The following is a 265,999-nucleotide window of genomic DNA, read 5'->3' on the forward strand; positions in this document are numbered from 1 at the left end:
TCCTACAGGATGAAGCGATGGAGCATTGCAATCACATCTCATTTAATACACTCAACCACACTCAGTGACTCGAGACCTGACTGGTAATGCTCTCTTTCGAGCTACGGCTAAGAGGGGGAGGGGGGCCCTGGATGCTTGGCAGCTGTTGCCCCACGCACTGCTGCTCCATCTGACATTGGATCGCTCAGATCAACGTCAGGATCTCACACGCCAGGAAGGGGCCGAGGGGCGTCGAGGGCACCTCCAACTCCAAAACTCCCCTTCCAGACCACGATCGCCGGCTGCGCCTGTTCACTCAGCACTTCCACCATCGAGGCCGCACGACTTCTGCGTCTTTTGTGCTGCCGAGCGCGAGACGCCTAGCTGCTACATCGGCTCGCATTACCCTCGCGGCCGAATACCGTCTCTCCTGCGTCTTGCACAGGCTCAGCGGCAGCGCTAAGAACCAAACGATTGCGATCGCTTCTACGGATACAGAGTTTTGTCAAATCACACGACCTCGACTCGAACATCGCGCCTATCGGGCGACACGGCAGTATCGATAACGACGGGAGATTCGAGGATACCGCGCAGGCCGCCATCTATTTGAGCCTACAGGAATGCTCGCGGCCGGGGGGCCACTGCGTTTTGTGTGACGAATAGGATGCTGTAGTACTGCTTTTTCATCTTCATTGGCGGTCAGCCATCCCTCGCATACATGAAGGGCGTCACGTAATCATCGATAAGTGGCCCGTCACAATGCGGTTCCTGCGATTGGGACCGCCCGCTCATATATCCACAATGAGGGGAAATACCCCATACGAGGAGACTTCCCAGAACGTCAGGAGGGCCAAAGAAGGCCGTCGCCGACGGCCGCGCTCTGTCATTGTTTTTGCTCCCACGGAATGCCCGCATCCCGTGACAAAAAGGCGATGCGGCCTCGTCCTGGGCGTTCGGCTACGAATGGATGAGGGTTGCCTACTCAGATATCACCATAGGTGGTGGAAAACCTCGTCTTAGGACTTCGATTGGAGACTCGACATGTCTCAGCGTATGAGTAACACACCACCTCGTGGCATCACGGAATCTGCGCCTCTGAAGGAATGCCCGTCTGGGCTCCTCGCTTACCCCTGTCCTGTCATCCCTCAGTGGAGCATCAGCATCTGAACTGACTCTCTCTCACTCTCAACCGCCCGAAAGAGGTTGTCAGAAGACATGCGAAAGCACAAAATCAGAGCATCTTATCAACCAAAACCCAACTTTTCTGGGCAACCCGCAGGGGCGCAAACAAGAACGACATCCCGGCCGGGTGTTCCTCTTTCCCCCAGAGCCTGTCTGCCCGATCACCTTTTGGCTGCTGCAGCTCCCCATCTGCAGAGATCATCACCGCCGAGCGAATCCTAGTCCCATCACACATGCTTCTTTGTTCTCTTCACCACACCGTCACCTCGTGCCCGACGGGGCCTTAGCCAACAACAGCAAGTTGATCCATCTAGTGGCTTGGGCACTACTCTATTTTTCGATTATACACAGGCCCTGCTGCTTACGTGCCAGAGAGACCGTTTTTTTTGCTGTGCTCGTGCTGACTTACAGCTGTTGGACCCCTGAGGCCCAGCCGCCCTGCCACCCGCATGCGGTCTAGTCGCGTGTGATTCGGACGGCGCTATCTGTGACTTTCGCCATGGACCCGCAGCGAGACCACCCCGGTCTACGGCCGGCACGAGCCATAGGCACCGCGGACGACGGGCACGCTAGGGCTCGCGCGCGCGGGGAGAGGCGGCGGAAGGAGGAGAGGGGAGGTCTGTTGGTGGTGGTGGTGGTGGCGGGCGGCGAGCGGCGACGGACGGACCGGGGGTTTGTGCACTCCAGGTCCCCATGTGTGATGAGAGGTGAACGCAATCGGGCCTTGAAGGTTGGTGGCGCCGGGGATGTTGTTGATGACTTACATAAGTTCAGGTCTTGGATGTTGTTGTCTTCTTCCTCACTTGCATGCCCATCGCTCGCTCCCTCGTATTCCCGTCGCCATGTCTCGGGAATTTTCTAGGGTTTTCCCTGAAGCCGTTGCATGTCTTGGAATCTGCGTTGTCTAGTTCAGACACTGAGAGCAGCAAGAGAAGCAGAGGAGGGGGCTGGGGGTAGGCGAGGCGGGATGGAAGACTTCCGTGCCTCGGGAATGACGATCTGTGAATCTTTGGCGGGAAGAAAGAACAAGAGAGAAAAAAGGTCCATCATCCAAGCGGTGAGCGTAAAAAGTGATGCAAGATGCATATCCCGTGGTCATGTGCCCTTGTCCAACGTACGAGGGTATTGGGCGGCGGCGGCGGCGGTTGGAGGGCCTTTTTTTCTCGCCTTGATTGTTCGTGCCACGATGATTCCTGCCCTATTGCTTTTTCCAAGTTAAACGCCCATCGTTGGGCACGTGGTCCTGTGCGACCCGTTTATCGGGAAGGTCGAAGTCGTTTGTGGAGCTTTGCGATTCGTGGGGCTGGCAGGTGGTTGATTGGCAGATATCGCACCTTATTTTTAAAAATCGGGTTCTTCCTCCTTAGGACTTTTTCTTGGTTATTCTCGTCGGCCGAAAACGGCGGCGCAAGGGGAGGGGGTGTAACTTGATTTTCGTGGGATTGAGGATCTCTCTCGGGCGCTTGGGTGCATTGTTGGTTCTGGGGACGATTGAGAGAGAGTTGGCTCAAGTCGGTGAGCATGTTGAGCCCCCCGTCTGCAGACAAGTAGTGAGTCATGATGGACGGTGATGTTCGTATTGACGCATTAGTCGCAGTAGAATTGATTAAGTCTGTTGTTGTGTTGAGCCAGAGTTGTCGGACTGGCTTCCCTCCTCCCAGCCACCGGCTGCGATTTCAGCACAACTTATTGTTCTTGGCGATTTGGTCTCAGTTGAGTTGTCAAAGTCCCTTCTCGGGTATGAGTGCCCTGCTGGGGTTGGTGAAGTGCCATCGCCTCGCCTCCCACCTGCAGCAGTTGACGTGAGACCCTGTTCCGAAAAGAGGTGCATTAGAGGGTGACGGGGATGGGGATGGGGGCATAACCGACTCCCGGCTTTCGATGGCCCGCCCCCGGTCCCGGGACAGGGACCCGCTCCGAGGTATGCGGGGCCGGGTTCAGTCTCAGATCTGCCCCGCCTGCTCCGTTCCAACGGTGAAAGGTCTAATTTAACGTCGTCTGAGACTGTGTTGGAGGGCTCTAACGGGCGTAAAGGGGACGTGCAGATGGAAGTGGTCACGAAAAGCTTGAAGAGTCTTCTGTTGAGGGTGGATGTAACGTGAAACCCTACAGTAACTAGGCTCTAGCCGTAAGCTCCTATCTCTCGGGCTTCACAACTCCCCATATCCTATCTTTACCCGGGGCCCTTTGGTCATTAGAACTGGGTCAGGTTTGAGGTTGTTGCGGCTCAGAATTCAGGTAAAGTTGCTGAAGCCTAAACCGGGCGCGAGTCAACTCAATCAAGCTCGGGTTTTCATTTCCAAACAGAGCCTGCTTTTGTCGAAAAAATGCCTGTCTGAAGCAAAACAAGCCATAGCCATAGCGCCAAGAAAGTCAATAGACGGGTTTGAGTTCTGTCGTCTCAGCTTCGTTGTAGACACATAGACAACACAGCCTAAGGCGTAGCTGTCATCTCGTCAAGCCCGGCGGGCAATTTTCCATTACAGTAGCATCGGCATACTGGAGTCAAGGTGATGGTAGAACTTCAAGTCAAGAGACTTGCTCCGCAGAGCACTGTAATAGCTATGTGAACCCTACTTCTGTTACAGGAAGTTCATCCAGAGAATATGTGGCTGTTGACTTGCTTGTGACGTATATAAAGCCGGTTGTCCACACAACAACTAACAGACCAAGTCATCAGAAAGCAGCATCATCACCTTCATTTACAAATTTCTATCACACGAGTCCCGACTTTCATTAACCATGCGTAACACGTACCTCCTCTCGTCCATTTTCTTCCTCACTTCGGTCTTTGCGATGCCGGGCGAGTTGATCGAGCGCCAGTCGGGATGCTCAACAAGCACTCTCGCGGGCAAATGTACCATCCCTGGAACATCGAACAACTTCTTCTGTCAGGTTGGGAGCCCGGCGTGCTCTGGAGGGTTGACCACGAAGAGCAGTATCAAGATTACGAACTGCTCTGGGCAAGGAGCGGCTTGCACGGCATCCGTAAGTCATATCTAGTCGTTCGCTTTAGATTAAGAATGAGCACTAAAAAGCTGGTAGCAAATGTGTTGCCCCCCATCCAACGAGGATTAGTCGACGCAAGATCCTGCGAAAGTAATTTCTTAGGAAGATGCGATTGCAAACACGTACACCAAGACGATAAATCGGCACCAGCTGTGAGACCAGCTTTGCAACCAAGGATATGATAGAGTACATATACGGACTCAGTTCAGATATACGCGCCTAGTACATAGACTTAGCATAAGTTCCTGGGGCTTCTTGATCAAATATTTCATGCTCATTCTCATGGTGCTCTTAAGCCTCTCAGGCTAAGTCATGCATTGTTTTATCCTTCACACTATGAATAGGAACTACCTTCTAGGCGGTTTATTTAACGTTCCTCCAGTCTTGGTTGAGAAGTTAGCAACGCTAACTGCTTAAATGTTGTCTCGGTCTTGATTATACAGGAACGCTATTGACAATACGTAATTAGAGACCCTTTGTTGGCTTATTAATGATGACTATACTAGTCACGAAGTTCCCTGCTCCATCTATCATCATTCCTAAATGGCCCATAGCACCGAACATGGGCTATTATAGACTTTCCGCAACTCTGGGAAAATCGAGCCCTCAAAGTTCGCCGCTGTTGCTAATTAGATACGACTTGGATTGAAGGCTGTGTCATACGATGCCTCTCCGGTGTCAACAACCGCCCAAACGCGCTGCCCTGAGGGTTGGTGGAAGACCATGCCGAACGACACATCCTCTCAGCTCCCAGGAGAAAGCTGGCCAAATTTGGCTCAATCTTCAAGAGCCCATCTTCGATGAAATAAGCGTAGAAGGCGGGTATTGATTGGTTCCTGCCAGCACTGTTGACGGGGCAGCCGAGGAACACTCCAACCTCCCAGCGCGTCAAACTCAACCACATCAAATAATTCAACTGCGTACGGTCTCAGAACATTCTATTTCAGTGGTTCAATAAAAAAAAAGAGCTATCCTGAAAAGTCGTAAGCATGAAATAGATGTCGGAGTGTTGCTGTGGGTGGAGCCTCATCGCGAGTATGCCCCGCCAGCCCTACTTGGTCCACCTCATCGCACACTTCCACCACATACGACCATACCCATTGGAAAACTCGGGATCCCGTCCGCTCTCCCATAGATAAGCCAATGAGGGCTGGAGTAGTAGTCGGGTCGGTGACGACCGGCGAATGCCCGGTGTTGTATGTTTTTTTGGTGTTTTGTTGTCATCTTTTGCTCTCTAGTAACCTAGTTCGAGTATGCTGGACTGCTAAGTGATAGCACTATCGTAGGTGTCAAACAGACTTCCAAGAACGCTATTGACAAGCATATGATGTCTTTGCCCTGGATGTGGATAATGACCGGTCTAATTACAACTCCGGACTAGTTCTGTTTTCATGAGTTCCTGGCTTCATCTCAACTTCCTCAGCGCCACTCCTGTTCATATGTTGTCTATTGCTTTACTCAAAGTCCATAGACCTCACCGCCCTTTTCAACCCATTGAGAAACTCAGAATCCCATCCGCTCTCCCATAGATAAGCTAGTGAGGGCCTCATATCTAGACAAACCCTCATAGGGAACTGAACAGACTCACAGACTGGGCCACAGCATTGCCTAGCCGAACCAATTTCTATTTACCTTCATCTCACACGTTTTCTCATGCCGTAGTACATACTTTCTGATGTTGCAACACACATCGCCTCATGTCACAACACGCCGCTATGCTTAGCTCTCTTCCGAGTCCTCAAGCACTCCGTCTCTTATGGAGGCTCCAGGGCCCTTTGTCCGAAAGCCTCTTTGTCGTGCGGAACTGAGACGCCCAAGACCCTCCGCACGAGCTCTTCACCACTCAGAACCTCATAGGCAACATTTCGTGGCACGCCATCTCACATGAGGCGCTCACGGAACCCAAAATCAAGACCATAAGCTTCCATGCCGATGTCTCAAAGCGCTGGCAGGGCGAATGGATCGAGTGGCATTTGCGACATGCTAGTCCTGACGATGACGACTGCGTCTATGGAGAGCTGCTGGACGACCTTCACTACGAGTCAGAGTGCAGCAGCAGCGAAGGAGACGAAGAAGACGACGATGGCGACGAGGGAGAGCTCTTGCGCTGCTCCGACACTGACCGGCCAAAACAAGCACTCCCTCTCGTCATCGAGACGTCCAACATAGAATGTATCACGATTAACGATTACGTCTCGGCGCTACACCCGTGGTTGATGGACCTGCGGCAGGACATCACACGAGCCGACAACATGTTGGGCGACAGGAAACCAGAGGAGTATGAGCATTTGATGTTGGATATTACCAATCCAAAGTATTTGAGCATTATGGACGAGAAGCGGTTTCTGGGTTACAGGTACAGGGGTCCGCCAGCCCAGGAGCCCATGAGCCAGGAGCACGCGTACTTGCTAAGCAATGTTTTGACACTCGACGTTCTTCCTTTCAGGAAAATCCTACGTGCAGGGGGTGATTCTGTATGATTCTACCTCAAAAATGGCGTGGATACAAAGATATATATACGCAGACTTTGGAGAACGAGACAAATTCTGGTCGACCGTGACACCAAGTCGCCCGCCTTCCACTCCTACATCACGCTCGTGGCCCCTGGACCGATGCCGACAACCACGGGACTACAGACATCCAGAAAGGATGGGAGAGGTCGAAAGAATGGCTATGTGGCATATTACATGACAAAGTTCACATCTTACTCTCCGCGCTTTCCCCTCCGCGCTTTCCACGGATGGCATGGGCGCATGGCTGTGCTTCTCTATTCCTGTTCCGGCGAATGAAATGCTTGGCGAACCATGACTTGGTAATGAATCAGGTGGAAGATTCTAAAACAACTTGCTCTTGGTGAAAGTCATGGATTAGTGAGAATCTCGCCTGTACAGCATCATTTTAATTGACTTTGGATGTTGCGTTAGGGTGACAGTTCCATACAAGACAACACCAGTCTCCAACACTCCTGCCTCATTTATTGTTAAGTATGACTCGCGGTTCTTTTCTGACGTGTGATCGTCTTGGACTCACCGAGATTCCGTGAGGGTACTGGCTTGACATTAAGACATTTAAGATCGCTCCCATCCCCTCTTCCCAGAGCTTGAACTTGACATCGCCGTATTCTTCAGTCCAGTTTACATCACCCACCCAATTTCAATTTCAACTTTCCAATCATCAAACCAATCCTTGTGAGTGTTTCTGTTCCAGAACATTATGTTCACTTCTGATAAAGCCGCTTCAGCCACGTCTCCACCATGCACTTCACCAGCTTCCTTTTGGCCGCCGCCACCGCGGTCTGCCTTGGGCCTTCTTTCGCCTCAGCCGAGTGCACACAGTTCAGGAACGGAAGGGTTTGTAGTGCGCCGTTTAGAAACATTTGTGGTGGCATGGGTACTGCGACTCTTACCTGCTGTACCGGAGTGGGCGATGCGGATTGTCAGTGAACGGAATGGATATGGGTTTTTTGGGACACTTAAAGTAAACAAGTGGTCCTTATCGTCAACTAGAGCACAAATACACGCAAATATTTACAGGTGCTCCCTTGGTTGATTTTACACCCGTCTGCGTCTAAGGTTCTGACGGTGTACCAACTTGCTGATGGCATAGGTCAAGTCCAAAGTCACGCTGCGATGAGAAGACTCAGATCCCATCATTATCACAAGTCCCCGTACGAATGAGACTAGCAGCTTGAGGCAGCCCTGTCTCTACTCAATCACCAACACACTAGAGACTTTGCTACTAACGTAGTAGTCTACTTATCCCCCTCTCACAGTGCAGTGATCTAGAAGATTGGCTCCGAGTCGCATGAGCTGTGGCGGCATATGTTGCTGAAGGGCAGTGTCTCGTTTTAGCAAGAAGCTGGTGATGCGCATCGTGATAGAATTTCTAGAGGGTTGCCTCCTCCGCACCTAGATTTCACTCGACAGCCGCCATCAGTGCCGGTAAAGGAGACCCGATATACCATTCAAAGTGACCAATAAATCATGCTGTCAGTGATGTATGAGCCTGAGAAGTGGGGTTGAGTTGCCAAGTGTTGGCGTCAACTCTTTTTGGGTGACTGGTGACCAACAAACATCCACTGAGAGTGGGATCGCGGAGTCGACACTTTATTCCCGTTTGCCAGTCTTGCGATGGCCATCAATCGTGAGTCCTCAGGATTCCCCAACGCCCAAATAGGCCATTGCTCCCCAGGTACATGCCATACAAGTCTAGTTTTGGTCGTGATCGTCGTAACTATTGAAATACCATGAAGGCATCAGCCACTCAAGCTGTGTTTTTGCAGCGTGACACCTTCCCAATTAGCACGTCTGCATCTGTGCAGGAACACGAGTAGAGTAGGCATTGGACCGAGCCAACAAAGAAGCAAGGAGGTAGACTGAGGTTGCTTCGTGGCTATGTAGCATAACACGCATGCTTTCAATACAACGAACCAATGCCGTTTGGTATTATATATGGTCGTCCACAACTTTGACTTGTTCATATTTGGCAAGAGACCTCCAGAGAACTAACGACCTGGCCCAAGCCTTCCACACAGAATATGGCAAAACAACAAATTTACCAACTTCGCCCTTACGGGTGGGAAAACGACCCCGAAAAAGAAAAGTTCAAAGTCTCTACGCTCGACTATCTCACGGCGCAAGTTTACTGCAACTATGCCGTCTTCTTCCGGCTATCAGACGAGGAGAAGACTCGAGTGATTGAGATCTTCAAGGCTGGTCTCGAAAGGACCCTTGCCCAAGCGCGGCATATGAACGGCTCCATCGAGAAAGATCCCGAGGGAGGTCATCACCAAGAAGAAGGAGAGCACTGTTGCGTTCCACGTCCAGTGGCTCGATGGCCCTTCCGACGCTGAGAAGTATCCGTCTTTTAACGATATCCACCAAGCAAACTACAACGCCGTGATACTCGGCGATCAGAGGCTCTGGAGCGTCCCGCCCATGACATACGGCGAAAAGTCTGAAGCCTACCCTGACAACAGCCCCGTAACCTCAGCTTTCAAAGCAAACTTCGTCCGCGGAGGCCTCGTCTTCAATATGCACCACCATCACTACGCCAACGATGTCATGGGCTGGGCTGGCTTCACACATCAACTGACAGAGAACTGCTACGCCATTGTCCACGGCACGCCGTTCCCCTCCTGGGACCCAGCTTGTAACGACCTGTCCCGCCTCACCAAGCCTGATCCTCCTGAAGAGCTGAGAGTCAGCGGCCGGCCTCCTCCAGAGCGTCACCCTGGCCACAAAGGCGGCGTTGATCTCCTCTATCATCTCCCCAAGAGCAAGGCTGCGAAGCTGAAGGAGCTCGCCAAACCAGAAGACGGCACCTGGATATCGACGTACGATGCCTTCGCCGCCTTCCTCTGGCGACATACGGTGCGTGTACGGGCCCCAATCTTCAAGACCGACCCGGATTCCAAGATCTTTTGGTGCGAGCCTGTCGATATGCGCCGACGAATGCATTCCCCGCCGCTTCCAGCTCGCATCCAGCAGAACGTCATGTCCGTGGCTGCCACAGCCAGTGCGCCGGTCGAACAGCCGACTACGAAGGAACTCATCTCCGAGTGGCCGCTGTGGAGAGTGGCTCGATATATCCGTCAGTTGACTGACAGTGTTACTCAAGAAGGCTTGGACAAGATGCTTGAGCAGGTTGCGCTGGTGCGCGAGAAGGCGACTATGAACATCCGGATTGATTCCTTTCCACCAATGTCAATCCTGCACACGGATCACCGTGATGCCAACATTGTGTCTGCGGATTTCGGCTTCGGGAAGCCTTCCGGTTACAGGCATTTGATGGACAAAGTGACCGAGGGTGTCGTTGTGATTTATCCTCCTCGCGACCCTTCTCCGGAATCAGACGAGGGCCCGGAGTTTGCAATCTCTTCTGAGAAGGATCTGGCTCACTTGCTGCTTGGAGATCCGGAATTCAATGAGTATTTCGAGTATCGCGGGGTTGATATCGAGTAGACGTCAACAGGCAGACATATTGTTGGCAGAGTCTGATTTGGGTTTAGTCTCGGTTGTCACCTTGCCAGTTTTGGTCTTGATTTACAAATGTCAACTTTCACTTCGGTGGGCTTCCGAGGGCATCAGTCTGCGTGCTATATCGCGACATGAGTTTTCTCGCTCTCGAGACTTTAGGCTGTAAGGAAATCCAATGGCCCAGAATTTCTGAGGCAGTTGCCAAAAGATGTATGTCACTGAATGTCTCAACATGTCACACTCCGTACCAATGGCTTTCATCATGCATCCTTTTTCTGTGAACTGGTGTCTCCAGGATGGTGGAGATATTGAAAACTACAAACATCTTGGGATATCACAAACCTTTTTCGGGTGATCTCGCACCGGCTCAATGAGAAGGGGTAAACATTGCCCATGTGGCTAAATGCGTCAGTTCCAGACACATATAGCAATACAGGACACCTGTAGATGGAGCACGCGTCGAACACCAAGACGGGCCCAACCTCGCGACATCGCGATCTCACGGTCTTCTCCACCGCCAGACACTGGGGAATGTTTACTATTTTCCGGAAAGGAGAGTTGTACTCAGATCATCGAGATTGATCATGATAGTTGTCGTATTGAACATTTGAAAGCAAGTTTTCACACGATCCTCCTGAGGAAAACCTGACAAACCGAAAACAGTCGAGACAAGAATCCTGAACACCTCAACCAAAGTCGTCCATCCTCACCCTCAACCTCACGCAATCACCTGAACCTTCCAATAGATCCTCTTCATCCACAAGCTCTTCAAAAACCAATCATCCCCAACCTTCTTCCAAACCTCGTGGTAATGCCCTGCCCCAGTCGAGTGCAGCCCATCCTCCGTATCCAGCGCGCCCCCATGGTAGACCACGGTGAAGATGGCCTTGACCTCGTCCTCGGCCGCCATATCCAGCTCGCCGGCGTTCACCATATGGACCGCGTCAATGTGCGCGTTCGTCTTGCTAAAGTGCGCCTGGAACGCGGCGAGGTTGTCAAAAGTCATCTCCGTGTCGCCCTGCTTCACGAGCGCCCCCTCCTTGTCAAAGAACTTGAAGGTCGCGTCAGGGAGGGCGATGCCGTCGAAGAGATGCCATTCGTTGGAGTCGGCGAAGCGGCAGTACTGTGCCTTCTTGTGCCGGATAGCTTCGGATATCTCGTACGGGACCGGCATGATGTTGTGAAACCCAAGGAATATGCTATCAGTGGTTGCTGCAGGAGCAGATCAGCGAGCGCAATGCAGCGACTTGGTCCAGTGATTTTATTAAACATGCATCTACAGCCTGATTTCAACCCATTCTCAACATCAACCCGTCTACAGCTCGTGAGTGAGGGGTTGGGCGGGGATTTCCTCTTGGCCGCCCCTCAATGAGAGAGAGCTGTTATCAGATCAGCCCGACGAAAGTAACATTACGAAAAGTCCCTGCAGATAATTGTCCACAGCCTGCTGAAGCTCTTGAAGATCCCTTTGCGTTCGCACCAATCAAGACAGACCATGATGACGGATGAAGGTTCTCCATTGGTCGCAGGTGTATCAACCACTGAAGACTCGCAGCTTGACGAATCGTGTTGCATGGTAAGCGAACACGTCTTTTCACAGTGCAGTGCACCCGCTCAACCCGCTTCCCTCTCTGCCAAACAATATCCGTATGCAGCCTGATCCTCTCCAATATCAAGGTTCAATCTGAGTCTGTCAAATGCCAGAGGGAGGAAAGGTGCGGTTGCAATATACTCAATCTCCCAAGCGCGCTTGCGGCATCTTCAACGTTCTATGCCGGACGACGGAACCCACACGCTTGACCGTTTCGCGAGTTCCACCGTTTGCATCCAGAGAAATCCGTCGCGCTGGAATTTAATTATGCAGCCGTTTCGGGCCGTGCACAATCTGGTTCCGTCTCTCCGGGTAACTAATCCGGTTGGGGAGGAGCCGAACAAGAGCCGGAAAGTTGGGAAGGAACTCCACATAAAAAAAAAAAAAAAAACCGTGAAGAAGGAAGCAATAAAGAAGGAGTGAAGCTAGGCCCAAAGAGTACCCCCTGCTCCGGGACCCGCAAGCCGCTGCCGGCCAAAATCACCTTCAGGAGCTTTCGCGTTTTGGACAAGGGGACCCGGCGGTCTTCTAGAAGCTCTCAATCTCGCCTGGCCTCTTTTTCTTTTCCCATTCTCCCGGTCGGTGCGCCAGCCAGGGGAGGGGGGCAGCGGCGGCCGGGGCAAGGTTGCCGCGGACGGGCAAGCGGGAAGACCTGGGAGCTAGGGGAGAGCTAGGGATCACAAATGGGCTTGCCAGGCTAAAATCACGAAATCCGCAAAGAGAAAGAAGAACGGCCGACCGGGCGCCTGGCACCGGCGATGGCTGGCGATGGCTGCGATGGGCTTGGAAGTTGGCTGGGGGTGTTTTGCAAAAAGAGATTTGGCTCGGGCTTCGCCTGCGGTTTGGCAAAATAGGCCCTGCGACGACAAACAACCGCCAGGCCCCAGCAGGTCGCCGACGCTTGTTTGGACGCGGCCTTCCTCCCTCAGTTGAAGGGCGGCGGCGGCGGTTTGTTTCTTCGGTGTGGCGTTCGTTTTCGGTGTCGATACCCGTGTTGTGGTGTAGTAGTCGTCCCTCCCTCCAGCCCTCTCCGTCGTTCGCTGAGTCGCTCTCGTGTCGTGGAGTTTTGCAATCCCGGTGTGTGATTTTCCGTAGGTACGGTGTACGGTCCACGGATACTGCCACTCGTGGATGGAACGAAAAGGGCGCGTTCGCAAATGTCAGGGCCGGCGTTTCAATCTGAACTTTTGCACTTGATCGTCGACTCAGTGCCGTCGCTGGCACGGACCGGATGCGACTCGAATGCAGCCGCCGCGCTGGTGCCCGTCAGTCAGGCATGTGTCGGAGTAGCATCCGTCGCCCATTTTCCCATCCATCACCCGCCTCAGGTCGTCTTGTTTAATGGACATGAAACAAGGACGAAAAAGGAACTGTGTGTTGGGTGCAGCATTCCATGGATTTTGATGTGCCTGCTTGGCCTGCCTGCCTGCCGCCCAGTCGATCGCCCACGGGCCACTGCCTGTCTTCCGCTTCCCCAATACCCGGAGGCGAAAGGGATTCTTATCCGATTGCTTTGCCCCTGCGTACGCCATTGATGTGGCTTTCCCTTGCATGCCTGCATCATGCCTTTTGCGACTGCGATATCGCGAGCCAGTGGTTTTCGCTGCTGGATATCCGACAATGCCGAATCGGGATGGGATAATGCCGTTGACGAAAGGGGACCAGTCACAGCGCGAGAAGGCAGCTTTGCCATATCATTTGGCAAAAGAGGCCAGAATGCGAGAGTCATCAACGCTCCGTTTCGGTTGGCTTACGACGCAAACGACGGAACAACAAGAGACGGGATGGGTGGCTGTTGTTGGTGTTGGTGCCGTCGTCGCAAACTGCGTTCAAGGCCCAATCCGAACTCACCGTTTGATGGTCAATGGGTGTTTGTGCGACTGGGGTAGCGGGGAAGAGACGGGGAAGAGACACAAGCAAAGCAAAGACAGGCACAAGCCGAACACACATGCATTCGGCTCTCTCTCAACGGCTTTGCTTGTTCCTTCTGCCTGCGGATTCGGTATCTCTCTTGGCTTAGGTGAGGTAAGCAGGCAAGCGGCAGAAATAATCGGTCAAACAAAGCAAGTAGGAAGTGATTTACACCGTTCTCGTCCCAACACACCCACACCCTCACCCTCTACACCCACCAACAACCGACGGCCAACAGCCATGGCGATCCGGGGTAACAAAGGCCGGCGGTGGTGGTGGTACCGTCTTGGAAGGGCAGTATGTAATCCGGCGCGCGCCACCCCCAGTCTGAGTCAGGCCGGGGAAGCACTCGCCTCGGGTCGGGCTGAGCTGCCAGCCAGTCACCTCGGCCGGATTTCGCTGCGGACAGAGGGATGTTGTTCAATGGTAAGTAGCCGAGTGTATGAATAGTACTCTGCATGTAAGAGGTGAGAGTAAGGTTGTATAGGCGCAGGGCGGTAAAGTGCCCGTACGGATACACTACTATGTACGTCGTTGTCGTTGTCGAATACGTATCAATATAGTAGCTACGGATACCTTACCTTACATCAAGGTGTAAGGCGGTCAACGAGTATGCAGCTGTCACCGCCCCTCCCCCAGGTTTGCCTTTGCTACTGCTGCTGCTGCTTGCTGTGTTGTAACGGTGTTTGAGTCGTATCGCATCAGTATTGGCATGGGAATTGTCATTAGACGGCCAAGGTGTCAACACTCGAATTCGGAAACATTGGACGTTGGGGGGGGGGGGGGGGGGGGGGGGGGGGGGCATGCTAGTCAGCCAGCATCCAGCAGGCAGGGCAATCAGAGTCAGTCAGGATTCGGATTCAGCGAGAAATAGGCAGCGCAACCCATCCTGTACGAACGGATGGATTCGTAAGTTTCTCGTCGTCGCATCTTGTGGGAAAAATAGGCGGATGCGGGATCATGGATGCGCGCGTTCGCACGAAGGAGGTTCGCTTCAGCAGTTCAGGGGTGTCAGAGGTAAGGTAGGTAGATGCCTACGGATACGACAAGTTGTAGTCTGGAGGAATGGAGGAATTTCGGGCATGCGACGGAATTGCACAGGAGGGAGACAGACTGCTTCGGTCGCATCGTTGCATCCGGGCCATCAAATCCATCCAAGCCAGTCGCATTCTCAAGAATGATTGCCCTGAATCATCCCAAACCTTGTGGTGTGGCTTGAGGGGTTGGCATTTGCTGCCCTGTCCCGAGGCGGACGATGAATGGGTTTGATCGTGATTGATGGCTGCCGCGCCCACGCCCCCTGGCATCCCGAGCTCTCTCGCTTCGCTTCGGTGAGCCTTGTCGACGACGACGACGACGACGGGCACACCTCGTGGAAGAAAGAAGAAGCGCCTCAAATGATCAGGATCCATGTCCTCGCCTCGTCCTGCCCTGCCCCGGCCTTGCCATCTATCTACGCCTGACTCCGGGCACCTGGGACACCACAGCTTGGGACACATCCAGCATGATTAAGATGAGATGCCGGGGTAGCACGGCCTGGGGTTGACTGCTGCGGTCGCGACAAAAGCGACCGAGGTCGACGAAGACGGGGGAAAACGAACCTCGCAAGAAATAAATTGGATGCCGAAAAAAAACAAAAGACCAACAGCAGCCAAATTACCTGAGACAGACCCCCGGGGACCCAACCCGGCGCAGCGGGTTGGATGGGGCAGGTGAGAAGTGAGAGACAACGGCAGTGAGCCGGGGGTACGGAATTGGTTTTTTTCGTCCCTACTCTCCCGGTTAGGGCACGCCATGATTGCTTTTTGCTGGCCCCCGTCTGGCAATCTTGGGAAAAAAAAAAGAAAGAAGAAACCGATTTTGTGTGTGCGATTTCGCCGTTCTCGTTTGTGACTGGAGCGGGATGGGCGCGGATGCAATGCGATGCGATGCGCCGCGCGGGGCGCCAGACACGGCGACTCGGCGGTCCATCAGCCCTGGACGGGAGTCGGGACGGTGTGCTGGATGCAGCCACGGCAGACGGGCTGGCACACCTACTTTTGTAGTGCATAGAAGGTATTTTGAAGGGTTCATTCTGGTGGCTGACCACTGCAGGTGTGGTACAAGTACAAGGCCGTAGGGCAGATGTTGGTGTTTGGTGTTGGGACAGGAACAAGAGCAGACGTAACCATCCATCAGAGTTGACCGGCGGCGGTGAATCACCGCCGGTCGCTCGCACATGGAGTCTTGCGCACCTCAGTGTTGTAAGTTGCTTGCTGGGTTGGTTGGCAATGCGTGCGTGCGTGCGCAAATGGGACGGAATGGAATGGCATCCATCCTCTCGCTGTGGTTCCCCGAATGCATCTGTTGTCGCGCAATTGCGCTTCGTCCTCTTGTCCGCCTCCCCGGTCGGCCCCCGGTGGCCCCCTCCCCCCTTGAGAGAGGGGGCCTATTGACGCCCAAAGAAAGGGAACAATTTGAAGCTAGAACCTGACGATCCACGGCTCCTCCTCAGAGAGAAGAGGAGTGAGGGGGTGTGTGATGGTGACTACGAAGTACGAAAGCAAGGCTAGCAACAACTACCAACGACCTGAAGAAGCTGTTTGAGGTGAACTGGTGAGGGGTGTGTACGACAACCAACGACGTGGACAACATGACTGACACGACAGGTACAATCAGAAGCAGACAGACAGACAGAGCCCCCCTCATTTGAATCACTCGGTGAAGGTTTGCGATTTCAGCGAGAGATGAACGATTGGGGGGATGTCCAATGGGGTTGGCATCGTCGGCGAGGAATTCCTGCGAGAGTTACGCGCAAGTCGCAAGCCGCGCAATGCTATGCCGCGAGATAGTGCGTAAAGGGCAGCGAGAGAAGGGCCATGGCCTGGATGCCAGAGACTGGACGGACATGCACCGAGCGCACCGAGGCCTGGTCTGGTCTGGCCTGGCTACCTTATCCGCAGAGGTATTGTCCAGCTAACGGTCGCTGGAATCTACTGCTGCGGCAAGTACCTGCCCGTGAGGGCTGGCCCGAGGGCCGGGGCAGTCCAGATTGTGCTCTTGTGCTCCCGGGGGACAGGGCCCATCAAGGCCCGCCCTGAAGAAGAAGAAAAGGGAAGGCCAGAAGCTGTGGACACTGCGCCTGGGGCGGCCTGGACGAGAGTCTGGAGACGGGAAGGAGGACCTGCCGCTGCCGTTGCCGCTGTCGGGACGGTTTTTGGCAGGCATTGGCAGAGGCCCCGAGCAGCCAGGCCTGAGAAAGAGAAAGAGACCTAAGCAGGGCCCCCAGGGCGGTGGGCATCCCGCGGCTCGCTAGGAAGAGGGCCCCGGGAGAGACAGCAGCAGTCAGTCACTGTGAAGACGGGGGCCTTTGGGGCCTTGGGGCCTTGGGACCTTTGGATGGGGGGCCCGAGGGGGGCCTGAGAGGTGATGGACCATGGACCATGGACCATGGACCTGCCTCACTGTGATGAGTCTCTCTCCTGGGCTCCTTCCCTCCAAGGGAAAAAGGAAGAGTCATGATCCATCGCGGAGGGGGGTTGCTCTGCAGCCAATCAATCCCGATTCCCGACACACCTCACTCACCCCCCCTCACGACAAGGCGGTCAAACACCGCTCATTCTTTTTCCGTTTTCTTGGTTGCTTTTTGCGTGGCTGCTGCCGCTCTGCCGCAACTGAGTTGCTCCCGCTGCTTCCCCGTATGCGGCCTCGCTCCGTTTGTCTCATCCCAAGATTCTGCCAGGCTCTTGGCTCGCGTTGGCTGCCAACCCAACCCGTCCCTGACTCTGACTCTCTATCTAGCTCTCCCTTCAGCGCATCTCGGAAGCCCTGAGCAGCTTGGAGGTGCAGTAGCAGGCTGTAGGGAGGACCGTGTTTGTGCCTGCGGCGTGGGGGAACAATCAGCTACACAGCTGCGACTCACAGAAACGGTGTTTTGCGCTGCAGATGCCAGCTGGAATGTCGTCTCCCTGCGTACTCCGTACGGATACCTGCGATAAGGTACCCATCACGAACTCGACCGCGACCTGGACCGCTTGCACACGGATTCTGGCCCGTCCGTTCGCATTCCCCCGACCTGGCGATTCAGCTCTGTTTGCGCCATGATGTTCGTTTGAGCCATCAACAAGAGAAACAAGAGAAGATGCCCTCCTCTGCGCTGCCACTATATTATCCATGACTCTTTCGCCCTCATGTCCGAGTCATCCTGCTGTTTCGCTCTCTCCCACCAGAGTATCAGCATCAGCAGCAAATCCAGTATCATCAGCGTCATCGCAACCATCACAAGTCAGCGTCGCCCGCGTCGTCGTCACCAGGCATACAACCTCCCGCCGTCGCCGAATTACACATCAACACCACCACCAGGAAAGCAGGATTTCCATCGTTCCGCCCGTATCCTACAATTCGGACTTTCAGCGACTCAGAACCTTCCTTCCGTACCTACCGGCGCCGTATTTACAGGTACAAATCGGTCGCTCAGCTCAGCTCCAGCTCCTCGGCAACGCCACGTCAAGAATAGTCACCAGCCAAGGTCGCCGTCCAACCCAAAAGCAACCCGTTACGCCGACTCTACCGTTCCACTCAGCAAAGAAACGGACTACGGACTTCCTCCCGCGCGCCGCCCAGCCCAGCCCTGTCTCTGTGTCCAGGTCCCCCTCCGTCTTTACGGCGTTTTTACCACCGACACGCCCACCTCTCACACCTGTGGACGGTGACACCCCCTGACACGCCCCCCTCAACGACAACTGCAACCGCTTCCGCCCCGAGCAACCCCCCCAGGCCCAGCCCAGACTTCCCTGCGCTGTCAGCTCCCACTCCCCATCTCCGTCACCGCCTCCCTGCCTTGTTTTCCCACCCCCTCGGGATCCCGGGAATCACTGTTGCCCCCATCTTTTAGGCTTGCAAAGTCCACTCTCCGAAATTCCTCGGAACGTTACCCTGCCCAACCTTGCACCTCCTGGGCCTCACCACACCCCCTTTCACACCCCCCCAAACCAGAGGCAGGCAGACGCGCCTCTGGCTTATAAGTCTGCCGTGTCCACCTTCTCCCACACTCTTCCACCGAACGCGAAATCATCGTCGATATCAACACTCAACACTCAAGACCAACTGGTCCCAAGAGAAGAACAACTCCACTCTTCACTCAACACATCACAGCCATGTACGGCTCATACGGTTCATACAGCTCCATGGGCGCCATGTCCATCTCGGTTCCCATCGACATCGGCTCCAGCAACATGCTCGCCCACGACCGCTCTTGCGCCTTCCCTTCGTGGCCCCGCCGCGAGACCCTCGCCGACTTTGACGGCGAGCCAAGAGCGACCTCTTACCTCTCCGACGAGGACCTCTTCCCTCAGGACTTTGAGGACGACGCCCACTCCGTCTCCAGCCACGGCAGCTTCTCCTCGCCCAACTCCCGCTCGCCCCAGATCACCGAGGCCGAGCTTCTTGAGATGGAACGCGAGCGGATGGCCATGCAGCGCGAGGCCATGCGCTGCGTCATGCTCGAGAAGGAGCGCCGCCGCCAGCAAGCCCTCAAGCAGAAGCAGGCCCGTCGCAGCAGCTCCAAGAAGAGCCCCAAGAGCAAGTCCTCTGCCATGGCTCCCATCGCCGAGTGAAGCTCTTCAGCAAGCTGTGGCGGTGCGCCCAGCTCCCAGCTCTCACTTCGGACGAGCAACCTAGCTCGCTTACACAACACCTCAACCAGCTCTAATCCCTAATGACGGTTCAACTGCAGCCGTGTCGGCGGCGACCACCAACCCGATCTACTCTCAAACGGTCCAGGTCGCCGGCCGCCAAACGCAAATCTCATCCTCGGCTTCCATCGAGAAGTCGACACAACGAACACTATCGGCTTTCGACAACCAGCATTCTGACAGCACGGGGCGATTCGGAAGACCGTGTGGGGGGAAGCACAAGCAAAGCCGACCGTGGGGGACCCGCAGCAGCAGTGTCTCAGCCACACTAGCACAAGCTGGGCGGTATCGGCCACGCACCGAGGAGTCATCCGCCTCGGAGAGGTGTGGCAGGTGAGGACAGGTCGGCTGCGCTGCCTCGTCGCAATGCAACCGAACCTGATCCCGGCATTTGATCGAGGGTGGCCTCGTGGATTCATCATGGGCGCGTAGCCATTTCACATGCTGCGCTGCCTTGGGTTTTCTTTTTGTCTTTTTAACTCTTTCGTGTTGATACCCCCCGCTGTAGCCATCGAGGCTCGCAACTATTTTTGTCGCATGGAGTTTATCACTGTTGATTTGGAGGAACATCATGGGAAAGGAGCACAGTACATGCTTGCATCACTGCATCGAGCTATTGGGGCATTTGGATCAGCATCGGAATATCACATCATCAGCGTCATGTTTCTTCATTTAGTAGCTAGTCTTAGTTAGAGATACCCTTCGCCACGCGCGACAACAACATTTGAGTTCTTATTCTACACCATCACAAAATATGCATCCTCATCGCAACGTGACAAATGATCTCAAGAGGCGGCGACTACTACAGAGTACTGCACACCCAACCGAATCTACTGATGCCTCCACAACGTCACACATTTGAAATCTTGATCTGTGAAAGTCATCTTGAGGCCGCTGCAAGAGTCATAGTTGATCAGCATAGCCGTTAGCATGTGCCGCCGACTCGGTAAGTGCCTGCCGCTGGTGCGCACCCGCGCGCTGCTGGTGCTGACAAGTCAGCGAGCGGCAGCAGTAGAAGCTCTAATTTACAGTGTGTGTGTTGGTTTGGGCCTGCCTTTGCCCTGCCTGGGAGAAGGTTTATCCTCATTAGCCACAGCGAATAATGTCGTCATCACCCGCGGCGCAGAGTTGGCCTCGACCAACTCCTCAAACGGTCGGGAACGGTCGGGGGAATAAGCCAGCTCTCCACTGTGCTGCTAGGCGCCCTCTCTGTGGCTCTGCCATTCCGCACTCCTCTCCACACAGAGTGAGTCCGTCCATTGTTATGCCGTTTGTTGCTCCGCAGCCTGCGCCTCATCCAATCTAGACCCTTTACCTATCGTAAATGGGCTTTCCCCGTATTTCCCTCCCCCAGGATACCGAGAGTTCGTAAAATGGAATTTGTCCGCTGTTTCTATTTGTGATTTCCAACCACAAGAATTCCGGGGCTGGCATTCGTCATCCAGCCTTTTCGCTGCGTGGCTGCGTCTGCTGGGCGGCCTCTGATGGCGAAAAAAGGTTGAATGTTGCCTCGGCACCGCGAGAATACGAACAGCTTCGTCGTCCCTGTTTGTTGTTATTGTTGTGTCGGGATGTTGGGGCGTGGCCGTGGCGGCGGGTATGGGAAAGACCGCGGTAAACTTACCAGCAACCGCTTGCGTCCCGCCGTCGGCTCTTTGCTACTAGCGTTCTGGGCCGACGCCATCTTCTTCTTGGTGGGAGGGATGGATGGGGGAGCAGAGCAGATGTCAACAAGTCTGCAGCTTGCGAGGATCGGGGTGGATCGGAGATCCCAAGGGCTCGGGTCCGCCACATCCTTGACCAACGGCCGTCGAGCTGTTGTTATTGCTGACCCGGCAAGCCAGCCAACCAACCCAAGCCACTCAACCAAGCAAATCACGAAGCGTCTTCGGAAGCTTAGGGGGGAGGGAGTGTAATTACATTGCAATGCCGTGAATGTCGTTGACCAGCGCAAACCTCGGGATGCCATGGATGATCTGATCTACCGAGGCGGCCGAGGATAGGAAAGTCTGGGGAAGGGAGCCGACCGGAATGCAAATGCGTGATTGATAGGCATGCATGTCTCTGCCGATGACGGAAGAGCGGAGGGGATTGGCGATTTTGCGCCGATGCGGGGACGGGATGTTTCGGGAGGTGTTGATGAAGATGTCAAGGTCTTGGATTATCGCGAGCATCAGTTTCGTAGAGGGTTATGCGCAATGATCTGATATCGAGGCTTGAGTCAATCTCCCCGCATCACGAGTTGGTGATCTTTTTGGAGTCGTCTATCTAGATGAGAATCGAGATTGTGGCGTAGGCTTAGATAGAGATCGCTAATATCATGCCACCTCTTTTCTCACACACACAGTGTTCAGCTGTCGACCGTGAGACCTCAGCTGGTGTGTGTTATTCGAAGGGTGCCCTTCTGGCGGTCAATCTACGTGCGGCTCCGGAGAGTGTCAGCCGGGGGTGTCGTTGACCGACTTGAGGAGCCAAATGTCCCAGTGCACACATGCATGCATTCCTGACTCTTCCTTCCGGTCCTTGGATCATCTTCGACAACATATCCTCACCAAAAGATGAACACCCCGAGAAACAAGCGCGTCTCGGTATCTTGCGTCGCTTGCATCATAAACCCCCTCACTCTGTGGAAGTGTGTCTAGGTTCGGTTCTGCGAAACCGGTATTTTGCGTCAACAAGAGAATATGCGATCTTGCTCCGAACCTTGATTTCCTGCTGTCATTGACTCGAGCAATTCCGTCTGTAATCTTGTTGCCGGTAGGGCTGCGTAAGTGCGGGAGAGAACGGAGCACGGGTTTCCGTAATGGTGGTAAGCAGCTTGGCGGTAAACCCTCCCCGCATACTAGGCGGTAAAGGGCCAGCAGCACCTCAGCACCTCAGCACGCGGGGTAGATTGCTCCGTGATAGATAACGCGCGGGAGAGAGCCCAGAGATCTTCCGTCCGTTACCGACGAACCGTTGGACATTACGGCCGAGCTTCTTCCTTTTGGCTCGTGAATTGTGCAGGACAGGACAGGACAGGACAGGACCCGTCCGTCAGCGCGGTCCGCGGTCCCACAAAGGGAGGTGGCAGCGCGGGTCCTCTCTCTTCTTCTTCTTCCCAAATCCCAACTTCCCAAATGTCTGGCCCTGGAGATTGTTTAGTCATGGTAATATCCGTTTTACATGCACCCCCTTTTGCGACCGTCGGGGGCAGGGACTCTCTGACCGCCTGGGTTCTTGGGTTTTGCGCTCAACCGAGCCGATGAGTGGATGACGACGGGGCTCCTTTCCCCGCCGGGCCACCGTTTTCTTCTTCCTCAGTGTCCTGCGGGACGTTCTCGACCGCCAGAATGGAGAACAGGAAAAGGGTCCCTGCACCGGGATGGGGTCCCGGACGCCTGGGCCTCGTTCAGATTACCCATGCACCCATACCCATACCCATGCTCGACTCGCTGCGTCCCAAAGAGGGAACTGGGAAATTTGACAAAGAGGGATGCCCCGGCCGACCACCCAGGGCCAAACGTGTCAACCCCCGGGAGCGATCGTCCCGTCGTCGGGTCGAGGAGCCAGAGAGAGGGGGGTGGGTGATGAGGGAAGTGAGTGAGCTCTCGTGGCTCTGGGTCCCGCAGTGTCCACTGTCCAGTCAACTCCTCTTTACCTTAGCCGGGCCTTTGGGCTCTTTTTCTCCCGGTGGAGCTCCCCAGTGGATGTTGATGGCTCTTGCGGCAGCAGGAGGAGGAGGAACAATGATGAGCTCCTCTCTCTGCAAATTTTTTCCACATGGAAACTGGGTCTTGCGGGATTAGATGCAGGGAAGACACTGATGAGAAACACCACTTGCACGGAAGAGGACGGTGGTTGAGAACAATCACAAGCGCAACCGGCCCTTCTCTGCAACGACTCGAAAGAATGAAAAAAAGCTTCAAGCTAGAGCCCTAGGATAGTGAGAGCCCGCATGCAAATTTGACATGCGGTATCCATCCGTCCGCCCAGCCTTCTCTTTCAAAACGCGGTGCCTCTCCGAGGCTCTTCTTCGGCATTATCATTCGTGGAAAGGGACGATTCATGACCCACCCTATAGAAAATTCTTTTAAAATTCTTTTGCATGCTCCCCCGCGCGCGCGGTCCACGTCCCCAACACGCGGCACACACAACACGGTACACGGTTAAAGTACCACCAGCCATCCTCGACTCGGTGCCGCGACTCATTTACCGAAACGACACCGAGACGATGCCACATCCCCCGAAAACCATCGGAGCGTGTCCGACGAACACCACCCCTCCTCCTCCTCAGTATCCTCCCCCGCCGGTGTTTGTCCCGGCCACACCTTTCTCGGTGGCTCATGAGTCGTGTGGCGCAGAGGGTGAGAGCTTCAACCTTGGAAGAGGCGCTCTCAAGCTCCGAAATAAGCATCCTGAAGCGCAGTCTTCGCAATCTTCGTCGCGCAGAGGCCAACACCCTACGCAATCATGCATCTCTTTTTCTTCTTTTTTTCTTCCATGTGAAATTCTTAATTTATTTTTCTTGTCAGGGTCCAAACTGAGTCGTGAACCCCACGAATCGTCAAGATGATCAGCCTAAAGACAGACGTCAATTATGACTTCAAATGACTTCATCTGGAGACACCGGTTTGAACAAAACCTTCTTCACCCTGTTTTGTGCTGCAACTTTCTTCCCGGCCGGCAAGACGATAAGCTAGCCAAACCAACCCTGCCAAGGAAAAATAGACAGAAGAATTCTCTTCTGGAATAGCATCGCGAACGGGAAGCCCAAGCGGTTTGGCCACCCGCACAGACTCTTGACGGTCTTCCTTTTCCGCCCATCCTGAAGCATTGGCCCTTTTCCCCGTGGTGCGGCGTGCCTGACTTGCTAGATGCTTTTCCTTGTGTCCGTCCTGACTAGCGAAAGAAAAACCTGGGGTAAAGGACTTCTTTTTTTGATGGAAGTTGAAACCCATGGCGTCAAGCCACCGTCGAGTCCGTCTTCTCTATTTCCGTTGGCTGAGAAGCAAGCAACCTGCGTTACACAAGACAAGCCGCTTCTTTACAGGTCAAGTCTCAGTTAGTGCGCATTGCAAAACCAACCAACCCGATAACAGGTTTCTTAGTTGCTTCTCAACCAACCCCCAAGACGTAAGACGAATAAGGATGCACGGCGTGTGTTTCCCCCGTTCGCCAACAGAAACAGCAGATCGATCAGTTGCCGTATCGATTATTATGGAGAGTCCGTTTCGAGAGTGGACGTCTTCAAGTGCTTCAAGGTGATCCGTACAAACAGCACAGCAGTCCAGAACCTCCGGGAGATCTGCCTGCCGTCCGATAAGACTTGCAGAGTTTCGGGGCCAAACCCGTCGTTGTCGTGCGCACGTTTCGCGGGTAACTGGGACCTGACCTTCGGATATGTTCATTCTTTGCTTGTGCTTGCTGACTGATGAAGAAGAATACTGGAGACTGACGACCGGCTGGACGGACGGGTGGATGGAATGGTTGGCTGTTGGTTCGTCCGGCATTGTTGAAGGTTAAACGGAGCTCAAGCCGCCGTTGATGGCAGTGGGCCAGTGGACTTCAGAACCGAAGGCACATGCACGATTGACGGGGACCCGCAGAGGACGGACACATCCCCGCAACCGTATCGAGAGAGAGAACCGTTCTACACTGCGTCTGGCAACTGCCAAAAACGGCAGGTCTGTCGAAACGGACCCTACCTGCTTCTTTTAGTGCGAGGTGGTATCCGTCCATAGTGCTCCCGCCGTAACCGCGTCTTATCTCAGCACAGACTTGACCGGTCGATAAGATTATCACCGCCGGAGAACGTGGGGTTTGACCGGTCCCTAAGGAAGATGGATGGTGTTATCGCGTTTCCCGTATTGCTTACCCCATCCTCCCCAAGGCCGCCCCCGAGGAACATTCTCGTATGCTGTCATCCGGCGTTGGCATTGCTATTTTCAACTCTTGCTATCCGTAATGGGCGCCGGTGGCACGACGCCTAGAGAAGGGGGGAATACAGGCAGACGGCAGGTCCAGTTCCATCGCGTTTCCATCGTGGGAGCTACGTTGCGCCATCGCGAGGCCTCTGCACAGTCCCCTACGGATCTATGGCCTGGTATGGAAGGGCTTGGACGATGGCCCGGGAGGGGTCGGTGCTCCCGTCCGAAGGCCATCACGCTATCTTTGGGTTGTATATCTTTAGACGGCCGACAGCGCCGCTCGCAGAGGAAACCCGCCGGTGCCGGTGGCTGATAGTCAGTGCTCCTCAACGCCCCGGATTCCAGTTCCCCGGCCTATCTAAACGAGCAACTCGCAATCCGAAAGAAGACGAAGGGCGACGACGACGTTGAACGCCAAGGTATGAACGGACGGACTGCGATAGCCAGGCGAAAACGGATTCCGAGTCCGCGCTTGTTCACGTCGCCTGAGGATGAGGCAGGCGGTGGGGGTTTGGGGGTGCCTCTTTGGGACACCGATAAAGATTACGGCGGTGGTGGTGGTGGTGGTCCATCTTGGAAACGTGGGGGTGTTGGTTGGGTGATTTGCGCCCATCATCCCCGGCGCATTCCCAGCAGAGGCTCGGTCTCAGTCTGCTGTTCCCGTCGCTGCGCTGGCACTGGTTGCGAGAGCATCATCAGATAACGGACACCGACAACTTGCTTTTGGTCTCTGCCCAACGAACACCACCACCCTTTTTCTCTTGAAATGACCTCACACGCAAGACAAACAAGCAACCAACACCCCCGATGCTCCGATGGCGCCGCTTGCTTCACTCTGCAGCCCAATCGACAAAACGAAATGAAATCGGCATCAGTCTCAGGTCTCAGAAACCAAGCGCCGGAATAACAAACGGCAGGATGGAATATGACAAGTGACCGGCTGGGCTCCGGCTCCCCGGGGGGTCGGGTAATCTCCCAGCGAGTCGATCCCAACCCAACCGCCCGGCGAACCCAAGGCCTGGGTCCGGCCACGACCGCATCTTGCAGGGCCAGCGACGCAGGCAAGCGGCAGCAATCACTAAGGCGGTGACCGGGTCTAGAGTCATTCTCTTCTGCTGTGGGCTGCGGTGCTGTCGTCGCCGCGGGAGATGGGCGATCCCTCTATCGTGCATTCGTGCATTCCACCCTCTCCCCAAGGGCCCAGAACCCGCACCGCAAACCTCGTTGTCTCGTATCGTTTGACAGGGGCACGATTGTACGGAGCCTGTACGAAGGACGCCCCCTCCGTCAGCGGTGGGAAATACCAATCACCCAGGAGCCCAATCTCAGCATTACGACCAACACACCCTCGGCGTTGGTGTCGCAGGGTCGCGCATTTCATACCGCTCGCGATGCGATGGATCTCATGGAGGGGCACACAGGTGACAGGAGAGGGGTAGCTACTTTAGCTACTGCCGCAGTAAGGTAAGGTTGGTAGGGCAGCTTGTCATCCCCAACGGTCGCGAACACGCACAACACAACTCTCGCCCTTTGTAATTGCCAAATCCAAAATGGCCTTGCCGTGATTCGCGATCCGAAAATACAATGCCGCCCACCACTCTGCGAGACTCGATCCCTCTCCATCCATCCCTCCCCCACGGATGACTCTGGCTAGGCCTGGACCATCTTCATCCTCCTTATCCGTAGGTGCTTCAGGCTGTCTTGTCCTGTTCGACAATCCGAAAGCCGGACGCAGCGCATCTCGAGAGCTAATCACACGCGTCTCCGGCGTGTTACGGTCCTCATAGGACAACTGCGACGCACACACGGTCTGGGTGACGGCGTCCCATGGGCGGCGCTCGGGACCTGACTGGTCGGGCGCGTGCCAAACTCTCGCCGTTCTGCGCTCCAATCACCTCCCGGCGCATCGCCGTCCGTCGCAATCACAGTGACTCACTGTTTTGTGTGTGGGGGACGGGTGACGATGATTGATGATGGGGCCAGCGGCAGCGGCAGCAGCAGCAGCCCAGTGGATGAAGCAAATACAGAAAAAAATTTCGGCAGTCTACCTAACACGAACCCACCCTTGCTGTCATTCGCATTCTTTTTCTGCTTCTCTCGCGGCTTCTTCTGCTGCTGCCAATTTCGCGGCGGCATGTCGCTCATTCCCGTCCTGCGGCCTTGGTCACATCCGATAGCGGGCCGCCGCAGCCTCTCTATATTTCTGTCTGTCAACGACACGACAACGGAGGGGGGTCCGGACATGTGGCTTGCGTGCGTTGTGTGTGGATGTGTGTAAGTGTGTGTGTGTTGTGTGTGCGTGTCCGTCCTGCACACCCACCACCACCCCCTCTTCAACCCGGAACCCGTCAAATGCCATCTCTCCCTCCCTGCCGTGGACGATGGAGCCCAGCCCAGCCCTGCTGCGTGTCTTGTGTGTACGATTTCCCTTACGTGCGCTGCAAGTTACGGGCGGTGTGTATGGTGTGCCTGGGGTGCTGCCCCGATTCGTCGTCCCCTCATCGTGCATGCAGCAAGTTAGCATCTGCATCCCGAAGGAAAGAAGAAGCAAGCAAGCAAGCGAGCGCAGGAAAAGGAAAGCTGAAACCACACACCCCTCCTCTCTGAGCAGCAAACTACCCCTGCCAACAAAACAATCACATTTCCCCATCCTCGGGGCCCAATCGATATGTATGCGACAAGTCTCACCGCCGCTTTCCATGACAGTCATAATTGAAGATTCAGTAAATCAAAAAAGTGACAGGGACACAACGAGGCTTTTTTGAGACTTGCATTATGTCTTTGATCCTTGGCGTTGGGTAAGGAATTTTTTCTTCTGAGATTTTGTCTAGCCCTCCCCTCTCCGCTCCGATATCCCACATGTCTCACGTAACGAAATGGGACCTGGGAAAAGCAAGACTACACGACACCTTCATTCCATCCGCAATCCCGTTTGCGACAGATACCCCGGTCGCAGAAGCTAGCTGGCAGATGCACCACCGCTTTGTGTCTCTGATCGAACGCCGGATCGTCAGGGGCACTGGCGGGGAGAGAATGCCAGTTGGTAGAAAAATGTATGTTTGCGTTTTGCTTTTGGGCAGCACACACACGCGAGGCACAGCCGTTGCGGACATGATGTTAGGTAGCCGCTCTGACCACACTCAAAATCGGCTGCCGACATGCAAATCTCTGGCGTCGGCTCAGGAATCTCGGGGCTGAAGCGGATGTGAAAATGGGAGGAAATAGTCTTTACATTGCTGCGCCGAGGCTGGATGGCGATCGCCGCCGACGTCTGATGTTTGACTTTCAGCCGCGTTGATCGATCGGTGGTGAGGTGAGATTTGGCGGCGGCGGCACATGTAGCAAGGTTTTGCTGTCCCTCGTCCTCACCCCCCGGTTTGTGTCTGGATTGCCGCGTGGTGCAGCCAGCAGGTTCACGGGCATGTAGCAATAACTGCGTGCGGCATGCAAGCTGAGAGCTCCTCTAACCTTGTTCACGAACTCCATCCGAGCTTTTTCTTACGTGTGCAGGAGGAGCAATAAGCAGCACAGCCCTTCCTGGGTGTGCCAGCGATGCCCGGATCACAAGGGGGAACCGTACGATCGATCGATTGCATGGCACGTCTGTCCCGCCTAGAGCATCCCCGGAGATGAAGCATCAGGAAGGAGGGTTTGGATTATATCATCCCGCATACGGAAGACCTTCCCCGGCCGTCCCGCGTCGCGTCTTGGGAAAGAAATGGGTTTCTAAATCCGTCCGCATGTAGCCTCGGCAGAAGCAGCTGTCAAAGTTGCTTCTTGCCGTCCGCCGATCGACCGGGGGTAACCAGTCCGCCGGCGACCTTGCTCGGCCCCGCTGCGCAGCCCGTCATCCCCGTCCGTGATGGTGTGCGTCGGGGTGCGCCCCACTTGGCGGACACCGCGCTGGACCGTTCTCCGGGGCTGGGGACCCCTGACTTGCCGTTTTAGGAATGCAGAGGTCGGAGGAGTGGACGGCGGCGGTCGGGTGGCGAGTAATGATCGCCGGATCTCCGGGGCTAAGGGAGACTACTGCACTGTTGTCACCTGAAGGGGGGATGTTAGAGTTATTGAACGAGCTGATCTCCATACAGCATGAGCCAGCTTGAAGGCTTTCTATTATGTCTGCTTCTGACTTTAAGAAACAATCATCCTAACGTGAAATCCAATCTAAAATAGCCGCGAGGCCCGTGAATGAGAGACTTGAAGATTAAGTAGCACAGGAAGCCTTTTGAATACCATAATCCGACGACTTTTGCCATTTTCCGGGAATCATACCATCCTCCCCATATTACCCTTTAACAAAAGAGCCTTGAATCTTTGCCGTCTTAACGCAGAGGCAGAGTCTTCTGCGCATCGCTGACGGTGCCGTTCTCGACAGCGGCGCGGTGTCCGCGGGCAATGTATCCGTAGGCGGGGTAGTACTCGTCGAGCCAGGAGAAGAGCTCATTGGCGCCGGGGGTGTTGCGCCAGTCGCGCATGAGGTCGAGGGAGATAGAGAAGAGCGAGACGATCTGGACGCCGGCGGCGGCCATGCGGTCGTTGGAGATGTCGCGGATAAGCTCGGTGGTGGTGCCCGACGCCTCGACGTTGGCCCAGACGGAGTAGCCCTCGGCGCGGAGGGAGAGGGCGAGGAAGGTGGTGCAGACGTCGGTGGTGATGCCGGCGAGGATGATCTGCGACTTGTTGGCGGCGCGGACGGCGTCGCGGAAGTCGGCGTTGTCCCAGGCGTCGACCTCGCCGTTGCGCTTGATCAGGGGCGCAGTGGGGTGCATGTCGAGGATCTCCTGAGGGAGAGGTCCATTGGGGCCTGCTTGTGTTAGCGGTTTGGCCCAGATGCAGGGCGGCCTAGGGGCAAAGTTTGGCTTACCGGTCTCGGCGGAGGTGGTCAGGACGACGGGGAGATCAAAGATGTTGGCCAGTGAGGAGTGAGCCAGCATGGCATTGCGGTAGAGGGTCGGGTCGAAGTCGCGGGCGAGGTTGAAGAGTCCCTCCTGCATGTCGACGACCAGAAGCATGGAGTCGTTCTTGTTGAGTCTCTCCCAGGGGACGGCTGTTTGGTGTTAGTTGGCTGCGAAGGTTTGTCCGGTTGCAAGTGCAACTTACCATCACCAACGACGGTGGAGATGAGGGCCGCAGCCGCGAGAGTAAGGGAGAATTTCATTCTGTTGACCGTTTGGCGGTTGGTCCTGGAGCAAGCTGTTTGAGTCTGGAGATTGAGATGAATGCTTGACTTGGTTTGTCTGCTTGATGAGGATAAAGAGGGTATCACTATACAAAGACGAGCAGATATCTCTCTTATATACAATAACTCGACGATACACCTTTACATCCGTTTCTGCAGACGCTATCCTTCTCGGTGTCTACTCCGCAGTATCGACATCGTGGCCGAATCTTCCTACCAACGGTCACCGTCCACGTGCCTCTCACTCAATTTGCGTCATTTTCTATTCGGTGCATTTCCATGGTGATATGCTGTAAATCCGACTCGGTGTAACAGAAATCCATCCAGCCTTGTCTGCCGTCGTGCTTCTCTCACGAGAATTTCCTCTTTGGGAAAGATGCTAGATGTGCTTTCGAATGATGCAGTAAACATTGAGTGTACGTTAGTCAGGCCCCCTGCTCATCTCTTGGCGGATCTCTAGCCTCATCGGCATTTTGAGTTGATTTCATTGGTTTCTGACGATACAGTCTGCCGAACGGCCCGGAGCCATGGCCAGAGGTGGAACTCCGCCGGTGGTACCCATGCGCAGAGAGGAGATCTCCCATCCAAAATGCCATAAGCTGGGCGTAAGCATCTCCCAACCTCAGAAATCTGCTGGTGCTTCAGCTGCTGCGTGGTCTTGACTAAGCCTCCGTCACCGGGGACGTACGAAAGGAGACAACAAGGTCACATAGCTCATTTCTCCCAAAGCCCCACATTGGTAGGACAAGCCAGGACATTGAAGATGGCGGATCTTTTCGTGGCGTAGAAAGAATGGAGTCGTTGGTGCTGGCTTAGCTAAGGCCCGCGTCGGTATTTGATAAGACGGGAGTTCTGCTTTGTGAGATGCGTCCCGCTCCGTGGTGGGGTCGGGGTTCCTTGGTCGATGCCGCGATTGCATTGTGGAGAGCATCCGCCCGGTTTCTAAGTGATTATGTTGCCTGTGTCAGCAAGCATGTACTCTCTCTTCCTTCGTGCTCTGAGCACATAACTTGGATATTCCTACACTTGGGTTTGGATCCAATGCGGTGCGATTAAGAATAGGACTTTCATGGGATATCTATGTGATGTACTACCCGTTTTCCCTAAATAGACCCCTCAATAGGAGCTTGAGCACTGTTGTCTGCGCTCTTCGAAAGAGTTTGAAGTTCGTCCCTAAGCTTGTAGTTTTCATCCCATAAAGTTTGCTTTTCCCTTACCAATTTTTCCTTATCGTCCCCTAAATCTTTTATAGTATTTACAATAGCTGTGTATCTGGCATTTATATTTCTCAGTTCTTCTCGTAACTTTGCATACTCATCTTTCAGACTAAGATGGGCTTTGTGAAGGTCATAATATGCCTGAGCAGAACGATCAGAAGAAGAGTAGTCCTGAGGAAAACTGCCTTGAGAAGAACGAGCCCCTCCATGGACAGGTTCAAAGCTGACATTACGCCGATACTTCGTGTGATCTCCTTTCTTGTCCTTTGATTTCTGTTCGCTGCTCTTTTCCGAACTGATTGACGCATCCGCGATGTCGTATGCTTCCGGTATGCTGGGTAGCTTCTCTCGTTTACCTGCGTCCTTGTTGGTCTCATATTCGAGGGCGGCATCTGAGGGAATCTCTCGGGTTTCTGTACTTCGTGGGCCAGTCTCTGGTGGAATCAGTCCTTTGAAACCCGAAGCGCCTGAGCTTCTGCGGGAACTTTCAAAAGGATGATCCATCTCGCCTTTCAACAATAGCCCTTGTTCGGACATATCGGTGTCAATCCCGCCGCTCCCATCGATATGTGATTGAGCCAAATCAGACTCGAGAGACAACGAGCTCAAACTCTCTTCGATATCACCAAAATTATGTCCTGGAGATGGCTCGAGGCGAAGCAATCTCGTGCTGTCTTCGATTCCTTCGTCCGCATCGTTTTGCCGAGCCAGGAGGTCTTGGCCTTCTATCCCAGAAGCAGATTCGCTTGTGTTGCTATGCGCTCTTGAGCTCGTGTCTGTAGTTTCATCTTCCCGAGTGGAAGCAGCTGCATTTTTTGAAGATGAGCCCCGTTCTTCAGCCGCATCCTCATCCTCCATGGTGTAGTCATCTCGTGGGATTGCGAAAAGAGCTAGTTGACGCAGATGTCTTGAGACATGCCTTTTCAGGTTGTTGCTGGGTGCAAGGCAAAAGTCGCAAGTGCCCCCTGCAAGCCCTTTTGGATATTTAAAGACACTCAACGCTAGCTGTAAAGTTTCTGTGTCTAGAGAATGATCGAGCTTGAGATGCTCTTGGAGACCGGTTGCCTCTCCATATTTCTGGTGACCCGTTGTGTTGCAGAAATATTCGAACCGATGGACCTTGACTTCATGATCAAACCAGTCTTTTTCTGTATCAAAAAGATGACCGTCGTCTAAGTTGCATTCGGAAAATGTGCATACAAACGGCTGTAAATCGCCAAGGACATGCCGTCTACTCTCTGTTAGTTACTGATGTAGATAAAGGAGGAAACCATTGCTTCGAAGGATCGTTGAAAAAATGGAATGTTTCTGCCTACTTACCTCCACGAGCTGTCTGAAGCAAAATGCACGGTCAGCTGACAGTAGTTGCATTGGAAAGTGGTGGCACTCTGTCCCCCTTTGTCAAGTGGACGCGGAGGCACTTCGAGAGAGATTTCCTGCGTAGCTTGACTCGCGGCTATTGACGTTTTTGCTGAGTCTGCGACTGAATCCGCGGGTTCGTAAACCTCTTGCAGAGGGATCATCTGATCAGAGTGTAACGTTGTGGCCTTCGTCATAGCTTGGCTACCTGGTTGACTAGCATCATCCGCCCAGCCAGCTGCGTTTTTCAGCTTCTCGCGATGGCTTCTTCTGTAAGATAGGAGCTGACGACGTTTCGTTATTGCCTTGCCCAGGCGTATCATGACATTTTCCGGAAGTCGGCTGTTGGGGAACTTGTCTTTGACGTAGGCCACATCAGGTCCTTCGGACCAAGAACCTTCGCCTATCGTGCCATATCGAAGGCGGTCCATCGGCGCCGGTCTTCGCAAAGGCAATTTGTATAGGATCGATATGGCCAGGCGGATTGATTGTAATAATTTTTGAACGTCATCAGGGCCGACAGAGTTGCTTTCATCCTCGATTTTCTTCTGCTGATTATCAATAGAATCAGTGTCTGAAAGTCCCCACGAAGATTCACTGCCTGAATGTTCAGATTCCGTGTGGCAATCAATATCAGGCTCCTGCCTGAGGGGTTGGTGTGATAACTGTTCCCCATTCGCAAGGTCGTGCATGTTCTGAAGTTGAGACTGCAAAATCTGAAGAATTCGGGAGACCTTCGGGATCCAAAGTCAGTCATCGTCTGAATGTTCCGCAAGAGTTGAAACGGTATATGCGGTTTTTTCACCATACCTCATTTCTGTAGAGTGAGGCTTCTCGTAGCCTATAATCCAGCGACCACTGGCCCGGATGTCCAGCCCCCACGGTCCCCGCCCATAAGCCATATCTTGTGGCTTCCTCAAGCAACTCGGCTTGCAATTCAGATGAGCTGTCTGAAGACTCGCATAGCGTTCTGAACTGCTCGTCACAAGCTGCATGGAGCTGTCCTAGCGACATGTTTCCTTCGCGTGCGTGCAGCGTGTGCAAGAACAACGAAAGGAAATTTTGGTGTGATCAATGTTCTCAAGCACATCAGCTAGCAATATGTCGTCTGCCGACTCAGCACTCTACGCGAATGATTGTGCGCGTTCCCATGTCAAATCAAAGGCCCTGCTCCGTAAGCCTGAAAAGTAAGTGTGGGGGGTGTTGATACCATGGTCCAATCGATGCAAGACATGCAGGTCATCACTGAACTTCGCACATCAGGCATTCATTGACCCATGTCTCATCACAATTTTCCTGCCAAGTCCTCAGTGCTTACCTACGGCACAAACAGCCCGACAGCCTGATTTCCTCCAGGCAGCAAAAGGTCGCAGTACCCCTCAGAGAGCCTGGTCACCTCTGCTTGCCTTTATCATTTCATCTCTCAGAGTTTTATCTCTTGTATTAGAATCACGCAGAATAAGTTCAGTAATTCATATTCGATTTGTGTATTGTACACAAACGCAGCCTCCAATGTTTTGACCCAAGTTTGGATTCCAGCCCCCCCTGTCCAAAACATGAGAACAAAAATAGGCTTGTCGCGTTTTCTCCGATCCAAAGGCGAGTAATCTTCGCTCTGCAACTTTTGGGCAAAAGCTAAGATTCGCAGACAAGAGTTTCACTGCGTCGAACTCTTCAACATCCTCAATAAATGAAGGGTCTGTAAATGGATCTAGCGTTGGGGATTTAACACCTGAGCCTGTCCTCTCATTTCCAGATGGCGTTCAACAGCTGTACACTTGCACTGACGCAACTGTCGATATCTGTTTCGTCCATGGATTAACTGGGAACCGAACAAGTACCTGGACCGCTCGCGGAGCAGTTGAACCATGGATCAAGACATTACTGCCTGGTGTAATTGACAAAGCCCGGATATTGACTTACGGATACGACGCCTATCCTATGTCAAAATCAGTCGCGTCTTCGAATCGACTCATTGATCATGCGTCAAACCTACTAAACGACATAACTATGAATCGAACAAACCATGGAAGCAACCAACGTCCACTTATTTTCGTTGCGCATAGTTTGGGAGGTCTCGTATGCAAAAAAGCGCTGCTACAGTCACGACATCATCCCGAGGCTCACCTTCGAGATGTTTTCAACACTACCAAGGGCGTCATCTTCATGGGCACTCCGCACAAAGGAGCTTGGATGGCGAAATGGGGAAACATTTCTGCTACAGCACTCGGACTTGTCAAGTCCACAAACACGTCTCTCCTGGAGATATTAGAGACCGACAATCAATTGCTAGAGAGCATTCAAGTCGACTTTGTTTCCATGGTAAGAGAGCTTCGGGAATCTGGTCGAAACCTAGAGATCACCTGTTTTTTCGAAGAACTTCCTCTCCGTGGGATCGGTTTGGTCGTACCGAAGGATTCAGCTCAGCTTCCAGGACACAATTCTCTGAGCATCCACGCAGATCACAGCAGTATGGTCAAGTTCTCTTCTGCAGAAGAAAATGGGTTTCAACGAGTGGCAGGGGAGTTGAAAAGGTGGCAGTTATCAGCGAGGTAAATAAACTCCATTGGATAATTTCCAGAAGCTTTTGAGCTAGGCTAAAGGCCTTCCGCAAGCGTCACCCAAAACCTGGGATTCATACTCAGAGATCTACGGATCATCCATGATATGTTTGGTTCCTCCCAGCAGGCGGCAGTAAGAAAAATCATGCAGGCCCACGCGCTTTTTTAGAGCGTCGCTCACGACATCAACAGGTCGCGCAGGTGAAAATCACGGCGGAATACGACACAGCATTCAAAAATGATGTCTTGAAAATAACGTCCTTCAGGATGCAATGGGAAGCAGCTTGTGTGGCTTTGGTGAAAGGCTTGCCAGATCAGCAATGCCGCGAACTGATGTGCGGTCAGGGTGATTGGAACAGTTTAAAGCTGCAAACCATGATTCAGATTAAGTTGGCAGACGGCTTCTTTTCCTTTGAAAAGTCGTCTTCAAGACTCCAAAAGCACGTCGCCACGATGAGATCCAAGCTCATCATATGGGACAGCATGAGCGTGAGTTACCTCTACCAAGCCAAACTGTTGCAGCCGAGGCTGAATTTATCAGGTGTCATCTGAAGAGGACTTTCCTGAGGACGACTGTAGCATATTTATTGACCGTTGGACGAGCATACAGAGGGGAAGAAGCTCAAAAAAATACAGCGAGCTTCTTCGCAGGATATCCGAGGACATTTCGGATCTGTCGAGAAAGGTTTTAGGTGATGAACAAGCTCAGGAAACGCTTAGGACAAGACGACCATCACAGACAGCAATGAAGTATTGGTTGGAGGTACAAGGGCACACCAAAAGACTGTTTAACAGGCTCACATCGGCTGTTTCCCAAGGCTGTTTAACACATGGCCATCAAGCACGGCTTCAGCTAAGCCCGCCGGAAATGCAGGGAACAGAAATAGAGGTCCCTGAGTTCAGGTACTCTTTTTGGCTGGACCCCAAAGTACTTCCCCATCCTCAACAGACAGGACTGTGGCGGGATGTAGCAGTTGTATCTTTTCCGTAAGACTCCTCCTTCTTTTGAAACCAACAACCATGGTCGCGGAAATGAACTTCACATACTTACCTATCCTCATCTAGCACACCAGAAAGCGCAGCACCTCAGTCTCCTAAGCTCACCACAAAAAAGACGAGATTTGACCTTTCACCCAACGACCTCTCTAAACCGTTGAGATCGTGCAGCTCGGAGGTCGAGATATTCAATCTATGTGATGCTCTGACGCAGGATTGCGGCGAGGGATGTTGTCTGGGACTTCTTCCTCATGGTGAATGGCACTATCATGTTCATGACACCACATGCAAGGACAGAGAATTAGAATCTGTAGGAGATATTCTGCCATACAAAGGCGGCAAGAACATGACAACGATAGAAAGGTCAGTGAGCATTTTTGAGATTTCCTACGACTCGTCGTCGGCTTAGGTACTAACGTTGCCCGGGAAAGGCGAGCTATAGCTCTCGCACTTGCTACTGGAGTTCTACAGCTCTTCGACACCCCTTGGCTTCGAGATCGCTGGTCCATCAATGACATATATGTAGACAAACGGGAGCAGGCATGTCTTTTCGTGATGATGGAGTTAGATGCGCCGCTCAAACAAGACCCAACTGAGCGCAAGAATCATCAAAGTCTACTCGTCCATCCGAATCCGAGGCTTTTTGCTTTAGCGGTTGCGCTCCTAGAGCTAACCTACGGCGCACCGTTATCAAGCTTTCGAGAAAAGGGCGACGGGGATGACGATTTCACAGAGCTGCGAATCGCAGATCGCCTGACCCAGAGAATCAAGGATCGTGAGTACGGGGCTTTTACTTCGGTGGTCTACCGGTGTATGAGGCCTGTCTCCGATGACTATGAATATGGCTTAGCCAATGAAGGCTTTCGTCGCAGATATGTGAAGGATATTCTGATACCATTACAGCAAGAATACGAAGACTGCGTTTCGAGGAGGCGTGGGGTTCGCAGCCGTAATCTGTAGCTTTCTAGTCTGACTCTGAAAGGAGATTCAGAAGACAATCGAAATTAAGCCGCCAAGAAAGCTTGCATTCCGCAAGAAATTCGCCAGTGCCTCTTCTTATGTCCCTGTCATGACACGCAGATCCGCATCGCTGCATAGAGCCAGTAGCAATATGGATATTTCATTTCCGTGGCCAGCAGCATTTACATACCCATGATAAAAACCTCATGAAAGCCATTGCTGAGATCAACCTCGACAGCTTCTACCGTTCTCAGAAACATGAAATAGTGGATTGCACGGCTTCAAGTCTTCTTAAACACTATCCAAAACCCGGGCCGTCCTCAAATTCCACCTACATGTGAAGGCGACCATTGTAGAAAGGTTGGATAGTTCAGCCGTGCCCATCGAGATTGCCCATCGAGATTGCCGAGGTGTTCTCTTCACTCTTCAAAATACAATCACCACGGCAAGGGAGTAGCCTCATTGATTCGGTTCAGTAAAGGGATTCCGGACTGGTTTAGCGATTGGCGAGGCATTCGATCCAACAGACATTGCTGCACTGGTTCCTGCAGCAGCAGTAGTTTCACCTAAGAACCCTGCAAAGGGAACAAGTAACGAGCTTGGAGAAAACAATAGGCTGGTTCGGGAAGTTAGACTTAGGTACGCTGGAAAAGGACTAGTCCACACTGAGGTTATGAATAGCAATGAGGGTTCTAACATCGATATTCAGACACCGACAGCACCTGCAGCACAGAATAAATATACAGTTTTGCTTGGATCATGCCACTTGGCCGCTAAGTACCTAGTACAGCAAGGAAGTTGATGATCTTATCCATGTCGATGCCATTACTCGGCCTCTTGCGTGATGGCCGTCAAACTTAGAACTTAATTTACTACGTTGCCTCGCTCCTAGACAACACATGATCTGCTAGCTCAACTGTAATTTTCTTTGAATAGTACCTAGTTTTATCACAACCTGAGTGTCCGCTGATCTTGACTTTGATTGTCAAGGATCATACAGCGGCAACGGGTCAAACCTCGGGGAAGCACGATCGCCAGTAAAAAAGCCCACACGGCCATCTTCAACTTATACGGCCTCGTGAAGGTTTTGATGAATTGTATCTTTCGACCTCGTCTACTCCGAACGCCAGACGAAACATGAAGATGATATGTGGGAACAACAAACGGATGAGTCTCAGCGGAGCGGCCGGGGTGATAACCGGCTCAAGCTCCTCGGTGCCGAGCGCCTACGCGACGCTATATCAAAATTTCCCATGCAGAACCTTCCACGCAACCGAAACGCCGTGTACGCCGTCTGTGTCGAGATGCAGAGAAGAAAGAAGCGCCGCCCTTAGCTCCTCAAGGCTTCGAGCCTGTTGCGCATCTGGTCCATCATAGCCTCGGCATCCTCCTCTTCCTCCTCGGCCTCGACCGGCTTGGGCTCCTGTGCAACGGGTACGGCGGGAAGCTGTTCCTTGGGCATGCGGTCCTTCAAGATCTCGCCGAGTACCTTGTCAACCTCGCCCTCGGCCTCCTCCTCTTCCAGCTCGTCCATGTCCTCTGGCAAGCTCTCGCCGACCATCTCCTCGATGATACCAGCCTTCATCAGCTCTGCGCTCAATTCCTGCATCGTGCCGGCCAATTCGGGTAGTCGGATCAGGCGGTTGACGTCCTTCATGACGCCGACGCTCGCGCGGATGCTACCCTCGATCTTGCGCACGGCAAATGCTTCGTTGACCTGCATCTGGACGCTGTTGAGCTGGGCCTTCGAAGTAATGAGTCGAGAGCTTGTTTTTCGTGCGCGGATGAGCTCGCGGGCAAAGTCGCGGGCTTCCTTTTGTGCTTGCTTCGCCCGCGTAGGGTCTCGTTGGGCTCGCTTATCGGCTTGGACGATGAGTTGCTTCGTCTTGGCTTCGACTTGTCTGACTTGGTTGATATCGCGATCTAATTTGCGGATGTTGGAGCGCATGAGGGCATTGCACTTTCGCAGCTGCAGGAGAGGGGTCCGGTCAGTGTCTTTAGTGTTTCGTCGGGCGGTAGAGCTGCCGTACCTGTTGCTGCGGATCGGGCTTGACGAACAGCGATTTGAGGGTCTCCATGATGGGCTGGGCGGCGGACAATGGCCGGTGAACGCCGTCAATGTGTGGAGATTCGGCTTCGAGACGTAGGTGCGAGCGCGGGACTGATGGATGCGTGATGGGCTGTCGCCAGCCTCGTTTGTTGGCGGGTTCGATAAGCGCTGCCTTGGGTCTGGGAGCGATGTGTCGTCATTCCCTGGGTCGCTGCCTCAACTGATACGGGCCGTAGTGGGGGATTGTCGTCACGTGGAGACGCTGCAAATTGTATGCGCGTAAGAAGGAAAAGTATAATACCGGGGCGCGTCCGTGGTAAACCATGCGAATCACCAATCGGGGCGAGGGAACCTTCGGCTCACTCTGAACAGGCGGCTTGGCGGGCAGCTCGAGAAACAAACTTGAGTCTAAGGTTACAGCTGCTGCTAGTTCATCCTGTCGACTTGTCACATCTCTCGGCAAGTGCAGAATTATCAGGATTGGGTTGTTCTGACGCAGAAAGTGACATCTCCATCGGATGGTATTCTACGGACACATAGAGGAGTCCAAGTTGGCGGGACACATACTGCGGTAATCCGCCTCGCCCGGCAATGTCGTATGCTAGCAAATGAGGCCCAGAGGTGGGGGGATCCACGATGATCTCACTGCACTTTAGATCTGATGGGAAAAAGAACGAGATGAAGCTTGATGACAAGCACGTTCTGTCTCAGATGGAGCAAACGGTACTCCGACAGCACGGTGCCACAACAAGGCACTTTATGAATAGCAGGTGAATACTTCGCGGACGCCGACGAAAGGAGCAGCGCAGAAAACAAAGCTGTTTCGTATTTGTGCCGTGTTTCTCGCATGTTGCGCCTCACTCTGAGCTGCAGCAAGCACACGCACGTCCAGCGAGCCAACCCAACTCAGTGCGATGCCATGCCTATTTCGTGGGGTTGCAGGGGGGGCTGGAAGTCTACCGCAGCAGTGCTGCGCGTCCAGCCAGCACTGAGATGCCTCTTCCAATTGCAAGCAAACGTCAGCAGAGAGGGGAAAGAGCAGGGAAGGAGGTACTTTCGGCTGAGTGGGCCTCGCCCCAGAGATCGAAGTACCTGGCAGCCGCTGGAAAAGCAGGCGCGAGGCTCAGCCTGCAAGTCCAGAACTCCAGCCAGGTACCTGGCGCAGAATCCCTAGACGAAAAAAAAAGCGAGTGAAGGATCTGACTGGCAGTCGGAAGGGCATGAATGGCAGACAGGCAAACTGGAAAGAGCGCGCCAGAAGAGGGGAAGGGAGTGGAGGGGAAGGGAGTGGAGGGGAAGGGAGTGGAGGGGATAGGATTCCTAAGCGTACAGTGCGTTCAGCCCTGCCAGGGTCCGGTCCGCAGCGGCCCAGTGCAGCAATACTGACCTGAGTACCTAAGGTGAGGTGACGGCTGCCGTTGCCTGCTGCTGCCGTTCCAAATCTTTCGAGCGCCTTCTACAATTGCCCGTGATCCCCTAGGCGGTAACTACAACTGGAACCCACCCCGGCCTCACCCCAACACCAGGGCCCAGCCTTTTCCAACCGTAGCCTCACAAACCCCTTCTTAGCTTCCACTCTCCTCCCCCTCGCACACTCTGATCTTGCTCCTACCTTATTTCACACCCCTACCTTCCTTACAACACAAGTCAGTCGTCCTCTGTCACCACAACAAACCACCTCGCGTGTTAACTCTTCTCCCAGGCTATATTGCAACTTCTCTTGCGATATCTGCGAAACGTTTGCGCACCCGCGTAAAATAACTACCCCTCATCCCCCGTCATAGCTCCTTACACGAATCACATCCACCACCATCAAAATGTCCGACACCACGGCAACTCCTGAGGGTACGTGCAAAACTTGACTGTCGCATTCGAGGTGCCAATCGCCGCGCCTTAAACTCCGACAGCCCATTTACCGACCTTGCCGTTGTGTGTGCGCAGCAAGCTAACAAGCCTTCAACAGTTCTCTGGGCCCAGCGCTCCAGCTCCTCCGACGAGTCCAAGAACTTCGTCTACCTGACCATCTCCGTCCCTGACGTCCCGGCCTCCAACCTCAAGCTCGACCTCAAGCCCACCGGCCTGAGCTTCAAGGGCCACTCCGACTCTCTGAAGCGGACGTACGCCCTCGACGTTGAGTTCTACGCCGAGATCGACCCCGCCGAGAGCAAAATCAACCACACTGGCAAGAACGTCGAGCTCAAGCTCCAGAAGAAGGAGCTCAAGGAGGAGTACTGGCCCCGTCTCCTGAAGGAGCCCAAGAAGGTTCACTTCCTCAAGACCGACTTCGACAAGTGGGTCGACGAGGACGAGCAGGAGGAGGCTGGCGAGGAGGACTTCTCCCAGTTCGGTGGCATGGGTACGTGAAAAAAGCTCGAACCCCACGGCGAACCCTTCTACCCCGCGATGGCGGGGCTCTCCGCCGGTTTTCCAATTTCCGAGTTTCCACGTTCCTGACATGTGCATTTGCAGGTGGCATGCCCGGCATGGGCGGCGCTGGCGGCGACTTCGGCGGCATCGACTTCTCCAAGCTCGGAGGCGGTGCCCCGGGTATGGAGGACGTCGACGACGAGGAGGAGGATGACGATGACATGCCCCCTCTGGAGGGTGAGGAGGACGACAAGGCGGCCCCGGCCGCCGGCAAGGCTGCCGAGAAATAAGCTGGTTCATTATTCCCCTCTTCACCTGTCGAACCCACTTCGAGAGATCGACTTTTCCCGGTATCAGAGCCCAGCTCCTTGGCAAAAGCAGCAGGCGTTTTCGGCTCTTACTTGCGGGACCGCGGAATCTACGCTCTAGACTCATGACCTGAATGTACTCTTTGATCAAGATGAAAAAGAAAGATGTTATGTGTGATGTGTGTTTTGGGGGGTTACGGACGAGAGGCAGAGAGACAAGGCATTCGGCGAAGAGACATGACTGTTCTCTGTCTCTTCATCCAAGGATTTTAGCTGAGGCAGCATTCGGTTCTACCTGTACTAGGCCATTGCGGATGGTGTCGTCTGGGGACTAGGCCGATTCATCAAGTCAATTCAGCGATCTTTCTCCGCCCATTCTGTTCATGTGTGACTTGCCTAGGCAATGCTTTTGGGCACCTACGTGATGACGTCTGACCTGCTGTCAATATTTACAGTCTCACAACAGGCTGGAAAACTCTGCGACATCAATGTCAATGATATTTGGCAGATCATCTACTGAAGACCGACGTAGGCCTCGCTTGCTGGCATCAGTCTTACGAATCTCGCGTCATCATCACTTTCAGAATCACTCAGATTTGAACTCATGTCGGGGGCTCGGCGTTTTGTGTATTAAAGTCGCTCTGACTTTGGGGTTTGTTATAGTACATGCCCTGCTACCGAACAACCGGGGCGAAGCAAATGTGTATGTCGGTACCTTGTCAGTTCTTTCGAACCGAGTGCACCATTTTGGTAGTTTTGGGTTGTGCCGAAAGGCTGGGGAGGCAATCTGTAAGTTTGAAAACCAATGCGTGTCAAAATCAAAGCCAGAATCCCGTAGCCTCCAATCGTCTACTCCCTTCCACCATTCTGTTGTGAGAGTTTCACGAAACGCGCAAAAAGGAAAGATCAAAGGCGCCCCCACGCGTTGTCCTTCTTCGACTTTCTCAGTACCTGGCATTCGTGGGCGTATCCGAGGCCAAGTTACTGCTCGAGCTCGGTTTACATGATGTCCTCCTCCATGGCGGCATCGCCGTTCGTGGCAGCCGGGGCGGGAGCCGCAGCATTCTCGTTGTTAGCGTTGCCAGACTCGAAGTAGTCAGCCATCTCGGAGTCAAGTTCTTCCTGGGTCTTCTTGGCGGGACGACCAGAGCGGGCACGGCGTGGCTTCTTGCCAGCCTGAGCATTTCCAGCAGCGGGACCCTTGCTGGCATTGGCATTGCGCTTGTTGATGGCAGCCGACTTGGGCTGAGCCTTGGGCTGACTGCGAAGCTGTTAGTGTCGAGCCGGGAATGATTTGCTCATACTCTACTTACGAAGTGCGCTCAGCAAGAGTCTTGGAGGGGGGGATGACGTTGGCAGCTTGAGAAGCACTGACAACAATCTCAATCTGTCGTTTGTTAGGCGGGTTCATAAATAGCAGCATCGTGTGTATCACGTACCTTGATGGGGCGGTTGTCGACGAGAAGACCATTCAGCTTCTGGAAGGCCTTGCTAGCGCCATCTGCGTCACGGAAGGTAATGTTCGCGATGCCGCGGCTGACGGAGTTGGGTCCGTAGGAGATTTCTACCCTCTTGATGGGTCCAACTGAAGTGAGGAAGTACTCCTGATGGAAGTCGATGTTAGTTATCCGCAAGCGCTGTATATCAATCACAATCGTCGTCTTCTGAATCCGCGCCGGGCAGGGCAAGAAACCGAGAAATCCAAGCATCGCCGGAGCATGGGACAATGGAAGCGAGCAGAGCAGTGAGCGTTAGTACGCGTGTCAGCGTCCATCCCCACAGATGCCCAGCAAAGTCAAATCGTCTCGCGCGAAGTCGCCGTCTTGTCGAAGGGTATCACCCCAATTCGGAAAAGAAACAGTCGCAGCTAAGTCTCGGAGCAGTCGGCAATGGCACCTTCGCCAATAGGCATCTTTCAGCCATATTGATCGCTCGCACAAATCCCCCAGATCCCGCTAGAATTCGAGTCATGCTAGGTCGGCGTATTGATAGCGGTGAAGCTAGATATTGGAGCCATCCTAGCCTGTACTGCGCTGATGCTCACTGCTGTGCTCGCTGAAAGGGCTTCATCTCGTGTTGCTTGCTATGCTTTGTGGACAGCATTCGCGAACCAAGCTGTTGATTGAACATGACGTGACTACCAACGTCCCATTTGTTGCAGTCTGCGCTATCAATCTTCTGAGGTGCTGACCAGGCTACCCGAGATGACGATTTCATTGCGCGACCAGGGCGTGCTCAACTTCCGATGGGCTCTGCACCGTATCTCAGGAATTGCAGCATCGAGGAAGGAGTCTTGCGGTATCTTGACATGTTCCAGCTGGCAAGTGGCAATGGCCACCATGGGTTTCATCTCGCTACGGCGCCGGTAGGGAAAGAGGACGGGCGAGAAAGGACAGGTCGAACAAAGTCCGAGGGCTGAAGAGCCTTATCGGCAACATACCTTGATCTGTTGCTCGGAGACATCCTTGGGCTGCGGAAAAGTCAGTAGGAGTTGGTAGCGATACGGGCGTGCGACTTACCAGGTTGCTCACGATGACCTTGCTGTCACCAGAGCCTTGCGAGGGCTTAGCGGCGTTGGGCTTGTTTGCGGCGGCACGCGCAGGCTTCGATGTCTTCTGAACACCTCCGACTGGGGCAGCGGCCGCAGGGCGAACAGTGGAACGGCGCTGAGAGCGACGACGGGGACCGCCGGAGGAGCGGCGCTGAGTGGAGAGGATCTCGTCAAGAGACTGGTCAAGCTTGCCAGACATGGTGAATGTGGATTTGGGGGACGTTGGTTTGAGGGTATAAATGATTTTGCTGCGATGTATTTGCGCAGCTGGGTCGGTCGCTTCTGACGAGTAATCAGGCGATGGGTCGCGATGCGATGCGGTGTGTGGTGTTTTGAAGGAGAGGATCTAAGTTTGACGCGTTGAAAGTTTGCGCGAAGAGCTTTCTTGTGAGAAGTGGTCGGTCCGGAAAAAAAGCAGTGAGGAATACAGAAGCTGCGGAGCAACAGTGGTAGCGCAGCGATGGAATGAAAAATTATTATGTGAAAGTCGAAGTGGTCGTGACGGTGGTCGAGATTTATGAGTCTTGTCTTGGGAAAGGAGAAGTGGTTGCGGAAGGAGGATGGAACAGTCGGGCGCGGGCGAAAAGGGAAAGGAGGCAGGCACGCGGGACAGTTTGCCAGCGGAGCGCCTGAGCCAAGCAGGACCAGGCTGCGGCGCGCCTGACAAAAACAAGAGGGGCCTGAGGCGGAGGCGTGATTGGATGGGCCTAATCTAAATTGGGAAAGACCCGCTTGAGCTGTTGCCTTCCGACCCAGCGCAGGAAGCAACGGTCCGCATCTAAGGCCGCACATCCTTCAGCTGGACCTTACGCGGCGTCCACCTCATCTTACCCCTCCGCAAAAGCTTATCTTACCCCCCCTATAGACGCCCTATAGGTTTAAGCCTATTTTAGATATATTACTAATATTAAAAGAGATCTTGAAAATATTTTAACAAATAAAGTTTAAAATACTTTTTATATCATAAAGAATATATAAATTAATAAATAAATAACTAGTTTGATTTAAAATAAAGTATAAATTATAATCTAATTATATTTATAAATTAATTATAAACTTATTACTTAGTATTTCTTAATAATTAGTAATATAGATAACTTAGTAAATATCTTTTATACATTAAGCTAAAGTTATTTAACCTATAAAGTAACTTTAATTATATTATAAATATATTATAACTATAGTTAAATAAAGGTTTTAAATATATATTTATTTATTATATATAACTAAAGAGTAAAGACTTTATTATTATAATATTTTAAAAACTAATAAAAAACTTCTTTTAATTAGATATATATATAGCTATTTTTACTTATCATAAATACTAATTATTAGTTTAAATATTAATTAAGTTTAAAATCTTATTTATAATATTAAGATTAAATTAATTATATTATTATTATATTTATGATAAAAAAGAACAAATATAAACTTAAGTAATAATCTCTTTAATTACTATTTTAAAAACTTCATTATAAAATATTACTATAAAATAAAGCTTTTATAAAAAGTATAATTTCTTTAAAGTTAAAGAAATAAGAACGTAAATTATAATTTAAACTAAATAAATTATATAAATAATTATAATTAACTTATAAATAAGAGAAACTTTTAAATAATTTCAAATATAATAAGAAATATATAATATAAAGTAATTTTCTATTTTTATTAACTTTATATATTTAATTAAAAAAAGTATTTTTAAAGAAAATAGATATGTATTTATTTAACTAAATTAATAAATGATTTAAACTAATTAGAAGTAAGTAATAAATAGAAGTATTACTTTTAATATATAAATTAACTACTTTTAGTATATAACTTACTTTAAATTTCTATTTTTGTTTTTTTCAAACTCCTCTATTTCTTTTTTCTTTTTTTTTTAGATAATAATCTTATAAAATACTTTTAATTTAAAGTAAGTTAGCTAAAAGCTATTAGTTTACTTTATTAATATATATATTTTTATTCCTTTCTTATTTTTTTTTACATTTATATTTTAATTTTAATTTTAACATAATTTAATAATTAAATTTAATAGCTTAATATCTCTCTTAAACTATTGAACTTATTATAGCTTCCTTTATTATTATAATCTATTTTATTAATATAAACGTATTTAGTAATATAAATAAAACTTTATCAAATTATATTTAAAATATAATTAGATTATATTAAAATTTAGGTTTTATAGAAGTAGAAATAAATTACCTTTTATTTTAATAAGACATTTTATAGATAAAACTATAATAATAATAATAATAAGCTAATTTTCTATTTTAATATTATTAATAATTCTCTTCTTTTTAATTAGCATATAATTCTAATATAATTTACTTAGTGATAATTTAAAAATCCTATTATATTATATTATTATTACTCTTTTATTTATAGTTTAAAAAAGAGTAATATTAAATTATTCATTAACTTATCTAAAAACTAAAAAAATATTAATAGTTATTTTTCAATACTAAAAAGGCTTAATTTTTCTATATATAAAACTAATTAAAACCTTATTTAATTATAATCAGATTATTCATAAAATATAATTTAGCTATATTTTAGAAATAATATACAAATACTTATGTTAATACTTAGTTTTTTTAATAAATCTTATATTATTTTATAATATTAAAACTTATTTAAGTTTCTCTTTATTTTTATAGAGGTTAATTAAACTACTATTAACTAAGCTTATTTTAATATATATAATATATAAACTATAAGCTAAAATAAGTTTTAAATCTTAAATCTTAAAGTATATATACTTATAGAAATATATTTTAAATATAATACTAATATGATTTAACTTATAATTAAACCTCTATAAATTTTAAAATAAACTAAAACTAATTAAAATAGTACTAATAGGTAGTTACTATATATTATAAAGATTTATAAATAACTAATTTTTAAAGTTTTCAGTTTTAAAAAATCTAAGCTTATAACTAATATATTAAGTATTATAATAAATATTTTAGTTTTAAAATATTCCCTAATTAGAATATAATCTTAATATAATTAAATTTAAATACTAAAAAGTATAACTACTAAAATATAAACTATAAAATTATTAAAATAATTAGATTTATATATAATTACTCTCTTATTAATATTAAATTAAGTAATAATATTAATAATATTGAAGTATTTTAATATTATAAAAAAACTATATTTTAAGTTAAGCTTAGCTTAGCTTTAATAACTAATATATTAAAAATAAAAGTTAAGCTTTAGTTTAAATATAGTTCACAGTTTTTTAGGAACTATAGAAAACTAAATTAAGAGTTTTTTAAAATATAATATAAATAACTAGTTATAGTTTAACTATATTTTAAATATAATTTATATAATTACCCTCTATAGATTAGTATAGAATAATATAACTTTTATATACTTATAAGTAACTTCTAGAAGTATAAAAACGTAATTTTAAGTAAGTAGAGTTGGGGTAAGATAAGCTTTTATAGAGGGGTAAGCTGAGGTGTTAACTAAACCTTACGTAAGGTGTAGGCGCACCTCTACAGCTTAACTCTTAGTGCTTGCCCAACTCATCAAGCTTGCCCATGTTCATGATAGCAGCACCATTTTGGCCTCAAATTGTATGCCCAAGGCCACATCACTCTAGTTTTCTGAATTTGACGACGTTTTGTGTTCGAATCGTCTTTGAAGCAAATCCCAGGCAGCTTTGCTTCAATAGCTTCGAGGAAAGAATGTGTAAAAGCTGTATTGTTGAAACCGACGTTTCTTTCTCTACATTTTGGTACTACCATGTGCAAAAAATCTTACCAGTCTCTTTGGTTAAGCGTGTCATCCTTGTGCAGGGGCCATGCTAATCTTCTCTGTATCGTTACAATTTGACCATATGCCCGCAGGCGAAAATAAGGGACAATTTTTTGCATTATAAGGCTGACGGGTCGACGAAGGAGCAGCTGACAACACCATCTCAGGCGGCGTACCGCTAGGCTAAACAATGTCAGTCATCCAGGGTTTGTCACGTCAAAGTTCCGAAAAGGTTCCTATGCTCAAATTTGTGCTTGAATTATGTAGACCATGCGACATCTGCTGTCGCAACAGGTATATCAGACCCCGTCGTCTCATGAAGTAGACTGCCGTGAAGCGTTCTATCGCTGCTGTGCCTTTTGCTTGTAGTTCTTTCACACATGGAGGGTCTCTGCGGCATCCTCTGTCCGCAGCATCCTACCATCCCCCGATCTCCTGATGTGATGCCTCGAAATTGGACGTCATCTTGTACCGCACGACGCTCGAATCAACGTAGATACTTCAAGAAGCCGCCGCGGATTATCGTACAATCAATTGTTTGTTCCTTGCTCTATGTCCCGACTGGCGGTAAGCCGACATTATTTATGAAGAGCCCTTGACCTTGGCGGGCTTCTCTTGGGTCTTGTCGTTTTCCTTGGAGTTGACCTCAACGAAGTGGTAAAGGATGATCAATACCATGGCTGCGGAGCCAAGGAAGATCGCAAGGCGGTAGAGATCGTTGTCGGAAATCATGGTGGACGAGGAATTGGCTGCGCGACAGCAATAGGGGTGTACGTCGAGGATGGTAGCTTTGGAGGGTAACTGTTCCAATGGGTCAGCTCATTTTTGCCGTCATCCGGTAAAGCAATACGAAGCAGGTCCTCTTGACTTACGCTGAGATTTTCCGACTCGAAATGCGACGAATTGACCAGCTTCTACGACGTGTTGCTGAGAAATGGTTGCGCCGCACACATGGGTTTGAGGTTGGTGTTGAGCCGAACGGGACAGGTAGACAACTGGAGCTCGCCGCGCTAAGGCCTGCCGCCGAGTGACAATGAACTTGGGTCCTCCGCAGTAAGTGAGGTACGTAGACGGTAGCGCATCCCAGTCCCGGCGTGAGCCAGGCTTCCTTGACGCTCCGCCCCCACCAACGCAAGCCCTTCACGTGACCCGCCCACTGTGACTTGGACTTCTGACTTCATCCTGCCTCACACTCTGCCTGGATTCCTCGAGAGTCGACTTTTTTGCGTCGTGTCGATCGAAGCGGATCCTGCCTTCCTCGACACATCAAGGCAACCATTCCCATCGAGACCTCCAAAAACCTCAAAACCCCGACCGACACAGTCCTTACAGAAGCCTCCGGGCTGCCCCCGCCACAGTTTTCTAGACCCCGTCGAATACCCCGCCAAGATGCCTCCCAAGAAGAATGACAAGGGCGCTGCCAAGAAGCCGTCGGCTTCCAAGGCGGTGGAGGACAAGACCTTCGGCATGAAGAACAAGAAGGGTGGTGCCGCTCAGAAGCAAATTGCTCAGATGAACGCATCTGCGAAGAACGGCGGCAGCGCTGACCAAAAGCGCAAGGAGGCGGAGAAGGCGCAGAGGGAGAGAGAAAAGAAGGCCGCGGAAGAGGCGAAGAGGGAGTTGGACCTCCTCATGAACAAGCCTGCTCAGATTCAGAAGGTTCCGTTTGGCGTCGATCCCAAGACTGTCGTTTGCATTTTCTTCAAGAAGGGCAACTGCGAGAAGGGAAAGAAGTGCAAGTTTTCCCACAACCTAGACGACGAGAGAAAGACAGAGAAGAGGAGCTTGTACACCGATACCCGTAAGGACGAGGAAGAGAAGAAGAAGGCAGAGACGTCCGCCGACTGGGACGAAGAGAAATTGCGCTCGGTCGTTCTTTCCAAGAAGGGAAACCAGCAGACAACGACGGACAAGGTCTGCAAGTTCTTCATCGAGGCCATCGAAGACGGCAAATACGGATGGTTCTGGGTGTGTCCAAATGGAGGCAACGAGTGCAAATACAAGCATGCTCTGCCATCAGGGTAAGTGAAGTCGACGCAGAACCCAAGACCATGACTAACCTAACAACCTGTAGATTCATCTTGAAGACCAAGGAACAGCGTGCCGCCGAGAAGGCTTTGATGGACAAGTCACCCCTCAAGACTCTGACCCTCGAAGACTTCCTCGAGTCCGAACGACACAAACTTACCGGGACCCTTACACCCGTCACCCCCGAGTCGTTCGCCAAGTGGAAGAAGGAGCGCATGGACAAGAAGGCTGCTGAGGAAGCAGCCAAGAAGGCCAAGGAAGCTACTGGTCGTGCTCTGTTCGAGAGCGGCAACTGGCGCACAACAGAGGACGACGACGACGCCAGCGATAACGACGACGACGACGGTGTTTGGAACCTGGAGAAGCTGCGCGCAGAGACTCAGGCTCTGCGGGAGAGGAAGGAGGAGGAACGATTGCTGGTGCTCAATGGCGGCGTCTTGCCTCCAGCAGCGGATGCGGCTCCTGGGGCATCTGGTTCTTGAATTTTTTACCAGCGAGACAACCAAATTGTACACGCCTGAGGCGGCGAGCATCACCACGAAACGGGCCGATTCCGAGCACCTGAAGATCAGGTTATCCGGCGGCCATGTGGATGTGACGCCAAGCCACATGGCGGAACCGTCTACTTTTCAGCCCTAAGATCAATGAAGTATGACTACGTTCGCGACGTGCACACCACGTTATGAGGACCGAAATCGTGAAAGCATCCATATTGAGAGGGTAAGGATGAGGGTCGCTAAAGGCCCCTACATACGCCAGACTAAATCTGTTGATTACTTCTCAATTACAGCGCAGGTCCCCCTTGACCTAGCTACAAGCACGCTATCTTAGAACTTCTCAACGTACGGTCTGATGTCAACCTCTTGCGTGAAGGCGGACCGGTGCTGTGTGTGCAGAAACCAGTAAGTGTCGGCGATCTGGAAGAATTGTTAGCTTGGAGTTTAGCTAGACAGATCGAGCACACGTACGGCCTCCGGTGATATCTTGCCGTCTTCCACGCCGTCGTTGACCTGGAACTCCTTGCCCCATGGCGTGTCGATACCTCCGTCGATGATGGCATGAGCCACGTGCACGCCCTTGGGGCCGAATTCTCGAGCCAGGGACTGACCCAGAGCGCGCATTGCAAATTTGCCCGCCGCAAAGGAGCCAAAGTAGGCAGAGCCCTTGAGCGAGGCCGTGGCGCCGGTGATGATGAGAGAAGGCGGGTGCGGGGAGTCTGCGACTGAGTCCAAGAGAAGAGGCAGCGTCTTCTGGGCAAAGGAGAAAAAGCCCTTCCTGCATCCGAGGTCAGCACGCTCACTAGCTTCGAAGGTGACATGTGCACGTACGGAGCGGCATCTAGACTTGTGTCAAGGTCCTTCTTCGTAAGCTCCAGGAAAGGCTTGCGAGCGAAGCCTGCGTTGACGTTGTAAATGGCAGCGGCGAGCCTGCTACCAGGCAATTCCTTCTTGATAGTCTCAAATGCGGCATTGATGGCGGTCTCGTCCGTCGCATCGGCCGTGATACCAATGGCCTTGCCTCCAGACTGCTTAATCTCATTCACAATGTCATTGTAGCTCTCTGGCTTGCGGGCGAGAAGCACAACAGGGTAGGTCTGCGCAAAGCGGACGGCAGCGGCACGGCCTGGCTTAGTCGTCAGCTTTACTATTCAGGCTCGTCATCGTAAGAATTGTAGATAACCTGTTCCGGAGCCGGCTCCGGCGATGATTGCGTAGAAGGACTTGGACGCCATATTTCTTGGTTGTAGGGACTCGACTATCTGTTATAGGCGTTCAATGACTGGGGTCATTCGTTGGATAAGCGGGTGGTTATCGAATCGTCAGTTGCTAAGGCAGCTCAACAATTGTAAGACTGGCGAAAGCTCAGTGAGGGGTGAAGCATTTATGTCGATATGGGCTTCAGGCTAGACGCCGCAGCCCGGAAGGGGATTAGACCATTGGTCGGATGCATGACGGCATGTGCGGAGGGCCGAACGGGACGACCGATTAATAATACCCATCTCCTCCCTCCGGCTGCTCCAATTACGGCCTCCGATCCGGTCCGACCGAACACAATAGAACTCAATTCAGAGTTTATAAGCCCGAGATTCATGATTACAGTCACTCAATTCGATTTCTCATGGTCTCTTGATGTTCTCCTGTCACGATGGCTTACATGTGCGATTGAAGGCTCGCTCCATCTACCTGTCAGGTCATGATTTTCGGTGGTAGATGATGCCATGGCCAATTTGATGCCAAGATCCCCAACTGAATTGCATGTCAGTTCCATTTGAGCAGTCGTATATTTGTAGATCTTAGAAAGACGTTGTTTCTGGAAACAGATGAGCCTATCCGTAGAGCTGGAGAGCTGTCGCAGAGCAGGTGCAAACCGCGACTCAACGCGATTAGGTAACCCCGCTTATTTTTCCAGTGTGAGGCGCGCTGTCTACCTAACCTGCCAACGCGTCTTCACCTCACTCCATCAAACCCTTGGCTCAACGTCCTTCACCTAACGGTCTTTCAGTGAGTCTTATTGCTCAGCCATATCATTTAGTCTGAATCATACCAGGTCGTCTCTCGTCTTCGGCTACTCTCAACTCCCCAGAATTACCCCCCAACTCATTTGATCCAAAATCGGTAGACTCTACGAGTTCGTCTGAGCTGTGATCCCTGGATCTCTCAACTTTGCTCAATTGCAATCTCACCAAGGTTGCCAAGATGCCGCCCCTGTTGCCTTCAGAACCGAAACCAAAGTACGGTATTTCTCGCAGTCACATACCTCTGCCCCGACAAGGCACGCTCGATGGATTCTTCAGCCGTCGTTCGGACAGCAATTTCCCACCGGCCAGAACACCTGCTGCAGCGAAGAAGACATCCCCGGCACAACCCGCACAGAACTCGAACTTCGCTGTCGTCATCAAGTCCAGTCCCAGGAAACCCTCGCGAACAACTCCAACAAGAACGGTAGAAGATGATGCTGACGACTTGGTCATATCCGACCTCTCTCCTCAATTCAGGAGGCTCGCAGCTCAGGCGGCTTCAAGCGTGAGCCTGTCCAAACCGGCCTTGCCAGACATGGACATTGATGAGCCGGAGGACGAGGTCGAGGCTGAGGCTGAGGCTGAGGTTGAAGCAGTGTCATCCGGCACGACTCCTCAGCCGCAGCCAAAGAGACGCGGCCGGCCCAAGGGGACTCTCAATAAGTTCCCACGGGATGCAGGAGAGGGACCAAGGAAACTACGCCCGGACAGGCCAAAGGCAGGTCAAATGTACGCGGGAAAGCAGAAGCGGCGTGGTCGACCACCAAGGGCAGCTTCGCCTCAACCGAGGGCCATCTACGAAGGTCTGAGTCCACACTTCAACGTCTACATTTGCGAGTGGGAAGGCTGCGTGGCTGAGCTTCATAACTTTTCTACCCTTCAGAAGCATGTTGCTGTAGCACACGCGAGAAACCCGCCGTATCGGTGCCAATGGGCCAAGTGCGCCAAACAGCAACCGCCTCGCGACTTCCCCACATCAGAAGACCTCGAATCACATATTGAGGATCTACATGTGCTTCCTGTCGCCTGGCAGGTAGGGGACGGGCCGCAGGTGTCAGTCAAGCGATATGCTCCCAATGATGGGACCGAGCTTCCAGACTACCTTTTCGACGAGGCGGGCAACCAGATCACACCGTCGATCCAGGATCAGCGAGAGGAAGATTTCCTTACTTGGCGCAACAACAGGCGAAAACTCAAGGACCTTCTTCTCCTGCGAGATCAAAACCTGCCCAGTGAAGAAGAGGACAACGGAGCAGAGGACATGCCGGTAGACGAATGATGTGGCTGACCGTTGCACAACGTGACACATTTCGTCGTCGACAGCGACAAAAGGCATTGTAACCACAAGACGGGCGAGTTAAGCATGCTAGGAGGAACCAAGCTTCGTGGCATGGTTTCGGATGAGGGTTGACCGACTGCGCCTCCCTAGGGATAATGGGCACGTCAAGACAACGAGGGTGGCCGTTGCATTTTAGTTCCCCCTGGAAAAATTGGTCAGACGGGCACATTCGGATACTGGGAGAGGCCGCTCTGCGGTTTTCCACTTCCACTTCCCCAGACTGTGCGGTGGGCAGTTCGCCGGGGCATCGTGCTGACGGGCGGCGGAAGCGGATGCGCCGGAGAGTCTCGTCTCCAATATGGACGCATGGTTGATTGTTAGAAGGGATGATTTGGCATTGCGGCTCTTGCGAAATTGATGGTTCAGGTTGAAGCGGGACGGGAGCAGGGCGCCGCAGCGGATTGGAAATGCATTCGACCTTACATCATCGGCGGGGATGTGCGGCGTTTTGTGGGGGAGATTGCTGGATGTTGCATGAGGAGGCGAGTGGAGTGACACCTCAGCATCCAGGGAGGGCCGCTGTTCAATAAGAAACAAGTCCCAGCCCTTTCGCCTTCAGCAGGGGCGGCGGGAAAAGAGGCCGAATACCGGATCGCAGTTTGCATCGAGTTTCGAGAGTTTCTTGCATGGTGGCATTCAGGCAGGCGAGGCTGATTTGTTTGAGAGGTGATTTTCGCCAGGCTCAACACCCTCAGATGCAGGAAACAACAAAAACGACCTGAAGATCCGTTCTAGAATGTTTCCAGTGCGGCACGGTTGGAGGGTCGGCAGACGGACCACTGCACAGCTGTGAGATTGGGACGCCTGATTTGTCGAAGAGCAGACGGAACCAACTTCAGCTTCGGAAGGTGGCGATGGGTTTAGGCGGGTTCGCGGCGTTGGCGTGCTCTGCGGATCTTTGCTAATTGATTAGTAGATCGCAGACGAATCCGCGTCTCTGAGGACGGCTTCGCCAGTGATATGTCGTTCCTGGTGTAGGGTAGAATGGACCGATTGAGGGGAAAAGGAGGGGAGGAAACAGGCCGGCGCCACTGATGGCACCGCAGTACATGGCTCTAGCTTGAGATATGGCGCTGAAGGAAGTATCCGTAGCGCGGGATTCCTCGGCACGATACGGGAACAGGGTACCTTTTGGGTCTGGCACGGTGTGTAAAGTAGTGCCTCAGTCGTTCAGGTAGACGAACGGGTGTCTTGGAGGTATCGCGAGTGTCTTATTAGACACAGAGACAAGCTCAATCCAAAGTGTGTCCCAAGCCTACGGCATGGAATGTCCTGCAAGGCCAAAGGCAAAGAAGAGGCGCCCAACATCTGTGCTCTCATGGCAATGCGTCCGATCAATTGCTGGTCTCGGTTGTTTTTGCACGACCCCAAACACCCCAACATCAGCAGCAGCAGCATGCGGCAGAATCCCACGGCGGCGGTTGTCCGGTGATGCTCTGGTTTGTTTTCCGCCTGGCACGTATCAATCGCCGGCGGGCTTTCGTATCGTATCGCGAGCTACGGATACCTTGCGCCGCCAGCTATCTTGGCCCCTGCGTGCATGGGCTTGCGCTCAGTTCCAAGCCATTTGGACTAGGCTTCTGTTTTCCCGTGATTTTCGCCGGATTATGTCCTCCTGCTCCATTCGCGGGCCGTTGAGATGGGCAGGTACAGGTGCATTACTCAGAACGGCTGAAGTCGACGAGGATTGGAAAAGGATAACGAACGGTTGTTTGATGCAACGGCAGAAATGATGGGCAAACCAGCGAGGGATAGAGTTGGAGAAGCAGGCCAGGGGTCAGAATGTGGACAACTTCAGTGCTCAACTGCGAAGAAGGAAAAAGGTTGATTGCTGGGAGACAGTAAGGCAGGTACTGCAGAGCTACCAGGCGGGTACCTACAGCCACAATTGGGACGAAGACGACGGGGATTCTGACGGCGATCGAATGTATGGTTCTCTGGAAGAGGAGGCGATGACGATTGTGGTTGGCTTGCTGGGTAAAGAACGGCAAAAAGGGCACCAATCGCAAAGGCAAAGCCCACCCATCAGCCAGCCCACGAGCCGTGAGCCATTTGCCCATGAAGAAGGAGAAGAAGCAGAGGGACCTGCGAGATTGGTTGAATCGCTCACCTCACGAAGAGGACGACTGCCCGGCCGTGGGCGTGGACCGGGCCCAGACAGCCCAGAGACCGGGGCCCGCCTTCACCGGACACCCCTGCCAGCAATCCGTCCTATTCTGGTGCAGCGTGTGCCAGACGCAGTAAACTCCCTTGCAAGTCGTCGCCCGCCCTGGTGCTGGTGGCCTCTGCCCCCGAAGGCGTGTTTCCCGCTGGCTGCCCGCCGTCCTACACTACAGTCCTGCGCCTGCGCTGGGCTACCCCCTGTGCCTCAAGCTGCACTGCCCGGTAGCAAGTAGGTAGCTCAACGAGGGCGATGGGCAGGGAGCGCCGTCAGTATGTAGTGTAGTAGGCGCGAGTACCTCCCTAGCGAGGAGGAGCAAGACGAAAGGCCATGCTCCCACGCGGGTTGCGCCAGCACCGCGGTCAACCAGACAAGCCCAGCCCGCTGTCCGCCTCAGCGGGCCTGGACACTTGCACTCCACAACCATAGGCAGGTACCTACGGCGGGACACTGGACCCTCTCGGGTCGGGTCCCTCGTCCACCAGCGGCGGCCGGCCACCCAGCCCAGAGCCCAGAGCGAGCAGGAACAGCGGGGGGCGCCCAGGTGTGGGTAAGTGTGTGGTGTCGGGTGTGAGAGAGCGGGAGGCAGAGAGCAGAGACCGACTGTGAGAGAGCGAAAGACGTGGTGGTGTGAAGCCGCCGCAGTCCAGTCCATCCAAGAAAGGCGCTATGCCCACATTACTAACTCACTCCAACTTTCCCGTCACCTTACCATCCCGTCCATACCTACCGACCTACCTACCTACTTACTACCTACCTGCCATTTACCTGCCTTTCCTCCAGCCTTGGTACCTACATTAGATTTACCAACGCTGCCTACCTACCTTACTTACACCAACCTTTCTCCTCCCGCCGTCCATCTTCTTCCACCTACCTCCACCTCGCCTACACCTCTCCCTCTCTCCACGTCCGACCTGGCTGCTGGCTCTCTTCCCCCTCACCTCGCTCCTCGCGTCGTCACCGTCTACCATTCTCTCCGACACACTCGGCTCTCTTCACCTCTCCAGTAATTGTCCGCTCAGCCATGGCATCGGTCGCTTGATTGCGCACCCCCGAGATTCCGATATGCCTGCCAGCCGAACCCATCAGAATGGCGCCGCCCAGTTCAATCAGAAGCTGAAGAACCTCTTTCGCATCAACCTCAACAGCGGCGCCGACCGAGACAGGGAGAAGTCCTCCACCGCCCACGTCCACTCTTCCCAAGATGCTGCCCCCACGCGCCCCGAAGTACGGAGCAAATTCGGAAGCAACTTCTTCAAGGGCACCGTCGGCCGATTGAGAACAAACACCACCGCCAGCGAAGGAAACCCTCTCGACGAGGCTCTGAGCCCAACCGCCCACGCGAACCCCTACTTTGCGCACCAAGGCCAGCCGGGCCTCCGCCACCACAACAACGAATCCGTACCACCCAGTCCCCCAGATACCCCGAATTTCAAGATCCAGGGCCCCGACGGCGGCCCAGAGCAGACCACAAGCGCCGGCAGGGAGGAATTGGCCCGGAAACTTAGGAGAGTCGCCAGCGCACCCAACGCCCAGGGTCTCTTTTCAAAGGGCAAGGGCAGCGCCGAGCGTCCGGCGACCGCCGAGCTGGCCAAAGATCCCCTCCTCATAAACAAGGACTCGGGCACCCTCGAGATGGTTGACTCGGCGAGTATTAACGGTTCCGCCTCCGCCTCGAACCTGGGCGTCCCGGATAAGGACACTCTTGGCAACTTGCCACCACCCAATCGCAACAGCCTCGCCTTCAGGCGGACGTACAGCTCCAACTCCATCAAGGTCCGCGACGTCGAGGTCGGCCCTCAAAGCTTTGACAAGATCAAGTTGATCGGCAAGGGCGATGTCGGCAAGGTCTACTTGGTCCGTGAGAAGAAGAGCAGTCGGCTCTACGCAATGAAAGGTATAATCTCTCAAAGTCAACGTGTGTCGCCAACGTGAAGCTGACTCGTTACAGTGTTGAGCAAGAAGGAAATGATCAAGCGAAACAAGATCAAGCGTGCTCTCGCTGAGCAGGAGATTCTGGCCACGAGTAACCACCCCTTCATTGTCACGCTCTACCACTCGTTCCAATCCGAGGACTACCTGTACCTCTGCATGGAATACTGCAGTGGTGGAGAGTTCTTCCGAGCACTCCAGACCCGCCCTGGCAAATGCATCCCCGAGGATGACGCTCGGTTTTATGCCGCTGAAGTCACCGCGGCCTTGGAGTATCTGCATTTGATGGGCTTCATCTATCGCGACTTGAAGCCAGAGAGTAAGTTGACCGCAAACGACTGCTTACCAATCGGTTGCTGACGGCATCGCAGATATCTTGCTCCACCAGTCGGGCCACATCATGCTTTCGGACTTTGATTTGTCTAAGCAGTCTGACCTCGGCGGTAAGCCCACCATGGTCGTCGGCAAGAACGGTGCCAGCAATATGTCAATGCATGTCGATACCCGATCGTGCATCGCAAATTTCCGCACCAACTCATTTGTCGGAACGGAGGAGTACATCGCACCGGAGGTCATTAAGGGTAGCGGCCACACAAGTGCGGTGGACTGGTGGACACTAGGCATCTTGATCTACGAGATGCTTTACGGCACCACTCCCTTCAAGGGCAAGAACCGCAATGCAACCTTTGCGAATATCTTGAGAGAAGATATCCCCTTCCCGGATCACGCCGGGGCTCCGCAACTGACTAAGTAAGCTGCCAACCGGCTGAATCCCACAGAAACATTGCTAACGAGTCTACAGTCTCTGCAAATCTTTAATCCGCAAACTCCTGATCAAGGATGAGAACAGGAGGTTAGGTGCCAAGGCTGGTGCGTCGGATATCAAGGCGCATCCGTTCTTCAGGACGACTCAGTGGGCGTTGATCCGCCACATGAAGCCGCCAATTGTACCCGTTGCAGGCCGCGGTGTTGACACAGTCAACTTCCGCAACGTGAAGGAGAGCGAGAGTGTGGATCTCAGCGGATCCAGGCCGATGAACGCGAAGGGAGTGCCATTGGACAGCGGCCTGGCGACTCCTGGTGGTGAGGTTGCTGATCCTTTCGAGGAGTTCAACAGCGTAACCCTCCACCACGAAGGAGACGACCACTCGAGGTGAACGGCGGAGACTAACGTGGTTTCGAAACCCATCCCTGCAGTCTGCGCATGGTCACCCGTCTGCCAGACCTGAACAACCAACGAGGCTATGTATCAAGAACTTCACGTCAATGGGTGAGAAGGAGTGGATCCTCTAGTACGAGAGAGAGGGAGAGAGATGCATCAGGGGCAAGGGTTTGGGTGCTGCTCAGGGTCATGGACTATCATTTACAACGACGAGATTGGAGAGAGGAAGAAACACGCCAGAGAATTTGAACAGGAGAACGAAGGGTATGAACGAAAAAGGATATCACTCATGCCTCGAATTGCAAAGGCGGAAAGAAAAACTACTTAACGACCCTTCGGACCTCCTTGGGATTCTCACGACGAAAACAAAACCAAACCAGCAGCATATGGTCTCCGCGCCTTCATCATTGGGAGTTATTTTGTTTTTGCTTGGTCGCCTGTTTTTTCTTGTTGATTTTGTTTTACTGGAAACCAACCCCTGGCGTTTATCGAGTGGGATACTCAAACAAAGAGACAGACAGAGTTCAAGAGAGAGAGAGAGAATGAGAGAGGCAAGTGTCGTGCGCGAGGGTGGATGGATGGAAAGGAAACTAGGGGTTGTCGTAGTTGTTGGGGGGAGGAGCGATATATTGCTGTAAACCCTTTTGCCATCATTACCACCATCCATGAATGAAACGTAAAACTTCGGACTCTGCCTAGTGCCCGTGAGGTTTGTCTGTAAGCAGCCGCAGATGGGATAGCTTTCGATGGGACGGGCCGGCTGAGCGGACGTCTGGACTTGCGTCATCCGAGGGTTGGTCATCGGGGCTCAGGACCGGTTTGAACGCGGGACGAATCGACTTAGAAGGGGGTTCTGGTGGTTGAAAGCTGAATGCGATCCTGAGGTCAGGATAGTCTCAATTACTGACAGGTGGGACTTGGGAAGACGGGTCATAGCTAGGCTCACGCACTACTTTGATCACATGTTGTGTGCTGATGCTGTATTCCCTTAAGACGCGGATATATCTCTGTTTTTGAGAAATTACTACAGCCCGCGTAAGCTTCCACGCAACAAAACCTCAACTCTATCTGGCAGCAAGGCTATTGCTAGTACAAGATCGCCCTCTTTTTTTTAATACTTCGGACGCCCTGATAGTTGACGCCATCCTGTTATCGCTCTCCGTGAGTCTGAGCGCATTTCAGCGGCTCCCTTTCCCCCTCGTATCGCTATTCACACAATGACTAAAGCATTGGTACAGTCACAGTCTCTCTTTTTGACTCTCTCACTCACTGTTTTACCACTGTTTTTTGCTTGAGACCTGTTGTCTCCAGAGTCGCTCAACTTCCGGGCAGTGTTTTCTCTCGTCACCTTGTGCTGGGAAACTCCATTTAAAGCTTGGCCTTCAAGAGCTGTTGAGCCGTGGCCTCCTCGTTCAGGTTGACCTCGCCCGTCTTCTCACCGTGGCCGAAGAAGATGACCTGGACGGTCAAGTCATCACTACGTAGGGTTTTAGTCCTGAATCAAACGAAGCAGATACAAAAACCGAGATAATAGACTTACCGATAGCGTCTAGAAAAGGGGGAGGGTAGGGTCAACAGGGCGCACACTTGCTCCTCGTTCTTTCCACCAAGAGCGTTGCGCACGAGGTGGGTGGCTACGTTCTTGTCCTTGACGACGAATCGCTCGGGGGCGTCGGGGGAGATGCCCCATTGCTGGAGGCGGATAGGCGTCTTCTGCCCGTCAACTCCCTTGTCGTTGGCTTGCTCAACAGGCAGACCAGACTGCTTGGATCCGAAAATCTTGGACCAGGCCGAGTCGAACTGCGAGCCGGAGCCGCTGGCCTGGCTCTCGATCCACTTGCCGACGAGACCGACAACCTCCTCGTTGGTCAGCATCTCCCACAGGCCGTCAGTGGCCATGACGACGAAGTCCCCGTTCTCGGGCTCAATCTTAGTCGTGGTGACGACAGGCTCGGCGGTGACGTAAGGAGGCGTCTTGAGGAGGGGCGAGGCAGAGCGGGCGAAGAAAGACTCTCTGAGGCGGTTGGTGATGTCCCGGCTCCACTTGTAGCTGGCATCGCCGAAAGCGCGCGTGGGCTCCAGACCACCGAGTACGCGGCCATTATGCACGACGCGGTCCTCGCCCGGGTGGAGCTTGCGCATGCGCGTGGCCTCGTCGGGGTTGCTGCCGGTCTGGTCCACGGAGAGAGCGGTGGCGGTCCACTTGCCGTTGGATGATCGGCGGCCCAGTACAGCGCGCGAATCGCCTGTGCAGGCGACGCGCAGAAGCTTCGATCGGCTATCGTAGAAAGACAGGAGCGCACAAGAGCCCGACAGGGCAGGCGCGAGAAGTTCAGCAGCCATGGTCTTAGAGCCAGCCTTGAAAACCCTCTCGACGCTCTGGTTAACGATCTCATCGTCCAGACGGGTGAAGCCGGACTTGATGGCCGCGTCGATGGCCTCGGCGGGCGGGGACAGGTCTTTGGACGCCTGGTACGTAGTGTTGAGCTCCTTGGCCACAGAGAGAATCAACTCCTGGCGCAACTTCGCAGATGTGGTCCAGCCGCTATCGCTTGGTTAGCAATTGCGAATGGTCCATTGAGGGCACGCAAACTTACGCATGACCATCGAAAACACCCCAGAACATCCAATCATTGCTATTTCCACCTGCGCCAGCCGCCTTGTTGGGGACCTCGACGATCTTTTCGGCGTGGTCGTCCTCGATGGGGTCGTTGCTAGGTAGCTGGACCAAGTCATATCGGACGACGCCCTGTCCTCTGTTGACCATGAAGGACTGTTCCGTCTTGCGCAGTTTCTGGGTGGCCTGCTCCGGGGTCAACATCTCGATAATCTTCCGTCCGTCGTCGCTCGACGTCTTCGATATCGGTCCCTCTCCGACAAAGGTCCCGGTGTGTAATTGATCGGCACCGACGACTAGAACGGTGCGCGTAGGGGCAGCGTCGCCGGCGGGGCCGGTCGCGCCAGACGTGAAGCTTCTTGTCAAGTGTGACTTGTTAATAGCTGTCCCGTTGTACGAGTACCATGCGCCGTAGCCGACGAGGCCAGACACGAGGGCGACAGAAAATCGGCGGAAATACATGGAGGAATTCAGCTGGTCAGCATGCTCGGAGGAAGTTCGTTGAGGAGAGGATCGCAGGACGGGTCGGGTTGAAAAGGAAGACGATGGAGGATAGCGTTCGAAGAGGCCTCGCCGGCTGTTGCGTGCGAAGCTACGGGCCGTACATCGGTAGGTTGTCCGCAAAGCCCTTGCTGCTGCGCGATGCATTTGGGGCGAGCCGGGAGGAGCGAATTGCAGCGTTTGGACTGGAGGGCGGCCCGAGTCCAATGGAGGTCAGGAAGCAGTCGTGAGATGCGTTTGAGGCGATGCTGTCAGGGTTGAGTGGGAGTGTGTGCCAAGACGTCGGACGTGCCTCAGGCTAAGGTGGTGGTAGGTCAGTGTAGTGTGTTCTGGGGGGGAACCACAGCGACGGGCGGGCGTTTGTAGTGTCGGTTTGGCCCAGTATCCGAATGGTGCACACAGGACGATAGGGAGTGGCAAGACCAAACGACAGGGAGGACTGAGATGGCAAGCACGGGCAGGGCCAACAGCAACCACGGCAGGAGGTAAATGGAACAACTAGGACGACAACGGCAGGGACAGACGTTGTGTCGTTAGCTTCTGGTGAGTGCGATGATGCTAACTTTAGACTCGTCAGAACAGCAAGCTGGTTCAAGACGTCGCTCTGCCGGCGGGCGGTGAGCAATACGACACCAACACCAGACTGGGCAAGTCAGGTTCTTTGTGTCGTAGGATGTTTCAGCGATTTAGCTCACAGTGAGAGCTCTTGAGGTGAAGGGTAAAAGTAAGGTAGGTAGAGAGGTTCCGATCATCCACTGGGCCCGAGCTAAGCTTGCCGGTAGCTTTATTGGTTCATTCGTCCAAATGCACGTACTTACAAGGCCCCGCCATGCGAACCGCAGATCAGATCCTCCACACCTGGCGCATCCTGCCTCCTGGTCCATGTTGTGTCGTGCAATGGGTGTCATGAGTTTGGCAGCTTGTCACGTAAGTAAGGTATGCATAATTTGACCCATTCGCAAATTGGCACATTGGCCTGCCGGAAAATTGCTGACTTCCTGCCTAGCTAAGCTCGAACCAACAAGGCAATGCTGCCCGTCGCCTGAGTTCACGAGCTTTTGTGCCCGTTTGGAGCGCATGTATTTTGCTTCGCATCTGGTCGCCAAGTGTCTCGCCATGGCCTGGGCAAATCAGGCCCCAAGGCCCCAAGGCCCCGTATGCCATGGAGACGCGCGTAGGTATCAGGTTACGAGCATTTCCAAAAGTTACACGGTGATTAGAAAAGGCCGCAATTGAGCTTTTTTCATCATTCCCTGCTCTTAATTAAAGGGTATCTGCTCTTGGTCGTATGCTTCATCACTTGCCCATGCAGCCGTATGTCTTGTGCGCAAGGACACCTCCGTTGTTCTTTCAACCGTGTCTGTCAAAGTGCCAGCGTCTTCGTTTGTCCAGACGTATCATTTCGTCATCCAACTTCCTTCTACTCCTGGTTGCCAGCTTGGTCGCCCCAGTCAATCTCTTGTTGCAGTACTATGCTGTACACGCTAGCCTTCAGAAGGGTGAAGACCAAGCTCGTCTTGCGCTCTAGTTCGCGAAGGCCATCCAGGATTTCAGTGCTGGGGGAGCTGCTCAGATCCTCTAGAGTAGATGCCAGCTGCGTGGACAATCAAGTCAGCATACATGGCTCATCAGAACGGCGAGAGGGCTCCTATGGACAAACCTTTTTCATGTTGTCCGCCAGTTTCTCGTACTCCTCAAGAACCTCCGCCTCGAGGGGCGTCAGCTCAGGCTGCTGTTGGTACATCGTCGATTCCCTTGGTTGTTCCATGGTCGCAGACACAGGATACGAGTCCAGTGGCCTCGTGGGGTATTGAGGTAGAGAGCGTTGTCGGCGGTCGATGTTTCGGTGAGTCGCGCTGGACGCGTCTAACCCCGCCGGAAGACGACCGCAAGATAAAGCATCCCCACTTCGGCGAAGGTCTCGGTGAGAGACCAATAGGATGCAAGCGACTCAGGCACCACATCTGATGACCAATTTAGCGACTCTAGTCAGTCAGTCTTCTCCTTGTTTTCTCAACGTTCGCACCTCCTCATTCCATGACAAGACGAGCGACAAAGAGTACGTCTCCCACGAGTCGCAAGCACCGAATGCGCGTGGTACGGCTTGACGTGGCAAGGATTGTTGATCCCCTTGGATAGCTTCGAAGCTAAGGCTCGCCAAATGTCGAGCCTGTCATTTTACGAGGAAGCCACCATGGAGCTGCCATGGCTGTCGCCTGCACCAAGTGGCTAAGGCTAGGTTAAGGGGGAGCTAGTGCCCTCCGGTGAAGCAGGAGAGAAAACATCAATTCGATATTTCGAGACGGTCTTAGCGCAGGTCACTTGACGGTCGATTGGGCAAGTGTGCCAGCCATCGCTTTCTTCTTAATAACTGCAATTTCTGCCCCGGCCAAAGGCTGTCGCAGGTCGCAGGTTTCATGTCTCCGAATTTATTGCAGGCTAGAATTGTTCGAAAGAATCGCAACGATGTCTAGCACCGAGAAAGTCGATCAGCAATCGCCGCCACCCACAGCGAGCGACGCCGTCGAACACACCAAGCGCTCCAACAAGCCGGCTTTACTCGTTCGCAGATCATCTCTCGGCAGCAAGCTGCCTGAGACAGTCTCATCCGCGTATGTTCTCGACTGGGAGGGTGAAAGATGTAGGCAGCGACTCCTGAGCCATGCAGAGGATCTCGTGAGAGAGTCTGTAGGGCGCAGGAAGCTCACCATCATCCAGGGGCTGCCGCTGGACTTGGTCCAGGTCTTGAGGGACTCACTAGGTGTCCACCCCGAATTTCTCGAGGCACACGCTGGAAGGCGGCGATATCGGCCGCTGAGGCAGGACAATGGCGACAGTTTTATATCCTTTGAGTATCCTGAGCTCGTAAGAGTCCATCGGACTGCGATGGGGCCAGATCTGGGGTACAAGCCGTCGGCCAGACAGTCGGACTTGGTGGACGTGATGGATGAAGCACCCTTCCATTCGCTGTCCGGAGATGGTCTGTCTGTCATCTTCTCCCATGCATCCTTGTGGATGAGCAGCAAAGCTGACGGCAAGTGATGCGGAAATTCTTGGCTGGGGCATTCAACTGACCATTCAATAGTACTGTTTTTGGATCGACCGGTTTGGCTTGATCCGTCCTCGCAGCTTGGAAAGGCTCGGCGACCTCTATCTGTGACGAGGTCGTGGCAGAGCAAAATCGATGAATCGCAGCTGGATGGTACTTCTGTGTGGAACGTCTTGATTGCCGAAGGAGACGAAATCCCAGGTCTCGAGGACAGCCTGCTGAGAACATTTCGGTACACAAAGGTGGCCAGGGAAGAGCTTCCCAATCTCCTGTTTGAGTCGGTATACGGCAAATGGCTGGACTTTTTCGAGACGCTTCCTCAGTCGGATTCACAAGATGCGTCGTTGTTCTGGCAGGCTACCGAGTCCTTGGAACAAAATCTCGACGAATCTCAAGACCCTAGACGGCACCCCATCATGGGTGAGATGCACCATTCGAGCTGGCGACACCTCCTGGACCGACTGCAGCGTCGCATCGCTATATCTCGATTGGCAACAACAGCACCGCCCCAGACTTCGTGGCTGCCTTCAACCCGAGGACTAACGACAGCGCAACCGCGGACACGAGATGCAGGCATACCGGAAAAAAGTGTGCGAGCCCTTCCGAGCTTGCAAGGCAACTACTGGGCGGACGACAAAGAGGCGAACCAGCGTGCGCTCGACCGTGTCACTTATCTTGGCGGCATCCTCCTCCCCTTTACCGTGGTATCGGCGATTCTCTCCATGAATGACGAATACTCACCAAATGCGCCTCGGTTCTGGGTGTTTTGGGTTGCTTCGGCTGGTGCGGCCATCTTATGTCTGCTCATCATCTACCTGGATCAATTACGATGTCTCGAGGTTTACTTCGAAGTAGCGTCTGACAGTATTGAGTCGGTCCTGTCGTCTGTTGACGGCAAAACTCGTGTTTACAGCAGTGGCGGGATGGGGATGCCGCAGTCTAGGTGGAGACGACCGTCGAGGCTGAACACGGAACTGTTCGTCGACATGCCGCAGCCCGGCGTGGGGGACATTGAAGTAATGGCTGACTCGGCAGTCAATCCGACCATGATGGTACAGCAATGTAGGGACGGCACAACAAGTCGCAAGGCGTGGCAGCGGGGAACGCTGGGATGGGGTGGTGCGGTGAAGAAGGTTGTTGGCTACTATCGTTGGAGGGGCGGCATGCCGGTACAGCTCAGGTCTAACGGGCTGGAAAGATTTCGAATGAACGCGATTTAGCGGGGTTGCGCTGGTGGCGTTCTTGTGTAAGTACTCGGCGGTACGTAATTGCCTGGAGGTTTTCTCATCTTTCGTATATTGGAGGCGTTGACTGTTGCATTAAGCGTGCGTCGCAATCAAGATGCAGAAGAAAAAGAAAAGGCGTCTACCTCACACCAGGGACTCGGTCACGGTGCAAGCAAGACAAGTGTAAGGATGGGAGCTTCGGTCTGCGTGGGGCCGGCCGGACGACCATCTCCGATGCGATGCAACTCCATGTTCGGGGAACACTAGGGGGAACCTAACTGACTAACCTCACTCACCTTATGTAATGTGGAATCAATGTAACCATTCCCCAACGTCCTGGTTGTTGGTTCCGATGGACTTAATTCCTAGACCTCCTGAGTGCCAACGCTGAAAGAGGAACATGCAGTTTGCCTTGGGCATCCAATCGCTTCGCACAATGGAGCCTTGGCGGTTGTTGGTACCGCTGTTGGAGAGGTCGGCCTCCCGCGGTGCGGTTCGGCCCAGGCTGCAGCGCCTGCCTGCTCAGTTGCCTGCGACCGGGAATATGGTCATGGATGGCAATAGAGACTGGTCTGTCACTCCCAAGCGAGACAAACCTGACCTCTTCACCTCTGTAATTCCCTTACCTTGTGGTACGGTGCGGTACTGTGTCTTTCCTAAATACCTTACCCACGCTGCACCTCCTTGTACGCCTGCCCATACCACCACACCTTGCGACACCTTCCTTTCCGCTCCAGTAAGCTCACTTTTTGTTTCCAGGAACTTGAAAAAAGAGAGTTTCTAGAACCAGCAGGTCAAATAACACCCTCTCTGGATAGCCCAAAAGGGTGCCGGAAAAGGGATGGAGAGCCAGCCCGTTATTGCCGTCATTGCCTGAGCGCGCCGACCTGCTCCTTCTCACCTTTTGGTCTCCTTGACCTCCGCGTTTTTTCGTGAGTCAAACTTTGAGGATTTCAATCGACTCAACTGCTAATTTCTTTCGCCAGTTTGTTGCAGGCAGCCTTTCTTTGCCTCTACAACTAAGTGGCTGTCGACAAGGCTTTTGTCGACGGCTCTTTCTCGGAAACAATAGAGGATTGATTGTACGCGCTCCCAAAGACGCACATACAGCTGCACTCTAACCATTACGCCTGCTTCACATTACGGTCAGTTTCTACTTTCAACTTCCGCCTTCTTGCCTATTTTCTCTCGTCATCGTTATCGTCGTCTTCGTCGTCGTCTTTGTCGTCGTCTTTGTCGTCGTCGTCGTCGTCGTCTCTCGTCGTCTTCACCCTTCTTCTTTCCTTCGCTTGCCTTTGCTTCCTTCCCTTTCCGTTTCTGACTGGCCCTTTTCGTCCCCAATATCCCTCGTCCCTGTTCCTCGCCAGGTCTTTTCTTATCCAACTTCTTCCCCTCAAGAACCGGCACCGTTGATCCCTCTGCTTCCCATTCTCGCTTTCACAAACCGTTTCTGGCCAACCCACTGGCACAAAGTACTAAAATCCGGCCTCCAGACCCATTTCAGCAACGGCATTTCCCTGCTCCCGGGTTCATCGTCGCCATGACCCGCAGGAAATTCAACAGCGATTTGGCGCATGCCTGTCAGCAGACTGTTGACCAGATCTCTCAGGTCGCAAAGGGCGATGACGATGGCCAGGTTGTCCTCACATTCTCACACGGCGCGATCTCCTCACCTCTGGTCATGCGCCTCATCACCTTGAATATCGACGACTATCCACAAAATTCAGGGTTCTTGGCCTATACAGATGATGATTCCACTCCTCGGTCTATATCTGCTCTTCTCGACGAGCTTCCAAGCGCTACACAAAGCAAGACGGTGCTTGAGACCCTTACCTACTTATCAAGGAAGTTGAGCACTGCTCTCGCTGCCGACGGAAATGGCTCTGATGTGGAGATGACGGATGAGAACGACGAGAATGACGACGACGACGACGAAGAAACCGAAGGGGAGGACGAATACGACTATGACGACGACATAATGGACTTTGGCCTGGGAAATGCCAACCCAGCTTACATTCAACAATCCGACGTTACCCAGGGAACTTGCGAAATCACCAGACGTTTCATCGACGATCTTCGCAAAGCCAAAAGTGCAGGCTTAAAGATTGCATTCCTAGGGGACCTCTCCGCTGACCAGCAATCCGGCTGCACCTTCGCACTCTCGCTCCCCGTGTCGCATCTTGGTCTTCCCGACGACACACTTGAGGCCTGGGAAGTTGAGCGCGACAGCTACATTGTCTTGCTCTGCAAGTACCACTCAGCCTACCCTTCCGTGGAGAACTTCATAAAGCTTTCGCCGGGCCATGTTTCCTCGATGGAGTTCAGTTTTGGAAAGTGTGCGTCGTACAAACCCACGTTAGCTTCGGCCATTACCGCATTCAACCCCAAGTTCAACCACGTCGACGTCGACGATGAGAGCAAGATTACGGAGGGCACACCGTTCGTTCAGATCCCCATCACCAACTCGATCGACACCTTCATGAACAAGGAGCTGTCGTTGCTCCTGAAGTATCGCTTAGAATACGCCGTATCGTGGGACAGAGCCAAAGAACTACTGGACGAGCAGGCCAAGGCAGGGCACATGCGTGCGGATACGAGTATTTCAGCCCATGGCACGGAATACACGCCGGATGACAAGCAGCAGGTGTCATCAGCTGCCCGCCCTTCTCTCAACAAGGACTATGCGCGGGGTGAGCGGGATCAACTCAGCATGCCATTGATAGCTATGCAGTTCGCTCTGCGGTACTTTGTGAAGAGTACCCAGTATTGTCTGGTGTGTCACCGAAAGACCGGTGCTGGATTGACGGCAATTAAGCCGTACGTATGCGACGAGCCACTCTGTCTCTTCCAGTACATGGCTCTGGGCCTCGGTCCTAGCATCGAACACGATATCATCTCTCGACCTTCTGTTGTCGATCTGTTGGTGTCTTTCTGCGCTTACGGTTTGCACGCCAATCGAATTCGCGAATTTCCCAAGGGCTTAGGTATCTATGTCCCGCTCTTCGGTTACGGTTCGATGCCGATAGCACCAGTCGGATACATTCAGTCGGCGACTAACACAGGAGGTGCCAACGACTTCAACGCCCAAGACGTGCCTGCATTCGTTATCAACCCTCCTCTGAAAGTGCAGGCCACGATCTCGGGAAAGAAATTCTTCCTGGATACCAGCCAGCAAGTGAACTTCAAGCCGGGAGATCTCATTGTCTTGGAAAAGGCAGTTTGCGTCACTGGCAGAGTTGAGAAGCCGGATTTGCACCATTGTCGTGTTACAAGCGTCGGCGTCATTCGAAACGCGGACGACAACATTGTCGGCAGAATGGTCGAGTTCGATTGCCTGTTCTCCACTCTGAGACACCTGTATCAGAGTAACCCCTACGGCATAAATGACTCGAATGGGCAAACAACTCCTGCTGCGGAGGACGCGGACAGCGCTGCCGCTGAAGACGAGGAAAGCGAGGCAGCGTTGTACTTCTACGAATACGACCTCGACGACCTGCCTGTGACTCACCAACGGGATGCTTTGCTAAGTCTGATCCAGACCATCCCGCCTATTCGATTGTTGCGAGAATACCTTCTGAGCCATAAGAACATCTCTCTCAAGAAGTACGACAAGATGACCAAGTCTGCTTTGGCTTTGCTTCGATGGATCGTGGCGTCCAACCGCTCCTTCATCGTCCAGCTGGACCAGAGCGACGAGTCTGCCACCAACGACATGGCGTATGCATCGAATAGAGAGCATGAGAAGATTTCTGGCCTTGACAGCAATTGGTTGCAGTTCCGTTTCGCACAAGGATCTCCTGAGAAGGAACAACGATTCAACCAAGCGTTGGAACAGCAGAGCACCGCCCGGTATCCCACTATGTTCGCATGGCACGGAAGCCCGCTTGGAAACTGGCACAGCATCATCAGAGCCGGCCTCGACTTCAAGGACACACTGCATGGCCGTGCGTATGGCCACGGCGTGTACTTCAGCAATGCTCTTAATGTAAGCATAGGCTATGCGGGATCATCACACATGGCAGGTCTCTGGGTAGGATCAGAGCTTGAAATGTCTGGGGCGCTTAGCCTCTGCGAAATCATCAACCGGCCAGCCGAGTTTAAATCAAGCCAGCCATATTACGTGGTTGACAAGGTCAACTGGATCCAGTGCCGATATCTGGTTATCCAGAGAAAGAGTTCCTTCAGGTACGCGGAGCCTGAAGCTGATGGAGCACCATCGGCGACCAAGACAGAGACGGAGTACATCACCCAAGATCCGCAGCGTACAGTCGCCGGAATCAGCGCAAAGGTTCGCATTCCCATCGCAGCACTCCCAAAGTGGCGTCAAAAAGCGAGACCTGAAGGATCGTCTCCTTCAAACCCGCTCGTCGTGGACGACGATGATCATGACAACACCCCTGACACAACTGATGATTTCGACCTATTGTTAAGCATGAAAGGTAACACCGATGGTACTCAGCACACCGAGGACGACGATGAGGATATCATGATTCTCGAGTACGATCCCAGCAAGCTCAGCTTCAGACCAGGCACCCTGGATGTGGCTTCGCTCCCCATACTCCCACCTCCTACTTGGGCCACCGACAATGGACTCAAGCTTCTCGGCAAGGAGCTCAGCAAGTTGCAAAAGCTACAAGCGAAAACTCCATTGCACGAACTTGGCTGGTATATCGACTTTGAAAGCATGAGCAATATGTTTCAGTGGATTGTCGAGCTTCACAGCTTTGAACTTTCTCTTCCGCTTGCCCAGGACATGCAGAAACACAAAGTCTCTAGCATCGTTCTCGAGGTTCGCTTCGGCCGACAATTCCCCCTTTCGCCGCCATTCGTCCGCGTCATCCGCCCCAAGTTTCTACCATTTTCCCAGAGGGGTGGTGGACATGTCACGGCTGGCGGCGCCTTGTGTATGGAGCTTCTGACCAACAGCGGCTGGAGTCCAGTTAGCAGTATCGAGAGTGTCTTGTTGCAAGTCCGCATGGCAATGTGCAGCCTCGATCCTTTCCCCGCCCGCCTCCTAGGCTCCAGTGGAGACTATGGCATTTGGGAGGCCATTGACGCATACAAGCGTTCCGCGAGCGCCCACGGCTGGCAAGTGCCCCCTGATTTGGACGTCACAGCCAATGGGGTTTGAGAGAGACGAAGGAAGACGAAGGAAGACGAAGGGAGCCGAAGGGAGCCGGAGGGAGACGAAGGGAGGAGACGAGGAAAGTGGAGGCGCCAAAAGGTATGGCAGCTTTGATCTTTGTCTGGGTCCGGATTTTGACCGCGGCGTTTAGGCGGGGGGATTTTGGTATCATGGACCACATCTGGGGAACGGAGTAAGGTATAAGGGAACCATCAACCCTTCAAGTCATGGGCAGCATAGCATAGAACAGTCACCCCAACATGAAAATGTCAGTAAAATCGGGCCTCTAGGAGATCTCTAGCGTTGCGCTTGACATGGTACAGTGGTATACAAATGGTATCCAGGTGGATTAATATACATTTCCGCCGTAGTACACCTTTCTTGCGTCAACCAGCTTCTTTCCGCGACCGATGGCGATTTGCTCGGGGTCGGGCTGGTTAAGGAGGCACTCGTAGACGACCTTGACAGTGTTGTAGGGGTTCTTGGAGCGCATGATCTTGGCGGCCAAGTCATGGATACCAGCAAGGCGAGCCATCTCGAAGATACGGTGAGAAACACGAAGTCCGAAGCCTTGGTGTTGCTTGTCAGTGCCGTGTTGCCTGAGAACATCTGTTTTAGACAGCGGGAGAACATACCTGGAGGACGAGACTGAATCTTCACGACAGTACCCGAGATCTTCTTCTGGACCTCGCCGTAGATGGTGCGGTCCTCGTACCTACGAATCGGCTTCATGTTGCGAATAGCCAGCATCTTGGCAGTGGTTCTTGCTACGTCGAGATCTGTCGACTTGGCCTCGCCCAGTCCGAGCCTGCCATTGCCGTTTCCGGCGGCGACGATGATGGAGATGCTGCGAATCTTACCCAGACGGGTCTGGTTGTGGACCCATCGCATGACGAGGGGCTTGGTGATGATGGTTTGGATGTCGGCAATTTTCATGCCGGTGGCGGCCTTGATCTTGGTGAATTCACCCGTACCGTCGAGCTCGTCGTCCTCAGCGTCCTCGGGCGTGTACAGGCCCTTGACGCCCGGGATCTTGCCGAGAGGGGGCTGGACCGCCGAGTTGCCATCGGGGCCGTCTGCGGCCTTCCACGAATCAAGTTTCGACCCTTGCAAAATGTCGATATTGTCGTCGTCCGTGTTGAGCTGCTGCTCGAACGCCTTCATGAACTCCTCGTCGATCTTCTCGAGCCACTCGCGGCCCAGAGACTGGTCCGCCGGCCTCGACTCCTTCTTGCCGAGGACGTCCACGTCCTCTTCGACGAGGAACTTCTTGCGCAGCTCCGGGTTCTCCTCGAGCTCCTTCAGCTCCTCCTCGGTGAAGTCGAGGACCATGGGGTTCTGCTTCTTGATGTTGCGCAGGGCGCGGGCGTAGGCCTTGCCCATGGAGTCCTTGAGCTCGACCTCGACGCGGTTGGCCAGCTTCTCGACGTGGTTGTCCACCCATTCCCTCCGCGGCAGCCACTCCACCTCCCGCGGCTGCACGGGCTTCTGGGGTTTTAGGTCGATGACGGGCTGGATCTTGGAGAAATCTTCAATGTAGTTTTGGCGGTAGGGGTCGGTGCGTAAACGGCCCTGCAGCATGAGGTCTTTCGGGTCGATGGCCTCCTCCGCGGCCTCGAGGGCCTCCATCTGCTCCGGGGTGTATCGCTTCCTGAGCATCTCCTTCTCCTCCGGGGTGTATGCCGGGAGGTATTGCTTTACTAACTTGTCGAGTTTCTCGGGGTCACTCGTGACGCCCATTTTCTCGGCGGTGATGTTCCTGAACCTCGACCTCCTGCGAGACGATTTGCTGGAGGAGCTGTGGAAGAGGCGGGCGGGCAAGGCCGCGGGAGCGGCGGTCGTCGAGGTACTTGTGCATCTCGACAGGACGCTCCGGGCCGGGCGTACGGCGTTCATGGCGGCGATCGGGTCTCTTGCGCCAGTTCAGAGCCGGCTGCACGAGGGGTTTGTCGATTGTCGTCGCCGCGGGGCTCGGGGTGGTGGGTGCGATCGCGTGCGTTGGCCTTCCGTGGTCGACCTCGGTGCTGCGCGCCAGGCTGGTCGATAATTTTTTTGGAAGCTCAATTGGACGTACAATCGCCTGAGGTTGATTTACGACATGTCATTGGCTGGAGGGGCATGCGCTGCAATTGAGGCCTGGCCCGTGCGTGCACAAAGTGTTGGCCGGGGCTTCCATTGATCTCGGGAGTCACATGATCTCGGTGGATGAGGGACTCGGCCGGTGCCACACCGAAACGTCCGGGGTGAAGAGCTGAGGCTTAGGTGCTGGTCAACTGAGGACGCTTCTTGGCTTCCTTGGCTCATTTCCAGGAGCAGACTTACCTAAGGTTGGCGCCTGGATCTGCTCACCTTACCCTCACGATCAGCCATGTGATGTTCGCTCCCACAAGGCAACGGATGCTGGCATAGACGGTGATCGCGGTTCCTGGCGGCAGCAACTATTTGCAAATCAGACCATACCTCTTCAGACCGGAAGCGCATGGGGGCATCGCGGAAGTCGAAGAAGCATCACGAGCACAAGCCCAATTCCCACTGCACCGATGGACCCCTTCCCAAGGGCCATGCCGACTAACCGCTGCAGTCCGTCCCTGCGCAGCCAATCAGCGGGGGCAGACATCAGTCGACATTCTGCCGCAGGCCTGAAACGCGCATCGGAGCCCGGCCCCTCTCCTTTGTGGCAGGGCTGGCTGGGCTGGTAGGCAAAGCTCAACCACCAAAACGCTGTCGCGTCCCAGTCTCACCCACCCAAGGGCGGTCTAGCCTACGAAGGGGCACTGTGACCACCATAGGGCCATTTTCCCTTCCCTCCTCCAGGCCAGCCGTGCAAGCTTGTACCTGAATGTGACGTCTCCCGTTTCGAGAACCCGTAGCGGATCATCTTTCCATACAATCCCACGAACCCTCCCGCGCTTCCCTATTTTTCCCCTTCCTGCATCCCGTGTGCCTGCTTTCCCTTCTCCTGTTCTTCGCAAAACCTTCTCTCTCTCTCTGGCACTAATCACGCACCTCGCAATACCCGTACATTGTGTGGTGTTTATTCCCTTGTGACTGGCGCACTTGAGACTCAGACCTTCATTTTGACTTTCTTTCGATTACACACCTTTTAATTCACCACGCCACGCTCTACACCGATCGCAAACCACTCTCACGAAGAGCGACGTTAATCACGAGTCATCACCAAGACCGATCCGCAACCCGTACCGTCCCGTCGCCACTACCACAGCCGCAAAGATGGGTCAATTCGACTGGTTCCGATCCATTGGCGCCACGCCTGAGGCCGTGGCCGTCCTGAACGACCAGCCCATTCTGTTCACGATCCTTTTGATCGTCCTCGTTGCCGTCATTCTGCAGATTGTCCTACTCTGGTACATCCACTTCGCGACGTTGAAGCCGGAACAGAAGAAGAAGAAGGAGCCCAAGAAGGGAGCTGCCAAGGGTGGCAAGAAATAGGTGGAAAATTGGATTCAGCAGGGAGGAGTCACGACTCTGTTGGCAGGATCGTTCCGACAAATATCCGTTTGCGTTTGGATTACGGCCGCGATCTCGGATTCGACCACCGACTGCGTATGGCGAAGCTGGGCGATCTGATGCGAAGGATCGTTGGCATGCGGAGGGGGAAAAGGCGATGTCATGGCGTGGGAATAATGAGCAGGTTGGTGGGGTTTCGACAGATGGGACCGGCCTTGTTCGGGTCAGTGGAGGACGAACTTACGATGCTCGAATGTCACAGGTTGCACTCGACATCATTTTCTTGCGGCATAACCTTTTCGGTATAGATTTTCATCCACCAGAGGCTCATCTTGGATATCAACCGAGTTTCTGTAGTTCAACAGCGCTTGAAGCTTTCAAATCATGGCTACCCGTTTTCGAGAAAATGTGGCTCCTCTTCCGCTAGCATGACATCCTCCGGCCATATATGTTGCTGGTATAACACCGACTCTGAATAGCCTTCATCAGATTCAAACCCGGCGTCATGTCGCCAAGAACCGTCGGCAGATGGGTCGCGTAGAAAGCCGTTTTCAGGATCTTCGCACCTTGACTCCGGGCTGTACAGTTCCATGCCGCGCCCTTCGCCCTCCACGCCTCTATTCTCATATCCCTGCCATGCATCCCCCCATGGCGGTATTAGTTCCGTGTATCTTTGGTTGTTGCAATGAGAGTCGGCCTCTTCGGCAGCGTCCAAGTCAAATCCTTCGTAGTCGTGACGAACTCTGTCATCGTTAGCGATCAACCAGTATTCTTCCTTGCCAGCACCATCTGATTCCAGCTCTTCGCCAGTCTCCGTGTCAGAGAGAGCAGGCGAAGCCTCTCCACAAATGCTGTGTTCAACAGCTTCGTCATCCATGTTCCCAAAATCGCTGACCGTGTCTTCATCAAGCCCGTCCGCAGACCACATATCTGGCCATTCATCAGCTGCTGTATCGTAAAAGCGAGCTGGTCTTCCAAGGTCGTCGGCCCAATCTTCACGATCGCCGTCTGGAAAATCAACTTCCATTTCCCAGCTCGGTGATGCGACTTCACTTCGAGGTTGGCTTAGGTTCTCGTCTTCGCCGAAGTCAGATAGCTGATATCCGCAGTCAGAATCAAGTCTCCCCGTTTCAGGCCCTTCCAAATAGCGGTGTGGCGACAGAGGGGCTTCCCAGGCCAGCAGCTCTTCTTCGGAAACCATGGCGAAAGTTTGATCCAAGTCGTCATCCATGAAATCTTCGACGTTATTTTCGTCGTCAGACAAAGTCTCAACTGCTGTCGCGGCGAAAACAGCCTCCGTATAGCCAAACAATCCTTGGGGCGCTGCGCGACGTCTTTGGCGAACAGGAGGCGGCACAGTAGTTTTCGAGTTTGCCAATCCCCAAAGTTTGCGCGCCACTTCTCCGACATCACTGTCTAAAAGGTCTCGGCTTCGCGACGATAGCTCGTCTGAGTCACTAGGTGCTATGATTTCCGTGGAGCCGGTATGAATTCGCTGCGCATCGACGAGTGTCGAGGTCAGAATAGGTAGGAGGCGTGATTGAACAGCGATTGCCTGAAACTGTCAGTATGTCCGTGGGCAGTACGTAGTTCGGATAGGACACCATACTGATAAGTGCTTGGTGTTCAACACCTGTGGCATGAGAAGGCTGAGGGAAGGCGATGTCATCTTCGTAATCGTTCTGAAACCAGCCATGGCTTTTGGTCCGGATATCAAGGTGAATAGGCTGGCTTCTACGAGACCTTGAATGGCGTCCAAGTACCGCGTCACTCCACCCTGGCCATCCGCGCCATCGAAGTGAAGGTTCTCAGCAGCCGGTGCCGCAGGAGCGACTATTGGCTCGTCATCATGATCTTCGCATGCAATGGCTGAAATGGAAGCCTCTTCAAGGGCTTCAAGGCCAATGCCCGAATCTTGCGTTTCTGGGAGATCTTCTGTGTCGTGCAGGGACTCCTACTTCGCTGACAGCACTTCAGATTCCTGGAAGCTGTGACGAGTAAGAGTCGAATTCAAAGCAGCTCTCGTGAATGGCGGTGGGACTTTGACACCCTCGGTTCCATTTGCTGCGTCGTGCGTCTGATGAAAAGAGAATGTGCAGGTAAGATGTTGCAGTACGAGAATTGAGGTGCCTGGGGGTCCCATATTCTGAGGCACATCGCTCTGATATTCCATCTTGAATGTAGGCGATTGCGAGGCTTGAAGTTGTTTGACTTCTCGAATCAGCCGAATCCCCAGCTGGTCCCAAATCCAAGGAAGTGTTAGTCGACATTCAAAAATGGCTCGGGGTGTACTTACAGAGCAGGCTTGAATGAAGCAGGCCACATCATTCACGAGACTGGGCGTAGATATGTCCTCAATAGGCTCTTCCTCGAGTATCGAAATATGGAGCCGGCATATTGGCGCTTTCGATAAGTTTATTCTTCCATCCTCCAGACCCGCGAGAAGCTCGTCTGGGTCCGACACGGCAAAGTCTTCGAACAAGGACCGCAAAGAAAAGTTGGATGCCACGGTGACGCTAAAAGATGTCTTGGTATGGCGGAGAGCAAAGGGATCAAGGTGTATAACTGAGGAAACCATGTTTGGAATATAAACGAAGGGCAGGCATCGTCAAACGAATGGTGTTCAACTTGTCGATACGGCAGGCATGAGGGCAGTAGGTAGGCAGGGAAGTTGCAGCGGGTATGCTGCCCCGGACTGTCAACGCCAATTGTGCGGGGATAGTGCGAGCGACCCCCACTCTGCACGGTGAGTGGACATCCCACCTCGGTTTTGTACGTGGAAGACAAGCAGGTTGAGAGACCGCCAGGTTTTCCTGTGTCTCGCGGCTGTATTTCCCGTCTTTGCTTAGTTACTTCCATCGAGAACGACAGTAGTAGACGACGACAATAAAGGTAATAATAACGATAAGGGATATAATGACGGCGAGGACGGTAGTAAGAAAGAGTACATACCAGCCCACAGGACAAGCAGTCGCTCCAGCATAATGGAAATAGGGGCCTCCAGATTGAGGATCCGGGGACTCATTAATGACCATGATAACAGAACCTTCCACTTTATCGCCTTTCAGATCACTTTAGAATACATTACACAAGTAAGGCAGGCCGCGGAAAATGCAACCGTGACACAGCATATGTCGACGATCGACAAAAGTGCACAGTGTCTAAGATCCAGGGAACTCCGTTCGCATTTTCAACAGGAAAACAACCGCACTGCCTTGCCTTGCCTTCCAGGTTGCCTGCCTACCATACCTTACCTGGTACCTACAGAAGCCGTTGAGCCACAGGCTTGGGCCATAGCCGTATGCGCTTGGTCTAGCGCATCTTATTTTGGGGGTCCTCGGACTTGTACGACTTCCGCGGCGGGCAGCTAACACCTTTGTACGTGATCCACATGCTGCGATAGACTGTGTTGTAGTGGAGCAGAGATTGATAGGCGGGCAACTCACAGTGCTAGTCCACCCAGTGTGCCAGGCTCGGCATGGTGCATCCGTTTTTCCTCGGCGAGCACGACAGAAGCTGGGCAACTGGACTGCCAAAAGTTTGAATGACGCAGGCACCACTTTACACTTCCAATGTCTTGCTGGGGCCTGCCTTACTCACTGCGGATCAATTTCTGTCACTTACCAAGGAAACGCTGACGACACTCGACAAGGCATACCCGCTGTGTACTTGTGTGCTACTGTGCATACATCCACATTTCGACGACCTTTTCCAGCTCGGCTTGAACCCATCGCGCACCATCACCGCTAGTTCCACGGGTTGCTATCTCATGAGGCAACAAGCACGCGACCACCGCCACCAATCAACAAACGCCGTCAACCAACTGCCTCCAAAGTAACGAGAAAGTACCCGGTCACGCAAGAAAACTGAGCAGCACCCAGCCTGGGTATCTTGGCCGCTGTCACCGGACAACTCAGGGCTCCTCTATCTCCCAAGGAAAGGACCAGGATCTGCGGTCGCGGTCCTGCACCACGGGTCGGCATCTGACTACATCCACCCACACACGTCTCGTCCACGGCCCGGCCTAATCGTCACCCCTCCCGCCGTCCCCCGTCCTCCTCCACCACCACCACCTTTTTTTTCCGGTCCAAGGCGCGGTGCGCGGAATTGCGTCTCGAACGCCCGCCCAGTTGAGAGCATGCCTCTTTTCGATCTTGGTTCTCTTTTCCTCGACCACGTTGTTTTCATCACCAACCTGGTCTACATCAATATCGCCTTGACCAATGCAGAGCCCAGCATACTCTTCCCTCTTTATGTTGTGTCGAAACTACTGGCTCGAGGACCTGACGATTGGGATTCCCCTACTGCGAAATGGCCGCCGCCGGTCCCCACGTGGTAGCCGATTGCGGCTACCAAACTCCAGATGAGCTCAACCGCCCTTCTTATTTCTCTGCCGCTCCTGAAGGCGCCTCGGCTTCTGCTCCTGCCCTGAGTTCGCCGGTGAGGCGCCCGGCATTTGTTCCGCATCCTTCCTATGGTCCTGTTCTGCCGTCCGACTCTGATCCAACCGCCTCAGATTCCCAACCGCATTCAAATGGGCATCCCCCCGACAATTTGGATTCGCGCATGGAGAAGGGCTCTAGTAAAAGGTCACCCAATGGTCGTGTTGGTCTTCGTGATAGGATCGTCTGTCATACGTGGACATGGTTCACCATGGTATTGCATATCTTGAACTTTCTCTTCACATTCGTAGACTGACTGATAGCAGACGATGGTATGGCATACCGACTTCTTGATGCTCGCGATCTGACACTCACCATGACACAGGCAACTGGAGGAATGGCAAATGTAATACATTCCCGTAAGTCAACCAATCCCAAGCATGAAATGCGAACCTTCAAACTCACATCTCGACAGTCCCGTACCAAGCTGCGTGGCTAAATGGCATAGCCATAGCCTTCTTCTTACTGAATGTTCTTCTTTTCGTCATGAACTGTGTCTTGGCAACATTGCGTTTCCACTGGCGCCCAGGGACCTTGATTCATACTTTCACCGACCAGACAGAATCACTTTTCATACCGGCATCTGTAAGTCAAGACTATCTTGAGTCCTACAGTCACTAACACTCTGTCCCAAGGTTGTTTCGTAAGTACCATCTAGCGCTCGCCCATGAGGACAAACTCTGAACGTGACAGGTTTGCCATCATATGCATAAACATTTGCCAGTTTGGTGTTCCGTATGTTGGGCCATGGCTCCTGAGGATTATGCAAATCTTGTTCTGGTCATATACCGCGATGAGTATGCTGGCTAGCGCTACCATATACTTGGTCCTCTGGTCTACATTGTAAGAGTTCCCTAAGCTGAGAAATCTTGTAAACTGCTAATGGCCCTGAAGAGTCTTCCCCATCCACACTATGACGCCAACCTGGGTATTCCCAGCCTATCCTCTCCTTCTCACTGCGCCCTTCGCCTCAAATCTCATCACGGCCGCATCCCAGACAAACCAGACGCAGGTCATATTGAATAGAACGGCGATTGCGCTCTCTGCTGTGGCCACACAAGGTGCAGGATGCTTGATCGCCTTCATGATCTCAGCCGCCTTTATCTATCGATTAATGACACAAAAGCTGCCGCGCGACTTTCAGCGGCCTGGTGTGGTACGTTATACTGCCATCTGCTTAGGAAGAAAGTACTCATCATCTATTAGTTCATCTCTATTGGACCATTTGCGTTCACGGTTGGTGGGATAGGTAAGATTGGCTATTCGTATCATTCGTGGTAGTTTGCTGACCTCCACAGTCCTGCTGGGGAACCAAGCCGACAAGATTTTGCCTCAAGGATTCTTAGGCACCGACCTAGCCGTACCAATTATCAAGGTGCTCTCTGTCATGATCGGATTGTGGCTCTGGGGTCTCTCCGTGTGGTTCTTTGTCGTCTCCGTCGGGTCGTTGTGGAAGTATGTGCGTCCAGCAAACAAGATGCCCTTCCAGATGACGTGGTGGTCGTTTGTGTTTCCCAACACTGCGCTCGTCACTGCCACTGCGGCCCTTGGAAAAGTGTTCCAGAACTCTGGGCTTCAGATTTTTGCGTGTGTCATGGCTGCAGGATTGATTGTTGTATGGGTTGTCGTGTTTGTGACCATGGTTCGATGTCTGTACAAAAGGGAGCTGCTTTGGCCGAAAGATACCCAATAATGGTCAAGCCTAGGCTGACTTTCCATCACGTAATTCTAAAATGAACATAAAATATGTTACCAGGTGGATGCGCCGGATAGTTGATCGAAAAGCCAATTCCATGATGTAAGTCAGGTCGTTGGAAATGCCTTCCAGGCACTGCTCCACCCCCTGTCACGCCCACAGTGCGGTGTTCGCTAAAGGGAGACGGGCAGCGGGATGCGAGTGGGGCCAGGTGTCCTGCTCCCAACCACCAACCTCTCACTCACCAATTCAGGCACGGCCTCATCGCTGATGTCAAGTGTCCTCATTGGGAATTCGCGACAACGTTCTCACATGGCATCGTATCGACCATATCGGACTACGGTGTGATAATCATACTTCGGCCATAATGTCGTGGGATTCCAAGTCGGCATTGCGCCGACGCCAAAGCAGCAACGCAGCTTCAACCAAGAACATCCCCATCCATACACGCCAGCAGTCCAAGTCGACCATTGAGCCAAAATCGAGCCATGTAGCCGACGACTTCTTGCAAGACTTTTTGGATCCCTCTTTTGATCCTGCAGCCTACCTCAACGCTTCGCTGCCGCCGTTACAGCCTAGCGGCCACCATGCCTCACGCAATGGAGGTCAGACTGTTCCTTTGGCCGATCTCTCCAACGAGGCGCAGACGTTACTATCCCAGCTCAATGTCCACACGACCAGGCTCTCAGGAACCCTCACACAGCTGACTGACGATATTCTGAGAAGTGGCAGTCGACTTGCGTATGAGGTCGAACTCTTGCGAGGCGAGACGTTGAGTCTTGCCGAGACGATGAACGACACGTTACAAGACGACATCAAAAAGTTTGTCCCCGGTGGTCTTAGTGAGGCCACGAAGGACGCTCCTTCTAAAACGACGGACGCGGAGGAAAGGAAGGCTTCAGTCGGCGCGACCAAGGCGGAAGAAGCCACCGCAGCGACGGTACCGGCCGAGGATGAGGGCGCAGTTGAGGAGCCACCGTACATCAAGCAGCTGCGCACCCTGACTGTGGTGCGGTCTCGCCTGGACTCTGTAATCAAGACGTTTGGCGATGCCATGGACTTTGTGTTTCCGCCTTCGGAACTCTCAGTCAGCTCATCCTTCCTCTCCGTGTCAGCGCCAGAGCCCGGCTCCGATCAGCACAGCACGGAGGACAAGGGCCAGCAGGTGCTCCAGAAGCTGCGGGACGAGATATCACAACTCCTGCACAAATCAGAGGACCCCGTTCAGGGGATCGAGAAGGCGGCGCAGCGAATCGAGGAGCTTAAGGACCTCAACCAAGTGTGGAAGGGCACGGCGGAGGAGAAGGGACGGACAAAGTTCATTGAGAGTCTGGCCAAGATGGTCGAGGACCGGCACCGCGATCTGATGAAGGAGGTGGACCAGGCGAGTCGGAACCAAGGCAACGGGATTGAGGGGAGAGCGCGCAAGGGGAGCGTTCATGCCGACCCCGCGGAAACGAAGACATATCTTGGTGGCTATGGCTTGATGAGCCAGCTGCAGAAGCTTAGAAGCGGACTGTAGGCTGTCATTATGAGATCACGCATCGAGTATCTGGAAATCCCAGACGTCCCAAATATGATTAATACAATGTTGCTGCTTGTTGCTCATAATCGCGTATCCCATGCGGTCCTGAATTTTGGACCTGGTCTGTCGCTGTCTTCTGTCCAGGACCCTGTCGTACGGTGCGCAAGCCTCGATACACAGGGATAATGCGCTGGAAATTGACGTGGCACAGTGCTGCCGTTTTTTCGTCCCTTCTTGGTTCTGTCACTGGGCTCCTGGTCAAAGCGAAAGTCGTCGGCGGGCCACGGAGCCAATGAAAAATCTCAGTCCGCCAGCGGTCAGGTACAGAGCACCCTTGCAGCCACTAACTCAGAAGGCTGACAAGGTCGCCTGGCACAAGACCATTCTTTCGCGGTGCCCTCACCTTTCTCCTCCGGCCCAGCTTCCCACACAAACACCGCAGCGATCTGCCTTACGAATGGGCATTTGGTTAGGTTCCTCCTTTTCTGAGAGATGTGATTGAGAGATATAATCTCTTGTTCATACCTCGTCGACGTCAATCTATATACATCTTTGTCTTCTTTTCTCTCTGCCGCACCCGTCGCCCGAGCTACGGCTTGCGACGGCCGGCTTCACACCACCCGCCCGGTTCCGCTGACCAAAACCTCAATCTTCCTCCACGCTCAACCCGATCTATAACACTCGAAGCCAGCGATTCACGTACGATCTTCGATTATTCAGTATCATGGCTACCAACGACGCAGCTCCCCCCAACCTTGGGGGCGCTTCGGGCCACCAGAAAACCGGTCGAGCGTCGCCCGCACCCGCAGCTCAATCGAAGCGCGACCGCAAGCGCCAGGTTCTGGCCGACAAGATCAACAGTCTCCAAGAGAAATTCAACCGGGATCGTGAAGTCGGATACCGTGACCAGCTCCAGAAAGTTCAGGTTGACACCAACTTGGTTCAGCGTATCGATCCCTACTCTGAAGACGTCCTCAGCGTCATCGCCAGCCTGCGCCAGGAGCATGACGAGACCCAGGGACAAGAGCCGCTGGCCGATTCCAGCCGGACCCTCCTTCAGATGGCAGGTCCCAAATTCGAGGACTTTGTCCAGGGTATCGAGGATCTCATTGAGTACCGAGACTTTCACTTACTCCAGCACATGGTGAGTGCGACCAACTTTTCCAACGGTCGGCTAAACTGACAATTGCAACAACAGCACGAACACGAGCGCCGCCTCCACCAATACAAGAATGAATACCTCTACAAGGTCGAAACCGCAAAGCGCGAGCATAGCGCCCTCTCTGCTACGCTCCGCGATCGTCTCGTCAACACTCTGCTCTCGAGGAAAATCCGCCTTAATAAGGAGAAGGAAGCTCTGGAAATCTCCGACTCGTCCGCCTTGCTGCTCCACCCCAATCAGTTCAGCATTACCAACCCCGCCAGTCCTGGCGGCACACATGGGAAGCGAGCAACAAGGTTGCGCAAGGACGCCGAGGAGTTTCCGGGCTATTCGGATAACAAGAAGCGCAAGAGGAACCCCGGCGAGGACGACGGCTCTCCTGTCCCCTCCAGGCGGGCGCTCGACCCTAACAGCACGACACCCCTCTGGCAGAACGAGAAGCTTCGCGTCGCAGCGAAGCAGAACGGTCCCGCCTACAGTATTGATAAGCTTTTCACCGAGAAGGAGCTCACGATGGCGTACAATGCGGCAGCGATTGCCGCCCACAAGCACATTCTGAGGCACAAGGCCTACGCGAACGGTGGCTCGTCCCCCGGTAGCGATTCCGGTCACGGCGAGGACGGCGACCAGGATAGTGAGGCTTGGCCTGCCGCGCCCATGATGGAACGCACCAGCTCTCACGCGACTAGAAGTACCAGGGCTGGCATCAATCAGAATCTGATTGACGCCGTTGAGGGTGCCAATGGATTGGAGTTGCCCAAGTACCTCGAAATCATGCATCCGCATGAGACCGCCAAGCTGCCGTCATCATCCATGACCAACTACTTCAAGCCTGTCAGGGGAAACACCGATGCCAACCTCCCGCAGTCGCTGTCACAGGATGAGATCAGCTCTGATATCATGGTCATGGACCTGTTCAAAAAGTACGATGCTAGCCATAAGCCCGGCGATTCCATCGACCACCCCAATGGCAGCAGGAGGCTGCTTGAAGCTTCCATTGCTCCTTACACCAAGACGCCTTGGTCAGGCTTCAAGCCTGGTCCTCGACCGGACCCGACGAACCTTAGAGAGGATCTCCAACCGATTGAGAGCAGCGTGAGAGACGAAGCTCCCCCGCCCATGTCATCTCTTGCAGCCGTCGCTGCGGTGCCGATGAGCCGCAACAGTAGCGCGGCTGGTGGTGCGGCTATGAGCCGGCAAGGCAGCTCCCGCGGAAAGGGCCGCAAGAACCAGTCATGAACATGCTGATGATTTTACGGTGTCTCGGAGTTCGGAAAAGGGTTGGGATTCGGTATTTAACTATTGATGTTTTCAGGAAGGCCAGCATCTGGGCGATACGTGGACAACACGTCCCCTTTCCCGCGGTTAGACCCCGCGTATAGAGCGACTATGCATTTTCATTTTTCGAGACCTACGATTAAGGACTGTACGTTGTGGAAGCATACGGCTCCAGGACACAGGGTGGCATATGGCACGAGAGCTTGTGATTACGAGGGGACGCGTCTCCATCTGATATTAAGACAGCTCGCATGCATTGATACCCTAATGCTCTTAATTTAACATGTTATCGTGAAGTTATTATCTAGTCTCTACTCTTTTCCCACTCAAGGCCCGAACACTAGCGCGCGAACTTCGATGCTCTCGCGGCCTTCAGCATCAGGTCTTGTCCTAGGGTCAACGAAAGCAGTATGAGCCAGTCTTCCCCCCTGAACCCCGGTCCCATCCCGAAGCCCCTCACTGTCGAAGCACTCGAGAAGCAGCCGCTCGTCTCCGGTCATGCCGCTCAGGTAGTACCACTTCTGGCTAGGGCTAAACTTGATCCCCGCGGTCTCGCCGGTGTAGCCGTTGGAATACCGATGTTCGATGGGGACGATGTCCGCATCGTCCAGCGTCGAAGACGAAGCGAAACCCAGCGGAAACGACTCGACGGGGTTCTTGTTGAGCGGCCTCCAGACGTTGATGATCCGGTACCGGCCCGCCAGGAGCTTGTGCGCCTCCTCAGGCAGGTGCTTCTTCACGCGCTGGATGACGGAGACGGGCGTCTGGTCGATGTGCACGCGGGTGACGGGGTTCCTGTTCGCCTTGGGGTCTGCGCGGCGGATGGTGTGGTCAAAGAAGAGGACCCGGTTGGAGCCCGGAACGTGCTCCAGAAGAAGCTTCTCGAGCTCCGGGTAGTAATTCTGCTTAATGGACTCGTCGTCTACAAACTCCTTCTCGGCGGACGGAGGCTGGTTGCGGATGACGGCGAAGGCGTCCTGGTCGAGGTTGAATTCAGCCTCGCGGCCGCGGATGTCGTGCAGGAGGGCCTCCTGGACGTCATCTGAGTAGTTGCGTCCCGGGAGGCCTTCGGGGACGATGGTGTTGTAGGGGGCGGAACCGTCTTCGGGAGGGGCGAAGAAGTTTAGGGTTGCGCGGACATCACCGCGGGGGATGGTGTCGATGGCCATTGTGTTTATGCTGAGAGGGGTTATGAGATACAAAGTCGGATAAGTTGGTCTGAGAACCAGGGGACGTCTGGTGAAGTCGAAGATGAGGCTGAAGATGTTTTGAGTTTGAGACTTATACCGAGGTGTGCCGTGGCAAAAGTCGGGTGTAAGTGTTCACAATGGGATGCGGATGATGATGTTTCAATGGAGCCTGGTGTGTCCGAAGTCTTCGGGATACATGGGATTCACTATTTCTTTATACCTGTAGACATCAATGGTGTATTTCAAAGCAAGACGGAAAATGAAGCCATTCGAAGCGCACAATGGCCATTGCTTGTGAGAGAGCAATCACGTCATTTGGGCTGATTGGACGGGCAAGGAGCAGCGCAGAGGATGGGGATTAGTCAAGCCGGGCCTCGAAAGGCGCAGAGTGGAGGATGCACGCGGGGATGGGCTTCTTGGCCAGCGGATTAGTCAAGGTGGCTTACGGCAGCCAGTTTGAATTGAGCCGGGAGACGTGGCATTGGCTGGGTCCTTTGGAGCTGCAAGTCATGTAAGTGCGGGTTTCTATGCACAATGAATGTCGACTTCACACTTAGATTTGACGTCCATCAAAGGGCTGCGAGTCCGACCTACGGGAAGGATTGCTTCTTGCTGCCCGTCCCCGTCCCCTACCTACCTCTCGACCTTAGATGCTAGCAGCTGCTGGGACTTGGGCATCGTCGCGCATCGTTCAACCCAACATTTTGCGTCATTCTTCGGAGCATCTGACCGGACAAATTGGGTTCGTGCAAGGCGAGGAGCTTTGATGCCCTCTTGGGGTGATAGAGTTCAATCTCTGGCAGCTATCGGTGCACGATCCCAAACGGCGAGATCAGATCGCGATACCGATAAATGCCGGTACAAACCCAAAGCATTCCCCGAAACTGGGGCTGCCGGGAATAAGCAGCGTGAAGGGTGGCTTTTACATAAGCAAATGCGATCTGGGGAAGCCGGTCGATGATGACATTCCACCGTGTAAAAGAAACAGTGCTATCGATAGTGGTCACTGGCTGCAACACTTCACTCCAAGAGGGTGCAGCCGCTTTCCCACCCGACTCACCCACTTTTCCCACCCGAGGGTGCTGCCCACTGCGTGTGTTGCAGTGTTCCACTGCCCAAGCATCGGCACTTTTCTGATCTTCTTCAGCGTCTGAGTGGTCTCTGACGGGTGGTGGGGCTCAGCCGGCGCACTGCTTGCAGCGAACCAAGAGGAGCCCGGCCCCAAAAAGCCTCCCAATCAGTGGCGACGGCTGAATGAAAGGGAGCCCAGGGGCCGGTTCTGCCCCCTTTCAGCAGCAGTGAACAAAGGCTAATTTTAGTAGTGCGGACCTTCTCCCGGCGTGTCTCCTCGCAAGGGCCCTAAATTAACCCCGACCTCTGTCCCGTCCGCTGCTGCTGGCTTGCTGCAAGCTCAGACTGCCCGGCCGAGTCGATTGATGTTTGAATTGAACCAAGCTTTTTCATCTTGAAAGCCTACCCCCATTGACACGGAGCTTGGTATCCGAGTGAGATCCAGTGAAGGGACGAAATCGACATCGACCGTCGGCTTTTACCTGTCGGGGATTACGCCTCCTGCAATTGTTGGAATCTCTTCATCCACAGTACCACCGCGCGCCTTCAACACCATCAACCGCGAAACCACAGAGACAGAGACAAATTGGGGTCCCGCTTCTGAACGGTGATGCCTCCGACATCCCCAGTCACGTCGCGTCGCTAGCTTGCCCACTTGGCTGGCCTGGCCTGGCCCCCTCCCTTCGTCTCGTCCGTCGCGCAATCCTCTGCCAAATGCGCCTGGTAATCGTTCATCCCACGACTCGTCCATGTTGATGATGATGTCCATTTCCACGGACCCTCCAACACCGACTCATGCGCCATGATATCCCCGCAACAGCAACACCAGCACCAACACCAGCATCCAACCCGCTTGCATGGGCAATCCCCGTCGCCGTCCATGGCCCATCAACACCACTTGCCACTCGCAACCACAGCTCCTCTGCCGCCGCCATCCTCATCATCCATGACGGCACGCTCGACACTCCCAGACAGGAACGTGACCGCTGCCACCATCGAGGAAGCCTACGTGCAGTTCGTGCTGCATTGCAATCCCGCCGTGCCGGCTGAGACGGACACCGCTGCACTACGGGAGGCGTTCCGGGTGCCGCCAAAGAGCGGCGGCAAGAGCTTCAGCACTTTCACCCTATTCCAGCTCATCAGGCAGCTGGAGACGAAAGAGATCAAGACATGGGCCGAGTTGGCGCTCAAGTTGGGCGTCGAGCCACCCGACCAGGACAAGGGGCAAAGCTCGCAGAAGATCCAGCAGTATGCTGTCCGCCTCAAGGTATGTGTGAAAGAGTCTTTACGGTCTGAGAGAAGCTGATCATTGCAGCGATGGATGCATTCCATGCATGTGGATGCCTTTTTTGAGTATTTGATGGATCATCCGCATCCGTACTGGACTGAGATCCCTGACGACCCGACTCCTGTGTGTGAAGCAGGACGGGATGGCGTAATGGCTGAGGACGACATGGCTCTTCGAGCCCTATTACCACACATCAAGCCTCGACGTGGTAGGAAACGTCCGGAAGATGACGACCTTGCAAAGTCTCCATCACAGCGCGCCAGGATAGACTCGCCGCCAATAGGGAACGGCTACAGAGAAAACCTGGGCTCGTGGTCTGCTCACCCCGATGGCAGGGCTACCTTTGGCTGCTCAGATCCTCTAAAGCTGAGCGCAAATACAGCATCGGCATCCGGCTGGCCACAAGCCCCTGACGCGGCGCAGACACCACTCTCAGCGTACCCTCAAGGCCCAATGTCTGCCATCACGCCGTCGACAAACCGCAATGCATTCTGGGGTGAAGCGGAGCCCAGGTCGGCAATCACGCCATCAAAACCAAAGGGGTCACATCGGAGGCACGGCGCCAAAGTCGTCTCTTCAGCATGGCGGAGTGGTGGTCCCGGTGCCTCCGGCAAGACCCGCGGCAGGCCGCCGATGAACAAGGCCAACGTCGACGGGCCGTTTGTAGCATTTCCTGCGGAGGGACCAGCTTACAAAAAGCCTAGCCCAGAGAACAAAAGCGTCGAGACGCCGATCACGCCCGCTGCTTCAATAACCCAAAACACACCACCAGATATGCCCCAGGACTACTACTTACCGCGCATACCGCAGATGCCGCGGCCAGCGAAGCCCAGCATCTCGTTACAAGTTCCCGACCGGCCCGGCGGCGCAGTCCGGCTGGCAACACCGCCCCCGCCTGTAGTCATGGTCAACGGTGACCTACCAGACGCAGGGACTCTTCAAACGACGGCGCCGGCTGTCGAGCTACCTCCCGGCAGCGGTGACAACGGCTTGACACAACCGCCGGTAGATCTGCGAGCCCAAGAGACCGCGCCAGACGTTCTGCCTGCCGTGAAGGGCAACGAGCCGCCGCCGCTATCGAACGACATCCCCGTCGGTATGTTCGAGAACATGGAAGACCGCACCAACATCGAAGCCGTGCTCGGCTACTTCACCGAGGAGACGGCGAACGGCGAATGGGTGGACCAGGACAACAACCCAATCGAGGGGTGCAGCATGGCGGAGGCGTCCGCACTAGTGCACACGACGGTCGAGAGGATGTGGCAGACGGCACCGAACCAAGACGCCTTCCTGATCAACCTTGCAGCATTGGCCGGCGGTAGAGCGCTGATGACGACAAGCAAGCTGAAGGTCAAGCGCGAGATGGAGTACGAAGACCGCGCGACGTACAGCTGCGCGTGGGAGTTCCGGATGGGGAGCATCCGCGGCAACTACAACATGGTGCAGACGGTCATGTATAACAGATGGAAGAAGACCGAGGAGGAAAAGGACAGAGATAAGCCGGCCGAAAAAGCGACGATAGGGGGTGTCATTGAACCAGAGTCGGGGTGGGAGCAGAAATACCGCGACCTGCTGGCGGTGTCTGAACGGCGAGACAAGGAGTTGCAGGATCTCAGGTCCGGACTGGTATCGACGCTCAGCAAAACTTTCAAGGATGCAAAGGAGCTGGACGAGAAGCATGCTAAAAAGGTGTGAGGGCGGGGCGGTCACCCGGGAAATGGAAATAACGGCACACAGCACATATCAATGTTTGGGGCTGTAGGTGTAATATTGTGAAGGACATGGGAGCAATGATTCGCATTTGGAACGACCAAAAGCATTCAAGCCGGCGTGGGGAAATCTTGATATGGGACCGGCTGGAAGTCTGGAGTAATAGGCATATCACCGAATATGACGTGTTCTTGGATCACTTTGACTTCGTTTTGGCTCGAGTCTTTGGACATCGGTGCCTGTATTGGGGCTAAACGATTTTTTGGGATTCGCGGAGCAATATCGACTTGCAGTGTTGGAGCCAAAACTATTACACGGGGTTCAACAAACTTGCAGCGACGTCCTGAACCGAGAAGACCTAATTTGTTGTTTCTAATTTTCACGTAGCAGGTAATTATATGATACCTGCATCAAGATTACGGTTTGCTCCAATCATTTGGGTATTTCCCCTCTTGAGGGCTGATTCTGTGGATTCCGCTGGCTTTACGATAGTTTGACAACAAGGTGCCCGCCAGAAAACACCACGATCCCCGATCGTCCCACGAGCTTGGTCTTATAACTCTAACTGAATCCAGATACTCATATCCGTCATTTCCATCATCAACCCTCAGTTGTCTGCCGTCGTCCTGCCTTCTTTTCCGCCCACAATGCCATCATGGACCCCGGCGAGATCATGGACCCCCACGAAGATTTCATCAGGCCTACCGATGATTATGCAGTTGGGAAGGAGTTCAACTTATTCCCATACAAGCCCGATGAGCCTCATGGCACGGAAGTGTACCGACGCCGACGCCTTCCGGCAGACGAGATCGTCGGCAGCATCCGGGGTTTTGACCCCACGAAGGACTTCACCAACACCAAAGCCAGGGTGCGGATCGATGAGCACATTCGCATCAGCATGAATCAAAAGTCTCAAATCTTTGGTCTGAGCATCGTGAAGGCCCCGATAGACGAGCGTCCGGCAAGTGAGCAGCAATCCCTCTACCACCCAGTCGGATCTGGCCAGCCCATCACCTGGAACCTCGTCGGCAAGGCGGTCGATGTGGAATACGCCTCGAGCGATTCCGTGGGAGTTAAACAGATTGAAGAAGCGGCTGACGGGCGAGTGTGCTGCGAGCACGCTGCCTATACGTACTATCGCAGCCTGGGCAAGACTGGATACCCGCACGTTATGCCGCAGTTCTACGGCACTTGGGTCATGGAGATTGACGACGGATTTGACGATGAGGGTATCCAGGTGAATAGATACGTCTGTGTGTTGCTCCTTGAGTACATTCACGGCTACTCCATCGATGAGCTGTCTTATCGTAGTGAGGAGGATGAGGGCTACTTTGGCAAGCTGGCGGGCTTTCAACGGGTCGACAACACCTGGACCAACGTCTGGATGGACGAATCAACTCGAGCGCTTGTCATCAAGAAGATGCTCCACGGTGTCGTTGTCGGCATGCACCACGGCGTCCAACACCACGAAGCCAGCCCGGAAAACGTCTTCATGACTCTGCGGGACGGCACCAACAACACCGACCTGGACGAGCTCCGCGTGGTTCTCCTCGATCACACCTCAACCCAGATCTGGCGCAAGACCGTCGATTCACATTTCTACGGGAGAACACACTGTCTCGAGAAGCTCCCGTACCCAATTCATCCCAAGCAGGGTTGCAGCGTGATGCCACTTGAGGACTACGTGGGATGGTGGCCTCCTGCTCCCGAGGACCGTCCTGGGGAAGACTTGAATGAGATGTTTGACGATTGGATGCTCAGCGAGGACGTGTTTGGCCCATTGTTTGAGGCGCGCGATGTTGAAGCGGGCTTACAGGGGAAAGAGTGGCCGCATAAGTATGCAAAGTACTCCACATTCGATACGCTGGACGTTATCGAGGCGCAGGAGCCTCAGGAGATGAGGAAGAAGGCGATGCGCAAGGTGATTATCCCCAAGGTCCTCTCGTACTGGCGTATGATGAAAGATGAGGGCCGGGCGGAGCTCGAGGATCGGCACAAGATTTGTGAAGAGAGTGATGACGAGTCTTTCGAAGACAGTAGTTCGTCTCTTGAGGAGTATACTAGACATCTTCAAGGGAGGAACGAGTTTCTCGAACAGCACATCAAATCTCTCGAAGAGAGAAACGAAGCTCTCGAGAAGAGAAACAGACTTCTTGAGGAGAAGCTTGAGGCGCTCAGTTCGGAAGAGTCTTCCGCAAGCTTACAGTGTTCGTTGTCTAATTCCCAGCCCCCGCGAAACCAACAGCCTCAACCTGAGCAGATTCCACGCCGCCCAGCTGAGCCGTCTTTTAGCCCCAAGGCTCTTTACGACGAATATCTCTCTTCTATCGGTATAGACAGTTCTAAACACCCGTTTACACCACCCAGTTCCTCTCCTAGTCCTCTTCAGGATGGAGCATCGTTACAAGGCTCATCTCGTTTTGGCGAAAAGCCCTAGTCCTCCCTCAGCTATTAGAAGAGGGGGAAGTCGCAGCAAGAAGTCAGTTCAATGGCAGGACATGGAAGGGGAAGTGGAAGTGGAGAAGGAAACAGATGGTTTGATCCAATGTGAGCAGGTACCCACAGCAGACTAGAAGTTAGAGTGCATATTTTGAGCAGAGAAGTAATGTCTGAGCAGGTAGCTACTTTCGCCTTTTTTGATTCTGGTTTGTCTCTGTCATAGTGCCGCTCGTCGCCCTCCCTCGTCGCTGGTCCCCAAACTCTGGCCTCGTCCTCCGTAGCCCTCTCATAAGGCCTACTTTGAGGTTTTGACGATCACATACCAGAGCAAGATGGAGGAGATGGTCTGAAACGATTCTCACGCTGCAAATTGTCTAAAGAATCACCTCAAGAGACCAAATCACCACTGACGAGGATTATAAGTGAATGTTGTTAGTAGAAGCCTCTCACAGGATAGCTTACTAAGTCCCCACAGAGAGAGCTCCAGCGCGTCAACCAATGAGATGGAAACCGCTCAACTACAACAAACCTCCAGTTCACCACCTTCTCCGAGTCGCCCTATGCCCGCGTAGCTTTAGAAGTGTCATTTCAATATGCTCATCAAGGAGTCTCACGTCGATGTGCCGACCAAGGCGGACGGCAAGGATGGGACCATGAGTATGTCCCCTTCGACTCTCAGATCTTGTCTCCGAAATCACGGATGCTAACGACTCACAGGAATCTTTCTCTTCCACCCCTCGATCCCCGGTTACCCCAACGCGTGAGTATAAGCCATTCTGACGCTGCCTCAGAGCATCTCAATTGACAATTTTACCAGCAAATTCCCCGGCGTCTGCCTCTTTTCCGAGATTTACCAAGGTCCGCATCATCCCCCTCCGGCGGGGTCGAAGAAGCACCCCGCACAACCCCTCCACACCACTGTCAACCCCACTCACCGATCTTCACCGATCTACACCGGGATCCTAACCGAACATCTTGCTTGCATCATGTTCCTTCTCTCCACTCAAGCATCCATCATGATGAAGAATGTCAACTTGCTAAGTTGAGTCAAAACAGTGACCGGCCCCGTCGCCCGCTTCGCTCGCCAGATCTCCGGACAAGGCTACATCGTCGCGGCCCCGTCATCGTACCACGAATTCACCGGTCCCGAGCCCCTGGCCTACGACGTGCCAGGCACTGACGCGGGCAACGCCTGGAAGGTCGAGAAGGTGAGAACTCCCATCTTTGACCCATATTGTTCCCTCCTTTGGCTTACCCCTAATCTCACTCTCCAGACCCTCGAGTCCTACGATGAAGACTCCCGCAGAACAGTCGACGTCCTCCTCGGCCTGCCCACCTGCACCGGCCTCATCGGCAGCACGGGCATGTGCCTCGGCGGCCACCTCGCCGTCCGCGCCTCCGTAAGCTCCCAAACCCCCCTCCCTTCATCATGCCCCTAACACACCCACCAGCTGGACCCTCGCATAACCGCCTGCGTCTCCTACTTCGCAACCGACATCCACTCCCGCACCCTCGGCCCTCACTCGGCCAAGAACACCTCCGCGACCGCCCCGGAGGGCAGCACGCACACCCTCGACCTGCTGCCGACCCTCGCGCACGCCGAGGTCGCCATGATCTTCGGCGTCAAGGACACCCACGTCCCCGCCGAGGGCCGCGACCTCATCCGCGCCAAGCTGCGCGAGGCTGGCGTCACCACCTCCTTCTACGAGTTCGCCTGGGCCCAGCACGCCTTCATCCGTGATGAGCTGAGCAAGGGCCGCTACGACCCGGCCATCACCAAGGTGTGCTTCGAGGTGTTGCTGGAGCTGTTTGGGCGCGTATTGAAGACGGACCTGGGGGCTCCCGAGGTTGTAGGCGAGCCTGAGCACGTCTGCTAAGCTGTGATGTATTTGGGTAGTGCTACTTATCCTCATACATATCTCACTTCACCATGAATATGGAAAAAGTCTCAAGTGATCTCTCAAGAATAGTATTTAACTGCGGACGACATGTCATCATACTCTATTCGTAATCTATCTGTTCCCCCCATGTGAGTTTAAGGAAATTCATTAGGCACGGGGAGCCAGTCTCAATGCCCACGTTAAGAAAAGGGCGCCGCCAGTGTCGATGCATCTGGCCGGCTTGGTATTATTCTCTCCATCATCTTTTCCATTTTCTCCATTTTACTTCATTTTTTTTTTTTTTGGTTCTATATCCCCGCTACCACTACTGCTTCTTCTGCGTGGTCTGTTGGGAGGTTCCCTGGGCGGCTTGTTGACTGTTGGAGACGCTTCGTCCTCTGGGGCGCTGGCCTGATGGGGGAGCGCTCTGGAGGGGGTGCGGTTCCATGGCGGTTGCTGACGTAGGGGACAAAGATTGGCCGGCGTAGTAGCCTTGAGACGGGGCGCCGTAGTACTGGGAGTTGTAGGTTCCGGTCACGCCAGTCTCGGCCTCCTCGTCGTAGGCGCGGTTGTTGCGCGAGGTGGTCTTGGTGAGGTACATGCTAGGTCCCTCGCCTATGGGGGATGAGGGGATGGCTTCACCGGGCTTGCGACGGCCGCCGCCACCCTTGGTGCTGCCTCTCTGCAGCAGCTGGCTGCGGACGCGCTCGATATCGTTGGAACGACGGCGGTCTTCCGACTTACGGTCCTTAGATCCCGACAGAGTATCGTCGTCGCCCACCCTGTATCCCCACTCGTCCTCAGCCAAGATGTCGCGCGTGTTGAACTCGTTCATGGCTTGCTTCTCCACCTTCGAGTCAACGGCGTCGTTACCATCCGCAGCGGCCGAGGGAACCATGCGAGCAGCCTCCTTGTCCTTTGCAGCCTTGTCGCGAGCCGCCGCCGCAAAATCATCAGAAACAGCGACAGAGTACGACGGGTTGCCAGCAGCACCGAGAGCTTCGCTGCCACCACCGGGAGCATAGATGGGAATCTTCTTGAGGGCGAGAGCGAGAGCGCACATGAACTTGGAGCGGCGAGTAGCACGAACGGCGTCGTTGTGCCAGTTAGACTTGTGCTTGATGGCGATCTTGAGCTGCATCTTGTCCAAGTCACCGACTCCATAGACACCAATGGCAATGTCTTGCTGGAAGTCGCGGGAGTTGTCGGCGTGACGGACGAAGTTCTCCATTTCGAGGCGTAGAAGCTCGAGGTCCTCGAAAGTAGTGTCGTAGGAAATGTTGAGGTCAATAACCTCCTTCATGGCCTTGGAACGGGAAACGTTCTCAATCCAGAGGTTGTTGAGCTGAATGTTGGGCACCTGCACCACCTGCATCTTATCGATGCGGGTGAAGACAGTGTAGAGAAGGGAGATCTTGTCGACGATGAGTTGCTGCTTCTCGGAGCCGACAATATCAACTCTGTCACCGACGTCGTAGGGGTGCTTGACGAAGAGAAAGATGCAGGAACCGAGGAATTCCTGGGTGGTAACGGCGAAGACGAAAGAAAGAGACAGGAGCGCGGTTCCGGCAGTAGCGACGGTCTGGAAACGTTAGCTGTGCCCGAAGTCACAGTGTGCAGGGTATACTTACAGTCAAGAAGCTGGACTGGAACCAAGCAAGGAAGATGAAGACGACGATCAGGAGGACAACAAACATGAGGACCTTATCGAACACGCGGAGTGCCTGACCAATGTCCTTCATTCCCTCGGTAATAGCCTTGCGTTCTTTGCCGATCTCGACGACCTTGCGCGTCATCTCTTCCAAGCTGATATCGCCATTCTGGTCGTTGTCAATCATCTCGAAAGACTCCTCGGCCTCTTCGGAGTAGGCAGGTCCAAGCACTTCCTGGAAATCTTCGGGGTACAGCGAGTCCTTTCCTTCGACGACGAAAGACATCCAGATACGGCGGGCAAGAGCCTCAGAGGGCTTGGTCTTCTCGAGAGCCTCAATGACGATGGAGTGAGCGGAGTTGGGGTTGAAGACCTGCTTGCCGGTGATTTCAGAAGCAATGTTTCCAAAGACACCCGTAATCTTGTCACCCATGCGACCAATGTCACCGACAAGTCGCAGAGGCGTAGCAGAACCGGCGCCCTTGACACCCTTTGCGGCCTTGGCCAAGATCAAGTCGAGACTATCGTTGATAATGTAATCCTCCTCCTCGAACTCGGGGCAGTACATAGGGAAAAGTGTTCGCGAGGCGTCGTAGAGCAGACCAAGCAGGCGGACCTCACGCTTGGACTCCTTGATGCGGAGTGCGAAGGATCGCTGGTGGTAAGAGATACCGATAAGTTGAACAATAGCCTTCTCGCCCAGGTAAACCGCTGATGAGACCATGGTAGCACCAAGAATACGGTACATGGTCACAACCCATGAAACAGCATCGTCGGCAGTGGCGTTGAACAGCTTCTGGAAAGAAACCCAAGAGGCAAGAGCCCAGAAGAATAGGGCGAGAGCGATCTGCAAGTTGGAAAGGACGGTGGCATACTTGCGCACACCAGAGCTAACAACACCGCAGAGAAACATGAAGGCATGAGGGAGAATCCAGGCGACAACCTTGCCAGCCCAGAGTGTAAGCCAGGCGATCTCAATCCAGAGGAAGACCTTGAAAAGAGGGGGGCCGTTCTCTCCACCCTGTTTGAGGTCGCTGCCATGACCGGTAAGGGGGAGAACAATCAGAGGGACGGCGAGAAGAAGGCAGATTGGGATGATGTAAATCAGGTACCGCGAGACGACAGAGGCGTTGGTGATCTTGTTGTACAGTCTGCCCATGGCGTTGACCTTGATATCCGCAGAATCGCCAGTTCCGTGGCGGCCCAGCTCGGCCTTCTTCTTGCGGCGACCGCCCTTGTTGTTGCGGTGGAAAAGGCCATGCTTCTCGTTTGGTGAACCAGCGTCTTCGTTGCTGTTGGCGTTCATGGTGGGCTTGCGCGCACCCGTAGAGGTGGCGCTCTTGACGTTAGTCAAGGGAATCTCAGTTTCAGGCATGTCGTTGGATTGTGTGCCGCCGATAGGTAGAAACCCAGAATGCCGGGGAGAGAGGGGTCCTGGCATGCCGACCTTGGGAGGAGGTGGATGAAATAGGTGATGTCCGGACCGAGGGAGCAGTAGGAATGCTCAGTGTATAACGTAAATCGGTGGACGTCGAACGGTCCACTGGGTTGTACAGATGCTGTGTATTAACGCATATGGTGACTGGATATCGAATCCGTCTGGTTGATAGTAAAACAATTGGGACTTCGTAGGACTCGGGAAAGTGGAAAAGGCCGTTTGAACCAGACAAACGATCGAGTTTGGTTCTACACGCACGAGGTCGGCGCGTGTTCAGGTGGTAGGGGAGGCGTCAGTGTAGCCCTTTCGTATACGGTAACAACAAGCCCAATTCCCCAAAGCGAAAGTAATTACAAGGAAAAGGGTATCGTATGGGGGGAGGGAGGATTGGTGAGGAGAGGTAGAGTAGATCGAGAGGAGAGAGAAAAGAGGTCGGAGCAAGGAGTGGTCGAGTTCAAAAGAACGTGAGGAGGGGAAGCATTTCAGGGTTTAAGCGAAGGCGAGCGAGAGGAAAAGAATGACGGTAAGGTTGGTTGACGATCTCAGCGCAAGACAGGACGAAAGGGGCCGCCGCCGCTAGAGCGCGTTAGTGGAGGGACGGAGGCTTGGAGCGTGTGCAGCTTGGCAGACCCCTGAACTTTTTTTTTTTTTTTTTTTTTTTTTTTTTTTCCCTTTCCCTCCTTCCACTCTGCAGGCAGTCTTCCAGGTCCTGGTTCTACGAGCACGAGGAGAAGACCTGGGCGGTACGGATACACTCACACACGGTAGGTACGTACCTGTGTCTGCGGGACTGGGAATTTTAGCGACAACGACGACTGCCAGGGACCCAGCGTGGGAGCAGAAATTGACCAGAAATGGCAGGCTCGGTGCTGCAAGGCCTGCAAGGCGGGTTGGCAGCTTTGATGCAGGGGGCAAGCCACTGACAGACGAGTTTCAGAAGCCCCGGGACGAATGCTGGGATTGGCCGGTGCCGATACTGGCGTCCCCGATTCTGGGTGGACGGTCTGTGGGGCTCTCTGGGGTACGTACCTCAGCTCAGCGAACGTACCTTTTTCTTCAGGTGGGCCTCGAGATGCCGTGCTCCCCGATCCAACTCTTGGTCTTGCTCTGCCTGCCATTCGCCTGCTCACTGCACATGAAGTAGGTAAGGTAATTATCAAGGACCAAGGCCAGGAATGGGATGCCATTGGTAGGCCCCTCGAGATTGTTGACATTTGATCTCTCGAGAACCGTGCAGTGCCGCCTGCCCGACAAGGTGGGAAGACGCGTTGCGGTTGCATACCTTTCGATTGCATGCTGCTCAAGGTTGGTGGTGGTGGTGGTGTTACGGCATAGGCCGCCACTTGACACCACCCAACAATCCGAACTTTGGCAACTCTGATAGCAAAGTTGGAGCACACACACACCCTGACAGCCAGTTACGCAGTAATTAGCTGCCGCGGCTTTCTCTACCGTCCGCCTCCATTACCTGGGCTGACAGAGCTCCCGCACATCAGACGCTGCATGAACGCAATCCTCAGAAGAAGCTTGGCTTTCCCTCTGGAGACCGGGACGGGGAAGATGTTACACTTTTTCGGCGATTAGGTGCCGCCCTCATTTATCAGTCTGGAGTCTTTTACTGTGTAATTCCTAGGCACAAGATGAAGATTGCAACTCTGGCATGTGGACGCGAAACAGGACGGGCTTTTAGCATAGTCTTGTTTAATGAGTCGGCGGCGTAGAGAGCGTGTAACCCATGTCTCCATGCACGCCTCCATCAGTCGTTTCTTGTTCCTTAATATCACCACATATGTTCCAGGGACCAGACGTCTGCTGCCGGCAGTCTGAAGGCCCCATGTCCAGTTTTGGAGTGAGCTGAGAGCCGGAGCCCTTCCCGACTCCAGTTGCAATTGAATTGAGAGGGACCCTCGGCCTCCAGGTTCCCAGCTTCTCTGCGCGTTCCTTGCCTTCCTTGACTCTGTCCCTCGGTGGCCCCTTGCTCGTACAGCCGCATCGTTCCTACTTTGAGTCGTAGCGCGTACGGGGCCCCCAGTCCTCTGCAATCCGCTGACCACTCAGCCCTCAGGGAACGCAAGTTGGTGCATTTGCCCTGGTTTGGCCCGCTACCGCAGTAAGGTATCCCAGTGGCATTCACTGGTATCCAGTGGTATCCAGTGGTATCCAGTGGTATTCAGTGGCCTCCAATGGCGGTATCCTCTGCGAGTGATGACGAGTCGCCTCGCGCCGCCTTCCAATAGACGACTATCACCTCCACCGTGTGCCCACCGCAGCGGAGTGTTAGAAGCTTAACCTTTCCCTTTTTCCTTGCGTGGATCATTCCCAACACAGGGCAGTGAGCGTGCCCTTCGTATCATTTTCACTCAGATCTGGCCAACTCTTTTCCTCGATCCAGGAATAAATCGCACCAAGCACGTACCAGCCCCGAGTCCAAGTTGCCAACTCTCACCAGAACATATTCCCGCTCCACTTCTGCTAGGTAGCCGGGTGGAATACGAGCCTTGGAGGAATGGAGAGAGAGCGCCCTTGAGGCTAGAGTTTTTTTTGCTTCCAAGATTGTTCACGTCCGCCGCCTTCGGCAGTCATGGCAGTCGTGGCAGTGGGCGGTGGACATATGTCGCGACCTTGCAGTGGCATGTTTGTCGTTGACAGCATCTGGAGGCATCATCCATCTGGCGCATGATGATGTCGCCCACATCCAGCCCTTCCGACCTCTTGGAACCGATTTCCTCTCCCCATCTGGAGACGATTTGTCCACATTTCTTGGCACGGTCGCTCATCCACTGTCCACGGTACCCTTCCACGCCTTCACGTCTCCTCCGGGCCCTCCAGCCCTCTCTTCCTGGAGTCCTAAGGTCCTCCGCCTGCTTCCTGGCATACCGTCGCCGGTCCAGCCCGTCTTCGACAATAATGCCGACCCCGTCTTCCCAAATTTGGCCCTATGCCGGACCAACCTTCTTCTTGACACTTCACCCTTCACTAGTGACCACACACGACACAACTCCAAACCTGCCCACAAGCCGTCGTCTCTGTTTCGTTTCCGCCCGCCGCTTCATATGCCGTTAGCATCAAGCCACCCGCCCGCCCACTGTCCCACAGTCTTGCCCTCCGCCGTTTCTCGTCTGCCCATCTCGCCATCTTCCATCTCCCGAGAATCTCCCAAATTCTTCCTTCTCCAAGCCCCATCCCCGCCCCCTGCGGCCGAGCGGAGCCCTACAAGGACAGGAGAGAGACAGACTGTCGCAGGAGCTGGCTGCACCGCGCTTTCAAGTCTGGACCGTCTGGACTGCTCCATGGCCCCTGCTTGCTTGCTTGCTTTCCTCGATTGCCTGCTTCAGCCTTCAACAGGCCACTCAATCCTGCATCCATCGAATTAAGCAATTAATCGATATCCCCTCTGTTTCCGACATTGCGGCTCACAAGGTTTTCTCACAATAACAAATAATTGGCCACTCGCGTCTCCAAAAAAAGAACGCGCCGTCGTCGCCGCCGCGTCTTTCGGACCCGGTGGCCTGTCACTCGCCTCCCTCGGCGCCTTTTTCTTCTTCTCGTACTATCCGTAGTCTCGTAGAGAGCAGAGCCCCTGATTCGGGACCTAGCAGCTAAGCCAACGAACCCGTCCTAACCCAAAGCCGTCGTCGGTGCCAGCCTCCTGCCCTCCCCCCCGTTCCCGCGGCACACGGCAGCCCAGCAGCCGGCGCCTCCAACGGCGTCTCTCTAGCCCGACGTTGGCTTCATTACGGTTCGCGCCAGTGGCGACCAATGACACAACTGCTTCCCTCAGCTTCACCAAGAACGGTTGCCAGACCCGACTGATCATCAGAGACACATCTCAGACCGCGCCTTACCACCGCGGGTACCTGACGAAAAAAGCAAGCGCTAGAGATTTGCAGGTGCATCAGAATGTTCTCAGTCTCAGGCACTAAGCCACAAACAGGAGGGGGGGAGAACTCTCACATCTCAATCCCGCACAACGCACAAACTTGTCATCTCTTCTTCTGCTGCTTCCTCCCGCGCAAAGCGTTCCCCCTCCCGCTGTGACTCTTGATTTTGTCATTGTGTCCATATAATGGGATTCTCCAACCCTGCAACAGAGTGCCACGTCTCACATGCTCGACAATCTGCTACCGGAGCCGAACCTGGGAAGAGAGAGCCGCTGATCAGATCGGCAGCCCGAGAGTGAATATCATTAACAATCGACCGCCTCAAACTGGCATTGCTGGATGGGGGATTCGGCGCTAGACTCAACACGAGGCGAGCAGGAATCTCGATTTGGCACAGTTCGCGGCAACACGGGAACGCCCTCAAAAACTTTCTTCCCTCCTTCTATTGCCTGCGTGTCTGCCCATCCACCCCCTTAGAAGCTTAGCTGCCGTTATCCTCGTGTCCAAGTGCGGAATTCTCTGGGTGTTGCTCTCAAACCCCCCTATTGTGCCCACGCGACGGCGGCCGTCGACCGATCCCGCGCTTCGGAAGGAAGGAGGGGGGGCGTGAGGAAAACGCGGGACCTACGTGCGTCAATTGACGCAACGCCCCCGCCCCGGCGCGGTGAAAGCCCCGTCCCCTAAGAGCCGCCGTCTCGCGCCGGCTCGGATGATCACTGAGACTTTTTCACGACCCCTGATGCAGATTCGTCAAGAGACATGTGCGCGAAGGAATCGTGAAGCGGGCCCTGCCTGGGTGGCGGCGGGTTGGGTTCTGTCTGTCCCCATGGGATGAACACCACATTCTTTCAAACATGGTTGAGGCCCACGATTCGTGAAGATGAGAGGGGCAGCTGAAATGCAAGTCATTCTTTACGAAGGGGCGAAAAAAAACCAAAGGTGAGGTAGCATCCATCATCGGCGGTGTAATCGGAGATACTGTACCGTTGTGATGTTTCCGTTGATTAACGAACGGGTTGTGGGCGAGGTCCGGGGGACAACACGGCACGGCACTGCCAGCAATCAATGAACCCCTACTTTTCGGTCGCGATCCACATGGCACGGTAAACTCGACGACGATTACGTAGCTACGCGGCGTGTACATACTATACACGCTCTTTACCACATCCATCTCTCTCAACCTCAATTGGTATCTCCCCGCTATCCCTCCCCCCGGTACATCCGATCGGGAAGCTCTTCCGGTTGCAATGACATGACGATTCCAAAGTGACGTACGCATTGTATATTCCGTGTTTACGAGACACAACCAAACTTACGAGGTGTCGTGCTTCTTGTCCCGCATCTCGACCTGCGCCTTGTCGTCGTCGTCGGCGGCGGCGTGGTGGTCCTCGTGCGTAAGGTCGAACTTGTACAGCGGCTCGAGGGTGGCGTCGCGCTGCCAGAGAACCCAGCGCTTGAACCAGTACGGCAGGGCCTTGGTGACCTGGTACCGCATGAAGAGCTTTGTCGGGACCGCGAAGACGTAGTCGAGCTCTTCGAGCGTTCTCTGCTTGGTTTCGGGGACCCAGAAGAACTGGTGGTATGTCAGTTGGTTGCTCAGCTTGCAGGAGGAGAAGGTTTACAATCATGACGAATGCAATCACATTCAGCCCGGCATAAAAGCAGAAAGAGCCGAGGACGCCGAGGTCTGCTAACATGATTGGAAAGGAAATCGAGAGCACGGCGGCCCAGAAGAGGCATGTTGCCACGGCCCACGCCATGCCGACTTCACGATGCGACAAAGGGAAAATTTCCGAGGAGTACGTGAAAGGAACCGGGCCCTCGCCAGGAGAGTAGAAAGCTGGTTATCATGTTAGTCCTTGGTTCTCAAGATGATGCTGGTGGACCTACCGGCGAAGAGGTATACGAAGAGAGCCACAAGCCCCAAGTGAACACCACCGGTGCCAGGGATAAGGGTACAGAGACCAGCCGCCAGCAACGTCCACGCCATCATGGGAAATGTCCCTAGCAAGAGACTGCGACGGCCAAAGGTGTCGATGGTCCAGATGGCAGGCCAGGCGAAGAGGAAGTTGACCATGCCAAAGCCGAACGAGGCGAGGAGGGCGTTGAACTCGGATGTGCCCGCCTCCTTGAAGATTGTCGACGAGTAGAAGGCAATGATGTTTATTCCTGTTCTTTTATCAGTTTCATGTTTCTATCAGACGAAGAGTGTTACATACCACACATCTGCTGGGCAATCATGACGGTGAACGAAGCCAACGTGGCTCTACATCAACCATGTCAGTTTCTTTTTCATTCTTCAACTTTAGAAGAGCTTCGTAACTCACCGCCTGACACGGGGAATTGTAAACAGCTCAACAAATCGCTTGGCATAGTTGGATCGTCCAATGATCTCGGCCTCGACCTGAAGTTGGATATGAATGTAGTATATGTCCCGAGCCGCCTGGATCGGGTGGTTCCGCAACCGAAGCAGTGATTTCATCGCGTTTGCGTACTGATTCTTCTTGATATACCAACGGGGAGATTCAGGGCATGCGTATATGAGCAGAGCAAGTGGGACAGCAGGGATGAAGGCAGAGCCAAGTTGCAACCGCCATGCTATATCTCCCACTTTACCAACAGCTAAATTAGCCGCCGTTCCAGCCAGGATCCCGAAGGCTGTCCACATTTGCCAGCTCATTACGAGGGCTCCTCGAATAGGTGCTATTAAATTAGCCTTGATTTGTTGTCTAGAGGCCGTTTTATGGCATACCAGGCGAGTTCTCGGCAGCGAAGATGGGGACGGTGCTGGCCTTTGCGCCCATACCGATACCGAGAAGAAGACGACAAGCCAAAAGCTGTTCCCATGTCTGAGAAAATGCAGCTCCAATTACAGGCTTGTATTGTCAGTTTGTTGTGGCGGAAATGGGGAGTTGGCTACATACCCAAATGCAAAAGTTGGCGGCGAAGAAGATTGTTCCGCGACGACCGACCCAGTTGTTCAATGGATCGGAGAGCCAGCAGCCGATGAACGCCGAGCCTGGAAGTGTCAATTTTAAAATCGTTAACGTTCAACGTCGTCTTTGAGTCTTACCGATGTATGGCGCTGAGTTGACTAGACCAACCTAGACCCCACGTCAGTCCTTCGCCTGTACTCCATTTTAACATTGTTTCTTACAAGAAGAGTATCATGATGCGAGTTTGATCCAATGCCAAACACTGTGGGAAAAGACAGGTTGGCGCCGTTACTTCCCGTCTGATCCCAACCCTGTACAGCAGCGCCGATGGAGCAGGTGATAATAGTGAGGTAGAGAATCTTGGGAATGCGCCACTTGTGCAGAACCTCGTCGCGCAACACTTGGATCTCGTCCGGTTCGAGAGCCTCGGTGCCGTCTATCTCTTCGTAGCCGGTGGGGTCTTGGGCGACCAAAGCGCCCTTTTTAAGCATGGGGAGGTACTCGTCGAGACCTTTGTCGCGGGCGAAGTGTTCGACATCGCGGAGGAGCTCGCTACGGTTGATTCCGAGCAGAGGGTTCTTGATCCTGAGCGGAGGTCAGTAAGGTATATACTGGAGAGGGATTCCTTCAAAGGTACAGACTTGGCTTCTTTGTTGTCGTTCAGGTCTACGGTTGCTTGGGACCCTCGGCGGGCCTTTTCAATGTTCGACACCTCGACGCCGGCCGATCTAGTCTTGTTAGTCAATGAATTTTGTGAAGGATGAGATTCTCTTACGGGTCGGCTCCGCCAGCGCGTTTCTCATCCGCCATTATTGCGACGAGATGAGTATATCCAACTACTCAGTATCTCGAGGATCGGTGTGAGTGGCAGTCGCCAGTGCCTACGGAATGATTATTCCGATCTCTTGCTTAACCAAGTGAACGTAACACTCGCCAAAGCAGTCGCGCTCGAGATGTAGGGGACTGTGCAACCACTCAAATTCAATACAAGATGGAAATGGGATGGGCACTCCTTACTATATGTAGATGGCACAGACATTCATCCCACGTCGCTGGGTATGAGACCGGCGCAACCACCTTCCCCCGCAAATCCATTGGCAGCCTATTGGGGCGCCATTGGGAACACCAAGCATTCCCAGATGGGTCCGCTGGGGTTGGTGACAGGGAGCTGGTCTCTTCCTTCGGATGATAGACTGCTTAGACCGCTCAAGTGCCGAGAACTGCTTTCACCAGAGTCTGTCGGTACAGTTGTTTTCCACAGCTAGACTACTTGCGAGAGCGAATACACGGGTCTAGCTACTGTCGACCTCATACGATGTTGGTGTCGTTGATACAATGTAACAATGCTCCACCGAGGTGCGTAAGTTGGATAGATCCCAAAGACATCGACCGTTCGTAGACCTCGCCTGCAAGCCGGCGCCCATGTCTTTGTTATCGTTCCTCCCAAAGAAGATGAGCATACAGTGATATCAGCTGTAGATAATTTAGCACGAATTCAAAGCAAAGTGATTCCTCATGAAATAGCCCAAGGCATAAATAAGGATAGCCGTCCGAATGGTTCTGACCGTTATGCTGATGTTGGTCTCGTCCTCTTCCGCTTAACCGTTTCCCCAGACTTCCCCAGGACGAGCACGCTCCGGCTCTAGCACCTTACATACCCACTCACAGACAGACGTTACAGACCACGTCCGTGTCGTGCATTGCAGGAATCCCTGGCCAAACTCTGGACACTAATCAAAACGGGGAGCCAATAAGACAAGTACCGTCAGAAGTACAATGTCCCCCGGAAAACTCAGCCAGCTGATGCGGTGTCACGGCGGCTGTCATTGCCCTGGCAAGCGCATGCGGTTAGGGGAATGGCGGTCCCAGGATGAACAGGTGCCAATCGTACCATGTTTGCAGAAAAGCTCTACGACTGTGGTCGATTGCCAGAGGCGTTTCTGGGGTGTGAATTGTTCATTCTGCGGAACATTTGACTACTCAGCTAGATGGCTTCGGGGAAATATCGAAGCCAAGACATACAAGAGATCTCCTAGATCCAGCCAAGACTGACGATATTTTATCCCGGCTGTGGTAACGCGCCTCTCGTCGCATCCCGATTTTGATGGAAAGCTGATTTTCTAGCATTCCTGGTAGTTGGAAGCGGAGAATGGCCGTGGACGAGGGTCTAAATGCAAACCGAGTTTGCACGACCGGGGTTGACCTTCCTCTTCTCATTTGACGCCCGCATGACGACGTCACTGGTTCTCGACAATACCCTTTCCATTGGTCTTTACGAAGATCCATGGTTCTTCTGGCTCCACCTGCAAGCCGACCTGGGCGAATATTCTAGGTACGCAGTAGAGATTATGCGTTATTATACCCGTTGTCGAGCTTCGGCTCAATGGATTGGAGATGGATGGAAATAGCCACTCGCTGATTTCAGACATAGCTCCAAATTTCTCGTGCGTCGTAAGCCGTCTCCTTGAGATACTCACCGCAGTGATCCGTCATAGAAGCTGTCGCAAGGATGAGTTCGGCAGATGGCCAAGACGTTCCATTGAAGGAGCCTGCAAAGTGCCTAGAAATGCCGAGAGGCTGCCAAGCCTCTAAAAGGCTTGTCTCTTCGCCGCAAAGCTTGTAGTTCTCGGGGCATCAAACCGACACTTTCCTCGATGGCTCTTCCATTGGCCGCTGCCTGGACTTTTGTGCTTGCTACAAGCCCTGGCCGGTCCCATGACCAGTGTCGTCTCAGGCTTTCTTGGTCCTCGGCCAACTTCCCGGTCGACGGTCGATATCGAGTCCTGAGTCGTGTCATCTTGGGTTCAGGGAAGTAGGAATGAAGTGCAGCTAGCCAATGAAGTGTTTTCCTTGCCTCCCCACTGGACCCTCAACCTCCCCGCGGGGGACACTTGCAGTTCGTCGCAGTTCCAATTTCTCCAACTACCGTCATAACTTGTCAGAATGAGAATCCGCTGACCCCCTGCACACTGGGTATGCATTGGCCCAATCATTACTAACAGAACTACTTCGCCGAAACCCACCAACCAAAGCCTTGTCGACAAGGGTTCAGCGGATTCTCATTCTGACAAGTTATGACGGTACTCGTCCCCTCGCGGGGGCTCCGCTGTCGGCGGACCTGGTGCGCAATCACTGACAACGACTTACCCCGGATCGTGCCGAACACATATGAATCCTGGGTATCGAAATTTTCAAAGTGGCACGCCATTCACGAAGATAGTCCCATTTGGCAACATCGTTCCTGTCTTGCCTTAGAAAAGTCGTGTTGAGCTTCGGAAGAGCCGGCTGCCTGTCTAGCCCTGCTTTGCCTTGCACACCATTCCCATTTACTATCTTATTCACTATATAGTGATGAAACCCAGATCCATGACTTTGCGAGGTCGATTGATGAAGTAGAGTTCACTGAGGATGAGAAGACTTAGCGGACCACTCGCAGACAGTGTTGGAAGAAACATACCTGGGTGTTCGTGTGATTATTCAACGATGGGTCCTCCTCGGCAATGTCAGGGTTGCTACGCATACATTAGCGCCATATTTGTTTCCCAACAATCTGTGTGAATGACTTACGTCAGTCCCGGGCATCTCGTTCTTTTTGGTGTGCTAGTGTCCAGACTCGTCAGTTCCCGATCCATACTACGTTGACACTGTGAGATGCATGTAGGCTGCGAGCAGTATGGACATGTAAGACGTGCAAGGGGCGTGGAAGAGGACGGCGAAGAACACCGCATGTTGAATGAGAGGAGCAGTCAAGCTGATGGTGATCAAACGTACGTGGTAGCTCTGGACCGAAGGGCACCGGAGAAACCTAGGCGCCCTTGTGGGCGCGCTTCTTGGTCTTCATCTTGGCGGGCTTCTCAGCGAGCTTCTTGGCGGCCTCCTCTGCGGCGTTGTCGGCGGCGGCCTGGGCGACTATGCATGGTTAGCGAAGGAACACACGACAGAGGCACAATACTGACTGAGAGCGCGGACTTCGTCGTCCGTAAGAGGTGGTGAGAGCACGGGGAGGAAGGGAGCACCAAAGTGGTCACCAGCAAGAATGCTCATTTTGAAAGATTCACAGTGTTGTGATTCTCAGAAAACCTCTCAACTCTTCCTCTCTAGAAGGAAATCTTTTGTGGGGACCACACGGCAACATCTGGCGCGGCCCCCTTAAGGAAGGAGTTGCCAGGCTGCTTCCTTCTCATCTGAGTATTACCCCCGAAGTCCAGCGACCCAGGCCTATGACGCCCATGGACTGTAGGTAGCAGCTCTTAAAAGCCGTGTATCTACTATCCAGCGCCAGCATCTCAAATACTAACCACTGGAGCCTGTCTAGGAAGCCTAAGTTAATGGTGGAGGATTATCGACTGTCCTGAGACATGGGTCTGGACTGAGCATGGAAGTTGGGCCTCTATTGATGTGGATATGATTACCAAGAACCACGACTATGACCATATTTACGTGAGTCGGGTAGCAAGGCAAGAGATTTGAAACATCGCCTGCCTTCGGCATCTACTCGGCCAAGAAATCGAACGACGGGCTGCACATCGTCGAAGCTCACATCGCTGGTGTGGGTTTTACAAGACGATCGAGCCGCCCACATTAGCAAAACTACCTCGGAGACGAGGACGACAGTGACAGGGACGACACTGATAATAACAGCATCGGAAATGAACACACTTAATGAGTAGAATCCATTCATAATTCTACAAAACTATGATAAGAAATTGAGGAGGGTATCAACCGCCGGTTCTGTTATAATCCCAGCCCGTCGGGTCAATTCAGTTGCTTATGTATCTCCGCCAGATGTAAGGTTGTTTAGTAGTTGTGCTTGAGCACCTTCTTCAAGCCTGCAATCTCCTTTTCGAACTGCGTAATCTTGGCCTGGCTGCCCTCAATCTTGTCGAGGAGGTAGGATACGCGTGAGCCCGTCTGAGAAGGCTGCTTCGGCAGGCTACCCAACAGGGCCAACTCACCCTCGGCCTTCTCAATGGTCTTGGCCTCAACCTTGGCCAGCTCCTTCAAGAGAGCAAGGTCCATCTTGGCCCTGAGGACGCGGTCCTCGAGAAGCATGCTGAAGGCAGCCTGGTACATGGGCTTGCCAGGACGGATGGTCTGCGGGCGGCCGTTGTAGGTCTCAACGGTGATTAGGTCGGCGTTGGTAAGGCCCTCCAGTGCGGACTCTCCATTTGCAGCACCAGGCGTGGTCGACGAACCGAACGTGTCCGAGAGAAGGACCTCGTTGTAGCGAAGAGCATCATGCGAGGCGAGAGCCTTGATAAGATACCACGCCTGCTCGGTAGACCACTTCTTGCCCTCGACAGAGTCCTTGCCGCCCAAGAGGTACATCTTGACGATTTCGGTTGCGCTCTGGTTGATGATGTCCTCTACGGCCTTTTGGGGGCTTTGTCGGCCCTTCAGACGTCGAGCCAGGTTCTCAAGGTCGGTGAGTCGACCGCCCAGGATACCGATGGCAGCATCGAGCTCGGAAAGATCAGGTTTCACCTCTGCCTGTACTGGGACTTTGCCTTCTTTTTCTTGCTGTGCCTCGGTCGAGTGCTCCCGCACCTTCTCGAGCTCGTCCTCTTCCAGGCGGCTGATGACGAACTTCTTGGCGACGTCAGGAGAGAGATCACCCAAAGCAGCGTGGCGGAAAACTCGGTCTGGCATAGCTTTGGACAGAGACTTGGAGTATGCCGTATCGTCCGTCAAGAAGATGACATGGGCGACGTTGTTCTGAACCATCATGGCAGCCCATTCAGCGACCTTGTCGTATACAATGCTGGATTCGTTCTTGTGCAGGAAGTTGTCGATGACAACCACAGCGCGCTTATCGGGGTGTGCTTCCAGCCAAGCGTCCTCGGACAGATCGGCATCTTTGCCATCCTTGTGGCGCCCAGCCAATGAGACTTCCTTGAGAGCTTCCGCGGTCGTATGCAAGATCTTGACTACCTGCGACTCGAGAGTCTCAGAGAATCCGGCCTTGACTCCAGTAGTGCTTTGGACCGCGAGATCGATCATGCTGCTCATGCTATTGAGGAACGCGAAGACAGGCTTGTATCCCACCGCGTTGGCGAGGCGCTTGATGGTGCCGCTCTCGCCTCTGGCTTCGGTGATGGGTTTGCAGTCAATAACAAGAACATTCTTACGATCCTTGAGGGCTTGATCCATAACAAGCTCCTTCTTGCCCGATCCTCGAGGACCCTGGACGACAACGAAAGTGTCGGAACTTTCCAGCAACCAGGTTTGGATCTGTTCAATCAGGTCTCGTCGATGCTGCCAAACGGCGTTGAAGCTAGCCTTGTCGGTCTTCTTGCGTGCGAAGGAAGAGATGATGTCGGAGGTCTGGCTCTTGACCCATTTGTAGAATTTGTTGTCTGATAACCGGAAAGAGTGTTGGATGTGGGCCTTGACGAAGAACTCGCGGATGGGGTCGAAGACGGCGACGGTGATGGCGGCCAAGAGAGCAGCTACAACAGGAATGACGATTCTGGGGTGGTTGGAGAGCCAGTTCCAGATGTTGTGTGGCTTGACCTTTTGCTCATATGACAGACGAAGTTTTGTACCGTTTTTGCCTCCGCCGAGAGCTTCACCGACGACGTAGCCGTGCAGACAGTTTCTGGCCATGATGGCGTCGCGGACGAGTGAAAAGTCGATGTACGCATACTTGGGCAGGACCTTGGAGTCGGAAGGCTGGGACGTGATCTCTGCAATCTTGCCATATTTGCGGAATATGCTGTAAATGTCCTCTTGCGAAAGCTCGACAGCTTCTCCGCCAGCATCTTTTCCAGTGAACTCGATCTTGATGCGGCTCTTTGGGAACCGCAAGAGGTCTTCAAGCCAGGGAACACCTCTTACAAGTCCAGCTCGAACTCCGCGGAAGGGATTGAACCAAGGGCGGATGGGGTTCTTTTCTAGCGTTCGTGCGAGAGAGTCTAGTCGGCATGTTAGACTTGTCCCAATAGAGGAGCTTCTATTCAAGTCTTCTACTCACTCTCGACATCTTTTGGCTGCACATCTGATCCATGACTGAACTTGACGTAAACTCCACCGTCTTTAAACCGGGGCAGGATCTCTGTGATCTTGATGGGTAGGTCGTCGGGTATAGCTCGCTTCACCAAGCCGATTGGATCACCGACTCCAAAGCTCGAGCTCTCGAAGCGCTGCAGAAGGTCTCCAAAATCTTTGTCTGACCGCCAGGCTTGTGATCGAAGGAGGTGAGTGAGTTTCAGGGGGAAGAGGTCTGCAACGGAGATCAGCCCATTATCCCACAGTCCATGCTAATACCAGCAGCGTAGTAGGACGGTGAATGTGTCCCAATGGGGGGTCGGAAAACTTACTGTCCAAGAAGAGAATCGACTCGCTCTGGGAGGTTGAAATGTGCCCAGACTTCTCGTCGCCCGTCGAAGTACTCTCCCATGCCCTTGTCGTGTGCACGATCGAGCCCTGCAACTGGAACTGGGGTCGAGCGAATGGCCGAGCAGGGACCCATGTCTGTCTGGCTGCCCGGCCAGAGCGAAACATCGCTCTGCTGGATAACATCGCCGGTGCCGTTGGGATATTCACATGGTACTCTGAGAAGCGATGAAGAGGAAGGAAGGGAAGCTGGAAATTCAAGCTGTGCGAAATGTGAGCTACTTTTCCTTAGCTCCCCACGAGCGCTTCACGCGTGGAATGATATCATTGCTCCGAGTCCCACTGCCAAGGGCTAGCTGGACCATGTCCCCCGTCCGTCGCTTGTCCCCCGCCATAACCTTATTCGGCGCTGAACAGCCCCGGAAACACCATCATCCGCACCGACATGCCCCACTAGAGCACTTGCAGCACGGGAAAAATAATGCAAGCACTCATTGGCCCGGCGCGCTGTCTGGGAGGTCATCGAAGGGTAGTGATAGCCGGCTCCCCCTCATTCTTAGGCGCTTCATGAACTGATCGAGACGACAAGACTTAAGACTTGGAATTCTTTCTATTCATAAACTATTTTACTTCTCTAACCCGTCAAAATGGGTTGGCTCTGGGCTTCGCCGTCTCCCCCCAAGTCTCCCGCGCCGGGACAAGCTTCCCAAGCTCCCGCGTCGACCCCGCCATCATCGAGTACAGCGTCGAATGATTCCGACATTGACCCCGAGATCCAGAAGTTCATTGCCATGTTCCAGTCAGAGGGCAAGCAGGAAGAGCCAGCAGCTCCCCAGCCGACACCATCTTCATCAACGGCGCCCTCCAAATCGTCATCATCCACGTCCTCATGGTTCTCACTCAAGTCCTCCCCCAACTCCCCCTCACAAACCAACAACCGCACGATCACGCCACCCGCCGACCCCAATTCTGTCTCCGAAACCCTCCTCCCAACAGAGATGTCCTGCCGCCAGGCCTTCGACATGGCCTTCCACTGCCAGTCCGTCGGCGGCCAGTGGAACCACATCTACCGATACGGCACGATGCGATCATGCAGCGAACACTGGGAGGACTTTTGGTTCTGCATGAGGATCAAGAGTTACACAGGAACGATGAAGGAGGAGGCAATAAAGGCGCACTACCGCCAGAAGGAGCACGACAAGTATGGTGATGGCAAGCCGAACAGTGAGGATATTTGGCAGGCGAGGACAACCAAGGTCCCGCCGGGCACAGCCTTTACGGAGAAGTTTGAGGAGCCGACACTCGACGACGAGGAATGGCAAAGGATGGAGATGGATAGGCGACGTCAAATCAGGACGGGTCTGGGCATTGAAGGAGCATCTGCATGAATCATTGGCGTGTAAGAATTGGTGACATCTTTTTCTGGTAATGTTTTATGTAGAAATCCACTCATTCAATCACCACTGCGGAATAAAGCATCGTGACTACTGCACCGACTCCACACTCCGCCATTGAACCAGTGTTGAGCTAAACTCAACTCAATGCAAATAAGGTAGTCAGTCAATGGTAGTCAGGATTTTTCAACGCACATTGCAAGTGGCACTCAAAGTTATTTAACGTTCTTGTATTAGGCGTCCTGAACCTGGAGGCCGAACTAGAGTACATCTGATCCCATGCGTAACCGTGCTTTTCCCATCGTGATTTCATAAATGCAAAGAAAGCAAAAGTCTAGTCGTGAAACCCAGTGACAACCACCATGTTGTCACACCCAAGACTGCGACTCTAAGGAAAGATCTCATCAAGGGTATCAATTTAGTCAACCTCCTCGACGGTGGGGCCGTCGTCGTGGTTGCCGGGGGGAGCGCCGCCGGGAGCACCGGGGAAGCCACCAGGGGCACCGCCAGGGGGACCACCGGCAGAGCCGTAGAACTTCATCATGATGGGGTTGGCAATACCCTCAAGCTCCTTCTGGCGGTCCTCGTACTCCTCGCGGGTAGCCTGCTGGTTCTCGTCGAGCCAGGTGACGACCTTGTCAATCTCAGCCTTGAGCTTCTCCTTGTCGTCGGCGTCAAGCTTCTCGTCGACCTTGGAGTCGGAGAGAGTGTTGCGGAGAGAGTAGGCGTAAGACTCAAGACCGTTCTTGGCAGCGACACGCTGGCCCTCGGCCTCATCCTCATCCTTGTACTTCTCGGCCTCAGCAAGCATGCGCTCGATCTCCTCCTTGGACAGGCGGCCCTTGTCGTTGGTGATGACGATCTTGTTGGACTTGCCAGTGCCCTTCTCGACGGCGGAGACGTTCATGATACCGTTGGCGTCGACATCGAAGGTAACCTCGATCTGGGGAACGCCACGGGGAGCGGGGGGGATACCGGTAAGCTCGAACTTGCCGAGAAGGTTGTTGTCCTTGGTGCGCTGACGCTCACCCTCGTAGACCTGGATAAGGACACCAGGCTGGTTGTCGGAGAAGGTAGAGAAGACCTCAGACTTCTTGGTAGGGATAGTGGTGTTGCGGGGAATGAGCTTGGTCATCATGCCACCGGCAGTCTCGATACCGAGGGAAAGAGGGGCAACATCGAGAAGCAGGATCTCGTTGGTGGACTTGGAAGAAGTGTCACCAGACAGGATGGCAGCCTGGACAGCGGCACCGTAGGCAACAGCCTCATCGGGGTTGATGGACTTGTTGGGCTCCTTGCCGTTGAAGTAGTCGGAGATGAGCTTCTGGATGCGGGGGATACGGGTGGAACCGCCGACCAGGACGATCTCATGGACGAGGGACTTGTCGATCTTGGCGTCGGACAGGACGCGGTCAACGGGCTGGATGGTGGAGCGGAAGAGGTCCTGGCAGAGCTCCTCGAAACGGGCACGAGTGATGGAGGTGTAGAAGTCGATACCCTCGAACAGGGAGTCGATCTCAATGGAGGTCTGGGCGGACGAGGACAGGGTGCGCTTGGCACGCTCGCAAGCGGTGCGGAGACGGCGGAGAGCACGAGCGTTGGAGGACAGGTCCTTCTTGTGCTTGCGCTTGAACTCGTTGACGAAGTGGTTGACGAGACGGTTGTCGAAGTCCTCACCACCCAAGTGGGTGTCACCAGCAGTAGACTTGACCTCGAAGATACCCTCCTCAATAGTCAGGAGAGACACATCGAAAGTGCCACCACCGAGATCGAAGATGAGGACGTTGCGCTCACCCTCAGCCTTCTTGTCAAGGCCGTAGGCGATGGCAGCGGCGGTAGGCTCGTTGATGATACGGAGGACGTTGAGGCCGGCAATGAGACCAGCGTCCTTGGTGGCCTGACGCTGAGAGTCGTTGAAGTAGGCGGGGACGGTGATGACGGCGTTGGTGACCTGGCCACCAAGGTAGGCCTCAGCAGTCTCGCGCATCTTGGTGAGGACCATGGCGGAGATCTCCTCGGGGGTGAAGGTCTTGGTCTCGCCCTTGAACTCAACCTCGATGACGGGCTTGCTGTTCTTGTCGACGACCTTGAAGGGGAAGTGCTTCATATCGGCCTGAACCTCAGAGTCGTTGAACTTGCGACCAATCAGACGCTTGGCGTCGAAGACGGTGTTGTGGGGGTTCATGGCGACCTGGTTCTTGGCGGCATCACCAATCAGGCGCTCGGTGTCGTTGAAGGCGACATAGGAAGGGGTGGTGCGGTTACCCTGGTCGTTGGCAATGATCTCGATCTTGTCGTTGGCGACTGTGATAAAAAGTTAGCCCAAAGTCCATACAAATTGCGATAGTCGCGGCCAAGGCCTGCGATTTTTCGGGAAAAAAGGGTTTGCTCACAGAAACCGGTACAACTTTTTGAGACGTTAGCATCCTGTACAACTCAAAGTAAGGAATGGACTCAAGAAAAAAATACCTGTAAGTTGTTCCGAGATCGATACCAATAGCCTTGCCGGAAGCCATTGTGAATGTGTGTTGTGGTGATGTGAAGGTGTGGTGTTGTTGTTGCGTGGTGGTGGAGTATCAAAAGAGTCGTGTTCGCGAAGACCGGTTGTGGTGTGTTCCGGTGTAGAAAGTAGCAGCGATCAAGTTCTCGTTGGAAAAAGAGATGCTGGACGCTTCGCTTGGATTGTTGGGGTATTGTTGATGTAGAGGAATTTCGTGAAGAGTGAGGAGCGAAAAGGTTGAAGTGGTTGGTGTTGACTTGGATTTAAAAGGTTGTTGGCAAGAGAGGACGCAAGGCCCCGCAAAACTTCGAAAGGGTTCTTCGCTCTTCCACCTGCTCTCCAATGGTGGGGTAGATCCAAGCGTCCACCAGCTTCGCGGCCCTGCCAGACTGCGCCAGTCCCTTCCAATTGCCTCCAGAAACCGCTGAAATTTTGTACAAGGATCTTTGTTAGTGCGCTTGCAACCCGATTCAGCCTCTTCAGGAGGCGAAAGTCCCAATTTTCCAAGGATTGCACGCTCTTTCCTGCTCTCACGGTGCCTCTGGAAGACGGACAATTCTATGGAAGACTTTCGTTTGAACCCCATTCGTTGACATCATATCCACAAGAAGCTTCTACAATCCTACCCCTCAGGTCCCCAGTACCCCTGCTGCCGCCCCATGCCCGCACTAAACCACGGTACCCTCTACCTTTCCCCTCCAAGTCGTGCCCCTCAGTCAGGTCGAATCCACACCGCTAGTAACTGATGGAAACCTTTTGGAGAGTGATATCATCCCCCGTCAGTGGGGGGTTGATTAAGTGGTTCTGCGACTGAAGCATCGAAACTCCGGAGACGACCTGTTGCAGAGCCCAACTAAGAGTTTCCAGCTCCTTCCGCTTATCCATCGCAATTCTCTGGGCCTCCAGGACCACGTAGCCGCCCACCTTGGCGACCCAAGCTGACGGCGACAACAGTCGACCGAAAAAAAGAGGTGGCAGGGATGCCGACATACACATTCACACACAGTTGGCGCCCAAGGGGCTGACATGGCCGAGAGACAACGGAGGCAATGGACCGCAAGGTCAGGCCAGGCGTGCAAGGCAATCCGAGACAGGCAGCGGCCAATCCAGGCAGGTGTGGCTGGCGCCTTCCACAAACGCCCTCAATGTGAGAATCGAGATTTTAGATAGGGGGGCGCTCTGCCTTGGAACCTTGGAATTGCGCCTCGCAAACAGATCGTAAATGAGCACCCGCGGGATCAGGAAAACCCATCGCCATCCATGTCGCACAATCCATCTACTCATAGCAACCATCATCGGTGTTGGAAATTTTCCATTTTTACCTCAATGGCTCTGCATGCGGTGCGATGAAATTGCATTCTCTGTGTTGCCGTGCAGTCGGGCAACTTTTTTTTTCTTTCCCCTCCCCCTCTCATCTCCTTGCATGTGTCCGCCCAGCGACCGCCAGGCAACGATCTGAGAGTGCAGGGCACCTTGCTGTTGCGTGCCCAGCAGCCTTACGCAGCACTCGCAGATGTGGATTACATAATACAGGGGCGAAACAGGGTGGGCTTGTCCTTGGTCCGTGCTGCAAGATTTTTTTCCCGTGCGGGATAGCGGACGCCCCGGAGTGGGGCCCGCTCCGGCGCTGGATGCCAAACGGAGAGATGACCGGCTGAGAATCTCGCCTAGCAGCGCGGGCAAAAGAAGCTCGCCACTATTTCGAAGGATACCTGCTCTCCGTCGCGTTCCCGAAAGTGGCGTCTCGAGTTCGTTACTCGCCTCTCTCTTCACTGTGACATGCCGTCTCTATCGTCGTCTCTATCGTCGTCTCCGTCGTCCTGTAGCGTTCGGTGTCCTCGTTACTCAGAAAGTAGTCAAATCCAAATAATCTAGCCCCCTAATGTTCTAGCTCAGTCGGTGTCAGATGCGGGTATCGTCTAAAATTACCTATCCGAAAGGAAGATCTGGTGATTTGTGACGGCCAACGATAATAGACACTTGCTTGAATGGACCACATAAAGAATCACCAATCAAATCACAAACAGTAGACACGTAAATGAGGAATGCGAAATGTATGTATGATTATGACAACCCAAGCCCTATCTCATGCCATAGAACCGCTACACCTCGTAAAACCCAAACATGAAAGCCCAATACGCTCATATCACGACATGCCTCCTCATCAGGTGGCCGCTTTTCAGCTTTTCGTCTCAATCCTACAGGTGCACGAAAAAAGAAACAACACCGCAACAATCGGAATCCAATGAGCCATTGAAGGGTATAAAGGCTAAATGGAAGCTTCCGTTGATATGCAAACATCCGCCCAGCTCGCAAAAGTCATTTCGAATAGGAAAACATGAGCACCCGCTCAGGACGTCAAACTCAACCCATAATGGTCGTGTCCTGAGAAGGGCCTGGTGTCCCAGCCATCGCGCTGCTGTTGACTTCGCAGCCCTGGGCGAAGAAGATACGTGCTGGTTGCTCATAGTCATTGTGAATGCTGTAGTAGTTGCCTGAAATCATAGTTAGCAGTGCCACTTGGAGCAGGATTCCAGAAAGGCGGGCTTACCTCTGGGCACAAACCACATTCCACCGGCACCGATTCTGAACTCCGTCTCGTGGACGGTAACCAGGACCTTGCCCTGGAAGACGAAAAATACCATCTGCATCTTTCGCGAGTTCTTAGGCCGCTTCTCCGCGCCGGGCGGAAGGTCGACGACGCCCGAACCGAAGAAAGGCAAGCTAAGCGTCTTTGCGAATCGGAAGGTAGCGTCGCGGATGTCGCGTGTTTGAATGGCGCCAGCAGAAACAGCAATGCGGTCCTCGTCGATCTCGACTTGTTCGTTGATGGCGGGAGGATTGAACTCGTGCTCGGGCTGCCAGACGACAATTTCGCCTTCGATGTTGCCCGGGTATACCTCCCACGGTTCCGGCTCCTCTTCGTCCTCGGATTCGGCCTGCTTCCTTCTGCCTCCTTTTCCTGCAGCTTTCCGGCTCTTCGCCCTTCTCTTGCGCGCCTCCTTTTCTTCCTCCTCGACACGGACAACCTCCTTGATGCTGGGAAGTAGGAACCTGTCCTTGCCGGCCTCGAAAGCCTCTTCTTCATCGTACTCGACGTGCTCGTTCTTCCAGTACGCCAATGGCCTGTAGGATTGACGACCGGATCTTGTTTTTGTGATGGCATGGGGATCTTGTGGCACCTTGCGTGAGACCAAGCCACGGGCCTTGGGCATGGGCGGCCCCTTTTGTACCAGACCAAGAATTGAATCGTCACCAGCGGCCGCTTCCGTCTGGGGCTTTCGGCCCGGCCTGCCCTTGGGCTTGGGCTTCGGATCAGCCTTCGCAGCATCTTTTCTCGACTCGCCCTTCAACTCTTGAGGAACGGCCTTGGGCCGCCCACGCTTGCCAGGTTTCGCTGCCGCTGCCGCTGTCGCAGTTTCCGTACGTTGCCTTTTGGAAGCGCGATCGTCCGCTTCCAGCTGCTCCTCCTCGTTGCCGTTCGAATTCCGCGAGCGTCTGCGCTTGGGAGCGCTGACCTCCTGCTCGGGTTCCTGCTCGGGCTCGGGCTCGTCAGCCTTGGCCTTTCCCTTGCCTTTCGCTGGACGGCCTCTTCTGCCCTTAGGGGCCACTGGCTCCTCCTCTGACTCGGCAGCATTCTCCGGCTCTTCCTCTGGCATCTCGACAACTGGCGCCTTGGCCTTGGGTGGGCGTCCTTTACGCTTGGCCGGCTGCTTTGGCGCTTCTTCCTCCACCTCCTCAGTAACATCGTTCGGCTCATCCTCCGGGACTTCTACCTCACCAATCATTTGCAGGGACTCCTCGATGATTTCGTCCATAGGCGCTCCGTCGTCTTCCTCCGGTTCGGTGGAGAGGGCGCGTCCGTTTGTTCCATTCGTATGCTTGCCGTTCACACCATTCGCGCCGTAGTCAAGACGGCGAGAAACAGATGCCCCACGGACAGGCTGGGAATGCGATTGCGCGGGAGGAGATCCTCGGTAAGGTGATCCACGAATCGGTGATGACGAGACACCAAAGTTAGGGTGTCGCACTGCAGGAGAAGCGAGGTTCGTCTTCCGCGGGGAGGTTCCTCGAGGAATTAGTCGCGGATGCCCCTTAAGAATCGTGGCTGGTCCGGCGCCGGTGTCTACATGGCTTCGTCAGGATGCGCGCGTCAAGGCCGCCAGCACAGCAAACTCACCAGAGTCGAGCTCCATATCTTGCTCGCCCGTCGATTCGTCGGGAGATCCGTTGTCTTTCTCCGGCGAGGAGAAGAGACCGTCGATAGGTTGCATGCCATGTTCGTCGCGTACGCCAGTGTCGGGCAACTCAATGCCAGTCTTTCTGCAGGGGCGTAAGTAAAATGATCAAAACTACCGAGTCGCACCTTCTATCCAGAACGAAGAAGACATCTGCGCGCGACGTACCGGCCCTTGACACCGAGCTCATGGAAATCGCCTGTGGACGTCTCGCGACGCCTAACATTGCTCGGTCGCGGTGCCATCGCGACTGTGGAGTCTTTGGGAATTCCGATGGAAATCCCGCAAAAATTAGATGAAAATGATGGCAGCTGAGGAGCTGGGGCCTAAGGAGTACGGGCGAAGCTGAGCAAAGATTCCGAGCCAGGTGCGTCGTATTTGTTTACCCCGAGCAGGTGTGGTGGTTTGTGGTGTTGAGCGCGCAACTTTTGGGGCGGTGGAAAGAAGCACCGTGAGTTGGCGTCGCGCGGTATGGTGCTTGCTCTTTGCTGTTAGCGGTGCTTCCGGGCCTGTCAGTGGCTGATACCCGCTGCAATCCAGGAGTCAACGGGGCACGTGTGCGGAAGGATCCACCTAGATGGACGCGTCTCAATTTACCGGGACGCGTCGAGGGGCCAAACCTACCACCCATTACTTTCAGTCTTCAAGTCACTTCATCAGTCACTCACCTTTTGGTCGTCACTTTCTCATCACTGTCGCATTGTTCTCACTACGGGACGTTTTCATAGTAGGATTTGGGAAATTGGGCTTGCAGCAAGATATCCGGACGACACCAGGGACTGTCATAGACAAACGAGGACTTACACCCAACTTACGACGTCAAACGGGATACATCCAGATTTCTCTTTGGGACACCAGTCCTCAGCAATTCTCACCATGGAAGACACTCAAACGGTCGAGGACATCGCCATGGAGATCCCAGTCTCAGATGTCTTTATCCCACCCTCCATTGACGATAAGGCCCTCCTCGCAGGCGACAGCTACTCCTACTTCTCCCCCATTCCGCCATCACTGCTCCCGTCATCAGAATCCACAGACTCAGAAACACCAGCGCTCGGCACCCCAGTCTGTCTCGGCGTAGACGAAGCAGGCCGCGGCCCCGTCCTCGGCCCCATGGTCTACGGCGTCTTCTTCCTCCCGATCCCCCTCTCGGACCCCCTCCTCCGCGAAACCCACCACTTTGACGACTCAAAGGTCCTCACGCCCGCCGTCCGCTCCCAGCTCATGGAGGCTCTCTGCACGCCGGGATCAGACCTCTTCGACTCCTGCGGCTTCGCCATCCGCTCCCTCTCCGCCCGCGACATCTCCACGGGCATGCTCCGCCCCGGCGCGACGTACAACCTCAACGCCCAGGCCATGGACGCCACCGTCGACCTCATCAAGGGCGTCTTCGCCCGCGGTGTCAACGTCGCCGAGATCTACGTCGACACCGTCGGCCAGCCTGCTGCCTACCAGGCTAAACTGCAGCGCTTCTTCCCGGCGACAAAGATCACCGTTGCGAAGAAGGCAGATAGTCTGTACCCCTGCGTCTCGGCTGCCTCTGTCGCTGCCAAGGTCACCCGTGATGCTGCGCTTGAGGTTCTGTACCGCGCGCGTGCGCCTGAGGCGGCCGAGGCGGAGGAGGGCATGGCCTGGGGTTCAGGCTACCCGTCTGACCAGAGATGTGTGACTTGGATGAGGGGCAACATGCACCCTGTCTTCGGCTGGGGCCCCGAGTGCAGATTCAGCTGGGGCACGGCTAAGGACATGCTTGAGGCCAAGGGGAGCTTGAAGGTCGAATGGCCAGTCGATGATGACGGCGAGGCTCGCATGACTGACTTCTTCCGGTCGACAGACGCAGAGGATGGCGATGAGTTGGGTACATGGTTTGGAAGACCAGCAGGCCTTGAGGCTTTTTAGGATTAGTGTAACAAAGGTCGGGTAAGAGGCGTTGGGCGTTTGTATATCATCTGGGATCACCATGGGAAATTTGACAGGATACTACAACGTATCTTATAGACATTATATCCTTTGCTCCTATTCGCACTCTTTGTGGTGGCCGGCGTCTGGACCGCAGCTTCATTCCAGCTTCATGCGTAAAATCTAGATGTCATCAATATCATCCTCCGAGCTCTTCTTCTTGCCCCGACTGTCCAAAGTGTCCATACTGATGGAGCTGTCGGCCCGGGAGGGCATGGCCAGCGCCTGTCGGGCAGTGTCTGAGTTCTCGATGAACTCTCTCAACTTCTGCTTGCCAATCTCAACACCCTGGTTTGCCGCCGCATTGGCCATCTGATACATGGGGCCCAGCATGTTCAGCGTGTAGGCGACATAAGTGCCTCCAGCCAGCAAGATGAGGAAAATGAAAAGGAACGGGTTGCGCAGGACTGTCTTACGTTAGCGTTGTCAATGAAAAAGCTCTCAAGCCACTTACCGGCAACAATCTCGTTCCATCCCAGGGCAACGAGGAGAGCGTAGAAATACAGAGGTACTTGAGCGACACCGCCAATGGCGCTGCGCTTGGCCTCGACGTAGACGCCATCTGCCGTCTTCTTGAAGCGAATGACAAGGTCTTGGCGCTTACTCTCGCTAAGCACCGTCATCTCCTCCTCAAGGCTCTTGCCGTCCTCTTCGTCAACACCACCAATTGGAGTCAGGTCCTCCTCGTCGCTAGCTTCAACGCCGCGAGGCTGTCCGCCAATCCAGGCGGGCAGGTCCGGGGAGCTGAGAGATTCTGACAACTTGAATTTCGACAGCAGAGGGATGAGAGTCAACGTAGACTCTCGCGCCTTGGTGTAGATGCCCTCGATGTCGTCTGTGGGTCGCCAGATCCGAGGGACACCAGCCTCGTCGTATCTGAACTTATCCTCAAAGTTTTCCCTCAACTTCAACAGGATATTGCCCTCCATCACTTCCTCCTCAATCTTCTCACGCAGAGCCACCCAACTCTTGCGCCTCAGGCGCCAGAGGCCAATGTCAACCTCCTCTTGCGTAGCCTCGAAACTCTTGGCACGCTCAGTAAACCTGCCCTGGGCATCCTTGACAATGTCGACGAACACGGTCCAGATACGATCCCAGAGATCCTTCTCGGTCGGTTTTTCACCAGTCTCGGGGGCGCCAGAACCAGCCCTACCGGAGCCCAACTTGTTGAACTCCAGCCCAATGGCGTCGCCCAATCGGGACTTGACCCATCTCTCAACCCTCGTGGCCAACCGACGCATCTCCTCCTTGCGCAGCTTGCCGCTCACATCATCAAGCTCCTTCTCGAACAACACGTATTGCGACTTAAAGTTAGACCACGCGACACCCGGAATGGCGAGACTTTCGGCTTCGGTCTGGAAGAACTCAAGAGTCTTCTTCTTCTCCTCGGTGACGATCTCGGCGAACTCATAGGCGGCACCGGACTTCTGGCCAGCCTTGACAGCACCCGAAACAGCATCACTGAACGAAGCAATACCCGACTTGTGTGCAGCAGTCAGCTGTGCGTTGTATAGCGTCTTAAGCCTGGCGTCAATCTTGCCCTCCAAGTCTTGGCGCTTGCGCGTGTAGACGCCCTTGTGGTATCGGCTGGCTTGGATCTCGAATGCCTTCAGGCACTTCTCGCGGGACTCACGGCCAGTAACACCAAGCTCTGCCAACACGGCGGGCTTTCCAAGCCTTGTAGACTCGGTCTGCTTCTCCTCCAATGGCACAACAGCATTGTCAAAACCAATCAGAACCTCTCGGGAGATTTCGTCGCAGCGGAACTGAGCAAGAAGCTCTTGCTGTGTTGGCAAGTCCAAGTCCTTGTTGTTGACAATCTGGTCCCAGATACCCTCGGCGTAAATCGAGAATCCGTCGGCGGGAATGCGGCGGTGGTACTCGGGCAGGAACACACCGCCTTCAAACTCCTGACTTGTGGATCCACCCGATCGGTGCCCCGCAACGAACCTCTTCCCCAGGTTCTGAATCTCAGTCGTGAACTTATCGGCCTGGAGAATCTTGTGGGGGAGGGCGGCGAAGGCAAAGTCAAAGTAGTCCTCGATGCGGGAATTCTCAAGACCCTGGGGCTTGGAAATAGACGTCCAAATCTTGGTCAGGTCCTGGATCAGGGTGTTGCGCAGGTTCGCGAGAGGGGTCGTGCCGAGGTGGTCTCGAATGACGAAGAAGAGCAGGGATCTGAGACTCGACCTGTGGTGGCGTGTCAGCAAGTGGCGGTCTAACTGCACCGCACATTCGACTTACTGCTTGTCCTTGAGGAAGAGCTGCAGGTTGACCTCGAAGACGGTCTTCAGCAGACCCATATTCGCACCGTTATACAAACCGACTTGGGTCTCCCAGAGGTTCACGATGAGGACCTCACTCGTAGCCAAGGCGAACAGGGCGCTCTTCCTCTCGAAGTCCTGGTCCTCGCCACGCTCGCGACCGTCGGTTCCCTCCACGTCCATCACGAGAATGTTCTCGGCCATGCCGGATGACTCCTTCTTGTTCTTGGACATCCAGATACCCTTGGTGGTTTGCTGTCGCATCGTCTCGGACATGACGGAGAAGTCGGTACCAAACAGGTTGTTCAGCAGCGTCGACTTTCCGGTGGACTGGGAGCCGAAGACGGAGATGAGGTGGTAGTTGAACCCCGCCTCGGCGACGTGGACTTTTTGGAGGTATTTGTTGACCGCGACACTGCAAGTGCAGAGGTTAGCTGCTGTTCGGCATGTTCTCGCGGGAGCGGAGGCTGAGAATCGTACTTGAAGTCTTTCTGGTCGTCAATGACTTGGATGCCATGCTCGTAATTTTGAGCGTCCGGCTCATCGCCGACAGCAGCGAAGTGGCCGTTCATGGTTGCGGCAACGTATGAGGCAAAAATCTAAAAGGGAGCGACGAAGAGCGTGCGTGTGTGTTCTATATGGACATTGTCGTTCCTCCCAAATAAAAATAGAAAAAAGGCCAGGCGTCGTGGGTGCAGAATTGCAGCAAGGGGCGAAAGGTCCAGCGGAGGTGGCTATCGGTGTTGGCAACGGAAATGGGAAGTGACCAGATCAACCCTTGTGATCAAATTCCCCTGCCATGGGCTGGCCATGGGCCATGGGCCGTCCACAGGTTAGTCAATCTTGCTTTCCCAGCAGTGCGAATGCGCCGGATGAATACATGGTCCGTGAGCCTTTTCCCCAAGATGCCCCAACCAGAAGCCAAATTAGGCTCGGTCTCAGGGCAACCCCTGGCATGTGAATTCTAGCTCCCCCTATCGCTGCGGGAAAATCACCCAAAAACATCAGACGGCATGACGACACCACAGACATTTACTCGCCATTGTTTGACAGGTCGATCAGTGTCAAAAAAAGACCTTCGACCGGAGCATGGCCCGAGAATTGCAGAAAAAGCGCTATCCATCAAGATGCGCTGTGCGTCCCTGGAACTAACTTTGGTGTCCGCTAGCGAACATCCTAGGTTCTCAACGGCGGCGCGGGCCGGTTTTAATGTGGAATGGTCCTTCAATTCAGCTTAACAACCCTTCGATTTCGATCCTGCGGCAAAGTAATTACATATGGGCCGTCAACCGTACTTCGAAATCAGCTTCTTCATGATACCCATTGCCCCGCTTCGATAGCCTCCGCCAAACATGGCATAATGGTTGAGATGGTGATATCTGCAAGTACCTACTGTCAGACGGATAGTTGACCAGGCAACGCAAGGGAAGGACACTTACAGCTCGTACAACGCAACTCTATCCTCCCATTCGTCTTTGGGCTCCGCCTTTGGGACCAGCTTGTTGTACTCGTTCCAGAAGCTGCTGCCGAAACCGCCAAACATCCTCATGATGCCAAGCTCATACTCAGAGTGGCCGTACACAGCCGACGAATCGTAGACAACCTCTTCCGCACCGCCCTTGCCGGCAATCTGCCCCCAGCTATGGTTCCCACTCCAAAGATCGCCGTGGATTAACACCGGCTTCATCCCTTTAACGTGGTCGTCGCCGATCAGCCGCGGTACGACCCTGCTCGCTACCGTCTCCACGGCTTTGGACAGCTCCCCGTCCGTGCCATTATTCTGGATGCCAGCGCGCAGAATGCTTCGCAGTCTGTTCCCAGCATAGAACTCGGCCCATGACTCTTTCCACGAGTTGTCTTGGGGCGTCGAGCCGCAACATGTGGTCACGGGGAAGCCGTACATGGGCTTATCATAGCCCTCTGGGATTGGCGCCGGGGTTGTGTGCATTTTGGCCAGTTTTGAGGCCAGAGACAGTCCAGAACCGCCCGAGGCTGAAGAACCAAGGTCCAGAAAATCGGTGACCATGAAGTGCGTACCAGGTGACGACTGATACTTTCCGTGCGCATGTGACTTGGGGCAGAAGTTGGGGACGGCATCGTGAATGGCATTCAGCGACTCATGCTCACCTGTCATGTGTCAGGAGACGTGTCGACACAAACCAAACGGAACGACTCCGAGAGTGAGTCAAACTCACCGGTGAACATGACGTCCGCCTCCTTACCACTGCCAGTCTTGACGAAGAATTTAGTGGGCTGACCATCAACGACTGACGTGAGCTTGAAAGAGGACGCAAACCCAGATCCTCCGTGCGACGCAATTTTGGTCTGCTCCGGGTCGAGTTGCAGAGCTTCAATAACAGCCGGGTCCACGTTTGGAGCCATATTGAAGACTTTGGCGAAGATTAAAGCCCTGAGATGTCAAGTTGAAGAGTGTCGTCCAAGAGATGCACTCGACTTAAGCGTACAGCTAGCTGTCCTGCCACCCTCCCAAGCCAGACATTGGATGAGCTGTAAGTGACGTATCCGTAGAACACAGCGGCCTCCACACTGGGTGGGCCGCATGTCACTCAGCCCCACAGACCCCAACTGTCCACGAGTGTCATCGTTCTTACCACCGTGTCCCCATTCCATCGAGTCATGAGCTCTCCTGCGCTCTGTATCTTTCAGTTTCTACAGCCACTTGGATCGATAGCTCAGTGGTAGAGCGAGAGATTGCAGTAACAAACAGCAGTTATCTCTAGGCCCCGCGTTCGAACCGCGGTCGGTCCTTGGTATTTTGTTTTTGCAGGAAGTAAATTCCATTAGATGCTACTGATGGAGTTTGATACTATTTTGGTCAATTCCAATGGTTGCTTTTCCATAGCTAGGTCTATTGCACCATCTGAAGCAGCTGGCACCTCATGCGGTGCTTATTCCCGCCAGGACATGTGGAATCGGCCCCGTCATGCAGGTGGGTCTGTCGCTCCGATAAGCGGCGCCGTGATGGGGCCGGTTTGCTCCGGACAAGGCATGTGTGGTGGTCATCTGAGCTTATCACGAGAGCAACTGAGACATGATGCTTCACAATATGTTGGTTTTCTATCGTGAATTCAAAAAGAGGCTATCAAACGGTATCTTCAAGCGAACTGGAACACCTTACCCAGCTCTATCTATTATTCATCCTAAACACCAAAAGGCTCCCGAATTGCTGTGCCGCGCATTCACCCGTCTCGAGGTATGTCTCGACGCATCGCGTATTCACGGGTCACGATTCCCGCCAACCGACACCAGCCATGGCAAACAAGAAAGTCGAGCTGACCTGCTTGTCCCGCCTGACTGGCTGACATGCGGGAACCAAACGCCCCCGGTCTAGGCCTGTCAATACCCCAACTTTCCCCCAAACTTTCCCAACCCCAGCTGTGTGGCCCAGCGCCGCGCCAACCACGCGCGCAAGAAGCTAACCCCCTCCCTATCGCATCCTCGCTTCCCCAGGATTACGACTTCGCACCAACCCAACGGGACAGTTTCCCCGCGGCGGCGCCCAAAGAAAAGCTGCGGCGCCCGCCGGCGCGTTCCCAAACCGTCCAACGACTGCAACCCAAGGACCCCTTATCTGCATCTCAAACCCTAAAATTGGCTGGTCCAACCTGTCGTGATCCTGCGCCCAGAGACTCTTAAGTAGAGTCAGCTTCTTGGCACTCCGGGGTCACGCAGGATTTCTGAGGGGGTTTTGCCCATTCCCATTTCCCTTTCTCCCATCCAACCTGCCCGAAATGAAGAAGACCGCCCCGTGTCGAGGTGAGAGGAGCGAGGAGAAGAAAAGACCGGTCTGGACGTCATGGACGCCAAGCTTCCTTCCCCTCGGTGGGAGTGTACGTGGCCCTGGATGTCGGTGCAAGCCACGGCTGAATTACCACCCCTCAGTTAGACGATTTCCTTCCCCCGAACGAAGCGGTGAATGTTGGTGAGCGAGACGGAGCTAGTCCTGCTTTCTTGGGAGTACACGCTGAGGTTGGTGGTCGAGGAGGTCTCTTCGCGACGGAGGGGCGTCAGGTCGGTTTCCGTTTCTCTTCGGAGAGTGGCTGTTCGGGTTTCTTTGGGTTGAGGAGCCGTCGTCATGGTCGAAGTCGCAGTCTGTGGGGCCGTCGTCTTCCAGTGCTCACCGTTGCCGTTCCAGCAGGCAGAGCATGGGCATTGAGGAGTGCGGTTGAGGGCTGGCGGAGGAGTGCAGTGGCGCTTCCACCAGCTGAGAGGCTTTTGTTGTTGTTGATCGGAAGACATCGTGAAGTGGGTGAGGATTGGTGGTGAGCAGACGGGACAACAAAGACGTCAAAGTCAAGTGAATGGCAAGGGATCAAGGGACCAGTGGACCGAATCCAGGCTCTAGATATATGCTGTGGGTATAGGTAGAAGTCGACTGGACTGGCAAAGGTCGAACGATGACCCCTTAAATGCAAAACGTGAAGGCCTCTCGGCGGAAGGCAAGAAACAGACTGGTGAATGGAGACAAGCGGAAGCGGATACAGGTTCCTCGGAAAGGGGGGGCCGATGAAGATTTATACCCTCAAGAAAAAGCATCCCCCGAGACGACACCGCAGCGGCGCCGAGCCATGGTCAAGGAGAACGGTGTTTGTGGGACCCCTTGGTCGTGTAGCCATGACTGCATGTGAAGCTTACCCGGCCCGGTTTGTGCTCGCAAAGCTCAAAGCCTAGATAAGTGTGTATGTACAACGTACAGAAATCTCGACTGGGCGCTTGCCTAGCCTTCAGCTTTTGTCTAGCTGCCGCCGCCGGCGCACAAGTTCGGCCACATTGTCGGTTCTGTTATCTTTCAGATGGTAGAGCCGGCGCTGTTCTGCTCGAATCCTTCGGCACGGTCTCCGGCTCACTTGAGTTCACGGTCACCCACGATTCCCAAGTCGCAAGAACCGACGAGAAAACAAACAGGAGAAAAGCCAGGCCTGCGGTACTTGTCAGTCGCAAGAATCTCAAGGTAGACGGTCCCCAATAAGGGCAAACGGCCGGTACGTACTTGTTTAGTCACCTTCGCTAATCGCATCACATTGTCTCGGGAGTGCGTCGGAGAAGCCTCGCAATGTTAGTGCCCGCTTTTCTTCTACTGTTCCTACATTTCGACATACGACTGTGGAGCCAGACCGCCATGGAAACAACGATTTTTTCTCCGCTAGAACTCGTTCCTATTCCGATGGCGTCCCTGCTGGAGTTTCGTTTTGCTGGGCGCGACGTTGCGGCATGGTGTTGCAGATGCGACTCAGTCGCCGTTGTTGATGCGTCCCGGCGCATGTTGCGGATCATCCGGCCGATCGAGCGTTGAGCCCGTCGGTACGTACCACCTCCTCGAGCATTCTCGCCCTCGAAAAGAAAAGAGGGTGATCGAAAGGTCGCGAAGGCTCGGCGATGAAGTTTCGGGCGAGAAAAAACTCGGAAATCAGTGGCAAGAAGAAACCACAATTTTGTGACTTGTCCCAACCGCCAGCAGCCTGAATTCCAGACCGGTTCGAGGCCCAAGCATCCCGAGCAAATCACAGTCGCGTCATAACTTTAGCCCCCTGGCAGATAAGGACAAGCGTCGGGATCTTTCCGCCGGGAAGGGCTCCAGCCAGGGTGCAAGGTGGAAAGAAAGAAAAAATCAAGCAAGGCGTTGGCGGGAGAGATGCATACGAGTGCTATTCCCGTGACCGGGGTCTGTGATGGGGACCTGGCAACCCTTTTCTACGAATGCCCGGACGGGAACGACATGTCGTTGAGCCTCACTGTGGATCCTCCGCTCTGGACGCCCTTCATCCGAGAACTGCAATAGCCGAAGGGCCCATTTTGGGCCGAGAGATGCTGCCTGCGTGTGGAGGGAGGATCTTGGGGTTGTTCGCGGAGTGAAACGGCCTGATTGTGACTGCCACCATTGCGACTCAACGCTTCGGTGGTATAATTTATCGCCCTGGGCTTTCCAGAAGAATGGCCGCTCGTCTCTTAATTCTTTATTGTGGAGCTGGCAATGATGTTAATCGAAATTTTGTAGCTCGTTGTTCTGGGAGACAAAGCCGCGAGTGTCGTTGAGACAATATGATGGCGCCGTACAAGACCATGGACAGGGGTTCGTTGTCGTCGCAGTCACAACCGGAGAATCTTTGGCAGTGCGCTTTTCATCCCAAAGGTAAAGCTAAGGCATCGCTCAAACTCATGTCTGTGTCTTTCTCTTTCGATTGAAGTTCCCTCCCAACAACAAGAAGATTGCTGCTCATAAACAGGAGGACTGCAGGGCATACTCTTCTAGTGGTCGCCTGGGACCCGCCTGGCAACGACTTACCTTGAAGCTTCCACCGGGTTCAGCCGACTGCTCTCATCTTCAGATAGGCAATGGTCCCCTTTTAATTCGTATCATCATGAGTTCTGATTTACTGTGGACTGCTTGACTTAAGATGCCGGTACTGGTCTCCATGTTGGCGTCCAAATCCAAGCGGACTCGCAAATCCAAGCCAAATCGAACAAGCATCGACCACACAATTCGTCCAACCGACAGACAGTCTTGAAACGAAATGCAACGATGTCAGAGACGTCCGTGGTCGTACCAAACACTATGGCATGACACTAAAGCTCCGAGTAGATGGGGAGAAGCAGCATCGCCGAATCCCTTCAGTCAGCCATCGGAAGCGGAAGAGTTCAACAGGCTGTGTGAGATCCAGTTGGGACATGAGTACCACAGTTACCAGCTTGGAAGCTATTCGCGGCATCCAAGTGGCAGGATTTTCGGGGATGATCTCCCGCCAGCTAGGCTCCAACACCCGCATAATTCGTCCATCGTATCGAGGATTATGGCACTTTCAGCGTTGACAGTTCTCGTGCTTGCCGAAATTGACAAGAAAAGCCGGTCTGCAGCTTCGACAACACTGAGAACCCTTGACCGGGCACGTGAAGAGAGTAACGCCTGTCAACTTTGGATCTCAAATAACTCGATGCTAGGAACTGGGACGATTGTGATATTTTGCGTTCTGGTCATCTGCGCGCTGGTGTTACAGATGATGCAGCCTTTTGCGACAGGCCCGCGACCTGTCTACGTCTTGGTTCATGATTGTCGTCTATGGTCGGCATGAAGAGCATGTGCGAAGACGTTACGCCATGTCGATGGCATACGTGCTTCTGACTTTGAAGATGGAGAAATTGGCGGGAACGCTCGGGCTACTGTAAATACTCCCAATGAGCGGTGCACAGGCCATGTGCATGTCACTATCAACCCAGGAGCTCCGGCCTGGATCGGTACTACTGATTGCATGTGTGCTCGAGCTGCAATAGCAAGAGCAAAAGTGAAGCCGAATACAACATCATCATGGATTGCCATCTTGTGAACTGTGCTATGGATACCACGTGTATTCATTCTTCTTATCTCTTTTGTGCTGTACGGATACGTTCTTCAAGTACATAACATGGTACAAGTACATTCACCAGGGTCCGCCCCACGTTCGTGACCAACTTGAACTGTAACCTATGAAATTTCCACTCGTTTCCCCTCTCGCTTCTACGTGCTCACTCTCCATGAGCTGGGGATGGTTGCGAGTAAACCAGCGATTCGGATGACTAATCTCATCCACCTGGATCGATAGCTCAGTGGTAGAGCGAGAGATTGCAGCTTCCCGTAGCAACCTATCTCTAGGCCCCGCGTTCGAACCGCGGTCGGTCCTTGAAGCCCGTCGGGTACTTCGCTTTTTGTTCTTTTTGTTCTTTTTGATTGAGAAGAATCCACAAACTTTGGGTTGTTTGCTGTTGCTGAGTTGTCTTGCATTTGCCATTTGGCCAAGTCTGTCGACGATTGAGTGCAACGTGTCAATGGTCCAGAGAGTCTGCAGTACCCAGCTTAACGATGGGCGTAACAATCAGGACTGGTATCCATGACCATATTTCTTCACATCATCCTGAACCTTTCCAAACTGGCTAGGGTCCTTCGGCGAGATGAAATAAACTTCCTCGCGAGCACCGATGGCTCTCAGAGCCTTGCCATCGAAGACCCCGTCGTAAGATGGCCAAGGCTGCAAGCGATACCTCGATGTGTTGTAGCGCCCGCCGTCCCATGGGTTATTCATGTACTTGAGAAGCAGGTGATGACTCTTCAAAACCTCGTCCGGAAGGTCGTCCTTGAGGCGGACGAGATATAAGTAGCGACCTCGCTCGACGTCGGTTGTTGGTGGTAGAAGCTTAGTATCAGGCGGGATGGCAATGCCCTTGATTGAGGTGTAGGTTTTTGAGACTGCATCGTGTAAAGTTACGTTTGCCTGAATGGGCGAGGCCGAGACCGTGGTGTCGATCACAAAGGCCCCTAGGAGCGCGATGGTCTTGATAGCGTTGAGGAAGCGCATCTTGGGGTCTGGCGTTAGAATTTTTCGATGTTTTCTGTAAGATGAATATATTGGACTAAGCCGAGGGAAAGTGTGACTGGAAATTAAATATGTACGAAATCTCAGTGACCTTGGTGATTCGTTTGACTTTCTCTATTACAACCGCTGTGGAAGCAGTCGCCACAACCATAATCAGACCCTTTAGACCACAAGGTATCCTCCCATGTTAATCCAACTACGCCTTGATCATTGACCCTAGAAAGAGGCCCAGCAAAGTGAGAGCCAGTGCCAATGGCGTAGTCGCATTCTATACATCTCCCTGGATTATCCCAAGGAGATAAAGAATGCAGAAGATAATAAAAGGTGACAGGCACAAGACGATGTAAAAAGATGTCATCAGTGCTGAGCGGCGTTCTTGGATGTAGAGACCCCAAAAGTCTTCTTTCCGTTTGCTTTTCTCATCGAGGTAGTAGTACCGCTGGGGTATGCACCCCACGGTGTCGTAACTCAGCGACTCAACGCAGGAGTAGAACGGGAGAGTCCATGATGAGCCTGCGTAACCACTTTTGGTGGTGAATTGATAGATGTGGCTGAATTCTTCTGGGGACACCGGTGGTTCACGGAGTGCTGGCCGAGGAGTGTGGTAGTAGTCCTTTTGCGCCGTCGTCGGCACTTCAAGGCCCCGGCGAGCGAAGCCGTTACGGCAGAACTTTTCGAACTGGGAAAAGATTAGCTCCAGGGTCGTCAAAATTCATCGGAAACAACTCTCAAGTCGGAGGAGTGAATCATGTCAAGCAGGAATTCTAGGCAATGACTTACACGTACGAAATCGCAGTGAGAGAACCCATACGGCGAAAACCACGATCTCCAGAAGCCTTTCAGCTCACGATATACCTGTCGTAGTTCTTGGCCAAATTCATTGGTGCTCAAGTACAGCGACGGGAGTTGTTTGAGAGTATGTCGACCAGTGGTAGCAACTAGGAATATGTATCTTGGCTTGGGATACTCCTACTGCTTTGTTTGCTGATTCCACTGATTTGATGCCGTTGATTGAGCTGGCTCGGAATTTGATTTGCTTCCCATCTTGATGGAATTTGTTCTCAAGGAAGAGGATTCTGATGCCGTCCCCGACGATGAACCTGGTTTCACCGTCGTCGTGCTTGTCTTTGAGGCATCCGTTCCATGCCCCCGGTTGTAGAAAGGATACTTTCGTAGCAGCCACCCGATGCCGCCGGCAAACTCTGCTGGCAACACCTCCCACCTGTCTTTTCCACATCTCTGAACGAGTTTGCGTCAGCTTTTTCCTCGATGTTTTCAAAAGGGGCGACTCACACAGCGCCATCCAAGTCTTGCTTCTGAAAGACTGGAAGTATACTTTGGCGGACGTAACGGCCACCAATTCCACGTCTCTCCGGTGGTCGATTCCAACCATATTTGAACCTTATCCATGATGCCTTGTGTGCCCTCCACATCGAGAAAGATGCTTTGGGGGCGTGATTCCTCCAGTTCAGTAAGTGTTGTCATCATTCTTGATCTCATGTTGCTCCAGTACCGATCGTCCGTGTCTTTCCCCTCCAGAACCCTAGCGACGAGCTTCGAAGCCTGTGAGCGAAATGAAGGATCTACAAAATCGGACAGATTCCGCGTCAAACTTGCGAAGGCAGAACTGTTCAATATAAAAGCACTGATGGACTCAAAGTCGAGGTCCGCAGCTTCTTCCTTCTCGGCCGGGGCTATATCGTCCGGTTCATTCTCTTCGTCTCGTTCTTCGTCCACAACCTCATACTTTGCTTCTATTTCTGCGCCATCCTGTCTCCCTCCTTCTAGTACCGTATCAGATGGGATAGTATCTTTAAGGTGCAGAGCTTGAGACTCCGAGGGGTCCAGAAGAACGGGCTTGAGGTACTTTTCGGATGCTCTCATGGTGATTGCAGAGGCGATCGGCATGCGATACTGTCTCAAGAAGACGGCTGAGAGAGACTCATCCTTTGTCGTCGCCTCAACTGCCAAGTCTTTTCCCAATTGTCGAAGCAGACGAGCCAGGTTTCTTCGAAGCCTGTCTGCCCCGATTGAAGACTTTTGTATTGCTGCCTCGAATAATGTGGACAAAGCCTCGTTCTCAAGGAGGAACGCAATCGCCTTGTTGAGGCCAGATCGTACCGGGCCCGAAGCCGAGCTTCCCACAGGTGTCGTTGAGGATTCGAAAGATGCTACTGAGCTGGTTTCCCAATCATCATCATCCGAATTTAGATCTTCGATGTCGGTGCCCGGATATCCGTCATCATTCCGAGTCATTGAAGCCGGAAACGAGTGACCAACGTGACTGAAATAGGCAGGTGACTTTGCCAAGTAGTCCCTAAGTCGACCTGAATGGATTAATTCTTCGCATTTCTCCCATGTGAAATATTCCTCAGACCAGTCATCTCTCCAAGCAAATATGGTAGGGTCCTTAGCTTTCTCCAAGATGGCTTCTTGGAGACGTATGAATGCGTTTGTGTCGCCCTCCCCGTAGTTGGGCGCAACCTCCACATCAAACAAACCATGCAGCGAGTATGCTAGATCTTCAAGTCTCGTTGCGTTACGGCTTGCAGCCCAATACATTCGGCGAGCGACAGGGATCTTGGCAGGGTCACCGCCGACTAAAGCGTACGGATCGATGCCGGTGATGTGGTACAACAACTGCACCAGCTGAGAACGCTCTTGAAAAAGTTCCCATTGACGCGAGTAGAAGAGAAGCCGCACAGGAGCTATGAGTTCTTGGATAGTCCAGGATCGTGTAAACCATCTGCTCTGTCTCAACAGCTGATAGGGCAGCTGAGAATTGTCCACTTTGGGATGCGCGCTCGAAGGGTCGTAGTCGAAGTCAGACAGGTAGGCAATGCAAAGGGCCGCTGATCTAAATCTTCGAAAGCTGGAATTGATGGATGCATTGAGCTCAGCTTCGTTCTTTCGGTCGGTGCAGCATGTGTCGGTCCAAAGGTACTCGAGGTGATATTCCTCGAATGCAATGCGACATGCCTCACGTATCTTCGTGAACCCTGCCTTGGCAACTGCCTTTGATCGATCACCCACAAGGTCTTCATACATCACCTCCTCTGGACCCCACGTATGAGATAGGACTGCATAGAGGGGCGGATCATATTCGCTTATGTGCTTCGTAAGCTCAACAGTGTCGGTTCGCAGAAAGATCATAATGAGGCATGCATGAATCTTGGCATATGTGGAAATTTCTGACCGAAGCTCGATGAGAGAATTCATCTTGCACGTCTGCCTGGCAAGGCTGCGCTCGCTGCGGTAATAGGCCGGCACTCACGTGGTCCAATGGGATGTCTTCGCATATGCAGCTCAGAGGAGTCGGCGATAGGCTCAAGAGGGTCCAGCAGAAGAATCACAAAGTCCCTCCCTGATAACGCGAGTAGTCCAATACATTGGTATTAGATTTCAAGTTTACCTCGAACGTCAAATCCGGTGTCAAGAGTTGGGATAATGATCGAGGCCAAAGTCTTCGTTATGCAGGGCGCCCCTCACATGATGCTGCCCCCCAGCTTCCGCTGCAGCTTCTCTCCCTTATCTTCTGCCGCTTCCTCCTCCTTCCTCTTCTCAATCGCCGCCTTCCGCCTGTCGTGATATGCTGGGTCCCTAGCAACACCCTCCCTCCGCCACTTGCGCGGGGGCTTCACGCCCATCTCCGCATACCTCGACCACACGCTCACGCCGCGGCGGAACCACCTCTCCTGCCTGTCCTGCTCCTCCTCGGGCGACGCCTGCCACTTGCTCCTCAGTATCCTGCGGATCGCCTCGGGCGACACCTCGAACATGCTCGACAGCTTGGTCGTCGTGTACTCCTCGGGGGACTGCGCATGCAAAGCCTTGATGCCGGCGATGGCGTCCGGCGACAGGCGCTTCCGCGGGTTCCACCCCTCGGGAAACTTTTCTTTGAGAGCCTCCTTCTGGACCTGCCAGTGCTCACGCTGGTGTTTGCGCTCCCGCTCGTGGGGGTTTAGGTCGCCGTCGTCTTCGTCGTTGGTCGGTCGCCTGGGACGTGGTTTCCTTGGACGGTAGCTGTTGCTTCTTTCATCGGAGGACGTTTGCGTTGCTTGTGCGGCTTGTTTGGCTGTTGCCTTCTTCGCATCCCATTTATTGTTGAACGAGGCGCGTGGCTTTGGGAGCGTAGTGCTGAATGGGGATCTCGGGATGGTCTGGAATCTTGGGAGGTTGTTACTGATGTGCTTAATTGTCGCTGCGGCGGCGGGTTCGGAGACGTGCAGCTGCGCCACGCTGCTGAGCAAAGCCCGCAAAGGACTGAGGCGACAAGAGCAGAGCATGTTTCGATTGTCGACCGGTGAGGATGCGTGGGCAGGGAATGCGTCGTGGCGTTGCGCTTCGAAATCTGCGATTAGCGGCAAACGGGCTGCTGGTTGACAAATTTCCATACTATCGATACGGAGTTCGATTGACGGGACGGGGCGCGCTACTACAGTGGGTCCGCCCCGGGGCAAGGGTGCCGTGGCGCCGGCGCTGAGCCCGTTGTCCGGTGCCTTCCAGGTTCTGCAGGGACCCGGTGCCACTAAATTAAATGAATACTTCCATCGTCCTCGTCAGCAAACCTTACCCATCGTTTGTAAGACAACTCTGCGACTTCAACAACGACGATGCAGTGGATGCCATTACGGCGAAATTTCATAACCAGCAACACAACTTGCTCGAGAGTCCGAGTAGGTTGCTTTCCCCCCTTGTTGCCGACGATGAGGCCCGCCTATTCTAACCCCTCACTGGAGCTAACCGCGAGCTGGAATGCACGTGCAAGAAATCAAAGCATCATCCATGCTCCCCGCGGTTCTCCATCCGCGCAGTGTCGGCCAGCCTGCCGCCCTCCATCCCATCTCTGGCAGAGCCGTTCACACCACAATCGGCCCTCCCTGTCAAGTGGTTTAGGGTAGCAAGCCGTGGTCCGGTGATCTGCCAGCGCGTCTGGGAGGAACTCCCCCCCTCATCCGAATGGGGTCACCAACTCGTTTCGCAGTGCGAGCGGGCATGTGTTCGAGAAGAACGACAGGGAGGCTGCGAGTCAACATGCTTAATTCAACTTGACATTTGTTGACTATCATATGATTTACACTTGGAGTTTTCAGAGGTTAAATCCTGCCGGCTTTCCTGGGTTTTGTTAAGCTCGAAGAGCTGGCTTTGAGTTCGATGAAGTCATTGCGGTTGTTAGCCCCTACTTGCCACACGGTGGAGTTGAGCTAAACACCACTCGCAAACTATCTTCACCCTCACTCTTATCTGCAACTTCATGTCTTGGATCTGTACACCAGTGCTATCCCTTCTTGTACAATTTTTGACATTTTCTTTACCCACATCTCATACAGTCAGACCCCTAGAGCAATGGCAGGCCGTCTCTGGTATAGAGGCCCCGAGTGGCAAGAAGCATGGGACTATTGGTTCAAGTGGACAGACGAGCACCTCACATCTGACGACCTTCGACCGTTGATTTACACGTACGATGAGCTGGGAGCCCAGGCTCTGGACCGCCTCGATGAGATATCACCGCCAGCCAAGCCCCCGGCACCCAGCGAGAAAGGAGACAACCCTCCCAAGGAAAATTCTCCCCACAGAGACTTATACGCCCTCCTCAAAGATAACGCCAGTTCGGATGAGATACTAGGAAAACTATGGACCGAAATCAACACCATCCCGGACTGGGTAGACTGGGCTCAGATTGAACGCGGTCAAAAGGTGTTTGTCCGTTACGCCGGGCCGGCCATCTTCTCCGTAAGCCCCCGATCCTTCACTTTGAAGAACGACCTCACTAACACCACACTTACAGCTCACGTTCCAATCCCTGGTAGGCGGCTTCGGCGGCCGCCGCGTGGTCGAAACGCTCGCCCGCACCGGCGGCTTCGGCGTCAAGGTCACCCGCCGCCGCCTCCTCGAGACGTTCCAGCACATCCTCCAGGTGACCAGCGACCTGCCCTCGATCCGGCCGAACGGCGCCGGCTTCGCCTCCTCCGTCCGCGTCCGCCTGCTCCACGCCGCCGTGCGCCGTCGCATCCTCGCCCTCACCCGCGAGAAGCCGTCCTACTACGACGTTGAGGCGTGGGGCATCCCCGTCAACGACCTCGACTCCATCGGCACCGTGTCCACCTTCTCCGCGACGCTCATCTGGATCGGCCTCCCCCGGCAGGGGATCTACCTCACGGAGCGGGAGAAGGAGGACTACGTCGCGCTGTGGCGCTGGGTGGCTCATGTGCTGGGCACGCCGACGGAGGCGTTCGAGAGCGTGAGCCGCGCGAGGGCGATGATGGAGTCGCTCATGGTGTCTGAGATCGAGCCCTCCGACACCTCGAGGGCGCTGGCGAATAATGTGTTGTCCGGGCTGTGCAACCAGCCGCCGTCGTACGTGTCGCGAGACTTTTTGGCGGCGGAGACGTACTGGCTCAACGGGGCGAAACTCGCGCGCGCGCTGGGCATCGAGAGGCCGCCATGGTACTACAACCTGCTGGTCGTCGGGCAGTGCATCTTCTTCATGGTTATGTGCTACTCCCATCGTCTGTTTCCCGGGTGGGACGAGACTCGGAACAAGGTAAGAAGAAGAAGTGATCACGTATCACAACTCACTCAAAGCGAGTCTAAACTAATACCAACCCAGAAACTCCAAAAAGGCCTCTTCAACATCACAATCAACAAGCCCGAGCTCGGCGCCCTGGGTAAGGAGACGAACTTCGAGTTCCAGTACATCCCGACCCTCGACATGATGTCCACCGAAGCCGCGAGCAGAACCTACCACCTCACCCAAAACAACGACAACAACAACAAGACCAACACCGGCAACGGCTCGTCCCCCGCCGCCGCGCGGGTGAGGCTCGTGCGCAAGACGGAGCGCCGCAACCTTGCCTCGCTCATCCTGGCCTCCGTCGCCGCGGTGCTGCTGGCTTGGCTGGGTGTGAGGAGCGCCTCAGCGCTGTTTGGGAGCTTCGCCGGGATGGCGCCGTCGGGCTGGCGTGCGGTGATTTAGAAAAGGACGAACGGACCTGGCACAGGCAGCGCGTTGATCCCGACTGCCGCCGGTCGGTTGACCGGGTTTGGGCCGTTGCTCCGTAGGATAAGGGCAGTTACTATTTTATGTGTACGTATCTTTTTCTTGCGATTGGTAATGTCGGAGAGAATTCCCCAGACTCTTGTTTTTTGCGGCGTCGATCACTGTATCTGAAGATCAAACGGTTTTGCCTTGGGGACCCTTTTTTTGTGGGTTCCAGAGGCGTCTCCATGGCATGAATGTCGTTGCCGCAGCTTTGGGAACGGCATACAACGCAAAGTGAGACACGTACAAGGTACCACTTGTGTTTTGGGTTGGTAATCAGTTTGTTTTGTTTCGCTGGCTGTGAAGGCCGCGCGAGTGGGAATCTAGTATACATAAAATATGTGCTTTTTTGGCCCTTTACTACGAGCCAGCACGTGGTAGAAACTTTTTACCATGGCATAATCGCCATCCTCCGCGAAAACGACAGTCGTGTGAATCTGTCCTGGTGAAAATAAAACCTCTCGAATGCTGTATACGTGCCCTGTCTTTCCCTCGTAACGCCGTCGCATAAAATCCGTTCTCAGATGCTAGATGCGCCCAATCCTGGTTCACCGCCTGTCCGTATCGTATCCAAACGCCTAAGTAAGATCGCTCGTAAAAGACTTGGTTCCTCATGCGTCCATCATCAGCTCCACCGGCGGGCGGGAAGTGTGCGCCATGATCGGCTTGGTGTTCTCGATCGGGCTGAACTCCATGGGCTCATCCGTCATGTCCTCGAGGCAGATGGCAGGAAGATCTGGGCTGTCGCCTTGGGCGTCGGGCTTGTAGAGAAGTGTTGAGCTGCGGCTGCGCGTCTGGTGGGAGCCGTCGATGGGGCTGATGGGAGTCTCGACACCGGAGGGGCGGTGACCAAGCTTGGCCAGGGCCTCGGCAAGATCCTCGGCGTGGACCATCTTGTTAGGGGCGTCCTCCAGCTTCATCTCCCAGCCGTGAGGAGGAGAGGGAGGGGGAGAGATGAAGAAGAGCTTGCCAGCATCGGGGAGGGCAAGGTGACGGTCGGTGACCTCGACCGGCGTGGGCTGGCCGAAGTAGACGCGGACGCGCTCGCCCATGACAGCCTCACCGTCCCAGATGCGACGGACGGCGATGGCGTCGTCTTCTGAGAAGAAGGAGACGACGATACGGCGGAAAGACTTGAGGGGGGCGAAAGAGTGAATGGGCGCCGTCTTGGAGATAAGGTCGCGGATAGTCTGGAGGTTATCAGGGCGGAAGACGTTGGTGTCGTTCAAGTTTGTGAGGAGGAGGGTGTTTGATGGCGGTGTCGGCTGGACCAGAGGCGGCAGGGAGGAGAGGTCGAGGGAAAGCGACTTGTTGGAGCCAGTTGAGCGTCTGGAAAAGATGGGACGGCTGTCTGACTTGGGAGGCTCCATCTTGGTGGTTGTGAGGAGAGAATGTGTGGTAGGGTGTGGTAGTGTTTGGTTGCGATTGCGTCGAGACAGCGAGGTGCTGTTGGTTCGCGTGCTTTTATGTCGACGATGTGGTGCGCTTGTTCATGTGCAAGCAGGTGTGTAGTGGAATGCCTCGATATGTATGTAATTTGCGACTATTGGTTCAGGTCGTGCGTCTTTGTTTTGTTTGTTGCTTGGTGCTGGAACGAGAAGTGACGGTAGTTGGCGGGAGGCGGTCTTGGTTATATGTCTTGAAGGTTGCAGTGGGCGGTGCAGTCCACTCGGTGCAGGTCCGCGGAACGGTAGTCGGTGGCAGAGGTACAAAGTACAAAATCGACGGCTGGGGCCCAGGTCCAGTCGGGTGGAGTGTGGGATGGTTGGATGGTTGGATGGTTGGATGGTGGATGGCTGAGTGTGAGTGGGCGAGGGATGGGTGCTGTATCGGGTGGGTGTGTCTGTGTGATGAAACGGGAAGGCCACACGGACTTACGGGCCCGTTTGAAGTTTCGCCGCCTCTGAGCCGTCGGGTCACAGTGGTGGAGACGCTGGACGCTGGACGCTGGACTGCGATACGCTTAGTGCCTCCCACTGCTCCTGCAGGCTACCGGTACCAGATCCGTTGGCAGTGCTGGCCAGTCGAGTCACTTGCGAATGGAAAAGTCATGGTCAGCCAAGCCAGGCAGTACTTCGTCAATTACAGCAGTTAAGCAGGGTCCAGCAAGGCAAGAACAACCTTGAAAGAGACGCACAGAGCATGTTGAGCACAGAGTTGGTCGTCCAGCACAGGGCCCCTGCTAGGAAGAGGAACAGGAACAGGAACGGGAACAGCAGCGCTGGCAAATTGAGGCTGTGCAAAAGCGAGAAGGAAAAAAAAAATGCTTTTCCTCCCGCGCTCCAGTAGGCTTGGCGATTTCTCTTGGGTACTGCGAAGTAGGTTCAGCAGGAAGCAATCCAGTCAGCAAGCTTATTACCTTGTCCCCTCGTCTCTTCGGTACGCAGTGATCATGCTGCTGCAGCAGGAGCAATGTTCGATGGCGGACTGGACCACCGTGATCTTCTCTTCCATGTTCAGTGTGAGTCGGGACAAGGCCTCTGGTTTGCCAACTGCATTGTTCGCCCCACCCGAAATCGAATTGTCGAGAATGCCATTCGCCACCCCAGCCATACTTTACGCAGCGACCTGTCCGTATTACTGTGTGTACCTTGCCGCACACTGCGGAAGTCGCTCGCTCGCTGTTCCTTAGCAGCGCAACTAATGGCAGGCCCAGACCAGCTGGACATGCTCAGGCCTGCACTGCTAGTGCTACGCATTTACCGACTCAAATGAAGAAATAATCGTGTCGATACGGTCGCAGCGTCATTTCGCCCTCTCCGCCTCACTCGGTAATTTCCACAGCAGTGACGACTGGCACTCGACGTTGAGGGCGGTGCTGCGCGAAAAAGCCAGTATGTTTCCAACTTTCAAGGTCATCTCAACCAAAAGGCAAAAAGTGACCGCATCGCCGTTGCAGGCCTCCCCCATGCACCACACCCGGCCTGTCATCACTCGGAAATGGGGGCGCCTCTGCGTCCCTTCCCCACGCGCCCAGCAATGGAACCCAGAACGGTGGCCGCTTCTGGCACTGTCCATGACGGCAACCACACCGTAAGGTACCGACTGCCCCGGGTACGGATACCTCGCGAAGAAACAGCGCCTCCGACCCGCTAATTGGCCGCAGCGGCATGGGCGCATCGCCGTCTTCACGATGCCATCCCACCTTGTGACCATCCACCCGTCCTCTCCCTGCCTCCCGGAAGCCTCCAACTCCATTGGCTGTGCCTCGCTGGATTCTCGAGAGGCATCTTGGCAACGGAGAGGCGATCACAGCAAATTCGAGAGATGGAACTCGGTACACTGCAGACACTGTCAAGTCAGCCACCGAATGCGCCCTCCGCTTCCCATTCGCCCTCACGCCTGCCCCTTTCCGATGATTTGGGTCTCTCGTAACCCTCTGTTACGACCCTTCGATATGCAGCCGCCTACCTACCTGCACATGGCTGCAGCGATCAATGGAACATACTTGCCCAGTCGGGACTCGGGCATATTCCGACTATCAACGTTACCATCAGAAGCATTATCTCACTTGTCATTTGCCAGCTATCAACTCGACAACACGTCTCCCCGCTCTCACGCTATCGGGGTAAAGATTCGAACACCCAGGGGGTCAACCGAGCTCCCCCACATCGTCAACAGTTAAGCCGCCGCGCCAAAGAGGGACCGGGGGCTGTGTAACGATAGGTTATTGTGTTCACACGACACCTCACGTCTGCCATCGCCCTCACCACGCTGAAGCACTTGACCACTGTACCTACGACGCCTGGATATTGCGGCATAGAGTTGAGTTTGAGGCGCCGCCTCCTTGGACCACCACGACGGCTACCTCGCCAAGGCCCTCTCACAGTTGTCGTTTCTGCAAGGAGACCTCAACCCTTAGGACATGATGCTTTTGATGGCTGAGGCTGTCTTGCTAGTCTTGGCTCGACAACTCGCCACGGCATCACACGTCGCTCTGGGGCTGGTTCAAGATTGATGATGGAAACTCCTCTCGACAGCCGCAGCAATTACGTCTTCATGCTATTGAAACCATGACTCAAAGGTCAGCTGGAACGAGGCTCCTCGCCTTCTTTCGCGATCGATATTGCAAATCCGGCCGGAAAAGCCCACCAGTTGTCAATCTTCCCACACCGGCTCAGCCCGGCAGCGTACGAGTCGCCCTACAAAGAGCCTTCCGCTCAGCCAACACGGGGCAAATTGCACTGAACCTCAGCCCCTTCCAACGCCGTCGAACAGACACCACAGCGCACGCTCGTTCGTCTCGTCTGATCCCGAGCATCCGTCAGCCACGATTGGTCTCCGCAGCATACGGATGAGAAGGAAATTTGCTGTCAATAGCGCCCTCAACACAGCCAAGCCATCTGTCGCAGCAAAAATGCCTCTCCTCTCGTCAGGATGCGATGCAGACATTCGATGTCTCAACTCAAATGATCCGGTGCTACGCAGAATTCCCTCTCCCCCGCCCGCCCGGCGCCCGCCCGACGCAGCTTACGGACAACTGTTGGTGGTCAGCTCCTTCGCGATCTGGAAACGAGGCTGTGCAGAATACCAAGACTTTCGACCTGCCAGATTGATGTTTCGCTCTGCAATCGGCTTCCCCAGACACCCTTCTAGGCCAAGACTTTCCTTTCCTGCGCTCCACACCCGCTGCTGCACTCCAATGTCCTTCTGACTTGCGCTTTGCACCATCAGGGACCAGTTGCCGAGTCGGGTAACTAGAGGAGTCTCGCCATTGAACCCGCATGCACGACAATCAATTATCGATCCACTCGCACATCTCTCCCGTGTCTCCAGACTCACCAACCTCCAACGCCGAAGCGCCTTTTCCTGTGAAATCCCATCTTCATGTCCTTTGACTGTGGAGTGTCGTCCCGCAATCCTGAGTATTAGGCTCGGGGCACGGTTCTCCATAAACCGTTTGCTACTGTGCCGTTTTCTTCTCAACTTCAGACTCTAAGACACTCCACCCTCGATGCGCCTGGCAGCTTATCTCCACGTATCGCGGGGCCTTCCTTGCCACGAGGGAAACTGCCTGCCCAGAAAGACGACCGGCTAATAAACTTTCCATAGCAAATTCGGACCTGAGGCATGGCAAAGCTCATCTCATTCCCGTTTGAACACATCGTCAGGAACCCGCTTCAGGAAACCAGCAGCAACCTGCCAACATTGACATCCGACCCGAAGCGAAAACACGCCGGCTGTTAGACATGGGAGCGTGGCTGAGCCTGGCAATGTTGTCCAGAATCCAGACTTTTCATACGTTGCGAGCAACAGACTGAACTCCGCCCTATCACGGGAGGCATGAAACTGACTTGCACGACCGTCCCAACTTATTCAGACGACGGGTCAAAATTCTGCCTTTCCCTCCGAACGCTACTGCAGCAACGCACCGCCCGGGCATTGTAGGTTTATGGATGATACAATCGATCTGCAACCACGGCGTCACTGCTTCAGATTGCGACCCGGCGATTGACTCTGTTCCCATCCGAGCATAATCTCACCGTTCGAGAATCTCGGCAGAATCATACAAGGGCGACCGCAGGGCAGATCCGCCTTTCCGAATCGCCCGCCCGGGCGCCTGGCGCTATGCCGTGTCAAAATGTTTCTTGCCGTTGCAGGGCTTGTACGGCCCGGCACTGCGCAGCACTGAAGTCTCGCTCTGTGACATCTTTTCCCGAGAACGAACATCAAACGAACAAGATCGAAGGAACAGAGATCTGTGAGTGGACGGGCATGGGGTCTATCAAATCCCCGAGATTGCCCTGTGAACTCTAGTCCACAGCGCAAGGCCGCTCAGCCAGCTGGGAATACCGAGTGCGGTCTTATAGTACAAGTTATTCTATCATACACGGCGTGATATACTCGCGATTTGAGAAAATCAGCTACTCAAGCAGGGCGGGCAAAGTCATGCCGTTGCCTTGGCAGCAATTTTCCCTCACGACATCCCCAAGCGAGAAGTAGCTACGACTGACAACGGCATGCTAAGGGATCCCGACCCCGTTTCGCAGGGACTCACTCCAATAGGGTCGTCCCGTCTCTGCAGACCGCTCGAGTGTTGGCTACACAGCCCCCTTACCCCTCAACGCTCGATGTGCAAGCGCAAATTATGCCTCACCGGATCTCGACACCTAGCTTTTCGACCAATTTCCGGGTCACCTCGTTGTGCAGCTCGTTGGTCTCTTCGTTGGTCAGGGTGCGCTCCAGGCTTCGGTAGTTGATGCGGTAGCACATGCTGCGCCTCCCCGTCTTGGGATGTGTGAACTCGTCCACAAGCCGGACGTCCTCGACCCGCTCACCGGCGATATCCCGGACCAGCTCCATGATGTCGTTCTCGTGGAAGTCCTGCGCGCTGGCCTTGGTGTTCCCGCCCGCTGCCGACACTCCGCGCAGCCAAAATGAGACGTCCTTGTGGCAGGCCGGGTGCTTGGAGAAGGGCACGAAGCGCTTCATGGTGTCGAGCTTGTCTGATACGCCCCTGAACTGGCCGAGGAATCTCTCATCCTGCGACCAGAAGAGGCGGATGTCGGGGATCTGGAAGAGGAGCATGGCAATACGTTCCAGGCCGATGCCGAAAGCCCAGCCCAGCTGGTTGGGCACCCCCGCGTTGATGCAGATGTCCTGCTTCACCACACCGCAGCCCAGCACCTCGAGCCAGTCCCCAGCGTAGTAAACTTCGAGTTCCCAGGACGGGCTCGTGAAAGGGAAGTACGCCTCCACCCAGCGAACCCGCAGCGGCTCGTCCTTGTAGTCCGGGTCCGCCTTCGCGGCGGCGGCCTTGGCCCGCGTGAAGATCTCAACGACCATGAGCTCGAGGGAGCGCTTCAGGTGAGCACCGATGGCCTCCGCCTCGGCGGCCGAGTGATGGCCCTCCTGCAGCGGGTTCCGCTCGGCGTCGAAGGCGGGATGAGGGTCCTCGACCTTGACGCCATGCTTGGGCAGCTTGTTCACGTCCTCCCACACGGCGGCCGCGATGTCGCCGTTGGGTACCTTGGTCCGGTCCCACATGCGCGCGCCCTCCATCTGGTGGAAGACGGGGTAATGACTCCTGTCGATGGCATCGCGGCGGTAGACGTCCGCGCTGATGAGGTACCCCTCGCTCAGGTTCTTCTTGAACGTCTGCGCCTGGTGCGCGCTCGTGTGCGTCCGCAGCAGCGTCTCCTTGTTGAAGTAGTAGGTGTCCGACTTGGCACGGCCGGGGTGGTCCAGCGGGAAGCCCAGCGAGTCGAAGTTCTGGTGCGTCGAGACGACGGGGTCGAAGGTGTTGTGGTACTTGTACGTCGGCGCAGGGAACTGCGACTCGATGATCTGCCGGGTGATGTAGACGGGGTGGTCCTTTTGCAGGTGAAGCTTGCGCGACGCCGCGTCGAGGACGGTCTTGGGCACGTTGAACCACTCGTCGGTCGTGATGGTCTGGCCGTTGACCTCGATCGTCTTCTTCTTCTGGTCTGCTGCTGCTGCGCTTCGCTCAGCAATTGAGATGGCCCACGGCGGAGTAGATCTTGGTCTGACCTGAAGAATAGGCGCGCCGGCTACTGCTCGACAGCAGCAGCGCGGGGCTTGTCCATTGTCGAGGGGCAGCACCGGGGCAGATGGCGCCACGGAAGCAGCTGCGCAATTGCCTCCCTGCTAGCCTTGGGATGAGCATGTTTTGGATTGCCCTTGATACGACGCAAAGGCTTTGTCGGGAATTAAGTGTTCATTACGGGCACCTCGAAGGTGTCCGGAACTGCAGCGGTGACTCGACAATTGGTCTCCTTCGCCGAGAATGGAGCTGGAGCCCTGAGCAAGTCGGTCGTCCCCGTCGATCGCAAGAAAACTGACGGGACGCACGGACCAGACGCCGTCTTGTCTTTTCGGCGACGGGCGGGCTGCCGACCCGGGGTCCTGGAGGCGCTGTAGCGCATGGCACCCCTACTAATTAGCGCCCATGACGCAGCAGCTTTCTGCTCGTCCAGCGCCGATAACAGCCGAGAGCTGGGAGGATTGGGGGGTTGTTTTTTTCTAATCAGGCCCAAGGGGAGGGGAGGAAAAAAAGTTCGTGATACACCGAGCCGAACGAACCATTCGGCTTCTTCCACCCACGCACCACCTCACCACCTCCAACTTCTCCAAACGCCAATCCCGAAGTCGGCTTTTTCGAGCGCTAGACGTCACCGCAACCCTCCCCGAAAGTGACGTTCTACCCTCGAATCGGCGACAAACAGAAACCTTGACCTTGCTATATAGGTCACCAGGAAGACAACCTTTCCGGTTATCAATTGGGCAAATTTAGATAAAGGTTTCTGGTTCTCCGCGACGCAAGTTCACTTTGCGCCGCAGCGGGATGAGCCTTTCGGTCAAGATCGCATAGCTGCAACGATGCAGTCCACCGCCAACATGGTTCCTGCCGCCGCCTCCAGCAAGCCCGCCGACGAGGCGTCATTCTCATCGTCGCCGGTGAAGGCGGTGCAAATTGATAGCCAGGAGAAGCCGCAGCAGAAGCAGACGACGACACCCAAGAAGAAGGCGGATAGCTCCGTGCGATACCCCTTTTGGTTCGGAGGCAGCGCCAGTAGTATGGCCGCCTGCGTAACACATCCCCTGGATTTGGGTGAGTCTTCTTCCCCCGTGCTTGTGATCGAGCAAGTGTGTGCATGATAAGCACCTGCGATATCGCAATGCCGGAGTTTACAGGATGCTGACGATGTCTCAGTCAAGGTACGCATGCGCCCGAACAACACCACCAGCACACAATCACGAACACCCCAATTGCCGTGACGAACATGCAATCTCGAACGAATCATTCATACTTACCAAACAATGCACAGGTCCGCCTGCAAGTCCGCCGTCCCGACGCGCCAAAGAACATGGTCGGCACCTTCGCCCACATCGTCCGCAACCACGGCATCACCGGCCTCTACAACGGCCTCTCCGCCTCCCTCCTCCGCCAGATGACCTACTCCACCGTCCGCTTCGGCGCCTACGAGGAGATGAAGGTCCGCGCGACCCGCAAGAACAACGGCAAGGCCCCGGCCTTCCCCGTCCTCGTCGCCATGGCCTCCGCCTCGGGCTTCGTCGGCGGCATCTCGGGCAACGCCGCCGACGTGCTCAACGTGCGCATGCAGCAGGACGCCGCCCTGCCCGCCGCCGAGCGCCGCAACTACAACCACGCCCTCGAGGGCATGCTGCGCATGGCGCGCGAGGAGGGCATCATGAGCTGGTTCCGCGGCGTGCTGCCCAACAGCATGCGCGCCGCCGCCATGACGGCCTCCCAGCTCGCGTCCTACGACACCTTCAAGGGCATGCTCATCAGGCACACGCCCATGGGCGACAACCTCACTACGCACTTCACCGCGAGCTTCCTCGCGGGCGTCATGGCCGCGACGGTCACCAGCCCGATCGACGTCATCAAGACCCGCGTCATGTCCGCGACCACGCAGGAGGGGCTGGCGCACACCCTGGCCAAGATTTATAAGGCAGAGGGCCTGGGGTGGATGTTCAAGGGCTGGGTGCCTAGTTTCCTGAGGCTTGGACCGTGAGTTTCCTGACACATCTCATTCGACGCTCACAATCGACTAACCATCTAACAGCCAAACCATCTGTACATTCGTCTTCCTAGAAATGCACCGCAAGGTCTATAGAGCGGTGACCGACGTTGGCGGCGAGGAAGCCATCTAGGGAGTAAAGTAGCATTAGACTTCAGCGTTTTAGACACTGCATATGTAATGAGGGGGCGTTGGAAAGAGGTCATCTGTTGCATTTTTGACAGGAGTCTTGGGGATACACAAAAGAGTTGGATGCTGGTTTTCGCTTCAAAAAGACACATATTTGGGCTGTTTTGTGAGTTGTATTAGAGGTGCCTTGGAGGGCTGGAGTCTTCAGATTACTCGTATTTTTCGGCCCCTTCACCCTCACCTTTCGTATCGTTTTTTCTTGCATCGCCTTTTCAGTTTTCGACGTCGTCCCTCGCGGACGTCCAGGCCAGTATGAGAGCCAAGTCTATATGCCAGGAAAGCCACATTGGCAAAGAATCAAAACCGTCTCCCCTCTTACCCCTGAGATGCTCCCGTCGCGAGGTGCTGGCCCAGTCTCATACTCATACAGCGAACCCCAAATGTCTTTTTATGTAAATAGGCCAGTCCATGCTGATGCTGGCTGTCCTCAAAACTCGCAAAACTCCATTGCCGCCCATCTTCAAGAGATCATTAACGCCTTTATTGTGTGGATCATCATGCTCAGTTCCAGCCAGATTGGCCAGAAGCACCGTAGGGTGTGGTGGTAGCGTACGGAGTCGTCGCGCTCCCACCCCATGAGCCCTGAGCGCCACCGTTGAATGGGGTGGTGTAACCTTGGTCCTGTCCCCAGGGGTTGCCGCCGTCCATGTCCAGGTTGGGGCTACGTGGGCCGTCAAAGTCGCCCATACCATCGTCATCAGCCTCGCCGGTGAGCATGTGCAGCAACAATGCCATCTTCTCCTGGATGATCTTGATTCCCTCCTGGATGATCTGGTCGGGCTCTAGACTTCCAACGCCCTCGACCTCGAAGTAGAACTTTTCAGGTACTGCGTCGTAGTCGAACGCTTCTCCCTCTTGAGGAGGGTCCTCCATCTTCGCGTACTTGCTCTCAGGCCTAGAGAAACATATTTAGCCATAACATCCTGCGCGTTGCCAACCTTGAGAGACTTACCACTCCGCCTTCGCATCCTCCTCATACCACATGTCCAAGTGATGCAGCTTGTTATGAGGGTCGTATTCAAAGCCGACAGCAGCCGTAGGCATCCATTTCGCGTGCTCCTTGGCGATTCCCTTCTTTGCGATGCACGACAACTTGAGCTCCTGACCCTTGCGCAACTTTGCGATCAGAGAGCCCTGACCTTCCGGATCCATGATGACCGGGTTTCCTACGGTGCCATTTTGTCTGAAACTATCGACAATCAGGTCGCTCGCATAAACCTTCATCGTCTCGTCGGAGGAGCAGCGTGCGTGCAGGGTAAGCTTGACACTGCAGTTGTCGCAGTACTGCTCGCAGTCGCAATCACGGGAGTACAATAAGCTGTTGACATCCTTCGAATGCAGGGGAATGAGACCCAGACGGTGGGCAATGAACTCGTCGGCAAGAACAGAGGTATTGGCTTCGATTTCGACCAGGTCGATGGCGATTGTCGGGACCTCGGCCTGAATCACGCGCCGCAGCGAGTTGGCAAAAGAGAGATCGCAGTTCGAAAGGTCAAAGTTGACGTGGATGTTGTCGGCCTAACCAGACAGATGGAAAGTTAGCACCACGGCCTTCATTCCATCGATGAAGCGGTGTGATTTACCCCCGAAATCTTGATCTGAGGCCCCCCGGACTCGCCGTCCAACAGCATCGGTTCGTACTCCATCGCGCCTACTCCGCCAAATCGAGGTCTAGTTTGCAAGTTGTGGAGGGCTGAGAAACGTCGCAAGAGCAAATAGTAGCACCGAGATCGAGTGCGCGGGTTTCTGATAAAGCCGCCTTTGTGACCGAGTATCGACGTGGGTGGGTTGTACGAGGATGAGTTGGCGATAGCTAGGCAGTGGGGGAAGGCTGAAAGGATATTTTTGCGACAGGAGGCGAGGTGAAGTCGCGCTCTCCCAATTGGAAGGTCCAGCAACCGTGCAGCGTCGTGCCTGGCGTGCTAAACCACACTGGCCTTGCCTTGGCATTAATTACTCTTATCGATAACGCCCGCCGCCGGGCCCTCCGTTCATCCGCCCCGAGATGGAGCTCCATCCCCGGACTTGATTGGGCGCAAAAGTTTCCCGAGTGGCCGTGGGCTAACGGCAGTCCATCCGTCACTGAGGGCCATTCCGATAAAATTTCATTCCCTCTTAAAAGCTCCTCAGTCCCTGCGTCGCCTCCCGACCCTCCCCTCTAAATCTTCCACCTCCTGCGCCCCCCAATTCCAACAACCACAAACGCCATAATGTTCAGACAAGCTATCGCCACCTCTTCCCGCGCTGTGCGCTCCGGCATGCGCACCCAGACTCCCAAGTCTGTCTTCCAAAACCAGTTCCAGACTTCCCCGGCTTTCAGGATACGGGCCGCTCAGCCTGCCGTCGCAAGATGGTACAGCGACGCCAAGGAGAAGGAGACCAAGGAGACCGAGGCGCCCAAGGAGAGTGAGAAGGCTGAGGACGCCGAGTCACCGTTGAAGAAGCAGCTCGAGGCCAAGGAGAAGGAGGCCGCTGACTGGAAGGTTCGTCGATGCGCAATTAACCCCTCCTACCGATGTCGGCTCTCCGAGAAAAAAGTGGCTAACACAGCAACGCTCAACAGGACAAGTGCCTGCGCACCATCGCCGACTTCCGCAACCTCCAGGACCGCACACAGCGCGAGGTCAAGCAGGCCCGCGACTTCGCCCTCCAAAAGTTCGCTAAGGACCTTGTCGACAGCGTCGACAACCTGGATCGCGCGCTCTCCATGGTGCCCCAGGAGAAGATCAACGCCACCGAGAAGTCTGGCGACCTCCAGGACCTCGTTAACCTGTACGAGGGTCTCAAGATGACCGACGACATCCTCATGTCCACCCTCAAGAAGCACGGCATCGAGCGCGTCAACCCCGAGGGCGAGAAGTTCAACCCCAACGAGCACGACGCCACCTTCATGGCACCCCAGCCCGACAAGGAGGACAACACCGTCTTCCACGTCCAGCAGAAGGGATTCAAGCTCAACGGTCGTGTGCTGCGCGCCGCCAAGGTCGGCGTCGTCAAGAACGCTTAAACCGTCTGACTCGTCCGCGATCTCCAGCACTCGGCCCCTGCTGATGTGCGGGGGTCTTTCCAACCAAAAGATTCCATGGGGCTGGCCTGCCGCTGGGAGGCTTCGGCGGCCGCAGCCCCCTTTGTACCATTATGTTCTACGATACTGTGTCGATTCCCGGAACAGCGAACTGGGCGTTCCGGTCGGTGTATAATGCTCCTCTCATGACGTTACTATTGCATGGCTGATTGGGGGCCAAAATGGGTTGGCCCTCACTGGAAGAAAAGAAAAAGGATAGAATCCGGATATGTTGTGTACATAGGCCTCGGATAGGGATTCCGGGGTCTCACGATTCTTCTCAAAAGCTCTGGTACAATTTAATTACCGCCTTGGAGACATTGATCTCCCTGTCACTACATCACATTCAACCTTCAATGGCTATTCATTTCCGTGATATACTCTCCATCTTTGATTATCTACACATTCCTCGGTGGAAAGTTGGCAATTCCGACGTCGAAGTCTTCACCTCTCTTGGGGTATCGTACTCAAACTAGGGCATATCCTATGCCGAAACATTGCGCAAAACAAACAAGAAAAAGAGCGGGAGGGATGGGCATGTCAACAATTGCCAATTCCGCTTTCAGCCTGCCGCGCCGTGTTAGTCAACGGTCCCACTGATTGATAATTCCCAGCTTGGCAATACCTAATACTCGGCTCACCCTCGGGAATGCATCCGGTAGTGATTGGTTTCTCGACTTTCACCAACCATCTCGTCGGCCGAAAGACGAGGAAACAGAGAGAACCTTGGTGTCCTATGGCCATGCATGTCTGCACTGTCAACAAGATTGAGTGAAGCGGACCCCCGGCCCAGCATCAATGATGCGACAGTGAATTTCACTGTCAGAAGCAGTCTGCAAGCTCAAGGGCGATCATCTTATCCCGAAAGTGCTCCGAGACCGCCTTGCGGACCTCATCGGGGCTCGCCATTTCAGCCCTCGCGCACTCATTCTTGATCTGCCACTCAAGCAGCGCCAGCTCAGCCTTCATGCTCTGGTTCTGGGTCTGCGCATGCTTGAGAGCGTCGAACTTGCTCTGGATTTCGTATCGCAACTCGTGCAGGTGTGCCGAAACCTGGCGAAGGATCCGCCTGTGATTGCGCTGCCGCATCGCCATGTCCTCCGCGGCCTTCTTCTGCACGATATGGTCGACCGCCAGCCGGATCTCTCGCAGCTCCATCTTGGCTCGCTCAATGGCGCCGCGCATGTTGTCGTTCTCACGCGTCATCTCTGCATCTTGGTTCTTCCATCGGGTGACCGTCTGCCAGCGCTGCGATATGATGAGCTGGGCGTTCTGGGGTGCGACGCCGGCAACGCGGCGACTGGCGGGTGAGTGCAGCGCTTCGAGGACCTCAGCGTCGGTGTAGGACTTCCTGTAGTTGCCGATACCGTCATCGCTGGAGGTGCTTGAGGAGACGACCGAGCGTGCTGAGATCGTCTCGAGGGGCGTTACGGGGTCGTTGGCCTCGCGGAACTGGACTTTGCGGAAGCGGCGCGCAGCAATCGGGTCCATACGGTCAAAGAGGCCAAACCACCAGTTGCGCATCTTGTGCTTGAGGGTAACGCCTGACAAGGTTAGAAAGGTCCAGTCCGAGGGAGTCTAGTGGTAGTTGCCTGGAGGACTGAAGATGATGGAGGGCTCTGATTCTACTGAGTAGCACGGTGTGATCCAACCCCCATCGTTGATGTCTCTCTGGAGCTCAAAGGAGAGAGTAAGTCGGTCGACGACGAGATGTCTGTCATTATCCTCAAGAGGCGTCTCGGGGCGCATGCGTTGAGCCTGGGACAGATTCAGTCAATGCTTCAGGGAGGGTAATAAGGGGCCACATACATCCTCCGCCATGAAGACTTGGTTTGTCTGAGGGTCTCGTCGAGAGCAGCCTTCAGATAGGAGACGGAATGTGCACGGCGAAACGCGTCCCGATTCGGGGTCACCCTCGTCATCCGAGATGTCATACTCCTCAGCTGTCATAAATGAGAATGTGACCACGAGAAAAGTTAGGTTACTCTTACCGAAGTCACGATTAGTATCGTATGGCTGCTTGTAAGCCGACCCAGGCATAGAAACCTCGGGATGCATGTAGTCTTCAAACTTGAAGCTGTTGAACCTGGGCGAGACGTGAAGATATCTGGGACGGGGCACTTCGTAGGCTGGGTTGCGATCCGTCTCAGGAGGCGCATACTCTTTTGTAGCCATGTTGGCCTCCTTCAGCATCCTGTATGATGGTTAAATGAAAGTCCTCTTCTGAGCGTGGGAGCTTACTTGGCATAATCCTCCATCTCTCGTTTCTCCCCAGAACTCAGTCCAGATGTCTGAGTTGTATCCTTTGACGGCGATGTCTGCGTCACAGACCTTGTGCCCAGGCTTGCCGTCTCTCGAGATGTCTGAAACGACTCGGCCGTTGTGGACCCCATCGTGGACTCGTTCATGGACTCGGTCGCTTTGATGGCCATCCAATTGCGCAGTGGATCATTTCCCGGGAGCAACGGAGGGCCTCGCATGGCATTGTAAGCCATCATCATTGAATCCGTCAGTTTCCACGTCTTATTGTAGGGGTGGCCGGCAGAGCAGCCTGGAAGTCGCGGGCTGGGGTCATCCGGGCCATAGTCGACCAGATTGCTCTGGAACATCGACCAATCCTTCGCTCTAGATGAGCTACCCATCTTCAAGCTAGCATTCTGAGTGCTTGAACCTAAGCGGCATCAGCATCTATTCTGGATGATGGTGAATGCAAACACCGTATGTGTTGGTGAGCAACGCAGGGATGAATGCAAGGCAGGGGTAATTATAAGGGAAGCGCCAGTTTGTATGGGAATAAGGGAGAATAACTAAGAGATGTTCCAAACAATCTTACCTTTTTCGGTAGACTGTTGGCATGATGCAGTCGGCGACGAAGACCGAGCTTGGCAAGCTGCTTCCATTTCGTCCATGTCGTAATGAATCACCGTGTCAGGAGCTGCTTCAGTCAGCGTCGTACAGTCATGCCGAAGCTCTGAGACATACTGGAACAACGGTCGAAATCTTCTAGGTTGTTGTCCTGTTCCCAGTTACCGTACAGAACCGTGTCTGCGTTGTTCTGTATTAGGTCCCCATGCCCGAGGCCCAAGGGGCCGACATTGGAAGCACCCTCATCAAAGCGGTATTCGGTGTTCTGGTGCACATACTCTTCAATAATGTCAGAACTGTCGAACTTCTCGTAAGTGATGTCTTCGGTAGGGTAGTTGTGAAGGTGATCGGCAGAAACATCGGCATTGGCCCCGGTCGCAATCATAGGGGTCGATTCGCGGGAAGCCTCCTCGATCATCGAGAGCTGATGAGGACTATGAGCGCGGACGGCAACCACTGCCTCGGGTATCGCTTATGAGAGCTCATTAGATATTTTTCAAATGCAATTGGGTTCCATCGTAGAGGAAAGGCGAGATGTTTGAGCACTTACTTCGCCGGCCCATTGAGTACTGATCCGGCCCCCCTCGTCTGGAAAGTGCAGAGGATAGTGCCGACAGATTTTCAAGAGTAAGCCTCTCGGAGTCTTTTTGAGGCAGTTTCCTCTTCGAGATGAGAACTGTTATACGAGGGACGTCGGAAAATGTCAGCTGAAGGTCGAGCTATACGTCGAAGACGCAGTATCCCCAATGAGGAAGTTGGTGTCCTGATATCCGCTGCAGTCGACAGGATGAAAGAGTACCCTTAAGATGCAAGGAAGGAGGGAGAGAAATCTCGACAGTAATGATTGAAGAAAAAGTTGAGTGAGTGGTAGAAGCGAGCAGTCCAAGTGGAATGGAAAGAGTGACATGGGAAAAGTAAGAGTGAAGAGGTAGTGGTGAATAGGATGTCAAATTACCTTTGCAAACCTCCGCAATTCCTCCAACAGTTTTCATGGGCCACGTCTTGCGCTTGCCCATTTTTGTGTCCTTTGTTATGGTGGACAGTGTGGCCGAGGGCATCGTGAGCGACAAAGCAGAAGATTTCACCTAGAGGTGACAAGTGAGCAATGATTAGGTGAAATCCCTTTCGAGAGACTTACCAGACTCCTGAGGGAAGTCGCGCTCTGGATTTCTAAAAAGCTTGCCCACATCCAATAGACCTAACGGAGTTGGGATCTCAGAGCGATTTAAGCTCCATGGCTTTTCAGGAAGGTAGCTCCCATGGGAGATGGGAGTTTTTAAGGAAGGAGGCGAAGAACATTCTTCTGTCAGGCACAAGCAGAAACTGCCTGGCTTACAGCTGGTCAGATCGTACGGTCAAAGGGTGCAAAATCGAATTGTGATAATTTTGCCTTTCAAAGACCCCAAGAAGGATGGGTCAGTTGAGTACGTATAGCGTATTAACAGCCCTTTGTACAAGAACAATACAATATCTAACAACATAGAGCTCAGGAGCCGCGTCCTCCACTAATCCCGCACGCCCTAAAGTGCATCTGTCCCCTCGGTGAGAGCAACGCCTGTTCATAATAATTACAAAGGCCAAAACGGCAACCTCACACTACCAGTCCTTATTTCTTGCCCTTGCCCTTTGCTGTTGTAGTCTTGGCCTTGGGATGTCCTCTCTTAGGCTTGGCATCCGCATCATCATCTTCGTCCTCCTCTGCTTTGGCCTTCTTGGTGGCTCTCTTAGCCTTGGGCTTGGGCTGCTTGATGTATTTATCTCCCTTCAGATCAAGCTCATCCTCTTCAGCAGGCTCAGCAGGTTCAGCAACAGCGGCATCGTCCTCTTCCTCGATGGCCTCCTCCAGGTCCGGGGCCACTTTAGCAGCCTTGGGAGCCATCACGTTGCTAGACTTCATGAATGGAATGGGATGCGACATGGCGTTATATCTGTGATAAGTTAGAACATTGATATGTCAGGGGGTTTATTGGAGCATTTCTTACGTTCGAGTGAATGCGGCCTTCGTCTTTGACTCGATTTCAGCACGACCCTCGGCCTGGGGTCCAACGCCCAATTCTTGAATGGCGTCAAAGTCGTCTCGCGTCAAGTAGTAGCTGTCCATTAGTTGGATAATCTCTTCCACGCAGTCCTTGCCCTCGACAGACAAGCGACGGATGAGCTGGTCCCATAGGACGGGCAAGTACTGCTGACGAATCTCATGGGCATCGCCTGATGATCTGAGTCGCATATGAGAGTGAATCTCACGGATGTAACGGCTCAGCTTGCCGGTCTTGCTGTTATTGCCGAGCCAAGAAGTGAAGCTGGAGCCCATAAGCTGGCCAGCGATGTAGCTTGCGGGACGGACAGTGCTGAAAATTGCGTGGGTAGGCATGAGACTCCACTGTTGCTGCGGTCCATGAATCATACGATCGACCAAGTCACCATCACTGATGCTCTCAGCAGCCTGATCCACGAGTTCGAGGTACTTGAGATTCTCCTCTCTCTTGTTGTAGCCCTTGTGGTTGAGCGCCATCGGCTTGCTTTTGAGGTAATTCTCCTGGATCATGAGATAACTGAACTCATGATCGTTGAAATAGAGCTCAATCTTCTCGTTGAGGGTGGTCTTGCTGGCGGGAGCGAATAATCCACCCCCAAGCATCTTCTGGCAGATATCCCATGGCTTCAGAATGACGTGCTTCTCCCAAGCCTTCGTCATCGCCTTGCCTTGATCGTAGTTCATGTTTGCTTGGTCGAGCTTGGCTGTCGATATCATGTTGATAATCTGTCGAATATCCTTATTGCTGCCTTCAATCAGGGCGTCCACCACCGGCACGGGCAGTTTCAACCCTTCACGATGGCAAATAGTCATGATACGAGACCGAACTTGCTCCACCGTTGGGCGTCGGAACGGGACATCCGTGGTGACGAAGTCGAAGGGCTTCATCTTCGGCAGCTTGCGCTCGTTGCAGATGAGAATGAGGGGCACCTCGGTCTTCTTGCAGAACTTCGCGAGAGCTCCAACACCACCTCGGTCGCCGGCAGACATTCCGTCAACCTCATCCATGATCAACACGATGTTCTTCTTGACCCCATCGACCTTTTTGCCGTCTCCGGCAAAGTAACCAAGGAGCGAAGTGTTGTTCATGATTTCACTCACGCCATTCTCGACAAGCTTCTTGCTGCGCGTGTCACTGGCGTTACTCTCAATTACGTCGAAACCCTCAAGTTTTGCAGCCAGGTGGGCAGCAGTCGTCTTGCCGATACCAGGGGGGCCGGAGATGATGATGGCACGGGTGCCGCCCATGCCGTCTGCACCACGCTTCTGGAAGTCGTATTTCCTTGACTTTTGCCAATTTCTGAGCCAGGCTTGGATTTTCTCGACCTGGGACTTGTTGCCACAGATGTGGTTAAGTTGACTTGGCGCGTATTTGGAAGTCCAGAGCTGCACTGGAGCAGCCGCCGGAGCTGTCGCGGTGGTTGTGCCACGAGCTGCAGCTGCCTGTTTCGCAGCCTTCTCAGCTGCGGCCTTCCTAGCTTTCTCTTCTCGTTCCATTTCCAGAGCCTGCTTCTTGATGTTTTCCTCTTCCTGCTTCTTCTTCTCGCGTGCCTTCTCAGCGCCTTTACCACTGCCACCGTATGCTGGGAGACGTCGAATAAGCTCGAACAGACCCTCCTCATTGATCGTCTTGATGCCGAGATCCTTGATCTTCCTCAACTTGCTTGGGCCTGCGTCGTCGCCTAGCACAACGTAACTCGTCTTGCTGCTTGGTGATCCTGTAACTTTGCCGCCGTACTTCTTGACCAGAGCCTGTCCTTCTTCGCGGCCGATCGTTTGCAGCACTCCAGTGAAGACAAAAGTCAAGCCTGAAAGACACTCATCTTCACCCTCGGGAAGCTCTGCAGCTCCAGCATTCGGGGGTGCAGCACTGCTGTTGCCACCTCCAGCAGCTGACTTACGCCAGTCAAACTTCGCGTTGGGGTCTTGCGGGGGAGGTGTGGGAGGGCGGACGGTAGGAATGTCGTCCAGAATCGACTGATAGGTGGCGTCCTCGGGGACATCGGCTTTCTTGGCTCTAGGAGCACGAGGCTTCGCGGGTGCCTTCTTCTTTTGCGGAGGTTGCTCTTCCTCAGAGTCCTCAGATTCCTCCTCGGGGGTCTTGCGCCTCTTTGTGCCAGCTGCTGCCTTGGTGGGAGCCGCAGCCGCAGCACTCCGAGAGGCCACGCGCTTGGGCTTCGGTAGCACCTCCTCGTCACTATCGTCCTCCGCGTAGTCGTCGTTCTTTCGCTTGTTCCGTCCCTTGATATCCGCCGCGAAGATATCGCCATCATCGTCATTGTCACCCTCGTCAACATAGGCATCGGCGTCGTCGTCCGAGTCGTACTTCTTGAAAGCCGTGGTCGTACGCTTCTTTGAAGCTGTTGTTCCGTTTTTGGCAGGCTCTTCGGTTGGTCTGGCTGCGACCTTCTTGTTGCGTGGGCTTGTACGGATCTCCACCTCGGTCTTCACCTTGGTTGTTCGGTCTGTCTTCGGCGAGGGCGCTGGTTTCGAGGTCTTTGATGATGAGAAGTAATCGCTAGCGGTTGTCTCTGTTCCCTTCACAGCCTCGCTCCTGAAAGATCGGTTAGCCAGAGTGGGCAGGACTGGATGCTTGGTTATCGTACTTGATCTTCTTTTTGTCGGCGGCCTTGGCCGCGGGCTTTCTGTTGTACATTTAGTAAAATGACGATTAAAAAACAGACTTCGCATGTCTTACGGTGCGGGAGCAGGTGCTTCCTCATCGTCGCTGTCTTCCACGACCTTTCTGCCCCTTCGACTCTTGGGCGGCTCCTCGACCTTCTTCGGTGCGGGCTTGGGAGGTGCACCACCCTTTGGCCCAAAGAAGGACCGGATGTCAGCAGGCATTGTGAATTGGTGTTGCAGTAACCTAGAAGCCTGTGACGGTTTGAATGCAATGGGGTTTGTCCGAAGTTTGAAAAGGCTCGTTGTGGTGCTGTTGCCTAAGGGACGTGTGATGTTGGTGAACGGCCGATGCCAATTGCTTCGTTCGTGCCTGGCGTCCGAGGAAGCGTGCTCGTAATGGATTTCCTACGCGAAAGTGACGCGAGGTCCGTGACCCCCGGTCGCTCTTTCCATTAAAGCACGAGAGTGGGGTGTGGCTGAAGCAGGAGCTCCAAGCCTCAGGAAAAAACGAGCGCCCAAATTCTCAGGCCACCTCAGCCACACCTCGTGCTGCAAAGCTGGGGATTTTTTTGGAGATACTATCGTCAACCTCATCAATCGGCAAGTCGCAAACATGAGGCCCAACGCTCCCTCGGCGCTTCTCAGCGTCTTTCAAGGCCTCAGAATCTCTACGGCGCCATCAATCAACCCCTTTGGCGCTGCCATCCGACCCCAATTGACCAAGCCACTGGTCGCATCACAGATCCTCCGCGAGGCCCGCCCATTCTCGTCGACAACTGCTCAGCAAGGCAACTGGCTCGAACCCTCGATCGACCGAACGAAGAAGATGATGAAGGGACGGCCTCGTGTGGCAACCGGAGGATCGACCAAGGGCACGACTGTCATCTGGGGCGATTATGGCCTTCGCATGAAGGACCACCACCGAAGAATCAGCGCGAAGCAATTAAAGAACGCCGAGGACACCATCAAGATGAGATTGCGTGGTCAGAAGTACCGTCTGTACAAGAGGATATGCTGTAACGTTGGAGTCTACGTCTCCGGTAACGAGGTGAGGGGTGATAGAGCGTATGGCAAGTACCCATGCTGATTTGTGATGCTAGATGCGTATGGGTAAGGGTAAGGGTTCTTTCGATCACTGGGCTGCGCGTGTTGCAGTAAACCAGATTGTTTTTGAAATCAAGGGAATGCTTCACGAGGCTGTCGCGAAGGATGCCTTCCGCCTGGCCGGTAACAAGCTGCCTGGTAAGTATAGATCGCCCTTATGAAGACCACCAGGACTAACTCAAGATCAGGACAATGGGAATTCGTTCACAAGGGAGAGGCCCCCGTGGTTGGAATTACGAAGCTTGACGGTGTTACGTTGGAGGAGTTGAAGAGGCCGAGAAAGCAGATTGCGCCAGCGGACTTGATTGCAGAGGCGCCCACCAAACCTACGAGTGCTCCTTCTGCCGGCTCGCCTTCTGCTTGAGATCAACTATAAGCGAAGCCTGTATCATATAACCCATCCCCTGGAATTAGGAGCAATATCAGGATAGGAATGGTTGTACTATAAGCTTTCCACGTGCAATGACTACCAAAGCACTGAAGCTACGGAAAAATGAAATGAAATATGCCTCGATCCAAACAAGCATAGAATCGGCCCAAAAAGCGTTGAAAGTTGAATTGGAGAGGCGCCTTAAGTCCATGTGCAATAAGTGATATGGAGCCGCACAGTAGAGGGGGCATCATTGTGGCACATGCAGCTGCGGGAGGGAGCACGGGCCTTATCCACCAGCCACACTTGAACGCATTTCCCACTTAACGCGACTTTGGCTCTCAACGCGTCTTCCATCCCAGTCGATCGCCAAAAAGTCCACGACTGAACAGGCCAAAGTCCAACAACACAGAACCAGCGACAAAATAACCAAACAACCGCAATGGCGCTCATCGTCGACAAACACAGACCTCGGTCACTGGATGCCCTGACATACCACCAGGAACTGTCAGATAGGCTTGGTTCGTTGGTAGGTCTTCAATTTCAAGCTGTCATAGGCAGCAACTCACCAAATGCAGGCGCAAAGCGGTGATTTCCCCCACCTTCTGGTATACGGTCCTTCGGGCGCGGGCAAGAAGACGCGCATCGTCGCCACGCTGAAGGAGTTGTATGGACCAGGCGTAGAGAAGATCAAGATCGACGCACGAGTGTTCCAGACGTCGAGCAACCGCAAGCTCGAGTTCAACATTGTCGCCTCCAACTACCATCTCGAAATCACACCTTCCGACGTCGGCAACTATGACAGAGTCGTGGTTCAGGACCTTCTGAAAGAGGTGGCGCAGACACAACAGGTCGACCAGTCGGCAAAGCAGAGATTCAAGGTTGTGGTGATCAATGAGGCGGACCACCTGACAAGAGATGCGCAGGCGGCTCTGCGTCGGACGATGGAGAAGTACTCTCCGAACCTGCGATTGATCCTCCTTGCCAACTCGACGGCCAACATCATCGCCCCTATTCGATCGAGAACGCTGCTGGTCAGAGTTGCTGCCCCCAGTCACGAGGAGATCTGCGAAGTCCTGGCCGTATCGGCAAAGAAGGAGAACTGGCCCATGGTCAAGGGCTTGCACATGAGGATAGCACAGGAGAGTGGCAGAAATCTGAGACGAGCTCTTCTTATGTACGAGGCAGTTCATGCCCAGAAGTACGTCATCTTGTCATCCCAGGATGCATCAAAGCTGACCCATCACAGCGAGAAAGTTACGGACAGCACACCGATCCCGCCTCCAGATTGGGAGGCGCTCATCAGCCAGATTGCGAGGGAAATCGTCGAAGAGCACACCCCGGCCCGGATCCTTCAGGTGCGGGCGAAGCTGTACGACCTCCTTACGCATTGCATACCGCCAACGACTATTCTCAAGACCCTCACCTTTAAGCTTATCCCTCTAATTGACGATGCCCTCAAGGCCGAGGTGATCAAGTGGTCAGCGTTCTACGAGCACAGAATCAGGATGGGCACCAAGGTCATCTTCCACTTGGAGGCCTTTGTGGCGAAGTTCATGAGAATCATGGAAATGTACTTGATGAGCATGGATCTGTAAGCAGGGAGATGTCTAAATGGGGGCGTTCAGGGTTTATTGGGTGGCATGTGCTGGAAGCAGCAGTAATATAGGTGGAAAGAGACAAAATACACTATATCGCTTCGGGGATGAATACCTGCCAACAAAACTATTCTCACAGCTTTGTTCTACCTACGATATGGCGCTTTTTCTTCCGCTGGCGTTTCGTCAAATGGCACCTTATGACCGCCAATTTGGCGACACTTACCAAGAGCTGGGATAGGTGCCAGAGAATCTCTGATAGCAACAAACCACATTGCCCAAGAGCTTCTCCCACGATATGCGAAACGTAAACGTCCAATCAGGAGGTACGGTCCTGCAATTGCTTTCTGCTACTCGAGCGTATTGCGCACGCTACGCCATTGAATATGATGTCAGGGACAGACGGCGGAATAGTAGAAGACTCTTTCTACTCGGCACACCGCTTGGTTCTTCCAGGTTAGTAGTCGATAACAGGTCAGTCTGTTTCGACGATCAGAAGTTGGATACTGCCGAACTTATCAACGGACAAAACCTCTGGTTCTTGAACAGAGGCTCATTTACCCTTAAGTTTGCGAAAAGTAGTCACGCAGCATCGGTCATTGATAGGGAATCTGAGGATCGCAAAGCGAAGTAATCAATCAAGAGCAATTGGATCAGCAAAGCCGTTCGGTTAAAGGCGTTTTGACCAGGGTCAATCATCGCATGCTGGTGGTCCAGACCCTTGACGATGCAGATCGACTCGAGTCTCGCAGTTGCCTATTCGAGACAGGCGAGTATGCGTGTGGATGTATGCCTCACCCTGCAGGATGCAGTGCTAACAAACGATTGCATGGCCACGGCGCGGCGGGTAAGACGGCTGCCTTCCCATACTCAACACTCTGTCATCTCGAGAGCCTCCCAACAAATTGGGATTCCCACATGTCGGCGGAGACACTGGCAACGGACCGTACGATGTTCGGAATCGACGGTGGTTTTTCCCAAATGACCTATTCGAGACAAATGCCGATTCTCCAAGAGAGCCCCGGAATCCGTACACCAAGCAGCTGGGCCCCAGAATTTTATGTGATTTCTCCGTATTGGGAGAAAGTGTTTCTTCGTCCGAGCTACCCACAGAAAATCAGCGGGACTGGGGCCAAGCAATTCAGATGCGGCGACGGGCGAGGATGGCCAACCACCCCGCGGATATGTCGTCGGTTGTGCCAAGTCCAACTTCCATTCGTCCATCCTATGAGATGGCGGCATGTGGACTGACCCGGATGGCAGGGGAGGCTAAGGGAGCAGTCAAGACTGACACAGGGACAAGGAGGTGGAGGGCAAGGGACCCGGCCTTCTGGAATGGCAGCCTAAAACAGCGCAGCGCAGCGCATCAGAGGCGAGGGCAGCAGCGGCCCCCCAGGATCCCAGGTGTGCCAGGTCATGTTCTCCAATACCCCTCGTGGGCGGGAGTCTGGGGGAAAATGCGGGAAGTCCGGGGGCACGGGGTACTGCGGTAAGTACAGCGGTACAGGAGCAAGGATGGAAGTTTTGGTTGTTGGAAGCGGGCAGCGTGGAGGAAGAGAGGAGCTGCTGGTTAGCCGCGGGCTTCCTATCGAATCGGCTGCGAGGGCCCGGCGCTACGTATTGGCACAAGTTTTGGAATGCGTTGGTCCATCTTGTTCGACCACGTCTTCAAGTAAGAAAATGACGGGCGTGAGACGGCGCATCTTCGTCTGAAGGGAGTGGCTTCCTGTCGCTGCAAGCCTCTCAAGGTACATGGCGGGAAGGAACAAGACGATAGGTAGCCACCTGCTTCGGGCTGCATCATTACCCGAGGTGAGATGAATCCGCTGCTGAGAAACAACCACCGCCTTCCTTCTGGACGAGGGGCGGGCGGAACTTCCGTTCGACCCCTCCAACCACACCGCACACATACATGGAGGCGCACTGCTCCCGAGAGTCTTTCTCCGCATTGCGCATGGCCAAGGTCGGGATGGCCCCTCCAGTGTCTTGTGGTTACACACCACCTTCAGACACCACAATCCCACGACAACACCCTGTGGACGACCAAGCAGACGTCTCATCTTGAATGTCGGCGGCCATGATAGCGGCCTTGCCTAATTCGATACATCTACAGACTGGCTATCGCCAAGTGGGTACGACTACTGTGCTGCGACTCAATATAGGTTATTCGGTGGACCATGGCCGACGTCGGAGGCACTGCTGGCCGCAAAACTGGTTGGATACCGCAGACGCACATCGCATATCAGCACTCAGTCATCACAGTGGGTTCGGGGACACTATTCTCTTCCGCACCATCGACAAGCGCAAGGCTCGAACCCACAATCTGCAGGGAGTAACGCGTTTGCAAATTGCGATTGCAGATGTGGGTGTCGACCCCAGAATCTGCGAGACTTATTGAATCCCGACCCAACACCAGACCCCGAAGCAGCCATGATTTTCAGCGGGGATTCTGGCCGACTTTCTGCGCGTCGTTTCTTCTTCTCGGCGGCTGCTCGCAAAGTCGGATCTGTCAACGGGTAGAATTCGACTTTGGGTCGGCTGAGCAACTGGCATTGCAGGCGAGATATCGACATCACCAGAGATGTGGGAAGCCAAGACGGAGCCTGCAATCATATCGATGTCATTGTTGGAGTCAATCCAATCACGGGGGCTGTCGCGGACGGCAGTCGTTGGTAGCGCGTCGCGATCAGCAAGCATCCGCCTGCGCTGGCGCAAAACTCACTGGCCAGCAGCCGCACGCCGGCTTCAAGAGCGGCGCCATTCGGTCAGCCCAGAAACTTTTGGAGGCGCACCAACTCGATGCTGCTGGGGGAGAGTGCGGGGAACTCTCTGGGCGTATGAGGGGCAAACTGAGCTTGACGACACGCACCGACAGCACTGTGCTTCAATTCGCAACGTAGACGAAGCTCAGCGGTTCTACAGTGACAAATTCGACCTCTTGGTCGTCTTCAGTCTAGAGCTGCACGACATGGTCCCGGAGGCACACATCTGGTGACAGGCGCCACTTATCCTTTTGAAGATGATGTGTCACTGGCGTCTTCTCGGTGATTTTGGTTCTTACACGAGAGACATGCCAGGCCACACCGAGAGAAAAGAATGAACGAGCAAGGAGCAAACCACATGAGTGGAACGTCGTCACGAACCATTAAGCTCCACCTCGAATGCTGCTCCCCCTTTGCCCATGATCGGCCATTTGCTGGCAAAATGCTCATAGGGCGACAAGGAGATATTTTAAAATGTGAAATTTGGGCGGTCCACTTGGGCTAGATACAGCAGGCCAGCACCTGTCGCCCATCGGCCATGCCTCGCAGCAAGGTGATTGACATGCGATACCCCCGTTTAAGGACAGGCGCCCTGACGCCAATGGTGTGAGAACGCATGTACCGCCGCTTCTACACCTCCATAAAAAAACCGATGGGTGTGCTCTTGGTCTTCGTCACCGTCACCCCAAGAACAGGCAACGATCGATCACGAGAAGGGGCGCCGGTCGGCTGTGTTTTTCTCGGCCGGTCGACGGGGCAGCACCAGCCAAGGTCACGACAGGAATCATTGCTTTCAGACGAGGGTTGATTCGTCTGGACTAGCCAAGCACTTTGGGCCCAACGAGAAGGCTCCCTGGCGCCGCTCAACACGGGTTCGCGGAGGTCCAGTTATTATCACTCATGTATGGATGACCGTTTCTGAAATGCCCCGCCCCCAGGTTAGGACCAACCGGCCGGCCCAGGAGCACCCAGGCGCGGACGGCAGGTAAGTAGATACGTCTCGCAGGACAAGCAGCTTTCAGACGCTACTGCAGAGTAGTGCTGTTACGTATCTGCATCGGTCGTGGTAGGCTGGTTTGGATGCGAGGGGTTGCAGGGAAATGGAGGGTTCGCAGGCGGTTCGGGGCAAAGGAAAAACGTCTGGATGCATGACCCCCGGCCAAGCGGTAACGCGCCGCCGCCGTAATACCTACCAGCGAGATGCGAATGGGATTGCGGAGCCGTGGCAAGCCATTCACCAATGGGCGGCCGCGGGAGGGCTGATGGAGGTCCCCTTTCCGCGTGCCTTGTCCCTTTTCTCCATCGACTCTAGCATCATCGGGCTGTACTGTACCGTGGTCCCGTACCGAGAATGGGGCTCCCTGCCAGGCTGGGCCTCTGCGTGATTTCACTCCAAAATTGGGAGCTGGAAATAGATTCCTGGTACCGTAAGTAAGGTGGCTAGAGAATGACCAAGTCGAGTGACGGTGAGTGAGGCGTCTTTTGTGTAAAGTCACCTTCTCCGTCACCTTAGGCAGTGAATGAAGAAGGCGTTGCCATGGAATAATGGATGGAGATGGGTATCCGTTCTGATGGAGAGAGGGTCCGTAGACAAGTAAGCGATCTCGGTCTTTGTCTTCCAGGGCCATTCCTAGGCTGGGTAAGGTAGCCTGGTGTTGGGCCGTCTGGCCTGTCTCCAATGGAGCAAGCAGCTCAACCGGTGCACCGTACCGAGCGCAGTGTCTCCGGCTCGAGCTGGAGTCCACCTTCCAGCTCAGTTGGCGGCGTTCAGGACAAGTCCCCATTCGCCCATTCAAAGCAATCCCGTCCCCCGTCCAATTCGCAGCCCGGCCACCAAAGGAGTCGATCTTCTTAATTACTACGTCTCCCTCTTCTTCCCATCCTCACTTTCTCCCTCTTCTTGCCTCTTCACTTTCTCCTACATCCATCACCAGCCCTCCCTCCTCCAGCTTCTTCTACAGTGACAGCTTCAGCATCCACTTTGCCTGAAGTTGCCCCATTGGAATCGCGAACTTGCTGCTGCCGCTACCCGCTCTGCAGTAAACCCGGACCGCCATCAGCCCAGGAACCACGCGACCCGAAACCTCGCTATCGAGAAGCAAGGCCCGTCGTGTGTGGAGAGTTGCGCCAGTTGCCATACTGCCAGCCTCGCTTGTCACCGTAGCTGCACCGAAAGCGCCCGCTTGTCTCCCGACGACGTCGAAAAGACAGACCACGTCGAACGATTCGCGGTCTTAGCAGCTCCAGCGTCTCTCGACCTGCCTCACCACCACCAAACCACAAGCTGCAATCCTGCACAAAGTACCCCGCATCCTTCATAAACGCACACACAACCCCGCCACCATGGCCGCATCAACAGAGCAACAAAAGGCCCCTGTGGTCGCTGAGGCCCACCTTGTTGACACCTTCCGTAAGCCCGAACATTCCCCAATTTCCTTCTTCTGCGTCCGGCAGCGGCAGTAGTAGCAGCACCAGTAGAGAGCGAGAGAGCGCGGTAGCGACACCAACACCACACCACCATCACCGCAACGTACATTGGCTTGTACACTCGACGCAAAGCTCTGCCTGCCTGTCTCTCTCGCGCAGTCGTTCCTTTTCTTCCGTTGGGAACAACGATGGCTAACTGCTTCCCAACAGATCCTCCCCAGAAGATGCTTGACAGTAAGTGCGCCGCCGTGTTGCAGACCCAAACCCACCCGTAATCCCGTCCCATGGCCTGTTGGCGGCCAAAAGTCGCGTGAGGGGCACTGGAGACTGTGCGCAAGGGGAGGGGCAAAAGAGAGGGGCTTTCAGCGCTCTGGAAGCTCTTGGACTCGTCTGATTGGACACTTTGCTGACTTACCTGTGCCTTCCCGCAGAGCACCCCAGCCAGCCCCACTTGAGCAGTAAGTCATTCCCCTCTTTACCCCAAATCCATGCCTCTTCATTGGCTGACCGGAGCTCCCTCTGCCCCTCCTTCGCACAGGTCTCGAAGATTACCAGAAGTTGTACAAGGAATCCATCACCGACCCCAAGGCCTTCTGGGGCACCAAGGCTCGCGAGCTCCTGACCTGGTTCAGCGACTTCCAGACCGTCTATTCCGGCTCTCTCGAGGGAGGTGACAGCGCCTGGTTCGTTGAGGGCCAGCTCAACGCTTCTTACAACTGTGTCGACCGCCACGCCTTCGCCGATCCCGACCGCGTCGCTATCATCTACGAGGCTGACGAGCCCGGCGATGGCCGCAATGTCACCTACGGCGAGCTCCTTAGAGAGGTCTCGAGGACCGCCTGGGTCCTGAAGCAGATGGGTGTGCGCAAGGGCGACACCGTTGCCATCTACCTGCCCATGATTCCCGAGGCCCTGATTGCCCTCCTCGCTTGCGTCCGTATCGGCGCTGTCCACTCCGTCGTCTTTGCCGGTTTCTCTGCCGACTCCCTCCGCGATCGTGTCATTGACGGCAACTCCAAGGTCGTCATCACCACCGACGAGGGCAAGCGTGGCGGCAAGTTGATTGGCACCAAGAAGATTGTCGACGATGCTCTCAAGCAGTGCCCTGATGTCTCTCACGTCCTTGTCTACAAGCGCACCGGCGCCGATGTGCCCATGACCAAGGGCCGTGATTGGTGGTGGCACGAGGAGGTCGAGAAGTGGCCTGCCTACTTCCCTCCCGAGCGCATGAACTCTGAGGACCCCCTCTTCCTCCTCTACACTTCCGGTTCTACCGGCAAGCCTAAGGGTGTTTTGCACACCACCGGCGGGTACCTCGTCGGCGCCGCCGCAACCGGCAAGTACGTCTTCGACATCCACGAGGGTGACCGCTACTTCTGTGGTGGTGATGTCGGATGGATTACCGGCCACACCTATGTCGTCTACGCGCCTCTGCTGCTTGGTGTTACCACCGTCGTCTTCGAGGGCACTCCTGCCTACCCCAACTTCTCAAGGTATTGGGATATCATCGCCGAGCACCGCATCACCCAGTTCTACGTTGCTCCTACCGCTCTGCGTCTGCTGAAGCGCGCCGGTGACCAACATGTCAAGGGTGACATGAAGCACCTTCGTGTCTTGGGCTCCGTCGGCGAGCCCATTGCCGCCGAGGTTTGGAAGTGGTACTTTGAGGTCGTTGGCAAGGAAGAGGCTCACATTGTCGACGTAAGTGAAAATACGTCTCGGTATACGTTATGCACCAAACTGACCTTCCTCGCAGACATACTGGCAGACCGAGACTGGGTCCAACGTCATCACTCCCCTGGCTGGCGTCACACCCACCAAGCCTGGTAGCGCATCTCTGCCGTTCTTCGGCATCGAGCCTGCCATTATCGACCCTGTTTCCGGCGAGGAGATCCACGGCAACGACGTGGAGGGTGTCCTTGCCTTCAAGCAGGCCTGGCCTTCGATGGCCCGCACCGTCTGGGGTGCTCACAGGCGCTACATGGACACCTACCTCAACGTCTATAAGGGTTACTACGTGAGTATCACTGCCTCTACACCGCAAACTAACACTGACATTGAATCAAGTTCACCGGAGACGGTGCCGGCCGTGACCACGAGGGCTTCTACTGGATCCGCGGACGTGTCGACGACGTTGTCAACGTCTCGGGTCACCGGTTGTCGACTGCCGAGATCGAGGCCGCGCTCATTGAGCACCACTCCATTGCCGAAGCCGCCGTCGTTGGTGTTGCCGACGAGCTCACCGGTCAGGCCGTCAACGCCTTCGTCGCCCTCAAGGACGGCAACGAGGCCACGGATGCGCTCCGCAAGGAGTTCATCATGCAGGTGCGCAAGAGCATCGGTCCCTTCGCGGCTCCCAAGGCCGTGCACATTGTGCCCGACCTGCCCAAGACCCGTTCCGGCAAGATCATGCGCAGAATCCTGCGCAAGATTCTGGCTGGCGAGGAGGACCAGCTTGGTGACGTGACGACGGTATGTCTCCCTCCATTCTCAGTGACGCACACCAGAAGGCTAACGTTGAGACAGCTGTCCGACCCATCAATCGTTGACAAGATCATCACCATTGTCCATGAGGAGAAGAGAAAGAAGTAAAACCATCGTAGCGAAGGGATGAAGAGGGGGAAAAGAAGAAGACATTCGATACCATGAGGAGAGGAGGATACAAAGAGGAGAGACCTCCCTCCTTAGCCTATGATGGATAATTGGGTCCTTTTGCCATAAGCGACATGTTCAGAGTTCTTGAGCTACTTTTACAAATCAAGAAAAAAACGTTGAAAACTTATCTCTTCTCTTCCACTAGCGGGGCGATAGCGGATTGTGATTCACTGAACACGACTTGGTAGGACCGATTGATACATGATATCGGAAACGGGACACACAGCTGCGCCTCGTCTCCCAACCCACGCGATGTTGATGGGTCTCGGACATACCGGGCTGGTCATCGTTGTTGGCCCCCCGGCTGATCGGCGGGATCAAACGGGGTCCCGGGCCCCCGCGCAGGCAAATCGCACCCGGACGTATGCAACTTGCTGACACTCGGACCCACGCAAGGCACTGCCTCGGCCCCGGGACTCCCATCACCTCGGCGCCGCTAGTCAACTGTCCCGTCTTTTCGTCCTTGTGTGTACATTCTGATGCCAAGGACCGGTAGCTGCGCTAGGGCGTGCGTGGTGAGGACGAAGGGCACGGCCGGCCATGACATCGCGCTGGGGGTCTTTTGGATACGGCTTGCGTGTGCGTGTTGCGAGAGTTGGTTCGTTTGAAGTTTGACAGTTGCAGAGCATGTGGTTGTACTTTGTACGCAAGGCTCAGTCGACGGGCAGTCTGGAGAGGTCGTCTCTGAGGGATGGGCGTATTCGTCATCAAAAGAAGGGGAGGACTCAGTCTCCAGCAGGTGTGTGAGGCTTATGACTTCGTTAACCTCCCTGACTGCCTTAGTTTTCCAGAATTCCCGATTGGGACCGATCGCCGAGCACCCTGTGGCATGGCCTTTCCTTCCATCTGGCTCAGCAGTATCGCGAAATCAGCTGTGGTATCTTTGACGCTTCGGAATCGAGGAATGCCTGGTTCTCAACAACAACGTCGTCTGGGCAGTGCTACGTGGTGACAGTATTTTCATGAATCATCGTCACTGAGGTGGCTGCCGGTTTGCAATCAGGGTATTAGCGGAAGCAGCCGAATGAGCTACATTACTCTCTCAGGGCTATCTAATCCATAACGAACGCAATGCCGGCACATCGTCGTGATGCTTGTTGCATCCGTGGCTGTGCCAACGACGACGACAAATCGAAAAAGATGCCAGGAGACGACACACAAACGACAGTGGACCAGTCGGCTGAGCAGAGTTGCATGCTGTGGTAACATGAACCCAAGACTGGCAGTATTGGATCAAATATCACAACCGAGATCAAGAAAATTTACGAACCCGCGCGGCCAGACCCATCAACGGCCTCAGCTGCGCATGGGTTTCTCTCTGCAACCGTGCCCATCCGGCATGCGGTTTCCACGCAAGGTCGTCGAACAGGAAGCAGCCGCCGATTCAGGGCCTGCATGAGTTGAGCATGCCAACTTGCCAACGACGCCCCTCATCCAACGCCCTCGCCGATCAACAAACAACTCTTCAACCAACCACAGGTCTTCCGATAACGAGGTGTACCCCTCTAACAATTCCTTTACGACAGTGAAGTTGGTTGGCCACTCAGCGTACCCTCATACTCGTCTCTCGTTGGCCTTCCTATGGCACAGCCTCAGCGAGCTGCATGACCTGCGCAAAATGGTGTACCACCACAGCTTAGAAAGCAAGAAGCAGGTCGTCGTCATCTCGCTCTGGGTGTGTGGGCATCCCCTTGGGGGCTAGCTTCAACATAGGAGACTTGGCATGTCATCAGGACTTCTTATGTCCGAGACGTGGCAAGAGAGAGAAGCCGCTTTCCCTTTCTTCTGGCAATCTGCTGTTGCGGTGAAGTCGGGAGGAATGCGGCTCATAGCCCGACCGATTGGCAGCCACTCACAACGGCGGCTGGGCGGCTGCAGCCTGTGCGAGCCAAGATGACGAAGCGAATCGGTGATGCTGGCGTCGGTGTTGGTACCTTCATCTCTGTGTGAGCTGCTTTGAACTTCGTTACACGCGGTAATCTCAGCCTCAAACATCAGCCCCTGTGAGGCTGGTGTGATGTAGCACAATGTCCAAGATGTGAATCCGTGTTGTGTTGGTCTGTTTGAAGGATTGGCCTGAATTCGGCTGTCATCGTCGCATGCATAGTCCCCAAGCGACCGAAGTCAAGGCGACGTTGATCGACTAGACCAGAGGCTGCGTCGGAGCTTTCGGATGGTGAATCCACGTTTCTCGTTTGCACTTGCCCGCCCTGTACGTCGTTCAGATGATGACAGCCGTACTAACGGAGCAGTGAACATCTCAACCAAGTTTAAGCCAAGTAAGCTTGGCAATAAGGATTCGGCAGTGCCGTTCCGCCGGAAGCAATTTGGCAGCCGATGCGGGGGTCGATGGAGACCAGCACGTTCCCGGAGGCCTCTAGATAGCTGCAATCTCGGCCAATCGTCAGTGTTTGTTCATTATCCAGCGTGCCTCTCATGCGTGAACAAAGCCACCGAGGGATGGGCCGTACGCGCAATGCAAAAGCAGGATATCTTGTTCGATAGCCCACACTTGCATGGCGAAATGTGCCGGCGTCGGATGTGGCAGTTGTCTTAAACCCGAAAAGAGGGCTGTGAAAGCGGGGGAAAGAAGTCTTTTTTGCTTTTCTTCTTTCCGCTGACTCCAGAATCCAGACCGTCTGATGTATCGCGTCGAACCGGTCGCACAAAAACTTGGTTAATTGGTTCGGTCGGTGCCGGCACTTTGAGTTTGTTTGTGACCCCTGTCCCGCGAGCACGGGAGTCTGTTGTTAACTCAGTTTTTGAGAACCGGGGCCCTTGGATCTAGGGGTTCTCCAACAGTTGCAATCTGCTGTGCATCAGTATTTCGACAGATGTTTCAGAGGGAGGCGACGTTGCTTCCAGCCAATGGCGTTATGTTTGGTGATGATCAGAGACATGATGGACAATCGATAACGAACTGGCACTAAGAGCCAAGACATTGACACTGGGTAAAAGAATCGGTGACATCAAAGCCGAGCTGGGACTAGCGGCCGCTCCCAGTGTGCTCGTCAGAGACTTCTGGCCAAGATTGCTCAGCCCCGAGGCCAGGCTGGGTTGCAGAGGGGAGACGTAAGCTCATAAGCTTACCTTGAGACTCACAAGACCGTCCACTCCGACACGGCGGGGGCTAGTGTCATGGGCGTCTGCGACGTGAAGACCAACAACAAGGCAAGTGATGTTTGGCGTGGCATTGGCAGTCGAAGGTCCACCGAAAAGGTGCAGAGTAGAGAATGTCGGCCTAGACCCGGCTTGGTGGAAGCGTTCGATTTGATACTTAAGCATCAAGGTGCGTGGCCCTCGCGTCGGCTGTGATGGTTGGCATCGAGCAGGTTTAGAAAGATCTCATCGTTCTTACCCACCATTTCATCCCACAACACGTTGCTCCCCAGTCATCACATTCAATTTGTCGTGACCGTTCCAACGAACCCCGAGCTGAGCGAATAATCATTGGCTCGAAGCGCCAATAGCGACTCAAACAGCGTGCCATTGGCTCTGAAACGCGAGGGACGGAGAGGCGTTGTCCTGACAGTGCAGAGGTCGCAAGTCGGTCAAGGGTGGTGAAGGTACGTATCCGACGATATCAAAGCCGCTAAGAATAGACGGTCGGGATCTGTTAGTAGCTGACATGCGTATCCCGAACTGCAGCATTTCCCCTTTGCTCTGGGGGCTGTCATCCCATCAATTCCTCCCACATCCCCTCTCCAATTATCGGCTCGGTTGCCCTTCTGGGTGCTGCTTTGGAGGTTGACTGTAACGGCCTTCACCCGTGTGGTTCAGCTCAGACGGGGACGGTATCAGATTCTGGGAGAGAGATCTTGGCCAGTCGCCAGGATTCCCTCGTCGAAGATTGGTGAGGTGAGTTCGAACGAGTTTATTTCTTGCATCTGCATATTGTTCTGCAGCTAGCTGTTGTGGTCTTGAGACGAACCGCCATGGCTGTGGATGGCGAACGTCAGGCCGTAATACTGCAATAATGGCGGTGTTGAGTCGTGGTCGGACCCGTGAGGCTTGCGGCTTTGGCGGCGACGGACGGTGACGGCGACACCTCTCTGAGAGACTGAGAGACGGCAGTTGCCTTCGCAGTCTCTCCTGGGCAAAGTTAGAGCATCGCGAGCCCACGGCGGCGTGAGCGCGAGTGTTCTCGCGTGCGTGTGTGCCACAAGTGCGAGCAGCGGTAGCGTCAGTCAGGGTGCTTGGGGGATCGACCGGGTCGAAAAATCAAAACTGGAAAGCATTATGTTCGTGTCAATGTACCAGCTAACAGCAGCAGTGAAACAGGGAGAAGGCAGGCTTCCACTGCCCGGGTCGCCTTAAGTAAGGTCCCTGAGTGGGAACCCAGCCAGGCCTCATTTGGCGCTAGCGCGGTCCTTGTGTCCCAAGCTCGGAAGGGGTACCTCTGTCTTGGTGCTTGCCACTGCCGTGCTGCGCGGTACACTAAGCCAAGAGTGACCAAGTCGCCCAGCCGCCTCTGGAATCCACCGCACCTGGGCGCTCCAATACAGTTGGTCCACGCCCCCGTACCAAGAGATCGTGTTGCGCAATCCACTGGCCCCGTCCAGCAACACCGACCGACCGACGCCCCCCCGAGAATCCCATAGCCTTCCTTCCTCCTGGTTGCCAGTCTCGCCTGTCTGCTGACTGCTGCTGAGTGAGGTCTGCTGCTGCTGCTCCTCCTTCCGTCTGTCGCCGGCACTAAGGGACCCAACCCAACGTTCCGGACTTCCATTCTTTCTTTCGACACAACCACATACATTCGTTCTCTTTTGTTTTAATCCTTTTTCTCCCCTTTGCTTCCGCCCTTGCCACCAAACACGCGAATACGGGCCCTTCACGACAACTTGCCGCGCTCCACGACGACAACAACGACCGCAGAACCCCTATCTGGAGGCTTACGCAGCGCCATCGCAAGAGGCCTCCCCGAGCCTCACCCCGTTTGCGGGGAACAACCACAACGATGGTCAGCTTCAAGACCATCGCTGCCGCCTTTGCCGGCCTAGCAGTCATCGCGCAAGAAACATTAGGTATGGTTTTAACCTTAAGTGGTGGAGGTGGTGAGGCAAGTAATGAGAGCGCGCCGCTAACATTCCCCAGCGCACTCAACACAGCGGAACCCGCTGAAGTATGTCACTATCCTCGAAGATGCCGTGCTGCATTCGCCTTCACAACATTGCCATGCTCTTTCACATTTCGACCTCACTTTCGCACTTCACGACAAGCAACAGGAGGTCCGTTTAGCGCTGGAGCCTAATCACGACATTTTGGGGGACAACTTCGAGGTGAACTATCTGGGCGCAGACGGCAAGATTCGCAAAACGGAGTCGGTGGACCGCTCAGAACATCGCGTATTCAGGGGCAAGACTTTTATTCGACACGACGGAAACACCGAATGGACGCATGTTGGTTGGGCAAGAATCACCATCCATCGAGACGGCGCCGAGCCCATCTTCGAGGGCGCGTTCCGCATTGACGGCGACCCCCACCACGTGCTGACTGGATCCAACTACCGCCAACGGAAGCACCGCGAAGACCCCGATGCCCCGACCAGCCGGAACCCCGACGACTACATGGTGGTATGGAGGGACTCGGACATTCTTGATTACTACTACGACCGGGAGGATTTGAAGCGGGATGTCTTCGGCCGGACGTCATGCAACTCGGACAGCTTGGGCTTCAACGCCAAGTACGATCCTCTCGACGCACGGGGGCTCGAGCCCTTTCAATCCGTCGGCACGAACTCTCTTTTCGGACGCAACATCTTTGGACGACAGACCGATACTGGCAGCACCGGTAACAACGGTGCAGGCGTCAACTTGGTTTCTACCATTGGACAGACCAGCGGTTGCCCGACGACGCGCAAGATCGCGCTGCTGGGTGTCGCCACCGACTGCACTTACACGGCTGCTTTCAACTCGACCCAGTCTGTTAGATCCAACATCATTCAGGTGATCAACGCAGCGTCCGAGGTGTATGAGAGCACTTTCAATATCTCACTCGGAATCCAGAATCTGACTATCAGTGACGCCAACTGCCCGGGAACAGCCAGCTCCTCCGCGCCTTGGAACGTAGCATGCAGCAACAGCGTCACCATCACGGATCGACTGAGTCTTTTCTCCGCATGGCGCGGCAATTCCAAGGACACAAATGCCTTCTGGACCCTGTTGAGTACTTGTGGGACCGACTCTGCCGTCGGCCTCGCATGGTTGGGCCAGGCTTGTGTGAGCGGATCGCAATCTTCGGACAACGAGACTGTCGCTTCCGCGAACGTCGTCATTCAAACACCCAGTGAATGGCAGGTCATTGCTCACGAAGTCGGTCACACATTTGGTGCTGTGCACGACTGCACATCGGACACCTGCAGCAATGGCGATTCCAATTTGAACAGGTGCTGCCCGCTGAGCTCCAGCACTTGCAACGCGGCAGGACAGTACATTATGAACCCCTCTACAGCCACCGGTATTAAGGCATTTTCACCTTGCAGTATTGGCAATATCTGCTCTGGTCTTCTCCGCAATCAGGTGAAGTCGACGTGTCTTACAAACAACCGCGACGTCAAGACTATCCTTGAGAGCCAGTGCGGTAACGGTATTGTCGAGTCAGGCGAGGACTGCGATTGCGGCGGTGAAAATGGATGTGGCAGCAACAGCTGCTGTAACCCTACGACTTGCAAGTTTACCACCGGCTCGGTTTGCGACCCCTCCAACGAGGACTGCTGCAACGGTCAGTGCCAGTTTGCCAGCAACGGAACTGTTTGCCGAGCGAGCACCGGCTCCTGCGATCCGGAGGAGGTATGCAGCGGCACTTCGTCCTCCTGCCCTACGGACAAGCACAAGGACGACGGAGACTCGTGCGGCAACTCCAGCGATGGCTTGACTTGCGCTTCAGGTCAATGCACCTCTCGCGATCAACAGTGCAAGACGGCCTGGGGTGCCCGGACGAACACCACCTCGGTCACTTCTTGCAGCAACCAGGACTGCTTGATTGCTTGCAATGTCCCGAGTATCGGGTCCGGTTGTGTGACCATGAACCAGAACTTCCTTGACGGAACTACCTGTCAGGGCAACGGCAAGTGCTCCAACGGACAGTGTTTTGGTTCCAATGCTGGTGATGAGATTCTGGACTGGATCAAGAACAACAAGGCCATCTTCATCCCCATAGTATGTGTAGTTGGTCTGCTTGTTCTCGTCGCCCTTTGCAGTTGTGTGTGCGGCGCCTGTCGTAGAAGCAGAAGCCGTACGCGTGCCAGGTGGCTCAAGCCTGTTCAGCCACCGATGGGAGGCTGGAACGGCTATGGAGGGGCTTGGGGTCAATCCAACGTGCCTCCGCCGCCCCCGGTGGCCACTCGTCCCGGTGCTCCTCCGCAATACGCACCATACCCTAACCAGGACTGGCAAATGCATAGAACGCAGAGCGCCAGATACGCATAATCTCATATTGAAGAGATGACAGGATAGAGGGCCCAAAGAGGCCCGGAAAAAGGAGGACTACAGTTATCCATCATTGCATTATTCGGAGTTGGTGGTGTTTACCTTTTCATTTCCCTTTTCGGCTTTCAAAAGTCCCATATTGTTTAGCATGGGCATGCACACGTCACAGCCTAGGCAGTGTGATTGTGTAATTCATGATGGCTACGGTCTTGGATACCTGCGGATACCTAGATAGGGACAGAACATAACTTAGGTCAGCTGGCTGATCCAGTGCGGACACCAGCGACGACATTGTCACATCAATGACTAGACTTTGACCACAATTCCTTGGTAAACTTGCATGATTCTCGCTTTGAATGACACCTAGTAACGCCGGTAACCAGATCGGTGACCCGTGACTTCATAACTCATGACTTGCGTGAGACCGGGACGGGATGATTCATCCTTGTGCTCAAGCCAGTACCAACAGAGCATATCCCATGCCAACACCCCTACTGATTCTGAAAAAGCTCAAACTGCAGGAGAACTTTCGTACTTATTTAAACCCAACTCCAGCGCTTAACCCTTCGGGCTTGCTAATAGAACGTGACTGATGACATTCATGTTCTTGTTGTCGATGGAGACCCAATCGAGCTTTCTCCCTGTACATCTTGAGGACTTCGCCCGCGCAATCAGTGCCGACTAACCCTATCACCCCCAGCGCTCCTACGCCGGGGATCACGCCTTGAGGCCGACGCTTTGCGAGGATCATGCTGTTGCTGCGGCGGCGGCGTGTTGGTATCCAGACCGCACAGGATACGCGTGAAGTGAAGTCTGGTGCCGGGGATGCTCTGCTCTCATGCGTCAGTGGCCGGTATCTCTCATTCATTCAGCAAGGCTATGTCCCAGGCAAGTGGAGCAACTCACATCTCCTCGACTGCAAGCGTACATGGCCAGTTTCTCGGGGTCGTCCAGGATCTCAATCGCAAACAGCTTCTGCCTGCGGTCCTCGAACGTGTCGCCGTCGTCGCCGCCGCCGAGGCTGCCCACCTTGCCGGGAGCCCGGGGCGGCGACTCCATGCCCATGTCGCTGGGCGAGTACGGGTCCTTGCCGCGCGCCTGGCGGTCGCGCATCGCGGGGGTGAACTGGGGCTCTATCATCGGGCCGCCCGGGTGCGAGGACGAGGTCGAGGGTTGCTGCTGGGCGCCGGCGGGGTAGAAGCGTTGCGGGTGCTGCTGGTGGGGGCTGTAGTACTGGTTTGACATTTTGGACGGTTACTCCTGTGATTCTGTATATGGAATTGAGTTCCGAGGAAGGTATGCCTGGTGAGAGGAGGGTTGAGAAGGAGCGGTGACGGCGGCTGCTGCTTGTTTGCTCTCCCGTCTCTCTCACACGTAGAGCAGGCAAGGAATGAACAAGGCGAGACGCAGTTACGAAGATATCTGCTAGAAAGGCAAGAGCCGAGTACAATTGAAAGCTCGAGTCTCGCACAATGAATGGTTTCGCACCCGGGAGTGTCAAACGGACGAGGTCGCGGAACAAAGGTATTATCGCTGCACGGATGTCGTTGCTGGTCGGCGGTTTGTCGTCCGCCCGCTTATGAGCTTGTGACGCGCGCGCTGGGGCTAGCTGCTGCGGCGCGGCGCGGGAATGGAGGAGGGGTCGGATCCGATGCGGGGCCACTGCACAGCAGCCTTTTTTTGTCGCAAGCGCCTTTCCAGTGTGACCATACCCAGCCAGCATACCTTAATCCCCCGCGTTTGCAGTGCCTGGCTGCTGGGTGGGTTTAGAGTTGATTGACTAGCAGCCATTGTGTTTCATGGAGAAGAAGTGCGCCGCCGTTGATTGAGTTTCTAGCCCAACCTAGCCATACCGCCGCATGAGGTTGAATTCGGGCAGAGCTTCTGCCAGGCCTTACGTGCCAAGGACATACGATGCCTTACTCTGATATGCTTTGCAAGGTAGTATTTTCTGGCTAGAGTCTATCTTGACGTCGGACAGTTTTGACGTCCCTTTCGCTCGCTGTATTTCTTCAGACTTCAATGCTCCGAATGACGTGTGACAAGCTCTTTCGCATCTGGCTCTTACTGTGGCGGACGGAATCAAGGCCATCTGTTTTGGACCTTCCAAAGCATGCCCGAATTGATGTAGCATTTCAAGTACATTGGCATCCCGTCAGCATCGCGACAACTGAGTCGAAACCTCCTTTGTTTTGTTTTTTGTCATATCGGTTTGGTTGGTATATACAGGCATATTGTACAACGCGCTGACCCTGCGAGTGGCAAGTGATGTATCCCCCTCTCCCGCTTCCAGACAGACCCTTTTGAACAAAAAGACAACTCGACACGACGAAAGCGACCGAATTATCTACCGCTGCTCCCACTCTAACCCAACGCTGACTCCCATCCTCTTTCTCTCCAGAAACCACCTGTAGATGAAGGTATGCGTATGCAAAATGGCAGCCGGCTCTCCTAAGCTCCCACCATTGAGGACCTGACCGCCTGGTATCCTCAGTAACAACACCGCCCGCGACGCCGGTAACCGTAGAGTGTGTGGCCTAGGAAAGGAGCACGACCTGGATTGTCGTGTCTGAATGGCCTAGATGATGATGATAATGATGTAAACGCTCTGCCGCGCAGGGTGCTTTGCCTTGCGAAACCGCGAGTTCTCTCATAGACTCTCAGTCGAGCATGTCGGAAATCATGATCGTAGATGTGTGAGCAAGCCCATGGCTGCTGAGATTTACCGGCTGAAGTTAATGACAGCCAACTGGGAAATGTCAGAGATGGTCGCAGCATTCAAACATCATGATGGATACTTACTCGGCTGTTGGCTCCGTACGCAAGTCTCTGTCCATCAGCATCCCAACACAGACAGTGTTCATCCTCTTCCTCCGGCTCCGAATTCGCCTTGGGACTCAACCAGCCCGGATGTGGCGCCCTGCTCCAGCTCGCACGTGGCATCGTGTGCTCTCCAACCTTCCAAATGAGAATGTGACCGGCGGTGGCTCCCGCAATGAAGGCTCCATCCGGAGTAAATGAGACAGCGACAATTGGTGACTCCATCGTGAAGTAGGACTTGGGTTTCTGATCTGGGAATTTGGCATTCCAAATGAGAATCGCGCAGTCGTCACCTCCAGTCGCAATAAGGCGCTCGTCTTCGGGCGGGCTTGAGTCGGCCGGCAGGGGTTGCCATTGCAGTGCGGTGATTGCACCAGAGTGAGCAGTTATGGACCGGCGCTGACCGTTTTCATCCCAGAGCTAAAAGGGTTGAGTGAGCCGATCTTCATTGCACAGGCGTTTCGGGATACTTACATCAAGGATACCCTTGTCACTCGATGTGGCAGCCAGCTTTGAGCGCCAGTCATACGCCACCTGGGTGAAAGTGTCGTCGTCCCGACTCTCAAACTTCCTGTTCGGCAGGATTGCCGTGTCGGTGCACCTCAGCGACAGCATCACGTCGCCGCCGGTGAGGAGGAACTCTGTCTCGCTTGTCCATGCCGCGTCGAGGGGCCAGTTCAGCAGGTCGTGGTTCGGGAGGAAATACGACAAGGTGGCCGAGGTCAGTGAGTGATAGACGGTGACCAGCGCGCCTCCGTTGCCATTTCCGTTGCTGTTATCGGGGGCAATGGCCAGCAGAGCGGCATCGCTTGGGCTCCAACGGAGCTTGATCACCGGAGGGTCCGAGACGTCGAACTTGTCGACATGCGAGCCGTCCTTGGCCCAGATGTGAATAGATGCCTTGTCGCCGTACTCGGCCGCGATGGCAATGGCTGTTCCCCCCCAGTTCCAGGCAAGCTGACCGACAGTTGCTGACTTTGGAGTCTCGTCGTCCATGAGACTGTGGTAAGGGCGATGGACGCCATGCACGTGACCGTCGGACTCGGAATCAGGCGCAGGCGTCATAGTGCTTGAACGTGAGATGGTCCAAATTCGGGCTAGCGCATCGGTTCCAGCAGCCGCCAAGATGGATGGGTCCTTGGGGTTCCACTCGCAGCGCAACAAGATGGGTGCATTTTCACCGTTGGCTGGCGAGGGCGAAGCGGCACCGGTCGCTGCGGTAGTCGTCGCGGCGGCGCCGTCCTGCGGGTTGCTGGCGGTGGAAGTGGTGTCATCGGGCATTAATCGCAAAAACGTCGTCTCTGTTGCCAATTCCTGGACTTTGTCGACCTGCGTGCCCTGCTCGGGGCCATCTGTTCTCGGAGTGGGCGTCGGAGCTTGTTCGCCTTCCAGGGGCGACGGGTAGGCGTGGTTGTTGTCCCCGTGGTTGTCTAGCTCCATGGGGTCCGTGGCTGCATCCGCCCCATTCGTGCTTTCGTACCCATTGCTGAGCCTGGGCCGCTTGCTGGGTGAGCCGCCATTCACCAGGTGCTGCTGTGGCCGGCTGTCAAGTTGGCGTTTTCGAGAGTTTTCGACCTCCATTTCCGTGTCGTCTACCTCCCCGTCCGCGTCCTCATCCTCCTCGATCTTGTGAGGCGGCTGGGGGATCAATGGCCCAAACAACCCCACCTGCAATGCTTCGGCCGCTGCCGCTGCATCTTGAGGCACCTGCTGCACGCGCAAAAAAAGTGTCAGTTTGCTGTTCGTACGTTACGTTACCCACACCCACATCTCCGTCTACCCTTTGGTCGCCTCGGGCTGCGCTGCCGCCATCACCCTCGGCGCCGGGGGGAGAAGACGAAGAGGCGAGTGCCAGCCACACGTCGGTCGGATGCGAATTGGGTTACCTTAGTTGCGTGTTCCCTCTCAAGGGCCTGGTAGCAGAGGCCTTTGTTGATGACGGACACCAATGCATGACTCTTGACGTGGTTTGCGAAATCAAATTGGCGATGAGGTTGCTGAACGTGCCACTCCTTCTGGAACTTGGCTGCGGTCTCGCGGTAATCTGCAAACGTTAGAAAAACAAGCCACGGCCCACCCCCAGCTGTCGCTGACGGGTGTGTCTGGACGATCATCACATACTGCTCTCCAAGAGGTATCTGGGGCCGACACGTTAGCAATGCCATCGGGGAGGCTCTGGTCGCGAGAGAGTCGCTGCAAGTAGGGGGGAAGCGTGACGGAGTGCAAAGAGCAAAGTCTTGAGGTGAGAGTGAGGTGCGCGACTGTGTGTTCCGGCGTGCGGTGGTGGGTGTGGGTGAGACGCAAAAAGGGTGAACTCACCTCCAGACGAGGAAGTTGACTCTGTCCGAGTCGAGGAATTCCTTGGTGACCATGCCGCGCGGTGCCGCGATGGGCGGCGTATCGAAGTCCGGATCTGTGAGACGAATCTATGAGGATGCCGACGAGGTCCTTCTTGGGCGTGTTTCGGTGCGTCGTCGAGGGAGCGTCTGTCGCGGAATCGTATCGTCGTTTTCAAGATGAGAGGAAAGATTGAAGATTGAAGAAGCCCGCAAGAGTGGATGAAATGGAAGGATGGGCGAATCTGAATCTGGCGGTACGTAGGCAAGGTACCTTGTTAGGCGAGACCAGGCGTGAGGCGTGGCGCTAGTCCCAGCAGCCCAGCCAGTGCCCGCCATTGAATCCAACTGGTGCTGCCTCTACTACTGGTGCCGCTACCGCTACTACACTACCAGTACCACTACTGCCTTGCCTCTGGACCACCTACCTCACGCTCGCACTCATACTCACACTCACACTCACACTCATCATCCTCGCTTTACCTTTAAAAAAAGGTACGTACCGCCACATCCTTCCTTTCCTTACCTTAGCATCCTAGCGTCTTTTACCGGCCTACGGACGTCGACTAGGACTGGGGGAGAAAGAGACAGGCACACTGACTGATGGCTAGGAGAGACACAGGAGAGAAGTGCGACTGGGACAGGACGGGATTGGCACAAGTCACACATTCCTTACGCACACACTTTCAGCTTCTTTTCGTCCATCTGTCTTTCGTTCTCGCGCGGCCGCGACAGCAGGCACATGGCTGAGGTGTTTGGCTTTGGCTTTGGCGTTGGCGTTCATCGGCCGTCTTCCCACCCGCGCCGGCTTGGGTTGCTTCTGGTTGTTCGAGGCTTCCACGCCCAGTTCAATCTCCAATCGACTTCGTCCCTCCCCCCAGCCCGGCCTTTGGACGCATGGCACAGCAATTCAACGCTGCTGCAAATCTGCGCACAAAAGCCAAGTCGCAGGACACGCACGGCAGGGAACCGCCCAAGGGGGAGAGGACCAGCCTGAGGCCCTGGTTCCCCGGTCGGGGCTTTACGAGTCCCAGGGAACAGTGATGAATGAACGAGCGCAGCCAGCATCAACCAGACACAATTATTGGAGACTTCCCATCGACTGGGACGGGACGCTGAAGTTGGAGGAACAAAAGAGAGGGTACGTACCGTCGACAGAAGCTACGTACCTACCTACGTCGGACGGGAGTGGAGTCGCCTCAAATGCATGATCTAACGTACTCAACCTTCAGCGTACCTTTGGGACCGTTCTCAAGATCCTTAATCCATTGCCGGGCCCTGTGCTGTTTTCGCACTCTGATTGAGATGAAGATAAACCTGGGAGGCCATCCGTTGATAGCGTTTGGCTTTCTGCTCTCGCCTTAGCCTTCTTCCCGAGGCCCAGGTTCATGTGAACCATAAACGCCCTCGTCATTCGTCACCCTTCAGGGGAACCAGGTGATGATGCTGTGTTTGTGCTGGGCTGGGCCGGCTGGGCTGGGCTGTGGCTGTATTTATCCCAGGTGGAGAGAATGGAACCCAGAGAGAAGCTCAAGCAGCGGAGGGCCAGCCGGTACGAGTGCGGGCGGGCTTCGAGAAAACGATAATTCTCTGTTTAATCCAGTGGTCCCGTCCATCAATTTGTTGTTGTGGTCCATCAGATTTGGGGGTGGTGTTTGGGGCTACGACTAAAGACAGGGTTCCGGGAGAGCCACATTTGGGGACTTGGAGGTGGCCCTGACACCCAGTCACAATGCCGCCCCTTGCGCCCTGTCTGAGGTACTTTGTGTGTCGCTGTGCCGTCGTCGCCCGTACCTTGGCCAGCCCGCCGGGTACCTCGCGCGTGCCTGATGTCCGAAGCGCATTTTGCACTGCATCTCTCGCGGTTGGCGATAATGTTCGATGGTCTCTCCGCGCTGTCGTGTAATGTTGGCAAGCGACTGGCGACAGTCACGCTTCCCGTCGGCAGGCAGTGCGCAAGCGTGGCTCATCTTCAGGTTCGGTCCAGTCCAGGGGGAGGGGGGCTCGCATATCCTTGATCGCGTTCCCTCTCATCCTCCGCGACGATCTTCACGTCTGGCCACCGTGGGTGCGCACTGGAGGAAGCGACTGTGTTATGTATGTATACGTATCGGCCTCTGGAGACGGCGCTGCTGTGCGTGACCGCATCAAAAGGAAAAAAAAACTCGATCGTTTCAGGGGTCCAGAACAAGCAAGACACTGTGGATGCTGGGCTCTTCCTGGCAGAGGGCCGGACAGCTGGAGGACGGCTGCAGACGTTGGAGGTACATTGAAAAAGTACTTTGGGACATATCCTCACGATATGCACAGATTGGCTGGCTGCCTGGGAAGAGATGAGCCCCCTCAAAACCCACCTTATGTAATACATCTCCCCAGTTTCCTGGAGCAATGGAAACGCAGAATTGGCTCCAAGGTCGCGCTGTGCTGATCAACCGTCCATCTGACTCTTGTCGTCGGCACAGAGGGACGCTGCGCTGCGGCATTCCCACAATTGTTGCGCGCGCCATTCGGTCGCTTCCAATGCATTTGCGCCAGTCAAATCAATCTTTGTGTCACCATTGATGACCCTCTCCGTGCTCCGTCCGTCGGCTCACCCTCCCGTGTCGTCGTTGAATTCCACCACGATTTCCACCGCACCGGTCGGAGGTGCAAAGGAGAGACACGGTCTTTTCGTCTCGAATCGGTCCCAATCTTAACTTCTGGCCCCAAACCCTGTGCTAGCGAGTCGCCAAGAGGCGTAAAAATAAGCTGCCTTCGACAATGAGCGGAAGCACCCCCGTGAGTCTGGAAGAACAGAGCAAGCATGCCTTCGAAGGCCTCAAAAGGGCAGGACAGGCACTGGCACCCGCGTCCGCACCAGCTCGGGGTGCTTGTTTGCTCTGGCGCTGGTGCAGCGCAGTGCAGCACGCAGCGCAGCGTCCTGACGTCTCCGCCCAACCATCTCTGGAATGCGGCGCGGCCTAGCGTGGTGTAGCTTGCCTTTGTATGCACAAGTCGATACCGTACATGCTCTTCTCTTTTCGCCCCATGCGGCCACTGCCCTGGAGGCTAATGCCGAGAGAGGGCCGCGCCTCTTGGGGCTGCAGCCCGCGCAGATGGGCAGCGGTTTGTCGTCTGTTTCCAATTCCTACCCGTCGTGTACGTACCTTGGGAGACAAGGCAAGGTACGGTCCCGAGTGGGGGATTCCAATCATGACAGCAGCTGGGGTTCGAGGTAGTGTTGTGCAGGACGGTGTGTTAGATATGCCTCTCGGTAAGGCGAGCCATCCCACGCTTAGAGGGCGTGGTGACGGCAAGGGAATGCCACTATCGGTTGATGCGACGGGCATCATGTTTTCCTGTGCTCCCCTCCGTCTCCCTCATCGACTTCTCGTCGACTCGCCAGTCTCTTGTGTGTGTACGTGGCATTGCCCATCAAGGGGCCTTCCCTGGCGGGAACTGCTGGCTGCGAGGCGCCGTGGGTGGGTGTGGACAAGGATGTGATGGCTGCAAGGCCTTCGATCTTTAACAGCTCCGGGGACTTCTTCAGGGCCCCCTGCCACCGCTTGTCTGTGACCACTGGTTACTAGCCACTCACACCGGCACATCAGGCCAAGCCGAATGGGAGCTGGTTTTGTGGTCAAACTCCATCCCGTCAACGTCGGCCAACGTTTTGGTGTTCGGAAACACCCCTGGGAATGGCAGGCCGCTCATCATTCAGAGGCGCCTCTGAGCACAGAGCCAAACCCTAGCCATCCTGGCATGGACGCCATTGATCCTGAGGCCGGTGCTGATGCTGATTCTCTCTTCCGAGACCGTCTAATCAATGGCGACATGCATCCCAGCGTGATGTCCGCCTGCGTCTGGGGTATTTTATGACGCCGGGGTTTGTCGGTCCTTACCCGCTGGGCCAGAGGGGACGGTAAATTGACGACCACTCTGCAGATGACATGCGATCGATAGGGTGGCGATAAACCCACCAAATTGAAGACTTTCCATGCCCTTCGTGATGGCCATGGCCAAAGCATCGGCCTGCTTTATTGCTAGTGCCATTGGCCGAGCCAACCTAACTGTAGCCAAGCAATGAATGATCTAGCTGGCTTCTCTGACGGTCCAAGGGGGGGCCGTCCGAGGTTTGCGGCACCGTCCGAAGGCGCCCAGGGGCCATGATCTCGAGTCAGTTCCACCTCTAGAACCCTCACCAAAAGTGCCTTCAAATTTGGGCCGGGAGACCTTGGGGAAGCGAGAGTGTCCAACACGCCTCAGCATTCCTCGCGTAGCTGACCAGCGTTGAATGGTCTTTTCTTCGATTATGGTCTTGGCCAGGCTGATAAGGAGACACAACAAGCAAGGCCTACTGCCGAGAGGCCGGACGGTGGCACGAGTGGGAAGGGAAAAGGGTGGATGACGGCGGCTTCTGCTGACACGGCCGGGCTGGGCTGGCGTTCAACCGAACCAAGTGCCCTTGGAGTGCCCTGCAGGGATGGAGCCACGAGATCTCCCGTTTCGACCGCATCGAGGACTTGTCGGCTCCACCAGTGGAACACTCCCACGCCCCTCCAAGCCCGTTCGTCGCCCTGCAGATGAAAAACTCTGGGGCCTGCTTGTGCTGTTTGTGCGTCTGTCTGCTGCTGCTGCCTCGTGCACCGCAGCACACCTCCGAATCAACCGAATGTCGGGGCTGCTTCTTGAGTAAGGGCCTCCGAGTTCTGGCACCTAGAAGGCGGCTGAGAGATGGACCGTCGTTAAGGATCTGACAGGCTGAGCAGACGTACATCGAGCTCTGGAGAGGGAGTCCGGGGGGAACGTGGCTCGAAACACCTCAAGATAGGTACGGGGTACGTACCCTTGAAACCTCAAAAGGCTGCTGCCCGTGTCAATTCCCGCCAAAATGGGTCTGCATGGCCAGTGCGCTAAGCTCCCAGGTCCTTGGCCTAACCAGGCGTAGCTTCTCTCTGGAACAACTATCACCCGTCCTTTAGCTCCACTGAAACGACCCCGGGCCGCCATACCAAAGTGTCCCCTTGGGTGAGGCTCTACGGATGAGCAAGCTGGACGGCCAAAAACCGAGCTCGTCCTATCACGAAACCCACCCTAGATGCGCTGTTGACGTTCGCCGTCCGACCGGAAGCTGTACCCAAGATGCCGCCCCGAATCAACATTCCCCCGGTCACCCGTGGCCTACTGGCCGTGCTCGTATTGCAGTCTTTCTTGAGCGCTGCGATCCGCTATCGCCAATGGAGCGCAACCTCAGAGATCGTGATACCCTACCTCACGCTCATCCCTCAGCTCTCCCTTATCTACCCGTGGACCTTCTTGACCTCAACATTGGTTGAGAACAACATCTTCACGCTAGGCATTGCCGGCGTGACCATATACCATGGCGGAAGATATCTCGAGAGAGCTTGGTCGTCGGCGGAGCTGGCCAAGTTTGTTGCCATCACAGCTCTGATTCCGAATACCCTCACATTTGCGACCATGATCGTCTTCTTTACTCTGACGAGGAACGAGCGTTGGACGTATGTAGAGCTCTCTCTTACAAAAATGCCGGAAGCTCCGAGGCTAACCAAGCTCCAAACAGACTCACCGTCATTGGTGGCACGATTCCGATGCAAATATCTTTCCTCGTCGCTTTCAGTCAGCTCGTCCCGGCGCACACTGTCACCCTCTTCCGTGGCATCCTCTCCATGCGGGTCCCGAGATTCCCGCTCGTGTACCTCGGAATTGTCCTTGCGCTCACCCTGACGCCGCTTCTGACGACCGCCTCCTTCTCCCTTGCTGTGACCGGCTTCCTCACCAGCTGGACCTACCTCCGCTTCTACAAGAAGGTCTTCCCCGACCTCGATGCCTCGCAGCCAACATCGATGCGCGGAGACGCCAGCGAGACTTTCGCCTTTGCCGAATTCTTCCCCAGCCCCGCCAAACCGTTTGTGGCCGCGCTCTCTTCCCAAATCTTCGAGGTTCTCGTCGCGATGCGGATATGCAGCCCATTCTCTGCCGACAACATGTCCGGGGGACGCGGAAATAACTACATCCAACGCAGCGCCCCCGGCGGCGCAAGGGCGGAGGCGGAGCGGAGACGCGCGCTCGCCCTCAAGACACTCGATCAAAGACTCCACGCGGCGACGGCTAACGCGGCGGCGCGATCATCCTCACAGCCCCCGGCGCAGCAACCTACGGGCCCGACGGTGCAGACGCAACCCGCACCCAACACGCAGACGGCCATGACCACTGGGCCGACCGAGATGTTGGGAGAGACCAACTATACCCCCGAGCAGGACTCGAACGACAAGAACGGATCATAGGGAGGGGTATGAATGGGGAGTGGCCTTGGCTTGGAATCAGTTCTTGGGCCATGCGGTTTCAATGGGGAAAAGGGGCGATTGGACAGAACGGTACGAATTGTACTCTTCAGGTGTGAATCAGGGAGTAACTTTAATTCCCTGCGGGTGTTTTCTTTATTTCTCTCTTTCGGGCATCGGCGTCTACAGATGGATACCTGCGCGAGAAGTACAGTCGGTAGTTGGGCGGTCTTGGGATTATGAAAGAGTGAGGACCTCATTCAAGGTATAAGTGTAGTTTTACTTACAACGGACCGGGAATCGATGATGTACGTTTTACATTGGGAAAAGCTGGCACGTCTGTCCACAGATATGCCTTCGTCATTGTTCCGGTATCACTGACATCCGCGCGCGAGCATCCGTCCGTTTCCATGTGCCATCCCTCACCCACGTGCCCTGCGTCATGTCGGTATATATTAGTTCGGTCCAGGCACTAGTTCAGTCCAGTCTCGTCCTCTCCCCTGTCGATTTGCTCCATCGGCACCCCGAACTGTCGTCGAGGTCCGAGTTGTGGGTGAACGGCTCCGAAGACGCAGGCCTGACTGGTGGCGGTTGTGCGGCGGACCGGTTTTCTGTCTTACACACAGCTGCAGCAAAAAACAACTCTCGGACCTGGGTCGTAGAACATGACATAGGAAGAAAGCAAAAAAAGGGGAGCCCTCGGACGTGTTCTGTTTCTCTTCCGATCTTTCTGCTCGCAGCTTTGTTTCCTCCTTTCTTTTTTACCCTTTTTTCTTCCCTTCTGTCATTGATACATACGAGAGCGTCTGTGTGCAGACTCGGCTCGTGCTATCCGCTGTCGGGTCCCCGCGCCCCCCTCCTTCTCTCTTCGTCCTCTTTTTTTGTCTCTTCGCTCGCTCGGCCGGAGAAGGGAAGCGAAGAAGGAACAAAGCCAGTGTGACAGCCAAACCCCGAACGACGATCGCCGGTCCGTGGGCGGCCGGGCAGATCCATCTGGGCTAAACTCCACCTTACCTTCGTGCCTGCGTTCCCTCTCGAACCCAGCGCCAAGGGGGACAAAAAGTCAAAGTGCGCCAATCTGCCGCCTTGCAGGCGTTATTTGCGTACGTGTGTAACTTGACACTTCTTCCCATGCCTCATCTTTCTTGGGTGTGTGTGTGCGTATGCGGTATGTGTTCTAATCCGCCCCGTGGCGGCGGCTGGCGGAGTGCCCGCACTGATGCCCGGGCCTCCTACCTACCTACGGTTACGGTACCTTTCCCTCCCCGATCATGGGAGGAAAATAGATACCGGCCCATGTAAACGAACGTCAGTCCTTCAGATCCGCCCACCAAAGGGAGACGGACGCTGTTTAGAGTTTTGGCCCTTTTTTCAATTTTGCTTCTTTCGTCTGGCATCCAACCGCCGCTTGCTTCAGGGTCCGTGTTTCATTGTGTTCTGTAGTATTCTTCAGTGTTCCTCTGGCTGCCCCCCTCCCCCTGGTGTGTACATTAGCCGTTCAACCCACACACTGTCTGCCGCTGAGAACCCAGAAATGGAGGCTGAGATTTGAGGCTTACACGGCAGGTCGCCAAATGCCGTATCTAAATTCCACGTCTTCGATCGGAAATGCGCAATTCCAATTTTCAGCGGGATATCGAAACTCAGCGCTGGGATGCACTGGAATGTTGTCATGAGACTGCATTTCCCATTCCTTGCCATAGACTGCGTGCCTCTCACCCGTCGATGAGATAGATCTAATGGGACCACATCCTCCACCTCTGTGCCAGCGATTTAGAGTTGCGGGACTCGAAAACCGAGGAACGTCGAACCGTCGATCTTCGGGACCCATGCGTGTGTCAAAAGAAAGTGAATTTTAGAAAAGGTACGGGTAAAATGATAGAGGCCAACGTGCGTGGGTGAGTTACGGGGACTTGCCGTTTCCCTCTCCTAATCCTACCCTTCCCTCGACTCTGAGGGCGAAGGAGGGTGTCAAGCATCATGAGGTAAGAGTGTTTGAAGGGGCGCACGGTAATCCGGAGAATGCATGGCGGTCAAATTCTGGTCAGATCAAACGAGACGAAAGGGGGCCACGGAGAACGTGAACCGAAAATGAGAAAGCAAGAACAAGAACCCAAAAAAGAGACCATCATCGATATCACTCGTATAGCATTCCTTGAAGCCTAATCGGCCTCTTCATTAACCATCTTTCCCCCTCCTGCGGGTTTACCTGTATCCCACTACACATCTCGTCTCACCATTTTAAGCTCTGCCATGATGGGCGCCGCCTTACCTAGAAGATGGCGCGCAAGGCGAATGGACCAAAGTCTGCCCAGACAACGTTATGCGATCACTGGACGATTAATGCTTTACTTCCCTCCCTTCCATGGATGGGAAAAGGGTGCGGGAGGATGCTTCCCCCGGGATCTTGGGATGCGTGCGTGTGGTGCTGGATGATGGATGGCGACATGGATTTCATCAGTCTTGTTCATCCAGGCCCCCCTCCTCCCACCTTTCAAACCCCCGGATGACGGGCGCGACGGCGGGAAACTCTGAACATGACACATGAACCTCGGGGGCCCTCCCCTCTGCATGACACGGCCGTGGAAAAGGGTAAATAGGTCAAGGAACCCTTGATCGTCCCGTCTCCGTCTGCTTCTCCAAAAGTGTATTGCGTTCTTGCTCAAATCAACCCAACGTCTTCTTGCGTCCCTTCTTTTGACTGGCTGTTAGAGCAAGCGAGCCGATTGTGCCTGTGTGGTGGGTGTTGTATGATGCGTGTGTGTGGTGTCTCTGGTCAATGCATGCATGTAATGTACACGCACCAACGCACGCTCACACACACACACTCTCTCTCTCTATGAGTCTCGATACAGGCAATTACGTATGCTTTGGGGGAACGGAGCGAACGGGAAAGGCGGTTCTCACGAGTCGCTCACTTGCCGCTCTTCCAACGTTGATTGGCTTGAACGATCACTGCACAGGTCATATCTCTAGTCGTGTGGTGTATTCCGGAAAAACCATGGAAGCCGGAGATGACAGCAGCCTGATTGGACGCTACGCCATCGAATGGGGCCTTGGTTGGGGAGAAGCAACCGGACGCGTCAAAATGCCCAGAATTTGGGCACCTGGAATCTCGGGCCAATAGTCTGGAACATCTCAATCACGTCGACGGCATGCGCCGATCTCTGGGTACGTACACCGTAGCGGCGGCATGGCGTAGCGTTGCCTTAGGCGAGAGTGGAGCACTGGAGAGGCGGCTTGTGGCTTGGGTGAGGGAAAAGGGAAAGGGCCGGGCAGGAAAAGAAGGAAAAATTTAGGGAAAAAAAGGTTTCTGCCGATGTAGCGGTAGCCGGCCGAGCCAATCACAGCTGGGACGTGATATTGCCGGGTTCACACAGGTTTTGGCGTGTGGACATGGGCGTGGGAGGGGATGACGAGGGAATGGATGGGCGGATGGGAAGCCCCACAATCAGCACGCCTTATTCAGCAGGTGCTTAACGTTCCTCAGAACCGACGGGGCACTGGACATCTGGGAGGTGACCCTGTTTGCGCGTGTGTGTTGTGTTGGTTGCCTTGAGATTCAGGGTCGCCAGCGGTGCGGTCGGTGCGGCGTGGTATCTGGCGATGTTCCCATTGCCGGTTAATGATAGGGATCATCACGGCTCTGATAGGTGGCCCCTACTTGATGCGGAGGGAACGAGGGGGGAGCCACTGAACATCTCCGACGAGATGAAAAAAAAAAAAAAAAAAAAAAAAAAAAAAAGGACACGACAAGAAGAAAAGAAAGGCACCGTCGGGTAGGCTTGGCTTGGCTTGGTTTTTGGGGCCCGCCGCCCGTGTTGATGATGATGACTTGGCTTTGGCTGAGTCGGCTTCCCCGTGGCGCGTGCAGCCCCTGGCGCCTGTGGCTCGTGAGCTGCGTTGAGGTGTGGATGGGCCGCTGCCAGGCTTGGGCTGGGCTGCATCATTTGTCTCACCTTGCAATTCGCTCCCATGTTCCACAGCCCTCGCAGGAATGTGGAATGTGCGCCCGCGCAGCCAAGAATGGTTCATTTGCAGGCGAAGGCATCGGCATGTCTGGCTTAGTTGAGGGTGGCCCAGGAAAAAGAAACCGCTGCGGCAGCATTGCTTGGGAACCAGTCCGTCTTGGCCAGAACCCAAGTTTAAATAGCATCTCCGTACGTGCTGCAAACCGGACAAGGAGACGAAGAAGAAGAAGCATACCCAACGCCAAGACATGGACATCGTGGCAGCGGTGTCGTGCGATGGCTTGATGCGGCGGCGGGATGCGGGTGTTTGAGATGCCCGCGCTTTGCGCCCACCCCAGCGATTCGATCTGCAAGTATCCATGCGGGAGTTCCTTTTTCTGTCCGCTCGCTGGCGCCGGCAGCCAACAAGTGCCATCCATCTACGCCTTCAAGTGGAGATGGGAGACGAAAGCGACGGTCTGGATGTCGCGACAAACACGTATGCCGTACGTCTTGTGTCGGACCGGGCAGACCAGTCCAACCTTGACGACGTGGGAGATGGGACGGTTTGCGATGGGGGCCACGACCGTCGGGGATAGGCTCGCCTCGTTGGAGATAAGCTCACGTGTGATGGTTGCCGACAGGACCGAGTCGTCCCCAGTTGTTCCAGTCCCCGCCGTTTCCTTTCACCGCATGACGGGTCCTGGCGAGCGTTGAGACTTACGCACATGATGGGGGAAGGGCTGGGCTAGGTATCCGTAGACATCGTGGCCGGAGGGCGGCACCAGCCAAGCCCTTCCCTGAGTGGGCTTGGTCTGTGGACTGCGCTCCTCTCAGAGAGTTGAGGCAAAAAAAGGAGATGATGTCCTGAGCCTGGGTCCTGGGTCCTGGCGCATGGGGTTTCCGAGCGACGACGGCGCAGCAGCAGCAGGCAGCCCGAAAGAGGAACCTGGCACCGGGAGGGAGGACAGGGCAGGGCAGGAGAATTTTTGAACTTGTCGATTTTTATTATCCGCTTGCTCGGACGACGGACGACGACGAGTGTGATTCGGGGATTCGGGGCAGACAAGGTGGGCGGCAGCAGCCAATCTGGCGAGGAGGGGAGCTGGTGGAGGACTCAAGCAATATTGCCCGTCCTTATTAATATGGAGGGATCGCACCGCCCGCAAGGCACCACTTGACCACGAGGACCCAGGCTTGGATCAGCCTCCTAAGGTACGGATACTCTGTGGGTAGGTGGTGATGTGTTTTGTGTATCCGTCATCGTCGCACTCTGGACGTGTCGTGGTGCGTATCGAGTGTAGCGGTTGACGTGACTTGTTGCGACGGCGAAAGCGAAACGACGACGGCGATGCTGATCATGATGCGAAGCGAGCAGCAGAACGTGCCATTTCTTCCGTTCTTCAGTCAGCGAAGGAAATAAAAAAAACAACAACAACGACGTACTGTCGGGAGCCAATAACATTTCCCTCTTGTTCGTTTCCAACCCGATCCCGCAAAGGGGACCCAGGGGGGGGCGCTTTAGAGCCGGACGGTACGCAACAGTTGTGGGGAGGGAGGGAGCGTACGACCTTGCCTTAGGTAAGCGCGGTACGTTCTTCAATACGCAGTGGGTTGTCCTGTCTTAGATAATCTCAGCAGGCACCAGGACAAGGACGGGAAGCGCCCTCTGCTCCGTGCTGCGGCGCGGACACACAGGACAAAGTCAGAAAATACCCGGGCTGCCGGGGAGGGGCCGCTTGTACGCGTTGGGAAGAGGCACAGAAGACTTGTTCAGGACGAGGGCGATGGAAACATGGATGGACCCAGGCGGTGCCACTTGACCCCGAAAAGGCTCTCCCCGTCCCACAGACTTTTTGATACCACACCATAACTGACGCCAAGGAGTCAGATCAGCCTGCACCGTGGCACCGTGGCACGTCAGGTTCGACAACTTGGCGGATGGCAGGTTGGAGGCGCTGCTGTGGTCGCTAAGGTGGCCGTAGTGTAGGTACGGATACAGCGCAGTGCAGCACGCCTGCTGCTTGTCTCTCTCACGAGTCACCTCTGCGAGTACCTTACGCCGTACACTGACACTGCTCGCTCGTACTTATCTCTCAACCTGGGGCGGAAAGTAAAGTGCCTCATCACTTACGACCGACGGTACCGAATATGCACGCTGACAAACCTACCCTACGTACCCGCCCGGGACCTTTCCCAGGAGCCGTGCACTCTCATCTCCCGTTTTCTGTCCATCACCACCCTCTTGAGCTGCCCTTACCCTCCCATTCATTTCACCTCCACCCTCAGCATCATCAGAACAGATCGGGCATCCCATCCTGTTCACTACTCATCCTGACGATGCAGATACAGCCTCCCATCACCCTTCATTCTCGGCCGCTCTGCCATCCTCCGCCTCCCTCTCCCGGAAACCCGTCGCGCGTCCACCGACTCTCACCTTGACACCTCGGTACCCTCGTACCGCCCCAAACGGCCTGCATATGCGAGAGATGGCTGCATCCCTCCTCCGCCGCCCACACGCACATCCAACATACCTTACCTTGCGTTACCGGTACGTATCTGCTGTACCGCGCTGGGCACGCACACAATCTTTACTTCGTCCAAGCCAAGGACTGGGGGAACGGCAGGCACCCCCGCCACACAGAGAGAGACAGACGCACGACGACGGCCACGCCCTCTCACGCCCCTCCACCCCGTCGATGCTGCTGTTCATCACTCGCAATTTATTTCTTCACACCTCGGACCCCTGACGAGACGCCCCCTCCTCGTTTTCATTCCTCACCTCAGGCCTCACCTCCAGTCCCAACCGTGAAGGCCAAGACTCCAGCTTTTCGCTGCGTGTGTCTCCCCTCCCACCCATGATCCCCTCCCCCCAGCCGGGTGGTTGGCGGCGGAGGCGGCGACAGCGGCGGCCACCGAGGCAATCACGACTTGGTTGCTGGCGGGAAATAAAAAGACAGAGTATTAACGCCCACATCTGCACCCGCGTCATGTATGTCGCCTGTATCTGCATCCTCCACACACGGGCAGATGGTGCACATCGATACGCCGCCGGTAAAAGGAAACCAATCCGGCTGTCAGCAGCCATCCGAGGGTCAACAGCCGCCGCACTGCACCTCCTGACGATAGCGTCGTGTCGGAGGACCCTATAAACCGGGCCTGAAACCTCGATGCCCGCGATTTTCGCAGATTTCGGGCCAGCCGAGCTTATTCGAGTGAAGAAAGGCAAGGTTCGTTCGTTGCGACAGAGGGCCGAAATAACAGTCCCTTCCAGACATCAAGCAGTACCTGCTGCAAGGAAGCGAAGCCGATGAACCACCTCCAAGCCCATCCCATCCCGATCATCAGGTGCTGAAACCGAAGATCATAACCGGGGGAGGGGGCCGACGAGGAAAGACAACACCACCCCAGATACAGAGACGGTGACGGAGGGCGGCCAGGCGCTTGTCTCCAAACCTACGGCATACACTGTATGTACCTACTGCGTAATGATGGTGGTGGGAAGGGGAAGCTCAGAGAGTTAAGGAGGGCAGTGGGAGGGTAATCAACCTCCCAATGCAATAACGGAGCTAACTGACTAGCGGGCAGTTGCGGCACGGATGAAGTCACATCGGCGTTCTGGATGGATGGATGCAGTGGTGCAGCGATGACATGAACCAAACTCAAAGTTCGTCCTTTCTTAGAGGTCGGGTCGTTGGTTTTGGTTCTGGCATGTCTTCGACGGTGCGATCCACCACCACCTGGCACACCCTTTCACCCCCGATCAGGATCTCGGGCTCGGGGGGGACCAGCCTGGTTGGTGCTGGTGCATGCACCAAATCTGCCCGCCCTGGACACCGCCCAGCCCAGCCCAGCCCACCAACCCAGAGTCGACTCCCAGGTTCGTTAGTGAGGAGAGCCCAGCCAGCCAGGCGCGGGCAACGGGCAGATAGCCGTCGACACGCTGGCCTAGCACTCGTTGGTTGGAGGCTCATATCGGGTGAGACTTGGGACTGCGAGGGTGACGCCGGCCGGTACCTCGACTCAATCTCAGGGACATTTCCCGGGGGAAAGGACCCAGAGCAGCAGCCTGTCCCCTCGGTGAATATTAACCTCCCCAACCTGGACGCTGAGGTGACAACCCAACAGCACCCAGCGACACGTGGGGTTTGCCGAAATGCAGTTTAGCGGCGGCGGCGGCAGTACCTAGCAGCAGCTCAAGCGCAGCGCTGTTGATTTCTTGGGCTGAGGTGACTGATTATTTTTAATTCGGCCTCTGATCCCTTGGGCTATTGACGGCTGTTTCGATCCATTCCTGACGAACCTGTCAATCTTTTAGTTGATCTTCTTTTTGTTTATTTTAGGGAACCCGGAGGACGAGCGTCGACAGCACGTTCGGATTTGGTCACAGAGGGTATCTGATCGGAGCATACTTTGGCAATTTGCACAATCCAGATCTGACAGATCGATGCAATTCGGAAAGATTTTCAGTCACTTGACATGGCCGTATCACGAAAGAGGCGGTTACTTTGCATCGGCCGCTGACGCTGGGAAAAAAGGGCACTCTCTGCCCATTTCGCCGCATTGGCCGCGATGATGCTGCCGCTGTTCCATTGTCTGTATCCGTCCCGTGCCGTGGGTGCCGTTCTTCAGTCATCTCAGGCACACAAGATCTGCCTAAGGCATGTCTCTGTTCGAATCGTGACCCATACCCTCGGTGAGTTTCCGCCGCGGAAACCAAGAGACTGGCATGGGCGACGCGATGCGATGCGATGCGACACGGCTGTTCTTTTTGTTTCAAACCGGCTGAGGATGGATGGAAATGCCCGCGTCTGGGTGCTGGCCAAGAAAGCATTCCCTCGTAGATCATTCATCATGTGCTTTGTCTGGGCGTGCTGGCAACGTCGTCCCCTATTTTATCGCGCCGGGTCCGTCAGCTATCACAACGTGCGCCACCGCTTAATCGATATGAACATGCACACGTTGCAACTGGACGTCAGCGAGTTGAAGGGGGCCGCCGCCCAGAACAAGGCAAATCGTGGATCGCGAAGCCAAGACTGAGGCTGCATCACGTTGCGCGACATCCTGCGGCGCTGCTTCGACTAAAATGGTTGACGGCACTCTGATTTCCAACACCTCCTCGGACATTGTCGGATTAATCACCAGATTCGCGATGCACGACTCGCAAGTGCGGGTGATGAGCGAGATTCTCTCTGGAGACTTGCTGGGGGAACCAGCAACCTGCGACAAGGGGAAAAGAAGCTTCGGGGGCCCACTTTCAGCAGCAACACGAAATAAATAAATAAATGGAGAGGTCCCGCGGCGGCGTAAGACAAGGTAGCAATCACGCATTTGGCGACTGACAGGGCGGGAGGAAGGTTCACAGCGGCGGTGCTGGTGACGGATAGTCTGCAGGAGGGAGGAGGCTGAGAGAAAATGGCGAGAGAGACAGGCGCAGCAGACGCGCCCCCGACGACGACGGGACTCGACTCGCCAGCAATGCGATGCGATGCGCAACGCAGGCTCGGCAAAGCAATCAAAGAAGATGGAGACCCGTCTGCAGTGCGTGTTTCGCTAGCCTCCCAAAGGCTCATCCACAATCCCCATCTCCCTAACCGCAGGTTTCCGCAAGTGAGGTCGTGGTCTCCATCAGCCAAGGCACTCTGTGGTTGTAAATCCTTGCCCTTTCGCAACCCATTTCGGAGCAGCAGGAGGAGCCAGCCAAGCACACACATGGGCCATGGGTCCGTCGGTCCCCTCCCAGCGGGCGCCTTGGGCGGGATGGGTGAGGGGAGGCGAATTGCCTTCAGTGGGAGTGCCCGCCGCCCGCCTCCATGAATCTGCACCTGGGTGCTGTGCCTGGCCTGGGTCGGCGTGGGAGGGGGGTAAGGTAGTGTATCCGTAGGCGTATCTGCCCCCGGGCGGTGGGCACGCGACTCTGAGGCGGCTGCGCGATGCGCTGCGCTGCGGTGCGCGTGGGTGAGATGATGGTCCCAGGTCCAACGGAGCGAGGGTGACGGCCGAGGGCGTGGCACTTCGGCTCCAGCCAAGATATCCGCAAGTGACGGGAGGTCAGGCCAGGTCAGGTCAAGCAAGCAAGTCAGCCCAGAAAAGGGTACGTACTGCGTATCCGTAGTGAGGGAAGGTAAAAAAGGCAAAGGTAAGGTAAGAGAGTGCGTGCTAAGCTCGAACTAGCTGTAGAAAGCCTGGAGGCTTTTAGATGAGATGGTTCAGGGTACGTACCGCTACCGCTGCAGCGACGGCGACCTTAGCTCCCCCCTCTCCTGGCCCCCCCTCCCCACATCTGGCACCCCCAGCTAAATAAAAAAGCGTGCCACACGCCCCGTCGTATCGTTTCGCTGGGAAAAGGGACCCGTGGCGTGCATTTAGTGGGAGAAAGGAACGGAAGGAACAAAGGGTACGTCCCCCGGTACGTACTCCCTCCTTGCTGCCCGTTCACTCGTGGGTAAGGTGAGTTTGGCACAGAATGATGGAACCTACCTTAGGAACCTCTCGCAGCCTCCCAACTTCCCCTTCTCGTTTTCTTCCCCCATCCCCAACTTCCCGCAGAGCTGTATCGGGGCCGCTTCGATCGATCGCCTTCGGGTCTCGTATCCCTTCCTTTTCCCAACATCATCACTGCGATTCATCAAAGGGCCTTGCATCCCTTTCGTAAACCGCATCCCGTTTATTTTTGTTTGATTCAGCAGCTTCATCGTGTCGTTGCTTCTAACTTTCGCCCCCCAGCCCCCAGGTTGACGGGTCGCCATCCACAACCACCACAATCTGGTCGGACCATCGCGACAACCCCTTTCAATTTCCCGCCTTTTCGGTGACGCGAACCTCGGGTATTCGTAGCGGTTTCCATCTTTGGTTAAAAGTTAATTTCTTGGTTTCTCCGTAACCCTCAACTTCTGGTTCCTGCCACATCGTCGCCTTTGCGCGGTCAACAGGCAGGCAATCAATCCGTTGAGGCAGACCCGCAGCTGGCCGCGCAAGTCAACTTTCCTCCTCCCCTAGATAGAATGGCCAACCACCATCCCTCCCCGACGATGGCCATGCAGCCTCAGCAGCATGGCCCTCCTGGGCCTCCTCCGCCCCCGAGCCTGCAGCATGGCCAGAACTATGCGCCGTCGCGCCAGATTCTCCTCATGAACGAGGCCGTTTGGATGCAGATTGGTAGGTAACTCGCGACAATTGACGCGCATCACCCTCGCTGACAATTGACTACAGGTAGCTTCGCTGAGCTGCTCGGCAACCTCGACGAGGCCATGAAGGCCTACGATCGTGCGTTGCAGGCGAACCCGCAATCCGTAGCTGCTATGAATGCCATCAGCTTGATCCTGCGCACGCGCGAGGAGTTCAACAAGGCCGTCGACTACTTGCAGGCGATCCTTAAGATCGACAACACCAATGGTGAAGCCTGGGGCAGTCTAGGTATGTGACGCGCGCGACCAAACCTCATCCGATGGCGACGCTAACAATTCATAGGCCACTGCTACCTTATGATGGACGATCTGCAGCAAGCTTACGCTGCTTACCAGTCTGCTCTCGTCAACTTGAGGAGTCCTAGGGTATGTTGCGCTACATAAGTCTTGAAGTAACTCGTGCTAACTTTGATCCAGGAGCCCAAGTTGTGGTATGGCATTGGTATTCTCTACGACCGATATGGCTCTCTCGAGCACGCCGAGGAGGCCTTCTCCCAAGTCATGCAGATGCAGCCCGACTTCGAGAAGGCAAACGAAATCTACTTTCGTCTCGGTATAATATATAAGCAGCAGCAGAAGTTTGGTCAGAGTTTGGAGTGCTTCAAGTACATTGTCAACTCCCCGCCGCCTCCCCTGACCGAGGAGGATATCTGGTTCCAGATTGGACACGTCCATGAACAGCAGAAAGACGTGAGTCCCTCGATTCCAGGCCGAAGAAAGCTTTTACTGACCTCCACAGTATGACAGCGCCAAGGCTGCTTACCAGCGGGTCCTTGAGCGCGATCCCAGTCACGCAAAGGTCCTGCAACAGCTCGGCTGGCTTCACCACCAGCAGAGCAGCAGCTTCCAGAGCCAAGAGCGCGCCATTGAGTTCTTGGAGAAGTCTGTTGCTGCTGACCAGGGCGACGCGCAAAGTTGGTACCTGCTCGGTCGGTGCTACATGTCCCAGCAAAAGTACCCCAAGGCGTACGAGGCGTACCAACAAGCCGTCTATCGTGATGGGCGCAACCCCACGTTCTGGTGCTCTATCGGTGTCCTTTACTACCAGATCAACCAGTACCGTGATGCGCTTGACGCCTATTCCCGCGCCATCCGCCTCAACCCCTTCATCTCTGAGGTGTGGTACGACTTGGGTACTCTGTACGAGTCCTGCAACAACCAAATTAGTGACGCTCTGGATGCGTACCAGCGCGCTGCAGAGCTGGACCCCCAGAACCCTCACATCAAGGCGCGACTCCAGCTGCTCAGGAACGGCGGCGCCAACGGTGGCCAGCCCCCATCCGCCCCTCAGCCGGCCGACGTTCACCCGCAGGCCTACCAAGTCGGTCCCCCGGCTCCTCAGTGGGGAAGCTCTGCTCCCAGCGGAGGCCAGCAGCAAGGACAGCAGCCGCCTCCGCCTCCCGGACCCAACGGTCCCGGCCCTAACGGTTGGGGCAGACTCGCGGATATCAACCCCCCTCCGCAGCCCCCTAACCCTTACGAGCAGCGCGGTGAGCCATTCCGCGGCCCCGCGCCTCCCATGCCGCGCCAGCCCAGCCCGAGGCAAGAGCAGCAGCAGCAACAGCACGGCGGTCGCCCGCCCTACCCCGAGTCGATTCGCCGGGGCCCGACCCCCCCTCCTCCCTCACACTACCAGTCGGGCCCGCCGCAGCAGTCTCAGCAGGCCCACCAAGCCCCTCCCACCTCGGCGCCTCGTATTCCCAACCCCAACTACTCTCAGCCGTCGTCTGCTCAGATGCCTCCCATGCAGACCGGCCCTCCGAACGGCCCTCCGGGCCCGCCTTCTCAGTTCCGCGGCACCAACAGCCCCCGCCCGGGTGAGAGACCCATGCACGACAACCGCATGCCGTCCCCCAAGTCTGCGTACCCTCAACACCAGGCGCCCCCACCTCCGCCTTACGGACATCACCCTGACGGCCCCACACCGGGTCCCATGGAGGCGGCACACCCGCCTCCGCCTCCTCCGGGCGCGATCCCTGCGGACTCTACCGCCCGCAGCGAGCATGATCGCCCGGCTTCCGTTGGACCCAAGCGCATGCGCGAGTGGGAAGAGGACTCTGCTCACAAGCGGCCTGCCAATGACGAGAACCGCGCCAGACTGGACGACGTTCGTCCTAGACGTCCGTCTACCCCTCCCGGCTCTCGCGACCCGTACCGTCGCAACTCATCGGAGGCTCGCCGCTTTGAGGACCAACGTCGCGCCGAGGACCAGCGCAGGGCTGATGACCAAAGGAGGGCGGATGACATCCGTAGGGGCGAGGAGCAGCGCAACGCCAACGACGGCTACCACCCGTCGGAGGCTGCGCACCACCAGCCGAGCCACCCCATGCCCTCTAACCACCTCCCGCCCATGCAGTCGGCCGCTGCGCCGATGCAGAACATTCTCCATGATGGTGGCGCCCAGAACGGCCCGTCCGGACCTCCCTCCGGACCCGCCCCGGGTGTCAAGGAGTACCCTGCTGAGGAGAGAGCGCCCATGGAGCACACTCCCGCGCCTCGCCCGCCTCAGCCCAGCGAGCCGGAACGCGCGGCTCGCAAGATGGACGTCGACGAGGACTATGATGACAGCGGTGAGGACGAGAAGAAGGCCGCCGTGGCCACGACCAACGGCTCGGGCCCCGCTCCGTCGTCAGGAGAGACCAAGACACCAACAAGCGCAAGCATCAACGGCATGATGGGGCCCACCCCCAAGGTTGAATCGACATAATGGATAAATAGCAGTATGACTTACTTGTTTTCTTTGTTTCTGCACATTGTGTTCTCTTTCCATGTATACCATTTCGTTCTCAAATACGCGCTGGCTCGAGAGGACCTTTCGTTGAGGAGCAAACTGGTGTGGCTGGGCAATTAGGTAGCTCATGAAAAGAATCTTAGTCCCCATCTAAACATGTTTCTGGAAACTGAATGTTGGTGAATGTGTATGTATGTACTGTTTGGCATTGCTCATGGAAATCACGGCGCTGCGCAATGCGGATAGCGCGGCCATGGCTCCTGTTACTGTCCAAGAAGCTTGGTCTCCTTTTCCATTTCTGTACCTTACTGTATATTGTACCTCGACTGCTCAAGAAGCCCGCGTCAAGAGCAGCGGAGGTGTCAAAGAGGCCACGGGTACAGACGGAGGTGCAATGTGCTTTGACTGCTTCCCCCCCAACCCCATGCTGGGTGGGCTGGAAATTTCATCAATATAAACGTCTCATAGCCAATTAATAGTAGGGGCCCTGCAAGAGAAACCAATCCGGCTTTGGTCCGAACATGAGAAGTCCGGCACCTTGTTGACGCCTCCGCTTCCCTTGAAGTGGGCTTCTGAGGCGTCGGTAGCTTCGCAGTGTACTGAATCAGGGGTCTGGAATACGATGTATATAAGCGACAGAAGAAGGGGGCAGACGCCGTCGGAGCAATCTGTGGTACGCGCAAGTCAGACGTCGATATAGGCCAGCTTCGCGGACTCCGAGTCGATTACGCAAGTCAGATGTCGATGTGGGACATTCCCTACGAGAATTGCTACGAAGGACGGAAACTTTCGGTCTTTTACAGGTACGCCCATCAGTTAGCGCTGCGGATAGTTTTGCTGTCTTGGAGGATTGTTAAAGCTGAGGCTACGCGCTAGAGGAGGGTTCTCGCAGCGATGGTTGTGAATGAATTGAAGTATTCTAGTCGTGGCCTTCTTGGCCCCTGCGGTCCCCTCGAGGCGGGCTTCTTGGGCGTCAGCAGCTTTGCAGTGTTCGTTGTTAGGGATCCAAGATACGATGTATAAGCGACAGAAAAAGGGGGCAGACAACGTCAACGCAATGGGTGGATAAGTAAGTCACATGTCGATAGGGGCCAGCTTCACAGAAGTCGAGCCGAGGAGCCCCAGCGTCACCAATGGAACAGCTATCCTGTGATTCGCGAAGGACAGAAGATGTCGATCTATTGCTTCGTTAGCGTAGTAGGGGACGGTACCAACGGTGAGGTTGATATAGGCACAAACATCCGTAAAGTCGGCCTTGCGGATGGCTCTACTTTCTTGGCTGCGGATGGAAAGAATCGTCCTTGTTGCCATGGTCCAGTGCGAGCTCAAGTTTGTACCGACGGTTGTGGATAAACCGAAGGGCTCTGGTGGCCTGATTCCTGGTGAATTCAAGTTGCGATTCGAAACAGACAAGAATTGGGATGCGATAAACGCCGGGCTCGGGAGACACTAGACGACGGCGATGGAAGACAGAGACTATGACATCGCCGTGGTCTTCTCGACGCCTCTGCCGCCCTCGAGGCGGGCTTCTCGGGCAGTAACAAAAACGATGGCCACGGCGTCATCATTGCTCAGCGCCGTGAGTTTCATAAGGAATCCCTTGAAATGCCAAATAGCACATATATGTTCACAACTAAGCTAGCAGAGATAGAGGCTGACGAGACCCCTGGGCTGGGAGGATGGAACTTTACTAACGTCTGTTATCAATATTCGAAGTTATAAAGGCAAACAGGGGCTTCTACCTCTAGATGAGGTTGTTATTGTAATTTCTTTCCTTCCCAGGTGACTCTCAGGAAGTCGAGGAAGCCCTGGCTCGGGCCCCATGGCTGGTCATCGACAAACTTGCAACTTCTTAGGCGATAAACGATGGACAGCGACGGACGCGGGAGACGCCGAACGACGACGGCGGCAGCTAGAGACGTTCTCGTTGGTCCAGACGCAAGGTCGACAATAAGAGGTTCAGCATATCTAACACGTCCACGAAGCAATCTGCTCAGCCAAGCCTATAAATAATATCCACGTTAAACGTAAAGCTCGCGATGAACAATCCAGCAAATCTGACAAGTCCACGAAGCAATTTTTTCTATGTCTTCTTACACCACCTAGGACGTTAACACAGCAAGAATGGCGTTGGTTGCGTCGAACTCACATCAACATATTGCGTTGACAGCGTCCACCCCCCTTTCCCCCTGCTTATACAAGATCGCCATGAAGCTACCGACGCCCGCCTCGACGGAAGCGGAGGTGTCGAGAAGGCCACGAGACAGAGGTGCTTTGAATTCTTCCCCTTCCTTGGAGTGGTCGCGAAAATCTGTTGGCACGTACTCCTTCTTCTCGCCAGGGAAGTTGGGAGGTCTACCACAGCCACAACAATGTGGGAACATAGATCTTCTTCTCTCTAGGAACGTTTGGAGATCTGCCGCAACCGTGAAGATGACCCATGGGAATGTCTACGCAACGTCTGGTTAGTCCCCTTTCACTAGGTTTATTTCCACCTACTAGATTTGCCTTTTCGCCCCATGTAAGTATAGAATGGCATAAGTCAACCTAGAAACACAGGCAATCTTTCTTGGACTCGATGATGCGAGGTCATTGAATATTTCACCTCGCTGCTCCCGGTATCGCTGAAGTCAACAGAACTGGAAGCTCGACTTCATGTCACAACAATCATGCAGGATAGCAACGACAATCCTCGCGCATCCCAATTTCAGCATGCATCTTCACTATCAAAGGTAGCCCCGCGGCCTGCACACAGAGGTGCTATCTACTGGTTTTTTTGCTATCTACGAAAATTACTTGATGACAGGTCTGATGCTCTGTACTACCCTTTTTTTGTTTCATCCATAAGCCCTGATTAGTTCCTCCTAGTTTTGTCCTTGTGTGATTGATGATCTGAAAGCCGTTTGAAAAGAATCTGGATGGCTAACCATGCTGCAAACGTCAAGCGTGTGCGTTGTCGCTTGATCTCCGATAATGATGAAGTCCCATGTATCCGAATGCCCTACCGTGTCGTGTAAGATGTGTAAGGCCCCAATCCCGCCGTTTTGAAAGTCCCTCCTGCCACGTTCCATTCTGTCCCTCTGCAATCGAAGGCATCTTGGCTCAATCCCAAGTCTTAACCCACGACAGCAAACTCATCCGCAACATCGTCCTCAGCACCATCCTCGTTCGTGTCAAGCTCGCCCTTCAGATGATAAATATCGTACTCCGGGAGAGTAGGGGGTTGCTCCGCTGCCTGAAGTTGACTCGGGAACACTGGCACAAGACCCGGGTAGTTGGGCAACGTGTACACGTAGGAGGATCCTTCCGTAGACTTCCTGGTCTGAGTGAAGATGTCCTTGTTGATCCAGACGCAAGGTCGGCGATAAGCGGTCCAGCAAATTTGGCAAGTCCATGAAGCGATCTGCTCTGCAGTAGCTCCCAAGCCGACGATCTCGTCGGGCTCTATCTCGCCTGCTGTAATCGGCTGACACAGGATCCGCTTGTTACCAGTAGGCAGTCTCGATGTCGCAAGGGCACTGCAGACGGCGCACTTCCACTCGAAACCCTCGGGCTTGGGTCCGATCATGAGGTTCGGCCAAGTCTGCTGGAGGGCGTTCCAATTCTTCAAGAACGTGACTCTCTTGGGTGACTCAGCATTGTTGTACTTGGTTCGGGGAATGAAGTGGACGGTCTGCTCCATGTGGTTCCAGACGACGTCCTTGACATCGACGTTGAGTGAGCGCGCGAGGAAAGGAGGAGGGCTCTGGTAGCGACGGTTGTGAATGAATTGGAGGATTCTCGTCGCCAGAATCCATGAATCGTTGTAGCTGATGTCTCCTCCCACATTTCTGTGGTAATGGTCGATTGGCAGCTGGATACTGCGCCGGGAGAACGTCTCGCTGTTCTGGACATTGGCCGAAACCCACTTGCTAGTCGTCTCATCCTGCCATGCGGCGGTGACAGCAAAGGAGTGAAGCTCGTCAGAGTTGTCCCAAGCGCCGTGTCGAGGACCTCGGTACCAAGGGGTGGCATGCGGCTTGCCGTCGTCCATGGATTGAATGGACACGACCAGGGGCGTGTCGATCGGGGGCGCTGGGTTCAACTGGTCGAGAGAGTAGCAGAGATTCCAGCTCGTGTCTCCAGTGACTGGCACCGTGACCTTGAAGATGCGACGGCCTCCAGCTTGTGACACGCGCGAACGAGTGCGGAAGACTGACATCTCGCGTCCTTCGCAGGTGATGTGGTAACAAATCCAGCCATGTTTCTGGCCATGAGCCTCCTCGACTCTTAGTCCGTGGAGCTGTCCAACATCGATGTCTGCCTTGCGAATGGCAACTGCGCAGCTGTCAGCATTTTTGGTCACAAAGTGACAACTTGACTAAGGCCAAAAGTCCGCAAAACTCACCTGTCTGAAAGTCGCCGTTGTTGTTCATAAGCTGGCAGAGGACGTAGCCCTCCATGTCCGGGGCGTCGCACATTAAGTAACCGATCAGGCCCTTGTCGACGTCGACCTCGATACGGTTGCCCTTCTGGTCCTTCATGATGACTTCGGTGTCCCTGTTGACTGTGACCGCTCGCATTTCCTCAGGACGAATGACCCGGCCGTTCGGGAAGGACTGGCCCTGGGGTACCGACATTACCGGCGCCATCGTGAGGTGCTCGCTGTGGCGGCCTTCCTAGGTGGTGCTTCGAAGAGGAAAGTATGGCTAGGAAAGTAGGAGAAGGGGAAGGTGGTCGAAAGTCGAATGTGCTAGAAGGTGTAGAGGTAAAGGTAGGCTTCCTTTGCCTCTAGGGGAGATGAATATTGTGGTGTCTTCCCTTCCCAGGTGATGTTGAAGAAGAAAGATTGGGATGGGAGAGGAGAGAAAGCTCTCTGAAGAGTGGGATGAGAGAGGAATGGTGGGATGGAAAAGTTCAAAGGAGGGCAGGGTTTTTAAAGGCTCAATTTGGTGCCGCCTGAGGTGGGAGGTGTAGAAGGTGAGGGCGGGCTTCAGCTCCTGAGGTGAGGTGAGCCGAAACTGCTGCAGTGAATGTGAGGTGAAAATTTTGTGGTGTGTGAGCCAGAACAACGCGACAAGGCAGGAGAGATTGCCCGGTCCAAAATGCCGCAGGAAAATGAAATCCCAGGGTCTTGGGGGCCTCAAAGGAAATGGCTGGGGCTCATAAGTGTAGAAAACTGCTCTGGAATAGGCAGACTGGCGGTCTCACCTATATCAATGGACTTGGGCCTTTGACGAGGAAGGCTTCAGGTGCTCCCAAAGAAGCTTGTAGATACAAGTCTCTACCCACCTCTGTAGATCTCTTCAGGAGTCTAAGCAAGACCTGATTCCAGTGTGCTAGGTTCACAGGATACTTGGGTATTGGGCATGACGACGGCAAATCAACGATGACAGAGACGACGACAGAGACGACGACAGGACAAACGACGACGGAGATAACAGCAGAGATAACAGCAGAGCTGCAGAGAATACAGTTACAATGGCGCATTTAGATAAATGTCTTCTAATACGATCTTCAGCTGGTAGCTTTTCTAAATGTTCTACCAGCTTTAGGACGTGATGGTATGTTTCTCTACTGAGAGACAACCTTGATCCCCCGTCTGTGAATGAGCGAGAGAAATACCATGGCCACATTGAGTCCACTTGCGAGTAATGTAGGGAGGCTGGGTTCTTCGAGTGGCCTGTCCTGTAACGGCGCCATATCCTTCTCAACTAGATCTTATAAGGTTTTCAGATGTTCCTTTCTTCATAGCTTCTGGGAATGCTTCAAGTCGTTTTCTACACCGAGTCTGTGTTAGCTGTTCTTTGAGATACGCTTCGTTAATTGGTCTTCATCGCATCCTACATTGCATATCATGTCGTGGGTTGTGATGCTGAAATCCCTTGACGTCACTTATCCCTTTACTGGGAGGAAAGAATGGACCCAGGATCGCCGGAAGGGAGGTGTGAAAGCGTCTATCCATTGATCAGGTCTGCATCGTTGTCTTCAAAGCAGTTCCCAAAGTCAGTCGCTCACGTTGGTTCGCTGTACAAACTCTATCTTCCACTTACACCGCCGATCACCGTCTGCTAACTCCCGCCAGCCTTCTGATGGCTATTTTATCCACCTAAGGCTGAGAAATCTGATTTTCTGCAGGGGGTGGACCGATTAGGAGCTTGGATTGAGAGATGGGGATAGCATGGGCTGTGCCGTGCCTTGCTGGGAAGTAGACATGCTGCCGGCGCTGGCGTTCCCTCTAGAACTTCGCCTGCTTTAAGAATGGATGTCGGCGTAGACTTGTGGAACTGGTAGGCTAGCAGTCTTCCCGAGGGAGGGTGTTGTCTGCATTAAATATGAGAAGGAACAGTTGAGAGAAAGAAGTCGTTGGGGAGGGACTGCTACTCAGAAGCCGACGATATTCCTGGGTTTAATGCGTTTTGAAGTTTCAGATACCAGAAGACAGGAAAAAAAAAGGGGGATGCTAGACACTCAACGACTGGGCCAGAAAGGTAGAAAAGTTCAACTGTGGCGCGATGCCCGGCGCAGGCTCGAGAAGAGACAGCCGCTCACAGGACAATAGTCTTTCGGAGTTGGTCGCATCAGATATTCGGACATTAGGGACAGCTAAGAGGAACCGGCTATTGCTTCGACGGACTCGGGAGAGACACCGGACGACGAGGACGACAACAACGACGCGAACAATAACAGCAGCAACAAGGGAGATGGCGGAAGTAACTGCAATAAGAAGAGAATCTGATGAGGGAAGTTCGAGATCAGATTTACAGCACAACGATGACGGACGAAGACGACTACGATAGCGACGGAGGCGGCTACAGTGACAACGAGAGAGGACAGCAACAAGGTCAAGAGCAACGGCGAAAGTCAAGAGGGCAGGAATAACATAGATGTCTGGTGTCCCAGGTTAGTTGTCAGGTCTAACTGGACGACGACGGACGACAAAGACAATGGAGACGACGACGACGACGACGACAACGACATTAGCAGTGGGGGCAGGCGTCACGATGAAACCAAGATTGTGAGACGGCGGCAGAAAGTGGAGACAGCCAGAACAGCACGTGATCTGAGCCGCTCTAGTGCATTTGCACAGACCAGATGAGAAGCAGGATTTTTTTTTCGGGAAGGGGGCACCTACCTTATCGATAAGGGTAACTGCCCTTCTGGTCAGGATCTCTACCCGTCTCCCATCCCACCTACGCAGGGGGTCTCGCGAAAAGCCTCACATTCTTTTCTTACACCTCTCTCGACCGTCGACCATCGTTTTCCTGTCCAACTAACCCCGCCAATTCACAGGAACACCACGATGTCTCACCGCAGTACGTTTTCGCGCTCCTTTCGCTACTTTCTCTCCTTTCGCGCTCCAATTGCGCTTCAACCGCACAAACATCGACAAGAATGAAGGCTCACCGTTCACACAGAGTACGAGGCTCCCCGCCACGGTTCGCTGGCTTACCTGCCGCGCAAGCGTGCTGCTAGGCACAGAGGCAAGTGTAAAAGGTCGGTTGTTTCCTGTTTCTTCGTTTTCTCTGCTCTCCCGAGTTGTCCGGAATTTCTGGGAGTTTCCTGGAATTTTCGGAATTTTGGGGTTGAAGATGTTGAAGAACACCATGCTGACGATGCCTTCAACAGCTTCCCCAAGGACAATGCCAAAGCATCGCCGCACTTAACCGCAACTATGGGTTACAAGGCTGGCATGACCACGATCGTTCGCGACCTCGACCGTCCCGGCGCCAAGGCCAACAAGAAGGAGGTGGTTGAGGCCGTCTCCATCATTGATACCCCCCCTGTACTAGCAACGCAGCCCGCTTGGCTTTGTGCCTATGGCTAACATCTTCTAGGTGATCGTTGTTGGTATTGTGGGTTACATCGAGACTCCCCGCGGTCTTCGCTCTCTCACCACCGTCTGGGCCGAGCACTTGTCCGACGAGCTCCGCCGTCGCTTCTACAAGAACTGGTACAAGTCCAAGAAGAAGGCCTTCACCAAGTACGCCAAGCAGCACGCCGAGTCCTCCGGCGCCAACATCACCCGCGAGATCGAGCGCATCAAGAAGTACTGCACCGTTGTCCGTGTCCTCGCCCACACCCAGATCCGCAAGACTCCCCTCAAGCAGAAGAAGGCCCACCTCATGGAGATCCAGATCAACGGTGGCTCTGTTCCCGAGAAGGTCGACTTCGGCTACGGTCTCTTCGAGAAGCCCGTTGAGGTCAGCTCCGTCTTCGAGAAGGACGAGGTTATCGACGTCATTGCCGTCACCAAGGGCAAGGGATTCAACGGTGTCACCTCCCGTTGGGGCACCAAGAAGCTTCCTCGCAAGACTCACAAGGGTCTCCGCAAGGTCGCTTGTATCGGTGCTTGGCATCCTTCCCACGTCCAGTGGACCGTTGCCCGTGCCGGTCAGGACGGATACCACCACCGTACCTCTGTCAACCACAAGGTTTACAGAATCGGCAAGGGCGACGCTGACGACAACGCCGCCACTGAGCTCGACGTCACCAAGAAGACCATCACTCCGTATGTTTTCCCACCTTCTATTCAATTGCGCGCAACTGCTAACATGCTCCCAGCCTCGGTGGCTTCGTCCGCTACGGTGAGGTCAAGAACGACTTCGTCATGGTCAAGGGCTCCATCCCCGGCCCCAAGAAGCGTGTCGTCACCCTCCGCAAGTCCATGTGGACTCACACTTCCCGCAAGGCCCTCGAGAAGATCGACCTCAAGTGGATCGACACCTCGTCCGAGTTCGGACACGGTGCTTTCCAGACGCCGGCGGAGAAGAAGCAGTACCAGGGTACTCTCAAGAAGGACCTTGCTACCGCTTAAATGGGGAACGATTCACTTTCATTGTATCATGGTCATGGCATAGGTGTCGAGGGTTCTTCACGTTACTATTCGGATGGTTTGGGACACCTCAAAAGAGGTTTAAAATGAGTGCCGGAATCAAAAAGTCAAACCAATGAATGATACCTAGATGACCATCCCATTTGCATGTGTTCGTAGAGACTCTTGCTCAAATTTGCGCAATTGACGAATTTTGCCAACTTTTCGATGAACTTTTCGGATTTTACGGCGCATATTTTCCTGTGCGCTTGTGGCGCTCGTCTCTCCACCCCTGCAGTTTTGCTCTCTTTTCTTTTTTTTTTTTCTCTATTTAGTCTCAATGTGGCGCACCCGGCAACCGCATGGTGGGGTATCCCGGTCCACTCGCAGCGGCGTGAGGCGTGGCTAGCCGGCGCGTTGCGTCATTCCGAAATGCCCAACCACACCGTGCATGATGTCCCGCGAACCAGCCGCGACCACAACCACTCCTGCCTTATAATCACAGCTCCCCTCCTCGACCCCGCCATCCTTACGAATGAACGCGACTACGCTACCTCGATCACTTGCCAGAAATCTCTACCGCAGAGCATTTCGCCCCATCTTACAAACGAACAACGCGATCAGAGCTAGATCGCACCTCTCCCCACTCGTTACACGAAGCTTCGCTACGACGACACAGTACCTCAAGATGTCCGACGCGGATTACGCTGCCTTCCTGGACAAGGCTAACCAGGATCCCAATGAGGGCTACGCAAAGCCTGCGGCTACGAAGAAGGGAGAGTTCAAGGCGCAGGACGAGGGTGTGGAGGTGCCCAAGGCGATTCAGGATGTGTTGAAGGAGGACAAGGTGTATGTGTCTGATGCGGACGAGCCGTTTGTCGGCGTTGCGCTGGCGTGGGATGAGGGCGGCAAGGGACTGCCTGATGAAGGTTGGCATCATGCTGTGTTCGCGTTTGGGGAGGAGCTTTGCTAATGATGCGGGTTGTAGTCGAGTTCGCGCAGCTTATCCAGCACCCTGATCCCGAGAATGCCGACGTCGAGCTCCAGGACCCCATCGACTGGGACGCGAACGGCGACTACAAGGACATCATCGAGGCGGTGCGCAAGGCGGGCAAGGGCAACGACGTGAGGGTCTATGTGGTGCCCAAGGGCGGAGTGAGGACGGAATACTGGCTTGTCACGACGGAGGGCAAGGGTAAGGGGGCGAAGCTGGTTGGTGTGAAGGCTCTGTCTGTTGAGAGCTAGACTCTTCTCATACGCCATGCGGATTCAAGAGAAGGTGTCCGAAGAAGATATTATAAAGTGCCAAATGAAAAAGAGCACAAGTTTGATACCCAAGAAACGACATCTGTGGATCGATGGCGAGTTGCACTTCGTTGTGGTCATGAGAACTGGAAACCAAGTCAAGTTTTCTTGGCCATGCTCAGTGAATACATCATATATCTCGGTCCCACGAATCAAACCATCCCACAACGAGATCAGATCATATACCAGCCGGGGATTGCAAGAACGACAATCGACCTCATCTTCATGAACATACGCCTCACGAATCACCAACCCACATTTCACAAACGTCAGGAACAAAACATCATGTGAACGCCGCCGAAACAAAATTTCTATTTCCGTCTATCATTATTTACTCGCAGCCTGCTGTTGCTCGTAATACAGCTGTTCCGCTGTCGTTACGCATTGCATGTTTGCGCCGAGCTTGTTCATCGTCTCCATCCACTCATCGTACCTATGAAAACGTCAGCACAAGTCTTCACAATGAAAAGGGGCTAGCCACTTACTCATCTGAGTCAAACACAATACCACCACCTGCCACCAAAGTCAGCTTTAATGTTTCACCTCATCACAAATAGGGGTAAACTCACCGGCTTGCAGATACGCAACACCATCCTTCACAAGCATCGTCCGCAGCGCGATGCAAGTGTCCATAGCACCCTCCACCTCCTCGCCCTTCTCATCGAGGCCGCCGTAGCCAAAGTATCCCACCGCACCAGCATAGATGCCCCTCTTCTCCTGCTCCAGCTCGGCAATCAGCTCCATCGCCTTGACCTTGGGCGCGCCCGACACCGTGCCGGCGGGGAAGATGCTGCGGAAGGCATCGAACCTCGTCTGGTCCGGCCTCAACACGCCCGAGACCTGCGACACCAGGTGCTGGACGTGGCTGAACTTCTCCACAACCATGAGGTGGTCCACGCGCACCGTGTACGGGTCGCCCACGCGGTTGACGTCGTTGCGCGCCAGGTCGACCAGCATGACGTGCTCCGCGCGGTCCTTCAGCGAGCTGCGCAGCTCGTCCGACAGCCGCTGATCCTCCTCCGGCGTCTTGCCCCGCTTCACCGTGCCCGCGATCGGGTGCGTGATGACCCGCCCGCCCTCCGACTTGACGAGCAGCTCCGGCGACGCGCCGACGATCTGGAAGTCCTTGCAGTTGACGTAGAACAGGTACGGCGACGGGTTCACCGTGCGCAGGTGGCGGTAGATGTTGAAGGGGTGCAGCGACGTCGGGCGGGCGAAGCGCTGCGAGGGCACCGCCTGGATGATGTCGCCCTTGACAATGTGCTTCTTCAGCGCCGTGACGTGCGCCTCGTACCCCTTCTGGCCGACGTTGGAGGTGTACTCCTGGCCCAGCTCGATCGGCTGCTGCTCCGGCAGGGGGATCTCGGGGGCGTTGAGCACGGCGATGAGCTCGTCGATCGTCTGTGTCGCCTTTTGGTATTCTGCCTCCAGCTGCGAGAGGTCCTCCGGGACGTTCAGATATGTGATGACCTTGATCACGCCGTAGAACCTATCAAACGCCACAATGGTGTCGAAGAGCATGAACAGACTCTCGGGGATCTTCAAAACGTCCTTCATCGGCCGCGCCGTCTTGGGCTCAAAGTAGCGGACGCAGTCATACCCGACGTAGCCGACGGCACCGCCCGCCATGGGCGGCAGCTGCAGGCCCGGCACATGCGCAACGACGTGGCTCGCCAACTCAGCCTCGAGGGCCGGTAGGGGATCGCATTCCGGGCCGTACCCGGGTCCTGTGGCGAGGACTTTCCTGGGACCGGCGCCGACGAAGCTGTAGCGGCCGACACGCTCTGTGGCGGCGCTCTCGAAGAGGAAGGAGTAGTCGGAGTCCTTGTGGGCGGCGGAGACCTTCAGGTAGGCGGCGGAGGGCGTGATCAGGTCGGAGGAGATCTGGCGGTATACGGGGACGAGGGTGGGCTTCTTGTTGCCGGCGGGGGCGGACAGGACGGACCTGACCGTCTCGAGGGACGGGACGACTGCACGCTGGGTGGACATTGTTTGGTCAGTGAGGCCGTCAGAGGCACGCGGCGGGGTCAATTGGGAAAGACGGAAGACGTACAGGTCCCGACATTCTGTTCCGGGCCGCTACTGAGGCTGATTTTGTGTTGGTGACTTGTAAGACGGGTGATTTCGTGGTTTGTATCTGAGTCACCGCAATCGATTAGATTAAAGTCGGCTCCGGGGAGCTACAATTATTTAGCTTGGGGTTGCTGCATGGCGCGGACTTGGAGGGGTGACAGGGTCCGATAAGCGGAAGGTCACTGCCGGAGCGTTGCGATAAGGCGAAACCAGCGTCCATTTGTGGCAACCCCGCGCTGAACGGCGGCGTCTCATGGAACAAAGCTCCGTGCCCCCATTGTTTCCCGCTAGTTGTGTCTTGGATTTGTGAAAGTGGAGCTAGGGAACGTTGACGATCTCAACTCTGTTGACTTTATGTTCTGTTGTTCAACTTTTGAGTGTGGACATGGCACTTCAGACACGTTTTCAGCTCTACGCCACGGAACATTCAGCGTCGTGTATACACTTGCAGGTCATTGTGGATTACAGTTCAAGCACCAGAATACGTCATAGAAGCCAGGCGTAAGCATTAGCAGCTTCAGCATCGTGAAGTCATTCAATCTCAAAGAGTTCCACATGTTCAGTTCATAACCACCCTCAAGAGGCATCATACAGCATGCTGGCTCTTCAGCGTCGCTCTTGTTCGTACACGGCCACTTGAATCAGAGACGTCTCGATTCTCGTCTCGTTCACACTGTGGCGGATGTAGTTTTCACATAATCACAACTTCAGCCAATGTTTACGGCACGAGGTTGACTTCGTCCATCGAGAATGCTTCCAAGAGGATCATCATGTCCTACCTCTAGCCGTGTTTATCAACTTCGAACCATCACCTCATGTTTGGTCAAGAAGAAACACACTTAGATGGATGGTATGTTGTCTTATTCACTATGACTCAGGATATCTCCTCCATTATAGCCAATGCATCCATCAACCCTTGCCAGATCCCAGTGCCCGCCTGCGTGTATGCTTTTGTAAATCTCTATCCGTATCCCAGAAAAGACTGTCATGATCTCATAAAACGCTCCTCGAAACAGCTTAAAAAAGATTATACGAGGGTATAAAAACCGATCCGACACCAAGAGCGACGGTAGCTAACCCAGCCCACAGCGCCGCTCCGGCAACAACGCCGTCTTGCAGGATGCGCAAGTGCTTGTTCTTACTCACTATGCTCCGTTCAAACACTTTTCGAAAAAAGGACCGCTGCTCGTACGTGGCGACCCATTCTTCGTTCAGGAAGAGGTTCTCAGGGCCAAAAGTCTGTAGTGTAGGTTTGCGCAGCGGGTCCACAGCTCCCGAGACGCTTTCCGATGTAGCAGCCCGGCGGTGCCGCTTGTCGGCCCCGGTTCCGGATTCCAGGTCCGGCACCTCCCATGGCCGGACGTGTCGTCGATGTGCCAAGTGGAGGGATAGCGACACGCCGTCCAACGCAGCTACCAGGACGGCCAGGCCGGAGAATATTAAGGGCGCGGATAAGAGACGGTAGTACCGTGAAATGGATGAAAGAATGAATGCAATGTCGAGACCCAGCCCGAGAATGAAGAGACAGAAACCAACGCCCCGCAGAAGATGTGTTGCCATTGGGTTGGTGTTGGAGATGTTGTGGCGGATGAAGTTTGGGTGCAGCTTGCCGCGGAGAAGGGCCTCGGCCTTTTCGAACGCCAGCAGCAAAGCGGAGGGGTGCGTTGTAGAGGCTGCTGCTGTCAAAACGGATGTGCGATCATCCTTTGTTAGGTTTAGACGCCGTGGGGCGTTGGGGTTGATGTAGTGATTTACGATGGTGGTGATGTCGGAACGGAAGGGTTGAGATGATGGTGAGGCTGGGGTAGGTTAGCTTCATGAAAGGTCAAAAGAACGTCTCGCGAGCATCCCGCCGTGAGGAGTGAATAGAATCTTACCAGCTGCCGATATCGTCTCCCCCGCTTCCTTCTCATCCCCCTTCATATAAGTCGCTCTTGGATGAGAAAAGTTCGTCGCGGCCGATGCGTTGCGGTTGTGCTTTCCAGTCGGACTCTTTCCATCCGCGCCGACATTCGTCTGGTTACTCTCCTCGTCGAGAATTTCCAGAATATTGCTGACTTTGCTCGAGTTCTTCGCCCTTCTCTCCTTCGAAGTGAGCTTCTTGCCCCGGTACGGATCCCAGCGTGGTGCGAGAGCACGTTCTTCAGGCGAGAGAGTGGTCCATGTCTGGACATAGCTGCAGTACCAGAGAAAGAACTGGAGGGGCTCGGCATCTTGCTCGACGTAGACGAGGTAATCCATAAAGTCGTTCAGTGAGCATGGCTGGTGATCATGTTAGTGAGGTGCCGTAAACTCCAGCACACTTGTCTGCTTGAAGCTCACCGATGCCGTGTTGTTCCTGATAATCTCCTCAAAAGCCAACCGGGGCGGAATCCACTTGTTGCTTCGCCTCGTTCGACGACGGTACCGCCGGCAGTCCTCGTCCATGACCGGCGGGCGCCACGGCCGCTCGGCGCCGGGCGTCTTGTAGAACCTGAGCGACATCTCGGCCGTCCTTGTGCGGCCTCACTCTGTCGAGCCTCCAGCTTCAAGCTGTGTGCGAGTGGATGCGTTTGCATATGCAGTCGTGCTGAGGACAAGTCGAACCGCTGGTCCGATGCAGGAAAATGTTTGTCCTTCCACTGACACCCAGACCTTCCGAATCGGTGTGGGTGGGCGGTGGCCCGGTCTTTGTACAAGACGTCGAGAAACAGATCCAGGGTTCCAGCAGAACAAAACACTAGCTTCGAGATGTGCGCCGCAGATGCGCGTGCGCGACTGCGACGCTACATGTAAGCACAAAAACTGAGGTACGGTAGCCGCAGACCGCTACATGCGCACCCGTCATTCCCGCACCCACAGGACTCCCAGCCCGCGTCTGCCCTGTCTGCCTCAGCTTCGTCCGACGTATCAGCCGTGAGGGTAGAACTGCTGGCTCTGCGCCCCAGGGAATGACATGGGGAGAGGGAGACAGAGAGGAGGCCGGACCATCGATGCAACGGAACCACGCGGCGATGGCGGCCGGGTTTCTTGCGTGCGTGTGTTGGCTCCTCCCCGGTATGAGATGCTGCAGGAACGCCTTGCTTGTGACCCGTCCTGCTGCTGCGATGCCGTCTTATCAAGTTGGCCAGGTATAATATCAATCCAAAAAGAGGGACGGACAGGCACCCTGGATGCGGCGTCCGGCAAGGGCGGGGCTCTGTGTCCCTCTCTCTTTCGCTTCTCCCTCATGATTTTCTCGCGTATCGGCGGCTGGGGCGGGGGTAACTCCGTATGTCCAGGATGGACTTGAATGAAAAACACGGGACGACGAGAAAAAGGGCAACAGATCACGGTGGCAGGCCCAGCCCGGGACGCTCGTCTGCCGGGGCAAGGCGCGAGTAAGCCGTGATATAGGTCATTATAGGCTCGGTCTGGCGCGCCGGTGACGAGATGTGAAGAGTGTGGAGATGAGACGCACGGAGTGATCTACCAAGTTTGCTTTTTCGCCCTCGCTTCACGACGAAGCAAGCACTCGCTGCCTCGGACCGTGATTCGTTCTCTAGCCTAGTAGAGTATCAAAACGAACAAACCCGAATAGGAAAAGTGAGGGACGACGATGCTCCAACCCTCCCACACGTACTGTCATTTGGCGTGGCATGTCCTGCGTTTGTTGCGTCAGCCTGGATGGACCTGGTCAGAGACCCATGACAGCGGTTCCACGGATTGTCGCGCGGGTGTGCCTGGTACCTGCGTGACGGCCTCTCTCGTGGCTACGCTTCTGCCTGTCCGGATCTGCCAGAAGCGTGCGGGAGGGTGTGCAAGTACGACGAAAGAGACAGCCAGCGACACGAGACAGGACAGGACAAACTGACGGGGCAGTTCCGGACGATGGTGAGGTGCCAGAGCGTTGCGGGTGGGCGTTGATTGGGGACAGCAGAGCCGGAGCCCACATGACGTGAACGGGCTGCTGGCCTTGTTTCAAGGGAACGTGCAGAGTGCAGATGGTGAGGTTGGAAGAGTTGAGAAGAGACGGGGTCAGGTCACGGAGAGGACGTGGAGAGCTGGGGCAGCCAACGGCACACACCGATTGGCTCCACGGCGCGGCATCGAGTCGCGTTTCAGAACGTTCATCCTGTATCTCGTAGTCCTCGCTGCGGTGCGCCTGCCGGGGTGAGGCCGGTTCGGTTTGGGGGGATCCCGTCCGGTAGAGGGAGTCGGTCTGTTTTCAGGTAAGCCGCACCCGGGCACTGGCCGAGGTGATTTGTGATTATGATTCCAGTTGCGGGCTGCACTCTGGTCGGTGCAACTTGTAAGACGTTCACAATACACTTACAGTCAGTGAGGTCTGACGAGCAAAGTGTGAATGTCCTGCTGTGCCGCAAGCCACAAATGCAACGACGGGACGCCTGGTTTCTGCATATTCATGCTGCTGCGGACTTGCATATCGATGCAGGTTTCTGTGAGGCACACCACTTAAAGCAGTCGAAATGCGGCTGACGCTCACAGATTGATCGACGGACTGACTTGCGTGTGTCCGCTGGCATCGCCCATGACTTGTGCTGCATATATGTATAACAGCATCCGGCCAAGGTATAAGATCAGAGTGTCAGTTGATGTGGATGGCCTCGTTCTCGCTTTGTAGTATTCGTCTTCTTCGCCGGTGGTGTGTACTTGTTGTCTGTTGCCAAGTCCTCGACACAACGCAGCTCAGACTCGGGGTTCTCCAGTTACGTATTTTTAGGGCGAACGATCCGGCTCAGTCGCACCGAGGGAGAGAAGGGGATCCGAGAAAGGAAAAAGAAAAGACAAGACGAAGGAAACAAAGCCGGGGTCACCCAGGGTTTGGGGGGCTGTGGGTGCAGTCCCAGTCTGGTGATCAGATCGCCAGTGCGTCTCGTCAAGAAGAAAATCTGGAGATTCAACGATGCGCTCAGACTCTGATGAGCCGGCTTCGAATTCGACGACAACAACACCATCAAAACTGCCTTTCTTGATTAGCGGCACCCGTCCAATCCAATCTTTCTTCGTCCTATAATCCACACCCTATAAGGTTGCCGAGAATAGGACAAGATTCCGTCACGTCAAGTCAGCCCAAAAGTCAAAGTTGGTCCAGATTTCCTGTTTCTGTCATCTCTCGGCACCCGAAAGGAACGACAGAAAATCGGGTCGCCTCATGTTCAAAACCTTCTTCCCTCGAGATATAGTACACGAGCCATTTTCTACGACCTGCGCTGCACTGCATTCTTTGGCTCTGGCTCCCAAACCCCCCCTGGTCCCCGCTAACAATGGCACTCACCGAAGGCCGACAACGTTCCCCGGCCAAGCAAAACATGAAACCTGCCCACCCAGCGTCAATACCGAATGTCAAATATCACCAATATTGCCACGTCCAAGTCTCAATAGCGCGGCATTAGCATTCTGACAGAAAGGCCCGTCGTTCGGGCATTTTCGTTCTAGTGTGCTTCCCATCTTCCCGCGCGCGATCAGCTGTCAATGACAGACTGCAGCTATTAAGAACTGGTATAAGTCACCACTTTATGTGCACGAGTGGGCATACTTTGCTCGCATGAAGCTGGACGACGGAAAACGCGGCTGGCCTGTGTTTCTGGATGCCTTCTGGATGTCGAACAATTCGAAAATGTTAAGATCGACCCGATCCGTGACAGCAGGCAGATCTGAAGGCGACGTTATGCCGCCTGCCAGCAGAAAAACGGAAACGTCGTTTTCATCAAGATCATCATGTGCAGTGTCGTGTCTATCTCGTGGGCAAGATGCCGAGCGGGGAAGCCATCATGATACACACCCAGAAGAAACTCTCATTATCAGTCTGTCATAACACCACCATGTATGCCCCAAGGCATACTCAACCATCGACATCTCCTACGATGGCACCTTGACACAATCGACTGCACACCCCCATCGGATCTCAGATATGTCCGTGCCCACACTGTTAGCATGATTACAGGCGTCTTGACGTGAATGCCACCCGCGGCGATCCCCTCTTACAAAAAAAGCAATCCGTCAAACCTCTTTCTTAGGTTGCGACTGGCTCCAGAGACCATGGATCTCACTCAGCCCCCTTCTGCCGTTTCCCATCATCCCCCCTGCCTGTCACACGCAATGCTCACCCCGGCAGGCCAACGGCATACAAGAACAACTACGACGACGACAACACCGTCCCACTTAGGCAATCAGCTCCCATGTCTTGTTGCAGCTTACGCTGAGCAACCCCTCATGTCGAGCTGCCAGAGCTTGTCGATGACCATTCAGCTGCCTAGAACCATCATCTCTAGCCAGAGCCCGGAACGGGTTGACATAAAACAGGCCACCAAGATGCAGGAGATCATAAACTAAGAAAGGTCGGACTGTTCTTCCAACAGCTGTTCCGTTATACCTCATATCAAGAGGGCTTAGTACGCCGGCATTGAGTGTACAATCGTTTCCGTGATGGAATGTCCATCTTCCGAGATGCCTTTCTTATTCCAAGTAAGCATACATCCTAAGAATGACCTCGAAAGCAGCGTTGCTGCCATGGCCACTGTCTCTATTGCACCACCAGGACCTTTCTCGTCTCTCAATTCGCAATGTTTTCCCCAACCCATATCGTCGATTCATGCCAATCACTGCCCTATGACTGCTTGATCCCTGGGTCTCTTAAGCATTTTCGATGATTTGCCACGCGACCCAAGCTGCAACCCATGGCAACACGTTGTTTCTTGTCCACTCTTCAGATGCCCCCGCGGAGATGAAAACATCGCCGTCCCCGACGCCGGCCTCGCATATGCATCCAGAATCAGAACCGACGTTGCTGATGCTCATGAGAAGCGGTCGAGGTGTCGCCTGGACGCTAATGGACGTCTCATTTGTTGAAATAGTGTTGTTGAAAGGAGTAGGAGTACTCGACAAGTTCGTATCGGGTGCAGGTGCGGCATTGTCTTGAGTACGGTGCTTTTTTATGTGATTCTCGATTGGCCCCCATGAAACGAGGACGACGCAGGATGTCGCGGCGGTAACACAAATGCCGTTGGCGAAGCCTTTGAGCCAAGCCCTGTGTACTCGTCTTCTTATGTGCTTTTCAGGGTCAGGAGTATCGTCGTCCATTTCGATGCAGCGAGATTGAAACGCGGGAAGAGGTGGCAGCTGGAAAAATCGACAGCAATAGGGTATGATCCAAACAATTCAAACGGCGATATTGTTGACGACGGATCGACGACCCAGAGTTAGGTAATTATCGTCGGAAGCATCGTGGATGGTCGCCTTCTGCAAATGAGCCGAGCGCTCCTTCTGGTTCGACATGGAGCTTCAGAAAGCACTTCGGAAGGTTCTCTTGAGTTGACGTTGGTAACTACCAAAGGCAAGCTACCTAGAATCCAGAATGAAATATTCATCTTGGAAAGCGTCGTGGATAGCCCCTGATGTAAATGAGTTTGGCCCGCTCCTGCCTTCCCTACTATTTTTTCTTGATGCATCAAAGCATATTTCGGAAGGTGACGTTGAATCGACGAGCGACGATTTACAAATCCTCGAATCCGTTGCGGACAGCTGTTGTAATCTAGGACCAAGTCAAACCCGCTCCGTCTGCTTGAAGTATCAACCTATACTCCAAAAGATGATGTTGAGTCGGCGATGGCTGATGCTCAAGGCAAGCGCGGACCCAAAGTCAGGTATTCATCATCGAGATCGCCGAATGGGAGTCCTCCGTAGATACGAGCCGGGCTCCTCCCTTCCCCTAATGTGTTACAAAAAGAAGGACAACGAGACTACCGGTACTTCCTTGCACAAAGTCACAAGATGGGAAGGAGCAACGATCGTACGTGTAGACCGGATCTATTGAAAGGGCTTAAAGCCAACTCCATCATTGTCTATGTATTCTCGTAAACAACGCCTGGGTATCTCTTTTTTTCCACCCGGGTATTATCGATTAAACCGTCATTAAACCTGCTCGCAATCCATGCAGAACAGAAAGCATCCGAAGCAATACTCCAACCAAATCGTGTTCAGGGCACCAGCGCATAGTGTGGCTCCTTCGCCGCACCGACTTGTGTGTACAAATCGACATAAGGCTCCACCTGTGTGCCTGCCAGAACAACAACGCCTTATGCAAATGCCGTGCCGTAGAAAGAAAAGTGAAAGGTATCGTGTCTTCGCCAAGTGGGTATCAGCCGTGATTCCGTCCGTCGTGAAAGTGTATGTTCAAAGTGTACAAGTAGAGAAAGTGATTTCCGTGTGCAGGTTACATCCACACGGTGAAAAAGATCATCACACCGACAAGACCGATTGCCATGCCGGCGATCTGTTTGGTGCCGGAACCTGAAGGCCTCTCGGGGGCTGAGGACTTTGCAGATTCAGTCGGCGCTGCAGAGCCAGAAGCGGATGTGCTTGCACCAGGCTCCGCTGTTGGCGTCGAAGAGTAGCTGCCCTTGAAGGTCTCCCCAAGACTAGGCAGGGCGACATTGCCGTCGACAAGCCAGCCACCGGTGGCCTTGGGACATTCTCGGGTAGAGACGCTGCTTGGGTTGTAGTCGGACTTCATGATACCGGTGGGTGTGATCGTAGCCCACTTGGACTGGAGATTCTGGAACTCTGGAGAGCGAGGAATCGGAGTGCCTTTGCGGGTGAAGCCGTCGTAAACATCGCCGGTGGTAATCGTCTTGGAGACTTCAGGGCCATAAGACACGATACCGTAACGGTTCTCCTCATAGATCCACTCGTAGACCATTGCTCCGCTCCAGTCATCAACCATGGGCTGACTGAAGATGGCATCTTGGTCGTCCCAAGCCCGCGGGCCATCGCCAGTGATACATCCCGTCTCAGTGAAGAAGATGGGGACGGGGAACTGCTCAGCCATGGCCTGGAGGTTTGCGTAACCGGATGTGTTGTAGGTGTTGGGGTCGCACCACTCGTACGAGTTGAGTCCGAAGAAGTCAATGTTATCCTCTGGCTTGCCACCGCAGGTGAGGTAGTCCTGCAGCATGGGTCGCAACTCAGCGATGTCGGCCGCAGAGTAGCCAACGGGAATCTTGCGATAACCCTTCTTGTCGCGGTAGGCCTTCATATCGCGTGCAGCAGCTTTCATGAAAGGGGCAACCTGAGACTGGTTATTAAGCGCAATGATCTCATTGCCAACGAAGAAGCCGAGGACGTTGTCGTATTTCTCAAAGACGTCCATGACTTTGGCGTACGCATTGAACTGTGTCTCGTTCCAGTAGGGAGTATTCTACAAGACGCGTCAGCAAGGGAGCTCTTGGCTGCGTTGGGGTCAAAGTTACCGGAAGAATGTAAGAGTCAAAAGTGTCGAGGTCGATGAGGGTGTAGATGCCAGCCTTGTCGAAAGCAGCCATGCAGCCGTCGTGGTTAGCATCGGGGTCGACATGGTATATACGAATAGCATTGGTGCCCAGCGTCTTCATGAGGTCCGCGTCGCGGGTGCATTGCTCGGTGTCGACGAGCGGATCATCTGAACAAGCTTCATGTTAGAGAGGATGCTGTGTAAGTGTGCAAAGGGTTGAGCTGGGCTAACCTGGCCTCAGTTGGTAGGCAATGCCTGCAGATGGCGTCAGCTTGCAACGTTCTGTAAACGAGGACGACGAATTGAGGCGGAGACGGCAGAGGGCACAGAAACGAGTCAAGTGACAGAGACGAACGGTTGGCACGTACCTTTCATGAACCATTGTCTGCCCTTCTCGTCGAAGAACTTGTTGCCGAGGATTTCAATAGGTGCGAGCGCTGCGGCTGTGCCAAGCAGCACCGCCGAGAAGATGCTAGCGACTCGCATGGTGAGGAACGATCCGCAGTTCGAGCTGACGACAAGCTTCGGCTAGTGATAGCAAGTTTCGTAAGAGTTGAGGATTCGATGGTCGGTGATGTTTAAATGCTGTGGCTCCAAAAAAGGCCCAAAAAAGCGTGCAAGTCGAACACTGTGAAGTTGGTGATGTTGCTGTCTAGGATTGTTGTGATTTTTCCGGCGAGAGACGCCTAAAATAAATCGAGCAACAGCAATGTTCGCAAGGCATACAGGTAGGCCTAACAGGTAGCGACTGTCGTCTGTGGTGGTTGTGGTCGCCGTTGTTGGCGTCTCTTTCCTTGTCCTTGCTGGTGTCTCTGGCCCTTCCTTCCCTGCGATTATCCCAAAGCTGAACCCCCAATACGTATTCCTTCCGTTGCAGGCTCGACACTGCCACAACTGCGCAACGGCTGACCCAACGAGCCTTCTCGACGCAAACGACAATCAGGCAGAACCTCACAATCGAAGCAACCGCGCTGAAGAACTGTCAAGGTGAGGCGGGAAAGGGCAACCTTGAAGGCAAGAAGGCCTGGAGTATCGTAGGTGAGCAGCTTCGGTTCGAGTGACGTGACTAACAATTGCATGGGGAACAGAAGCTGTTTTATTGCTGGTGCGCTCGACGCGGGACACACTCCGAATGAGCAAGAACAACATGGCCCTGGTTATTTTTTCCCACTCCCCCTGTCGCCCTTCTCACATCGCTCTTCTCTTTCTCTTTTTGGAATCGCATCCCACCTCTCCACACACGTGGAGGGCCAAACGAATGAGAGAGAAAAATGCCTACTTCACACTAAGGCAGGAGTCGGAGCTTGGAGCTCGCTGTGGTGCTAGCGACGACCCGGCCAGGGTGAAAGCGACCGGCAACAGGGGTGCGACAAGAGGGCGAAAACGAACAAGGACTCAGGAGTTCAAGCTTGAAGCAACTGAACAAGGGCCGCTGCATGGGTCTGGATCAGTGGAGGTGCGCCATGTTGTGCCATTGGCGGCGGGCCAGGGGGCAAGCTAAGGCATCTTGATTGTCGCCCTCGCCCGGCCGCGAACTCGCAGAATCTGACTGGTTCTTTGCGACATGGACGGCCTCATTGGGGGCAACGAGCCTGCCTGCCTTGACGCAAGACAACCAGCCTGCCGCAGTAAGCAGGCAGCCACACTCTGCCACCATGCGACTCTGCAAGACGTCGACGCGTCTCTCGGCCTACTCGACGGATATGGAATATGGCGACTTCTCTCCAGGGCTGATGGGCTCCCCAGAATCCTTTCGCTCCTCCTGGTCTCCCTCTCCCGTTCTCCAGTATTCAGACATGCCGTCCGACAGAGCGGGGAGAGGGAATTGAGCGGAATAACCTCACGTTACCTAAGGTGACGCCGATCAAGAGGGAAGAAAAGATCGCGATCGTCGTCAAAACTTGCTGTTCTCTTCCTGTATCCCCCCACGACGACCACGGACGGAGGCCGCGCGCCACCCACCCGAAGCCACACTGTCTCTGATAGCTCTCCAACCAACCCGCACCATTGCTGTCCCAACCCGAATATTGGCCCGCAGCTTGTCGTGTCCTGTTCCGCTAAGGATAGCCTCACGCAGCTACTTCCTCGCCACGAGTCGGGGGGCCGGGAAACGGACCGAGCTTTCTCACTGATGCGTGCTAGGTTATCAGCCAGAAGAGCTTCTAGCGTCCCGGCAAAAAGCACCAAAAGACGGACGACAAACGCCAACAGCGGCATTTCTTAATCGCCACGCTGCTATTTGGCATTTTCCTTCTTTCAAGTTACCGCGTTCTCAATCGAGAGTCATGTCGCTATAGGGGCCCAACAATCAGTTTGTTTCTCGGCCTGTCCTTGTTCACCGGGGGCAACCAATTCAACGGCGAAAATCCCGCCTGTGTTTAGCTTGAAACTGGTGGCAACGCGACGACCTAATCTCCTCCTCGCTCTGCTCTAATTCTCTTCCACCTCGCCTGCTCTCATCTGGACCGGCCTACGGGGGCATCGCCCAGATTAGCGACACTTACACCACATTCAGGGCACGGATTGAAATTGTCTTCTATTCCTCACGGCCCCCAATGGTGGACGACGGCGGCAACACGGCAAAAAAGGCGGCGGCCTGCTGATAGCGTCTCTGTCATAATGAATATGACGCAACGCACTCAGCGTAGCGTCCCATTCAAATCCCTCTTGGCTCTGCAGTCAGGCAATTCTTGACGCGAACCAGGGTAAGCTTAACCCTGGTTCCATCCTCTGCTCTCGATCCTTGTCCGCTGCCGTTGCAACGGTGATTGCAAAAAAAGATACCAGAAACCCAGGCGGCTGTATCGTTTGAGAAGTACTCGGGCTCGTTCAGGGTCAAATGTCAAAGTGAGCAGGCGGGGAAGAAAAAACCGAGCAGAAAGAGGGCGCTTCAAGGCTCAACGTCACCGGTGGATCCGGGCAATAGCTGTTGTTCCCTGTCGTTGCAACTCTGTGAGGCAGTCCGACGCCCGGGAGACTCCGTTGTTGCAGCATCCCCATTGTTGGGTGTCTCTTGGGAGCCTCCTCGGCTCCACCGCGACTGTTATCGCCTGTCGCATTCGCTCGTGGTGCTGGAGAGTGTTTGTATGCAGAGAGGGAGAGGCCTCTCAACCCTATGCGGTGGACCGTCAGCTGCATCGGTGACACGTCTCGCAGCATATGCGCCGCATACATCCATATGATGTCTCGCATTCGTCCAGGCAACCAGCAAACGAAAACTATCGAAGCAAACTCGGCTTCGTGCCGGACGACTGATACGAGCAAAAGGAAGACTCAATGGTAACACCGATTGCATCTTTCGATCAATGTGAGACTTTGCAACCAAGTCGATACCCCGACTCCATAACATCATTCGATCATAGATGAAAGCGGAAATGCCAAACACATACGCTTCTCGTTGGTCGGCGTCTTGCATACACTGAAACGTGGAATGAACCCCCTCGACAACACCATCCGACTCAACCCTCCGTCCGAAATCTCACCCCGCGTCTGCCAGAGCGACTCAGGATCGCAGGCGGGGTCGATGTCGACACCGGGAAGGGGACCAACGGGGAATAAGAAGGGTCTACGAGGCCAAGCGAACGGCGTGCACCTCGAGGCCGATCGTTCTCGGCGTTGGCGACGATAACGAATTCGACGACACAAAGCACGACACGCTCTTCCCGAACGAGACTAGACGATCCAAAGACTCTCTTTAGTCGTCTAGTATTCGCAGCGCATTGTCTTGGCTTTCCCTAGGACACAGAAGACGGCAGAGCCAAAGTGCGGAGAAGTTCAACGTCGGCCAAGCTCTACACCGAGGCCGGTCAATATGGCCCCCTCCCTACCGCACCCCGACCCGAAGCTGCCGGACCCCAACAGCCAAGGTCAGCGAAAAGGTGAATCCGAGACTTTGCAGCTCTACTATTCTCCTCTCGCCGAGACGCTCGCCAAAATGCTGTTTCCGCACGCTCCAGAGAGAGATCTTTCCGCATGGCCAGAAACAGGCGAAGAAGCCGCCACAAGGTGAGTGGGAAAAGCTTCTGGGTTCTGACCCTTGCTGGCCGCAAGTCGAGACGGGCAACTTCTCCAGTGCAGGCTTCTGTGGCAGCAACACAAGTTCCTGTAGGCCTGCAGTGCGCGCGAGAGCTCAGAGGTCGCTGATAGACTTCCCTGCAGCGCCGCCAACCGCCTGGCATTGCTGACAGGCAACCTGATCCGACTCAATGTCGACCAGAACACATGGAAAAGCCATCTCACCCAGAAGGAGCGTCACCTCTACGAACTGATGAATTTAATGCAATGCTGTTGAACGCTCGCCTGGCAGGTGACTGGACAGAATAAACGCAGCACCGTTACGAATACCACCACCACTGTGGTAATATTGCAGCGGTGTCCCACTCCGCGGGAAAAGCCTCCGGGGCCCCTGCTGAGCCTCTTTGGTTTTCTGTTTGTCATGTAAACTGCCCATTCGGCAGGAAATAGCATCACGTAACAGGTGGTACAGATAATGCCATAGCTGCGGCGGCGCCAGCGAGTCCTCCCGGAGGCCGTCGGATTCGCCCTTCCCTGTAGTTACGCGTGCATATGGGAGAGAGAGGGAGAGTGCCTTTTTTACAAAAGGGATGGTCAGTCCATCTGGCGGAATCCTGTTTGGATAGACAGTTTGTTCCTTCTGCATCCACGGGTGCACTCCCTCCTGTAGTATTTCCCTCATACGAATGTACGCAGGCTCATCACAGCCAGTCGGTCGTCTTTGCTTCTTTCACGGCATTGTCCGACAATGCTGGGATGAGAAGGGAAGAAAAAAGAGAGTATGTTCAACCGGTAGTCACTACAAATCAAGACATCAGAGAGGTCTCCCAGGAAACAACATATTTCCATTTCCGCCTACTTTGCTCCGATAGGGTGTTACAGACTTTGCCTGCGTCAAAGGAACTGCGGCAGAGGTATCGCTGAGCAAAAAACACCTGAAAAACCACGCAAACATTTCCCAAGATTTCCTTCCAGTAGTGGACGCCTTCCTCCGATTTTTATCTACTTGAAAGATTCTGATGCAAGACCCAGGTGACCTGGTAGTATGGTATCGATATCGCAACTGCGCCAACCCAATGGGAGAAAAAGAATGAACTCCAAATCACCGACGACCGCTTAGTTGCATTGGCGCCATTTACTATCCCACAACATTCTTTCAACCCATCTCAGTACACCGGGGCTTGGTCGCCGCGGCCCCCCGGAACAGCGGGGCTGGAGTCCCACGGTCCCGGCGATCTCACCGGTGGTACCCGGATGTTCCGCAAGGCAGTGAACCCAGCCCCGAGTTCTCGGTCCTGGTCATGCTCGCTGCTAGCCGCACTACTGATACCACTGTTGTTCGACATGCCGCCGCTGCTGTTTGTCCTCGAGTGGGCCAGACCTCGTGGGCTGATACTTCCACTCAGGCTTCCGCTGTCTCGCCGTGATGGCTGAGATAATGAGTTCTGCCGAATAGGCTGGGGCATCAGCTCGGAGCTGGGGCTTACGGCTTGGATGCGTAGTTGCGACATGCCAAAGTCCCATCCTCCATACTGATGGACGCAGTGTGGTTCGGTGATGTCGCAGTATTTCGTCAGAATCTGGTAGATTTGCGTCTGCACCTCGGACGCGGGGGGACGGTCGTTGGGGTTCGCGGACAGCATGCGTGCGACGATGTGCATCAACGGGACGATACCCTTGAACACGGCTCCGCCTTCGGACTCGGACGTTTTCTTTGACGCTTCTTTCGCTAGCGTGGACATCCAGGACTCGACTTGGCCCAAGTTTTTGTGGAATGAAGAGTCTAGTACCGCGCCTCCTCGGCCAGGAGACTTGTGCTTTGCGGCACGGTGGGCTGCGAAGCTCTTTGTCGTCTTCTTGACGAGGAAACTCATGAGATCGAGAATAACGCATCCGAGAGAGAAAATATCAGCAGCTTGCGGGCTAAGCTGCGGGTTTGGCATGCTCAGCATTGCGTTCGGACTGCTGGGGTTGTCGCTCCTGGGAATAGAGAAGTTGGTGTGCGTTTCTGGAGACGTCGACATGGCCAAAGTCGCTTTTCGACCCATCGGACTGGTCGGGCCGCCGCTTGGACGAAACCACTGTTCTGGCGCGGCATAGTCGTATGACTCTCGGTCGAATGAGTTCTTGTCGGAATACCCTGCAAGAATCGCGGGGTTTAGTCTCGTGAAATCAGAGTAGAAGATGTGAAGCTGGTTGGTAAAGAGTATGGTCGAAGGCTTGATGTTTCCGTGGGAGAGCCTTCGGCTGTGGAGGTAAGCAAGAGTGTCGGCGAGACACAGGATCCAGTTCATCACCATCCGCCTCCGTTCTTTCTTGGGAAAGTTCTTGAAATTGGATGGGGTGTTGCCGAGAAAGGACTTCAAGCTAGAGTCCGGGGCAGGCGTGAAGAGAGCGTATGCAGCTCCGTGCTGGGTATAAGAAGCATAATAAGAGACCAAGTGGTCATTCTGGATCCCTCTAATGCTGTTGATAGTTTCGATAAACTCTCCTCGACTTAGTTGGCTCGGGCCGTTCCCAATAGGGATCCGGCGCCGGTAAAAGACCAGCCCTGGACAGTTCGGCAGGAGTACCTTCTCGACGGCGGTGTTCCCGGCCGTCCGGCGCTCGATGACATCAAGGGGCACGATTTCGTAGTCGTTGAAGACGATATGGTCCCCCCGTTGGAAGGGCTTCAGCAGGTAATTGAACTGGCGGATGAAGAACTTGCGCTCGACTTTGTCGTCCTTGGTGGCTGTTAACCTCAGGCGCTCGATATGCTCGATAGAAACGGGGAGGTCATGGTCGTCCCACGAGTCGTCAATGATGCCGAATATTTGGTCCGGGATCTTGAGGTCGACGAGAATCAAGAAGACGCGCTTGGCCTTGGAGTCGATCCAGTCCCAGTAAGTGCCGTCAGTCAGCCCCCCGCCGAAGGCCAGAGGTCGGTCTAAACGCTCTATTTCGTCAGGCAAAAGGTACTGGCAGACGAACTGCCGAGTGACGGTAGCGTCAATCCTCGCGGTGTCCCACCATTGACCCATGATGGATGTTCAATAGTCAGTAGTGGTGATAGTGGTGGGTGGGAGGTAGGTGGTAGACGGTAATCAGCCTCGTCGGACGCGGGGCCGGGCGTGTGTGGCCGTCTCGCCTCGATGGAACGGAACCTTCGCCTTGGGTCGCTTCGTCGTTCCTTGCCCCTGGAGATGCTCTGACGTGCCTGCCGCCTAGGACGCTGACGACGCAGGCTGCATAACCGCGTGCGTGCCGTGCTCTTAAGCCCGAATCAGCTTCACACTCGGGAGCTGGACTGGGCAGGGCGGCGCAGGTTGAGAAGCTGGCTGAGCAGGGCTTCGCAGCAACTTCAATGAAAATTTGGAGGTGTGTGAGGTTTATGTTTGAGACGAAGCAGATCAGGTCGGTACGGGAACGGGATTAATTTCATGGGGTCTGAGGTGCGTCGGGTCGGTTTGTCAGGACGGTTCCATGTCGAGAGTCCGTCCGTCCACTTGGTGGTTCGGTAGGCCTCAGTTAAAGGTAAATGGGAGGAGACAGCACTAAGCAGCTTACCCTTACCTCACTTACCTAAGGCAAGGCCAAGGCAAGCCGCATCTTGTCTTGACTGACGGATGGACGGGCGACGTAACGTACCTACATCCAGGTCCTGTGGTAGGTACACACGGCTCCGGGTACTTCCTGCGCAGTACCTCACCAACAGCAACCTCATCCAGAGCGCCAAAACGATCCACCACTTTGCCCACCAGGACCCTGCCTGCCCGTCTCCAGCAACACGGCATCCGCCTGCACTTGCCCACCCGCCCTCATGTCCCTCTCCGCAGTCCACTGCACATTCGTACACAGAGACAGTCCATTGGCAGTCGGTGCCTTAGCATGGGGCGTTTTTTTGGCTTTTGCCTTTGGGCACGCAGCGGGCGGCACAGCGGAGGACAAGGTTAGCAGTGGTAGCAGAGGCAGAAAGCGCTACCCCGACATGGTTCAACGTAGCGAGACAGCCCCGGCTTGCGGGCGCAAACTCAGATGCATGAGCCTTCAGTCTCATTCTCGCGTGCCTCTTTGCGTCTCTGCGGGCACTTGCAACCGTACCGTGTACATGACCCACTGCGGCCAACATGTACCTACTGTACCTGTCCTTGCCTTGTATCTGTGGTGTTGCTCGCCCTGTCCTTCGAGAACTCCAACCACGCTCTGTCTCTGTGTGCCGACATCCATCTCCCAGTCTTCAGCTCCAACAATGATAGCCTTCCCACGTTCCCACGCCTCCCAGGTCCTCACGGGGGGGCTTCGTATCAGACCAAGAGACCTGCTGTCGTCTAGGAGATAGCCCTGATACAGATAGCGTTCTGATGTTGGTTAGTGTTAGCTCCCTGAAGCTAAAGCCGTGTCAGCATTCGTCAGATCGATCTGGTAGATGGATAGCTTCAAGACCTGATTGTGTCTGGCGGCTTATCGCCGCCTTTAGGACTTGTCTAGGTAACTCTAACCCCCTCAGCTCGCATGAATCAGTCCGTGGTCCATTGGCTCGATAGGGCGAAAGATAAGAACCTGTAGAGTCTGAGTGGCTGTTGTCAACGCCTTGGTGTCATTCCTGCAAGAAACGCCACTCATTTTTGGCAGCACACCAGGCTCTTTGCTCGCGGGATGTCACACCGCACGCACCGTCCACTACCGCCTGAAAGTAGCGTAGACTGGGGCTGCAGGGCGAGGATCGCCCGTCGGCTGGGGTACACAGCATGCTGAGTGTGGAAAATAATCCCCTATTCCGTGTCTGGTGGGAGACAGCCAGGAAGGCAGCTTGGCATGCGTTGAAGCTGCGAAGGCTGTAGACTGCACGCGACACCAGTGACGCTCCCAATCCCGCGCAGCCAACCCTCTGCCTGACTCTCGTACGCTGTGCCAGAGATGCTTGAGGACCCCTCCATCAGGGGAAGATCAACGTCATGTCCAGCCTATGGCGTGGGCTGGTGGGGTACTCCCAATGCGAATTGCGGCTGCTAGGGGTCTTTAAAGGATTTACCCCCACCCGATATTGCTTCCCGAGTCGTACAGACGTTGTGGTGATCAGGTCGTTGAACAAAAGTGCTTTTTGTCGACCTCCGGAAGCGCCGTGCAATGAGAGGAAGCAGGCAAGAGCAGAATGAGACGAGCAGCGACACGAGAATGACCTTTCTCAGCGGAGAACTGCGATCGTAGGGTCCGCGAACAGGCTTCCTTCACAGCCAACAGACAAATCGGAGGGCCGCACGGCGCAGACGAGCGGGCGTTTGAGAAGTCTGGCCGCCGGGAGGGCGGCGGTGGGAACCGGCAGGCTGGTCGCCGTCGCCAGGATTCCCAAATCACACCCAACGTTGCACATTCTTCTTGTTGTCTTGCTCCCGTGGTAAATTTAGGCTCTCCGGCTTCGTACGTGTAGAGAGACATTCGATCCGGTGACCATCGACAAAGGTGGTCGCCGACTTGGGGAAGGCGTCCTGGAGTAGTCCGAGTCGAATACTTGTGCTTGCCGTTCTTGGGCGCTGTCTTGGCTAAACTCTGCATTGGGCCATATATGATCGAAATGGACATGTCGCGAGAAGCATAAGCTGCAGGCCTACCGCGCACCTGTTGTTCGATGTCGTCGGCCGACAGACCGGCTATCGGAGTTTGGCGGGCAACAAGCTGCAGTTCGAGTGGGCGATGGCCTGATTTATCAGCAAGTCATCGACGCGATAGATAATTCAGAATAGTTTCGGCGGTCTTGATTGGGCCTCTGGCAGCGGAGGAAAGTTGTCTGAATCGAAGATGGAGTTCCAAGGTTGCGAAGGATCAAGATGCAGACCGCAGGACGAGGGCGGCACGGCGGCCAACAGGTCCCCTGTTCCAACTCAGGTGAAGGGTCGCCTCTGAAAGTCAAAGAGGTCTGGACGTTGAGTGCGACTGCGGCAGCGGGCAGGCATGGTCCAGTGGGGTCGAGCCAGCTCCACTGGATGGTCGTCCAAGCACCAACTGCACGGAGCAAGTACAGGTACCTTCATCTAGATGATTCTTCTTGCCCGCCGAGTACCTTATTTCCTGGAGCGCATCAACAACTCAGAAGGCAGTCGGTCACGTAAGGTAGCTTGTTTCTTTCTCAGCACACCCTCAATCTCTGCCTCTTGTTATGGCCCATGCTGCTCCCAACTTATCCCATCTTTCCCATCAATCTAGAATGACATCAACCGAGGGCTTATCTGATGAGCTTGTGTGCCTTTTCGAGATCGATCCGAGACACGCCTTTTCTGTCCTCTTCCGAGCATTCCAGAAGTCACCCCGGGGACGATCCCCCAGACTGCTCGACACATGCCGCATCTACTGACAGATCACAAAGAAGGGCTTCATTCCACGAAGTTGTCCTCGACGTGTGGGTTCAGGCCGCACAGCCAATGCTTACACCCTGGCAAGCCCGAGGCGACATTCAATTTCGCAAGCTCAGGGCGAGAAAAGGTCTCGCCCGCAGTAGCTCCCTGCCTCGTCTTGCTCTGACATCTGACAGAGTTACAACTCGCAACGAGTAAATGTAGCCCAAGAGTCTAACGGGACAAGCTACAGCCCGCCATTCCTTGCCCAACAAGCTTATAGGACGATCGGCTGGCTGAATCGGGACCCGGCCTTCTGCGAACGCCGCTGCGGTTTCCAGATTCAGCGAACCTTTCGGCAAGTCATACCGGTCAACTGACATCGTGAGCCAAACCGTTGACAACGTCCGGATGAAGTCATTCAAGCTCGCAGAAGACCCTGGTTGAGTATGCAATGGCACAAGGCCGGAGCCAAGGCGCGTTAAGTCATCTTGGCCATTGGCACGGGAAGCCACGGGAGACATTTCGAACCCCTTGTTCGTCTCATTGGCCGAAGCGTTGTCTTGGAAGGCGCAAAACGGGCGTTGAGGGCGCTCGACGCAGCAAGTGTCACCAGATGCCGTTCAAGCCGTTGGCGACGCCGCAAGCCCATGACACTATTGCTGGGACCACGATCTTCAATTGGCCTGCAAAGCAAGATTGTTGTGTCGTTCAAGAGTTACACAGATAGTTTCGAGGTTTCAATGCTGTCGTGCCACTAATCTCACCGCTCATTGGCTCTTTGGCTAGTCAGCCAAATGCCCTTCGGTCTACGAAAAGAGCCAAGCGCGTGACAATGCCTCTGGCTGGCAAGGTCATACTCCCCTGAGCGCCCGCAGGAATTATTCGCTTGCTTTCACTCCGGGGCCTCCCTTCTGCCCAGATGCTTTTCCGCTACAATCCTTTGTTGCTATATCAGACATTCTCCGCCTGAGACCGGTACTTGGCTTCCGAGTCACTCTTAAGAAGGATCTGAATTCATCCGCCCCAAGTTGTATTCAACAGCCACAACTCAGCCCTACGACAGCCAACATCTGCCACTCATACAGCTGGGCTCAAGTTGACACGGGCATCAAGTTCAAAAAGTCGATACGAGAGCCAAAATATTGTCGAATCCTGCCTCGGAAAGTCTGATCTAGACCTGCGGGCTGCCATGACTGGAAGAACGAGCCGCGACCTGAGACTACCGAAACAGTCGGGAGAACTGGAGTTTGGACGAGAGACGCCTTGACGGAGGTTGTTGTCGCGAGCCGCATTACATAAGCGCAATATCAATAGCAGTCTTGGGCGCTGATTGACGATCCTGATTGCCCTGAGTAATCAAGGTGAGAGAAACCTGGAAGGTGTTGACGTCTCATGAAATGATCAGTGCTTTACAGTGGAGGGCGGTGAACAGCTGCCGAGTTTCGGAATCACAGAGAGTTGAAGCTGACTGGTCGCGGGCCTTGATCAGATACAGGAGTACTTCCCATCCACTGCAGATATAGTGACGGACCGTGTACCCGACAAACAGGCAGAATGCATGGGCCTGGTGACCAGTGCCCCGCAGGCCCCAGCTCCCGGCTCTCAGGGAGTAACGTGGCCAGCATCCCGTCATTGTTTAACTGTGAACTGCCTCCCTTCTGACGACGACCGACGGTGCCGAAACCATCTCCCTAGCATGGCCTTTTGAAAGGCCGCCTTTTCCATTCTCTCGAACGCGCCAGGTCGATTTTTAAAACCCGTTTTTTCCCTTCCAGCAGCCACCCAACCTCCCCGGCTGCGTCTACAATAACAACAATATGCCCGATTCAATGGAAGCTCCGCTCATGGACGGTCGTCCAGACCGCGACGACGAGCTGGACTATCGCGAGGACGAAGAGGCGGACGTGCTTCCCGAGTCGTTCAAGAACACTCAGTCGAGACCGAGTCTCTTTGTTTGGCTACTCACGTTTGCTGCCGGCATCAGCGGCCTGTTGTTTGGATGTACGTTTGGCCCGTGCTGAAAGACTGGAAGCAAATCAATACTGACCCGGTTGAGCGCAGACGATACCGGCGTGATTTCAGCGACGCTTGTTTCCATCGATACCTCACTTTCGAATCGAATCTTGACATCATTCGACAAGTCCATCATTACCTCCAGCACTGCCTTGTTTGCCTTGCTCGTCTCCCCCTTTTCGTCCGTGGTCGCTGATGCGCTTGGCCGCAAGCGCGTGATACTCGTGGCCGATATCCTGTTCATCGTGGGCGCTTTGTTGCAAGCATGGAGTGGCACGGTGACAACCATGGTCTTGGGCCGATCCATAGTCGGCGCGGCAGTTGGTGCCGCGAGCTTCGTGGTCCCCTTGTACATCGCCGAACTTGCCCCTGCCAGCCACCGCGGCCGGCTCGTGACTATGAATGTTTTGTTCATCACACTGGGCCAAGTGGTCGCGTACATCATCGGATGGGCCTTTGCGGTTTATGGCGACAAGTCGACTGGATGGCGATGGATGGTGGGCCTGGGTGCTCTGCCCGCGGGCCTGCAATGCGCTATCCTGGTGTCCATGCCAGAATCGCCCAGGTGGCTTGTCATGGTAGGCAGGTCGCTGATGGCGAAGAAGGTTGTTGAGAAGGTTCTCGGCTCAACCGTAGGCGGCATGAGAGCTGCCGAATCTGTGGTCAAGGAGATCGAAATCGAAATCCGAGACGAGCGAGAGGTCATGAGACGGGAGGGAACGCCTCGCCTGGAATGGTGGGGCGGCTGGAAAGAGCTCTTTGCAGTCCCAAGAAACAAACGCGCGCTGGTCATCACATGCCTGCTTCAGGGCCTCCAACAGCTGTGCGGCTTCAACTCGCTCATGTACTTCTCAGCTACCATCTTCACGATGGTTGGCTTTGGAACACCAACGCTTACATCCCTCAGCGTCGCCGTCACCAACTTCTTGTTCACGGTTGCGGCGCTGTGTCTTATCGATCGCATCGGCAGGCGCAAGATTCTGCTCTACTCCCTGCCATTCATGATTGCCGGTCTGATGCTATCGGCATACGGCTTCTCGTTCGTTGACCTCCGGACCGAGACGGTAGCAGTCACCGAAGCCGGCTCGGCGGCTGGAGCGGGCGGAGACCGCGGAGCCGCGGTGCTGATTCTAATCAGCATCATGGTGTACGTCGCGTCGTACGCGCTCGGACTGGGCAACGTGCCGTGGATGCAGAGTGAGCTGTTCCCGCTGGCCGTGAGATCCATCGGCAGCGGCGTGTCGACAGCGACGAACTGGGGCGCCAACTTTATCGTTGGGCTGACCTTCTTGCCACTGATGGACGCGCTGAGTCCATCATGGACGTTTGTGCTGTACGCCCTGGTGTGCATGGTGGGATACGGGCTGATCTGGCGGATCTATCCCGAGACATCGGGACTGAGTCTGGAAGAGGCGACGAATCTGCTCGAGAACGGTTGGGGGGTCCGACGATAGCCTCGATCTGCCGTGGACCTGCATTTGCATCGGGGACCCTTGCATTTGAGGGACCCTCTGGATGGACTTTTTTTCACACTAGACTCTTTAGCGATACATCGCGCAAAATCTACACACTATTGTATATGTTTAAAGAAACGTCCTGATATTTCCATGTCTCAATTGCCGCGGGAAAGCGTCGCAGGGCGCGTTCGAGATTTTTCTAGAAATTTGAGCATGGTGGAGACATACCACATCCAACCCATGCAGCTCGGAATTTTCTCACCCCTGGCTGACGGCGGGTTTAGACGAAGATTCCATCTTCCGCTCCGGGGTGGCCATCGGGAGCCCAGCGGATAGCGGTAAGAAGCGGCATTGGGCTGGGCGTTGGGCCTCGGTGGCAGGGTCGGAAAGAGCCCCGGCGCTGTCAGCAAGGTGGACGCTTGCGATGGAGGGCGGATCCACGATCATCGTCCTTTTTGTATTGTTCAATTTCACTAGCAGAGAACAATCGTATCAGGTATCATTGTCGAATCCTCCTGAGGCCTATATCATTTTGAATGCAGGTAGACAGACGGTAGGCGGCTAGATCTGCGTGAACGGTGAAGCTGCACAACTCGCAGATCGCACAGCGCGCGGCTTGACCCGATCCAGCGGGATCCTTTCCCCCCCCTAGTTCCATCTTTCGGCGGCGCTGTAAACACGCGAGCCGAGGCCGAGAGTGTACAGGATGGAACTCGCGGGGATGCCGTGGCGCGGCGCCCACGTTTTAGTCAGTGCAGCAGCTTGTGTGTCGATTGTCAAGCAAGGTGACGTTTAAGGCTGATGACTAAAAGGGACCTAAGTGTCAGTCGATTGCATCTTGGCTGTGTGTGTGTGTGTGTGTATTGGGTGCATCGTTCCGAAAGGCGAGCGCGCGGGGCCGAAGTTTGAGGGAGGCGGTCCAGAACCTCGCCCCATCTGTGGAAATTTTTTACTCGTTCCTTTTTTCCCCCTTCCCGTCCGCGTCTTAACTCCAAAGTCCAGCTGCTGCAGCGGTGACATGACATCACCCGGCTTTAGCCCGCCCCATCGTCTAGCCTCGGATCCGACCGGTAGTGTGGCAGCAAATTGATTGGTTTCCGGGGGGTTAAGGAAACGGAAGAAACAGCAGATCTGCCAGCAATCTTTTTGATTTTCTGCTTGACTCGGCTCTTGTCTACAAGATTGCTGGTGGTTGCTCGAGCCTTTCCGAGGACTGTGGAATGTTCCGCAGAAACTCTGTTCAACTCTGGCTCTAATTTATTCCCGTGAGCCATTGCCGAGCGATTGCCTTCCCGTTGGGATGATGGAAGTCTAAAACATGGGAACCCAAAGTTTGTCAACGCAACAGCCATCCCAATTGGTAATATTTGATGAACCCGTGGGCAAGTCTTGGGACGTCTGTAACAACACCGCCTCAATGGCCTACGTATATCTAAGCAAAAGTGCGGTAGTAGACCGAATTCCTTTCCCATGCTAGGGTCCTCTTCCCTACCACCACCACCCTAGGTACTTATATTTACGATGTAGCATTTGTACTGGCCATTGCCGGGTGCCGCCTCCGGCCCCGTCCGGGCCCACCCACTTTCCTACGTGTAGGTCTCTTTCAGCAATTTTTCGTGCCGAGCTGCTTGCCGACTACCTGAAGCTGAGAGTAAGGAAAGAAAAAAAGAGGGAACCGGCATGACTTGGGAGCCCAAGTGGGACTCCGTGACCCATTCCTTCCCTCCTCCCCTGGCTTGGTAACCGGGGAGATTTGCACTGCGAGTTCCCAATCAGCTGAGAGGAGAGTCATTCCTCGTTGCCATAGTCGATTTTTTCCTTCTCTCCTGCGTCCGACTAACTCCTGGCCCTCGGCCTTTTCGCACTTTTCATTGTATCCATAGCCCATACACCACTTGCAACCTGGTACAACTAGGTGACTTGGCTTACCTATTCTCGTCTACTTACAAACCGGAACCCACCACTCGCTCACTAATAATACCCAACTCCTTTTCATCTGAACTTTTCACGCCCTTCGTGAATCAGATAGAATCGAAAACACGTCCCTCTTTAAGACGAAAAGCCGCACCATCACTCTCTTCTGGATCGCGCATTCATCATCTCCAGTTTATTACCCCTCCTCCAGAGTCCGCGCGCGCTCTCCTCTCGTCGCCACCGATCTAGAACCCCCCAAATCTGACCGGCGCCCACACTACTCTGACAGCTTCAGATCGGATCCCATCACTTTACTCTGACGTAGCTGGTCACCAACACGCGCCGCCTGCATTATAGCTCCGAGCTACCACTCAGCAACAGTACAACACAGCTCTGCATTGCATTGGGTTTCTTTGAAATCAATTGGATTATCCGCGGCTCCTCGGTATCTGCCAGTATTTAGCTACAAGCTCTAGCACAAGCAGTATACCCCCCAACGATCTGTGCTTCTCTCACTCAGCAACACCACAAACTCTCGAAACACCATCGGCCTCGTCCAACATGGCAATGGACGAAGTCGACCGCGAGATCGCGGCAGCCGAGCGCGCCGCCTCCCCCGAACGCTACCACGGCCGTGAGAGCCACGAGATCGAGCGCGTCCTCTCCGCATCCTCTTCATCCTCCGCGTCCTCCGTCTCCACCGGCCGCCGCCCGTTCTCTCGCACCGGCACCGGCATCAGCCGCGTCTCGACTCAGAATGACCTCGAAAGACACCCCACGGCCCTGAGCCGCATCGCGACGGCCCGCAGCCAGCACTCTAACACCGTCGGCCGCAGCATCAAGAGCAAGCAGTCCAACAGGCCGCTCCCGCAAATGGGCGCCGGCAAGCCGTACCCGCCGCCGTTGCCCGAACAGGAGGAGTACGTTGTGGAATTCGACGGGCCCAACGACCCCCTGCACGCGCAGAACTGGCCGTTGAAGAAGAAGTAAGTCGATGACATCCTGTGCGACCTGCGCGCACGCGCTCCACCTCAGGGCCGTCACTAACATGTCTTGGCGTGCAGGTTACTTACAGCCGCAATGCTTGGCTTCACCACGATGACAGCCGCATTCTGCAGCAGTATCTTCTCCGCGGCAACCCAGGTTATTGCGATTGAGTATGGCGTGTCGACAACTGTCGGCACGCTTGGTGTGTCCTTCTACGTGTTGGGCTTCGCCTTTGGACCCAGTTTGTGGGCGCCGCTTTCCGAGCTGAAGGGCAGAAGACTGCCCCTAGTCCTCGCCATGTTTGGCTTCTCCGTATTCTCCATTGCTACTGCTACCGCCAAGGATCTTCAGACTATTCTCATCACTCGATTCTTCGCTGGATTCTTCGGCGCCTGTCCGCTGGCTGTCGTCGCCGCTGTGTTCTCAGACATGTTCGACAACCGCAGCCGTGGTAGCGCTATTACTGTCTTCTCAATGGCCGTCTTCACCGGTCCGCTGCTGGCTCCTTTCATTGGTGGCTACATTGTCGAGTCTCACCTTGGCTGGCGCTGGACTGAGTACCTTGCGGCTATCATGGGCTTCTTCGCCTTCGGTCTGGATTTGCTCTTCCTCGAGGAGACATACCCGCCTGTTATCCTGGTCAGCAAAGCTTCGGAGCTGCGCCGTCGCACCCGCAACTGGGGCATTCACGCCAAGCAGGAGGAAATCGAGGTCGACTTCAAGGAATTGGTTAACAAGAACTTCTCTCGTCCCATGCGCCTCCTCTTCGGAGAGCCCATCGTCACCGCCTTGTCTGTGTACATGGCCTTCATCTACGGACTTCTGTATCTCTTCCTGACGGCATACCCCTTCGTCTTCCGCGGCATTCACGGCTTCAACGCTGGCCAGTCCGGCCTGACCTTTTTCGGCATGATTACCGGCCAGCTCATTGCTGGCGTTACTGTCCTTCTTCAGCAACCCTGGTATATTCGCAAGCTCAAGGCCAACAACGGCGTTCCCATTCCCGAGTGGCGTCTGCCCAGCGTCATCGCTGGCGGCATCTTCTTCTCAGCCGGTATCTTCTGGTTCGGATGGTCCGGCTACCGCGCAGACATCCACTGGATCGTCCCCACCCTTAGCGGTCTCTTCACCGGCTTCGGCCTCATGTCGATCTTCCTCCAGGCCCTCAACTACCTGGTCGATGCCTATCTCATGTTCGCTGCCTCCGCCATTGCTGGAAACACCTTCCTCCGTTCCCTCTGCGGCGCCGGCTTCCCCTTGTTTGCGAGCTATATGTTCAATGGCATGGGAATCGAATACGCTTCGACCCTCTTGGGTTGTGTCGCTGTCGTCCTTGCTCCTATCCCAGTGATCTTCTACATCTGGGGACACAAGATCCGCGCCAAGAGCGCGTACGCCCCGACCTTTGCGGCGCCTGCCGACGAGCCCGAGGAGTCCGTCGAGGACCTCACCAACGGCCACGTCAGCCACGAGAACGAGAAGCCGCCTTCCGTCAACGGGTCCTCGAGCATCCCGAGGACCAGCGGCAACAAGGCCGAGAACGCCGTCTAAACCGTCCGCCTCCAAAGTATGTGATGGTGTATATATGTACGCCTTTTATATGTGACCTCGATTTCCCAGCGAGGTTTTTCTGGCTTTTGTCTTTTTGCATCAAGATACCACCGGCCAGGAAAGTAGGGAAAGGGAAGGGAGGGGACTCCAAAAAAGTTGTTTCAGCGTCATGTTGATTTGGGAAAGGTTTACGACAGCATCGTTCATCTGATGATACCATCTTGCCTTTGCCTTTTTATTACCATTTACCCATATAATAATCCTAGTTACACTCGAATGGGAATAGAGAAATTGAGAATGAGAACACAAACGCCCTCTTTTGCTGTCTTAAAGTGACGGTTCATGTATACTCCATATGACCATTGTCGTCAATATTACCTCCATCGTTAATATTCCTTCTGCTATCGTCTTCCACACCATCGTTCTCTCTACTGCTATCGTCTTTAATTGAAGTTATCAAGTGCACAGGAAATGTAGCCGGTCTCATAAGAGAGGCTCAATTAAGATAACCGAAAGGTTCAGGCTAATCGGCCGATCATCCGTGAACGCACGCACTGACCAAACTGTCATTTTGAGATACTTTATGGTTCCCCCGAACTGCTAATCAAGACTGATGGAAGTTAATCTGACAATTTCTTTGTCTTTCGGGAACCCCCGCATTTAGTCGATCCTCCCGCAATCCTGGTGTGCCAGCCGGGAATGACAGGCCCCAACAGCTGTGACACAACAGACTGTCTTTTCAAGTTTACCCGGTCACAATTGAATTTCTGTTCTGTCACCTCCCAAAACATGTATGAAGGAAAATCATGAGATGACAGCAAGATCATTGTAGACAGGGCAAATGCTGGTAAATGACAGCAGGTAGCAGTTCAGCATGACAAGGGTGGCGGAGGTGACGCCCTTCGAGAGGGGGTCTCGGACTCTGATAAGACGGATAATTGTGGCAGTGAAAACACTCGACGAATCCTTACAATTTCGCCTGTCGCGGTAGCTTTCCTAAAAGCAGGCTTATTTTGCCTGGTTGATTATAAAGCAATTGGTGTCTTTGACCATCTTGCACGCTCTTCCTAGCAATCAAACTTCCAAGTTGTTGTTGCCCCAAAGTCTCAAATTAAGACGAGCACCACACACAAACAGCGGGCAAACCAACCACGCCACTAAGCACTTTCGGCATTGCAAAAAAACACTGCTCGTATTCAATTGAGAATATCGAAGGCTACAATCCAGACATAATGTCCGCCGAAGAAGCGCCCAAGCCGTCGAAGACGTACGACGCGAGCTGCCACTGCGGCAACGTCAAGTTCTCGCTGACGCTCTCGCCGCCGCTGGAGGAGGGGTACAAGGTGCTCAACTGCAACTGCTCTATCTGCCGACGCAGCGGTTACCTGCTCATTTGTGAGTCTGGGCGTCTTTTTACTCCTCTCGTTCCTTCTCTTGTGGCTTGAATAAGGGAATGTCTGTCTTGGTTGCACATTGTTGCGCGACTGTTGCGCGACTGTTGCGTTTTCGAAATGGCTGACCGTCACCGCAGACCCCAGTAAGAAGGACGTCACCTGGCACGATGGCTCACGGGAGAAGTGCACCAACTACCGCTTCAACACCAAGACCAAGGACCAGATGTTTTGCGGAAGCTGCGGCTCGAGTCTGGGCATCGACTTTTTGAATGAAGACTATTATGGAATCAGCGTACGTGTTTCCTTTCTCGGCTATCAACGGATAAACATGCTGAACCACAGGTAGGCACGCGCTCTTGATGGCATTGACCTCGACACACTCACGTACAAGAAACTGGATGGCTTAAATAGGGTTTCCCCGGCCGCAGATCTGTCTGGCAAAGAGTCCAAGGAGACCAGCACGTAGACAGTTAAGCTTCGATTTGGTTTGAACGTGAATTAGAGTATTTATTTCATGTATGTCTTGAGACGTTTCTGTACATGCGGCTTGAGATTACGGAACCCGCCCGACGCCGGCGCCGCAAGGTCCTCTGGTATTTGCAACATCCTTAAATCAATCTTCCGTTCTTCTCACTCATTCCCCTCTCCTGCCTTCCGATGAAAGTCTTCATCGAGGTATCTACACCGGCGATCCTTCTCGCAACCTGCTGAACAGACGCGGGAAGCACATTGTACCAGTGAATCCACCTGGCGTAGAGCGGCATCGCCACGTGCGCACTGCGGCCCGCGTCGATGGCCGCAACGACCTCTTTGCACACGTCCACGGGCTCGACAACGGGAGCGATGAAAGCGTGGGGGGTCTGAACACCGTAGAAGAGCGGGGTCGAGAGCTGGCCGGGCTCGACGAGGATGGTGCGGATCTCGGGGTGGGAGGCAGCAAGCTCGGCGGTCAGGGATTTGTGGAGGGCAGTAACACCAGCTTTGGCCGCGGCGTAGTCTGTGAGGGAGGCAGCGCCGAGGTGACCGAGGACGGAGGACATTGTGACGATTGTGCCGCCCTGGCCGCCGCGAATGATCTGCGGGAGGAAGGTCTTGAGCGTGATGAAGTGCGAGGTCAAGTTCGTGGTGATAGAGCGCTCAATGTCGGAGATCTCGAGCTCGAGGAGGGGCTTGCCCTTGACGATTGCTGCGTTGTTGATCAGAACGGTTGGCGTGCCGAGCTAGATGGACTGTCAGTGATCTGTGATATCGTATGGGGGGCACGTTGGGGAGCTTACCTCGCGTTCGATCTCTCCCGCTACCCTCGCGACCTCGTTCTTGTCAGTGACATCGCACTTGTAGAACGTCACACCCCGCGCCTCGCCATTCTCCATCTCGTTGACGTCGAGCACGGCAACCGTGGCACCGCGCATGCCGTAGACCTCGGCAATCAGCAAACCCAGACCACTGGCGCCACCGGTGATGACAATGACTTCTTCGGAGAGGTCGACATCGCGGGGCAGACCATAGGCGACGCGCTGGTTAATGATGCCCGCCATCCAACAGAGGGTGATGAAGGTCGCCCAAGCGATGGAGGCGATCATTTGCGGGGCATCGTAGGGAAGAGCTTGCGCGCGGAAGCACAGAGGGATAATCCAGGAGACGAAGGGGTGGAAGAAGGTGATCTTGAAGACCTTCACGATGAGGTCGATTGAGAGGGGCGCGAACCACGACTCTTGTTGGGGTGGGCGTGGGTATTCCATTGTGGTGGTGGTGGTGTTCTCTCTCGAGGTAGCAGTGACGACTGTGCGTGTTCTCGCGACGTATTAGACCAACAGCTCTCTCCCGCGTCCTGCACAGAATAAAAGAAGGATTAAGGTGGGAAGGATGCGGATGTAAAGGAAGAATCGTACAGGTGTCGTCCAGCGTTGGGAGGAAAGGGAAGAAAGGAAAAATCGGGAAAAGATGAGACGAAAAGTCGGCTGCAGTCTGGCCACAAGGAATGGGAAAGCTCGAGGCGCTCTCTCTGCAGCGGGGAGCTGGAATTCGTCACATGTGGATGGACCTCTGGGAGCGTTGAAACGGAGGCCAAGCGCTAGGGGGCCCCTGACAGGTCAGCTCCTGTCTGTGTGCTGCTGCAAGCGTGTGTGCCCCTGGAACCCCTGGGTCGTTTGGGGTCGGCTGCTACCACCAAAACACCCCGTTTCGCCCCTTGCAGCCGCCCATGATCATCTCTCCGCCCACGGCTTGCGCTGCCGGGTGGGCCGCTGTCTTTTAAGCTTCTCTCCGAGCCGGCGGACTTGTCGGCCGCCGACTGAAAGCCCGTCCGGGATCTAGATTAAAGATGACAGTTGCGGCGTTGATATGTGAGAATGGACGATGGGGAAATCTTCCAGAATGATGCGTAACATCTCGCGGAAATTCGTTGGTATATTCTTGACCAATTCTTGACCATGGACGACTTGACCTGTGGTATTGGTTCTAAATGCACTTTTCACACAGTGGCCCCCTTGTCCCATACATACAATTGACATGCCGCCCAAACGCCGAACAATGCAATAAGCAGCACCTTTCTCAGATTTTCCATTACTTCTCGCGCGCCAGGATAGGCTTCTCTCTCTCGCTCCGTCTCTTCTCGAACTGTTTCTTGGTGTGCCTGCGCTCGTTCTCCTCGCGTCTCTTGATCGACTTGAGCTCGACATTCTTGATCTCACCAGCCTTCTTGATGACCTTCGGCAGGTGGCGGTGTCTCTTGATGCGTCTGATCTCAGGCATGTGGCTGTATCGATTGACGAGGGCCTCGTTGTACTCGAGGGCTTGTCTCTGCTTCGCGGAGCGGATGCCGGATCGATCGTTGGCGTTGGACCTCCAGATGCGCACGTTTCCGTCGTCGGAGCCGGAAAGGATGTACTTGGAGTCGGGTGTGAACATGGTGCTGAAGACCCTCTGCATGCGCTTGGTGTGGTAGATGTCGCGTGAGTGACCTTGGTCGCGGTTCCAGATGCGGACTGTCCTGTCGTAGGATCCGGAGACCAACTCCTCACCCGTCGGACTGAACTCGACACTCATGACAGCCGCGACGTGCCCCTTATAAACGTTCAGTGCCCTGTCGAACTTGCGCATATCAAACATCTGTACAGGTCAGCATCATTCCACAAGCATTCTTAATATCTCCACACATACATAACAGTTGTGGTCTTCGCTGCCAACGATCAGGTTGAAAGCCTCCATCGGGTTCCATGACAGAGAGTTGCAGGCAAAAGTCATGGTCGTCTTGGTCAGGGGCATCGCAGTGCGGACATCCCAGAGCACGATGCTTCTGTCGGCGGCCGTGCTTCCCAGAATCGACTGCTCCACCTGGTTGAAAGCAACGGAGGTGATCGTGTCGGTCGCGTTGGGCCAGCGCAGAATCTCGGGCGCTGCACTGTGTCGCTCGAGGTCGTAAATGGCGATCTCGCTAGACGCGGATGAGGCCGCAAAGGCGTTCCGTGTTCTGTGGTGGGACAGACTTTGGAAACCGCTATTGCCCAGCCAAGAAGAAATCGGCGCGGAATCGCTCGGCGTGTTGTAGGGGTCCCAAAGCTTTATCGTCTTGTCGGCGGCCGCACTGAGTAGCTTTCCGTCCTTCGTCCAGCACAGACTTCGTACAATATTGGTGTGCGCGCTCTTCACCGTCCAAATCTCGTCTCGGCTCGTAAGGTCGAAGGTCTTGATCGCACCGTCACCACTTGCCGATGCAAAATTTTTCAGGGAATTTGGGTCCTTCGCCATTGAGTAGACCTGTAGTAGCTGTCAGAATGGCAGTCGCACAAAGCTGAATCCACTTCGATCTTACGCCGTCAACAAAACCGCTGCCCATCTGTCCAATGAAGGGCGCGGCGTGCATGCGCTCGAGCTTGACAGCATTAAGGGCTTTTGTGTACCTGATCGCGCTGTTAGCTTGTGAAATCGAGAAGTGGCGAGGTTGTCGTACTCTCGGGCGCGTTCCATAGGATGCTGGGCGGGATCGAGGTTTCTTGAGAAGAGTTAGCGATGCTTTGCAGGTAGACCATGAGCTCATATACCTAGGCAGCTTTTGCGCACTTGCGCCGGGAGGCTGATATGCCTCCACGCTTCGAGAAAGGGCCTTGATCTTCATTTTGGCGGATGCAGTGCAGTGTGTTGCTTCGCCAGAGGCGTGTCAATCAATGGCTGCGAAGCCATCCAGAACTTCTCCCAAAAATTTAAGTGGGGTGGGGGATCTCTCGGAGAATTTTGGCCAACCATAGCTCCTTGCGGATCAATCACGGCCCGGCCGTGCCTGCCCTCTGCTCCCGCCCGGGCTTGCGTCGCGGTCATGGCAACCTGGACCTGCTGGAGGCGGCTGGAGCTCTTGACAAAGCACCAAGAAGCTACATCACGAATCCGGCGATTGAACAATAACCACCACCTCTTCCCCACGACGACAATTCCACGAAACCTCACACAAGCAAACGAACCGAGACGAATTGTTGAACGACCGGAGGTCAAATAACCAGAATGGCTCAGGGCGAATCGGCGAGGGTGCAAGAGGCACAGAAGGCGGCCAAGTCAGATCCCCGAAAGGCAGAGCAGCTCTACAAGGACATCATCTCCAAGCCCCCTTCCGCAACCTCCGATGCTGCGGTGAAGGAGTACGAGACGGCGTTGCTTAGCTTGGGAGAGCTGTACCGGGATGAGAAGTGAGCCCCTCCCCACCTGGCGATGACATCGTCGGACCCATGTGTGCTAATTGCCCTTGTAGGAACACGCAGGAGCTTGTCGACCTTGTCACAAAAAGCCGAACAGTGCTTTCGTCATTCGCCAAGGCGAAGACAGCAAAGCTTGGTATGGACTGATCGCAAACCTGTCAAATTAGGCGATTCCGCAGATAGCTAACTGCTACCCCTCCAGTCCGCTCGCTCCTCGACCTCTTCGAGAACATTGAGGGCAGCACCGATATTCAGATTGCCGTTACGAAATCATGTATAGAATGGGCCACCTCCGAGCGCCGCAGCTTCCTGCGCCAGAATCTCGAGACCCGCCTGGTCACCCTCCTCATGCAGAAGCAGGCCTACTACGACGCCCTCACACTCATCAACGGCCTCCTCCGCGAGCTCAAGCGCCTAGACGACAAGCTTGTCCTGGTTGAGGTACAGCTCCTCGAGTCGCGCGTCTACCATGCTCTCGGCAACATCCCCAAGGCCCGTGCCGCCCTCACCAGTGCCCGTACGAGCGCCGCCTCCGTCTACACCCCTCCCCTGCTCCAGGCCCACCTCGACATGCAGAGCGGTATGCTCCACGCCGAAGACAAGGACTTCAACACGGCCTTCTCCTACTTTATCGAGGCCCTCGATGGCTACCACAGCCAAGACGAGCACACAAAGGCTACCGCCGCCCTGCAGTACATGCTGCTCTGCAAGATCATGCTCAACCTCGTTGACGACGTCAACAACCTGATGACCTCCAAGCAGGCCCAGAAGTACGCTAGCAAGAACCTCGAGGCTATGAAGGCTATTGCCAGAGCGCACTCAAACCGTTCTCTCGAGGAGTACGAGCAGGCTCTGCAGTCCTACCGCGAGCAGCTTGGCAGCGACGCTTTCATCCGCAACCACCTGCGCCGGCTGTACGACGCAATGCTGGAGCAAAACCTTATCAAGGTGATTGAGCCATTCTCTCGCGTTGAGATCAACCACATCGCCAAGATGGTCGGCCTCGACACGCAACAGGTCGAGCGCAAGCTCTCCCAGATGATTCTCGACAAGGTCATCATTGGTGTTCTGGACCAGGGTGCGGGATGCCTCATCATTTACGACGAGACGGAGCGCGACAGCGCATACGACCATGCTCTTGCTACGATTGAGAAGCTGAGCAGCGTGGTGGACGTCCTTTACACCAACCAGGCCTCGATGCTCGAGTAAGACATGGCAGGCGTCAAGGGGTCAAGGGGTAAAGGAAGCGAATGGATTCGGAACTGTACTATTACCATAGACACACAATGCCGGCGGTGCACGAGACAGAAATTCATTCTGATGAAGTGGTATCTTACAAACTGCGGGTATCTCCCCAGTGTCCAAACAATGTGATATCTGTTCCCCCCGAAACGCCATCGAAACCACAGTACAATGATTCAACGTGAAACTGTCATGATAGGCCCCTGATCTCTTGTTCATCAATCAACCACAACGCCCAAAGAACAGGAAACGCCAATATGCATGCCTTTAAACAAACTTCACCGAGGGTGCTTTAGGCGCGCGCTGCTCCCTGCGGAGCCGCTCTCCCACAATCAACGAAAAGGCCCTTTTGGCCAGCACCTCCTCATCCCACCCGCCAACCTCGGCCTTGAAGGCGTCAACAACGTCAAGGTGCCACTGCTCCATAAGCAGACTGGACCCGTGCGAGTTGACCGACTTGCCCAGCAACCAGCCCGATTTCGACTGGAAGCCGGCTGGCCATCGGAAGTTGAAGGGGCCCCGCCTGCGCAGGTGGATAAGCTCGTCCATCAGGAGCCAGTGGTCGCGGGACCACATCGTCTGGGAGAGACGCTTCTCGACGGGCTTGGGCGGGTTGCTGAGATCCGCTTGGGGCACGTCAGTCATGGACACGTCCATCTCCTCGTTTTCTTCCGACACGTCGTTCTCCTTGTCCTCCTCGATAATCGTGATGCTGCGCTGCGGCGCGAAGGCGACCGCGGCGGGGCCGGCGGCGCTGCCGTTGGAGCTGGCGGACATACGCCGCTCCGCGCGGGCTTGTGCCTGCGCCAGCGGGGAGAGCACGCTGCTCGTGAACTCGACGACCCTTCCCGGCGTGCGCGGCTTCAGGGGGGAGCGCAGGCAGGACTTTGGGGGTGACATGTTCCTGTCGGGCAGGGGGCGGAGGCTGCTGCGGCACGGGGACTCGGGACTATCTTCTGCGATGGCTGAGGCACTATCCTCCTGCCACTTTTTGATGTCCGCGCGGGTGAGCTGCATGCGAACCGGGGTCAGGGAAGGAACCGGGGCGGCGGCCTTGGTGAAGAGGTTGTTCGTCTTCTGGCCTGACCGTGGGGTGAAGTTCTGCTTCTGAGCGACGGGGAGGAAGGAGATTTCGGACGACATTGCGGGCTGAGAGTCGGGAATCTCTGACTGATGGCGCATGTTGGGCCGGCTCCTGCTGGAGGCGAAGAGCTCACGGCGGGTATTTTGAACATCAGGGACTGTGACAGCGCTGGCGTTCTTGACGGCACTTGACTTTGCAGGAGAGAAGAGATCTGATCGCCCGCTCTGGGACGGGTTGAATGCCTTTTGCGGGACGGAGGGGAACATCGAGTTCGTCTCTAGCCCCCCAGGGAAGCGCTCGGCAGGCTGTGAGAGGTCCCTCTGGGCCAAGGCATTCTGTCGCTTTTTCGCGTCCAGGATGTCCCGAACGCCCTCGGTGCCGGGCAAGAGGGCCGGAGATGAGAAGAAGGCAGACAGGTCCTTCTTAGCGGACGAGTGCTGAGCCATATTGAGGGCCTTGTGCGGGATTTGCTTCTGGCGACTGCGCTGCTGAGAGAGCATTGAAAAGTCCTCTATCTCAGCGTCATCAGCCATTAAGTCGTGGGCACGAGACGCAGCTGGGGTGAACACAGGTGGCTTCTTTGGTGATTCGGGGCCTCTCTTCCACGGGCTTGGGGCAGCGCGGCGAGCAGGGATCGATTGGACGGATTGCTTGCCAAAGTCGCGCTGGCGGCTTGACTGCGAAGCCGGTCGTGAAGCCTCAACTGCCCAGATGTCATCGTCCTCCTCTTCTTCTGCATAATCCTCCTCTGGATCTTCCTCTTCCTCTGGCTCCTGCTCTTCAACCTCGGTTTCGTCACCGGCATCGTAGTCCTGGCGCTCAAAGCCAGGCTGAGACTCGAAGCTGCGCTGGGCCTCAAGGTTTGGCCGAGCCTCAAAGCTGCGCTGTTGGCTGCCAAACGAGTTGCCGATTGCGTCCATGCTAGAATTGACAGATCGCGACGGGGCAAATGGCTGCTCGCGAGGAGCAGGCTCTTCCTGCATCCAACTCATCTCATCGGCCTCGTCGGCCGGCGCAGCACGGAGAGATCCCGACATTGACCTGGGACGTGCTGCCGCTCTGCTCGGCGACGAGGATCGTATACTCTTTGCCAGGGCCTCCATGAAGCTCGGCTGGCCGATATGACTATCTTCGGCGCCAAAAGGATCCTCGTACGGGGGTTGGCTTTGGTTTACTGATTGCGGGACTGATGGTTGTGCCAAGAGCCTGGTGGGAGACTGGAAGAACTGAGCGCCTGCCTGGATCAAGTTCGAAAGTGGCTGGGTCCAGCTGTTTCTTGGCTTGGAGGCAGACTGAGGCTGAAGCTGACTGCTACTAGTAGTCGGTCTGAACGGGCTGCCGAGCGAGTTCTGGCGAGGAGGAGACGAGGCATCTGATGTGACGCTCTGTAGAGCTCGGCCGGCCCGGACTATTGGCGACAGGGTTGGGCGGAAGCCGGCCTCGGGCGATGGCGCACGAGGTGCTAAGAGGTTGCCAGTAGGCGCCGGAATGGGCGATGAGGCCGGGCCTACTGGTGTAATGTATTCGTTCGCCGTACGAGGCAAGTTTGTCGTCAGGTCTCCAACGGGAAGCGAAGAGCTTCGAACTGAGTTCCTCCTTACAGCGTTCTTCTCAGGAGGCGCCACGGGTTCGTCCGCCTCTTCGGCTGCAGGAGAAGAACTACGCTCTGGATAATGAGATTGGTCAACGACTGGGGGAGAACTTCCCTCGGGTAGATGGGTCTGTTCAGCTACTGGAGAAGAGCTTCGCTGATCGGGGAGGAAAGTTTGCTCAGCTATAGGGGAGCTTCGCTGATCAGGCAGGAAAGTCTCCTCAGCCATAGGAGAAGAGCTTCTCTGTCCAGGCAGGTAAGAATGCGAAACGAGGGGAGAGCTCTCAGCAGGCAGATGATGTTGCCCTGCTGCAGAAGAAGAGCTTCTGCTTCTGCTTCTGCCCTCACTCCTAACCTTGCTCGTATCTCCCGGCAATTGAGACTGCTCGGCCAAAGGAGACGTTTGAGGCGCATCGATGGTTTTGCCATCGGAGTCAGGGACAGGAACTTCATTAGAAGATAGAGTGTCGTCCGGCGTGAGCATTCTGCTCGAGTCTGAGCGAGTGAATACATTCGCATTCGAACGGTCGGCACTTTTTGTCGGAGAAGGTTTTGGGGGCTCTTCCTCTGCCAATTCAACTTCCTCCATACCCCTGTCCTCTTGCGCCTCAACTTCGGCCTCTTCTTCCTCGTTGACCTCGGTCTCATCCACTCGTTGCAGCGTCCTGCCAGGGGTAGCAGCCTCCAGATACTCTTCGGGGATCTCGGAGAAATCATCCTCATACGCGGCAGAGTCCTCCTCGTTGGCCATCGAGCTTCGTCTCACACCCGAACTTCGTCTTGAGGTCGAGCTTCGCCTAGAGGTCTTCTTGGCAGGTGTCGCAGCGGCTAGAATTTTGGAGGGAATGCTGGAAAAGGAGTCATCCATTTGGCGTGCCTTGGACTCGAGGAGCTTCCTACCCAGCGGGATAGACTTGCGGCGAGGGCTGCTCCGGATCCAGGCAGGCGACTGATTGCCCTTGCTGGGCGTGCCATCGCTTCCTGCAGCTGACGAAGGTGCGCGAAGCCTTGGAGTCGGCAGGGATGGGAGATCGACGGGTGAGTGGGTGACAGCGCTCATATCCACGATGGACTCAACGTTGACTTCGCCAGTCACATCGGGGATCGTCTCATTATTGATGTCGACAGAGTTGTCAACCAGAGAGTCCATGAGAGCTTCTATCCTAGTCGATGGCGAGGTGTGAAGTGTCACATCATGTTCGACCTCCATTCTAGACTCTTCCGCCTGCTGGGTGGGAATGCCCACGACCTCATCCTCCTCGTCTTCGTCGTCCGGGCGCAAAGCGCCACTCTGCCTCAGCGATTCCAGAGTCTGGTTAATAATCATGTTTGTTTCATCGCCAAAGTCTTCCGGGCCGGATGCTTGCACGCCCATACTACTCTTAAGTGACGGGATCGAGTTCGCAAAGATCATGCTGAAGTCTTCGCCCTGGGCGACGGTGTCCATATCTCGGTCGCGAGAGCCACTGCTGGGATGAGCATCGTCGCCGACTAGAGAAGAAATATCGCTCGCCGGTCCTGGGCCAAAGTCGTAGTTATCGTAAGCGGGTTCGTTGCCATCGTCGGAATCAAACGGTGTCGGGCTCTTTTTGGGATGGGAGGGGGACGAGATGCGCCGTTGGCTCGTGTCTCCATGATCCCTCGGCCGCGGTGTTGTCTCATCATCCATCGTTGCCATCCAGATATCCCCATCAGACTCTGGTACGTTCTCCGTCGGTTGCTCCCGCGCCGGGGTGGAGTCCACATCCATCTGTTGCATACCCGCCGCAAGAACATCGTCCGATGGCGGGACAGCCTGGTCGAAGTCCTCAATCGTATGGATAGTTTCGTCGGGGTTGAAATCGACCTTTCTTGGCCTGCCGCGGCGCCGCGTTGTCGAAGGCGCAGGATCCGCGGAACCCTGGCGACTAGAACCGCGTGGGCGGCGCATTATGGATTTCGGCGTGCCTTGAGGAATGGTCATGTCTGAATTTAGATCGTCCGAGTCTCCAATCTTGGGTTTGCGCGCCGGTCTGGGCGTTCCCCTTGGTGTTCCCTTCCTCTTTCTCGTTGTGGTGCCGGTACCTGCGCCGCTGGGTCCTGGCGTCGCATTCTTGGGTGGACGACCCCTCCGCGCCGGGGTCTTGATCGCCGTGACTCTCTTATCGCCGCCGAGCGGAATCGTGGTTGTAGTCGTGCCTCTCCTGAGGCTGGGTGTTTGCGCGTTGAATAGTCTGCGCCCGACATTCTCGTACTCGTCCTCGGCTTCAACGGTAACTAGTAGGCGTTGCGGCTTGCGATTGTCTCCGACCTCGAGCTCGAACATCTGCTTTCTAGGCGACGTCCCGGGGCCTCCGACGGAGAACAATCGCTGGGACCGCTGGCTTCGGGTCACGCGATTTGTCGACGGGTAGAGGGCGGACGATAGGTTGTCGTTGAGGGGATCGGGCGACGAGAGGTCATCTTCGCTGGGTGCTCGTGTTATTGGAGTCGCCATGTTGGCTGGCGCAATTGAGGCGGCAAGACGCGCGCGCCGTTGGGTATGAATATCGCGTAGACTTTATGCAAAGAAGCAAAAAAGAAACAAAAGAAGACGCCAAAAAGAAGAACACGCGCAGGGCTCTTTGGCCTTCCTGTAGGTTAGTCGCACGAACGTTGAAAGCTATTCATGGGAAAGGTGTGTTGCGCGCGAGGTGGTGTGGTGGCCGCGGTGCCGGCAGGGTGGTGCTGCGCTGGCGCTCAAAGAGGGTCCCAACAGGGCCCTGGACCAGTTGTCAATGTCAGCCCAAAAGCTGTTTTGTTTACTTTCTTCCCAGTGTGGACTAGCGCAAGTCACCCCTCGGTCGCCTTGGCGGGGACGAGAGACGATTGACAGCGACTTGACTTTTTCCCGCGGGCACGGTCCACCCATTAAAGACAAGGGGAACAATATTTCCCCGCTGTCCCGATCTCTCCCGCTTCGGCGCTCGACCCGACCTTGACGGCTCACGGGGCCGGGGCCGCCTCGAAAACCAGGCTCTCCACGTGAGAGATCCCGAATCCCCGAAAATTCGGAGTTAAACCCTGCTGGGCAAAGATTATGGGAGATTGGCGCCCCATTCTTCACATGCGACCTGTGACCGTCAGTACCCTTTTCCAGCCCCCCTGCCTGTGATAGCATGAATGACATAACTGGGGTTAAGGTTCTTAGCGGCAGCCCTTCCAGTGTGGCCTCCCCCCCTTCGGCATTGCTAACGTGGTTGACCTCGGCTCCAACCAAGGGATTGGTACTGTTTGAGATGGCAGAAGGCCAGACTCGACTTCTTCAGACTCCCATTCAAATACGGCGCATCCGTCAGCATCCACATCCCGCATTCAGGTTGATGCATCATCGCACCGCTGCCCTCTCGTCGTCCCAAGTTTTGTAAAACCAACCTAAGCCTCCTTCCAGCGACAGACACTCTACATACACCATATAATCCACAGCCATGTCGCAGTCTAAGCCAGCAATCCCGCAGAACGACAATGTCGCCCACGCCCTCGCTGGCGCAGGCGGGGGTCTGCTCTCCATGGCCTTGACGTAAGAAGAACCAGGGGACTTTTTCTGGAACCCTCCGTGCCTCCATCATCTCCAGATTTTACCCCAGATTCCATTCGCGTGGCGCAAACCGTAGTTCTAATCACACCCATCATCGCAGCTACCCTCTCATCACCCTCTCCACCCGCGCCCAGGTCGAATCGAAGCGCGCCGACTCCGCCTTCCTCACGGCCGTCCAGAAGATCGTCGCCAGGGAGGGCGTGTCCGGGCTCTACTCCGGCCTCGAGTCCGCGCTGTTCGGCATCAGCGTCACCAACTTCGTCTACTACTACTGGTACGAATGGACCCGCGCCTTCTTCGAGAAGGCCGCCGAGAAGGCCGGCCGCGCCAACAGGAAGCTCACCACCGTCGAGTCCATGATCGCGGGCGCCATCGCTGGCTCCGCGACCGTCATTCTCACGAACCCCATCTGGGTCGTCAACACCCGCATGACCACCCGCAGCCAGGCCAGCGCCAAGAAGGAGGGCGACGAGGAGGCGCAAGCCGCGAAGCCCGCGAAGGCGCCCTCGACCATCGGCACGCTGCTGGCGCTGCTGAAGAACGAAGGCCCCCAGGCCCTGTTCTCGGGTGTCATTCCCGCGCTGGTGCTCGTCATCAACCCCATTCTGCAGTACACCCTGTTCGAGCAGATGAAGAACACCGTTGAGAAGAAGAGGAGGGTCACCCCGACCATCGCCTTCTTCCTCGGCGCCCTGGGCAAGTTGTTTGCCACGTCGGTCACCTACCCGTATATCACGGTCAAGAGCCAGATGCACGTCGCTGGCAACGGCGAGAAGAAGGAGGGCATGTCCCAGGCCATCAGCCGGGTCATCAAGGAGGAGGGTTACGCCGGCCTCTACAAGGGTAAATGTCACATGTCAAAGACGGTGATGCATGCGGCGCTAACAAGAAGTCCAGGTATCGGCCCCAAGGTCACTCAGAGCGTGCTGACCGCCGCCTTCCTCTTCGCCTTCAAGGACGTCCTTTACGAGCAGACTGTCAAGCTCAGGCTGCTGTCCAAGAAGCGCGCGTAAATGCTTCATAAATCAATGACTACCTCGAAACTTGGAAACTGCGCAAGTCAACACAGTTGGGACTAGAGGTTGAGATTTAAACGCATATATAGACCGAGCCAGCTAGACGCTCCATCGCATCGCATGGTAGCTCAGCATATACGTTCGTAACACGCGACTTGTATCAAATTTTTGTACGGAAATCACGGAAATACCCTCAAACACGGGTATTGGATGGAAATCGGGCGAACATGGTTGCCAAAGGTAGCATCACATGATTCTTTGGGAAATTGGGAAGAAATCTAGGAGTATCACATCTTTTTTTAGAAGTAGGATTCAATTATCCGTTGCAAGTCTATCTTATGCTACACCTCGGTTCGTTGCTCTCAGAGCCTCACCGAACGGGTATGATTCTCGGGACGATCCACCACTCGTGATACGACTTGTCTGGAGTCGGCACCTCGGCCTTGAGCTTGAGGTCCCCGCCTTCGCCCGACTTGTCTAGCGCCTTTCTGATACCCGACACCGCCAGCCCCGCGGCGATGCACGACTTGAGCCCGTTCTTCGTGGTCGGCACCCAGCGATCATGTGATCCGACGGAGAAGGACTCCGCCTCAGGGAACTTGCTCATGACCTCGAAGCCCTTCTTCGCGCCGGCGATGGCCCGGTCGGCCAGCGCCAGAAGGTCGTCGACGGACGCGTCAGACTGCTGCGTGCCGATGGTGAACTCTTCGAAGGTGGGCAGCGACGGCAGCCCGATGACCGCGAAAGGCTTCATTCGCAGCTCGTAACGCAGCTCGTCGGTGCTGTAGGGCCGCGGCGGCGGCTTGATGAGGCCGAGGCGGTGCAGGGCGGTGTACAGACAGGACAGCGCGTCGGAGAGGCCCTCGGTCACGGCGGCGTCGAGGAGCGTCAGGCGGAGGAACGCGAGCGACTTTGTGTACTGCGCCTCGGCCGTCGGGGAGAGCCGCTGCCTGTTGGCCTGCGCCTGGCTGAGGCTCCTTACAACGAAGGATTTTATGCGCTCGACGTGCTGCAGGCGGTTCTTGGCGAGGAAGTTGAGGTACCAGTACATGCCGGCGAGCTCGTCGGGCTGGTAGACCTCGAGCTCGAAGCCGAGCTGGACGATCCACTCCATCTGCTTGACCTTGTAGAGGTACGCCCAGGAGGAGAGCGGGAGGGAGAAGGTCTCGACGGGGCCCGAGGCGGACTGGTACACGACGGGCTGCTCGTCGCTCTGATGCTGGATGATCTGGTCAATGTCCTCGGCGTCAAATTGCAGGTTCTCCCAGTCGCGGACGATGTGGCAGAAGGTGCGGCGGACGCGGCAGCGGTTCTGGCAGAAGGTGCGGAGGATGTCGAGGTAGGGCTGCGCGGCGCGCATGCGGAAGGACTCCATCTGGGCGGCGATGGTGAAGCGCGGGTCGTGGGTTGCTTCTATCTCGTCGTTTGCACGGTCGAGGAGGGGGGAGGCGGGGAGGGAGACGATGGAAAAGTCGTCGTCGAGGAGTTGGCGGATCGACTTGTGGCCGAGTACCTCCATGTCCTTGAAGAGGAATGATTGGAGAAGGGTGCGGACGAAAATTAGGGGTTGAGGCTTCTTTGCTTGGAAGGTTGAGACGTAGGTCTGAGAGGGGTTTGTCAGTGGTAGACTCGTGGTGAAAAGGGGTCGGGGGAGGGGCTACCTGGAGGCAGATCGAATCGGTGTAGTTTAGCACGCCCACGACCTCTATCCCGTCGCTGATCATTCTCGTGAGATTTGCAAAGGCGTCCTCGAAGCTGGTTTGGACTATAGGCCGCGGGGGCATGGTACTAGCAAGCTTACGCTGCAACTTCGCACTGAAGGCCTCGGGGACGGGCTTTCCAAGGCCGTGGCTGTCCTTGATGCCTGGGAGCATGCCGAAGGCCTCCTGCCACGGGCTCCTGATCCGATTGGGGTCGGTCCGGTATTGCGTGTGACCAATGGCGGCGAGAAACGTGTATCTGAGGAGTAACCTGGCGTTCAGAGCGTCTACGAGCTCCTTCGGTACCGAGTCCGCGGAGTGACGCAGGATGAAGCTAGCATCCTTGATGATATCTCGGACTGATTCAACGCTGAAGTCGTCGAGCAGGACTCTGTTGTAGGTATTTGTAACAAAGTCTTCCTCCTAAGGGCACGTTCAGCCAAGTTCACCGAGAAAGGGCAAGAGTTTTACCTCATAGTAGTGCTCGCTCTTTATCCTCTCGTTGACATTGCCGCATGTTTTGAGCAACCCTAGGATGTACGCCCGGAGGACAGCGTGCATCGGTGCTGGTGGTTTGCCGTTGGCGTCCCGGATGAAATGGGCGTCATCGAGAGTAGTTGGGTTGGGCATCAAAATTGACTCAACGTATATACTTGTGAATAGAGTCTGGGATAGGGGGTATCCGACATGCCAGGCCATCTATCTGAGCGTTAGCTGGGTGCTATGTTGACGGAGGCAGGCACCTACCTCGTGGCAGAGCAGTTGGTCGATAATGCCAAGGACCTCTTCGGGGAGGAGAGGCCGTGATACGTCGTAGTCTACGTCAAGAGACTCCTCCGCCTCAAGGCAACCGCTATCCATCTTCGGATCCATGATCTGGTCAGACGGTGAGCGTGAAGTTCGTGGTCATCTCAACAGCATTTCCGCGTACCTCCAGAGCCCCAACGGACTCAAACAGGGTAAAGAAGCCATCTTTGACGAGCTCGCCAGGCTCAAGCTCTTGATAATAGTCAGTACTGATATTTGCCTTGAAAAAGCTCACGGTTGAAGCTCACTCTCAGCGGCTGCGGTGAATTTTGATGTGATATCAAAGGCGACGATGCCGTCACTTGAGATGTTGGGCGGCGGGGGTGGCGGGGGTTCGCGCCCTTGCTCCAGCGAGAGCCTTGAAATGTCTAGGTTGAGTTTAGCAACGTGCAAATGGACCGTTCAAAATGAGGAAACCACCTTCGGACACTCCAAAGCCGGAAGAAATGGCCATCTCAGCAGATGCGCCTCATATGAGGCTCTGTTGACTGACGCTTGGTAGGGAGTGCGGTTTTAGTGAGGTCACAGTGACTTTGCAGCCGGGCGTGGATAGGCCGAATAAAAATGGTATGGAGGGGCGCGCCACAATAACTCTGCCAGCAAGGTCCGCAGGGACGGGATTGCAGTAAGCCTGTGGAAACAAATGAGGCAGTCACTTGTTTGCAATCCGGCGTGCAGGCCAAAGGCGCTTGGTGTTGTTGTGCGAAGTACCTGCGACGGGAACATGGAGCGATCACAACCGAGTTTGTCCGGCGGCGGGCAAATTTGGGTCTGTGGAGGGAGCACGCTCAACATTCTGGCCGATGTCGAGCGGCTCGTCACTGTGCCCGACATCGCAACTTTCAGAGGCACCAATCCCACCAGGTAAAAAAAAAAGTGAGTGCTCAGAAAACTTTGGCAAGATGAGGCATCGGATTGATAGATTTTATGCCACTTTTTTGATATGATACAGCAGCTCACTGCCTAGGAGCCGGCGGGTGCCCGGAAGGGGCGCTTTGCATTTCAACCCTTCCATCTGTCCACCCCCATCTATCCTGTTCGACGCACGTCATGCTCCGTCGCTCATACAATCTCATCTATTTCCCTTTCTTTCGGTAGATCGGTTTACGAAGAGGCGGCGGGCTTGGCGACAGTGGCCTGGGCGAGGGGCTTGGGGTCGCCCTGCTTGCCGTTCTGCGGGCATTTCTGTCAGCGCGAATGTTCTCTCTTTCGTCGGTCGCTTCTATCTGTCGCTCACCTCCCACTTGGCGAAACGCAGCTCCATCTCTCCGCGACGCTCGGCGGCGATTCTCTTGTCCTCCTTCAGGCTGCGGCGCACGACGCGAGAAGCGACGGCGAGGTAGCGGTTGTAGCTGTTGATCGGGGGTTGCCGGGTTAGCCTTTTCCGTTCCCTCTTTTCTGTCGCTTTCCCGACGCAATCGTATCGTGGGCGGAATCAATTGACTCACGTGAGACCGGCGGCTTTCCAGGCGAAGACCATTTTGGCGGTTTTTTCGAGGACGGGACGGGTTTGATGTGGTTGATTAGATGCAGGAGTGGGACGTAGCTCGGCGGTTGTGATGCCAATTGAAGGTTTCTAGATTCCCGAAGCGCAAGCTCCGAGTTCGATGCCTTGGTGGCCTGAGGCAAACACAACGGAAGGTGAGTGAGTCTACGGCTGCTGGTCGGGTACAGTGTACCTTAGGTGCGTGGACTCCACCCAATCGTAGCAACTCAGCCCGGACCACTCAGAGCTGAGATCAAGTTACCATCTATTTAGCAAAGATGGGATGACAGAACTTCTTTCAAAATTGCCTTGCATCAGTGCTATTATGCACCTGGAAGATTACCCGGGACATCGGCACTGTTGTCTGTCTTGCTCTCGCGAACCAACAAGTTCTGACATCAGCCTTTAGAGCATCGCGCTATCAGTGAGCCCGAAGCCGCGACGTTCACTAAAGCCGTCGTCCTTCCGTTAATGGCCGAAAATTGCCAGTTGTTTCTCATCCTCAACTTCTCGTCCAGGAGATCGGCAAGAGTTAAACTTTCGGGATTTAGCAGGTAACGTGCACGATTGATGATACAGCGTCCTTGACAGTTAGCTCCGTGGAAAATCCGTCGACGGAGCATCCGCGGCCTCTGTTGTGTACGGCCCCATCTCAGTCAGCCAGCCCAATAGGGCTGGTCTACCATGCCACTATCCGGAAAATCGGCTTCGGGCACGGAGCTGCGGCGCTGCTGCCTGTGTGACGAGTGCGTGTGCGAGGATGCCGACGCGGCGTCGTTGAGATACCCGTCCGCAAGGGAATGGTGAGCGACTTGGTGGCTTTCAGCAGGTTAAGCTAGCCAAAACCCGGCGGCGTACTTAAACTCGCGTTTGCCAAGGCCTCATTCCATCAGTCTGGGCTGTTCACAATTGTTCACTTACGCTTCAAAGTCATCGTAAGATACTACTCATCAGAGAGGATTCGTGCCTACAACTCTGATCTATTTTGCCCGTTCACTGGCCTGAATCGATTGACTTTCAAGAATCATCGTCACGGGCGATCCGTAACTTTCCCTTGTCAAAATGACCAACTTCAAGATAGCCATCATTGGTGCAGGGCCTGCTGGTAAGTCTAATAATGCATTGCAGTCTTGACCCAATGCACAGCATTCTTCTTGTCATACACCTAAACATCGGCTTACAAGGCCACAGGATGTATGCTGGCACGGCTTCTGCATCTAGCCAACATTGAAGCAACGGTCTATGAAAGCGAGTCTTCGCCGGATTTCAGATCGCAGGGCGGCAGCTTGGACCTTCATACCAACACCGGGCTAGCTGCGTTGAAAGAGGCGGGTCTGTTTGATGAGTTCTTGAAGCATGCCAGATACGATGGACAGTACATGGCCATTGTCGACAAGAACAACAAGCCCCACTTTGTGAGAACGGCAGAAGGATGGGGGAGTGGTGTCCAGGAACGCCCAGAAATCGACCGACCCAAACTACGTGAAATCCTCGCAGATTCTCTGCCCAAGGGTATGATCAAGTGGGGACATCGCCTCAAGTCAGTCGGCGAGGACGGCACGCTCAACTTTGAACACACCTCGGCGGCGGGTTTCGACCTGGTGATAGGTGCGGATGGAGCTTGGAGCAAGGTCCGCCAGCTACTCGCGCGGGAAGTAAAGCCTTCTTGGACCAAGATTGGACTTTACTCTTTGAGCATCCCGAACGCTGCAGAGACTGCGCCCGAGTTGTCCAAGTTGGTCAACAGGGGAAACCTCTTCGCCAACAGCTACCAGCAGCGTATCACAGTTCAGCAGATGGGCGACGAGAGTCTCAGTGTGTATGCCGCGGTGGTGTCGGAAGAAGAGAAATGGTCAAGCCCAGCAGCGTGCGGATACGACTCACACGATATCGACGCAGTCAAGAAGCACCTCTTGGAGCTGTACAAAGATTGGAGCCCGGAGCTAACGGATGCAATCGTCAAAGCGGAGGGCGAGTGCACACCGAGATCGCTGTACATGCTTCCGGTCGGGTTCAAGTGGTTGCACCGGCGCGGGTTTACGGTCATCGGAGATGCGGCCCACTTAATGACGCCGTATGCCGGTGAGGGTATCAACGTCGCCCTGGAGGATGCGATGCACTTGGCCAAGGCCATCATTGGCGCTGCGACTGAAGGAGGAAGCCCAGAAATCCTGGACCGCAAGGTCGAGGCATTCGAGAAGGAAATGTTCCCGCGCATGGAAAAGGTGCAGCGGCTGACGGAGGAGCTTATGCACGACAACATGTTCACACCCGGCTCGCCGCAGACCACGATCGCAAGGTCGGTAGCAAGGCACGCCAAGTTCGAGACGCCGTGGGTTTTCCATCCGCTGGTGACGGCCTCAGTACACACGTTCTTTTTCATGCGCAAGCTGCTGCCATAAACCAAGCAGCGTGGCTGAGTTGATTGTATAGTCGCGCGAGGCACAATAGGTTTGGAGTCAGGATAAGGTCCCTGCTGGCGCCTTCTTCAGGTTAATGCTGTATTTCCGTAATAGTAACCCATGTCGTTTTCCAGTCACCGGGGTTTAAGCAGATCGCAATCCGTTTGCGCGTGGCGCAGTGCCCATGTCTGGACTCGGCTGCTGGGTTGAGTTGACTGGAGTGACAGTTGTCAACGACCCCGTTTGATGCGACCGGGTCTTCTCAGTGGTTCGTTCTGTAGATCACGGAGAATAAGATGGCAATGAACCAAAGAGCACCGCGTGTCGGTAGTGCAGTAGCGGTTCGTGATGTAATGGCGCGCCCTAGTCATGGTTCGCCTGGCCACGAGGCAAAGGTTGAAACGCCAGGCTCGTCTTCCTCTAACAGTGGCTGGCAGGGTTCAGACGTCGAGGTAGCGTTGTGGTTGCAGAGTGACACTTGGATGCACTGATCCTATGAGGGGGCAGAGAAAGCATGGCAACGCTTGGGAACGCATGGGAAGGATTTTAACGCAGGCAGACACCTCGTGCTAACCGAAGCAACGCCCGGACCGCGATGAGGGATGGATGGATGGGCATCGCGGTGGGTTGAGGTCGACTCCTCATTAGTATCTCTGGAGTCGAGGTCGAGATATTCATTGAAAATGGAGATCTAGCAGGTGTGATGGCAGCACCCCGCTCCTACGCATATGACAGACTATGGTTGTTTTGAAACATTCCAGTGTGTTTCATCCCAGATATTTGTATTCTGTTCAAGGGGTGAGAAGACGAGATGGATGACAGGACGGGACAGTCAAAGTGGACGAGACCGGAAGGAGGTGAGCAACTTGCGTGTTCCATTGGAAAAAAAAAGAGATGCAAATCGCGATGGCCAATAGCACACACGAGTTGACGTCGAGGTGGCTGGTAAAGGGCACGTGCGTTTCTCTCGCTTACTGGCATTACAGGGGGGGTCAAGCCACTTTGGGAGCCCTTGGGAGCCAGTCAGGCCTCAGCGCTCCACTGTCAGGATGATGT

General features: G+C 54.6%; 84 protein-coding genes across 84 annotated transcripts; 43 read left to right on the forward strand and 41 right to left on the reverse strand.

Moving 5' to 3' along the window:
* Positions 1 to 5,885: 5,885 nt before the first annotated feature.
* Positions 5,886 to 7,803, forward strand: CGGC5_v009480 (uncharacterized protein; the record flags this gene model as incomplete). The annotated part of the gene is made up of 5 exons (XM_032025415.2): positions 5,886 to 5,904; positions 5,989 to 6,571; positions 7,299 to 7,358; positions 7,412 to 7,520; positions 7,777 to 7,803. The coding sequence occupies 5 exons, from the start codon at positions 5,886 to 5,888 to the stop codon at positions 7,801 to 7,803; spliced, it is 798 nt and encodes a 265-aa protein (XP_031878013.2).
* A 904-nt stretch (positions 7,804 to 8,707) lies between these two features.
* CGGC5_v009481 (Trichothecene 3-O-acetyltransferase TRI101) lies at positions 8,708 to 10,133 on the forward strand (the record flags this gene model as incomplete). Its single annotated transcript, XM_032025412.1, has 2 exons — positions 8,708 to 8,863; positions 8,940 to 10,133. 2 exons carry the CDS (start codon positions 8,708 to 8,710, stop codon positions 10,131 to 10,133), a joined length of 1,350 nt encoding a protein of 449 aa, XP_031878029.1.
* A 733-nt stretch (positions 10,134 to 10,866) lies between these two features.
* On the reverse strand, positions 10,867 to 11,322 carry CGGC5_v009482 (uncharacterized protein; the record flags this gene model as incomplete). Its single annotated transcript, XM_032025411.1, has 1 exon — positions 10,867 to 11,322. The coding sequence occupies one exon, from the start codon at positions 11,320 to 11,322 to the stop codon at positions 10,867 to 10,869; it is 456 nt and encodes a 151-aa protein (XP_031878061.1).
* Positions 11,323 to 18,785: 7,463 nt separating this feature from the next.
* Positions 18,786 to 19,244, forward strand: CGGC5_v009483 (uncharacterized protein; the record flags this gene model as incomplete). Its single annotated transcript, XM_032025410.1, has 1 exon — positions 18,786 to 19,244. The coding sequence occupies one exon, from the start codon at positions 18,786 to 18,788 to the stop codon at positions 19,242 to 19,244; it is 459 nt and encodes a 152-aa protein (XP_031878073.1).
* A 1,515-nt stretch (positions 19,245 to 20,759) lies between these two features.
* Positions 20,760 to 21,496, reverse strand: CGGC5_v009484 (uncharacterized protein; the record flags this gene model as incomplete). The annotated part of the gene is made up of 3 exons (XM_066152175.1): positions 20,760 to 20,867; positions 20,947 to 21,058; positions 21,243 to 21,496. 3 exons carry the CDS (start codon positions 21,494 to 21,496, stop codon positions 20,760 to 20,762), a joined length of 474 nt encoding a protein of 157 aa, XP_066008411.1.
* An 8,060-nt stretch (positions 21,497 to 29,556) lies between these two features.
* ycaC (putative hydrolase YcaC) lies at positions 29,557 to 30,392 on the reverse strand (the record flags this gene model as incomplete). The annotated part of the gene is made up of 3 exons (XM_032025408.1): positions 29,557 to 30,038; positions 30,099 to 30,281; positions 30,335 to 30,392. The coding sequence occupies 3 exons, from the start codon at positions 30,390 to 30,392 to the stop codon at positions 29,557 to 29,559; spliced, it is 723 nt and encodes a 240-aa protein (XP_031878072.1).
* A 2,260-nt stretch (positions 30,393 to 32,652) lies between these two features.
* CGGC5_v009486 (uncharacterized protein) lies at positions 32,653 to 34,003 on the reverse strand (the record flags this gene model as incomplete). The annotated part of the gene is made up of 4 exons (XM_066152176.1): positions 32,653 to 32,778; positions 32,831 to 32,861; positions 32,951 to 33,723; positions 33,800 to 34,003. The coding sequence occupies 4 exons, from the start codon at positions 34,001 to 34,003 to the stop codon at positions 32,653 to 32,655; spliced, it is 1,134 nt and encodes a 377-aa protein (XP_066008412.1).
* Positions 34,004 to 35,461: 1,458 nt separating this feature from the next.
* CGGC5_v009487 (uncharacterized protein) lies at positions 35,462 to 37,499 on the forward strand (the record flags this gene model as incomplete). Its single annotated transcript, XM_066152177.1, has 8 exons — positions 35,462 to 35,541; positions 35,605 to 35,683; positions 35,743 to 36,039; positions 36,092 to 36,235; positions 36,500 to 36,537; positions 36,616 to 36,909; positions 36,978 to 37,321; positions 37,450 to 37,499. The coding sequence occupies 8 exons, from the start codon at positions 35,462 to 35,464 to the stop codon at positions 37,497 to 37,499; spliced, it is 1,326 nt and encodes a 441-aa protein (XP_066008413.1).
* A 1,337-nt stretch (positions 37,500 to 38,836) lies between these two features.
* On the reverse strand, positions 38,837 to 39,584 carry VPS24 (Vacuolar protein-sorting-associated protein 24; the record flags this gene model as incomplete). The annotated part of the gene is made up of 2 exons (XM_032025405.1): positions 38,837 to 39,475; positions 39,537 to 39,584. 2 exons carry the CDS (start codon positions 39,582 to 39,584, stop codon positions 38,837 to 38,839), a joined length of 687 nt encoding a protein of 228 aa, XP_031878007.1.
* Positions 39,585 to 40,780: 1,196 nt separating this feature from the next.
* Positions 40,781 to 41,312, forward strand: CGGC5_v009489 (uncharacterized protein; the record flags this gene model as incomplete). The annotated part of the gene is made up of 3 exons (XM_066152178.1): positions 40,781 to 40,887; positions 41,106 to 41,202; positions 41,259 to 41,312. The coding sequence occupies 3 exons, from the start codon at positions 40,781 to 40,783 to the stop codon at positions 41,310 to 41,312; spliced, it is 258 nt and encodes an 85-aa protein (XP_066008410.1).
* Positions 41,313 to 41,373: 61 nt separating this feature from the next.
* wos2 lies at positions 41,374 to 42,213 on the forward strand (the record flags this gene model as incomplete). The annotated part of the gene is made up of 3 exons (XM_032025401.1): positions 41,374 to 41,401; positions 41,520 to 41,912; positions 42,026 to 42,213. The coding sequence occupies 3 exons, from the start codon at positions 41,374 to 41,376 to the stop codon at positions 42,211 to 42,213; spliced, it is 609 nt and encodes a 202-aa protein (XP_031878027.1).
* Positions 42,214 to 43,230: 1,017 nt separating this feature from the next.
* Positions 43,231 to 44,981, reverse strand: mlo3 (mRNA export protein mlo3; the record flags this gene model as incomplete). Its single annotated transcript, XM_032025400.1, has 5 exons — positions 43,231 to 43,492; positions 43,545 to 43,618; positions 43,671 to 43,835; positions 44,672 to 44,701; positions 44,751 to 44,981. 5 exons carry the CDS (start codon positions 44,979 to 44,981, stop codon positions 43,231 to 43,233), a joined length of 762 nt encoding a protein of 253 aa, XP_031878042.1.
* A 4,166-nt stretch (positions 44,982 to 49,147) lies between these two features.
* CGGC5_v009492 (uncharacterized protein) lies at positions 49,148 to 49,746 on the reverse strand (the record flags this gene model as incomplete). The annotated part of the gene is made up of 3 exons (XM_032025399.1): positions 49,148 to 49,366; positions 49,438 to 49,479; positions 49,723 to 49,746. 3 exons carry the CDS (start codon positions 49,744 to 49,746, stop codon positions 49,148 to 49,150), a joined length of 285 nt encoding a protein of 94 aa, XP_031878026.1.
* A 208-nt stretch (positions 49,747 to 49,954) lies between these two features.
* On the forward strand, positions 49,955 to 51,075 carry TMA46 (Translation machinery-associated protein 46; the record flags this gene model as incomplete). The annotated part of the gene is made up of 2 exons (XM_032025398.1): positions 49,955 to 50,586; positions 50,640 to 51,075. 2 exons carry the CDS (start codon positions 49,955 to 49,957, stop codon positions 51,073 to 51,075), a joined length of 1,068 nt encoding a protein of 355 aa, XP_031878004.1.
* A 345-nt stretch (positions 51,076 to 51,420) lies between these two features.
* On the reverse strand, positions 51,421 to 52,325 carry CGGC5_v009494 (putative oxidoreductase; the record flags this gene model as incomplete). The annotated part of the gene is made up of 4 exons (XM_032025397.1): positions 51,421 to 51,510; positions 51,562 to 51,868; positions 51,922 to 52,216; positions 52,274 to 52,325. The coding sequence occupies 4 exons, from the start codon at positions 52,323 to 52,325 to the stop codon at positions 51,421 to 51,423; spliced, it is 744 nt and encodes a 247-aa protein (XP_031878024.1).
* Positions 52,326 to 53,289: 964 nt separating this feature from the next.
* Positions 53,290 to 54,390, forward strand: CGGC5_v009495 (uncharacterized protein; the record flags this gene model as incomplete). Its single annotated transcript, XM_032025396.1, has 1 exon — positions 53,290 to 54,390. One exon carries the CDS (start codon positions 53,290 to 53,292, stop codon positions 54,388 to 54,390), a length of 1,101 nt encoding a protein of 366 aa, XP_031878025.1.
* Positions 54,391 to 57,676: 3,286 nt separating this feature from the next.
* nrc-2 (Serine/threonine-protein kinase nrc-2) lies at positions 57,677 to 59,700 on the forward strand (the record flags this gene model as incomplete). The annotated part of the gene is made up of 4 exons (XM_032025395.1): positions 57,677 to 58,508; positions 58,563 to 58,862; positions 58,915 to 59,293; positions 59,346 to 59,700. The coding sequence occupies 4 exons, from the start codon at positions 57,677 to 57,679 to the stop codon at positions 59,698 to 59,700; spliced, it is 1,866 nt and encodes a 621-aa protein (XP_031878009.1).
* A 1,373-nt stretch (positions 59,701 to 61,073) lies between these two features.
* Positions 61,074 to 62,784, reverse strand: CGGC5_v009497 ([Pyruvate dehydrogenase [acetyl-transferring]]-phosphatase 1; the record flags this gene model as incomplete). The annotated part of the gene is made up of 3 exons (XM_032025394.1): positions 61,074 to 61,182; positions 61,246 to 62,250; positions 62,303 to 62,784. 3 exons carry the CDS (start codon positions 62,782 to 62,784, stop codon positions 61,074 to 61,076), a joined length of 1,596 nt encoding a protein of 531 aa, XP_031878010.1.
* A 936-nt stretch (positions 62,785 to 63,720) lies between these two features.
* CGGC5_v009498 (uncharacterized protein) lies at positions 63,721 to 64,039 on the forward strand (the record flags this gene model as incomplete). Its single annotated transcript, XM_066152179.1, has 2 exons — positions 63,721 to 63,759; positions 63,830 to 64,039. The coding sequence occupies 2 exons, from the start codon at positions 63,721 to 63,723 to the stop codon at positions 64,037 to 64,039; spliced, it is 249 nt and encodes an 82-aa protein (XP_066008539.1).
* A 204-nt stretch (positions 64,040 to 64,243) lies between these two features.
* On the reverse strand, positions 64,244 to 64,591 carry DAD3 (DASH complex subunit DAD3; the record flags this gene model as incomplete). Its single annotated transcript, XM_032025393.1, has 2 exons — positions 64,244 to 64,417; positions 64,484 to 64,591. The coding sequence occupies 2 exons, from the start codon at positions 64,589 to 64,591 to the stop codon at positions 64,244 to 64,246; spliced, it is 282 nt and encodes a 93-aa protein (XP_031878059.1).
* A 698-nt stretch (positions 64,592 to 65,289) lies between these two features.
* Positions 65,290 to 67,092, forward strand: CGGC5_v009500 (uncharacterized protein; the record flags this gene model as incomplete). Its single annotated transcript, XM_032025392.2, has 1 exon — positions 65,290 to 65,865. The coding sequence occupies one exon, from the start codon at positions 65,290 to 65,292 to the stop codon at positions 65,863 to 65,865; it is 576 nt and encodes a 191-aa protein (XP_031878008.2).
* Positions 67,093 to 67,534: 442 nt separating this feature from the next.
* On the forward strand, positions 67,535 to 72,420 carry CGGC5_v009501 (Ubiquitin-conjugating enzyme E2Q-like protein; the record flags this gene model as incomplete). The annotated part of the gene is made up of 7 exons (XM_032025390.2): positions 67,535 to 67,730; positions 67,977 to 68,030; positions 68,085 to 68,121; positions 68,197 to 68,243; positions 68,592 to 72,223; positions 72,291 to 72,322; positions 72,375 to 72,420. The coding sequence occupies 7 exons, from the start codon at positions 67,535 to 67,537 to the stop codon at positions 72,418 to 72,420; spliced, it is 4,044 nt and encodes a 1,347-aa protein (XP_031878003.2).
* Positions 72,421 to 72,572: 152 nt separating this feature from the next.
* Positions 72,573 to 74,119, reverse strand: CGGC5_v009502 (mitochondrial 37S ribosomal protein uS5m; the record flags this gene model as incomplete). The annotated part of the gene is made up of 2 exons (XM_032025389.1): positions 72,573 to 72,793; positions 72,859 to 74,119. The coding sequence occupies 2 exons, from the start codon at positions 74,117 to 74,119 to the stop codon at positions 72,573 to 72,575; spliced, it is 1,482 nt and encodes a 493-aa protein (XP_031878002.1).
* A 1,335-nt stretch (positions 74,120 to 75,454) lies between these two features.
* Positions 75,455 to 75,673, forward strand: CGGC5_v009503 (uncharacterized protein; the record flags this gene model as incomplete). The annotated part of the gene is made up of 1 exon (XM_032025388.1): positions 75,455 to 75,673. The coding sequence occupies one exon, from the start codon at positions 75,455 to 75,457 to the stop codon at positions 75,671 to 75,673; it is 219 nt and encodes a 72-aa protein (XP_031878056.1).
* Positions 75,674 to 76,079: 406 nt separating this feature from the next.
* Positions 76,080 to 78,269, reverse strand: CGGC5_v009504 (uncharacterized protein; the record flags this gene model as incomplete). The annotated part of the gene is made up of 4 exons (XM_066152180.1): positions 76,080 to 77,246; positions 77,301 to 77,645; positions 77,847 to 77,927; positions 77,988 to 78,269. The coding sequence occupies 4 exons, from the start codon at positions 78,267 to 78,269 to the stop codon at positions 76,080 to 76,082; spliced, it is 1,875 nt and encodes a 624-aa protein (XP_066008510.1).
* Positions 78,270 to 80,002: 1,733 nt separating this feature from the next.
* mae1-2 (Malic acid transport protein) lies at positions 80,003 to 81,826 on the forward strand (the record flags this gene model as incomplete). Its single annotated transcript, XM_066152181.1, has 9 exons — positions 80,003 to 80,131; positions 80,208 to 80,273; positions 80,459 to 80,492; positions 80,549 to 80,718; positions 80,769 to 80,776; positions 80,827 to 80,976; positions 81,028 to 81,289; positions 81,340 to 81,382; positions 81,432 to 81,826. 9 exons carry the CDS (start codon positions 80,003 to 80,005, stop codon positions 81,824 to 81,826), a joined length of 1,257 nt encoding a protein of 418 aa, XP_066008509.1.
* A 370-nt stretch (positions 81,827 to 82,196) lies between these two features.
* Positions 82,197 to 83,351, forward strand: CGGC5_v009506 (uncharacterized protein; the record flags this gene model as incomplete). Its single annotated transcript, XM_032025385.1, has 1 exon — positions 82,197 to 83,351. One exon carries the CDS (start codon positions 82,197 to 82,199, stop codon positions 83,349 to 83,351), a length of 1,155 nt encoding a protein of 384 aa, XP_031878057.1.
* Positions 83,352 to 84,078: 727 nt separating this feature from the next.
* On the forward strand, positions 84,079 to 85,755 carry CGGC5_v009507 (uncharacterized protein; the record flags this gene model as incomplete). Its single annotated transcript, XM_032025384.1, has 2 exons — positions 84,079 to 84,498; positions 84,553 to 85,755. The coding sequence occupies 2 exons, from the start codon at positions 84,079 to 84,081 to the stop codon at positions 85,753 to 85,755; spliced, it is 1,623 nt and encodes a 540-aa protein (XP_031877999.1).
* A 365-nt stretch (positions 85,756 to 86,120) lies between these two features.
* On the reverse strand, positions 86,121 to 86,963 carry aclN-0 (Aspirochlorine biosynthesis protein N; the record flags this gene model as incomplete). The annotated part of the gene is made up of 1 exon (XM_032025383.1): positions 86,121 to 86,963. One exon carries the CDS (start codon positions 86,961 to 86,963, stop codon positions 86,121 to 86,123), a length of 843 nt encoding a protein of 280 aa, XP_031877998.1.
* Positions 86,964 to 89,001: 2,038 nt separating this feature from the next.
* abp2 (ARS-binding protein 2) lies at positions 89,002 to 91,038 on the forward strand (the record flags this gene model as incomplete). Its single annotated transcript, XM_032025382.1, has 2 exons — positions 89,002 to 89,322; positions 89,371 to 91,038. The coding sequence occupies 2 exons, from the start codon at positions 89,002 to 89,004 to the stop codon at positions 91,036 to 91,038; spliced, it is 1,989 nt and encodes a 662-aa protein (XP_031878001.1).
* Positions 91,039 to 91,708: 670 nt separating this feature from the next.
* CGGC5_v009510 (uncharacterized protein) lies at positions 91,709 to 93,490 on the forward strand (the record flags this gene model as incomplete). The annotated part of the gene is made up of 1 exon (XM_032025381.1): positions 91,709 to 93,490. The coding sequence occupies one exon, from the start codon at positions 91,709 to 91,711 to the stop codon at positions 93,488 to 93,490; it is 1,782 nt and encodes a 593-aa protein (XP_031878000.1).
* A 595-nt stretch (positions 93,491 to 94,085) lies between these two features.
* Positions 94,086 to 95,369, forward strand: YDL086W (putative carboxymethylenebutenolidase; the record flags this gene model as incomplete). The annotated part of the gene is made up of 6 exons (XM_032025379.1): positions 94,086 to 94,149; positions 94,210 to 94,252; positions 94,310 to 94,350; positions 94,549 to 94,700; positions 94,767 to 94,892; positions 94,944 to 95,369. 6 exons carry the CDS (start codon positions 94,086 to 94,088, stop codon positions 95,367 to 95,369), a joined length of 852 nt encoding a protein of 283 aa, XP_031878074.1.
* A 328-nt stretch (positions 95,370 to 95,697) lies between these two features.
* msy1-0 (Mechanosensitive ion channel protein Msy1) lies at positions 95,698 to 98,398 on the reverse strand (the record flags this gene model as incomplete). Its single annotated transcript, XM_032025378.1, has 2 exons — positions 95,698 to 96,954; positions 97,004 to 98,398. 2 exons carry the CDS (start codon positions 98,396 to 98,398, stop codon positions 95,698 to 95,700), a joined length of 2,652 nt encoding a protein of 883 aa, XP_031878058.1.
* A 5,256-nt stretch (positions 98,399 to 103,654) lies between these two features.
* On the reverse strand, positions 103,655 to 106,088 carry yfiG (putative metabolite transport protein YfiG; the record flags this gene model as incomplete). Its single annotated transcript, XM_032025376.1, has 11 exons — positions 103,655 to 103,915; positions 103,965 to 104,182; positions 104,233 to 104,511; positions 104,562 to 104,608; positions 104,670 to 105,045; positions 105,095 to 105,218; positions 105,267 to 105,361; positions 105,416 to 105,446; positions 105,500 to 105,863; positions 105,920 to 106,006; positions 106,054 to 106,088. The coding sequence occupies 11 exons, from the start codon at positions 106,086 to 106,088 to the stop codon at positions 103,655 to 103,657; spliced, it is 1,917 nt and encodes a 638-aa protein (XP_031877988.1).
* Positions 106,089 to 110,075: 3,987 nt separating this feature from the next.
* On the reverse strand, positions 110,076 to 112,781 carry YME2 (Mitochondrial escape protein 2; the record flags this gene model as incomplete). Its single annotated transcript, XM_032025374.1, has 3 exons — positions 110,076 to 112,192; positions 112,252 to 112,500; positions 112,598 to 112,781. The coding sequence occupies 3 exons, from the start codon at positions 112,779 to 112,781 to the stop codon at positions 110,076 to 110,078; spliced, it is 2,550 nt and encodes an 849-aa protein (XP_031877990.1).
* Positions 112,782 to 113,260: 479 nt separating this feature from the next.
* EMI1 (Early meiotic induction protein 1) lies at positions 113,261 to 114,001 on the forward strand (the record flags this gene model as incomplete). The annotated part of the gene is made up of 1 exon (XM_032025373.1): positions 113,261 to 114,001. The coding sequence occupies one exon, from the start codon at positions 113,261 to 113,263 to the stop codon at positions 113,999 to 114,001; it is 741 nt and encodes a 246-aa protein (XP_031877984.1).
* Positions 114,002 to 114,425: 424 nt separating this feature from the next.
* Positions 114,426 to 116,523, reverse strand: hsps-1 (Heat shock 70 kDa protein; the record flags this gene model as incomplete). The annotated part of the gene is made up of 3 exons (XM_032025372.2): positions 114,426 to 116,311; positions 116,401 to 116,414; positions 116,477 to 116,523. 3 exons carry the CDS (start codon positions 116,521 to 116,523, stop codon positions 114,426 to 114,428), a joined length of 1,947 nt encoding a protein of 648 aa, XP_031877985.1.
* Positions 116,524 to 118,871: 2,348 nt separating this feature from the next.
* On the reverse strand, positions 118,872 to 120,990 carry CENPC (Centromere protein C; the record flags this gene model as incomplete). The annotated part of the gene is made up of 4 exons (XM_032025371.1): positions 118,872 to 119,002; positions 119,059 to 120,633; positions 120,688 to 120,830; positions 120,914 to 120,990. The coding sequence occupies 4 exons, from the start codon at positions 120,988 to 120,990 to the stop codon at positions 118,872 to 118,874; spliced, it is 1,926 nt and encodes a 641-aa protein (XP_031877986.1).
* A 631-nt stretch (positions 120,991 to 121,621) lies between these two features.
* Positions 121,622 to 122,644, forward strand: rnh-201 (Ribonuclease H2 subunit A; the record flags this gene model as incomplete). Its single annotated transcript, XM_032025370.1, has 1 exon — positions 121,622 to 122,644. One exon carries the CDS (start codon positions 121,622 to 121,624, stop codon positions 122,642 to 122,644), a length of 1,023 nt encoding a protein of 340 aa, XP_031877995.1.
* A 183-nt stretch (positions 122,645 to 122,827) lies between these two features.
* SEY1 lies at positions 122,828 to 125,540 on the reverse strand (the record flags this gene model as incomplete). The annotated part of the gene is made up of 4 exons (XM_032025368.1): positions 122,828 to 123,111; positions 123,159 to 124,894; positions 124,949 to 125,383; positions 125,449 to 125,540. The coding sequence occupies 4 exons, from the start codon at positions 125,538 to 125,540 to the stop codon at positions 122,828 to 122,830; spliced, it is 2,547 nt and encodes an 848-aa protein (XP_031878053.1).
* A 713-nt stretch (positions 125,541 to 126,253) lies between these two features.
* On the reverse strand, positions 126,254 to 127,350 carry Fn3krp-0 (Ketosamine-3-kinase; the record flags this gene model as incomplete). The annotated part of the gene is made up of 3 exons (XM_032025367.1): positions 126,254 to 126,347; positions 126,408 to 127,095; positions 127,164 to 127,350. 3 exons carry the CDS (start codon positions 127,348 to 127,350, stop codon positions 126,254 to 126,256), a joined length of 969 nt encoding a protein of 322 aa, XP_031878052.1.
* A 1,521-nt stretch (positions 127,351 to 128,871) lies between these two features.
* On the reverse strand, positions 128,872 to 129,228 carry CGGC5_v009521 (uncharacterized protein; the record flags this gene model as incomplete). The annotated part of the gene is made up of 1 exon (XM_032025366.1): positions 128,872 to 129,228. The coding sequence occupies one exon, from the start codon at positions 129,226 to 129,228 to the stop codon at positions 128,872 to 128,874; it is 357 nt and encodes a 118-aa protein (XP_031878036.1).
* A 3,605-nt stretch (positions 129,229 to 132,833) lies between these two features.
* On the reverse strand, positions 132,834 to 133,313 carry CGGC5_v009522 (uncharacterized protein; the record flags this gene model as incomplete). The annotated part of the gene is made up of 1 exon (XM_032025365.1): positions 132,834 to 133,313. One exon carries the CDS (start codon positions 133,311 to 133,313, stop codon positions 132,834 to 132,836), a length of 480 nt encoding a protein of 159 aa, XP_031878044.1.
* A 987-nt stretch (positions 133,314 to 134,300) lies between these two features.
* Positions 134,301 to 136,484, reverse strand: HET-E1-0 (Vegetative incompatibility protein HET-E-1; the record flags this gene model as incomplete). The annotated part of the gene is made up of 2 exons (XM_032025364.1): positions 134,301 to 134,570; positions 134,625 to 136,484. 2 exons carry the CDS (start codon positions 136,482 to 136,484, stop codon positions 134,301 to 134,303), a joined length of 2,130 nt encoding a protein of 709 aa, XP_031878055.1.
* A 332-nt stretch (positions 136,485 to 136,816) lies between these two features.
* Positions 136,817 to 137,617, reverse strand: CGGC5_v009524 (Required for respiratory growth protein 9; the record flags this gene model as incomplete). The annotated part of the gene is made up of 1 exon (XM_032025363.1): positions 136,817 to 137,617. One exon carries the CDS (start codon positions 137,615 to 137,617, stop codon positions 136,817 to 136,819), a length of 801 nt encoding a protein of 266 aa, XP_031878054.1.
* Positions 137,618 to 137,868: 251 nt separating this feature from the next.
* CGGC5_v009525 (uncharacterized protein) lies at positions 137,869 to 140,307 on the forward strand (the record flags this gene model as incomplete). The annotated part of the gene is made up of 5 exons (XM_032025362.2): positions 137,869 to 138,007; positions 138,071 to 138,314; positions 138,662 to 139,064; positions 139,120 to 139,875; positions 139,942 to 140,307. 5 exons carry the CDS (start codon positions 137,869 to 137,871, stop codon positions 140,305 to 140,307), a joined length of 1,908 nt encoding a protein of 635 aa, XP_031878046.2.
* A 677-nt stretch (positions 140,308 to 140,984) lies between these two features.
* RCAN1 (Calcipressin-1) lies at positions 140,985 to 141,743 on the reverse strand (the record flags this gene model as incomplete). Its single annotated transcript, XM_032025361.1, has 1 exon — positions 140,985 to 141,743. One exon carries the CDS (start codon positions 141,741 to 141,743, stop codon positions 140,985 to 140,987), a length of 759 nt encoding a protein of 252 aa, XP_031878060.1.
* A 4,723-nt stretch (positions 141,744 to 146,466) lies between these two features.
* Positions 146,467 to 148,000, reverse strand: CGGC5_v009527 (Phenylalanine--tRNA ligase; the record flags this gene model as incomplete). Its single annotated transcript, XM_066152182.1, has 2 exons — positions 146,467 to 147,806; positions 147,865 to 148,000. The coding sequence occupies 2 exons, from the start codon at positions 147,998 to 148,000 to the stop codon at positions 146,467 to 146,469; spliced, it is 1,476 nt and encodes a 491-aa protein (XP_066008578.1).
* A 713-nt stretch (positions 148,001 to 148,713) lies between these two features.
* On the forward strand, positions 148,714 to 150,012 carry CGGC5_v009528 (Mitochondrial dicarboxylate transporter; the record flags this gene model as incomplete). Its single annotated transcript, XM_066152183.1, has 4 exons — positions 148,714 to 148,945; positions 149,048 to 149,052; positions 149,163 to 149,869; positions 149,925 to 150,012. 4 exons carry the CDS (start codon positions 148,714 to 148,716, stop codon positions 150,010 to 150,012), a joined length of 1,032 nt encoding a protein of 343 aa, XP_066008351.1.
* A 557-nt stretch (positions 150,013 to 150,569) lies between these two features.
* On the reverse strand, positions 150,570 to 151,714 carry RPB3 (DNA-directed RNA polymerase II subunit RPB3; the record flags this gene model as incomplete). The annotated part of the gene is made up of 3 exons (XM_032025356.1): positions 150,570 to 150,963; positions 151,021 to 151,586; positions 151,652 to 151,714. The coding sequence occupies 3 exons, from the start codon at positions 151,712 to 151,714 to the stop codon at positions 150,570 to 150,572; spliced, it is 1,023 nt and encodes a 340-aa protein (XP_031878005.1).
* A 564-nt stretch (positions 151,715 to 152,278) lies between these two features.
* Positions 152,279 to 153,075, forward strand: CGGC5_v009530 (GrpE protein-like protein; the record flags this gene model as incomplete). The annotated part of the gene is made up of 2 exons (XM_032025355.1): positions 152,279 to 152,551; positions 152,632 to 153,075. 2 exons carry the CDS (start codon positions 152,279 to 152,281, stop codon positions 153,073 to 153,075), a joined length of 717 nt encoding a protein of 238 aa, XP_031878006.1.
* Positions 153,076 to 153,954: 879 nt separating this feature from the next.
* CGGC5_v009531 (uncharacterized protein) lies at positions 153,955 to 156,415 on the reverse strand (the record flags this gene model as incomplete). The annotated part of the gene is made up of 7 exons (XM_032025354.1): positions 153,955 to 154,676; positions 154,785 to 154,890; positions 154,942 to 155,075; positions 155,124 to 155,326; positions 155,374 to 155,803; positions 155,966 to 156,067; positions 156,115 to 156,415. The coding sequence occupies 7 exons, from the start codon at positions 156,413 to 156,415 to the stop codon at positions 153,955 to 153,957; spliced, it is 1,998 nt and encodes a 665-aa protein (XP_031878041.1).
* Positions 156,416 to 157,603: 1,188 nt separating this feature from the next.
* Positions 157,604 to 160,879, reverse strand: rfc1 (Replication factor C subunit 1; the record flags this gene model as incomplete). The annotated part of the gene is made up of 4 exons (XM_032025353.1): positions 157,604 to 157,925; positions 157,980 to 160,586; positions 160,639 to 160,677; positions 160,731 to 160,879. The coding sequence occupies 4 exons, from the start codon at positions 160,877 to 160,879 to the stop codon at positions 157,604 to 157,606; spliced, it is 3,117 nt and encodes a 1,038-aa protein (XP_031878022.1).
* A 391-nt stretch (positions 160,880 to 161,270) lies between these two features.
* Positions 161,271 to 162,125, forward strand: CGGC5_v009533 (mitochondrial 54S ribosomal protein uL16m; the record flags this gene model as incomplete). Its single annotated transcript, XM_032025352.1, has 3 exons — positions 161,271 to 161,705; positions 161,758 to 161,899; positions 161,950 to 162,125. 3 exons carry the CDS (start codon positions 161,271 to 161,273, stop codon positions 162,123 to 162,125), a joined length of 753 nt encoding a protein of 250 aa, XP_031877991.1.
* A 448-nt stretch (positions 162,126 to 162,573) lies between these two features.
* Positions 162,574 to 163,729, forward strand: CGGC5_v009534 (Replication factor C subunit 5; the record flags this gene model as incomplete). Its single annotated transcript, XM_032025351.1, has 3 exons — positions 162,574 to 162,660; positions 162,710 to 163,332; positions 163,381 to 163,729. The coding sequence occupies 3 exons, from the start codon at positions 162,574 to 162,576 to the stop codon at positions 163,727 to 163,729; spliced, it is 1,059 nt and encodes a 352-aa protein (XP_031877992.1).
* A 5,105-nt stretch (positions 163,730 to 168,834) lies between these two features.
* Positions 168,835 to 171,510, forward strand: acu-5 (Acetyl-coenzyme A synthetase; the record flags this gene model as incomplete). Its single annotated transcript, XM_032025350.1, has 7 exons — positions 168,835 to 168,901; positions 169,129 to 169,152; positions 169,350 to 169,376; positions 169,457 to 170,619; positions 170,675 to 170,935; positions 170,986 to 171,390; positions 171,445 to 171,510. 7 exons carry the CDS (start codon positions 168,835 to 168,837, stop codon positions 171,508 to 171,510), a joined length of 2,013 nt encoding a protein of 670 aa, XP_031878039.1.
* Positions 171,511 to 172,200: 690 nt separating this feature from the next.
* Positions 172,201 to 172,460, forward strand: CGGC5_v009536 (uncharacterized protein; the record flags this gene model as incomplete). The annotated part of the gene is made up of 2 exons (XM_066152184.1): positions 172,201 to 172,312; positions 172,357 to 172,460. The coding sequence occupies 2 exons, from the start codon at positions 172,201 to 172,203 to the stop codon at positions 172,458 to 172,460; spliced, it is 216 nt and encodes a 71-aa protein (XP_066008333.1).
* Positions 172,461 to 174,711: 2,251 nt separating this feature from the next.
* CGGC5_v009537 (uncharacterized protein) lies at positions 174,712 to 175,849 on the forward strand (the record flags this gene model as incomplete). The annotated part of the gene is made up of 4 exons (XM_032025349.1): positions 174,712 to 174,862; positions 175,111 to 175,139; positions 175,222 to 175,431; positions 175,847 to 175,849. 4 exons carry the CDS (start codon positions 174,712 to 174,714, stop codon positions 175,847 to 175,849), a joined length of 393 nt encoding a protein of 130 aa, XP_031878040.1.
* Positions 175,850 to 176,530: 681 nt separating this feature from the next.
* Positions 176,531 to 179,000, forward strand: ADM-B (Disintegrin and metalloproteinase domain-containing protein B; the record flags this gene model as incomplete). Its single annotated transcript, XM_066152185.1, has 3 exons — positions 176,531 to 176,597; positions 176,668 to 178,730; positions 178,839 to 179,000. 3 exons carry the CDS (start codon positions 176,531 to 176,533, stop codon positions 178,998 to 179,000), a joined length of 2,292 nt encoding a protein of 763 aa, XP_066008456.1.
* A 558-nt stretch (positions 179,001 to 179,558) lies between these two features.
* On the reverse strand, positions 179,559 to 180,245 carry CGGC5_v009539 (uncharacterized protein; the record flags this gene model as incomplete). The annotated part of the gene is made up of 3 exons (XM_066152186.1): positions 179,559 to 179,641; positions 179,710 to 179,830; positions 179,907 to 180,245. The coding sequence occupies 3 exons, from the start codon at positions 180,243 to 180,245 to the stop codon at positions 179,559 to 179,561; spliced, it is 543 nt and encodes a 180-aa protein (XP_066008457.1).
* A 1,477-nt stretch (positions 180,246 to 181,722) lies between these two features.
* Positions 181,723 to 184,192, reverse strand: TBL1X (F-box-like/WD repeat-containing protein TBL1X; the record flags this gene model as incomplete). Its single annotated transcript, XM_032025345.1, has 6 exons — positions 181,723 to 181,749; positions 181,803 to 182,240; positions 182,295 to 183,530; positions 183,707 to 183,864; positions 183,942 to 183,958; positions 184,140 to 184,192. The coding sequence occupies 6 exons, from the start codon at positions 184,190 to 184,192 to the stop codon at positions 181,723 to 181,725; spliced, it is 1,929 nt and encodes a 642-aa protein (XP_031878049.1).
* Positions 184,193 to 189,277: 5,085 nt separating this feature from the next.
* Positions 189,278 to 190,440, forward strand: RBL19 (Rhomboid-like protein 19; the record flags this gene model as incomplete). The annotated part of the gene is made up of 2 exons (XM_032025343.1): positions 189,278 to 189,654; positions 189,717 to 190,440. The coding sequence occupies 2 exons, from the start codon at positions 189,278 to 189,280 to the stop codon at positions 190,438 to 190,440; spliced, it is 1,101 nt and encodes a 366-aa protein (XP_031878047.1).
* Positions 190,441 to 201,418: 10,978 nt separating this feature from the next.
* Positions 201,419 to 204,281, forward strand: ssn6 (General transcriptional corepressor ssn6; the record flags this gene model as incomplete). Its single annotated transcript, XM_032023745.1, has 5 exons — positions 201,419 to 201,545; positions 201,600 to 201,803; positions 201,858 to 201,940; positions 201,992 to 202,264; positions 202,314 to 204,281. The coding sequence occupies 5 exons, from the start codon at positions 201,419 to 201,421 to the stop codon at positions 204,279 to 204,281; spliced, it is 2,655 nt and encodes an 884-aa protein (XP_031879413.1).
* A 3,139-nt stretch (positions 204,282 to 207,420) lies between these two features.
* Positions 207,421 to 208,936, reverse strand: CGGC5_v009543 (uncharacterized protein; the record flags this gene model as incomplete). Its single annotated transcript, XM_032023747.2, has 1 exon — positions 207,421 to 207,987. The coding sequence occupies one exon, from the start codon at positions 207,985 to 207,987 to the stop codon at positions 207,421 to 207,423; it is 567 nt and encodes a 188-aa protein (XP_031879423.2).
* Positions 208,937 to 211,587: 2,651 nt separating this feature from the next.
* rpl-3 (60S ribosomal protein uL3) lies at positions 211,588 to 213,102 on the forward strand (the record flags this gene model as incomplete). Its single annotated transcript, XM_032023748.1, has 5 exons — positions 211,588 to 211,600; positions 211,703 to 211,781; positions 211,914 to 212,070; positions 212,123 to 212,796; positions 212,850 to 213,102. The coding sequence occupies 5 exons, from the start codon at positions 211,588 to 211,590 to the stop codon at positions 213,100 to 213,102; spliced, it is 1,176 nt and encodes a 391-aa protein (XP_031879465.1).
* A 685-nt stretch (positions 213,103 to 213,787) lies between these two features.
* CGGC5_v009545 (uncharacterized protein) lies at positions 213,788 to 214,344 on the forward strand (the record flags this gene model as incomplete). Its single annotated transcript, XM_032023749.1, has 2 exons — positions 213,788 to 214,028; positions 214,088 to 214,344. The coding sequence occupies 2 exons, from the start codon at positions 213,788 to 213,790 to the stop codon at positions 214,342 to 214,344; spliced, it is 498 nt and encodes a 165-aa protein (XP_031879479.1).
* A 387-nt stretch (positions 214,345 to 214,731) lies between these two features.
* Positions 214,732 to 216,469, reverse strand: TRP2 (Anthranilate synthase component 1; the record flags this gene model as incomplete). Its single annotated transcript, XM_032023750.1, has 4 exons — positions 214,732 to 214,837; positions 214,890 to 214,917; positions 214,974 to 216,381; positions 216,458 to 216,469. The coding sequence occupies 4 exons, from the start codon at positions 216,467 to 216,469 to the stop codon at positions 214,732 to 214,734; spliced, it is 1,554 nt and encodes a 517-aa protein (XP_031879412.1).
* Positions 216,470 to 217,494: 1,025 nt separating this feature from the next.
* Positions 217,495 to 218,961, reverse strand: CGGC5_v009547 (uncharacterized protein; the record flags this gene model as incomplete). The annotated part of the gene is made up of 3 exons (XM_032023752.1): positions 217,495 to 218,276; positions 218,355 to 218,739; positions 218,800 to 218,961. The coding sequence occupies 3 exons, from the start codon at positions 218,959 to 218,961 to the stop codon at positions 217,495 to 217,497; spliced, it is 1,329 nt and encodes a 442-aa protein (XP_031879406.1).
* Positions 218,962 to 224,671: 5,710 nt separating this feature from the next.
* On the reverse strand, positions 224,672 to 226,213 carry PHR1 (pH-responsive protein 1; the record flags this gene model as incomplete). The annotated part of the gene is made up of 4 exons (XM_032023754.1): positions 224,672 to 225,655; positions 225,708 to 225,895; positions 225,959 to 225,982; positions 226,096 to 226,213. 4 exons carry the CDS (start codon positions 226,211 to 226,213, stop codon positions 224,672 to 224,674), a joined length of 1,314 nt encoding a protein of 437 aa, XP_031879470.1.
* A 2,790-nt stretch (positions 226,214 to 229,003) lies between these two features.
* Positions 229,004 to 229,355, forward strand: CGGC5_v009549 (uncharacterized protein; the record flags this gene model as incomplete). Its single annotated transcript, XM_066152187.1, has 2 exons — positions 229,004 to 229,034; positions 229,090 to 229,355. 2 exons carry the CDS (start codon positions 229,004 to 229,006, stop codon positions 229,353 to 229,355), a joined length of 297 nt encoding a protein of 98 aa, XP_066008329.1.
* A 183-nt stretch (positions 229,356 to 229,538) lies between these two features.
* Positions 229,539 to 230,018, forward strand: CGGC5_v009550 (uncharacterized protein; the record flags this gene model as incomplete). The annotated part of the gene is made up of 2 exons (XM_032023755.1): positions 229,539 to 229,732; positions 229,886 to 230,018. 2 exons carry the CDS (start codon positions 229,539 to 229,541, stop codon positions 230,016 to 230,018), a joined length of 327 nt encoding a protein of 108 aa, XP_031879469.1.
* An 889-nt stretch (positions 230,019 to 230,907) lies between these two features.
* Positions 230,908 to 232,764, reverse strand: CGGC5_v009551 (uncharacterized protein; the record flags this gene model as incomplete). Its single annotated transcript, XM_032023756.1, has 1 exon — positions 230,908 to 232,764. One exon carries the CDS (start codon positions 232,762 to 232,764, stop codon positions 230,908 to 230,910), a length of 1,857 nt encoding a protein of 618 aa, XP_031879474.1.
* A 2,992-nt stretch (positions 232,765 to 235,756) lies between these two features.
* CGGC5_v009552 (uncharacterized protein) lies at positions 235,757 to 236,271 on the forward strand (the record flags this gene model as incomplete). The annotated part of the gene is made up of 3 exons (XM_066152188.1): positions 235,757 to 235,831; positions 236,085 to 236,200; positions 236,250 to 236,271. 3 exons carry the CDS (start codon positions 235,757 to 235,759, stop codon positions 236,269 to 236,271), a joined length of 213 nt encoding a protein of 70 aa, XP_066008471.1.
* Positions 236,272 to 237,872: 1,601 nt separating this feature from the next.
* On the forward strand, positions 237,873 to 239,522 carry itr1-3 (Myo-inositol transporter 1; the record flags this gene model as incomplete). The annotated part of the gene is made up of 2 exons (XM_032023757.1): positions 237,873 to 238,056; positions 238,117 to 239,522. 2 exons carry the CDS (start codon positions 237,873 to 237,875, stop codon positions 239,520 to 239,522), a joined length of 1,590 nt encoding a protein of 529 aa, XP_031879408.1.
* A 2,478-nt stretch (positions 239,523 to 242,000) lies between these two features.
* CGGC5_v009554 (putative transporter) lies at positions 242,001 to 243,977 on the forward strand (the record flags this gene model as incomplete). Its single annotated transcript, XM_032023758.1, has 2 exons — positions 242,001 to 242,425; positions 242,504 to 243,977. The coding sequence occupies 2 exons, from the start codon at positions 242,001 to 242,003 to the stop codon at positions 243,975 to 243,977; spliced, it is 1,899 nt and encodes a 632-aa protein (XP_031879473.1).
* Positions 243,978 to 245,209: 1,232 nt separating this feature from the next.
* Positions 245,210 to 245,837, forward strand: CENPV (Centromere protein V; the record flags this gene model as incomplete). Its single annotated transcript, XM_032023759.1, has 3 exons — positions 245,210 to 245,372; positions 245,509 to 245,663; positions 245,718 to 245,837. The coding sequence occupies 3 exons, from the start codon at positions 245,210 to 245,212 to the stop codon at positions 245,835 to 245,837; spliced, it is 438 nt and encodes a 145-aa protein (XP_031879472.1).
* Positions 245,838 to 245,979: 142 nt separating this feature from the next.
* dhs-3 lies at positions 245,980 to 247,113 on the reverse strand (the record flags this gene model as incomplete). The annotated part of the gene is made up of 2 exons (XM_032023760.1): positions 245,980 to 246,591; positions 246,649 to 247,113. The coding sequence occupies 2 exons, from the start codon at positions 247,111 to 247,113 to the stop codon at positions 245,980 to 245,982; spliced, it is 1,077 nt and encodes a 358-aa protein (XP_031879407.1).
* An 823-nt stretch (positions 247,114 to 247,936) lies between these two features.
* On the reverse strand, positions 247,937 to 249,488 carry SOF1 (the record flags this gene model as incomplete). Its single annotated transcript, XM_032023761.1, has 5 exons — positions 247,937 to 248,482; positions 248,534 to 249,130; positions 249,186 to 249,273; positions 249,324 to 249,365; positions 249,415 to 249,488. The coding sequence occupies 5 exons, from the start codon at positions 249,486 to 249,488 to the stop codon at positions 247,937 to 247,939; spliced, it is 1,347 nt and encodes a 448-aa protein (XP_031879446.1).
* Positions 249,489 to 249,868: 380 nt separating this feature from the next.
* rpn6 (putative 26S proteasome regulatory subunit rpn6) lies at positions 249,869 to 251,268 on the forward strand (the record flags this gene model as incomplete). The annotated part of the gene is made up of 3 exons (XM_032023763.1): positions 249,869 to 250,050; positions 250,113 to 250,195; positions 250,262 to 251,268. 3 exons carry the CDS (start codon positions 249,869 to 249,871, stop codon positions 251,266 to 251,268), a joined length of 1,272 nt encoding a protein of 423 aa, XP_031879451.1.
* Positions 251,269 to 251,568: 300 nt separating this feature from the next.
* Positions 251,569 to 256,452, reverse strand: CGGC5_v009559 (uncharacterized protein; the record flags this gene model as incomplete). Its single annotated transcript, XM_032023764.1, has 1 exon — positions 251,569 to 256,452. One exon carries the CDS (start codon positions 256,450 to 256,452, stop codon positions 251,569 to 251,571), a length of 4,884 nt encoding a protein of 1,627 aa, XP_031879452.1.
* Positions 256,453 to 257,422: 970 nt separating this feature from the next.
* Positions 257,423 to 258,545, forward strand: PMP47A (Peroxisomal membrane protein PMP47A; the record flags this gene model as incomplete). The annotated part of the gene is made up of 3 exons (XM_032023765.1): positions 257,423 to 257,514; positions 257,633 to 258,375; positions 258,430 to 258,545. The coding sequence occupies 3 exons, from the start codon at positions 257,423 to 257,425 to the stop codon at positions 258,543 to 258,545; spliced, it is 951 nt and encodes a 316-aa protein (XP_031879449.1).
* Positions 258,546 to 258,918: 373 nt separating this feature from the next.
* On the reverse strand, positions 258,919 to 261,509 carry NAA35 (N-alpha-acetyltransferase 35, NatC auxiliary subunit; the record flags this gene model as incomplete). Its single annotated transcript, XM_032023766.1, has 7 exons — positions 258,919 to 260,151; positions 260,210 to 260,671; positions 260,720 to 260,947; positions 260,996 to 261,124; positions 261,180 to 261,247; positions 261,304 to 261,423; positions 261,476 to 261,509. The coding sequence occupies 7 exons, from the start codon at positions 261,507 to 261,509 to the stop codon at positions 258,919 to 258,921; spliced, it is 2,274 nt and encodes a 757-aa protein (XP_031879450.1).
* Positions 261,510 to 262,159: 650 nt separating this feature from the next.
* sun (Protein stunted) lies at positions 262,160 to 262,535 on the reverse strand (the record flags this gene model as incomplete). Its single annotated transcript, XM_032023767.1, has 3 exons — positions 262,160 to 262,228; positions 262,293 to 262,407; positions 262,504 to 262,535. 3 exons carry the CDS (start codon positions 262,533 to 262,535, stop codon positions 262,160 to 262,162), a joined length of 216 nt encoding a protein of 71 aa, XP_031879447.1.
* Positions 262,536 to 263,603: 1,068 nt separating this feature from the next.
* asqM-1 (Monooxygenase asqM) lies at positions 263,604 to 264,943 on the forward strand (the record flags this gene model as incomplete). Its single annotated transcript, XM_032023768.1, has 2 exons — positions 263,604 to 263,646; positions 263,733 to 264,943. 2 exons carry the CDS (start codon positions 263,604 to 263,606, stop codon positions 264,941 to 264,943), a joined length of 1,254 nt encoding a protein of 417 aa, XP_031879448.1.
* Positions 264,944 to 265,999: the final 1,056 nt, after the last annotated feature.

This window comes from Colletotrichum fructicola, assembly GCF_000319635.2.
Source record: "Colletotrichum fructicola Nara gc5 chromosome Unknown KSG_Nara_v1_contig05, whole genome shotgun sequence".
Taxonomy (NCBI): Eukaryota; Fungi; Ascomycota; class Sordariomycetes; order Glomerellales; family Glomerellaceae; genus Colletotrichum; species Colletotrichum fructicola.